Here is a 288,358-nt window from a genome sequence, read left to right on the forward strand (position 1 = left end):
AAACGCCTGATCCTGGAGTCCTGATAAAGCTACCCCCCTCACAACTGGCACCCTCTATAATAATAACTCAGACTAAGTATAAAATTAGATTTTTGACAAAATAAACAAGTAAAGAGGGAAAAGTGCCTGATGAAGTTTTGTAGCCAGTTTATATAAATAATGATAACTCAGACTGTCTATAGATAATTGAGTGTTGTTCCCAAGTATTTTTATTTCGGTTGTTGAGGCTTGTATAGGGTATATTGGGATACGGGATATTTGCCATTTTAATTTTAGGGATATGGGATATTTGTCCTTAAAGTAAATGGGATATGGGATATTGATGCATTTATAAGGATATTGAATTTTTAACATGAAAAGAAATAAGTGGAATTTAAAAGTTCAGTACAGAAATATTAACATCTCACTTGATAAAATTGCCCAAAAAAGTTTAATATTAAAGGTCATTTTAGTGCTTTGTTGATTTATTTGAGTTTATTGTTGTTTTATTTTAAATTATCCTAACCCAAGTGAAAAGTATTGATCTATTTTCGATATTTATATGCTCATATGTACTGATAATATTAAAAGTATTTGTTTTGCTTTCCATACTTCGTTCCTTATTGTTAATTTTCCTTTTTTGGATAGTGATGTTCCTTTGGCACTATCTTATGGTGTTTGTATATCACAACTCCTCCGCTATGCCATAGTCTGTTGTAACGTTTTGGATTTTAATGAACGAAATCTATGTATTCTTGGTAAATTATTAAGTCATGGATTTCGTTACCACAAATCACTTAAAATATTTACTAAATTCTAGATTTGGTTTTGAAGTTTGGTTCTACCTGTAGAAAACTTATTTCAAACGGGATAGCACATCCTCATTTTTACGGAGATGTTGTTTACCGTGCCATTGGATGCTGGATGTGTAATGATTGATAATTTAGTCTCAGATGCATTACTTTTTATTAGTTGTAATTGGCTTTGAACTAGCTGTCAGTAACTGCGAGTACTCTCAGATATGTACTTAGTGTCTTTTTGTTGATGGGATGTACGTACAAGTACTCGGTCACGTCCACTCTCTGTTTTTGTTAGATGTATTTCTATTTGTATCCATCTAATGAGTTAAGCCTTTTTCAACTGATTTGTATAGTTCGTTCTTATGTTGTACTGTTACACCACTGTCCCAGGTTAAGGGGAGGGTTTTGATATGGACGTACTCTGACGTCCCACAGTCTCAGCTTGTCTGGCAAAACAGCCGTTGGATGTCAGAGCAATCTCGGACAAGAGACAGGTTTGAGTCCTTCTGTTCTTTCCAACATAGGTTAACGTGTAGGATGAAGTTTCTTATCAATGAAAGAAGAATGCTATCAAAATGAAATTTTACAGTCATAAGCATCACGGTTTGAACAATTAAAAAAAAAAGTCTGAAATTAGACCCCTTACACTAAATTTGTCGTTTAAGATCACATAAAAAGATATTGTTATACAAGGCTCTAAGATGGAACACTTCATCTTTTGGACACATATATTCTTATTTAACACAGGAAGTATGCACTGTAAATTTCCTTTAACACCATGAACATAGTTTGTTTTCCCAGTCAAAATTGTTGACGTTCTGATGATGAGGAAAAAAATGGGCTTGGGAATGAATTCATAATGATTTTTTGGGATATTTCAAAATAGTTTAAGGGATATGGGATATTTGTAAAAATTATTTATTGGGATATTAGGGGTAAACATTATAGGGATACGGGATATTGGGATAAAAACTTAATAGGATATGGGATATTGATACCCCCTCTAAACAAGCCTCGTTGTTCTGTTCTGTTCTGTTCTGTTTGAGAAAATCCCTCCTTCAAAGGAGCACTTCGCACAATGACGAATAATGTTTATATATATAATTATATGTACCTAAAAAGACATACTATGTACGCCTCGTGAGATGAGTGTTGGTCACTGTCAAAGACCCTTACGCTTGCTTGGCGGAAGGTTTTTAATAATACGGGACCGTAGTCCATGTAGAGCAAAGCAAAGCTTCCTTGTGATGTATTCTACAGTGTAGCAGAAATCCATGCATTTACATTTACAACCACAAGCACAAATAAAGCTACTAGGGTCTAATATAAAGTTAGTGTCTAGTGTGATGTTACTATGGATACTACATTTCATGCACACATCAATACTACCGATAAAATTATCTAATTCTTGTAGATAAGGTGAACGGATTTCATGCAGAGCTGGACAATCCATAAGGAAATGATCGATTGTTTCTGGCTTACCCTTGCATAATAGGCATGTTGGATCAACTGTGTTTTGGTTGAAGGCAGCTTTGTTGCTTTGTAAATAGTAAGTACCTGTCAACAGTTTCAACTTCGTCGGTAATCTACTAATATCTTGAGAAGAGGTATTTACGCTGGCTAAGCTTGGATGTGGTCTATTCCATAGCAGATTATTGGTGGATAAGAAGCGAAGCGATGAGTATAGACGAGCGGAAGATGTAGTTTGAGCTCTGTAATAATTGTCTACAGCCTTTTTTACTATTGATTTCCAGCGCTCCTTGCTGTATGGGTTATCAAGAATATCCTGTGCTGATGGGAGTTCATAAATGGCAAGGAGATTTCGAAGCTTTCCAAACCAGCTAGAAGAGGAAAATCCAACTAAAGCAAGTTGTCTTACCGCAAGGTCTTTTTCCACGGATGAATCCATATTGCAGATTTTATTGAATGTGGTGAGGGCTGATTTATGAATTGTCCCAATAATAGGAATAGCTCCCGCAAGTGTATATATTGCAACATCTGCTGTATTTGTTGGCATGGATAGAATTTGCTTTAATGATTTTCGGTAAAATACTTCTATATTATCTAGTTGTTTCTTATCTGGGAGGAGAATTTCTAAGCCGTATGTTAACACCGGTAGAACGTATGTATGAAATATATGAAGACTTGTTGTAGGGTTAAGTCCATTTTTGCCATGGAGTCCTGCGCCCATCAGGCTATACATACTTCTTCTTGCTTTCGATATGTTTTCATTTATGTGAGAGGTGATGGTCTTCTTAAAGTTAGCATTGTTGTTTGAAAGCTGTATGAGAAGATAATGTTTGTAATGTTTTCATATACTTTGAACAGAGTATTTTAAATTTAAATTTAATTTGAATATGAGATGAACATTGTACATCAACTGCTTTCATTTATATGATGATTTATTATAACAAATTCTATTTAAAAAAAAAGATTTTTTACTTTTCTTTTTTTTTTTAGATTAAATAAGTTTTTTATAAAAGCTGGATGATGGATAACACAACTTACAATCGGGATGTTATTTCACCAAGATATACAAATAAAGAGCAGAAAGTCATAAAAGCGAAAGAGAAATTGAAAGAAATGTTAACTTTTCTTCAGGATTATCTCCCCCTTGCTAATGTTCATTCTAATAACTTTATACTGCACAATATATGGGATAAATATTTGTCTGAAAATATAAGGAAGGAATTAGAACTGATGACGGATGAAGCTGTGTTGATGTTACAGAACAGAATGTTACAGAATCAGAATGACTATATAAAGGTAAGATATTAAACTGTTTGGTGTGAGTTTAGGGAAGGGGAGATATAAAGCTGTGTTGATGTTACAGAACAGAATATTACAAAATCAGAATGACTATATAAAGGTAAGATATTAAACTGTTTGGTGTGAGTTTAGGGAAGGGGAGATATAAAGCTGTGTTGATGTTACAGAACAGAATATTACAGAATCAGAATGGCTATATACAGGTAATGTGTGAGTCTAGGGGAGAGGGGATATAAGGAAGGAATTAGAACTGATGACAGATGAAGCTGTGTTGATGTTACAGAACAGAATGTTACAAAATCAGAATGACTATATACAGGTTATATATATTAAACTGTTTGGTGTGAGTTTAGGGAAGGGGGGATATAAGGCTGTGTTGATGTTACAGAATCAGAATGATTATATACAGGTTATATATATTAAACTGTTTGGTGTGAGTTTAGGGAAGGGGATATATAAGGAAAAAATAAGAACTTATGATGAATAAGGCTGTGTTGATGCATATGTTACTTGGCAAAATGTGTCAATTTCAGAATAATTGTTAGCTGTTTTATTTTGATTAATACTGTCATCCCAGCATAAGGAAATTTACATGTACTGTATGTGTTTATTTTTATTTTTTGTTGTTGTAATAGTTGATATCAGTATAAAAGTATTTTGATGTGGTATGATGTCAATTAGTATAAGCAGTTATAGGTCATCATACAGCCTTGTACAATGAGAAAAACCAACATCATATAGTCTACTATAAAAGGCTTTTTTTTAATAGATTAGATCATTGGTTTTCCTGTTTGAATGGTTAAGCATTAGTAATTTTTTGGGACCTTTATAGCTTGCTGTTTGGTATGAGCCAAGGCACCGTGTTGAAGGCCGTACCTTGACTTATAATAGTTTACTTTTATAAATTGTTACTTGAATAGAGAGTTGTCTCATTGGCAATCATACCACATCTTCATATATCTATCGTCAGATATGAAACGTGAAATAATTCAAACAGATAAACTAACTGCCATTATATAAAACGCAATTTACAGTCATTTATCAATGACAAGCACTGAATTATAGACTCCTGACTTGGGACAGTTGCTAATACAATGTGGTAGGGTTAAACTTGTTAGGAACTCTCAAACCTAACCTAGACAACAGTGTAACAGCACAGATTAAGAACAAACTATAAAGAGCACTAAAATGGCTTAACTCAATTTATAGATATGAAGCACACAAAAAAACTAAATAAAAACACAAAGCATCAATTTTAGATAACTTACAATTACTGAAAGTTAGTTCAAGTACAAATTTTGATATATCATGCTCTGCCACACTAGGTTTAGTTATATGTGGTGGTTTAAATTGCATAATCATATAATGTTTTAACATGGACATGATGTAAGTAATCTCTTTTTTTGAGAATTTCAAAAAACAATCAATTTCAATGACTAGCTGTACATTATAGATGTTCTGAATGATTTAATCAAGATATTATATTATTTATTATAACTTTTACCAAATATTAACTTTGTAGGAAGGTCAGACTAAAGCTACAAACAATGCAGACTGGATATTCTCCTCAAAGTATTTAGAGGCTGCCCCTAGAACTGGCAATGTTAGAAACTTACAAGATATACCTGTATTCCCAGTGGAATGGAAGCACCATAGTATTGACCATTTCCTCAAAGATGCTTCTCAGAATACATTGGCTTGTTCAGGACTAGTATCTACCCTAGATGACTTGTTATGTTCGGACAGGACACCTCTTGTCATCTCTAATTTTATGACACCTAAGAAATGTCATGAAGTTAACATAATGAGTGATGTGTGTTCCTTTATATCAAAGAATGCTGGAATAGATGTGGTAAGAGTCAAGTCATAAAGTAATCATAAAATGATTTAAGTTTGTTTATATATACTGGTATATATAAGTTTGCTTACTGTGTTTTCATTTATTTTCGTGGGTACCAATTTTCGTGGTTTGACGAAAAACTTGCATTTTCGTGGATATTTGATTTCGTGGTTTTCCAACCTCTGCATAAAATCAAAGAGCAGAATGCTCTGAGGGATATGATTGCCATTGTTTTTATTGACACATGTATACATGTAGCTGGATAATATTATTATATTAATATTATACTAATTCAACCTTTTATTAATTTGTAATTCGTTGTACATTTAAATTTGTGGTTCACCTATACCAAAATAAAACCCACGAAAATTGGTACTCAACGAATAATAATGAATCCACATATATCATGTATATCATAGATTGCTGGAGTAGATGTTACAAGTCTACCCTAAGACATCACAATTCATAAATCATCTTTACCTGTTAAATATCTAACCCTCAGAAAAACTAAATATATAGATATTATAAGATGTGGTATGAGTGTCAATGAGACAACTCTCCATCATACATTGTCATAGTTACAATTTGTAAAAGAAAAAACCATTATAGGCCAAAGTACAGTCTTCAATATGTAACCTTTGCTCGCACCAAACAGCAAGCTATAAACAGCACAAAAAATGACAAGTGAAAAATAAATAAAACAGGAAAAACAACAGTCTAATCAAAATGGGAAACGAGAAACACTGATATGTATAGATCAAATTGACAAATTAGAGGAATAGAAAATGCATTGTGTTCATCATATTAAATTGCTACACTGATTTCAATTTCAATTTAAAAAAAAATCTTTTTGATATACCACATAAATATAAAATGTAGAATTAATTGTGGGTCAAATAATCTTCCTATATGTACCTTAAAACCAATTTATTTAATGTTTCAATTACAGGTAGTTGACATGGGTAGTGGTAAAGGTTACCTAAGTACACAACTTGTGTATCAACATAACTTGTGTGTAGTAGCTGTTGATGCACAAACTGTTAATACACATGGGGCTCAGAAGAGGGCATCTTTGTTGGGGAAGCAATGGGATGCTTTGGTCAGACAGGCAGAGGAAGAGGTAGTGACAGGAGAGAGAAAGAAAAAAGGAAAGAAGTATAAGAAACAGATGAAAAAATTGGCAATGATTGGTACTGAAGATGGAGAAATAATTCAGAATTCTGATGTACATATTTCTGATGAGGTTCTATATGATATACAGGATTTAATGAATATTTCTGATGAAAAATCTTCAAATTTTTTTTGTTCTGAAAGTATGGGTGAAATAAGTAAGGCAAAAAATGATAAAGTTGGTCCTCTTCTGAAGGATGAGACCAAGCGTAATAAATCTGAAGAAACAGGACACAAGGAAATTGGAGATAAACATGATTGTATAGTCAAAGAGAACAATGCATTTAACGGTATTGAAGACAATAAATTGACTGACATGAAAAATTGTAATTTGCCTGATCAGTTATCAGATTTATCACTAAACAATTTACATCATCCTACAGAAGATTCTAAATCCAGTGGTAACCATAGCAATATACATAAACATGGAAAAGAACATTTGTCAAACAATAACATGGAAGATTTACATCTTTATGAGAGTAAGAACAGTAAGAAGGATAAGTTATCTAGGTTACATCATCCTGTTACTGTATATGTTGATGATAGTCTGGATATAACAGAGCTAGTCAAACAAACTGGTGCTGATTCAGGGGAGGGCACTCTTATGCTGACTGGTTTACATACTTGTGGTTCATTAGGTTCCAGTTTACAAAATATGTTCATCAATAGTTCCCGTACTAAAGTTTTGTGTTATGTCAGCTGTTGTTATCATCTAATGAATGAAGAATTTATAAAGGCTCCATTTATAGATGGTAAGAAAATTTAAGTTATATTTACAATTTCATTAGCATAGATATATACTCTTAACTTGAGAATCACTCCAGTCATAACGCTATTACTAATATCAGGTAGGGCGAATAAAACTATTCCTTTAAAAGTTCATTAGAAATTTTAATCTGACCTTTATATTACGGTCATATTTTTTGATAAACCATGAATTATGACCCAGATTCAAGTAACTTGTGATGAATTAAAAGTAGGAAACACGTTATATATTTCCCAGTGTATCTGGTCTCTCTACATGTTAGAGGATTAGATTCGCTTCGTTACGACATTCCTTGTTTTACTCCACTTTTTCAAGTTGCATATATATACCTTGACTGTTGAGAATATATATATATATATATATAATCTGAACATTTATTTATTTATGTGATTTATGTGGGCACAAACTTTCTTCTTTGCCTGTATATATCTGAAACCAAATGTCACAAAACATTATAACCACACAAGAAAAAAACTTGTGCAATGCAGCTACCAACAAGATAAGATGACTGATGTTACTCGAATTCAGAAATTTAAAGCTGTACATATTTGGAAATAAAGAGTAAAATGTGCTCTTTACAAAAGAAAGCTAAGATAAAGGAATCACTACCTGACTACAGACAAATAATAATTTAAAGGCAGTCAGTTTTAACTCTCAAAAAGGAATTATTGATATTTTATTCTCAAGAGATCTTTGAAGATACACTGGTCTTTTATTTACAGGACATGAAGAAGAAAAGCCTGGTTTTCCAATGAGTTTATTCCTGAGAGAACAGGAAGTAGGACTTGGTAGAGCTGCTAGGAACTTTGCTTCTCAGACAATTAACAGACCAACATCTGAGGTAAACATATAACATCTTCACTCTAAAATACTGTATTCTACAAAAAGAAAAACTAACGCTTATCTAATATTGAAAAAAATCATGAAAGCATCATTATTTCACCAAAAAAAGTGATATCCTTTATAGCATGTATAGTACCCACAAAATGTAGCATCCTACACAAATAATTTGATATTTGGAAGATAATTTTTGTGTATAGTTTCCTTGCTTTTCAAACATAATTTGTAAAATCTATAATAGCATGTAAATGAAAGATGAATTACAGGAAATCAATGCACACACTTGACCCAGTATGCTGTTCTTGTAAAACCCTTAGAATACAGAAGATACTTGTATGTTTTAGCTTAAACCTAAGTCCTATCCCAGAAGTCTATTACAGAAGATATTGTATGACATCACTGGTCATGTTGATGATGGCTGGAAGGGACTACGAAAACTGGACCAGAAATGTAAAGATATGCACCAGTATGTCCATAAAGCATTTGAGAAACTGAAACTTCCAACAGATAAGGTAGATATGATCTCCCCATTGACCTTGATCCTACTGCAGGGTTCTCCTCAATGGAGAAACACAGTTATAGTCCTTGTTCATCAATCTGTAACACCCTTTTCCCCTTGAGATTGATTGGATTTTCTGTTGGATTTATGGGACTTTTACCATTTTTTGGCCTCTTGTACCATAATGACACCCTGTGAACATTACTTCTGTAGGACCATCTGCCAGAAAGATTTTATTTTTGTTGTATTAGGTAATTGACCATCTCTACTGACAACTTGATTTGACAATTATTGCAGGAGTTCTTGAGCTTGACCTTTCTTCACCTTGAGCCAAGAAAAGATAATGAATTTCAAAGCAACCAACAATCAATCAATCATCAGGAAATATTAACTAGTGCTTCACTTATCATTTAAAGTTACCATAAAAGATTTGTTAATTTTGTAAATGTGCAAAACTCTTTATTTGAAAAACTTGTAATTTGATGTGATAGCACATTTTATTTCACATGAATAAACCTGGTAAAAATATAACATTTGTTGCTAAACATAACTCCAATGAGATGATTTAGGAATTATTATAGGATTAAACACATTTTTTCTAGAGGTTATTGATGTGTAAACCTGGGCAATTAAAGACCAAACAGCCTATTGTTTATGCGCATCAGCTAACGCAACTTGGTAGTGACATAAAAGCTCTATGACGTTGTTTCTTGCAATGAAAAAACGTCAAATTATAACGTCCTATTTCGCGTTTTCCAACGGATTCCAACATGGTGTACGCTACGTAGGTACGCTACGTCTCCCAAGAAAAGAGGAACTATTATGCGTCGCGCTACTTTAATATCCTGTGGAGATTTAACACAAATGGACACATAAGATACTACACTATATTTAACCTTCGTTCTAATAAAAATAATAAAATTTAAATTTTGATCGCATTTGCGCCGTTCTGCATTTCCTTTTTTTTATTCTTTCACATGCGTAGATTTTGTCTTATATTTGCGTCGATCTGCATTTCATTTTTTTTCTTCTTCACTTGCGTAGATTTTGTCTTTCGTTTGCGCCGATTGTGTACAGGTAAGTTTTTTTTCCCCCGATTTATGGGCATTATGTTTTCTGGTCTGTGCGTCCGTTCGTTCGTCCGTCCGTCTGTCCCACTTCAGGTTAAAGTTTTTGGTTACAGTTTTTGGTCAAGGTAGTTTTTGACGAAGTTGAAGTCCTATCAACTTAAAACTTAGTAAACATGTTCCTTATGCAATGATCCTTTTAATTTTAGTGTCAATTTTTCAAAAATTAAAAAAAAAAGATTATTCACAAGGTTAGGCCCATAATCAAATATTCCTAAAAGTTTTGACATACTGGCAACATGTGCATGTAACTGATGTCTGGATGATTCTCGTAAAATAATGTCCGATCTTGCAATGAAGTTAAAATTTATTTATACTGCTTATTTGACAAAATCTTATAGTAAAAATAAAATGATAACAAAGGGTCATTTTTGTTTGTCATTTGTTTCATTTCAAATTGTCTTAAGGAGAAATGATAAACATATTGTCTAATCTCACTGAAGCTTACAGCTAATTTTCTAATGTATGTAGATCAGCCAAGGCCGTAGCTACCCTTGAGGCAAGTGAGGCAATTGCCTCACTAAAATTTCGACACTGATTAATTTTTTTTTATACATATATATAAATATAATAGTCATTTGTTGTTCTGTCTCAACCTTAATTTCTATAACTTGTCATCCTTCCTTTTAAACTAATCTTCCTGAATATAACTCAGCATCTCAACCGGTGATGTTTCTCGATTACATTAACCTAGTAACAATAATCATCATGGATCTTTAGTTAAAAACAGGCTCTTGCAGAAAAAGGAAAAGCGACACTGAAGGTAAAGAAGGAATAATTCTAGTAAACTAGTTTTTTTGTGAACAGAGTCTGAGTATTGCATATAACTTCATTAGAACAATAAAAAAACGATAAGTAGACTGACAAATAAAGTACTGGTCTTCGGAAGGGGGCAGTCCTGTCTGCGTACTCATTTCTCCGTTTCACCAACTTTTGACATATCAAGTACTGGGCATCGCAAGGGGGCAGTCGTGTCTGCGTATTCATTTCACGAACTTTAAACTTTCTCTTTACAGATAAATGAAATATGAATAATATTAAACATGAATGCATGGATTAGTTTTTATCCATGTTTCTTTAACCTTAAAAATTGAAAGAATATCCCATATTCCAATTTGATATTATTGAGGAATGGTTGAACCTTTAACACAGGATTTTGTCTTTAATTATTCGGGACTACGGAATTTCGTTTCTTTATATTCGGGGTTTCGGAATCGGACACCTCCAAACCCTAACCCCTAACTTTATAGATTCTGGAACTAAAATACCACCAACTATTTCCTGAAATAATTTGAAATTACGGAACTACATGTTCAAACGTCAAAAACTCCATTCCAATTCCCCTGTACCCATATATACTTACTCTATAGATAGAATCATATACATGTATCTTATCTCATTCTATCCCTAGTTTGTCTACTCTTTGTCAGCATAAAAGCGAGTTTAATATTTTGTAACTGCGACTGTATAATGGTGCTCACAGGAAAGCTTAATTCCCTTTTGCAAATAAAACTGTTACTACCGATGCTGCTATCGAATTGCTGATGGAGAAGGAATTGGAAGAAGACATTGATCATTGTGTTGATGATGATGTGCTACCTTTAGAAACACAGACTGTCCTGACACAAACTGAAAACTTGGAAAAGAGCATGCATGAGTGGCGAAAGATTGTACGGTCTTGTCATGCTCCATGTTCATCGCGATAAGGATATCAGCAGACCAAATTATGATTCTGAAACGATTTGACTGAACCGGCCATAGAAAAATTTGGAAAACTTTACTGAATCAATATTTGTTCTATGTTCTGGCAGCAGACTCAAATCAATGATATTTGGATGATTATCTTACATATAAATTTAAATAAAGTTGTTAAAAATTTGGTGTTAGTAAAAGTCTTAAAATATGAAAAATTTATATAAAAGAGGGACGAAAGATACCAAAGGGACAGTCAAACTCATAAATGTAAAACAAACTGACAACTCCATGGCTAAAAATGAAAAAGACAAACAGAAAAACAATAGTACACACGACACAACATAGAAAACTAAAGAATAAACAACACGAACCCCACCAAAAACTAGGGGTGATCTCAGGTGCTCCGGAAGGGTAAGCAGATCCTGCTCCACATGTGGCACCCGTCGTGTTGCTTATGTGATTACAAATCCGGTAAATAGTCTAATTCGGTAGGTCATATTCATGAAAGGGAAGGGGATTGTAGTTACGACGTAAGGAACATATCCGATATCATTTGTGAAAAAAAATTAATAGTGTCCAAATTCAAAACATTATCAAACTCTCTAAAAATGCCTAGAATGCAGGATTTTGCACCATTCATTTCATACCCTCCAAAAAAAATTTTCGCCTCGCTTCGCTCGGCTCATTTATTTTGCCTCACTAAAATAAATTTGCCTAGCTACGGCCTTGTCAGCACTTTGGTTTGCCTGCTTGCTTTGTTTGTATATTTTGTATAATTATATTTTGATAACGTCCAATTCAATTAAATAGCATGTATACAGGTTTACAAACCTATATATAAAGATGTCAATCTTAATAACAGAACTTGAGTAAACATTGATTAAGGAAGCCAACCAAAGTTTCACCCTACATGCATTAGGAAATTAGCTGTAAGGCAAAAAGTATTAATAAAACTAATACTCAGCGAATGTGAATGTGAATTAAAATCAAAATTTTCGGTGTTTAAAACTAAATTGTTGTAAGTTTAACTTATGACAAAAACAATTGCTCCAAGAATAATATCTGAAATAAAATCGCTCCCTTTCATTTAGCTACAACTGTGACCGTGAAGATTTAAAACAAGTTTCGATTTTCAATGCCGGCAACAACCTTTTCTTTGTTTTAATTTCCAAAATGAGCAATTTAGATTTATTATATTTTATCCTGTTGGAGAAATCTTACTTTGTAGTTTTCAACGTTAAATTATTTCTAAATTAATTTTTGAATCAAAAACTTTTTGTATTTTATATTTACTGTCTCGTTTATTGAAAACACATGAGGTAGTAATAAAAGGATTGTATTTTAAGATAGATGTATAACGTTTTAGAATCAAAACTTTCATTCATATATTATACCTATAATTTTAATTCCCTAATATCTTAAATATTCTAAAATAATGAATTGACAAACTCGATGCAATAATTTCTAAACGTTCGTCCTAGGTCGGCAAAAATAATGGTATAAAGAACTCCGCCCATGCTTTTGTATGTCCGTCTTTCAACAGTACCGAATGAGTTCGTTACGGCAATCTTCTGAAATTGACGCGAAAAAGAAACAAGCAAATCTAGTCTGGTATAGACAAATACTCTGTAAGTTAACCAGTGTCATCTTTCATTTCTTTTTTTATTTTCAATCATTTTGCTTATGTGGGACAGAGGACAAAGACAGACTTTCCTAACAAAAGCGGCGTGAAAGGTTATTTTAAACAATTTTCCATTCCGACGGATGGTGTTTCTGAAGGTTAATATTGTGCGGAAACATCGTAAGATCTGATACTGACACATGCATTTAATCTATTGTATTACTGGATAATAAAGTAGGTGAATATAGTTGTCATTCTTGGAAATTTAAATGTGGGTTTCAAACGTCCAATTTGCGATATTTTTTCAAATAGTGCGCCAGCAAGGAAAGTTTGTACTATGACGTCAGATGCAATGGTCTGAAGAAAGACACCTCTTTTCTCCAAAATGAACGAGAAAAAAACATGAAAATTACTTATAACTTTTTTGAAAGGTCGGTGACATACGCTTTTTATTGCTTTATTTTGAAGAGTATACATGGCACTTTCCTTCTTGAAATTATTATGAAGAAATCACTGGTAGATATTTTTTAATACTGGAAACGTTTTTCATTTTTACGTTTTATTTTTGGCGGGAATGAAATAAATCATATTTTTAAAGATCAAAACAATACGAGTCTAAAACTCTTGAACCTGTATTTGATAGATACAAATCTACTGTTTAACGTGAAACAAGAATTATGCTTGTAGGTTTGATATAAAGTATTTTTTGGAGAGTTTATATAACAAGCACACATTATGTTAATATTCGGGAAAACACGAAACTTAGGTTGCTATAGCGACAAAACTAAGTCGGTGACCCCCAATTTTTTTCATCATATTTTGTTCCTCAAATCATGAAATACCTTCACACAAAATTTTAAGGAAAAATCACTGGTAGAAATGAATAGGCTGTTTGGTCTTTAACTCACAAACTGAATAGGACTTTTATGTTAAGTTTGTGAGTAAGAGACCCGGTTTACACATCAATAACCTCTAGAAAAAATGTGTTTAATCCTTATAATTCTTCAGCCAAGCATACACCATTATTAATTTACATTATTGGTTGACGGCTACTATATTTAACATCAAAAGCATAATGGCATGTCGTAACTAAGGAGTACGTCCCCATCTTGACTTTCTAAAAACCATAAATGTCCGATAAATGCAACAGAATCTAAAATGAAATAGCACCTACCTCAAAAACTTCATTTTAATTAGATATTATCCGAATTTGAAGTGTACACGTTACGAAATAATCTTTCCCTTGAAAACTTTCATTCGTGTGACGTCGTGTTTTGCCATAACGTAAATTCGCCAAATCCTTCATGAAATTTCGCGGAAATTTATTAAAATTTTATTTTTATACATTTTCAAAGCTTTAGGGGATTTATTTTATTTCTTCTTTTTTTGTTTTGTTATATATGCATTAGAATAGAAACAACTGGTATGCAATTGTTTCAATGATAATCTCAATTTGCTGAAAATCCCAGTATCCTAGCAAGAATGTGTATCGCGCATGAATAGATTACGAAAGTAGTTTCGGAAACATGGTTTATCGAAGTGTAAACCAAGATAAATATAATTGTAATTGACCAATCCAGTTCAAGTATTTATAGATATGCAAATGATAAAAGAATTATATTCTGGTAAAGAAACTTCAATATATATATATCTATCTGTTTCACAATTCATACTTGCTACAATGCTTGAAAACTTGTGTATGTATTTTACCAATGTACAACATACAAAGATACAACATTATTATACAACTTATGAATTATTTATAGATAACACCAGAATTTGTATCTGAGTATGTGGAGAGATATAAAGAAGAAGAAAAGAAGTTGGCTATTTTCCTCCAGATAAAATCTTTGTTAGCTCCTTGTATAGAGGCTATTGTTTTGTTAGACAGATATTTACATCTTCTTGAACAGGTAAAATATTTCTATTGTCACTGTTATAATTATACACCCCTCTCTAGGAGATGACTTGACTGTGGCTACATTGCATTCTCTTCTGTCCATTCAATATTCATACACCCCTCTCTAGGAGGTAACTCACGGGGGGGGGGTCTCAACATGGGATTTTGGGTACAGGTGTGCAGCTGGGATTTTAAAAACACCCCCCATTCATATATTGAATAATTGTGAAATCCCTACCTATACATATATTTCACAGCGAAATCATAACCCATTCATATATTTATGACCCATTGATATATCACAATCGGTCAATTACTACCTATTGATATATTTCCTCGGTAAAATTGCACCCCATTGATATATTTGACAGATCAAAAATTTGTAAGGGTTCCGCGGAACCCAGTGTCTCGCCTATTTTTGCTGTAAATCGCAGGCTCAACAACAATGAGGAAAAAAATCAATAAAAATATTCCTCTTGTTACTATTTTATGATTGTAAGAAAGTCTAAGTCCATTTGAAAGTAAATTACAGAAAAAAACAGAGTAATCTTTTTACAAACTTTACTTCTGGATACAATCTTATGATCATAAATAAGGTTATTTCCAAGTTTGGTACAAACCCAGGATAGTTTAAGAAAGTTATTTAAATTTTAAAAACTTTAACCACAGAGTGAATGTAATGGTTCCCTGCAGAAAAAACTAAGTCCATTTATAAGTAAAATACGGAAAAAATTGAATTTTATTTTTACAAAATTTACTTCTGGATACTATCTTATGATCATAAACAAGCTTCTGTCCAAGTTTGGTACAAACCCAGGATAGTTAAAGAAAGTTATTAAAATTCTAAAAACTTTAACCACAGAGTGAATGTAATGTTTCCCCGCAGAAAAAACTAAGTCCATTTATAAGTAAAATACGGAAAAAATTGAATTTTATTTTTACAAAATTTACTTCTGGATATTATCTTATGATCATAAACAAGCTTCTGTCCAAGTTTGGTACAAACCCAGGATAGTTTGAGAAAGTTATTAAAATTCTAAAAACTTTAACCACAGAGTGAATGTTTTGTTTCCCCGCAGAAAAAACTAAGTCCATTTATAGTAAAATACGGAAAAATGGAATTTTATTTTTACAAAATTTACTTCTGGATACTATCTTATGATCATAAACAAGCTTCTGTCAAAGTTTGGTAGAAATCCAGTATAGTTTAAGAAAGTTATTAAAATTTCAAAAACTTTAACCACAGAGTGAATATTTGTTGACGCCGCCGACGACGCCGACGACGACGGAATGTAGGATCACTTAGTCTCGCTTTTTCGACTAAAGTAGAAGGCTCGACAAAAAAGGGACCCATTCCAGCGGCACATATGTATATACCTTTATATAGGAAGAGACCCCCCTGTGAGGTAACTAGACTGTAGCTATATTGCATTCTAATATGACGTCCTATTATAGTCAACCAGTATAATCGCAATATATCTACCTTTAGCGCAAACACAGTAATACACAAAAACATCTGTTCAGCGTTACAACCAACTTATTTATACTACTAGATATTATCAATTTTCGAAATCAAAATTTCCAGTTTACGTAGGCCTAGATTCAGATTAAATATATTTACTTCTATTTCACTGAAAAATAAACAAATATGTCCATTTCAATCTATTTTTCATATTATATTTTCATAAAACAAAAATTCCACGAAATGATGTTATTGTCTTGGCATGGCAACAAAACAAGGTGACGTCACAAGTATGTCTCCGTAAACAATAACTCAAATGCAAATATCAGGCGTTTTAAAGCTTCTTGTACATCTCCAACGAATAAAATTACATCAGAAGAAAATATATAAGTGAAACATGTGATTTAAAAAAAAATCATTGAATAGTATAATACTACTACATTGTAATATTATCAAAAATGGGTAAAACAGAACCGCCAAAACAACATTATTATACAAGTATACAGTATGGTATGTATAGGGCTTTCATGGGTAACAAAATTACTGAATTTGTCCTATTAGAATAGAAATAATTTTTTAATTATGGTCATCCATTCAATTGTTTATTCTAATGCAACAACGTTTGTAACGTTCATTTTGATTGGATAATGTCACATATTTATATGGCATCAATTGACAATTGTTGCTATAGGACGTACGCGCAAGCGTAGACGGCATATGACAGATTTTAAATGCATGTTTTAATGTTGTTTTCTGTTAGTTTCATTAGAATGGAGATAACAATATTGTATTTTAAGCTCCAACGGCATCAATTGGTGATTTGGTGGTCGCAAATACCCGTTTACTGTCTCCGCGTAATGCAGTTATCTCCTTAGTCTATTGTCTGTAAATCCAACAAATTTAGCATCATACTTTTCTCTGGACAGTATGAATAAACAGCTTCATAGTGATTAATTGTAAGGTGTTAGTGCTTTTTCTTAGAAATCTACTGACTCCTAATTTGGTATAATTGGGATATGAATGTCATGCCCATATAGATAAGAAAAGCTGACAAAAATAAATTTATTTTACTTTCTTATATAGTTATATGTCTGTTCATCAAATGGAAACAGTTTTCTATCTTGAAACAATGGACTTGACATTCCGGGCAAAAAAGGAACCATACAGAACTTACTCCTTAGAAATTTTTTTTTATTTTCCTGGCCAAATTTTTGCCTTTACATGTTTAATGTCATAGAAATTTTAGACACTATTTGTCAGATTTCATTGGCCATTATAGCATGTAAGTTGGCCCTGAATCTGTGTCAGTTTGACAAAATGTAGAATTATTAACATTTTCAGTCATACATGTCCCAGGGATTCTGGCAATCTTGAACTTTTGTCAACTGTAGGGATTTTGTGTATTTCAATAAAAAAAATATGAATTAAATCATTTTCGGGCTTAAAATCATTTCACTGAAACTTAAACTGGATAAACTCATCAGAGATACCAGTATTAAATTTTGTGTTTACGTCAGACGTGTGTTTCATCTACCATTTCTACACGACTCATTAGTGATGCTCGAATTCAAAAATGTTAAAAGGCCAAGTTGAAGAGCATTGACGACTGTCATTTATTTTTGTTGACATTCAATATTTTTTGTAGATTAAAGACAAGAGTGCAGGTGTGCACACACTGATCTTTACTAACCATTGATACTATGTTGATAGTCTAAAATATAAAGCTTAATTACATCAATCACATAAAATTAACATGCTGTATTTTTGTGGTTTTGCAAAATAAAAAAAGAAGGTGTGATATTATTGCCAATGAGACATCTCTCCACAAGAGACCAAATGACACAGAAACTAACAAATATAGGTCAATGTATGGCCTTCAACAATGAGCAAAGCCCATACCGCATAGTAAGCTATAAAAGGCCCTGAAATGACAAATGTAAAACAATTCAAATGAGAAAACTAAAGGCCTAATTAATGTACATTAAATGAACGAAAAACAAATATATTTAGCACATCAACAAGTGACACCACTGAATTACTGGCTCCTGACTTAGGACAAGCACATACATACAGAATGTGGTGAGGTTAAACATGTTAGTGGGATCCCAACCCTCCCTTTACCTCGATAAGTGGTGTAATATTACAATATAAAGAACGAACTATACAAATCAGTTAAAAAAGGCTTAACTCATCAGATGAATATAAATGGAAATCTACACAGAGTGGATATGGCCGGGTTCTTGTATACCATAGTCTACCATAGAAAATTTATACTGGGTTGAGCATCTATATTATTTCCAAGAAATGCACAAAAATTAGTATCACACAAATAATGATGAATTAACAGTATCAATACATTAATCAAATTATGTATCTTTACAGGATTGTACAACTGATGTGAAGCTAGTTCAGATGTTTGACCCTGTGATCTCACCAAGATGTCATGCTATAGTAGCCTATAAGGAATAATTCATTTGACCTCATGACCTTGGTATTCTGTAGAAGTACTGATTTTTTTTAATATGAAAATTATCAAATAATAATGTGTACTACCTGAAGTCTTTCAAATTGTGTGTTACAAAATAAATATTATGTTTTTACTAAAGCATTGTTATTCATTTATAAGAAATTTGTTTAGGTGGACATAAGTTTGTGTTTACATTGGCATGTTATTTCCGGCCTTCTTAAGCTTTGCTCATTGTCGAAGGGTATAAGGTATGCCCAGTGCTTAATTTCATGGCCTCCTGTCTGCTTTTAATTGTCTCATTGGCAATGATACAGCTGCTTCTTATTTTTAACCTAATTTCCAAAGGAAAAATCAGTTATTAATAACATTAACGGTACCAATTTTTCTGCACCCAATGCGCATTTCGACAATACATGTCTGTTCAGTGATGCTTGTGGCCAAAATATTTGAAATCCAAAGCTTATATAAAAGATGAAGAGCTATAATCCAAAAGGTCCAAAAAGTATAGCTAATTTGGGCCATCAGAGCAGGTGGCTGCCAAACAGTGTCCATGCATTAATTTAGATGTGGAAGTCACAGATTACCTATCAAGACGGGAAGGTGGAATAACATATCAAGAAATGATAGGTTGTGCCATCTTTGCGAATCAGGAGACGTAGGTGATGAATATCATTATGTTATGTCATGTAATGCTCTAAATCAAGAAAGAAAGAGGTTGTTACCATACTATTGTACTCTTCGTCCAAATATTTATAAATATCAACAATTGATGAGCTCTAATAATTATATTGTTCTTGAAAAACTTTGTAGATTGATAAAAATTATAAATGTGAGGGTCGCTCCTCCTGGTTATTTGTAATTTAATGATTATGTTTGTATTGTTCACATGTGCTTCAATATTTAATGTAATTGTTTATATATTCTCTGTAACTATGTAATTTGTAGTTTATGAGAAATAAAATTCATTCATTCATTCATTTATTCATGAACTGTTCAACCAGAGCTTTTCAAATTTTAGTATGTTGTAACTTGTGACAAAATGGAGGCCAAGTCTGATATTGATGATTGTCACTTTTACTGATCAGAGTTAAGGTCTGTTGAGCATAATGGTCATTGTTATATTGAAAAATGCCAGGACACAAATAAATATTAAGTTACAGCTCTTGTTACACCCTGTTTTAACTGCTTAGACTTTCACACATGGTTTTCAGTAGAGTTGATGTTGTCTTAATCTTAGTTATCTGACAGAATATTGTTTGTTTTCTTTTGTTGTTGTCACTCCTGAAGCTTAGCGTCAGAGTTAGATCTGAGCGTCACTGATGAGTCTGATTTAGACGAAACACACATCTGGCGTACTAAATTATAATCCTGGTACCTTTGATAACTACTTAATAATTGCAGAATTGTAAGACCCAGATATTGAATTAATATGACAAGAAATTACAAATACTTACATTTTTCTGTATAATTTAATGATTTAACAATATTGTTTATATTGAGAAACTTTTACAACAAGTTCATGAAACTTTTTGACAAATAAAATCGGACTATCTTTAATTTTGTAATAATTCCAAGTTGTGTATCTGTAAAACTTATAGCTGATTTTACATTCTAAAGATAAACTTGAAAATTATATATCATAAACATATTTTTATTAATTAAAATCTTTCTTCAAATGATAAACATGTAAATGAATGGGTGAAGTGTTCATGCTATTATCAATAGTTACAATATAATGTGATGTTACTTTAAAGAGTCGTGCAGGTCTCCTGACTAAATATGTTCAAAACATTAATGTATGATTATTTTTTTTACATAAAATATACTATGTAATTGACATTTCCCTTTTTACAGTGTTTTGTTTTTTTATTTGTGTTAAAATTAATGTCTGCCTAAGAACGATTAATGCCAAGGTATCTGATGTGTCTAATTGCTTTAATTTGCTCTGAGTTTTCCTATGAAGGTTAAAATAGAAAAAAAAAATCTTCTTACTCGTAAACAATTATAACATATTCATTCCACTGTGGGAAATCATTTACAAACATACATTTCGACATACTGATTTTGGAAAAGTTGTAAATAATCATAATTTGAATCGTCGAAAAAGACTTACATAAATTGTATATGAATAAAAAAAAACTATAAATTATAAAGTATATGAATTATATTTGTGACAATATACAATATACAAATAACATAAAACCTGGGGATCAAAATTAAATGTAACATAAAACCTGGGAATGGAATATATATAACTTATAACACCCTTGGTGGAGGAGGGTTTACTAACTTTACAACCTCAGCACTGTTTATAAGTTCAAATGATTTTTAATGTGCCTGAGTGACTTAATTAAAAGACATGTTGAGTCTAATGTTGCATATATAATTGTGTGGGTTATAAACATAAAATTGTTTTATATCATTAAAAAATTCCAATACATATATAAAACTGAATACAGTAACCAGTTGGAATGTACAGAGTATTGGATCCAAAGGATATGTGGATTTTCAATTATCAACATGACTAGCAGGAAGCTATAACAACAGAAAAATGCCCTTGTTACCAAATCAAACAGAGTTCATTACACATGGAAATATCAAGCGTCTGCTATAGCTAAATATGAAATCTAAGTTTTAATATCAAACAGAAGATTCATTTATCTACTACTTCTAAATATTGCACACATTTAGCATAATAAATAAATGGGATTTTCAACACATATAAAATTTAAGCAGCTAAAACTATTCCCCATAAACCTTTTGGTACAAGATGCCCTAAATTAGCTTAACACATGTGGATATAACTTGTTGAAGAGATAAATTTGTCCTTATCTGAACCAGCTCCATCTTTAATTTTCTCTTTCCAAATCATTGAACTTTTAATTTAAATGAAATTGGATCTCCATTTAAGTTATCCTTAAAAAGAGTACTATCTGATCCATTATCAATGAAAAGAGATCGAAATTGTGGAGCGTGTTCTTGACAAAGTTAATCTGTCTAGGTAAATAGGTTAGTGTTGTGATAACACACGAGCGAGTATTAACTCAGAATAAATAGATCACAGAGAACACATGAAAACAAGAAAACTAATGAAGGTTGAGATTTAACATTTCAAATATATATAAGTCGTACCGGTAATAGTCGTGCCATTGGTAGAAGTTGGACACACTTTTCAATGATGAAACTGTTTTCATTGGTGCAGTCAAATGGGGTCAGCAACATCATGATAAAAATGTTTCATTACGATTTTAATTTATAAGAATTCAAATTCATAGATTTTTTTTGTTGCTTTAAGTTCAAATTTCAACTTTTTTTCTTTCAAACCTTGTAGAATGAATCTAAGACATGCATTTGTACCTGTATCTAAGCCTAGCAGAGATAAATTTCATTTTCTACAAAATATATGGTTATTACATATTGATATGATAAATAAAATAAAATATCTTTATATAATGTTACCTTATAAACAGCATGAACATAATTTACTTTTAAACAAATGCACTGAACATTTCTTGTTAAATGAAAAAGCTGGGACTATTTTGGCAAAACGAGTAAAATTATTAAATGAATGTCTCATTTGTTTGATCTTGGGTGACACGTTCACATCTATTAATAAAACACCTAGACTTACATTAAGTATGTCATTCACATGAAACTTAACAAATAATAAAAAAAGAAAAATTCACTTTCATTATAACCATGAAATTTTACAAATAAGTAAGGGTATCTGCCAATGTCCAAAATATGAGTGTCAGTACCCCTGTTGATAATAATTTCTGATTAAAATGGACTTTAAATATTTCTTTTTCTTTTCCTGCTTTTATGGATATGTGTAATCCAACAACATAAATTTACTTAAGGATCCCCAAAAATCTATGTATTTGTACAAAAATATATCTATACAACTGGTGTTCCATTTATCTATCAATTATAGTCTGAAAACACAGGCAATGAATATTTTTGATGTCTATTGATGTCCAGTGAACAACTGTCCAGTTTCACATATGAAATATGAGTGACTCTTTAATAAAAACAAAGCTGCAGGATACACTAATGTTAGGTCATATGTTTAAACTGAAACATAAAGCTCAAGTATAACAGAATTTCCACTTAAGATCTGTTTGTTATTCTCACATTTACTCCAGTGAAATATAATCCGACAATAGTATGACCCTTGACCCTTCATGTCATTCTCTAACCAAAACAATAGACTGTCCCTTCATATAATTCTGTCCTACATAAACAAGCATTCTGAAAACATAAACCTCATTTATAACAAATAAAAATATTGCAGCTAACAAAATACAGTGTAAAAACCATTAACAAGGGGAGATAACATCTAAGGGGACATAACTGTTATCTGACAAAAAGCTGTGTGTAATTGTCAATCAGATAAGCTGCAAAGCTATTAAGGTGTCCTATAGTACTAAGGTTAGCTTGTCCTTTTGGCCACAGAAGGTTTGGTCCAAACACTATAGCTAGGTTGACAGTATTCATCTTGTTAGAGTCAGAGTACTGCGAAACCTGTAAATATATAAACAAAAGGTTACATGTAAGTAACGTTTTCATAGTATTTGTAATGTAAAATGTATTTTTTTGCAATAAAAGTATTGAAAAAGAAGTAGTGTTCTTTTCTGGAATAAAGATCTTTGACTCTGATGAAATATGAACACATTTGTTTTTTCTGAATGTGTGTAAATTATCAAGTGATTTTACTAAAGGAATAAGTCTTTCAGGAGAGATATGGTACAGTGGTTAGAATTATCAAGTGATTTTACTAAAGGAATAAGTCTTTCAGGAGAGATATGGTACAGTGGTTAGAATTATCCAGTGATTTTACTAAAGGAATAAGTCTTTCAGGAGAGATATGGTACAGTGGTTAGAATTATCCAGTGATTTTACTAAAGGAATAAGTCTTTCAGGAGAGATATGGTACAGTGGTTAGAATTATCCAGTGATTTTACTAAAGGAATAAGTCTTTCAGGAGAGATATGGTACAGTGGTTAGAATTATCCAGTGATTTTACTAAAGGAATAAGTCTTTCAGGAGAGATATGGTACAGTGGTTAGAATTATCCAGTGATTTTACTAAAGGAATAAGTCTTTCAGGAGAGATATGGTACAGTGGTTAGAATTATCGAGTGATTTTACTAAAGGAATAAGTCTTTCAGGAGAGATATGGTACAGTGGTTAGAATTATCCAGTGATTTTACTAAAGGAATAAGTCTTTCAGGAGAGATATGGTACAGTGGTTAGAATTATCCAGTGATTTTACTAAAGGAATAAGTCTTTCAGGAGAGATATGGTACAGTGGTTAGAATTATCAAGTGATTTTACTAAAGGAATAAGTCTTTCAGGAGAGATATGGTACAGTGGTTAGAATTATCCAGTGATTTTACTAAAGGAATAAGTCTTTCAGGAGAGATATGGTACAGTGGTTAGAATTATCCAGTGATTTTACTAAAGGAATAAGTCTTTCAGGAGAGATATGGTACAGTGGTTAGAATTATCCAGTGATTTTACTAAAGGAATACGTCTTTCAGGAGAGATATGGTACAGTGGTTAGAATTATCAAGTGATTTTACTAAAGGAATAAGTCTTTCAGGAGAGATATGGTACAGTGGTTAGAATTATCAAGTGATTTTACTAAAGGAATGTCTTTCAGGAGAGATATGGTACAGTGGTTAGAATTATCCAGTGATTTTACTAAAGGAATAAGTCTTTCAGGAGAGATATGGTACAGTGGTTAGAATTATCAAGTGATTTTACTAAAGGAATAAGTCTTTCAGGAGAGATATGGTACAGTAGTTAGAATTATCAAGTGATTTTACTAAAGGAATAAGTCTTTCAGGAGAGATATGGTACAGTGGTTAGAATTATCCAGTGATTTTACTAAAGGAATAAGTCTTTCAGGAGAGATATGGTACAGTGGTTAGAATCATCCAGTGATTTTACTAAAGGAATAAGTCTTTCAGGAGAGATATGGTACAGTGGTTAGAATTATCCAGTGATTTTACTAAAGGAATAAGTCTTTCAGGAGAGATATGATACAGTGGTTAGAATTATCCAGTGATTTTACTAAAGGAATAAGTCTTTCAGGAGAGATATGATACAGTGGTTAGAATTATCCAGTGATTTTACTAAAGGAATAAGTCTTTCAGGAGAGATATGGTACAGTGGTTAGAATTATCCAGTGATTTTACTAAAGGAATAAGTCTTTCAGGAGAGATATGGTACAGTGGTTAGAATTATCCAGTGATTTTACTAAAGGAATAAGTCTTTCAGGAGAGATATGGTACAGTGGTTAGAATTATCAAGTGATTTTACTAAAGGAATAAGTCTTTCAGGAGAGATATGGTACAGTGGTTAGAATTATCCAGTGATTTTACTAAAGGAATAAGTCTTTCAGGAGAGATATGGTACAGTGGTTAGAATTATCCAGTGATTTTACTAAAGGAATAAGTCTTTCAGGAGAGATATGGTACAGTGGTTAGAATTATCCAGTGATTTTACTAAAGGAATACGTCTTTCAGGAGAGATATGGTACAGTGGTTAGAATTATCAAGTGATTTTACTAAAGGAATAAGTCTTTCAGGAGAGATATGGTACAGTGGTTAGAATTATCAAGTGATTTTACTAAAGGAATGTCTTTCAGGAGAGATATGGTACAGTGGTTAGAATTATCCAGTGATTTTACTAAAGGAATAAGTCTTTCAGGAGAGATATGGTACAGTGGTTAGAATTATCAAGTGATTTTACTAAAGGAATAAGTCTTTCAGGAGAGATATGGTACAGTAGTTAGAATTATCAAGTGATTTTACTAAAGGAATAAGTCTTTCAGGAGAGATATGGTACAGTGGTTAGAATTATCCAGTGATTTTACTAAAGGAATAAGTCTTTCAGGAGAGATATGGTACAGTGGTTAGAATCATCCAGTGATTTTACTAAAGGAATAAGTCTTTCAGGAGAGATATGGTACAGTGGTTAGAATTATCCAGTGATTTTACTAAAGGAATAAGTCTTTCAGGAGAGATATGGTACAGTGGTTAGAATTATCCAGTGATTTTACTAAAGGAATAAGTCTTTCAGGAGAGATATGGTACAGTGGTTAGAATTATCCAGTGATTTTACTAAAGGAATAAGTCTTTCAGGAGAGATATGATACAGTGGTTAGAATTATCCAGTGATTTTACTAAAGGAATAAGTCTTTCAGGAGAGATATGATACAGTGGTTAGAATTATCCAGTGATTTTACTAAAGGAATAAGTCTTTCAGGAGAGATATGATACAGTGGTTAGAATTATCCAGTGATTTTACTAAAGGAATAAGTCTTTCAGGAGAGATATGGTACAGTGGTTAGCGCATTAGACTAAAAACACAAAGTTTCTTGGTTCCATAATATTTCACAGAGTGAATTTTCGGCTCTCTCTTGACATTTGCAATCATGGTCTTGAGAAACAATGATAGTTCGTCAGAAGGCGACAATAGTTGCTGACCAGTATTAAAATAGAGCAACATCTCTTGCACATAAAAGACAGACACCCTTGTAGATTTCGGAAAAAAGAGCAGGCCCTTCAAAGTAGCACTCACACCAGCAAAGTGGAAAGGGATTAATATAAGTTGTAATAACTTGTTTCTCAATCCACTATAACTAAATTTGTTTATACTAAGTCTTTCGTGACAAAAAATTGTCAAAGGATTGCCATAAGACTAGTCATAGAATAAAAGAAATGTATTACCTGTGTCAGGAAGTGTATAATATACTTCAGTATAATGTAGTTTTCCTTTGGTAGTTCCTCTCTAAATAATCTTTGTACTTCAATCAACTGTCTGTCTTCTTCTAACGCTAAAAATTAAATCAAATAAGTTCAAATACCCTATGCCAGCATGGTTAATATGGAATATTTTTGCAAGCCTTCCCCCCACCCCCCTACTTTTTAACTCTTGGAATAATAAGATCTAATTTTATCTTTTTACTTTCTTATCTACTTGTGTCCAGATAAAAGTGTAAAAAAATTTCTAAGGGAGAGGGGATAAGACCAGTTGAACGATTAATAGATAATCAGGTTGTCTTCGTTTAGATATTGCTCACTCGCCAAAAAAGTTCATATTGTGGCTCATGGCTGATATTTCATGATATCAATGTGAAGAAAACCCGATAATCTACACATATGCCACAGATCAAGGATATATTTTAAAATATCAACTCCATAACCAGACAGTTTGATAAAGGCCACAGGTCAAGGAAATATAATCAATGTACATGTGTTACCTGAAAACTTGCAATACCACATGTCAAGGATATGTACTTGCTGTCCAAAATCAACAATGTGTATTTATACATTCTGTGTCAATAATTTGTATGTAAACTGACTAACCCAACTGGACGATTTTTTCACTGAATAGAAGTTCCTTCATAGTATAAGTTCCAAATGGAAACAATGTTCTGGAATATTATTTCCACTAGAATAAATATTATAGTGAATGTTCCTGACGGAATAAATGGTATGGAATATTTGTTTCAACAGGAATAGATATTATGACATTGTTTATAATCAAGCTTGCAGTGGAACTTCTGTAAGCCAGAACAAATATATGTTGACAGATGGCAGTCAAAGGTCCATAATGTGTATGTATTCTTCTTGTGTAACCCTACAACTGGTGAGGGAGGGCGGGAGGGGTCCTGATCCCGAAATCCCGAGCTTAAAAACACGAAATCCCGAAATCCTGGCCTTAAAAAATATGAAATCCTGAGGTCCACTAATTCGAAAAAAGAATTCCCGGATCCCGAAATCCCGGGCTTAAAAACACTCAATCCCAGAGTCACGATAAAGGTCCTATCCCCCCTCACTGGTTGATTTAGGTCAAAGGTCAACAATGTTTATGTTTATACTTACTGTGTAACCTGACAACTGGTTGGTATAGGTCAAAGGTCAATATTGGTTCTTGTAAATCTCTGAGGAATGTTTTCATTGTTACTGCAGGAATGTGGACATCATTTATTTCATCAAAGTCAACAGTTTCTCCTGTAAAACATAGATAATGTAAAAATACTTTCATTTATTGAAAGCATGTGTCCCTTTCAATTAAAGCCTGTACAGGGATAACTTGCTCAGTTTTGTGACAATCTGAACTTCAACATGAAGCGTAATTAAAGAACCTTAGTGAGCACGCTCACATACCCCACGTCCCCACATTGTCATTGGAGAAATTAAATAAGTATAAGAAAAAAAAATTGTATAAGAAAAAATATTGAATAATAATTTCCTGTAAATATACACATCTACATAGTTGACCTTATTATCTACAAAATTTCATGAAATTCTGTTGTGTAGTTTCAGAGGAGTTGCGATGACAAACTGTTGCAGAAGTACATTGAAGCAAATAAGTTCAAAAGGGCATAACTCCTAGAAAAAAAATTGAATCGTAATTTCCTGTTGATATGCACATCTACGTAGTATGTCCTTATTATCTACAAAGTTTCATGAAATTCTGTTGTGTGGTTTGAGAAGAGTTGAGATGACAAACTGTTGAAGTAGTACCTTAGAGCAAATAAGTTCAAAGAAATGTAACTCCTAGAAAAAAAATTGAATCGTAATTTCCTGTCGATATGCACATCTATATAGTATGTCTTTATTATCTGAAAAGGTTTCATGAAATTCTGTTGTGTAGTTTCAGAGGAGTTGCGATGACAAACTGTTGCAGTAGTACATTGAAGCAAATAAGTTAGGTAAAACCCGATTAGTCAAGTATCATTTTGATAATCGATACTCGGTACTACTGAGCTATACTGGAGTACTCAAGTACTTGTTGACATCCCTAATTTTAACCAATAAATTGCCAAGTCCTTCCTACAGATTATTGGACCATTTCCTTTCAAATGTTATACTGGTAATGATGTAACTGTCAGCTGTAGATAAGCTAGTGGATTCTAAAAACTTCAAATAACTTCAGCTACAATGGAAACTTTCTTAATTATACTAAAGTGGCAAACCAAAATTCAGTTTCCTCTTCAGCCATTGTTCAAGAATGAAAATTGGAAGACAAGGACAAACAATATGAGTTTGAAATTAACATTTTTACCTTGATTAAATCTCTTTTGAACATCTTTTAAAACGGATGCATTGGCAGATCTTCTGAATATTCCTTCCACATCTAAAGCTGTAATACAAATAGAGAAGTTAAATATTAAGGTCTCAGTTACATAAAATAACTAAGGAAAGTATAGTTGATCAAAGCTACTGTAGATTTATATTATATTAAGACATTTATTAACAAAATAACTATTTGGTAGCAATGAACTGGTCAAATTTGACCTTCTACAAAAACTCTGAACTAATTAAACTTTTCACAAAGCTTTGACTGTATATGACAAAGCACATAGCTCTTATCCAATTGCAATTTTAGTTTTAATTTATATCCAGCAAAGCTGTTCTTTAAAATGTTCAAACAACTACTCCATTGCAATTTCATTTTGTTAACCATTGGAACATCAACACCTCCATTATGGTACATTTGTACTTGTATTAAGATAATTCTAAGAAATGTTTACATATTAAGTGCACATAATTTGTAAATTTAAATCCCACATACAAATTATTTATTTGATATGATCCTACCATTTTTCCCACATACAAATTATTTATTTGATATGATCCTACCATTTTTCCTGAGGAATTCCACACAAGTTTCCACAACAGGAGGTATCACACACTTGTAATTCTGTAATATTCTGGAAAACAAAACAAATAAATGGGGAATGTGTCCATGTGACACAAATGATGCCCCTGCTTGCTTATCATATAAAGTTATGAAGGGACATAAATCAAGTAAAGGGACATAACTCTAGAACAGTACAAGTGACAGTCACACCACCAAAATTAAAACTAGAATCAGGTTTTTTTGTGGTTATAAGCATTGAATATAAGTTTCATAATAACAGGGTTAATTACAGAAATTAGCAAACAGACTATTAAAGTATTAATTTGCAATTTAATTTTCTACGTCATATAGCAGTAATAAAACACTGTTATTCTGATTCAAAAGTTAAATCAGATAATTGAAATCAGATTTCAATACCAATTCACCCCTCCCCAACCCCTCTATATATAACTTTGATTGTTCAAACTTACTGTTGTAATTTAACACCAAACTGTTGTTTTGGATTATGAACTGCAGCCTCACTTTCATCTGAGGAATAAGGATAAGATGGTTTCTGTGCTGACAATATCTTAGCATCATGTCTGTAAATAGTTAATTATTTAGAAGGTGAGAAAATATAATAGATTATAATGATACAAGATATACAGAAGAGTACCTTACTATTAATAAATTGTAGACTGCTGAATAAATCTTACTTACCTTACCATAGCTATACATGTATATAGAACTCTGGTCAAATATTCAGATTGTGAAGAAAATTATCATCTAGCTCCTTTTTATAAACATATCAGAGTGAGAGTGATGTCATCTTATTGTACCTTGCCTTTATATGTTACTACATTTAAACACATTTTGAGAACAAAACATCTAATGTAAAAGTACTTACTCTAAAACTAAGGATGGCACGACTAGCTGATCAAAATGTAGATGTTCTTTTAACTTGTGTAAATAATCTACATACATTATCTTCCTTCCAAACTTAGCACTGAAAAATCAAATGTATTTCACTAAGTTATAAATGCTGTAGACTACATTTTGCATCTCAAATTCCAAGTGTAAAAAGTATTGCAAATCAAAATGTATTTAAACAAAAACAAATGTATCAGTAAAATATTATTGAAATACCATGGTGAAAAGTTGACTTACAAAAAAAATTATGTCAAAATAAAACCCTTTCTTGCAATTTTGGGAACTTTGGTGATACGTTTCAGGACTTACATCTGTAATCAGAGGTTAGCCTACAATAACTCTTAATCTCTTAGAAAACTGTTCAATTATTTAGCTTTAAATTTATATATTTATAGTCAAAAGAAGGGGGAGATAATTTGTACAAAATAATAATTAAAATAGGCTGCACTGTATAAATAAATGTTTTATGTTGTCCCATTCCTATCATACTTGTTAACTCGTTATCCGTGTACATACTGTCTGATAAACAGTCATTACTAGTCATCAATGTGTGAGTGTATAATATATATAAATCAATATAAATCACATAATGTGATGATACCATAAAGATATAAAATGCTAAATAATACAAACAAGATAATATCATGCAATTAACTCAATAAAAACCAAGGAATATAAATAAAATGTTAACTCATTTCAAATTAAAATGGATTTTATCATTTATATACTGTTATCTAACAGTTGCTGCAGATTTATACGGTACTATTAAAATTTCAAAATCCCATTCGAACCTTTTGAAGGGAAGGTTTTCTAGCTTACTATATCAAGGTTTGAATACATTCTTGTGTAGTAAGACCTGTCCTATGACTCATCAAAATTTAAAATTTATATTTTTAGATCATAGAAATTGTTAACTGCATTTCAAAAATAAAAAAAAAATAAATATGGCAATTTTATAGTATAATACTTTAAATTAGACATAGTCATTGTGAAAATAAATCTGGTCACTCAAAATCTGTTGATTAAAATCTTATTTTTGTGAAATCACAAAATTAATGTAGAAATACTTTTTCATACATTCTAGTATATATTTATTGACCTTTCTTTATCAGACTATGTCTCTAAAAGTCAGTGGGAGATCCATAACTTTTTAAAAGGGGAGGGAAGTACTGACTGCCAAAAGAGTGGGCAATCATGTGACTTTGCTTTAATAACATATCCCAAGAAGTATTTTCACGGATTATTTACTAACTAAAGTCTATGCAAACCATTATTTATCATGTTTATTAAAATAAAAAGTTATTTTTCATTTAATTTCTATTCCAGATAAAAGCAATTTTATTTCTTTATTTATATTTCTCAAATACTTCTAAAACATCATACATTTATTCTGCATCAAAAATACTTGTGCAAAAAATTCAAATTGGTAGAGCAAATCACCATCTTAGGCATGAAACAAAAAATAGAACAACCATAATACCACAATTAATACCACAGTGGTAAAACAATAAGGATACTGTGTGATTCAACGTACCTGCTGTAGTAACGTAAAAATAAAATATAAACTCATTAATATTTCTATAATAACCAGTAAAGCAGAGAGAGAAGTTATTATAAAACTGACCAATCAAACGTTTGGAAAATATCCTTATTGGATTAAACAAAAAGTCAATTTTGACCACTACAATCAACGATAAGAAAAGTTTTGACCACTACAATCAACGATAAGAAACGTTTACTAAATGAATAAAGCTAACATTAGTAACAAAGCAATCAGGAAAATAAAATCATTCTTTTAAGATAAACTTTAACAAAATGTACAAACAATCTGTGTATTTACTTATAGGGAAACTTCTCTTAGTTCTTTTAGTTGTATATGAATAGCATTAATTGACTATAATACAATGTATATTAATATATTTCTTTTTTTTTGTATCCGTTTTTAATGTAAGTTCAAATAAAAAAAATAATCATGATTCCGAAACCAAATAAACAGGACAATTTTTTTGTTAAAATCAAAATTTTTTTTTTTTTTGGAAAATGGATCCATAATTTTACAAATGTCATAAATTGTATTGGTAAATATAATTGATGACTGGGTATTGGTGATTCCCAAGGAAGGTAAAAATACCTAAAACCCAGTATGTATAAAACTATCTTACCTTCTTATAAGATAGAAAGAAAAATCACAAACATAAGTTACTCATTTATTGTCAAATAGGCATTTCTGTGGCCTTTGTTAACAAATATGGGCAATTCTTATTTCTTGCCAAGAAGCCATTTCTGTAGCCATAGTTACAATAACTAATGGACAATTCTTATTTTTTGCCAAATAGACATTTTTGTGGCCTTAGTAAACATAAGTAATAGGCAATTCTTATTTCTTGACTAGTAGGCATTTCTGTAGCCGTAGTAACCATAAGTAGTGGGCAATTCTTATTTATAGTCAAGTAGGCATTTCTGTAGTCATAGTAACCATAAGTAATGGGCAAATTCTTATTTATTGTCAAGTAGGCATTTCTGTAGCCATAGTAACCATTAATAATGGGCAATTCTTATTTATTGTCAAGTAGGCATTTCTGTGGCCATAGTTATGTCATGTAATTAGCAAGTTTCTACTGAACATGTCTTTAGATATATTTACCATAACATGGTAGAAAAAACGGTAAATCTAAAATGCTTTGTCAGCTATTTACAACACATGAGCTGCATCAGATACAAAAGAACCTTATGCAAGTGTACGTATACATGTAGATGTATAAGATTGTGATTAGTTTTGGAACATTATACAATATGAAAGATGAACTTTGGTCTGTTTAATAGGGTTCCTATATGAATTCAATTTACCTACAGTTACAGACTTTACATACAGATTTGTACAACCCTAAATAAGTGACCAGATGCAATGAAAAGGGAGGGTATTTATTTGTATAAGGTTGAAATCTATCCGATGAAAGCTCAAAGTTTATCATAAGGTTGATATCTATCCGATGAAAGCTCAAAGTTTATCATAAGGTTGATATCTATCCGATGAAAGCTCAAAGTTTAGCTAAGGCTATATAAAGAATTCAACGGTACTTGATATTTATTTTACCATAAGAAACTTGCAAATTTTAAAAACTTGTTGAGAAGCCATTACTGTAGCCATAGCTACTAGAGGTAACTGGCAAATTCTAATTTACTGTCAAGTAGGTATTTCTGTAGCCATGGTTACCAAAAGTAACAGGCAAATTCTAATTTACTGTCAATTAGACATTTCTGTAGCTATAGTTACCAAAAGTAACTGTCAAATTCATATTTACTGTCAAGTAGACATTTCTGTAGCTATAGTTACCAAAAGTAACTGGCAAATTCACATTTATTGTCAAGTAGACATTTCTGTAGCCATAGTAACCAACAGTAACTGGCAAATTCTAATTTATGACAAGTAGGCATTTCTGAAGTCACAGTTATGACATGTTATGAGCAAGTTCCTACTGAACATTTCTTTAGTCATATAGTAGAATAAATGGTAAATCTAAATGCTTGGTAAACTATTTACAACACATATTAGCTAAGGCTATAGTTGCTAAAGAATTCCCCAGTAATTGATATGGTCATTTTGTGTGAAGAAAATTTTTTTCAAGTAAAAATCAAGGGCATAAAATGAACATGAAAAGGTGGTTCTCTGATTTTGAATATTATTCTCTGAAAATTTCTTAAAAAAAACCACCAAGAGCTATCAAAACAATGCTAGGACACCTCTCCCCCCTTGAAATAAGCCTTGGATATCTGAATGATATTGTATTAAACAAATTCTTTCAGTGAAAATGTCAACAAAGCTGTTGTGTAGCAAGTCACAGCCCATTCCAGCAGGTACTGTCTATAAGCTTCTCAAGAGAATACTGAGGAAATACAGGCAAATTCTACAGTTTTTATGCTGAAGCCGTCATAAATTTTAATTGTTCGATTTTCATGCCTCATCTCAACAGATGTTTTTTTTAAATTGTGTTTTCTCTTTAGCTCCATGGGAGATGACAAAAGTAAACAAATATATAATTAACAAAAATAAACTGATAACCAATTTCTTACCCATGTTCCTGTCTATCACAAATAGAAATTGCATGAAAATCTAATATTTAATTTATCATGGCCTAATAGATACACACATGTATTAGAGTGATACAATTAGATGCTATGGCAACACAAACTCACCTGCTGTTTTAAAAAAAAAATAGGAACAAAATTATTTCACACATGCCAAGAAATACTGACAGTACAAAATCTTGCAATAACTTCTAAATGCATATCAAAAATAGAACAAATACAAGGATTTAAATACGATAAAAACATGTAACAAAATTCATCCACATTCAATAAAAATGATTTCTCATCTTTCTAAAAATAAAGTCACACATTCACACATGAACATAAAAAATACATGCTTCCTAAATCAAGCAATGTAATTCTTATAGAAAAAATGTTTACAATTGTATTAAACAAAATCTTATCAGACATGTCAGATGGTCAACATGTATCAAGGTAAGTGACTCACCTTATAAATGGTTTAAATATATTTAGTAATAACTTGATAAAGTTTGTAGGATGGACTAGATATAAGGCTTTTAGATTCTTCTTGTACCTATAAAAGAAAGAATAAGGCCATACAAAAACAATCCTAGATTCTTCTTGTATCTATAAAAGAAAGAATAAGGCCATACAAACACAATCCTAGATTCTTCTTGTACCTATAAAAGAAAGAATAAGGCCATACAAAAACAATCCTAGATTCTTCTTGTACCTATAAAAGAAAGAATAAGGCCATACAAACACAATCCTATACTCTAACCCTAGCCAGTTTTTTTTCCCAGCAAAAACATCAGATGTACTGGACATATAGAACTTTTTAGATGTTGTTTTTCATGTTTTAATATTTTGAAACCTTTTTGGCAATTTTGAACAGTTGGGGTATCTACATATTACACATAAACATTTGACAGATTTTCTTTGTTCACAAATACACAAAAATACATTTCCCCCCAAGATGCAGAACTCAATGATGAATCAGAGTGTTATAACCAAAGTACACTGAAGGATATATTGCATTTATCTAATTTTGTGAACTAAAAATGATGGAACACATTATGTTAATACTTTGAATTGGTATTCATACAAATAGGTTAATACAATATGCACAAATCATGTTATTTGTTTTATTAATTGAGAAATCCCTTTAAACACATACCTATCATTTTGTGACTTGAATATCTGAGTTTGCATTGTCAATAAATTTCATGACAATTTCTCTGTACATTAGTGACATCTACAATGAGACCAGATCTACACTGAATAGGGGCTTTACATTTGTGTACTTACTTTCTATCAATTTCTCTGTACATTACTGACATCTACAAAGAGACCAGATCTACACTGAATAGGGACTTAACATTTGTGTACTCACTTTCTATCAAGTTCTCTGTACATTTGTAACATCCAGCCTAATTTAGGTTTGTTTTTACTTGTCAGTCCGTAGTGGAAGTAAACTATAACATAATCATTCTCCACATACTGATCCAAGGTGTATTTAAGGTATCTGTAATATAGAAATCATGATCCTTTAACTAAATCCATTCTTTTTTCTTTATCTTTGTACATTTCTAAACATGTATTTTTAATACTTTCCAGGTTATAACATTGCTGTAGGAAGTCTACTTATAAAGTACAGCTACTTATATAAATGTATAGGAAGGAGAGATTTTTTGACAGCAGATGAAACACTTTGATTTCTAGTGATCGTAGAAAATGAGGTTAACATTATAACTATTTCCTAAACCACTGCAACATTTTTGAAATGTCAGACTGAATATTGAGGACATCTGATTATGACTGTTTACACCAGATAATAATGACTTTACTTAAAGAGGACATGAAGTAATGACTGTTTCTTTTAATTATGTAACATTTAACTGTGCATGTGCTTAGTCAGGAAATCTGGGTACAACAGTTTCCTATAACTTTGCAATATATTATTTTATACTGCAGCAAGTTGTGTTTATTTCCTAAATATAGTAACATAGCTATATTTTGTATAATGTCAATTTCATCACGGAACACTTTCTCCACAAATAGGGGTTCATTTAGGGATGAAAATAAGTTTGACATTTGTGTTACGACCTAAAAGTTATCAATGTGTTAATTTTAGTTGCAGTATAAAAACAATATAAGGTCAATGTCATTAAAATATAAACTTGTTTGTACTCGGTGCAAAACTGGAGAAGGGCTTGGTAGAACCTCATCCATCCCCAGTTTCTCAGCCTCATACAAAAAAGTTTATATTTTTTCTGACATTGACCTAATATTGTATATGTATCTGTGAACTTAGAGGAAGTATACAAACTGAAGCTACAGTAACTGTTATAATGTTTTACTTACTCCATAAGTCGTTCATGATTTATCTGTGAACTTGGAGGAAGTCTACAGGCTGAAGCGACTATAACTTTCCGGCCATAAGTATCATCCCCTGCCAAAATCAAAATCAAATTAGGTAATGAATCATTGAAAAGTACAACAAAATATCTAGTAAGTCACCTGCCCATCCCCCATATTACAGATAAGTTACCACATGTTGACTCCCTTATTACTCTACTGAGCCACATCTTTGACCAGTTAGTAACTAGTTAGTAACCCTCCCCTCCCTCCCTCCTCCTTAACAGATAAGTTACCAGCAACTTTCAGTATACTGTACTGGCCACATCTCTGACTAGTAATTCTCCTTTCTCTTTCCCCTCCTCCCCAAAGAAATAACATATAAATTACCAGCAACTTCCAGTATCCTATACTGTGCCACATCTCTGAATTCTGATTCATCATTGTCCTCAGCATCCTACAATTATATACATAAATGAACCAGATGCTCCGCAGGGCACAGCTTTATACGAACGCAGAGTTCGAACCCTGAACATTGGGGCAAGTATGATACAGCTCTGAATTTTGATTGTGATTAAATAGTTGACACAACACAGGTTTCTGACACATAATGACTGTGGTCTAATAACTCAAACTTAAAAACTTTAAAAAATTGGACATTACCTATTATGGTCAAATATCCAAAATCTAAAAACATGGTTAGATTCAGCATATCAAAGAACCCCAAGAATTCAATTTTTGTTAAAATCAATCTTAGTTTAATTTTGGACCCTTTGGACCGGGTGTACACCAAAAATTTCTAGAATTAAACTTTTTTTCTTAACCTGATTTTTGGGTTTATATGACTGTAAACAAATAATTGGTGAAGAAAAAATTACATGGTGGTGCACTTCTTTTTCTGCTACAGCCCTTTGAAAATACCCAATTTTGATGATTTTCCCGTTTTTCATCAATTTTTACCTATTTTTGGGCTATAATCCGAAAAAAAGTTACAGTTCCACAATTAAACTTTTTTTCATAATTTCAATAAAGATGAAGTGGACCAATCTGAGTAAATTTAACTTAAAAAAAACAAAAAGTAGGTGTTAATATAAGAAAGTTTTATCATATTTTGATGCTTTTTTGTGTCAAATTTACCTTGCTGTCAATTTTGTAAATTTGTGATTTTTCTCAGTTTTAAGAACAAAATGCATATTATTTCAAATTTTGTTGTCATAAATGATTGAAAAAATACATATCTAAGAAATTTGAAGAGACAAAAATAATATGGGATGTACATGATTCTTGTAAAATCACTTTTTGTACCCCTCACCCATTTTCTTAAAATTTAGGCTAAAAAGACTGACTTGGTTTGTCGTAAAATTTGAAAACTGGATTACTCAAAAACCATTCATTGTAAATACACAATTTTTTCACAGAGTTATGTTTGTTTATAATATTTTTTAAATTCATTGATATTACCCACTTGTATTACATGTTTTTGAAATAATTCAAGAACAAGATTTTAACGAGACTGATCGAGACTGAAAAGTCATAAGAATACATCCTTAATGTAGACCAATTTGAAACTGGGAGCAAAAATTAAGAATCTACATACATAGTTAGATTCGGCATATCAAAGAACCCCAATTATTCAATTTTTGATGAATTCAAACAAAGTTTAATTTTGGACCCTTTGGGCCCCTTATTCCTAAACTGTTGGGACCAAAACTCCCAAAATCAATCCCAACCTTCCTTTTATGGTCAAAAACCTTGTGTTTAAATTTCATAGATTTCTATTTTCTTATACTTAAGTTATGGTGCGAAAACAAAGAAAAATGCTTATTTGGGCCCCTTTTGGCCCCTAATTCCTAAACTGTTGGGACCAAAACTCCCAAAATCAATCAAAACCTTCCTTTTGTGTTCATAAACCTTGTATTTAATTTTCATTGATTTCTATTTACTTATACTAAAGTTATTGTGCGAAAACCAAGAATAATGCTTATTTGGGCCCTTTTTTGGCACCTCATTCCTAAACTGTTGGGACCAAGACTCCCAAAATCAACCCCAACCTTCCTTCAGCGGTCATAAACCTTGTGTGAAAATTTCATAGATTTCTATTTACTTAAATTAAAGTTATAGTGCGAAAACCAAGAAATGCTTATTTTGGGCCCTTTTTGGCCCCTAATTCCCAAACTGTTGGGACCAAAACTTCCAAAATCAATCCCAAACCTTCCTTTTATGGTCATAAAAAGTCTTTGGACACTGCTGCCGACGACGACGCCAACGTGATACCAATATACGACCAAAAAAATTTTAATTTTTGCGGGAAAATTTTTTTTTGCGGTCGTATAAAAACATAGATATATGTCTTGCCTTTACATAGTTTTGAAAGTGTATGTATAATGCAAATGTTGATATACAAATTTTTAACTTTCAAACTACCCGTAGGCAAACAGAATAACTTTTGTCTAAAATCTGTAAGTACTCATACCTTGACGATTTTAGCCTTTTTTTAATACATTTTTATAGTGTTTCCTTTTATGTCAAGTTCTTACAACTCTGTCTTGGGTTGGGGTGAAGGTTGGCGCCAAATAAAAATGTTTAAAGCAGCTTCATTTGTTTGCACCTGTCATATGTCAGATACCTGAATGTTCAGTATTTGTTGTTTGTTTGTTGTCTCATTGGCAATCATACCACATCTCCTTATTTCTATATATCTGGTATGTAATGGATTAATTTCATGAATGAATCATTGAGGCAAATAAATTGTTGTCTCAATATTCTGATCACACTTTTTTTTTTATTTAGTTGAGTGTCATAGAAATATTTCCAATATTCATCATGTCATTTTAGTAAATTGTATATGTTTTGATCAATATAACTTTTTTAGATTATTAATTTTTAATTCATCAAAAAAAAGAAGAAAGATAACCCATTCATAAAAATAAAATCACATATTTTAAAACTTTTTCCATGGAAGTAACAAAATGCCCTTATAAACTTTACATATGAATATAAGAGATGACTTAAACTAGAATTACAGAGGGTGTTCCAAGTTCCTTTTCAAAATCATCTTCTATCAATCCCTCTGGTGTAATGGCTCCACTTCTAAACGCTATCTCTCCGGCTTGTTCTCTTGCCAAATCTGTAAAACACACACAACATCTGTGTAATAAATACTCATCTTTAATTTGCCTTTTTTCTAAAAGAGGTAGACAAATATTTGTGACACTTACTAGGAGTTGTTTATCAAGAAATTAAGAAAATGAGATATCTGTATGCAGTTATTAGTCTGTAACTTCAAACAGTGTCTATAACACCTAATTCTTATTGAAAATTATACATCAGAAGGATTTAAATTTATATTTCAATAAAAACACTCAATAAATTAAAAAACAAAAAGTGCCGGTATATTTAACCCAAATAAATTCTCACTATCCATGCTATCTGTGACTAAAAAATCAAAATTACACAAAAATCTACAAAAGTTTATTTATGCATGTATGTAGTTGAAAATATTAATTTAGTACTAGTAATATTAATTTTAGTATAACAATCATATACAGGTTACCTTGGTTACAGAATCATATACAAGAAAGTAATTACAGACATGCTATACATATATACACTTTATATATACTAGACGTATTAATATATTCTTTGCAGATAAATTAAGAAATAAGACAGTTTTAGTACTGAAGGAGCTTTGTACATACATATCAATCAATTTTCACAGACTGTTCTAGAGTATGTGATTTCTAACATATAAAGATGTTAATTGATATCTTGGACATGAAATTTATCTCTAGTAACGACTCTGGATACCAATCTTCTAATGATTTAACAGGAAGAACATGATGGGTATCAACAATGGAGCAGGAACTGAAGACCCATCCAGAGCATTCGTTTGATGGGGTTCATGTTGCCAAATTTTAGTTTTGTGTGTAGTAACTGTTTTATAAATTGTTGTTTGACTTGGTTGTTTTCTTCTTAAGTTTGTTTCACTTCCTTGGTATAATGACATGTTTATGGAATATCATTCTAGTCTCAGAATTGGAGCTGACATGTTTATGGAATATCATTCTAGTCTCAGAATTTGAGCTCATGTTGGCGGATCTATTTTGATCATTTTCACAATTACTGTACCTGTTTAAGGGGAGGGGGAAGGGGCCTAGCCCCCTATGCTTTTGTAGCGAAAAAAGGTTGATTATTTAGGAAAGGAATTAATGAATCATGACTGTAGCAGGCCTCCTTTAAGGCAGTGAAAAATTCTGGATCAACCACTGACAATAGACAGATCATTTTGCTTTGAGAGTTTAGATCAACCACTGACAATAGACAGATCATTTTACTTTGAGAGTTTAGACTTGATCAACCACTGACAATAGACAGATCATTTTACTTTGAGAGTTTAGACTTGATCAACCACCGACAATAGACAGATCATTTTACTTTGAGAGTTTAGACTTGATCAACCACTGACAATAGACAGATCATTTTACTTTGAGAGTTTAGACTTGATCAACCACTGACAATAGACAGATCATTTTACTTTGAGAGTTTAGATCAACCACTGACAATAGACAGATCATTTTGCTTTGAGAGTTTAGATCAACCACTGACAATAGACAGATCATTTTGCTTTGAGAGTTTAGATCAACCACTGACAATAGACAGATCATTTTGCTTTGAGAGTTTAGATCAACCACTGACAATAGACAGATCATTTTGCTTTGAGAGTTTAGACTAGAAATTTGTCTTTGGATTATAAACAATTGAAATGCTTGACACACTTAAACTTTGAATTTTGTTAAAGTAATATGTCAAAACTGAATGAATTCCTTATTTTGCCTAAAAAACGGATTTTTTCATTAGTGTGTTTTGTACTTAGTTTCTTTTTTTGTAATATCTAAATTTGTTTTTCATGAGGGTCTAAGGAAAGATTACTTTTACCCTCTTTAAAATAAAAATTATTATTGACACATTTTTTACACCTTACAGTAAGTGACTAAATTGTAGGTTAGTAGTATATGGTACATGTACAAATAAAAACATCTATCAACAAGTTAATCTCAAAAACAAAATACAACAGCAAACAAGTTAGTTCTACAGAAAACAGGAACGTTCCATGCTCTCCTGGCTTATGTAGGTTAGCTCTACAGAGAACAAAAACTTTCATGCTCTCCTGGTTTATAAAGAAGATCCAAATACTACTTTCACATCCATCAATACATATCTAACATTGTGGTTATTTTGTTTTCTTCAGAATGATGTTTTTTTCTTCTCTTCAAGTTATACAATTTTTTTTTCTGTCTGACATAGATTGTTAGATTTACAATTTATTCTTTGTTTAATAAAACATGTATAACATTGATACAATATAACTTTAATATGCAATTACTTAAACATGTGCATTACATTTTATGCATTGCAATCGCCCAAAAGAGCAGCTAACCCTAACCAATGTATTGTTGAATGCACCAAAAGTATAAATGAATCACAAATGCAATGTCCACAACATTTGATCTTACCTTCCTCCCATGATGTCATTGGTACATTATAATCTTCTGTTATTCCTTAAATAATGAGCATCAGTCACTTAACAAAACATACCGGTTCATTATAATCTTTTGTTATTCCTTAAATAATTAGCATCAATCACTTAACATCATACCAGTACATTATAATCTTCTGTTATTGAATATTCCTTAAATAATTACCATCGATCACTTAACAAAACATATTGGTACATTATAACCTTCTGTTATTCCTTAAATAATTACCATCGATCACTTAACAAAACATATTGGTACATTATAATCTTCTGTTATTCCTTAAATAATTACCATCGATCATTAAACAAAACATAATGGCACATTATAATCTTCTGTTATTCCTAAAGTAATAACCGACAATCACTTAATATACCGGTACATTATAGTCTTCTGTTATTCTTAAAGTAATAACCATCAATCACTTAACAAAACATACTGGTATATTATAATCTTCTGTTATTCCTAAAGTAATAACCATCAATCACTTAACATACCAGTACATTATAGTCTTCTGTTATTCCTAAAGTAATAACCATCAATCACTTAACATACCGGTACATTATAATCTTCTGTTATTCCTAAAGTAATAACCATCAATCACTTAACAAAACATACCGGTACATTATAATCTTCTGTTATTCCTAAAGTAATAACCATCAATCACTTAACATACCGGTACATTATAGTCTTCTGTTATTCCTAAAGTAATAACCGACAATCACTTAACATACCAGTACATTATAGTCTTCTGTTATTCCTAAAGTAATAACCATCAATCACTTAACAAAACATACTGGTATATTATAATCTTCTGTTATTCCTAAAGTAATAACCATCAATCACTTAACATACCGGTACATTATAGTCTTCTGTTATTCTTAAAGTAATAACCATCAATCACTTAACAAAACATACTGGTATATTATAATCTTCTGTTATTCCTAAAGTAATAACCATCAATCACTTAACATACCGGTACATTATAGTCTTCTGTTATTCCTAAAGTAATAACCATCAATCACTTAACATACCGGTACATTATAATCTTCTGTTATTCCTAAAGTAATAACCATCAATCACTTAACATACCGGTACATTATAATCTTCTGTTATTCCTTAAGTAATAACCATCAATCACTTAACATACCGGTACATTATAATCTTCTGTTATTCCTAAAGTAATAACCATCAATCACTTAACATACCGGTACATTATAGTCTTCTGTTATTCCTAAAGTAATAACCATCAATCACTTAACATACCGGTACATTATAATCTTCTGTTATTCCTAAAGTAATAACCATCAATCACTTAACAAAACATACCGGTACATTATAATCTTCTGTTATTCCTAAAGTAATAACCATCAATCACTTAACATACCGGTACATTATAGTCTTCTGTTATTCCTAAAGTAATAACCATCAATCACTTAACATACCGGTACATTATAATCTTCTGTTATTCCTAAAGTAATAACCATCAATCACTTAACATACCGGTACATTATAATCTTCTGTTATTCCTTAAGTAATAACCATCAATCACTTAACATACCGGTACATTATAATCTTCTGTTATTCCTAAAGTAATAACCATCAATCACTTAACATACCGGTACATTATAGTCTTCTGTTATTCTTAAAGTAATAACCATCAATCACTTAACAAAACATACTGGTATATTATAATCTTCTGTTATTCCTAAAGTAATAACCATCAATCACTTAACAAAACATACTGGTATATTATAATCTTCTGTTATTCCTAAAGTAATAACCATCAATCACTTAACATACCGGTACATTATAGTCTTCTGTTATTCTTAAAGTAATAACCATCAATCACTTAACAAAACATACTGGTATATTATAATCTTCTGTTATTCCTAAAGTAATAACCATCAATCACTTAACATACCGGTACATTATAGTCTTCTGTTATTCCTAAAGTAATAACCATCAATCACTTAACATACCGGTACATTATAATCTTCTGTTATTCCTAAAGTAATAACCATCAATCACTTAACATACCGGTACATTATAATCTTCTGTTATTCCTTAAGTAATAACCATCAATCACTTAACATACCGGTACATTATAATCTTCTGTTATTCCTAAAGTAATAACCATCAATCACTTAACATACCGGTACATTATAGTCTTCTGTTATTCCTAAAGTAATAACCATCAATCACTTAACAAAACATAATGGTACATTATAATCTGCTGTTATTCCTAAATTAATTACCATCAATCACTTAACATACCAGTACATTATAGTCTTCTGTTATTCCTAAAGTAATAACCATCAATCACTTAACATACCGGTACATTATAATCTTCTGTTATTCCTAAAGTAATAACCATCAATCACTTAACATACCGGTACATTATAGTCTTCTGTTATTCCTAAAGTAATAACCATCAATCACTTAACAAAACATAATGGTACATTATAATCTGCTGTTATTCCTAAATTAATTACCATCAACATGATCAATCACTTAACATACCATGCAACCAAAGCATAGAACAGCCTCATTGCAGCAACCAGATGCTCCGCAGGGCGCAGCTTTATATGACTGCAGATGTTGAACCCTGAACAGTTGGGGCAAGTATGGACACAACATTTAAGCTTGATACAGCTCTGAATTTGGATTGTGATTAAATAGTTGACACAACATAGGTTTCTGACACAGAATGAATGTGGTCTAAGAACTTAAACATGTTAAACTTAAAAACTTAAAAAGTTTAAATTGGACATATACCTATTATGGTCCAATATCCAAAATCTAAATACATGGTTAGATTCAGCATATTATAGAACCCCCAGAATTCAATTTTTGATGAAATCAAATAATGTTGAATTTGAGACCCTTTAGACCTCAATGTGGACTAATTTGATAACTGGGCCCAAATATTAAAAATCTAAATACATGGTTAAATTCAGCATATTGAAAAACCCCATATATTCAATTTTTGTTGAAATCAAACAAATTTTAATTTTGGACCCCGATTTGGACCAACTTGAAAACTGAGCCCATAATCAAATATCTAAGTACATGTTTAGATTCAGCATATCAAACAACCCTTAGAATTCAATTTTTTGTTAAATCAAACTAAGTTTAATTTTGAACCCTTTGGACCTTAATGTAGACCAAGTTGAAAACAGGACAAAAAATTAAGAATCTAAATACACGGTTAGATTTGGCATATCAAAAAACCCCAATAGTTCATTTTTTGATAAAATCAAACAAAGTTTAATTTTAGAGCCTTTTGGCCCATAATTCCTAAACTGTTGGGACCAAAACTCCCAAAATCAATCCCAAACTTTCTTTTGTGGTCATAAACCTTGTGTTAAAATTTCATAGATTTCTATTTACTTATACTAAAGTTGTAGTGCAAAAACCAAGAAAAATGCTTATTTGGGACGTTTTTTTGGCCCCTAATTCATGTACTGTTGGGACCATAGATTTCTATTTACTTTTACTAAAGTTATATTGTGAAAACCAAATGTCTTCGGACGACGACGACGTCATACCAATATACGACCAAAAAATTTTCAATTTTTGTGGTCGTATAAAAATCAGTTTGCATTAAACTGCAAAGAAGCTCAAATTCTGTAGAATTTTAATTAAGTAAATTGACTCAACAAGTGGTCTTTCTTGAAATGTAAAATAGTAGAAAATGTGAACCTAGATCCCTAATGAAAAGAGAAGAGCGGAAAGTGATCAATCTGTAAAACTTTTCATTTAAAAGTGAAATTTTTATTTTTGTTTATGCAGCAAGAAAACGAATCCAATCTTTTATTCTTATTTTTTGAAACACATTATAAGGGCTAGTTATTCTTAAAAGATTCTACCATTTATTTATCTTTTTAACACCTTAAATTTGCTTTTCTATAATCATGATAACAATCCATACAAAATATGGTAATTTTGCTCAAGCTCTAGCTTAAAAAAAGAAGCTCTGTGACTTTTTATTATACTCATTACCATGATTACCAAACTTCTTATTAAATTCAACCTCTTCTTACTTTTTTGTGCTTAGGTTATAATAAGAGAAAAAGAATTATAAAAAAGATTATTTCACCAATTTTCTAAAGAACTTCCGAGTTCAGATTTACATTGACTATAAAAGTGACAAAAGATGGAAGTGAATAGATTTCTTAATAACAAAAAACTGTTAAAAGTTATTTCTTCATAATTCTATTCAGTATACATAGACTGTTTTTGCTGAATTTATTTACACAAAAACACAGAGTTTACAATGTACATCTGATAAATTCCTGACCTTGTAGTATGTAAATATTGATTTGTTGATTTTTATATAACAACAAACACTCAATGATTCAATGGTAAAATACTGTTACACTTAAAATACATAAATAAGGGATTGATAGAATGTATCATACATGTAATGTATAGATAATGAGGATTTAAAATTAAAGCACTTTAAAGTTTAAAAATTTGAAAGTAATAACAAAATCTTTCATGCAAAACACATGCAAAATAAAAGCATAGAAACCAGATCCTTGTGATCAAACTAAAACCCCATAGATTCTCAGGATCTATGTTTAATTCCAAAGATCCTTAAAAGATCTAACTAAAATCCCAAAATCTTGCACAACATGAGGTTTACCTTCTAATTCTGCTTCTAGATCTAACTCAGCTGATAAATAACAAATGTATTGATAAAGAAACATACTGGGCAATATATTGCAGAATAAAAGTTTACTAATCGTTTTATTTATTCATAAATCAAGTTTAATATAAATATGATGTGTTTTGAATAGAAATTTCCTATCAAATGTATTTTTAAGTACTCTTTATATCTTGAGTTAACGTTTTGTTTTCATATAAAATATTATAATATTGAGATTGTGCAATTGCTAAGTAGACATTGTGTACCATGTGTACTGCCTCTCCATACCTGGAGCTTACCAGTCTGTCAGAACTCACTTAATATTTGTCTCCAATGAGTTACCGGTAATGTTTTGCTTCATGTATGAGGAAAAAATTAACTGCTTGAACCTTTTTATCACACATTAAAAAGAGCTTCTCTGGAAGACATTGTACAGAACAATCGGTCAGAAATCCATTCATAAGTTAGTAAAGAGCTGTTAATAGTATCTTAGTTCAACGTTACATAAAAACAGTAGATTAAAATGCAATTTTAACAACATAGGATAAAATAATGTAAAGAAGTGGACAATACCTTCTTTAGATGCTAGCTGTAAGCCACTTTCATCAAACTCAAACTCTGGATCTTCAGTACTGGCAAATAATTCATTATCTCTGTTGGCTTCATGGAATTCTGTAATAAACAAAAAGCTGTTTGGTAGATTAAATAATATTGAGATATATGTTTTTAAGTCTTTACTTTTGTAAGTAATGTGTTGTATACTGTTGTTTAGTCTCTTGATCTTTTTTTAATTAAAAAAATTATTGAAACCTACTTCTGCTTTGTCTGTTATATGGTGGGGTTGTTGTCTCTTTGACACATTCCCCATTTCCATTCTCAATTTTATTTAAAGTCATGAAAGTGTGTGGTTTTTTGTTTGTTTGTTTGTTTGTTAAGACATACAACATGCATTTTCATGTTTTCATTCTTCTTTTAAAAAAATTGAGCTACATAAACTTGATTTTATCATGTCTATGTGAACACTTAATATAATAAGATGATTGAAGGATATGCTCTAAAATTTACATGTATATTAAGGAAAAGTAGTCAAATGTTACAAAATGTTCTGATTTAAATGATTTTATATTTAAAATGAATCCATGACAACTGTTGTGAATTGACCTTTTTTGACCCTATTAAATTCCTAAACAGTTGGGACCATAACCCCCAAAATCAATCCCACACTTCCTTTATTGGTTATAAACCTTCTGTTAAAACTTCATGATTTCTTTTCACCTATACTAAAGTTATTATTCTGCAACCATCTGTATTTGGATGAAGCAGACAACGACAACAATGTGATACCAATACATGTACGACAATTTTTTTTTAAATTTTTGCGGCCGTATAAAGGGTAAGATACCATTGAAATAGGTTGAATAACTTGCCCCACTTATGAAAAAGGGTAAAATCCTGTTGAAATAAGCTTAAGGTCTGCTCCACTCATGACAACTAGATAAACTACGATGACTTTAGTATTCATGGCAACTCGCCTCACTTAAGAAAAACAATGCAATCCCGTGGTATATCTATGTCTCTGCCCCACTTATAAATAAATTCAACACATATGAAAACCTAAGATAAACATTTTTTTGTAGATATTTTAAACATATTCATTTATAGTGGATTGGGAAACAAGTTATTACAAAAGTTGAACTTATGTTAATCCCTTTCCACTATATATGAGTGCCTTTTTTGTAGTTCTTTTCATTTTGATGAAAAAGAAGTGAAAATCAGTATTTCTGTGATGTGACTTCCAACTAGCCCCACTTGTGTTTTTTAAGTTAAAATAAAGCAGAAAGAAGTAAGCATCAACATTTCTTTGACGTTTTTTCCCCTATTAAATATATATTCAATGTTTTGTAAGATAAGTTAAGAATCATGTGTGTTTATTGGCATGATAACACAAAATGGAGTACTAGTACTAGATGAAATGTCCGCACTAGAAACATGAACATGATAACACATATATTGTATACAATAGATTGTCATTAGATAGTTCTGTAGCTGTCTGCTGTCGAGAACTTTTAGGTTTTTTTGGTATTCTGTGTAGATTAGTTTTCATTTAAGTGGGGCGAGTTAGCAGACCTGAAAATTTGTATTCATCTAGATTTTACGTAATTTGCATTATGTGGGGCGTGTTGGCAAAAGAAAAATTTATGAGATTTAACGCTTTCAGGTTGATCCGGCCCCACGTCGATCCAGCCCATATGTAAAGTCGATCCAGCCCCAATAAAAAATATATTTATAAGGAATAAAAATAAAGATATATATATTAATTGTAATTCATAAATGTTTATGATTTTTATCATAATGTAAAAGGTGTACTTTTAAAAAAATAAAAAAAGCCTTTGAAAAATATTTTCTTTAGATGAGTATAAAACAACTATGTTTTTCTTTTAATTTCTTTAAATTTCTAAAATGTTGTTTGATTTGCCGAATCCTGTGCATTTAATGTCATGTTATTTTCTTGCAATAAAGCATAATGGATACTCATATAACTTGTTTTTATTTATCAACAAAATATTGTCAACTTTAAGAAAAATATTTTGACTATATCACGGCTGGTAATCTACACACGCAGAACATTTGGTTCTGCAATGAAAACCGTGAGAGGATTTTCTGGTTGTGCTTGAGGGGAGTAATTGTCACCGCTTCAAAAGGTATGTACATTTCTAAATCACAATTTTCTTATTCAACTGATCAAAATATTGAAAATCGGAGAATGCTATGCTGTGGTGAATACATTAACGAAGAGATACATGTATCATTTACTGATGAATATGGACTTGAACTCCTACAAAATCAGTTGTCCCACGAGAAATTGCCTAAAAAAGTGACATTTGAATTTTTAAATGGTTCTATTAACAGACCTACAAGTTCAAATTCACTTGTTTTTCGGTCAATGGGTATGAATGGCGTTTTTGGCGGCGTGTACGCTGTCCGGTGTTGATAGACTTCTTCATAAATCTAAAATCCTCATATTTTCATCATTTCATGCGTGAGGGGATCGGTTCTGATTGAGGACATCCTGAATGCGTGAGGGGACGTGAAATCATATCTGTATATCCAAGCTATGAGTCGTTGAAAGTTGGCTAAATTTTGTTAAATTGTTCATGAAAAAAACACATGTGTGTGCATGAAATTGTGTGATAGAATTTTGAAATATCAATAAATCACCAAGCTTTTGTTACATGAACAAACAATCTAACCAATAAGTTCCAAATATGTCTCAAAATTTGCGGATTTAAGCAAATAATCAGTCTAGTTTGGAGACTTATTTGCAACTGAATTTATTGGTTAGACTGTTTATTTTATACAGACAACTTGGTGATTTTGTGTATAAATCAAATTGTTTCATATCAATTCAATTTTAGTTGGTTTTTCTTTATGAATAAATAAGCATATTCACTTGCGGAAATGGTATATTCACCGCGCAAATGTCACGTACTTTTACGTGCATAATTCTTATAAACTTGTTTTATGTAAAATTTGTTTTGATAAATAATTACATACATTTTTGTCGGAATATGGAATAAAAGAATTACTGTCTTTTGTAAATATGTGGTTTAATTGATTTTTGAAAAAAACTGATATTCACTTCGGCCGTTGGCTTCAGTGAAAATCAGTTTTTCATAAGTCAATAAAACTATTTACCTCATCCAAAGACAGTAATTGTACAATATTTAAACAAATATCAAAACTTGAGTTTTAACAATCAATTTTTTTGTCAAATAAGCAATTTAAGGGGAGATAACTTTTTTCGTAAAAAATAAAAACTGAGATGGTTTTAACTTAAAAATTTATTTGTAGCAAGAAACAAAAACGTTGACACAATTTTTATTTTACTGATTCTTCGTAAAACATAGCATAAAACCTATCTTCCCTCAATTTATTTCAAAATTCTATTTCATAATTTTGTTTATGCACAAACATGTGTTTTTACATCATCAATTAAACCAAATTTAGCCAACTTTCAAAGACTCATAGCTTGGATATACAGATATGATTTCACGTCCCCTCACGCATTCACGATGTCCTCAATCAGAACCGATTCCCTCACGCATGAAATGATGAAAATATAAGGTTTTTAGATTTATGAAGACGTCTATCAACACCGAAAAGCGTACACGCCGCCAAAAACGACATCCATATCCATAGACCGAAAAACAAGTGAATTTGAACTTGTAGATCTGTTAATAGAACCATTTCAAAATTCAAATGTCACTTTTTTAGGCAATTTCTCGTGGGACAACTGATTTTGTAGGAGTTCAACTCCATGTACACCAGTAAATTATACATGTATCTCTTCAATTAATGTATTCACCACAGCATAGCATTCTCCGATTTTCAATATTTTGATCAGTTGAATAAGAAAATTGTGATTTAGAAATGTACATACCTTTTGAAGCGGTGACAATTACTCCACTCAAGCACAACCGGAAAATCCTCTCACGGTTTTCATTGCAGAACCAAATGTTCTGCATGTGTAGATTACCAGCCGTGTATATTCGATATTACAAAAAAACAAGTGTTATAGAAGCCTATGATGTACCTGAAAAAAAAATGTACAATTAATACTTATTATTTATACCAAACAAAAAGATCAAACTTTAAAGACCTTGTTGATTACGTACCTTTAATCATAGATGTAATGGGTATTACATCTATGCTTTAATTAATCAGGCTTTGATTGAATTAAGTGATTACCAGTGGCATCACCTTAGTTCACAATCATCAGACAATTGTTGAATTAACAAACCAATTATAGACTAATGATTTGCTTAAACAAGATATTATGATGAGTTAAATTTGAACGGTTCCATTGGACTGTAAATATTTATTTAGCTACTCTGTGTGAGAAGTAAATAAAAAAAAATCGCCATGACATTCAAAGTCAACATGGAAAGTATCTTCACATTTTAAAACATTTAAATTCTTATACTGCTATACACAGACACAATAACACTCAGTTTCGTATTGATTTAAAATTGTTCTTTAACTGGTACTCCAATACTTCACTTATCTGTTGTCGTCCATCATCGACACTTTTTGCAAATTCCGTTTATACTGTTCAAATTTGTGACAAATTCCTCCATATAGTGAATATATAGTTTATTCATATTTCATTATTGGGCTGGATCGACTTGGGCCCCGGATCGACGTGGGCCGGATCGACTTGGGTCGGATCGACTTTGGGCCGGATTGACTTGGGGCCGGATCGGTTTGGGGCCGGAACAACCGGATACCGATTTAAATCTATTCACAAGTTAGCTGTCAGTTAACTGCGAGTACATGTACTCTCACTTACATTGTCATTTCAGGGCCTGTTATAGCTGACGGCAGTATGGGCTTTCCTCATTGTTGAAGGCCGTAAGGTGACCAATAGTCGTTAATTTCTGTGTCATTTTGGTCTCTTGTAGAGAGTTGCATCATTGGCAATGATACCACATCTTCTTTTTTATATGATATTCTGAATTTTTGTTGGGTTTTTCACTTTCTTTTATTTTTTTTTATCATATTAGAAATAACAAAACTCTTCTATGACATGCAACATTCAGTTTGAATATTAAAATCTTTTACCTGCTAACAGCTCTGAAGAGAGTTCCTCTCCACTTGGAGTATCTGTTTTATTTTGAAGGCCTTGCTCATTTGTTGAACTCATGATTTTCCCTTGGATAACACACTCTCTTTCAATTGACCGACATTTTCCTATCGGCAGACTTAAATTTACAAAACCATTTATCTATGTTTTCTTTAAGGATGTACGTTTATCGTTTATGACAGTCTTATGTTCTTTAATACAGGGGAATAAAAGTATGAATGTCAAATTTTGGTGATGACAGAAAACAACATCCGGTAAGCTTCGTTTCCTGTTTTTGTTGTCTCCCTTTCTGGGTTGGTTTGTCCAATCAATGAGCTTTTTACAAAATTCTTTGTCAAATCAAAACAACTAAGAAGCACTTTAAAAAATGTCAGGGAATTATGAATGGATATGAAAACCTTGAGTATATAAAACAAAAGGAATAAGTTTAATTGTAAAAGAAGGTTACTGAATTTTTAGTATGGTTTATAAGTATATATATCTAGTACTACTACAAGTCAAATCGGCACCTGGTAAAATTATTCGACACCTATAATTTTGGCCACAGTCACTTGTTTCTATCCATGGGAAGGTAGACTATCCATATATAGAAGCTTATATATATATATATATATATATATAAGAAAATTATTAAAAGATAATAACGGTTTCAATGCATCACTTTACCGTTATTATCTTTTAATAATTTTCTTATATGTTACCAGCATACGGACTTTACTTAACTTTTTCTTATATATATATATACATGATATATATGCATAGTCGATCTTCCCATTGATAGAAACAAGTGCCTGTGTTCATCTATTGACATAAGACATAAAGCTTTATTTAGAGTCGGTATAAGCAAGCAATTACAAACATAAGCTCTGAAGAGCTTGGCAAAGTCAATACGGCTACTGGTCAATTCACAGGCACTTGTCTCAGAAAAAAATTTCCTACATACCTTAATATAACACAAGGTACTTAACTTGCATTTTAGAAAAATGTAAGGTGGTGACGAATTTCCGTTATATGCCGCTTTAGAGGCTGTCAACCCCACTAAAACTTATTATATCATAAATCTAAATTGATTTATCTTTACAATGGTGTAATCACTGTATAACATGCCTACATTTGTTGTCGGATGATTCCGTAGCAATCCTACCCAAGTATGGCAGTCGTAATTATATCGTCAACGTACACACAAAATTTTGGCAATACTCGTCTCGCAGTAAATGAGTAATTATAAAAAATTGTTTTAAAAAAAAACTGTTAGTTTTCGTATGAATAGAACTTATCATACAGTTAGCAGGTTAGTAAAATTGTATAATATACCGTGAAAAAAATCTAACAAGTATTGTTTCTGGTATGTACAACTATTAAGTTGCACTCACCTACATCAGTTTTTATTTTTTATAAGTATGATACAACTCTATGTACTTTAATGCAATGTGAAATTTCATTAGGACATTCCATGTTTATGGGTCAGCAGAAGACATGGCTTATTTCATGACCGTAGATTGAGGTATATAAATCAAAACTGACCAAGGACACCACAAAACTTCAATCAGATTTGGAACTGAATATGTAAGATTTAATATTTTCTGCCATGAACTTATGACAGAAACTTTTTCACAGTACGTTGTGGCCACAGACATATTAATGTTATGACATATTGTCTGGATGATATTTACCTATGCTGTATTGTCTGGACAATATTTACCTTTGAAATATATAAGTTCTTACTTGGGTCAATCACTTACAGAATATGGCAGAGTTTACCAAGCCATTTCCAACAGATTTACAGTTTACTCACAAACATGTACTTCATTGTACTTAATTCCTTTTTTTATTTTACAGATCTGGAACCATGACATCCATGAGCTCTTTGAAGAGTAAGCTACACAAACTGAAGAAGGAGGATACCAGTGAGGTGACAGGTTAGTATTGGTTAGCTAATCTGGCTTTGTTTTAACATGATATTATCTGTCGCTTTATCAGCATGTCATGACAGATTTATAGCTTTACCTAGCCATTTCATAAATAAGAAAAGATATGAATGTCCACTCTTAATGGCTTTAGATGTAGAACTGTCCTTTTAGTTAAAAAATGGCAAAGCATTGAAAATCTTTAAAAATTATGATGTTCCTAAATACTACTTCATTTTTTCATTTCTAAACATGCTAAATAAAAACAATAAATAAAAACACTTTATTGGAAAAGAGTGAAAACATTTACAACTATAGCTCTTACCATTCCTTTTCTTTACTTAACTTCCAAGAATTTTTCAGATTATAAAACATGGATGAGAAAGATAACTGACTGTGGGAACCGTGCTGAAGATTGGTTAGAATATACAACTTACATGAGACACAATCTGAACTTTAATGATAGGTTCCAGGCTCATAACTTTCTCTCTGATCTGTATGAGAAAGCTTTCAGGGTAAGAGTCCCATACAAACTTTAATGATAGGTTCCAGGCTCACAACTTTCTCTCTGATCTGTATGAGAAAATTTCAGGGTAAGTGCTCCATAAAAACTTAGAAACACACTATACTTGTAGCTATGTATATTTGAGATCATACTATTTTTATTTAATGTCTAATATGTTACACGATCTTTATTTAGATCTGAGAGCACACTATCTTTAAATTCAGAGATCACACTATATCACTCAGATGTCACACCATATTTATTTATATCTTAGAGATCACACAATCTTTAAATCTCAGAGATCACGCTATATCTCTCAGAAGTCACACAATATTTATTTAGATCTGAGAGCACACAATCTTTAAATCTCAGAGATCATACTACGGTATATCACTCAGATGTCAGACCATACTTATTTATATCTCAGAGATCACACTATCTTTATTGATATATATTTCAGAGATCACACTACATTTATGTCTTAAAAATCACACCATCATTATTAATATCTCTCTGTCTTTATTTACAGGCTATTGATGGAAAGGCAAATAAAGACAATGAAGCATTTGCTCATCTATTTATAGACTTTGCTGAGGTCAAAAGGTAATATAACAGATAGATTATTGTAATAATTTTGTAAGATTGTGGAGATAGCACAACGATGCCATACAGTACTTTCGTGAGATTGGTTAATGAATATTTGTTACAAACATGAGCACCAATATTTACTTCCCAAAATTGCAAATGCAGCTCTGAACCAATTTGTTTTGTCCTTAATATCATGATCAACGTTAATTCCTCCATTTCTTGTAGGGATCTTTGGCATATCAAAACTATAGTCACAACATGTACTTATAGTACAAAATTAACTTAAAGCTTTTATTTTTTATTCTCTGATATTTTGTTTGTGAGGTGTTGTCTTTTCCTTTATCCTTGACTCTAATTTTCCTTAGAATTCAAATTTATGTGGGAAATGGTATTCCTCAATGATGAAATTATGGAAAATAACAATGGCTGTTTTGTTTGACAGTTTTTAAAACAGCAATTTCTTACTGTGGTATAACTAAATAAAGTGAATGTTAACTGCCATAGTATTTTGTTTAGTCAAGAAAATTTATTTCCAGAAACAAAAGCATAGTTTGATAATTGATTTATTCATAATTTACAGTGAACAGTTGCTATTGGAAGATGCCATTCAGCTGCTAACAGAAGCAAGAAACATAGTCAAAAGATATGCCATAGTTCATATTGCTTCAGCAGAGCTAGAGGTCAAAGAAGGTAAACATTTGTATTTTTTGTTTAAAGAATATTATAAAATATGCATTTAAACTTGACTGGCTCATAGGGGTGTGAGAGCCTTTGCAATCATTGTGTGTCCATTGTCCAATTAGGGAGAAAAATATACAAGTTTTGGAGTTATTTCCCCTGAAATATACATATTTCACAATTTTCCCTGTTATTTTGAAAACTACAGTAGCTAGGTTAAAAGTTAACACTGCATAAATGATGAGCATGATAAGATCTATCTCCTGGAATATTTTTGTCAATCTGTTTTGGATTATTTGTTCTTTAAAAGTAGATTTGTTTTACTGTTTTATGCAATTTTGACTGTTACCTAAATAACAAAAATGTGCTAGCTTAAACATGTAAACTGCAAAAATGTTAAGCATCATAAAGAGTTACTGTATTATGTGCATATTAAAGTCATAATTAGTAAACAAAAACATCACTTGTTCTGTATATAAAATTGAAGGTATATATTCCAAGTCATTTTATTTGTGTAAATTTGTGTTTTCTTTGTTTTGTAGGAAATATTAGTAAAGCCAGAAATATTCTGAACAAAGCTAGATTGTTTAAATTTGAGCCTACAGAACTATTAGTGGAAGCTTTAAAGAAACTTGATGCTGGAGAAACCATTTTACTGTCACCAAGGCATAGAAGATACAGTATGTATATTCACATACTTGCTAAGTAGAAGCACAAGTTGCATTGTCTAATGTTTTTTTACATTATTGAATTTTAAGAAGGTGTGGCTTAGGATTCAAATTATTGACAACTGGCTTATGGACACTCCTTACAGAAAAATGATTCCACTGAATTTGTATTAAAAAACTAGTTCTATACTGACAAGATTACCATTAATAATATTTCTAAGAAGTTTTTATGGACTGTTAATTATATGGTTTCACACTTACAAGTTGTTTCTTTTATAGTTACTAAATAAATCATCATGCAGGTCTATGCAAAAATTAGATAATTTATCAGAGTAAAATTTGTTAAGATTTGAATTTAAGTTTAGGGTATATTTTTAAAGGAAAATCTTTCAGTAAATTCTATAATGCAGGTTCAGCTAAATACTGAAACTGGTTATGGTAAGATGTATATATGATGAAGTCCATGTTACCATTCAGCATACTGATGAGAAACAATTTTATATTTTTGTAGGTTCTAGCCAAAGTAAAGTGAACCTGTCGGATGATAGTCAAAGCATATTCCATGGTGGTGCTCCTGAAGGGTAGGAATTAATGTTATTCTTATTGATACAGAGCTTTAATTGCTGTTCTTCATCTCAAAGTCACAATGGATCATGTTAACCTTTAATATACCTAATGCACTGACAGTAAATAAGTAGTAGCTAGTATTTTGGTGGAATTAAAAAAGTGCAACATTTATAAATCACTTGATAAATGTAAATCAAAAATCCTCTCAGTCGATTATCGAAACTTATTCTGTAGTTTTTTTAATTTCAACCTATACCTATTTTTTGTAAGTACTGATGAAAATGGTTACTGTATCAGGTAATTAACGTTTCCTGCAAATAATAGATTAATTTGTGATGCACAGTTTACTACAAAACAAAATGATATAAGATTGCGCAAGTTGCTTGCTATGATATTTCTCAGTTCTATTTATAAATGTTAAGTTAGGAAGTTTGATTGTGATGTGCTTTAGGAATTTACAAGAACATATTGGACCCGATGAAATGGAGACTGCACCAGTTATGATGGAATCTCATAAAGAGAAATATGTAACAGTGCGGGCCAACTCCTGTAGACCTGCCATGAGAAGTTATAGTAGTACACCAGAAATGAGGAGTCTGTCCAATCTTCAGTGGAAAAGGTATGGTCTACCACTATATGATAAGGAAGACAATTTAAAAATATTTGGTAATGAGAATTGGAACATATTTTGGTCAATTACTTTAAGCAAAATTTTCATTGACTTCTTCCTTCAACATTATCTAGATGGTATAAAGTTTACACTCTTAATATTCTCGAGCTATCTCCCTTTCCAAATATAAAAATAGCTGAATTTGCCATATATTTTCAAGCATCTGTGTCCTTTGGACACATTCTTTTATTAAAGAATTGTTAAAATTACACCTTGAGAACACAACTCCTCTGTGACCTTTTTATACAAAACTCTAATTGGTATGATTTTATGCCATCCATTTATACCTGCATTTTTATGCCCCACCTACGATAGTATTATGTTTTCTGGTCTGTGGCTCCGTTCGTCTGTGCATCCGTTCAGGTTAAAGTTTTTGGTCAAGGTAGTTTTTGATGAAGCTGAAGTCCAATCAACTTGAAACTTAGTAGACTTGTTGCTTACGATATGATCTTTCTAATTTTAAAGCCAAATTAGACTTTTGACCCCAATTTCACAGTCCACTGAACATAGAAAATGAAAATGGGAGTTTCAGGTTAAAGTTTTTGGTCAAGGTAGTTTTTGATGAAGCTGAAGTCCAATCAACTTGAAACTTAGTAAACTTGTTGCTTATGATATAATCTTTTTAATTTTGAAGCCAAATTAGACTTTTGACCCCAATTTCACGGTCCACTAAACATAGAAAATGAAAGTGGGAGTTTCAGGTTAAAGTTTTTGGTCAAGGTAGTTTTTGATAAAATTGAAGTCCAATCAACTTGAAACTTAGTACATATGTTCCCTATAGTATAATCTTTCTGATTTTAATACCAAATTAGATTATTACCCAATTTCACGGTCCATGGAACATGGAAAAGGATAGTGCGAGTAGGGCATCCATGTACTTTGGACACATTCTTGTTTAGACTATTTTTATAGGAGTCAGTGTTCTCCCCAGGCTGTTTTAGCGTCGCGGTACCGCGACGCTATAATTATTTTTAGAATGTAATTTTTCTCGTTTCTGTATGGCAAAGCCATGTCCTAAATTGTGAACTTTCATCTAATTACCGCTTATGATCATAAAAAAATATATCACCGTTAATTGTAATCCCTTCAAGTCAGACAATAGAGGCAATTTAAAGAGATTACATAGTGTTAATTGCCCTTTGGGTGATAACTGGTTGGATACGAATACCCCAAGCTGTCACTTGTGACATGATTAATACCACGTGGTATGCAATCGCAAATTTCGACAAGGAGAAAATTAAATCAGAAAATCATAAAATAAAGCAAAATATATGTTTGCAAAATGAAAATTCAAAGAAACAAACATTTTTTCTCTTTTAAAAAGAGATTGAGTCTTATCTTTTTATTACTTTCAAAATATTAGTATTACTTTCTTTCTCTTCCTATTACTAGTTGTAAATCGAGAGTGAAAATTTTGATTTTGAGCTATATAAGTTTTGAACTTTCTTTAGAAAGTGATCATAATTGGCTTAAGCTTATGTTTCATCCATTTAATGCATTAAAAACGCCATATTCATTCCCAATCTCTTGTCAAACATTATTTTATTTTCACATTTTTCATTGCTTTCGGCGGCCATTTAATATTTTAGTGTAAACTACTGATCGGAATTGGACCAGATATGACAAAAATCTGCATTTTACAATAATAACTACATATCCACAAATGGCACAGTTGACAGAAAACTAAGCATTAACAGACTATTTATTAGATAACTTTGTTAAACATATATATCATTTTGATAAAAAAAAGTTTTTTAATTTAAATTTTATTGCTAAATGATACTTTCTCTTCCCTTTTTTTTGGTTATACGAACCAGTGTTTTTTCCTACATATTTAGTTCAATTGTATCTATACACATATATTTTTATTTGGCCCAAGAGGAAAAAAATAATTCTGGAACTATAAATGAATATAGAAAACATAAACTGAAAATACTGTTATCATGGTTTTAGTTTAATTGTATTCTCAGTTATGAATTCAACAACATAGACAGTGGCGGATCCAGAAATTTTCATAAGAGGGGGCCCACCGACTAACCTAAAGGGGGGCCCGCTCCAGTCCAATTTATGACAAAAATAAGCAAAGACCCATCGAAACAACATCTGATAAACAAATTTAATAATACTTTTAGATATTTGGATGATATTTTGGCTCTCAATAATGACGACTTCAGTATGTATATTAATGAAATTTATCCTGTTGAACTTACTTTAAATAAAGCTAATACTAACAATGACCACTGCCCTTTTCTCGATCTTGATATCTATATCACTAATGGAAAGCTGAATACTAAAATTTATGATAAAAGGGAGGATTTTTCATTTCCTATCGTTAATTATCCGTTTTTAGATGGTGACGTTCCCTTGTCACCATCTTACGGTGTTTATATATCTCAACTTGTACGATTCGCTCGTGTATGTAACAATGTTTTAGATTTTAACGAGAGAAATTTATGTATTACTGAAAAATTATTACACCAGGGTTTTCGATATCACAAACTAGTCAAAACATTTACTAAATTTTATCATCGGTATAAAGACATCATTCGTAAATATAGCTCAACATGCAGACTTCTAATACGTTCAGGTATTTCACATCCAATTTTTTATGGTAATATTCTTTATAAAGCACAAAGGTGTCAGTATTCACCTCAGAAACTTACAAAACCTTTGAATAGACTTATTAAGAAGGGATATAATTACGATACTGTTGTCAAGTCATTAAAGATTGCATATTTTGGCGTTAATATTGAGTCACTGATAAGGTCTTTGCATTGGAACTAAACACATTTATTCTAAAAACAGTTGTTGGCATGACACGGGTTATGTTCTTCTCATATATGTTATGATGGTATGATACTAAACCCCTAACGGGAAGGATTGTGCCTGATGTTCATATGATGAAATCATAATCTTTCAGTCAGTTTAGTTGAAGTCTGGAGCTGGCATGACAGTTAACTGCTAGTAGTCTGTTGTTATTTATGTATTATTGTCATTTTGTTTATTTTCTTTGGTTACATCTTCTGACATCAGACTCGGATTTCTCTTGAACTGAATTTTAATGTGCGTATTGTTATGCGTTTACTTTACTACATTGGTTAGAGGTATAGGGGGAGGGTTGAGATCTCACAAACATGTTTAACCCCGCCGCATTTTTGCGCCTGTCCCAAGTCAGGAGCCTCTGGCCTTTGTTAGTCTTGTATTATTTTAATTTTAGTTTCTTGTGTACAATTTGGAAATTAGTATGGCGTTCATTATCACTGGACTAGTATATATTTGTTTAGGGGCCAGCTGAAGGACGCCTCCGGGTGCGGGAATTTCTCGCTACATTGAAGACCTGTTGGTGACCCTCTGCTGTTGTTTTTTATTTGGGCGGGTTGTTGTCTCTTTGACACATTCCCCATTTCCATTCTCAATTTTATCAGTGATTCCCTATATAAGCAACCAAATTTTTTCCCAAAAAAGGGGGGGCCCAGGCCCCCTGGGCCCCCCTAAGTCAGCCTCTGCTAGACACAAAGAATAGGGTGGAATAGAATATTTTATTCACCAAATAAGGGCCTATAGCATACAAACAATATAATACATTTTGTAATAAACAATAAAATATATAACATAAAGGAAATAGAGCATTACCACGACGCGACAAATTGCATTGAAAAAAAATACAATTTATTTTTTACGCCAAATGTGATGCTATCCAAAATTTCTGGGGAATACACTGGGAGTCATGGTACTAAGACTCGTTTTTCATATATATTTAAAAGGTATTTTGAGAATAAAAAACAACACAACTCCTCTGAGAAGAAATGACAGAAAGCTTTCATGCTTAATACAATTGTTTGCTATAATATGTAGTGAAAGCTTTGCAGACGTCCATCTGTTTTTTGTTGTTGCAAATATTCATTTTATACTTGTCTCAGCTACATGTCGCCAGGTAAATATAAAAAAGAAGATGTGGTATCATTGCCAATGAGACAACTGTCCACAAGATACCAAAATGACACAGACATTGACAACTATAGGTCACCGTACGGCCTTCAACAATGAGCAAAGCCCATACCGCATAGTCAGCTATAAAAGGCCCTGATAAGACAATGTAAAACAATTCAAACAAGAAAACTAACGGCCTTATTTATATAAAAAAAATGAACAAAAAACCAATATGTAACACATAAAAAAGCGACAGCCACTGAATTACAGGCTTCTGACTTGGGACAGGCACATACATAAATAATATGGCGGAGTTAAACATGTTAGCGGGATCCCAACTCTCCCCATACCTGGGACAGTGGTATAACAGTACAACATAAGAACGAACTATAAAAATCAGTTGAAAAAGGTTTAACTCATCAGATGGACAAAAATACAAGTGGACGTGGCCGGGTACTTATACATCCGACACAAAAAGACACAATGAACAGATCTGAGAATACTCACAGTGATCTGACAGCTAGTTCAAATACACTAAAAACTAATAAAAAAAATCATGCATCTAAGACTAAACTATCAATCCGTACCCATCCAACATCCAATGGATTTAGTGTAAAGACATCATAAACAGCCAGAGAAAAACATGACCTTGTGCAATGCCAAGTTCCAGGTATTACACAAACTCAATTTGTGATAGTTAAACTCTTAATGGACGTCCAAAATCTTCAGATACAATACAGTTATCTATTAATTCTATTATTGTTGTCACAGGAAAGACATTGGTGTACCACAGAGAGTAAGGAAGCTTAATTTACCATTCACAACAACAGCTGAGGAAGAAGAAGATGAAGAGGGAGTTGAAGATATGGATACAATGGCTGGTTTTACTCCACTAGAACCTCAGGCTAGTTGTAAGTAAAATACCTTGAAAAAGCCTCAGGCTAGTTGTAAGTAAATTACCCCTTTAGAGCCTCAGGCTTGCTCTAAATAAATTACCCCATTAGAGCCTCAGGTTAACTGTAAATGAATTAACCTATTAGAACCTCAGGCTAGTTGTAAGTAAAATACCCCACTTGAACCTCAGGCTAATTGTAAGTACCGGTAAACTACCCACTAGAACATCAGGCTAGTTGCAAGTCAAATATCCCCACTAGGGCCTCAGGCTAGTTGTAAGCAAAATACCACACTAGATTTACAGGTAATATAAAATTATGGAGATGTGGTATGATTGCCAATGAGACAACTATCCAACAAAAAAATGATTCATTTTACTTTTTTGTGAACAAGAACTTCCCCACAAGTTGTGGGTAGTAAGATATTTGAAACACGTATGAAGGATTCTTGCAAGAATTCCATGCCTTTCAGACAAGACACAGCTGACTTCGACCTTATTTTGTGGTTCAGCGATCAAGGTTCAGATTTTGTGATCTAGTTCCTATCTCAGATACTACTGTATTAGTTGTAAATATTGATTGTAATGTGTATATGTCTATCTGGCAGGTTTAATCTGATCTTGACCTCATTTTCATGGTTCATTGATCAATGTTAAGTTATTAAAGTTATGATTGTATTAAACCTGTATCTTAAAGACTCAATAAAAGATAAATCATGATCAGTACATCAGCCTAGATATTTCACCTTGTATACTCTTGTTTCTTTCAGCAACCTTTGTTTCAATGACCACTGCTCAGAGTAGTGGTTACCAGTCTATGATGGAGACAACTATTCCACTGGAAACAGGCAACCAGTTTGAAAATAACCTATTTCATTCTGGAAAACAAGAATTTGACTTGTCAGGAATACATCCTCAAAAACAAGCATTTGACTTGTCAGAAATTCATCCTCAGAAACAAACATTTAACTTGTCAGGAATTCATCCTCAAAAACAGATTTTAGACATGTCTGGAATTCATCTCCAACGGCAGACATGTGACTTGTCAGGAATTCTTTCTCAACGGCAGACATGTGATTTGTCATCAAGGCAATCCAAATCGTTGAAGGAACCCACAAAGTCTGACAATGTTTCATTGTTACAACCAAATGGACGACCACAGATTATGAAAAGTCAAGCGTTACCTGACACAAAATCTAATTTGGTGTCATCTAACCAAGTTTCTGCCAATCCAACACCCAGCAGAGGTGCCTCTAGAGTTGTTACACCAAACCAAATGTCAGACTTTCCTACATTGAGCAGAGGTGGTCCTATAGTGGTTTCACCAAACCAAGTATCAGGCAATCCTACACCCCATGGAGGTGCTCCTAGAGTGGTCACTCCAAACCAAGTGTCAGCTAATCCTACACCCAACAGGGCGGCTCCTAAAGTGGTTACACCAAACCAGGTGTCAGCCAACCTCCATCCTAACAGAAGAGTTCCTGAATTACCAACACCTAATAGATCTATTGAACCTACACCTAGTAAACATGTTATGTAAGTACTGATAGGATACATCATTGAATTGTTGTCCTGAATATGCATAAATATTTGAAACTGGACATAAAAAAAAAACAATAATATTTGACAGTTACATATCATTGACCAGGGTCCACACTGTTAACTGTGTAACATTGACAAAAATCTTCTTTGAGACCACTGGACAAATTTTTCTAATTTATTTGATCACCTACCCATACTCATCCAGATTTATTTTAGACTTACAAAGCCTAGCAAGAGTTAAAAGAATAAAATGGTAATGACTTGAGATGCATATTAGGCCAAAAATAAAATATTGTTTGTTTCCCCTCCCACCACCGACCGGTAAAATCGCTGCGACTCGAAAATTTTTATTGGCCATTCTTGTCCAAAATTTTTTTTTTGGTATGTTGGTTTTTGGTGATATCTTTTCGATGCTGTAGTAAACGTGCGTTAGTTTTTGGAAAGTTTGCTATAGCTTGCTATAGCAATAAACTTTCTTAAGGCATCGGCCTAACCGGAAAAGAGACAGCCTAACTTACTTTAGGAAGTGTGTCCTACTTCAAGATAATGTAGTACTGGTGTTTGAAAACTAATAATAGAAAGATGCTTTTGAAATTTTGAGCTCTTCTATTTTAATAGCATACAGCTTGAATAAAAAATGCACTGAATTTTCATTGATAAATCAAATAATTCAACTTCATTTGAAAGACGAACAAAAACTACTCCGCGGATCTGCGCTACGCGGAAAGTAAAATCAATACACACACGAGACAGCAGTTTCTACGTTATGATTTTATCCGTATTCTTCACACATGCGTCAGATTCATATATGTGTGCCTCCAAACGGGAGTACTACAATCCCGGTTTCAAATGTTTCCTCCGGTTGAAGAGAAAATTAATAGCGTGTTTAAAATATTTCATGAATGAACATTTTTCGTCGCTTTATACTACGATTTTTACAAATTTCTATTCAATATGTAAAAGCCCGAGAGTATCGGAAGTATCATGGTATCTCATCTGATATCGGCCCACAACAAACTCGGACTATAATAAACTCGGCCTTTTACATATTCGGCATAAGAAATCGGACTATAACAAAAATCGTAATTATACTAATTGCTATTAAGACTCCTAAACAAAGTTTTTGCTTATTTCTTATTATTTTTCTCCTTGGGGTCTATTTAGTTGTATTTTGAGGGGCCAACAGAAGGGAGGAATTTACTAAAGAACCCTAAGGGATTTTTTTTTTAATTTTCAATAACAATAATAAATTATAAACTTGAAGAAAACAGTAAGTGACAGACACACATGGTTTTCAGTAATGATCACAGGACCATAAAACAAATCAAATTAATTAAATTTAGGTTGAGTCCATGGTGTCACCCCACCTAACCCCTCATGTTTGAATACTTAAAAACAGTCAGATCCCCACTCCTAAACATTATATGTTCTTTATATGTTACAATAAAACAAATCAGATGAAATAAAAGGCGAGTCCCCTGGGGTCACTCTCACCCCCTGGTTTTTTGAGAACTTATTAACAGTTGAGACTTCAACCAATATACCATATATATTATTGTATGGGACAATGAAATAAATCAAATGAAATATAGAGGAACTCCAGAGGGGTCAGTCACCCCACCCATAAACCATATGTATTTTTGTATGTGTCAACAAAACAAATCAAATGAAATAAAGTGGGTGTCCCTTTGGGTCAGCCCCAACCCCTCATGTCTGGGAACTTGTAAACGGTCGAGATCCCCACCCCTAAACCATATATATTTTTGTATAGGGCAACAAAACAAATTCAATGAAATAAAGTGGGAGTCCCTTTGGGTCAGCCCCACCCCCTCATGTCTGAGAACTTGTAAACGGTCGAGATCCCCACCCCTAAACCATATATATTTTTGTATAGGGCAACAAAACAAATCAAATGAAATAAAGTGGGTGTCCCTTTGGGTCAGCCCCACCCCTCATGTCTGAGAACTTGTAAACGGTCGAGATCCCCACCCCTAAACCATATATATTTTTGTATAGGGCAACAAAACAAATTCAATGAAATAAAGTGGGAGTCCCTTTGGGTCAGCCCCACCCCCTCATGTCTGAGAACATGTAAACGGTTGAGATCCCCACCCCTAAACCATATATATTTTTGTATAGGGCAACAAAACAAATCAAATGAAATAAAGTGGGAGTCCCTTTGGGTCAGCCCCACCCCTTCATGTCTGAGAACTTGTAAACGGTCGAGATCCCCACCCCTAAACCATATCTATTTTTGTATAGGGCAACAAAACAAATTCAATGAAATAAAGTGGGAGTCCCTTTGGGTCAGCCCCACCCCCTGTTGTTTGACAACTTGGAAATGGTCAAGATCCCCTCCCCTTAACCATATATATTCTTGTACTGGACAATAAAACAAATCAAATTCAAAAGAAGGCGAGTCCCTAGGGGTCACTCCCATCCCCTTGTTGTTTGAGAACTTGTAAACGGCTGAGATCCACACCCACAAACCATATATATTTTTGTATGAGAAAATAAAATAAATCAAAATGAAATATAGAAGAAGTCCACAGGGGTGACCCAACCAACTTTTTTTGGAAAACTTATACAGTCGAGATGATCACCACCAAACCATATATATTCTATTTTATGGGGCAACAAAACAAAACCAATGAAATATAGTGGGAGTACCTCTGAGTCATCCCCAACCCCTCATGTTTGAGAACTTGTAAACGGTTGAGATCCCCAACCCTTAATCATAAATATTCTTGTATTGGACAATAAAACGAATAAAGTGAAATATAATTAAGTCCCTCTTTGTAACCCCACCCCATCCTGTTTTGAGAACTTGTAAACAGTCAAGATCCACCCCCTTTTCGAAAACTTGAAAACTGTTGAAATCCCCACACTGAAACAACATATAGTCTTGTACGGAATAATAAAACAAATCAGATGAAATAAAAGGCTAGTCCCCTAGGGCCACTCTTACCCTACCTCCTGCCTGTTTGAGAACTTGTAAACTGTCTAGATCCCCACCCCCAAATCATGAATATCACTTTACTAGACGGGACCAATTTGTATTGGACTTTGCTTAATGTCAGGCGACCCGTGGGAATGACTAATTTTGAGAGCTTTGTTTGGGAGACTTCGTAGCAGCATCCTGTTACAATTATTTCTTGATAAAGTTTTTTCTTTTTTAAGTAGGAAAAAAAGGTAACCATGCAATCTACACACTATCTATTTCAAATATTACAATCTACAGTTGCAAACTTTCCACAGGTGCTATCCAGCACTTTGATTTGTCATACCTTTTGCTGTAGTCAACAAGCGTTTTAAATCAAGGCATTTTTGCATTGAAGCGTCTATATGATTCGGAATCAAGGAAAACAAACATCACACGATTTGTGTTGTGTGCAAGGGTGATATTTGAAAATAAAAAATCTGAAGAACCTTTCAACCCACTGAGTGCACCTTGATTGGCTTTGTCTTTTACCTCTGTTCCTGTTTAAGGATGTTCGCTGCTCAGTTTCAAAATAAATAACTTTTCATAAAACTAATATGTATTGATAGGTAATAAATTGAGGAATCCAAAAAGCAAAAAAAATATAGGGGTCAATGTGCTTGTTTTAGAGACATTAGTCATTGAAATTTTGGCGGGAAAATGTTCTCTCTTGATTTTTCATAGCTTTATCATTGAACAGTTAAAGTTCTCAAATACTATTAAAAAATAAATGAAATTTTATAAGACTTTTACAAATGACTTATAATTATACACGTAAAAGATTTATAAAAAGAAAAATGGGGGTTCATGGGCAAAATTGTTTAAGGCATTCAAATGGTTAAAACCAGAGGATTCCGAAAATCTGACAAAAATTCCAAAACATGACAAGCAGACATCCTTAAGGGATAAAATCTTTGAGTAAATATGGTCTGAATCGTGCTTTGAAATCAATCTACTTTGTCTTCACTTCGAACAGGTTGGGCACAAGTCAGAAAATGTTGGATACCTGATTGAATTCCCTGCTTTCAGGGAACCTCCCTGATTTCTGGTGTAAACAAGACCCGTTTAAATGTGTTTTTATTATTCAATTTATGGCATGAAATTTACAAAAGGGCTCGTTTTACGTTATTACTGCATCAGTTGAATTTGTAAATACTCATAAGTATTCTAGGAACAACAAAACATGAATAAGTGAAGCCTTGTTTTTTCTAGAACTCGAAAAAACATACAAATCTTTTGTTTAGGAATTAATTGACCAAGCTGCATGATCCAGGTGTAACTGAACATCACTGAATTATATTCACTTCTATTGAAAATTTTTATTCATTGAATTTTAATTCCCAAGTCATTAACATATCTTTTTGTCATCTCATAATTGATGATCAATGTATGGATTGGTGAACACAGGAATTGTTTTGTTGTGAGTTATGCATCAAATTAGACTTGAAATAAGCTTGATTTTTAACTAATTAAACACTTGCTTTCATTAAACATTGTTATCACATGAAGAATGTGTGCTTTTGTAGATTTTATACCTTAGAATAAATAGGAAAAAAAATGAGTCCCTGTATACAGTTTTTAACACCAGAAACCTGGGATGTACACTGAAATCAGGGAATACCCCACTTTTCTTGACTTATCTTACCTATTGAATTTTGTAAAAATTCAATATAGAAAAATTATATCAAGAAATAAAATAAAATAATTTACCTACCTACCTATCCATACCCTGATAACCTCTGTGAATCATTTATTTTCTTAAATTAAGGAAAACTTACATGTTCGTGAATATCTAATTTCGTGGTTCTGCCAAAGTCTACATACATGCCTAAATAGATTTTTTTTACCGAGGGTATAGTTTGCCGGCCTAGATGGTCAAGAGACCCGCGGTAGCCCGCACAGTTCTTACGTGCGAATCATTTCATGGTTCACCTGTACCCATGTAATCCATGAAAATTAATATCCAACAAGTAAGAATGAATCCACAATACTAAGTTAAATCATTTTTGTGGAGCCTTTGACTTAAGTCGAAAAAGCGAGACTAAGCGATCCTATATTCCGTCGTTGTCATGGTTGGCGGCGATGGCGTCCATAAATTTTCACTCTGTGGTTAAATTTTTTAAAATTTTAATTTCTTTCTTAAACTGTCCTGGATTTCTACCAAACTTGGACAGAAGCTTGTTTATGATCATAAGATAGTATACAGAAGTAAATTTTGTAAAAATAGAATTCCATTTTTTCCATATTTTACTTTTAAATGGACTTAGTTTTTCTGCCAGGAAATATTACATTCACTCTGTGGTTAAAGTTTTTAAAATTTTAATAACTTTCTTAAACTATCCTGGGTTGGTACCAAATTGGACAGAAGCTTTTTTATGATCATAAGATAGTATCCAGAAGTAAATTTGTAAAAAAATAAATCCATTTTTCCGTATTTTACTTTTAAATGGGACTTAGATTTTCTGCCAGGAAACAACACATTCACTCTGTGGTTAAACTTTTAAAATTTTTAATAACTTTCGTATACTCTTTTGGATTTGTACCAAACTTAAACAGAAGCTTGTTTATAATCAAAAGCTAGTATCTATAAGGAAATTTAGTTTTCTTCCAGTTAACATTACATTTAGTCTGCAGTTAAAAGTTTTTAAACATTTATTAGTTTCATAAACTATCCTGGATTTTTACCCAACTTGAACAGAAGCTTCTTACAATTAAAAGATAATATTAACAGGAATATTTTATTGATTTATTTCCTCATTTTTGTTGAGCCTGCGATTAACAGAAAGAGTAGGCGAGACACTGGGTTCCGCGAAACCCATACAATTTTTTTTATATGAGCACATATTTTATGGACTTATATAAGCAAATTACCAGTTTATACATGTATTTTTTAGGTCTGATAGATTGTCCAACGTACCAATTTGTGCCACTCCAAGTGCCGTGCAGCAGACATCAATACCATGTACACCAAGTGTAAGTATTTATTTTCTGGATTATAATTAGTGTACCACTTGATAAGTTTGATGATTTTGTACTGTTCAAGAGTAAGAACCTTAGCTACTGTAATAGTTACATTTTCTGTGGTATCCAGATATAAATGATAAAATGACTTGACCAAATCTTTTTTGATAAAGTGACCATAAATTACAGGTCAAGTTCAACTGTTGATTGTAAATATTTACATAAATATTTACTATAAAATTGTCCAAAAATCATCCCCTAAATAGAAATGGTTACATGGTGATTATTTTATAAGGTTCAAACAATATCATAAAAGAAAGAATGTTTACTTAATAGAATGTGTATAAAGATGTGAAGCTGCTGATATACAATAATTCAACCAAAAGTCCATCAAATAACACATTAGAGTATGTCAAATCAAGACTGACTTAACAGCATGATCTATTATTTAATTTTCAGGTTATGCAGGATGTAGAAACTATCACAGTAAACAATGTAGTCTACATGATACTGGATTTACTTGGGAAAGGTGGCTCTAGTAAGGTAATTATAGTCAAAATAGTTAGAGAAAGGTTGTTGTAGTAAGGCAATCACATGTTTTTTGACATGCTGTGAAAAGTCAGCCTAAGTAAGGTTCAAAGAATGTACCTGTCCATATGACCTTTACCTAATTGTCCCTTTTTAAAGTTTTCATCATATGGTCATTTATTTAGTTGCTATAAGGAATACTTAAAAGTATTTTTGATTTTTTTGTATGATTTTTGGTGTACACTTAAGAGAACTGCAAACAGTAGTGTACAAAGTGTCACTTGACCTTACAATAAAACAGATTGACTTTTTATAAATTGTTCATCATACTTTTGCAGGTCTACCATGTACATGATTCCAAGCCTCCATCTAAAGCACTCAAAGTAGTCAACTTAAATGATGCCAATGAAGAAATAGTCAATGGTTACAAAAACGAAGTCAAGTTACTGCTACAGTTACAGTATTGTCCAAAAGTAATCAAACTATATGATTAGTAAGTAAAATGTCTAGACTTACAATACATGCGTCTTCCCTATAATCAAATACAATTTCTCAAGCAAGTCAAACAATACACATGTGGCCTCTCTGAAAACAAATCCATGTAAATAGCAAATCAATTAATACACATGTGTCATACTCTAAAGCAAGTCAGTTATTACACATGTGTCATCTGTGTAATTAAACCTATGCTTAGAGCAAATCAAACATACACATGTGTCCTCTCTGTTATACTCTAAGGCAAGTCAAATTACACATGTGTCCTCTGTAAATAAATCAGTCTTCATCAAGTCAAACAGTACACATGTGTCATCTCTGTATCAAATTCAATGTCTCAAGCAAGTCAAATAATACACATGTTTCATCTTTTATAATTTGGAGTCTTCCCCTGAAGTATTTTTAACCACAATGATGTCATAACTGACCTGGCTGAACAAGTTTACATTGATAAAACAGCTGTAGAAAATGTATTCACATTTTTCTTGTCTGACTTGAACTAATCTTTTGTTCCTGTTGGTTTCAAAGCATGATAAGAGTTATTTTCAGCTTTGTGCTTATATTAAGTTCTTTTATTCTAAGTTATGTGTATTTCTTTCCTCATTATTCAGTATTTATTTTTTCAGTGAGTACAGACCAGAAGAAAACAAATTATATATAGTAATGGAGTATGGGAACTGTGACTTTGCTCAGTTTCTGAAAGATAAAATAAAAGAAGATTGTAAACTTTCAGACCATTTGATCAAGTATTACTGGGAGTCTATGTTAATGGCAGTCCATGCTTTACATAAAGAAGGTAGGGGTCAAGGGTCATGGTCAGACCATTTGATCAAGTATTACTGGGAGTCTATGTTAATGGCAGTCCATGCTTTACATAAAGAAGGTAGGGGTCAAGGGTCATGGTCAGACCATTTGATCAAGTTTTACTGGGAGTCTATGTTAATGGCTGTCCACGCTTTACATAAAGAAGGTAGGGGTCAAGGGTCATGGTCAGATAGTTTGATCAAGTATTACTGGGAGTCTATGTTAATGGCTGTCCATGCTTTACATAAAGAAGGTAGGGGTCAAGGTCAGACCAGTTGATCAAGTATTACTGGTAGTCTATGTTAATGGCAGTCCACACTTTACATAAAGAAGGTAGGGGTCAAGGGTCATAGTCAAATCATTTGAAAAGTATTACTGGTAGTCTATGTTAATGGCAGTCCACACCTTTCATAAAGAAGGTAGGGGTCAAGGGTTATAGTCAGATGATTTGATCAAGTATTACTGGGAGTCTATGTACATGATGTAGATGGCTGTCCACGCTTTACATAAAGAAGGTAAGGGTCACTGTCAGATCACTGAAAGTCAAGTTCTTTTCAATAACCTAGATAAACATGCATGTGTTAAAGATATGGACCATATCTATTTTCAAGATAAGGGTATATTGTGCTCAGTCTGAATGTACATACAATATTTATCTTCATAATTTACAGGAATCATTCATTCAGACTTAAAGCCATCAAATTTCATCATAATAGGAGGTGCCTTAAAACTGATAGACTTTGGTATAGCTAAATCTGTGCAACCAGATAAAACCAGTGTTCTGACTGAAATGCAGGTTGGCACATTAAACTACATGAGTCCAGAGTCTATAGCAGATTATGGTTTAGATGAAAAACCAATGTATAAGGTATGATCATGTTGTAATTATCTCCCTTGTATTAGATATGATCATAATTATAATTATCTCCCTTGTATAAGATATTATAATGCTGTTATTATCTCCCTTGAATAAGATATGATCATTATTATAATTACCTCCCATGAATAAGATATTATCATAATTATAACTATCTCCCTTGTATAAGATATTATGTTGTTATTGTCACTTGTTTCAGTTTTGGAATAGGACCCCAGTTACATGATATCAGTCCAGCCTACAAATGAAGTCCCTTAATAAATCAACTATCTTTCAAATGGGTTATTCTCTTAAATGCCAGTCATGACGCACCATGAACCATAAAGGGGGCTACTAGTATGAGAAAATAAATAAAATTTTGTAGTCTTATATTGGGAATAAAAAATCTGCCTGTTAACTTGGATAAAATTGCATTGAAGTAATGGGGGATTAATTGGGTCTTCATTCTATATAATCGCATGGTAATTATCTCCCTTGTATAAAAGAGGGGCGCAAGATACCAGAGGGACAGTCAAACTCATAGATTGAAAAATAAAGCCATGGCTAAAAAAAAACAGACAAATAATAGTACACAAGACACAACATAGAAAACTAAACACTTAGTAACACAAGCCCACCAAAAACTGGAGGTGATTTCAGGTGCTCCAGATAAGATATGATGTTTCCAAATACATAAATAAGATTTCCCTTACAGACAGTATGATGTTTTGAAGATGGACAATACATACAATTCTTTGTTACAGATAGGTGTGAAGAGTGACGTCTGGTCCCTTGGATGTATTTTATACAATATGGTGTATGGTTTTACTCCATTCCAAAGAATCAACAAACAATTTGCCAAACTTCAGGCTATCACCAACTCCAGTTATGTTATTCATTTCCCAGAAATAGAGGACAAACGTCTGCTGGATGTCATGAAGGTTAGTAGGTTATCTCCCCTGAAATAGAGGACAAACGTCTGCTGGATGTCATGAAGGCTAGTAGATTATCTCCCCTGAAATAGAGGACAAACGTCTGCTGGATGTCATGAAGGTTAGTAGATTATCTCCCCTGAAATAGAGGACAAACGTCTGCTGGATGTCATGAAGGCTAGTAGATTATCTCCCCTGAAATAGAGGACAAACGTCTGCTGGATGTCATGAAGGCTAGTAGGTTATCTCCCCTGAAATAGAGGACAAACGTCTGCTGGATGTCATGAAGGCTAGTAGGTTCCAAATAGAGGACAAACGTCTGCTGGATGTCATGAAGCTAAGTAAGTTCTCTTCCCTGAAATAGAGGACAAACGTCTGCTGGATGTCATGAAGGTTAGTAGGTTCCAAATAGAGGACAAACGTCTGCTGGATGTCATGAAGCTAAGTAAGTTCTCTTCCCTGAAATAGAGGACAAATGTCTGCTGGATGTCATGAAGGTTAGTAGGTTCTCTCCCCTGAAATAGAGGACAAACGTCTGCTGGATGTCATGAAGGTTAGTAGGTTCTCTCCCCAGAAATAGAGGACAAACGTCTGCTGGTTGTCATGAAGGTTAGTAGGTTCTCTCCCCTGAAATAGAGGACAAACGTCTGCTGGATGTCATGAAGGTTAGTAGATTATCTCCCTTGAAATAGAGGACAAACGTCTGCTGGATGTCATGAAGGTTAGTAGGTTCTCTCCCCAGAAATAGAGGACAAACGTCTGCTGGATGTCATGAAGGTTAGTAGATTATCTCCCCTGAAATAGAGGACAAACGTCTGCTGGATGTCATGAAGGTTAGTAGGTTCTCTCCCCTGAAATAGAGGACAAACGTCTGCTGGATGTCATGAAGGTTAGTAGGTTCTCTCCCCAGAAATAGAGGACAAACGTCTGCTGGTTGTCATGAAGGTTAGTAGGTTATCTCCCCTGAAATAGAGGACAAACGTCTGCTGGATGTCATGAAGATTAGTAGGTTATCTCCCCTGAAATAGAGGACAAATGTCTGCTGGATGTCATGAAGATTAGTAGGTTATCTCCCCTGAAATAGAGGACAAACGTCTGCTGGTTGTCATGAAGATTAGTAGGTTCTCTCCCCTGAAATAGAGGACAAACGTCTGCTGGTTGTCATGAAGGTTACTAGGTTCTCTCCCCTGAAATAGAGGACAAACGTCTGCTGGATGTCATGAAGGTTAGTAGGTTCTCTCCCCTGAAATAGAGGACAAACGTCTGCTGGTTGTCATGAAGGTTACTAGGTTCTCTCCCCTGAAATAGAGGACAAACGTCTGCTGGTTGTCATGAAGGTTACTAGGTTCTCTCCCCTGAAATAGAGGACAAATGTCTGCTGGATGTCATGAAGATTAGTAGGTTATCTCCCCTGAAATAGAGGACAAGCGTCTGCTGGATGTCATGAAGATTAGTAGGTTATCTCCCCTGAAATAGAGGACAAACGTCTGCTGGATGTCATGAAGGTTAGTAGATTATCTCCCCTGAAATAGAGGACAAACGTCTGCTGGTTGTCATGAAGGTTAGTAGTAGGTTCTTTTCCCAGGAATAGAGAACAAACGTCTGCTGGATGTCATGAAGGTAAGTAGCAGGTTATCTCCCCAAAAATAGAGGACAAGCGTCTGCTGGATGTCATGAAGGTAAGTAGCAGGTTATCTCCCCAGAAATAGAGGACAAACGTCTGCTTGATGTCATGAAGGTAAGTAGCAGGTTATCTCCCCAGAAATAGAGAACAAACGTCTGCTGGATGTCATGAAGGTTAATAGTAGGTTCTCTTCCCAAAAATAGAGGACACACGTCTGCTGGATGTCACAAGGTGGTATTAGGTTCTCTCCCCTAAACAAGGTATAAATGAATGAATAGAAATTATATGGAAAATTCAATAAAAGAGATCTCATACCTATGCATCAGAAAGCATATGTATAAAGAAGTTTAAAACAACAACAAAAATAAATTAGGAGATAACTGTATTGTATTTTAAGTTTGGCCATCATAAAACGTAGATTTTACTGTCGCAAACTGAGTTTACCTAACGATACGTAGTGGAGCTAAGTACACATATCAAAATAAATTCCATTTGGTAAATACTTAAGCCAAAAATGCAAAAGTCTGAGAAACTGTTACATATTCTTTTAATAGTATACAACAATGTGAGGTCATATGTATGGCAAACATAAACACTAAAATTATTATTGTTTGCAGCTTATTATTTGGTTTAGAAATTACATACCCAAAAAAACAGAATTCAAAATGGTGGCTTTCTTTGTTACTGACTGGTAGAACATATAATCTTATCCTTCTAAATATTTGTCAACGTTCAATGAAAATTATTGTTACAAACAAATTGCATTAAAATTTATCATTGTATCTGTACTTTCATGATTATTTTGCAGTCCCATTTACTGATTTCACCAGTCAGAGTATTTGTTTAAAAATGACAAAGTTGATATAATTTTCTATTTTCAGTAAGATGTTTGCATAGTTTATTAGTTGCACTCCCCTACACTTAAAAATATTTAACATACAATTGTACAATATATGAAAACAAAACAAATATTATCCATCAGATTTCAATTATATACAAGATATGTTATTCTTACTATTTTTAGAAATGTTTGATCAGAGATCCTAAAGTTCGACCAAGCATTGAAGATTTACTTCACCATCCATATCTGAAGAGGGAGAAAAAAGAAGGTATAAACTGATTAGAGCTATTGCTGATAAGTTTATCCACATTTCTGAAGAGAGCATTGTAATGTGTTTTGACTTCAATATTTAAAGACTCTATTGTTACAAATATGTTGACAAAGTACCACTTGGGTAAAATGTTATAGAAAATGAAAATGAATGAAAAAAAAATCACAACATGACTATTTGATTAATGAAATTAACTGTGTTTTACAGAACTAAGAAAAAATGAATCAAAATAGAATGGACTATATTATCCAATTGGTTTTTATTTTTTTCCCCTACAAAGTAAGTGTTGTATTCAAATTTTCAGCTTGCATTTTGTTTTACTTTCAGAACCATCAGTAGTAGACAAAAGAATAGAGAGACTTGTAGAAAGATTAGCAGATAAAGTATCTTCCCCTAATACTCTACGCAGTCTACTAAGGAGTGAAATATTAAAGGTATTAATTATTGGCAATTTGTACTTTTTTCCTTTGATCTTACTGCTTGTTATTAATTTGTATCATGTAAAGACCTGATACTTGAAAATATTAGGCATTTTTATGCCCCACTTAGGAGCATTATTTTTTCATTCTGTGCAGCCATTTGTCTGTTTGTCTTGCTTCAGGATAAAGTTTTCGGTCAAGGAAGTTTTTGAAGAAGTTGAAGTCCATTCAAATTGAAACATAGTACACATGTTCCCTGTGGTATGATCTTTCTAAATTTAATGCCAAATTAGAGGTTTTACCCCAATTTAACAGTCAGTTTAACATAGAAAATAATTATGTACATTTTGATATGGTGTAGCTACATTATTGATTATTGTGGATTCATTATTATTCTTTTAATACCAATTTTCATGGAATTTGTGGGTATAGGTATATATTGTTATTAAATGTTCAACAAATTACAAATTTCCAATAGGCTTTTATGTAGACTTTGGCAAACCACAAAATTAAATATCCATGAACATGTAAGTTTTCCCTAATCCATGACAATTGGTATTTACAAATTCGAATGAATCCACAGTATCACTGTTAATTCAGAAATTTTTGTGATGTTTTTATTATCGCAACAATTTAAACTCGCATTTTGACATTTATTATATGAATTAAACAGGATTTTTCTCAATATTGCAAAAATTAAAATCCCATTTCAGTAAAAAAAATGTCAAAATCACAATAATTTCTGATTTACAGTAATTTGATGAGATAAAGAGTTAAGATAATTGTAAAAAAAACTTATTCTATAATTTCAGGGAATGTCAGCTGAAAGAGAATGTCCAGAAAACAAAGAAAATGTTCATTAACTGAATATTAGCAATGTTAGTGGAGGAAGACATGCTATGGGCATCATGCAGGTGTCAATGCTTTTAATGAGAAAATAAAACTAGGTCTAGCACCTGTGGCTGAAATAGATAATGAGGAGGAAATGCATTTTAATCAAAATCTGTTTGAAGAAAAATGTGTTTTTACATTCTTTATGGCTTTAAAAGCTTTGTTGAATTTTTATATATCTTATGTAATATATATTAGTCCTATTGGTTGTACATTTATAGATTATTTAAGATTACAAGATGAAGAGAAATTTGTTATTTTATTTTAATCAACGTTCATAAGATAAGGCTATATTTGTTATTTCTTTAAATTAATGGATGCATCAATAGTTTTGTGTGCATCTGTCATACAAGTGAGAGGTTTGTCTAGGTTATCCCACCATTTCTACATTAGAAAATTCTTGTACCAAGTCACGAATATAACACTTCCTGTCCATACTTTTGATGTCTTTGACATTTTTTACCATTTGATAAGGCACTTTCTGTTTTTGAACTTTCCTCAGAGTTCAATATTTTGAGATATAACATTTTTGTGAGGCAAATCAATTTATTAGGGGGTTTCCTTTTCACTTAAAGAATCTGTGTAAAAAAAAGAAATTGGGTTTACATATATGATACAGCAATTCAACAACAAAAGACACCAAGTGAGTTAAGCAAGAACCACACAACTGTTTTAATGTTATATTCTTTGTCCCTGCTAGGTGTATCCCTTGTCAAACACACAAAATCGCTATGTTTGCTTTAAAAGTAGATATTTTTGTGCAACAGTTTAAATGATTTCATTAGTTTTGATAAGATAAGTAGAAAATAAGTGGAACTTTGAAATCACCAAGTTTCTATTCATTTAAGAAGTATTAGTATGTGTAGTTTACTATATGTTTTGTTCATTGTTGAAGGTGATATGGTGATCTATAATTGCTTACATTCATGTTTTATTGACTCTGGTGGATAGATGTCAATGGCAATCAAACTAGAACCCTTTATTATATTATAAAATAGTTAATGATAAATAAAAAAATTAAGGCAAAGTAATATGGTACATTTTGTACTTACATTTGTTTGAAATTGTTTCATTTTGTCAGTTTTTATAGACTTTCTCTGTATGAATTTACCTTGGGGTTCACTATTTCTGTTTTCACTTTTTTGCATGATTAACCATCAACAGTAACCTGACTACGAAGGAGAGTTGTCTCATTGACACTCATACCACATCTTCTTATATTTAAAGAGAGTAATTTATTAATACTTCAGTTCAGAGAAAAGGGTTTAATGAATGGTGATTTACTACACTGTGCTGTATTAATTGTACATTATTTTAGCCACTTACCATTCGGTTAATTTATTGAAGATAAATGTGTTATAATTTATTTTGAAGATTCATATTTATGCAGTTGAATCACTCTTTAAAAACCTTTTAAATGTCTTTTCTTGATGTATTTGAATAACTTTTATCCTGTAATATTTTGTATACTGTTTGTACTATCATTTTAGACTGTCTGTAGTTCTGCTTGAAGACTTGTTTAATTTCATCTAACTTTATTATGTTAGTATGTCTGTATATCTGTATTTCTGAGACTTCTTTACTTCTTATGTTAAATGTCTGTATTTCTGCTTTAAGATTTGCTTACTGCTCTTTTACGTCTATTTGTTATTGTATAGAAATAAATATACATCATTGTCTTATTTTCATTATTAATATACTTTTATAACCAAATGCTGTTTATTGGTATAAAAATGCTTCATTCCAAGTCCATTCTTTCGTAAGAAGAAAGACGAGGGTTACAGGTGGAATGAGAATGTGTCTGGTAATATCATGTTTGTTCTTTTCTTTATTACTGAGTTTTAAGGACAGTATTGTCAATCTTGCACAGGTAGAAGAAAGACGAGGGTTACAGGTAGAATGAGAATGTGTCTGGTAATATCATGTCTGTTCTTTCCTTTATTACTGAGTTTTAAGGACAGTATTGTCAATCTTGTACATGTAGAAGAAAGACGAGGGTTACAGGTAGAATGAGAATGTGTCTGGTAATATCATGTCTGTTCTTTCCTTTATTACTGAGTTTTAAGGACAGTATTGTCAATCTTGTACAGATAGGAGAAAGACGAGGGTTATAGGTAGAATGAGAATGTGTCTGGTAATATCATGTCTGTTCTTTCTTTTATTATTGAGTTTTAAGGACAGTATCATCAATCTTGTACAGGTAGAAGAAAGACGAGGGTTAGAGGTAGAATAAGAATGTGACTGGTAATATCATGTCTGTTCTTTCCTTTATTACTGAGTTTTAAGGACAGTATTGTCAATCTTGTACAGGTAGAAGAAAGACGAGGGTTATGGGTAGAATAAGAATGTGACTGGTAATATCATGTCTGTTCTTTCTTTTATTATTGAGTTTTAAGGACAGTATTGTCAATCTTGTACAGGTAGAAGAAAGACGAGGGTTGTAGGTGGAATGAGAATGTGACTGGTAATATCATGTCTGTTCTTTCCTTTATTACTGAGTTTTAAGGACAGTATTGTCAATCTTGTACAGGTAGAAGAAAGACGAGGGTTATAGGTAGAATAAGAATGTGACTGGTAATATCATGTCTGTTCTTTCTTTTATTACTGAGTTTTAAGGACAGTATCATCAATCTTGTACAGGTAGAAGAAAGACGAGAGTTACAGGTAGAATGAGAATGTGACTGGTAATATCATGTCTGTTCTTTCCTTTATTACTGAGTTTTAAGGACAGTATTGTCAATCTTGTACAGGTAGAAGAAAGACGAGGGTTACAGGTAGAATGAGAATGTGACTGGTAATATCATGTCTGTTCTTTCCTTTATTACTGAGTTTGAAGGACAGTATTGTAAATCTTGTACAGGTAGAAGAAAGACGAGGGTTACAGGTAGAATGAGAATGTGACTGGTTATATCATGTCTGTTCTTTCCTTTATTACTGAGTTTTAAGGACAGTATTGTCAATCTTGTACAGGTAGAAGAAAGACGAGGGTTACAGGTGGAATGAGCATGTGTCTGGTAATATCATGTTTGTTCTTTTCTTTATTACTGAGTTTTAAGGACAGTATTGTCAATCTTGTACAGGTAGAAGAAAGACGAGGGTTACAGGTAGAATGAGAATGTGTCTGGTAATATCATGTCTGTTCTTTCCTTTATTACTGAGTTTTAAGGACAGTATTGTCAATCTTGTACATGTAGAAGAAAGACGAGGGTTACAGGTAGAATGAGAATGTGTCTGGTAATATCATGTCTGTTCTTTCCTTTATTACTGAGTTTTAAGGACAGTATTGTCAATCTTGTACAGATAGGAGAAAGACGAGGGTTGTAGGTAGAATGAGAATGTGTCTGGTAATATCATGTCTGTTCTTTCTTTTATTATTGAGTTTTAAGGACAGTATCATCAATCTTGTACAGGTAGAAGAAAGACGAGGGTTAGAGGTAGAATAAGAATGTGACTGGTAATATCATGTCTGTTCTTTCCTTTATTACTGAGTTTAAAGGACAGTATTGTCAATCTTGTACAGGTAGAAGAAAGACGAGGGTTATAGGTAGAATAAGAATGTGACTGGTAATATCATGTCTGTTCTTTCTTTTATTACTGAGTTTTAAGGACAGTATTGTCAATCTTGTACAGGTAGAAGAAAGACGAGGGTTGTAGGTAGAATGAGAATGTGTCTGGTAATATCATGTATGTTCTTTCTTTTATTATTGAGTTTTAAGGACAGTATCATCAATCTTGTACAGATAGAAGAAAGACGAGGGTTAGAGGTAGAATAAGAATGTGACTGGTAATGTCATGTCTGTTCTTTCCTTTATTACCGAGTTTTAAGGACAGTATTGTCAATCTTGTACAGGTAGAAGAAAGACGAGGGTTATAGGTAGAATAAGAATGTGACTGGTAATATCATGTCTGTTCTTTCTTTTATTACTGAGTTTTAAGGACAGTATCATCAATCTTGTACAGGTAGAAGAAAGACGAGGGTTACAGGTAGAATGAGAATGTGACTGGTAATATCATGTCTGTTCTTTCCTTTATTACTGAGTTTTAAGGACAGTATTGTCAATCTTGTACAGGTAGAAGAAAGACGAGGGTTACAGGTAGAATGAGAATGTGACTGGTAATATCATGTCTGTTCTTTCCTTTATTACTGAGTTTTAAGGACAGTATTGTAAATCTTGTACAGGTAGAAGAAAGACGAGGGTTGCAGGTAGAATGAGAATGTGACTGGTAATATCATGTCTGTTCTTTCCTTTATAACTGAGTTTTAAGGACAGTATTGTCAATCTTGTACAGGTAGAAGAAAGACGAGGGTTATAGGTGGAATGAGAATGTGTCTGGTAATATCATGTCTGTTCTTTCCTTTATTACTGAGTTTTAAGGACAGTATTGTCAATCTTGTACAGGTAGAAGAAAGACAAGGGTTATAGGTAGAATAAGAATGTCATTGAGTTGACTAGAGATAATGAAATGGCATAGTCATTGGGTTGACTAGAGATAATGCAATGGCATAGTCATTGAGTTGACTAGAGATAATGAAATGGCATAGTCATTGAGTTGACTAGAGATAATGAAATGGCATAGTCATTGGGTTGACTAGAGATAATGAAATGGCATAGTCATTGGGTTGACTTGAGATAATGAAATGGCATAGTCATTGGGTTGACTAGAGATAATGAAATGGCATAGTCATTGGGTTGACTAGAGATAATGAAATGGCATAGTCATTGAGTTGACTAGAGATAATGAAATGGCATAGTCATTGGGTTGACTAGAGATAATGAAATGGCATAGTCATTGGGTTGACTAGAGATAATGAAATGGCATAGTCATTGATTGACTAGAGATAATGAAACGGCATAGTCATTGATTGACTAGAGATAATGAAATGGCATAGTCATTGGGTTGACTAGAGATAATGAAATGGCATAGTCATTGGGTTGACTAGAGATAATGAAATGGCATAGTCATTGGGTTGACTAGAGATAATGAAATGACATAGTCATTGGGTTGACTAGAGATAATGAAATGACATAGTCATTGGGTTGACTAGAAATGAAATGGCATAGTCATTGAGATAATGAAATGACATAGTCATTGAGTTGACTAAAGATAATGAAATGTCATAGTCATTGAGTTGACTAGAGATAATGAAATGACATAGTCATTGGGTTGACTAGAGATAATGAAATGCCATAGTCATTAAGTTGACTAGAGATAATGAAATGGCATAGTCATTAAGTTGACTAGAGATAATGAAATGACATAGTCATTGAGTTGACTAGAGATAATGAAATGGCATAGTCATTGAGTTGACTAGAGATAATGAAATGGCATAGTCATTGAGTTTACTAGAGATAATGAAATGGCATAGTCATTGAGTTTACTAGAGATAATGAAATGTCATAGTCATTTGGTTGACTAGAGATAATGAAATGGCATAGTCATTGAGTTGACTAGAGATAATGAAATGACATAGTCATTGAGTTGATTAAAGTTAATGGTGATTATGGTCAATATGTTATTGAGCTGTCTAAAGGTGATTCTGGAAGATAGTCATTGAGTTGACTAAAGATAATAGAATAGCATAGTCATTAAATTGCCTAATATAATGGAATAGCATAATCATTGAGTTGACTAAAGATAATAGATAGCATAGTTATTGAGTTGTCTAAAGATAATGGGATAGCATATAGTCACATGGTTGTCTAAAGATACCGGGATGGCATTGTCATTGGGTTAACTAAAGCTAATGAGTAGGATGTGATTGAGTTGTCTAAAGATAATGGAATAGCAGGCCCGTAGCCAGGAATTTCCAAAAAGGGGAGGGGAGCTAATTTGGACTCATGAACTCGACTTTAGCAGTCACAATTCGAACAGATTGTTGACTTTAGCAGTGCTGATTTGTTTTCAAGGGGGAGGGGTTCCCCGAACCCCTTGGGCTACGGGTATGAATAGCATGGTCTTTGAGATGAATTAAAGATAATGTGATATTAGCATAGTCATTGAGATGACTAAAGATCATAATGGAATAGCATAGTACTTGAGTTGTTTAAAGATAATGAAATAGCATCGTCATTGAGATGCCAAAAAGTAATGGGATAGCCGATAGTCGTTGGTTTGTTTAATCTAATGATAATGATAGTCATTGGGTTTGTTAAAATGTAATGGAAAGGACAGTCAAATTGGTTTGTTATAATCTAATTACTTACTTACTTACTTACTGCCCGGTATGCCATCGGCATGTAGGGCAGCAACAAAGGTTCTCCATTTCTGTCTGTCTTTGGCCATCTTTTCTACTGTTCCCCATGTTTTGTTCATGGTTTTCAGTTCTCCTTCTACAGTACGCCTCCATGTGTTTTTTGGTCTTCCTCGCTTACGCCTTCCTTCTGGAGTCCAATGTAATGCTGTTCTAGTGATGGAATTACTATCTCTTCTGATGACATGTCCAATCCATTTCCAACGCCTTTTCACTAATATTGTACCCATGCTATTTTGCTGACACTGGTTTAGAAGATCTTCATTAGATATTTTGTTTGGCCAGAAAATGCGCAGGATTCTTCTTAAGCTTTTGGTATGGAAAACCGACAGTTTGTTTTGATCGACCTCTGTCATCCTCCAGCATTTTGATCCGTATAACAGAGTAGATAGTACACAACTCTGGTACAGTTTTAGTTTGGTCTTCTTACTATACTGGGATGATTTCCATACATTGTTAAGTGATCTAAATATATTCCTGGCTTTGTTCAATCTGTTCATTATGTCATTTCCTGCACCTCCATCGTTTCTTATTGTACTTCCTAGGTATGTAAATGTTTCTGTGATGGGGAGATCTTTTCCATCTACTAGGATAGGAGTTGGGTTATTGATGTTAAGCGTCATGACTTCAGTTTTGGTTTGGCTGATTTTAAGTCCAACTTGACTAGCAAAAGTGTTAAGGCGGTTTGTCTTCTCTTGTAAATGGTGGTGGGTATGAGATAGAAGAGCAAGATCATCAGCAAAATCAAGATCTTCTAATGTTGCTGAAAGGTTCCATCTTATTCCTCTTGGAGAATCTTCCATTGTTTTTCTCATTACCCAGTCAATGACGACATTGAAAAGAAGGGAAGACATCACACAACCTTGTCTAACTCCTGTTTTTACCTCAAACCAGATGTTGCTTTGCCCTACACTGCAAGTGAAATTGTTGTAGAAACTTTTAATGAGCTCAATTATTTCTTTTGGAATTCCATATGATCTGAGTATTCGCCACAAGGTCTTTCTGTTGATACTGTCAAAAGCCTTCTGAAAATCCACAAAGTTGATGTAAAGCTGCCTTTGCCATTCTGTACATTGTTCAATGATGTTGCGTAAAGCAAAGATTTGATCTATGCATCCTCTACCTTTACGGAATCCTGCTTGTTCCTCTCTTAGCTGTTTATCAACTGCATCTATTATTCTTTGGATAATAATTTTGGCCATGATCTTACTTGGGATTGACAATAGAGTTATACCTCGCCAGTTGTTGCAATCACTTAGAGCTCCTTTCTTTGCTAACTTTATTATTATGCCTTTTGTCCAATCGTCAGGTATAATTTTTCCTTTCCATATTGAAGTAAATAGAGATTGAAGAATTTCAGCTGCAAGTTCTGGGTCGACTTTGAAAAGTTCTGCATTTAGATTGTCCTGCCCTGGTGATTTCCCATTTTTTAATGCTTTTATTGCTGTTATTATTTCCTGTCTTTCTGTTAAGTTGGTATTTATTTCCAAATCTTCAAGTGCCTCAATTATAATTGCTTCTTCATCTGGAGCTGGTCTGTTGAGTACTTCTTGAAAGTGTTCTGCCCATCTGGCTTTTTGCTCGTTTTCTGTTGTCAATAGCCTTCCATTTTTGTCTTTTATATGGACATCATTATTGCTTCGAAATTTACCACAGATTTCTCTTGTTATCTTGTAAATTTTTCCCTGTTCACCCTTTTCAGCTGCTTCTTCTGCTTGTTTAGCAAGGTCTTCCATGTAAGCTCTTTTGTCTGCTCTAGCCATTCGCTTAACATTTTTGTCTAAAACTCTATAGGCTGCTTTGTGTCTCTCTTGTAGCCTTTCTGATTTTGTGTCCAGTATTTTCTTATTCATATGGCGTCTTTCTTCTATAACCTTCCAAGTACCTGGTGTTATCCATTTCTTCATCTTTTTGCCCTGCTTAAAACCAAGACAGTCCTGGCTAGTTGTTTCATATATTGTTCTTATTTGATCCCATTTTGTGTTGACTTCTGTTGTTTCTGATGGAACTATGTCAGGATTATCTGTTAAAGCTTGAAACTTATTCTTCATTTGAAGGATGAATGCATTCTTTACTTTATGATCTTGTAGTTTTTCAATATCATAACGTGTAGGAACAAGTGTTTTACGTCCTGTACTTCTCAATTTCATTTTAATATTTGCAGTAACAAGGTGATGGTCACTGCCAACATCTGCTCCCCTCTTAACTTTGACATCTAGTAATGAACGTCTCCATGTACCATTTATCATAAGGTGGTCGATCTGGTTCTTATCCCTTCCATTTGGAGAACACCATGTTAACTTATGAATATCTTGATGTGGAAAGAGTGTTCCTCCTACAACCAGGTTGTATGCTGCACACAATTCTACTAATCTTTCTCCATTATCATTTATAGTACCACATCCATGTTCACCTATTATTCTGTCCATATCAGTGTTGTTGTTTCCCACTTTGGCATTCAAATCACCCATCACCACTAGAAGATCATGACGTGGTACTAATCTCACTTCTGCTTGAAGTTGCTCGTAAAAGGTGTCTTTTGCAGCTTCATCACTGTCATTTGTTGGTGCATAGCATTGTATAAGGGTCATGTTGGTGTGTACTCCTTTCAATTTTGCTGTTATCAGTCTACTATTAACAGGTTTCCATTCAATAAGTACCTTCTCAGTGCCTTTCTTGAGAATGATGGCTACTCCTTCAAAATGATGGTTGTCTTCTCTGCCTGAGTAAAGAACTGTTTCACCTGTGTCAGTTTTCATTTTACCAGAACCTGTCCATCTGCATTCACTGACTCCCAAAATGTGCAAGTTATATCGCCTCATTTCTGATGTGACCTGTGCGAGTTTTCCAGTTTCATACATAGTACGTACATTCCAGAATCCTATTCTGGTTTTTGCTTTAGCGCTCAGCACTTCATTCCTGCCAGTAGCTTCCTTGCGGCTTTCACCACTGGCAATCATACTATTTACTTGAAGGCCTATTCGTAAAGCGGTTGTGTTTGATTCCTTTGTTGCTGTTTCCGTAACTTTAATCTTTTTATAGGATAGGGTTGTTGGCCCTATGCCAAACCCCCTGCTTGGAGGGCCAGGGATTTTTCGTCGAGGTTTCCTTCCTTTAGATAAATTGCCTACCAAGGCTGACGAACCATTATCTGCCCGTTTTTGGAGTTTCTTTCTCCTAGATAAATTACCTTCCTGGGTTAACGATTTTCATCTAACCGGCTATTTACCCATAGTTGGGGCAAGGTTAATGAGAGTAAGGGCGTGTCCACACGTCGGTGGGCCTACACTCTGCATCTTTAGGGCCCTTGCTGCTCCAAGATCCTCTACAGTAAAGCCTGAGATGCTAGACCCCAGTTACCATGTGCTGTCGCGGGGAGGCACTGTAGAAGTCTTGACAGTGTAGAGGCTATGTACTGGCAGGAGAGGCTTACTCACTCGGCTCTCTCTTCGCTTACATATGTAGGCTAGCCAGCGGCAGCTGCTTTTTATAAAAAAAAACAGCCACACTAGACGCGTACTACTGCCCTGTGGAACAACCACCAGCACACATTATAATCTAATGGGAAGGATTATATGGTCATGAGTTTGTCAGTTTAATCTAATAAAAAGGATAGTAAAACCCCTTTTCATTTTCGGGCATTTTTGGGGGGAGGGGGACATATAATTAATAATTCAAACCGGTATTTAGTGTGTGCGGATTGGATCCAGGTAGGCGTAGACAGTGCCTCCATAATATAATAATTTTTATTTTCATTCATGAAAATTCATTACGTTTTTCACTTCTTTTTTTTTTATAAAATCGTCCAAATTTTGTTTTGTCTCGCTTTACTCGGCAGTAACTTAATCCGTCTAAGGAAGCACCCCTCCCCCTTTTAAAATCTCCATGGTCCTTCTTCTTCTTCTCTGGATCTTAACACCCTTTATAGGGTAACCATACTTTGTATGTCGAACAGTTCCACCACCAAAAAAATAATTGAAGAATAAATTAACAATCGTAACACAACATATATACACTATATATACATTTTTTAAGTCTTTATGTGTTTATATAAAGGAGGTTTACAGGTTTTATTTTGACTTTTACATGGGAAGTTTACAGTTTTTAATACTTTTAACATGCAATTAAAGGAAAAATTAATATTTTTACTTTTAGCAATTATTTTTCATATTTTTTTTTTATTTTTGGTTTACTGATCAATATTTAATATGATAACATTTACAGATTAGGTCACATATTCACTTTTTAGATAATTCACTTTTTAGATAATTTACAAAATGAAAAAGGCCAAGATTTTGGTCTTTGACCTTTAGGAATTCGCCTTTATATCTTTAAGGATAATTTGACACTAATTTATTCACTGTGTAGTATGAGTCCGCTTCTGGTAGTGATAATAATTTCCTCAAAAATAGCATTATCTCTAACAAATTCTCATTCTTATTAAAAACATGTAGGCCTAGGCCTATGCCTAAAATATTTATCAAATGTTGCTCTAGCCTGGTTGCAAAAGGCAAATTTACGATAAATCTGGATATTTCCGAATGATTATTTTCTGAACTCCATGACCCATTTCTTTTCCCAGTCCCGTTGATGGGTTACGTTATGGATATGGATTCTAAGAATTTCAAGGTTCATGAACATGTGAAATGCTGGCAGGTAAAAGGTTGACAACAAGGTGCTAGGTAAGTTCACATTAACTAATTACGTTGTGTAGAATTGGTGGTTCTTCGTAAAAGCAAACGAGATGTCATATGATTAAAAATTAGTTGGGAATTCCCACAACGTCAACAACAATATTATTAAATCGCCTCGTAAACACAGTTATACATGTAGCATGTATTTTCGGCATTATAGGGTTGTTATAGCTGCGGAACCGTAGCTCTTAGGTCCTTATGTTATTTTTTGACTATTTGCGGATGGTCCGCAAATAGTCAAAAAATAACATAAGGACCTAAGAGCTACGGTTCCGCAGCTAGGGTTGTTACTGTTAGTGCCATGCTGCTCAGCTTTCTCTCTTCCTTCTATACATTTCATTATAGATACATCTTTGAACTTTTTTCGTTATTAAAACTTAAAAGGTGACGAAGCAGGGGGCATTCATGACCACCCATTCATGGGCCATCAAACTAGTTAAATTTATAATGGTAGCAGTAAAAATACCTGGACTTGCCTTAAATAAAACTCCATAAAAAAGGGGGGGGGCTTGGTCCTGAGCACTCCCTTATGTGGGTCTCATAGAGGTCTAAGCATGACACAGGATTTGCTGATTTTTTTAAGCGTGAAAGTTGAATAATACACCTTATCGCTATTTGTCTGCCATTACTGGATATCACACAGGTTCCCATAAAATGTTGACGTCATAAAACAAAATATCTGACGCCATAATGGAAAAGTGATTGTTGTTGACGTCAAAAGTTCAAGCGGCCAGGTCAGCCGGGATTAGCGATAAGGTGTATTAAGCGTGAAAACAGGAAACAAAGTCTGGAGGGACAGAGAAACTTACATGCGCTATTATGGCAACGAGTAGCAGGATATGGGATTCTCACTAAACAATAAGTGGAGGGTGGTAAACGGGGGTACTGAACACAGAAACATGTGAAATAAAAATCGCAAAAACGTAGCACGAAAAATAAAAATCAGGAAAAACGAGGCACGAAAAAATAAAATTGTAAATATTAAGGAAAAAACTACCAGAAGTTATTACTCAGCCGTTCTTGGAGATCATGTAGTCATTATTAATTATTAATTGTTTATCAGGTCAAGATCTATCTGCCCTGAAATTTTCAGATGAATCGGACAACCCGTTGTTGGGTTGCTGCCCCTGAATTGATAATTTTAAGGAAATTTTGCTGTTTTTGGTTATTATCTTGAATATTATTATAGATAGAGATAAACTGCTAACAGCAATAATGTTCAGCAAAGTAAGATTTACAAATAAGTCAACGGGACCGAAATGGTCAGTTGACCCCTTTAGGAGTTATTGCCCTTTTTAGTCCATTTTTAACCATTTTTCGTAAATCTTAGTTATCTTTTACAAAAATCTTCTCCTCTGAAACTACTGGGACAAATTAATCCAAACTTGGCCACAATCATCATTGGGGTATCTAGTTTTAAAAATGTGTGGCGTGACCGTCGTCGTCTGTCGTCGTTAACAATTTTTCAAACATCTTCTCCTCTGAAACTACTGAATGGATTTGAATGAAACTTAAAATGATTGTTCCTTAGATTATCCTGCACAAAGTGTGTGCTTCGATTTTTGATCCGTCAAAAAACATGGCCGCCGTTACTTAAAATAGAACATAGGGGTCAAATGCAGTTTTTGGCTTATATCTCAAAAACGGAAGCATTTAGAGCAAATCTGACATGGGGTAAAAATGTTCATTAGGTCAAGATCTATCAGCCCAGAAATTTTCAGATGAATCAAACAAACCATTGTTGGGTTGCTGCTACTTAATTGGTAATTTTAAGGAAATTTTGCAGTTTTTGGTCATTATCTTGAATATTATTATAGATGAAGATAAACTGGAAACAGCAAAAATGATCAGCAAAGTAAGATCTACAAATAGGTTAATATGACCAAAATTGTCAATTGACCCCTTAAGGGGTAAATGTCCTTTAATGACAATTTTTCACAATTTGTTCATCATATTTGCTAACTTTAAAAAATCTTCTCCTCTGAAACTACTGAATGGATTTGGATGAAACTTAGCATGATAGTTCCTTAGATTATCCTGCACTAAGTGTGTGCTTCGATTTTCGATCCGTCAAAAAACATGGCCGCCCTTACTTTAAATAGAACATAGGGGTCAAATGCAGTTTTTGGATTACTAGTATATCTCAAAAACGAAAGCATTTTTTTAATACTTTATGCATTAGGTCAACTATATTTGGTGTCTGAAAATATTTTATGATCTATATGTCGGTTACGCAGGTTTATTATTTGAACTTGACCTCATTTTCACAGTCCATTGCTAAGTTTTAAGTGTTTGTATTTTGGTCTCATTTTCTTTATTTATAAACAGTAAGTCATATATATTTGTAATATTGAAGAATTGTTAGCTGTACATGTTTGCCTGGCATGGTTCAATATGTTTAATAAGGCATTGTTTACCAGGTGAGCGATTCAGGCTCTTGAGAGCCTCTTGTTAATAAATTCCATTGGAAATTTGTCAAAAACTTTAGGTTAATGAACTTCACTGGAAATTTGCCAATATAAAATGTTGCATTGGAGTTATCTTTCTTTGTCCAGAATAGCAGTTAAATCAACTTAAATCATGACTGTATGACATTTTATATTTTATGATGTATTTAAATGAGTTGTTATTGTTGAAAACTCCATTAGAAATTTGAAGTGAGATTATTTTTGGAATTAGGGAAAAGGGGAGGTAAAAAAAAATTGATGGGGTTTAATTTTTCTTATTTCAGATTTCAGAAATGAAAAAGAAAATTTCTTCAAATATCAAAGGATTAATATTCAACATCATAGTGAATTGCTCAAAAACAAAAAAAACATTTTAAGTTCATTAGACCACACTCATTCTGTGTCAGAAACCTATATGGGCCATTTTAAAAAAAATGAGGCAAAAGTGTGACATGGGGGGTCCAATTTCAAACTCAATATTTTGTATTTCTTTTTGTCTTACCCTATTACCGATACTTTAAATTTTATAATTCCAAAGTTTCAGGCAGAATGAAACAGACACATTGAATAATCTTAAATTTTAATAACATACATCTCAAAAAATTTGAACAGAAACCATACTACTTATAAACAAGTTTGGTAATAAAACAGTTAAAAAAACATTGCTCAAATCTTTTCCAAATGAAAGTCAATAGAAAAAGAAAAATTTTAAAACCAAAATTTCCATCTTTTCTGCTAAATCATATAATAACAATCAAGTTGAATAGCTTAATTTGAAAAAAATAATAATAACTAGTGATTGAAGTTTTTGCCAATAAAAAGAATCTTAATATATTTCAGTTAAAATAGTAAACTTTGAAAGGCCTGAGTTTTTGTGATCATTTGCAAAAAAAAAATGTCATTTCATTGTACCGTTTTTATGTAATTGTATATAGAAAAAGCCTTCTATTTTTCAGTATTTTGTCACACTCCTGACATATGTTACAAAGATTGAAAAATGCTTTTAACTTTCACAAAAAATCACTTAACACATTGCTATATCATTGATTTCAATTACTGATATCTTTTGCCATAGAACAGGACTTTCTTTTTAGGGCCATTTAAAAAAAATACAAAGAGAGACACCCAAAAATGTCAGGAGTGTGACAACTGTCTTTAAACATCTACCAAAGAATACATAGGACTTAAATGTTTTCTTCTTCTTTATTTTTCAGAAGTGGCTATTCCAAAGAGAAGAAAAAAAAAATTACAACTGTGATATGTTTATATCATAGATGTGGGAGTGCATTATATATGTCAGGAGTGTGACGCTTTTTTTAAGACATTTTCTGTCAATTCATAATTTCACAAGGACAAGTCCCACAAGTTTTTTTGTGTTAGAAATGTTAAAACCCAGTTATATTCCTATCATTTACCCCTTAAATGTGTTATTTATCATGATTGTTTTGGCACAATGAGTTTTAATTAGTTATTTTTCTATTTTTTGTGCACAGTAATGCAAATTTATCAAAGGAAATAAGTGTGTACAACTATAATATCATATAGGAAAGTGAGGAAATGAATTTTGTACAAAATAGAACAATTATTTTGATTTAAAATGGTATATTTAAAGATATTTCAAGGATTAACCATTCAGATGTAATTCGTCACACTCCTGACATGAATTTAACAATTTAAGAAAAATATGAAAATTAGCTTTATTTTTAGGACAGATAGTTGAAAGACAGCTAGTAAAATGAAAAAACTTTTGGTAAAACTTCCATTCCTTAAAACATCCACTAGACTTGCTGACATAAGCCAGGCAAAATTCTCTAGAAGAAATGATTCAAAGAAAGAGACCTGAAAAGAGAGAACCCGCTAATACTGGCTGAATATAAAATTGAAAAATGATCAGAGGAAGTTGGACAATCTTAAACAAAATAAAAAAAACTACAAAACCAAGCTAAAAAAAAAAGGCTTAAAGAAAGAAGAACTTTGAATTCCAAATTTTATAAACAATATAAAGTAAAACAAAGGCAGTGGCAGAGAAACAGTAGAAAAAAAGGAAGAAAGATAAAAAAGAAGTTGGGTTGAATAAGGACTTAGAATCGAAGAAAAACAGCTCAAAAATTCAAATGAGAACAGATCTGTGACTGTGTCAGATTCCAGATCTACAGTGAGAAAACCTGCACAACACACAAGAAAACAACTGCCACAAAACCCAAATGCTTGGACGAGTACTTTGAAACACATCATAAAAAATGCTACACCAAGAAGAAAGGGCCTTCTGGACGAGATCATTCATAAGCATTTGGGTTTTGTGGAAGTTGTTTTCTTGTGTGTTGTGGAGGTTTTCTCACTGTAGATCTGGAATCTGACACAGTCACAGATCTGTTCTCATTTGAATTTTTGAGCTGTTTTTGTTCGATTCTAAGTCCTTATTCAACCCAACTTCTTTTTCATCTTTCTTCCTTTTTTCTACTGTTTCTCTGCCACTGCCTTTGTTTTTCTTTATATTGTTTATCAAATTTGGAATTCAAAGTTCTTCTTTCTTTAAGCCTTTTTTTGTTAGCTTGGTTTTATAGGTTTTTATTTTGTTAAAGATGGTCCAACTTCCTCTGATCATCTTTTAATTTCAGATTCAGCCAGTATTTGCGGGTTCTCTCTTTCGAAGTCTCTTTCTTTGATTGATTTCTTCTAGAGAATTTTGCCCTGCTTATTTCAGCAAATCTAGTAGATGTTTTAAGGAATGGAAGTTTTACCAAAAGTTTCTTCATTTTACTAGCTGTCTTTCAACTATCTGTCCTAAAAATAAAGCTAATTTTCATATTTTTCTTAAATTGTTAAATTCATGTCAGGAGTGTGACGAATTACATCTGAATGGTTAATCCTTGAAACATCTTTAGATATACCATTTTAAATCAAAAAATTGTTCTATTTTGTACAAAATTCATTTCCTCACTTTCCTATATGATATTATAGTTGTACACACTTATTTCCTTTGATAAAATTGCATTACTGTGCACAAAAAATAGAAAAATGACTAATTAAAACTTATTGTGCCAAAACAATCATGATAAATAACACATTTAAGAGGTAAATGATAGGAATATAACTGGGTTTTAACATTTCTAACACAAAGAAACTTGTGGAACTTGTCCTTGTGAAATTATGAATTGACAGAAAATGCCTTAAAAAAAGCGTCACACTCCTGACATATATAATGCACTCCCACATCTATGATATAAACATATCACAGTTGTAATAAATTTTTTTCTTCTCTTTGAAATAGCCACTTCTGAAAAATAAAGAAGAAGAAAATATTTAAGTCCTATGTATTCTTTGGTAGATGTTTAAAGACAGTTGTCACACTCCTGACATTTTTGGGTGCCTCTCTTTGGTGTCCATTAAAACAATAAAATATGTGATTTAGAGCACCAACATACCCTTAATTATAGTGCTAATATACCAATACAAACTTATTTCACATACTGACATTATTGGACTTTAAAACATGGTTACAAGGAAGCTTTAATTTTAAAAGTGTCATTTTTTGAAAGACTTTATTTTTTGTACATACCTTCACAATAAAAGTCAGTGTTTACTTATTTTAAAATTTTATTGGACAAAATTACAAAAATATTTAAGACTAATAATGTAGCAACTACCAGAAATATTTCAGTTTAGCATAAAAACGATCCACTTTTTTCAATACTACTTTGAAAATTTCTAATTTTTTAAATGTCACGCTAAAAGCGTCACACTCCTGACAAAATGGCCTGTTTTTAAAACATTTCTCTGAAGTGGTTTGAGATATCTTCATGAAACTTGGCAGCAAGCTAGCCCTGACTATCCTGTATTTTATAACACCTGTGTTATAATTCTTAACTTAACTAATATAAAAATATACCACAAAAAGTAAAAAACCTCATTGTTTTTGAAATGGCCCCTATGCTGTGTCAACTATTTAATCACAATCCAAATTCAGAGCTGTATCCAGTTTGAATGTTGTGTCCATACTAGCCCCAACCGTTCAGGGTTCGACCTCTGCAGTCTTTTAAAGCTGCGCCCTGCGGAGCATCTGGTTATATACTTATCTATATAGTAATATCAGGTAATATCTAAAATAAACCTTGGGGTGGGGGTGCACACCAGCCATGCTCCTGCCTGAATCCACCCCTGCTATGGTACATGTATAGTAAAGCAGTGATGTCGATGTGTGAATATTTTTTTCCCCAGACAATAACTTGAGGAAAAGTGTATGATCTCTATGAAATTGGACCACAGTGAGGTTCCATACCCCAAACCATGCAAAAGGAAGGTTGGAATGATTTTGTGGGTTATTACATTAACTATTTATTAACTGAATTGCGGGCCAAAAAGGGGCAAAAAAGAAACATTTTCCTGGTTTAAAAAAAACCAGAAAGACAACTAGAATTGCCATTGCAAGCAATAGCGGATGTCACCCTTCCCCTATTGCCACTAACCGGCAGCCATTTCAAAATGATTTAACAGTGAATGCACATATATTCATGGCAATACATCTTTCTGTAAATTTTCAGTACATTCAGAGCATTTTAAAAAAATTCACATTTCTGCTGTTTCCATGGCAACGGCAGCCATTTTGAAAATTTCAAAGTCAAAAGTCTCATCTGTACTTGCCAGTTAACAATAATATCAAGTTTCATTAAGTTTAAAGCATTTTGAGAAATTTTGACTTTTTTGCAGTTTCCATGGCAACGGTGGCCATTTTGGAAATTCCAAAGTCAAAAGTCTCATCCAGACTTGCCAGTCAACTATCATATTAAGTTTCATCAATTTTGGAGCATTTTGAAATTTTTGAGATATTTGATCCTGTATCCATGGTAACAGAGAAGTTCCAATGATTGTCAAAATCAATCAAAACCTGTATATAGTGGATAACTATATTGTGTAAAAATTTGTTGATTTCAAGTTCAAGCATATCAAAATTATTCACCAAACCCTGAAGTTTTTAGAGCATTTTGACACTTATGCTCTGTTTCCATGGTAACGGCAGACATTTTGGAAATTCCAACGCCAAATTCCACATCTATCAATGTTGCTCATCGTTACCATGAAGTTTCAAAAAATTTGGAGCATTTTGATATTTTTGAAATTTTTGGTGCAGTTTCCATGGCAACATAGTAGTTCCAATGATTGCCAAAATCATCCAAAACCAGTATATGGCTGGCACCTACATTGTATCAAAATATGATGATTCTGAGTTTAAGAATCTCCAAATTATTCACCAAAACCAAAAACTGGAATTTTTCACAATTATTCTGTTTCCATGGAAATGGCAGCCATTTTTTATGGTCTTAGACCCACCTGCACCCCGAAATTTTTTGTTCCACCTTATAGTGAACTATCATTAAGATTGGTACCATTTCACTCCAAAAAACATGCCGGACAAAATAGGTGGAAGTATAACTAGATTTGCCATTGCAAGCAATAGCGGAGGATGTCACCCCGTTCTTGACATTGTCACAGTAGCAGCAACCAGTTTGAGTGTATCAAAGTCACATGGCACGTCTAGTATACATGCCTTTGACCCCCCCCCCCCCCCTTTTTCTCTTCTCGTAGACTAAGAGTGATGTCTATTTATAGTTGGTGAACTCTTTAAAATCTTAAATTAGACACACGCTTGAGGAAGAAAGGTGCTGTCACGTGATACTGAAGTATATTATCGTGGAGTTAGTACATTACTATTCTTTTTAGAGGGGACCTTGGGCAGACAACATGTGTATATATTGACGGAGCGGCATACTAACTGTTCATTTTATTCTTCAATATCTCGCGTATCACACGATACAAGTATTTTATCTTGTACAATTTAATTACACGCTTATCGATTGATTTCAGCTAATGTGTATATTTTTGCAGGTGTTCGATTAACGGATGTGTACTTTAATGCAAGTGCAGAAATGTCAATTATGTGTACTCTTCATGTTTCTCTCTCTCTCTCTCTCTCTCAGTGGCGATTTTCTCTTCAGAGCACGATTTTTGTATAGAATAGAAAGAAGCACGTTAAATTATATATTCGTTTTCTTCTAGCATATTCTAGCAGATGTTTTGCACAGTCTTCATCACAGAATTTTGTCTCAAATTTTCGAGTTTATTTTTTTTTTTTTTTTTTTTTTTTTTTTTTAAGGCTGTTTCCATGGCAACGGCGGCCATTTTGAAAATTTCGAAGACAGATGACAATACAATAGCATTTAAACGGGAATGAGCTTAAAATTTGTACGAAAATGTTACTTTGACGTTTTTTACCATATGGGTCCAATGTGCACTTTTAGCGTTATCTCCATGGTAACAGCAGCTATCTTAAAAATTCCAACGGCAATGAATTCTACAGTTTATACTGCTGTTTTCTGCTTACGGTTTTTTTTGCCGTATCTGTAGCGGTTTATTTTCTATGAATTAATTAAGGATTTATTTTCGTTTTTTTCACGTTTGGACCGTTTCCATGACAACGGTAGCCATTTTAAAAGTTCTTAAGATGGATGTCACGCCTTCTAACGATGAGTTATTAGTTCTGAAAGTTTCATTAAATTTGGACCATTTTTCGGTTTTTTACATTTTTGCCGTTTCCATGGAAACGGCGGCCATCTTGAACCATTCCATGCTTACTGCAACTTTGCACATGGGGATTGTCATTATGGTGCAGTTTTATAAATATATGTCAAGGCATCTGCGAGAAATCGGCTGGACAAAAAGTGTGGAAGAAAAAATTCGTAGAATAACAATATATCCCCCCTTTTTCAAAGGGGTGACATAATAATACGCGAAAGTCGATTGTTCAACAGAGAATTAAAGGTATTTTCTTTCATAAACTCAACGTAAAAGATATGTGGATTGGTTGATTGATGGTTTGTGATCATGATTGATCAATCATTGATTGATTAATCGTTTGATTGATTGATTAATCGACTGATAGGCAGTTTGTAAAATGGTAAGAGGACGTTTTTTTCGATATCTGCACTTGATTCATTACTTGTTTGATATCAAAACTTGATTGATTGATCACTTATCATGATTTGATCACTTGAATCATGATTTGATTGATTGATCAATACTTTGTATAGCATAAAGTGACACATTTTGCATTGGTTTATTCCTTGTCTATACGTTTTGTGCTGTTCAGTGACAAATATCTGTGAACAATTTTACACGTAAAATTGAGAAAAATACTCTATTTCCTGTTTTCTCATCAGAAAAAATGAATTGCGAATGAGTTATTCTAACACTAGATTTGCCATTGCAAGCAATAGCGGAGGATGTCACCCCGTTCTTGACATTGTCACAGTAGCAGCAACCAGTTTGAGTGTATCAAAGTCACATGGCACGTCTAGTATACATGCCTTTGACCCCCCCCCCCCCCCCCCCCCCCCCCTTTTTCTCTTCTCGTAGACTAAAAGTGATGTCTATTTATAGTTGGGGAACTCTTTAAAATCTTAAATTAGACACACGCTTGAGGAAGAAAGGTGCTGTCACGTGATACTGAAGTATATTATCGTGGAGTTAGTACATTACTATTCTTTTTAGAGGGGACCTTGGACAGACAACATGTGTATATATTGACGGAGCGGCATACTAACTGTTCATTTTATTCTTCAATATCTCGCGTATCACACGATACAAGTATTTTATCTTGTACAATTTAATTACACGCTTATCGATTAATTTCAGCTAATGTGTATATTTTTGCAGGTGTTCGATTAACGGATGTGTACTTTAATGCAAGTGCAGAAATGTCAATTATGTGTACTCTTCATGTTTCTCTCTCTCTCTCTCTCTCTCAGTGGCGATTTTCTCTTCAGAGCACGATTTTTGTATAGGATAGAAAGAAGCACGTTAAATTATATATTCGTTTTCTTCTAGCATATTCTAGAAGATGTTTTGCACATAGTCTTCATCACAGAATTTTGTCTCAAATTTTCGAGTTTATTTTATTTTATTTTTTTTTTTTTTTTTTTTTTAAGGCTGTTTCCATGGCAACGGCTGCCATTTTGAAAATTTCGAAGACAGATGACAATACAATAGCATTTAAACGGGAATGAGCTTAAAATTTGTACGAAAATGTTCCTTTGACGTTTTTTACCATATGGGTCCAATGTGCACTTTTAGCGTTATCTCCATGGTAACAGCAGCTATCTTAAAAATTCCAACGGCAATGAATTCTACAGTTTATACTGCTGTTTTCTGCTAACGGTTTTTTTTGCCGTATCTGTAGCGGTTTATTTTCTATGAATTAATTAAGGATTTATTTTCGTTTTTTTCACGTTTGGACCGTTTCCATGACAACGGTAGCCATTTTAAAAGTTCTTAAGATGGATGTCACGCCTTCTAACGATGAGTTATTAGTTCTGAAAGTTTCATTAAATTTGGACCATTTTTCGGTTTTTTACATTTTTGCCGTTTCCATGGAAACGGCGGCCATCTTGAACCATTCCATGCTTACTGCAACTTTGCACATGGGGATTGTCATTATGGTGCAGTTTTATAAATATATGTCAAGGCATCTGCGAGAAATCGGCTGGACAAAAAGTGTGGAAGAAAAAATTCGTAGAATAACAATATATCCCCCCTTTTTCAAAGGGGTGACATAATAATACAGAAAAAGAAACAGAGGAAAAGCAATATGTCACCCGACATTGTCGATCGGGTGACATAATAATTTGAGTGTAAGTGTATGGATTTGTATGAATTTGTATGACAAGGTTCCATACCATAAAAGTAAGGTTTGAGTGAATTTGGGGGTTATGTTTGAGGAATATAGGACAGAAATGGGTTAATAACAATTGCCAGTCTGTTCCATTCTCATTTTTATGCACTCTTACTTGTCAGTGTATTGAACATGTAATCTACATCACTTCAAATTTAATTGCATTCCTTTCATCACCGAAGGGTACAGAATGCAAACAGGATAATAAATAAAAGGTTGCAGATGCTGATGGCATTTCCAGCTACTAACCATGAATTTCACAAACCTTTATTAACACATTTCAATGTCTTATCTGTGAAGAAAAATTTATGTATTAGATACTAAAGTTTTGATGATATTTAAGTAAAATTTAAAAATATTTTGACAATTTGTTTGCATTTTATACAAATGTTCACCTATTTTGAAAGAATTCAATTAGTGATATTTCAGTTAATAAATGCATTAATTTTATTTTTCAGTTATAGTAACATGTTTAACAACTAAAGTTGTATGCACAATTTTAGCAATATATGTGACATGTTCCATTTACTGAAACTTGACCCAGAAACTGTTTATACATGTATATACAATAACTGTTTAGTGTCTTTAAATCTACAAACACAGCTGATATTTGTACACACTAAACATGCTAAACAGATATTGTCTTAATTTATCAGTCAACAGTTCATTTGTACATATAAAAAAGAAGATGTGGTATGATTGCCAATGAGACAACTGTTCACAAGAGACCAAAATGACACAGACATTAACAACTATAGGTCACCGCAAAGCCCATACTGCATAGTCAGCTATAAAAGGCCCCGATAAGACAATGTAAAACAATCCAAACGAGAAAATTAACGGCCTTATTTATATAAAAAAATTAACATAAAAACAAAAATGTAACACATAAAATAACGACAACCACTGAATTACAGGCTCCTGACTTAGGACAGGCACATACATAAATAATGTGGAGGGGTTAAACATTAGCAGGATCCCAACCCTCCCCTAACCTGGGACAGTGGTATAACAGTACAACACAGAACGAACTATAAAAATCAGTTGAAAAAGGCTTAACTCATCAGATGGACAAAAATACAAGTGGACGTGGCCGCATACTTATACATCATAACACAAAATGACACAATGAACAGATCTGAGAGTACTTGCAGTTATCTGACAGCTAGTTCAAAGCCACAAACAACTAATAAAAAAATCATGCCAGGGGCGTAGCTACCCGGAGACACGACAGCACGTGCATCCACATCGTTTTCATAACAAAAAAAAAAAAAAAAAAAAAAAAAAAAGCAGAATAGAGAGAGATGAGTTGGTCAATCGGAATTGGAGACTGTTGGTGTCCTTTCCGTCTATCCCGGATATTAGTTTGACAACCTAGTTACAAGTGTTAATGAAGCTGTTCATTCAGAAAAATATTGTAGCTTCGAAGTTGTGTGCACATTGATTCGGCATGCAAAAAAAGAAATGGCAAAATAAAAATTTATAAATTGAATGCTAAAGGAAACACCTATGTTGTCACTTTTTTTAATTAATGAAATATCATTAAATAACGACATTTGGTTTCAAAATAGTTTTTCTTTTTTTAGTTTATGACAAAATCGGAAGGTTACTTGTATCTTTTACAAGATTTTTACTTTTGAATTTGTAATACTCAGTCTAAGATATGTAGTTTTGGAGCACATTTTACAGTGTACAGTTCATCAGTTTGGAAATGATGTACCAATCGGCATTAGAATTATCAGATCCCTTCAATATCGTATAAATTGCGTCAAGTTAAATCAGAAAATCGCTTCTTTGTGCTGTATCTGCTTCATCATGTTGTAGGAAATATCACAAACGAACAAATCTCAATATTGTCTGAAACATACGAAACTGACCTAGCATGTAATTTTGACGAATTCAATTGGGAGGTCGCTCAATGCCGAACACGTACGCTGGTTTATAACATCTCACGAGTGCTACCATGCCATGATGGCCCTGAGATCTATCAGTCAAGTTACTACGTATGTAATTGAAAACAATTGTATGATTGACAATGAACAACGAAAGTTACATAGCATTACTGCATATTCATCGGGATTTCGGCGGTGTCAAAGTAATAGAGAAGTTTGTTTCTGCTCAGACCCGAAGAGCAGATTTTGGACAATTTTGAGTAAATTCTGTATCACAAATATGTGTTGTTTATGTATTACTATATTCAGAAGATTTATAAATAGTTTTACATTCATAAATTTTTATCTACATATAGCTCCTCTTTTAACCGTCCTATGACCGAAAACCGAAAAAAATAATTTCTGCATAATAGGGTCCAATTTTTCGCTGCGCTCCACTTGGCGGTAGTTGCTTCTGCATCGTTTCTTTCTAGCTACCCCCAGCATGCATCTAAGACTACACTATCAATCTGTACACATCCAACATCCAATGGATTTAGTGTAAAGACTTCATAAACAGCCAGAGAAAAACATGACCTTGTGTACATGTATGTGTTTCCAATCCCAATCTTTCAATTTGTTATTCAATGAAATCAATATAATGTAAACACAGACCTTAAATGAGGACCCTAAATTAATCTGTGATGTAAACAGTAATTTGACATACTTGTTCGCTGGCAACAGGATCAGGATACCAGGAAAGTATAAAGGTCTAGTATACATATGTCTCTCATGTTGTCTGTACAGCTGTAATGGTATAGTAGAAAGGTTGATCACGTTGACTGCAGGATAAATTGAATAATTGCAATTTGTAATAAATTGTGCATACAACCTTTATTGTGTATTTGTAGATTGATAGCAATGTAGAGGATGTTTTACTGGTCTCCTGCTAATAACATGTGGTCACCTTGGACATAGAGAAATGGCTCAAAAATTGAATGTTGTCAATCGTCCAGCATTACTGGCAGCTCAGATATCGGTGGCTGATGAAGATTTGTTTGGAAGTGGAGAGGATGATTCAGATGATCAGGATGGAGGCAAATCCACTGATGAGGTGTTAACCAATGAACAGGTTCTTGATGAGGTCTTTCAGCCAACCAATGACCCTGTTGTAAGGAAATCAATTGATCAGGTTGATGAAGTCTTCACTCAGACAAATGAAGATCATGTGATAGCTCCTGGAAATGACGATGTATTCATGAGGAATTCTGACCAAGTGGTTCCTCATTCTGACAGTCAAGATAGTAGTGACGATAGTAACTCAAGTGCTCAACTCAGACGTGAGATTTATCATAGATCACGGGAATCTGACAACTTAGAAGACACAGGAATTAGAAGATCACTTAGTTTACCTGATATTGTTCCTAAAGGATTAGAAAATGAAACCGACAGTTTCAAAAGTCGTAGACAGAACCTGTCAGATAATTCACCGGACGTTGTCAGTTCATCTTCCAACAAGTCAAGTACAGCTAGTTCTAACGAACCAGTGCAATCAATTGCCACAACTAAAGAACAAATATCTATCTTACGACAGAATAGCCAAAAAAATCCAAAATTGTCACGGTCTGTCAGTTTCAGTTTAAATGAGAAAAAAAATGAAGACAAGTCTATTGAAAGTAAAACTGATGATGACGACAGCTCCTCTGATGCAGATAGAAAGAGACGTGAGTTCCGCTCCAGTGGCTACGGTACAGGAGATAGTGACAAGGCTAGCTCTGTTCAATCTCAGCTCAGTCAGGGATCGGTTTTTGATGGGGGCAGTTTTAATCAGGATGGTTTAGAACATGAGGAAAGCAATACTGAACATCAAGGAGCAAACAGTGATAAAACAAGAAAAAGTTTTGATGAACAGGGAACCAGTTTAGACCAGCAGATATCAGATCAGATTGATGGTAGCTGTAATCCTTGTAAAGAAGACAATCTTATTGGATTGTTAAGTCCAAGTAGTAATGAATCTGACAGTGAAAAAATAACTGTAAAAAGTGGAAACAAACACAAACAATACGATTTAATACCAAACTTAAGTGCAATAAGTCAATCATCATTAACAATAGACACACCTCCAATTAATGGTGGATCTAAAGATAGCCATTCAGGCAGCAGTTCATCAGTTCAGTCAACCAATCAAAACAAACCAAGTCAACCATCCATTCATATCTCATCTAGTGAGGATAGTAATTCCTCCATACAAATACCAAACTTTGATGTATTGTTAAATGAATGTCGGAACAGTTCTAGTGGATCATCTTCTGACACATCAGACTCTCTCAAACATGTACAGAAAAAATACTGTAAAACACGAGATGAACTGAAATCTCAATCTCCACCAGCCTTTGCCACATGCCTCCCTCAATCACCCATTCATGAATCAGTAGATACTGGTATCTTCAGTAGAACCACAGCATCAGAGACAGATCAGAGTCACATGATGTCGTCAGGGGTGGATTATTTTGATTATAGAAGTTGTAAAGATTATATGACAAGAGAGATTCTACAGCAACAGAACATCAGTGAAGATCTCAAGTTGGAATTAATAGAAAGTCCTATTACACCAAGTCCCAGGGATTACACTTATGGTAAATATTAGTAAGATCTCAAGTTAGAATTAATAGAAAGTTCCATTACACCAAGTCCAAGGGATTACACTTATGGTAAATATTAGTAAGATCTCAAGTTAGAATTAATAGAAAGTTCCATTACACCGAGTCCCAGGGATTACACTTATGGTAAATATTAGATCTCAAGTTAGAATTAATAGAAAGTTCCATTACACCGAGTCCTAGGGATTACACTTATGGTAAATATTAGTAAGATCACAAGTTAGAATTAATAGAAAGTCCCATTACACCATGTCCCAGAGATTACACGTATGGTGAATATTAGTAAGATCACAAGTTAGAATTAATAGAAAGTTCCATTACACCATGTCCCAGAGATTACACTTATTAGCAATTTTACCTGACCATATCGGGAAATAGGTATTTAGTCGGATCTTAACACGTATTTGTGATTTGTTTAAACCGGTTTTCGATAAAACTATACGAAGAAATGTCAAAATGTTTAGGACTTAATTAAATCCGTATTTCGGTAAGATTGTGCAAGCATATGATTTTTATTGCGTCTTACACTTTGAGAAGAGAATAATCTGTAACTACTTTATTCAAATATTCTGTAAAAACGTTAATTTTGAGCTATGAAAGTCAAGTGGCTCGAGAATTTTTCTGAGGAAATTTTAAAAAAGTGCAAAAAAATATTTTTACAGTGGGTTAGCTTTCATTAGTCTTCACTATCTATAGATTAACAACTTTTGGTTATATTTATGATTCAGAATCATCATTGAAGGCGGAGCACGATTGCACAGTTAATTAATTATATGGATGTGCCATTTGTATGATGAGTGACATTCCGTGGTATTATGTGCCAATTCGAAAAAGTTATACGAGAATTGTCTCCCCTTAACAGGTTCATTTTTGTTATAATTAAGTTTAGGTTTCTGATATAATTTTGAATAATTACAAAATGAATCAATGCAATATATTTCAGTTTTAGTTATTGATGTATCAAAACAATTGATGTACGAATATAATTTCATAAATTTGAAACGTTTAAAATTTTTACATACCAATATAAAGAACTTTTTATCATTTTTGAAATAGACTATGAATAAACATTGCATGAATTGACTTCCCTTCATGATAGATTGATTGGGAATTGAGCCAGAGTTATCTATTTGTGATCACAGAGAGGGACTAGCAAGCAAATTTTAATTGTAGCTAATTCATTGTTAAAACAATGTTCCACTATACATTATTTGTAAACGAATGTTATTTTATACAAATATAAGGACTTAGTTAGCTAAATCTACAAATTTAATTTGAAATTATGAATTTTTATTGCAGTAGATTAATATGCTACACTTATGGTAAATATTAGTAAGATCACAAGTTAGAATTGATAGAAAGTCCCGTAACACCATGTCCCAGAGATTACACTTATGGTGAATATTAGTAAGATCACAAGTTAGAATTAATAGAAAGTTCCATTACACCGAGTCCCAGGGATTACACTTATGGTGAATATTAGTAAGATCACAAGTTAGAATTAATAGAAAGTCCCATTACACCATGTCCCAGAGATTACACTTATGGTAAATATTAGTAAGATCACAAGTTAGAATTAATAGAAAGTCCCATTACACCATGTCCCAGAGATTACACTTATGGTGAATATTAGTAAGATCACAAGTTAGAATTAATAGAAAGTCCCATTACACCATGTCCCAGAGATTACACGTATGGTGAATATTAGTAAGATCACAAGTTAGAATTAATAGAAAGTTCCATTACACCGAGTCCCAGGGATTTCACTTATGGTAAATATTAGTAAGATCTCAAGTTAGAATTAATAGAAAGTTCCATTACACCGAGTCCCAGGGATTACACTTATGGTAAATATTAGTAAGATCTCAAGTTAGAATTAATAGAAAGTTCCATTACACCGAGTCCTAGGGATTACACTTATGGTAAATATTAGTAAGATCACAAGTTAGAATTAATAGAAAGTTCCATTACACCATGTCCCAGAGATTACACTTATGGTAAATATTAGTAAGATCACAAGTTAGAATTAATAGAAAGTCCCATTACACCATGTCCCAGAGATTACACTTATGGTGAATATTAGTAAGATCACAAGTTAGAATTAATAGAAAGTCCCATTACACCATGTCCCAGAGATTACACGTATGGTGAATATTAGTAAGATCACAAGTTAGAATTAATAGAAAGTTCCATTACACCGAGTCCCAGGGATTTCACTTATGGTAAATATTAGTAAGATCTCAAGTTAGAATTAATAGAAAGTTCCATTACACCGAGTCCCAGGGATTACACTTATGGTAAATATTAGTAAGATCTCAAGTTAGAATTAATAGAAAGTTCCATTACACCGAGTCCTAGGGATTACACTTATGGTAAATATTAGTAAGATCACAAGTTAGAATTAATAGAAAGTTCCATTACACCATGTCCCAGAGATTACACTTATGGTAAATATTAGTAAGATCACAAGTTAGAATTAATAGAAAGTCCTATTTTAAACACCATGTCCCAGAGATTACACTTATGGTAAATATTAGTAAGATCACAAGTTAGAATTAATAGAAAGTCCCATTACACCATGTCCCAGAGATTACACTTATGGTAAATATTAGTAAGATCACAAGTTAGAATTAATAGAAAGTTCCATTACACCATGTCCCAGAGATTACACTTATGGTAAATATTAGTAAGATCACAAGTTAGAATTGATAGAAAGTCCCATAACACCATGTCCCAGAGATTATAACACTTATGGTAAATATTAGTAAGATCTCAAGTTAGAATTAATAGAAAGTCCTATTTTAAACACCATGTCCCAGAGATTACACTTATGGTAAATATTAGTAAGATCTCAAGTTAGAATTAATAGAAAGTTCCATTACACCGAGTCCCAGGGATTACACTTATGGTAAATATTAGTAAGATCTCAAGTTAGAATTAATAGAAAGTTCCATTACACCGAGTCCTAGGGATTACACTTATGGTAAATATTAGTAAGATCACAAGTTAGAATTAATAGAAAGTTCCATTACACCATGTCCCAGAGATTACACTTATGGTAAATATTAGTAAGATCACAAGTTAGAATTAATAGAAAGTCCTATTTTAAACACCATGTCCCAGAGATTACACTTATGGTAAATATTAGTAAGATCACAAGTTAGAATTAATAGAAAGTCCCATTACACCATGTCCCAGAGATTACACTTATGGTAAATATTAGTAAGATCACAAGTTAGAATTAATAGAAAGTTCCATTACACCGAGTCCTAGGGATTACACTTATGGTAAATATTAGTAAGATCACAAGTTAGAATTGATAGAAAGTCCCATAACACCATGTCCCAGAGATTATAACACTTATGGTAAATATTAGTAAGATCTCAAGTTAGAATTAATAGAAAGTCCTATTTTAAACACCATGTCCCAGAGATTACACTTATGGTAAATATTAGTAAGATCTCAAGTTAGAATTGATAGAAAGTCCCATTACACCATGTCCCAGAGATTACACTTATGGTAAATATTAGTAAGATCACAAGTTAGAATTGTTAGAAAGTCTTATAACACCAAGTCCCTGAAAGCTTATGTATAAATTTCTTCTGTATCAATAGGAATAGAACATCTTCATTGATATTTTTTTAGGCCTGGTCTTAGTGTTGAATTTTTAAAATGTCAAACAATTAGTAGCATTAATAACTGACAGTTATCTCCCTTTCAATATGAAATATTTGAAATAGGTTTAATCATACACATGTGATAGGATACTCAAAATAACTGTTCCCTGTGGCATAATTTGTAATTAAAGTCTTGTGACATGTTATAGGGTGGTTTTAGATTATTGTCTAGCATTGAAATATATATATAGTCATATACATGATATAGATGCATTGCTATGATACATTTGTGGTGTTAGTTTCCTGGCACTGTTTCTTTATTTGTTTCCCTCTTTTTCAGTGATACAGCCCAGAATAACATCAGACACTGTAGAGAAATCATCCAGGTGTAGGGATGTACATTGTAGTTTTAAATTCTGTTTAAAGGTAACTTTTATGGTAGTTTTATAGCTGTTTCAATGTCCTTTAATAGAATTGTTTGGGATTTTTTTCTCCATTTTTCCAAACATTTTTAGCAAAATTATTGAAAGAAAAACCCTATTCATGCTATTTGTGTAATCAGCTCCAGCCATTAAGGCCATGCATAGTTTATGATCACACCTATTGAAGTTATACATCTCCAACTATATATAGTCATTTTGAAATGTATGAAAATATGTATGATGTTTTTAAAGTGTTTAGTATTGACAATCTTGAACATTCTGTTGCAACCTACCATTTTGCGTCTCTGTTGCTTTTCTATTAACTGACTTAGCATAATACAGTCTGAAATTTGTACCCTATGCTTATAACCAGAACATAGCATAATACAGTCTGAAATTTGTACCCTATGCTTATAACCAGAACATAGCATAATACAGTCTGAAATTTGTACCCTATGCTTATAACCAGAACATAGCATAATACAGTCTGAAATTTGTACCCTATGCTTATAACCAGAACATAGCATAATACAGTCTGAAATTTGTACCCTATGCTTATAACCAGAACATAGCATAATACAGTCTGAAATTTGTACCCTATGCTTATAACCAGAACATAGCATAATACAGTCTGAAATTTGTACCCTATGCTTATAACCAGAACATAGCATAATACAGTCTGAAATTTGTACCCTATACTAATTTGTAACCAGAACATAAAGATCATCATTCATTGTCATTATGATTGAATTTCAGTAGCTTCACGTTTACCATTCATAAGTTATGTCCCTTTATAAATGTAAAAATTGACAAAATTTGCTGTGATGGCTTCTCTTTAACTGTTTTCTAGTTACCCCATTACTGTTTGTTATTGAATATTGAGAGCAATCAAAACCATGGAGCAGTCTCTAATGAAAGTATACAGAAACAAGATAAACCAAAGTTTCAAAGGAAAAAAATCAGTCATGCTCTGGCATATTTACAAGCTAGTTAACAGTGTTCCAGACACACATTCTTCCATTATTTTAACCAGCTGTTCTCGTTTGAATTGTTTTACATTTGTCATTTCTTGGCCTCTTATAGCTTGGGATCCTGTTTGGTTTATGCTCATTGTTGAAGGCTGTATGGTTACTGTTAGTTATTAATTTGTATGTCATTTAGTCACTGGTGGAGAGTTGATTCATTGATAATTGTACCACATCTCTTACTTTTTTATATCGAGTGTACTGTGAAGGGTGTTTGATATTGTATTATGATAAACAAAAAAAATGAAAAAAGCAACATATAGATACACGGGTTATTTTAAAGTGTGTACATCATTTTTTATGTTATTTCAAATAGACTGTAAAAATATAATTCAATTCTAAGTTCTATTTTAAACCTGAGTTAATCATGAAAAAACGTTATTAGCGTCACGGTCACATGACTAAATTATGTATATGAGCTGATAGACAAAACACTGTCAGCCATCCAGAATACTTGTAACATCCAAAAATTATACATGTATACATTTATTTTTATAATTTGTTACAGTTACATACAGTTTACATTTAACATCAACATCAGAATGTTTTTATCTTGTCTTGTTTTGTTTGTGTTGAATGTTAAGATATTTAAAGAAAACTTATTTAACATCCAATAATGTTCATTTTGTACAGCCTTCCAATGTCAGAACTGTCTTCATATGACCATGTATAACATCCTATATACAACACTGCAAAGGGTCCTTCCATTGTTATGGCCAGGGATTTTGGATATTCTATACCTATGTCTTTGGTATTATAGGTGGTCAGTAGTTGACCAGTGTTGTCCAGTATATGTAGTGTATGACTGCTATAATCAGCTACAATAACATTGTCCATTGGTGTGGTTATAACAGACATTGGATTGAATGAACTGTGCCTGTTTATAGAAGGAGGTCCTGTATAATTATTGATGACAGCTCCTTTACCTAACACAAGCACTCTTGGAATATCATCTGTCTGGGCCACAAAAATATTACCATTGATGGTACTGGTTATAGACAGAATATTTCCATCAAATATAAGTTTCTTGTATTCATCCTTTTCATACCTTGTCAGATGTTTACCATCTGTATCCATAACAACAACCACATTATCTCCACCTACTATCACTCTGCCATCTTTTGTCACATGTACACTTTTCATATAAGACAGTTCTACAAAGTATATATAATCAGACACTTTATTAGATCCAGCCTTGATCTGCTTCAGTCTTGGTCCCACTGTTATGCCTGTAGCCAGTAGGATATCATTGTTAGGAGTAACAGCTACATCCCATACCAACAGATTAAAACTGGATATGACTTTTACTTTATCTCCTACTAGTTTAACATTCTGTAGTGCTGTATATGATGTGAAGAGGTGGAAACCTTTCTTCTCATTTCCATCACCAATCCATAATGAACCATCCAGGGATACTGCCAACAAATTTATGTCCTTAATTTTGGTCTTGTATTCTTTAATGTTTATTAGTTTAACATTAGTTGGAGAACTGCTTACTCTTGCTTTTGGCTGACCAGATGTGGATACCATTTCCTTGCCTAGTTGGCCTACTTCCTTAATGTCAATGATTCTATGGACTTTTTCTGACTTGAATTTAGAATGTACTTTATCCTTACATTTACTACACATCAATAAGTCACAGTCGAGACACTTCCATTTTACTTTAGGGTCTCCTTCACACAACTGGCATTGTATAGGACATTGTCCTTGTGGACGAGACATGGCCGTATTTAGAAAAAAATAATTTACACAGTTCTCTTTTCTAAACTGTTATTCAGTAATAACGTACAACATATATGAGATAAGAAGATTATTGATTATATTACAGTAAATCTACATCTACATCCAAAAAACTTATCAAAGATGGAATTTAACTGTTTACCTTTTACAAGTTTTCTAATGTATTTATATCGACCGGTTACCTACAATAATTATAGAATCATGAATTTAGTTTAGTCATGGTTTTTATGTAGTTAAAAAATTACTGGAGGGCATATTAGATGATTCTCCTTTAAAACTACGACCATAATTTCAGTCTGTGATTCTGTGGTGAAAAATTTTCAGTCATCAATAATTTTGTTAAACCTTCAAGGAAATTTAGACAGTAGCTTGTTTATGACAATAATACAGTTTCCAGAGCCAAATTTTTAAATATATTTATTTTCATTTTTAGTGTAAACAATATTTTTATTATGGTAAATACAAGTATGAATTATAAACACATACACAATAAGGATCAATTTTTACGTACTTTACTGATAAATGGACTTAGATTTTTTTCAACATGTACAGTAAACAAAAATATTCAGTCTGGTTTTAAAATTTGTTACACATTAATTATTTTTTCAATCTTCAGAGAGTTTTACAAAACTTTGACAGAAGCCTTTTACTGATTTAGAGACATACATGTGACAGTTATTAAGTCATAACTGGAGAATTGAATTTTTGGAGCTGGAGTTTCGCTCTCATAATTGGAGATTTTTCATTGACAAACTTATCACTGAATTCCGTGTTCATTTTCAATAACTAATCAAAGAGTTTAAATTGAACGAATATTCAACTGGTGACCAAACAACACTGATAATTAACTTGTGCACTACGCGCATTCACAAATTAAAGTGTTGTTAGGTCATGCATTGAATATTTTTCTCTCTTTGAAATATGGTATGAATTCCAATGAGACAATTCTTCATCCAAGTAACAATTTATAAAAGTAAACAGTTATAGGTCTAGGTACGGCCTTCAACACAAAGCCTTGGCTCACACCAAACATTTGCCAAACATACATGCATGGTTGCATGGTTGAAAAAGTTATTTGAAAAGTATATTTAACTTCAAAGACCTTAAGAGAGGTTGTGTGCTTCATTTGGTGTTGAGTATAGTTACATATACATTGTGATATACTGCTATCTGAAACTCAGTAAACTTTACATGCTTTACTATGTTCTAGAACGTGAAATAACTCTGTTTACAAAAACCAGGTAACTGCAAACTTGTCTCATGTGATTATTCTTTTCCAGGTAAGAGAAGGTTTTATAGGTCTGAATCATACTCTGGATGGACAATGGCCATATGGATGCTGCCCTGATGTGAATGATTTATGTTATAGTCTGGGTAAACATTCAACAGCACCATGTGATGAGCTCAAGTGTGCTGTAAAATGGTGTTACTTCCTGTCTGCCGAGTAAGTATCCACGATAACAGCATCATATGGTACCTTAAAATTTCCGCCAATCTTCTTCTTTTATAATTCTCTCCTTTTATGGAGCACACGGATGAGATCGATGATTTTATTAAAAGTTTATGTACATATTATAGCCTTTTCAATAGTTGTCTGGCGCGAAAAGGACGATAACTCAATTTTAGAATTTAATAATTTTGGAGACGGTCAATTTCCGGAATTCCATGCATGATCATCACGATTTTTTCTTTGGCCGTTGACGACATAACTATTGCTATATTCTTTGACAATAAGGTATAATTAACAAGGCAGAATTATCAATGTATTATCGTGGTATCAATATATGTTAGAAATGTTAGATACCTGAATTATTTGTAATTTTGTCAAGGACGGTTCATCACGTCCACTGAAAACATGATTTTGTAAAATATCACTTATCAGCATCTCCGGGCGGCAAACCAGATTAATTTCCTGATGATCTTTACTACAGCATTCTGATTGTTGTTAATTGCTACATATTATCGTGTTTTGTGAATCGATGTTTGTTTACATTATCAACAAATGTGAGTAACATTCTAGGTCGAGTTGTCGTTCGTAGTGATATAGTTTGTTCCAAACCATTGTTTGTTTCTGGTACATGACACTATTCAGTACGTATTTGTTAAATTGAATAGATATTACTGTTTTGAAATCTTTTTTTAAAGAGACTTATTTATGTTTTATAATTCAATTTTTGCATCGTTGCTTATTATTTATAACCCTTGTTGAAAGACTTAATCATTTTATATAAGTTGTTTGGAAATATACTGTTGAGAGTACCGACCGTGCAAGGGCTGTATAGCCAGTCAAGGTCATTAAAAACTTCCATTTGTTTGATGATTGAAAGCAGTAAAACTGTATGTAGATGTTAACATCATGCATTGATGGAGATGTTTGTGGCCTGACGTATGGAGTCCGACCATTGGAAGCTGCGCTCTGCCGGCTGCTTTCTTATTGGAGTCATTCTATGCTATATTTCTCTACTTTTGGTCTACATAATAAAAAATGAACTGATTGAAACAAATATATATTGTTTTCATTTATTTTATTTAGATAGCGCTATTACATTAGGCATCCATCGTATTTTTATCAGTTGTCAAATTAGACCAATCTGTGATCTGTATCCTCTGCACAATGGATCCTTTTCTACCTCGGGCATAGATTACTTTAGCTTGTTTTGGCAAAACTTTTAAGAACTTTGGTCCTCAATGCTCTTCAACTTTGTACTTTATTTCGCTATTTAACTTTTTTGGATTCGAGCGTCACTGATGAGTCTTTTTGTAGACGAAACGCGTCTGACGTATATACAAAATTTAGTCCTGGTATTTATGATGAATTTATTTTCATACATGGCAGACCACACTCCTTTATTTCTTTAATGGCTTTCAGTTAGGTGGACACAGGTAATTGATTCCCAGTTCCCTCCCCAAACTCCTACTTCCTTCCGTATTCTGTTCCCCTGCACTCCCATTTTTCATCAACAAGAATTATCTCTGTTTTAACAATACTTTTCTCACGATTAAAATCACCCTGCCTCAAGCTTTCATCCGTCAAATTCTCATTTCTACTCCTCTCATTCCATAGTTCCCATAATTCTGTCCAACCCCTTATCAGTGTCACAATGGCTTGCACCCATTAACAACCCATCATTCGACAAATTATATTATACTACCTTATTTGTCTCCTATATGTAAAAATTACGAGTCAGGTTTATTTGCTTTAATGTGAATGGACATTTTTTTTCACACATCTCATTTTTTAACTCCCATGCATATTTTTTATTATCAACTATATGGCATCAACGCACAGAATACAATCTTTTCACAAAAACACAAAAGATTGCATAACAAATACATACTCAGGGTTGCTATTAAAGTTTACTTTGCGAGCACAAAGTGATGAATTAATAATAAAACAATTTGGTTAAGCAAAATAAATATCCAAAATATGTTTTAGAAAACGACTATAGTTGACGAGATACCCACTCGTTTAACAAGATTTATCTCTCCTGAGATTTAAACACATTGAGATTGAGATTGAATTGGTTCCCTTTGATAACAGCCAGTTCCAAATCACGAGTATTTGTTTGGTGATTTTTAATTGATTGACAATACTTTAATAAAAGAAAATGATAATACTTTCAATTTCCGGGTCTCACAAAGACTTTTTCACCTTCTTTTCTAATTTTACATGAAAAACCCAAATTTAGATGAAAAGGCTACATATTATAACACATTTTAAAATCCTTTGTAAAATATGAATGAACATTGTCCTACACCATAATATCTGAATATCCAATTTAATTAAAAATAGAAGATGTTGTATGACTGCCAAAGAGACAACTCTCTGCAAGAGACCAAATGACATAGAAATTAACACTTCAGTTACAATATAGCATCAGTCATAAACATTTCAGTACAATTTACCATCAATTTTGGTTGAGAGATTATTTGTTAAAAGAGCCCCTTTGGATGGGGTTAACAGAATAGAGAATAATGACAAAAAGGCTCAAAGAATAGAGAATAATGGCATTTAAATTTGTTTTTTCTACACCAGAAAAATACAATTCTCAAAATTAGCACCCAAGGAATGATAATGAATCCACAGAAAGTAAAATTTTATGGCCTTTCTTAGCAAATAAAACAGTTTTGAAAGTGATAAAGGTCACAGGTCCCTTCAAATGAGACACCAGGTTGTAAAGACAGATTTGACCATGTTAGAGCCACATGATTGAAATATATTTTTTTTGAAGGTTTTCTGACCAGCCAAGAGGAGAGTTTGTATACAGAGCTCTGAAGAGACATTATGATACCCCAGTAATGTCAGCTACTGCATTTCCTCCAAATCTAAAACCTCATAAGTTCTACAAGGTAAGTTGTATCTTATACAGAGGAGAGTTTGTATACAGAGCTCTGAAGAGACATTATGATACCCCAGTAATGTCAGCTACTGCATTTCCTCCAAATCTTAAACCTCAAGTTCTACAAGGTAAGATATATCTTGCCCAACAGATATCATTATACCCTATACAATTTTTGTACTGAGTATTATTATCTTTTTTTTTTTTTTTTTTTATTCAACAATATATTGCTTGCTGTTAACAATTGACTCCACTAGTCCAGCCTTCTAGTGAAGGGTACCTACATTTCAATATTATTTCTCTCTGTGTAACAATAATAAAGTACAATTTATCTAGACTATAGTATATATATTTCATTTTCAACCGTAAAATAAATAAGTATATATGAAATTCTAATTTATCAATATGTATATCTAGTTTGTTTAGAAAGAAAAAGTTTCCGGAAATAATTCACACTTGTCGTTATCGATTTTCTATTATTGTATTGATATCTCTTCCTGGTTTGGAATTACCAGTTTTAATAATGATTTATGATTAATATAAGCAATTCACAGGTATGTATAAACAAATATTACAATATATGTGTATCGATTCTGATAAATATAGAATGTAATTAATTTTTTTCCCCTTTTTTTTAACGAAAAAAAAAAAAGTGGAGAGCAATACCGTTATCTCCACGCTTATCGGTGAAAGGTGAAATTATTTCTCTAAATCAGTTCCGGAGAATTATTATCAGGTATTAAGATTTTGACCCTTCAACCAAATTTATGAAACTTATGTACAATGCTTATTACCACAAAAGACAAATCAAGTAGGTTCGATAAGGCCCTAAAATGGCCCTCTGAGCATCACTGATGAGTCTTATGTAGACGAAACATGCGTCTGGCGTATTTACAAAATTTAGTCCTGGTATCTATGATGAGCTTATTTTTAACCTTAAATTTTCAAATCAGGATTTATTGACCAATATCACAATGAATCATAGCTAATACATAGACTAGATAGGAATTAAGCCTTTTTGTTGAAAATTTACGTTCCTGCTTTCTTCTGATGACGTCACAAACAGTACTCAATTTTATTTTCCACAAAAAAATCAATGAAAATTTTTGCATTGATTATTGGACAAGTAACATGGAGCACATACGTTGACAAAAAAGATCTTTGAACACAATGTTTGAAATGACATTATGCATGTTTAACTTGAATATTTAGTTTGTCAAACCCAGTGCTCTATATTTCCTGGTTTTTTATTTCCTTGAAATTCAGCCAATTTTGTAAAATTACCTGTTTTGGATGTAGAAATCAACGCTTAAGAATAAAATATTGACACAAATAGTTCTATTTTACTTTCTCACATGTCTTTAAGACAAATTAAAACATATTTTATCTTATATCATTCAATTTTATAATCAGGGCCATTTGGCCCTTACCGAACTTACTCCTTTTGGGTAGAGTAATTTTTAATATTCTTCAGTTATGTCCCTTTATAACTTTATATGATATGCAAGCTAGGGCATCATTTGTGTCCCATTGACACATTTCTCATTAATTGTGATAAGAACTACACATATTACCAATCTTATTATCAGGGCAAAAAATCTGGAATGACTAAGATCTATGGGATTTGAATATACTTGTAACCTATGATGACGAAGCTGATGAAAGCAACAATAATTCCTTCAACAATGAACAAACCAATACCTAGTATTGATTGATAGGTGTTTACACCATTGTGTTATTTTGAGGTGGTCAGTGTTTATAAGTGGAAGAAGCCGGGTTGCACCTGCCCCTTGTGGGATTCCGACTCACGACTGTCAGTATTGACAGGATAGTGATATAGTAGTTTGACTACTTAGACCACTTAGCTACTGAGGCCCCAAATACCTACTAGATAGTCAATTAAAGCACCTTTCCCTAATAAAAACAAAACTGTAAATTTCTTTCTTTGATTTTTCAGTTAGATGAACACTACAGAAGAGATCATGCTAAATATGGTGAAACCATGACAACCTTTGGTGACTTTGGCAACGTGTACATGATGGATGATTTAACAGTTATTAAAAAGGTTATTAAATAAAATGATCTGAATTAAAATTGTTCATAAAAATGGATATTTTAGCTACAAAATAACAAGCATGCAGCTAATACAACCTCAGATGTATTTGCCATATAATATAGATTGATTTTTAAAATTTTTCTGTTCATACTATAGTTTGTTATTCCTCTGCCCAAACATTTAGGGGGGATAGGAAGGGTCCTGATCCCGAAATCCCAGGCTTAAAAACATGAAATACTAAAATCCCGGGCTTAAAAATACGGAATCCAGAGTTCCCGAAATTCGAAAAAAAGAATCCCCAGATCCCGAAAGTGTCAATCCCAAAATCCTAAGCTTAAAAACACCCGATCCTGGAGTCCCGATAAAGGTCCTATCCCCCCTCAACTAACAGATAAAATTTTACAGTCTTTTCAATCAACAGGTAGAATGATTTTCATAAAATGATGATTAAATCAAAACATAAAAAATTTGAACATATTTTGTAGGTAAAATTCCAGAACTATGATTTTGACATTGACAATACAGTATATAAGAAATTGTTCAACAGACAACATAAACACATTGTAGATCATATATGGGCAGCTGTCTACAATGATATAGAGGAAATTCATATCTGTACCACATTCTTTAGAGGTAGGCAACATATTGTCACATTCAGTGTACAGTTAGGAAGGACATATATACATTAAGTTTTAGTTTGGCAATATATCGACCAAATTCTTTAGAACTAAGTATTTTTTCATGTTCAATTCTCCAATTTTCGTTCAAAATTTGATTGTGTTTTAACTTAATTATATTTGGGTCATCATTAAAGGCGTGGGGAAGTTAATTGATAATTGGATAATTTCAAACAAATGGAAACAAGTTGTTGATACATATAGAATGATAGCATTATCAGCAAGAAATATCAAGTGTGCGCTCTAGGGTAAGCTGATATTCAAGCAGATGAAGTCAGTATCAAAAAATAAAATGTGATTATTCCATCAGCAATTTGTCTTAAAAAAGGTTGGGCTTTTTTGGGTTGGAAGGAAAGAGAATATGAAATAAAACAAATTAGTAAAACTATTTTACTCATCCAAAATTATGTGATAATTGTATATAAACAGTTTTATGAATGTGTATAATTAATTATTGTGGATGGACATGAACATATTATGTCATTGCCTAATATTGTTGAGTATCAATTCCTGTTTATAATCTTAACAAATATTTTAAGCAGTGAGATTAAAGGAAAAATTGACAAATTTCCGATAAAGTTATGTATTACACTGAAAAAAAATGTTAATGAATGTTTGTAATTAAGGTAAAAGATTAAGTAAAGCAGGTCCTGATGGTAATTTTTACTGTGTTTTCATTACAGGAGGGACATTAGAAGATTTACTGCAGAGCAGAATGTTATTAAACCCTGTAATTGTACAAGAATACCTTCTACAAATGCTAGATGCTGTTATTTATCTACATGATAAATGTGGAATTATCTATCTGTATTGGACTAGTAAGTTATATGTAGGTCGCAGTGACTGTTATTGTAAAAGAATACCTTCTACAAATTCTAAATGCTGTTATTTATCTTCATGATAAATGTGGAATTATCTATTTATATTGGACTAGTAAGTTATATGTAGGTCGCAGTGACTGTAATTGTACAAGAATACCTTCTACAAATACTAGATGCTGTTATTTAACTTCATGAGAGGCAGAAGACACCATAGGGACATTCAAACTTATCAGTAAAAATACACACTGACAGAAGACATACAAGAGGCTCTAAAGAGCCTGTGTCGCTCACCTTGGTCTATGTGAATATTAAACAAAGGACGCAGATGGATTCATGACAAAATTGTGTTTTGGTGATGGTGTTGTGTTTGTAAATCTTAATTTACTGAACATTCTAGCTGCTTACAATTATCTCAATCTATAAATAACTTGGCCAAGTAGTTTCAGAGGAGAAGATTTTTCTAAAAGATTTCTAAGATTTACGAAAAAATGGTTAAAACTTGACTTTAAAGGGCAATAGCTCCTAACGGGGTCAACTGACAATTTCGGTCATGTTGACGTATTTGTAAATCTTACTTTGCCAACATTTATTGTTTTTAGCTCACCTGGCCTAAAAGGCCAAGTGAGCTTTTCCCCATCACTTTGCGTCCGATGTCCTGCCTCTGTCGTCGTCCTGCGTCGTAAACTTTTACAAAAATCTTCTCTGAAACTACAGGGCCAAATTGAACCAAACTAAGCCACAATCATCATTATGGTATCCAGTTTTAAAAATGTGTCCCATGACCCAGCCAACCAACCAAGATGGCCACCATGGCTAAAAATAGAACATAAGGGTAAAATGCAGTTTTTGGCTTAAAACTCAAAAACCAAAACATTTAGAGCAAATCTGACAAAGTGTAAAATTGTTTATCAGGTCAAGATTTATCTGTCCTAAAATTTTCAGATGAATCGGACAACCTGTTGTTGGGTTGCTGTCCCTGAATTGGTAATTTTAAGGAAATTTTGCTTTTCAAGCTGTTGTTAATACATGATGACTTTTGTATTTCGGAAACCTTTGTTTTTTCAGCTTCCAATATGTTATTCCTAGACCCCATCAGAAAGCATATCCTGATATCAAACTTGTCTCTCTCTGTACCCAGTAATACAGACTTTGATGTTGGATATATCAAGCAGTCTTTGCCCCCATGTCTGACACCCCCAGAGGTTAGTCTGTAACATTATTGTTTTGTTTCATCAGCTTAAAACATTGAAGAAATAGCATGTTTATTAAAGTGTATTTTCGTGAGATAAAAAATAAATAATTAAATTACATGTTTAATTAGTTCAAACATATTTATAGTGGATTGGGAAACAAGTAATTGCAACTTTATTAAACCCTTTTGTGGGTGCAATTGCTGCCATGTAGTGGCATTAGCCTGCTCTTTTCGAAATCTACAAAGGTGTCTTTTATGCGCAAGTGATATGGCTCACTCATCATTTCCTCAAGACCATACTCACAAATTGTGTCAAGGGAGAGCCGAAAATTCAGTCCCTGATTTTTTTTTATAGATAATGAATGGAGATGACAGCTTAAAGTTAACTGGAGCCACAGACTGTTGGGGATTAGGTTGTATGACATTAGAAATGTTAATAGGAAAACAGATGTGGTATAACGAAAGACATTACCAGAAAACTAAACTTATAGAAAAGGTATGTAACCATAGAAACATCAGGGTACAAAATTGTTGGGGCTTAGATGTACAAAAAAAAATGTATGACATTAGGAATGTTGATAGAAAAACAGTTGTGGTATAATGGGAACTTAGTGGATAGAATAGGTATGTTACCATAGAGATTGTTGGGTAAGCAGGGGGTTAGAAAAAATGATGAGGGGATATATTTAGTTTAAAGGAAAGAGTCAAAAGATAGTAAAATGTCTGAGAGTCATTAGCCCTCTATTCTCATTGAAGCGTTGGAGTGTGGCTGTTAGAGGTCAGGTATTCCTATGGTGCTACCATCAGAAGTTAAAGTCCTAGATGCCATCAGAAATGCTCTAATCTATTCATACATTGTATGTAATACTGCTGTGAATATGTAAGAGAGACACAGACAAATCACATGTTTAAAGGATGACTGGATGCTGTGAATATGTCAGAGAGACACATACAAACAAAACGACTGGAAAATAAAAATCACCCATCTTGAAATATGATAAACGTACTACATAAACAGATTTGAATAACTTTCACTAGAAGAAGAAACTGTAACTAAAGTTTGGATTCAGTTGATATCTGCTAATGACATAAAATATCAGACAGAAGTGAATCATAGCAGCTGAAAAACATTCAGAAAATAAGGAATTTGTAAACAGTAAAATGAAAAATAAATAATCTTGTAATCTTGAAAATTCATCAAACTTTTATACATTATACATGTACAATATTCCAATATCACAATACTACATTTATTGTGATACAAGGTTAAAATGTCTACTTTAGAGGTGTGTTTTAATCAGGTACTAATACCGTATTTATATTTATCGGCTCATTAATCTCATCATTGTAACTTTAACATTTGCAGATAAAAACTAAAGATATTAGTCCACAACAGTACATTCATAAACACATAATGCCAGGAATTTTCCATTCTGTATTAACTAGATGTTTTGAGGTAAGCCTTTATCTATAGTTGTATTTTCCATTCCGTATTAACTAGATGTTTTGAGGTAAGTCTTTATCTATAGTTGTATTTTCCATTCTGTATTAACTAGATGTTTTGAGGTAAGCCTTTATCTATAGTTGTATTTTCCATTCTATATTAACTAGATGTTTTGAGGTAAGCCTTTATCTATAGTTGTATTTTCCATTCTGTATTAACCAGATGTTTTGAGGTAAGCCTTTATCTATAGTTGTATTTTCCATTCTGTATTAACCAGATGTTTTGAGGTAAGCCTTTATCTATAGTTGTATTTTCCATTCTGTATTAACTAGATGTTTTGAGGTAAGCCTTTATCTATAGTTGTATTTTCCATTCTGTATTAACTAGATGTTTTGAGGTAAGCCTTTATCTATAGTTGTATTTTCCATTCTGTATTAACTAGATGTTTTGAGGTAAGCCTTTATCTATAGTTGTATTTTCCATTCTGTATTAACTAGATGTTTTGAGGTAAGCCTTTATCTATAGTTGTATTTTCCATTCTGTATTAACCAGATGTTTTAAGGTAAGCCTTTATCTATAGTTGTATTTTCCATTCTGTATTAACTAGATGTTTTGAGGTAAGCCTTTATCTATAGTTGTATTTTCCATTCTGTATTAACTAGATGTTTTGAGGTAAGCCTTTATCTATAGTTGTATTTTCCATTCTGTATTAACTAGATGTTTTGAGGTAAGCCTTTATCTATAGTTGTATTTTCCATTCTGTATTAACTAGATGTTTTGAGGTAAGCCTTTATCTATAGTTGTATTTTCAATTCTGTATTAACCAGATGTTTTGAGGTAAGCCTTTATCTATAGTTGTATTTTCCATTCTGTATTAACTAGATGTTTTGAGGTAAGCTTTTATCTATAGTTGTATTTTCCATTCTGTATTAACTAGATGTTTTGAGGTAAGCCTTTATCTATAGTTGTATTTTCCATTCTGTATTAACCAGATGTTTTGAGGTAAGCCTTTATCTATAGTTGTATTTTCCATTCTGTATTAACCAGATGTTTTGAGGTAAGCCTTTATCTATAGTTGTATTTTCCATTCTGTATTAACTAGATGTTTTGAGGTAAGCCTTTATCTATAGTTGTATTTTCCATTCTGTATTAACTAGATGTTTTGAGGTAAGCCTTTATCTATAGTTGTATTTTCCATTCTGTATTAACTAGATGTTTTGAGGTAAGCCTTTATCTATAGTTGTATTTTCCATTCTGTATTAACTAGATGTTTTGAGGTAAGCCTTTATCTATAGTTGTATTTTCCATTCTGTATTAACCAGATGTTTTAAGGTAAGCCTTTATCTATAGTTGTATTTTCCATTCTGTATTAACTAGATGTTTTGAGGTAAGCCTTTATCTATAGTTGTATTTTCCATTCTATATTAACTAGATGTTTTGAGGTAAGCCTTTATCTATAGTTGTATTTTCCATTCTGTATTAACCAGATGTTTTGAGGTAAGCCTTTATCTATAGTTGTATTTTCCATTCTGTATTAACCAGATGTTTTGAGGTAAGCCTTTATCTATAGTTGTATTTTCCATTCTGTATTAACCAGATGTTTTGATGTAAGCCTTTATCTATAGTTGTATTTTCCATTCTGTATTAACTAGATGTTTTGAGGTAAGCCTTTATCTATAGTTGTATTTTCCATTCTGTATTAACTAGATGTTTTGAGGTAAGCCTTTATCTATAGTTGTATTTTCCATTCTGTATTAACCAGATGTTTTAAGGTAAGCCTTTATCTATAGTTGTATTTTCCATTCTGTATTAACTAGATGTTTTGAGGTAAGCCTTTATCTATAGTTGTATTTTCCATTCTGTATTAACTAGATGTTTTGAGGTAAGCCTTTATCTATAGTTGTATTTTCCATTCTGTATTAACTAGATGTTTTGAGGTAAGCCTTTATCTATAGTTGTATTTTCCATTCTGTATTAACTAGATGTTTTGAGGTAAGCCTTTATCTATAGTTGTATTTTCCATTCTGTATTAACTAGATGTTTTGAGGTAAGCCTTTATCTATAGTTGTATTTTCCATTCTGTATTAACTAGATGTTTTGAGGTAAGCCTTTATCTATAGTTGTATTTTCCATTCTGTATTAACTAGATGTTTTGAGGTAAGCCTTTATCTATAGTTGTATTTTCCATTCTGTATTAACTAGATGTTTTGAGGTAAGCCTTTATCTATAGTTGTATTTTCCATTCTGTATTAACTAGATGTTTTGAGGTAAGCCTTTATCTATAGTTGTATTTTCCATTCTGTATTAACCAGATGTTTTGAGGTAAGCCTTTATCTATAGTTGTATTTTCCATTCTGTATTAACTAGATGTTTTGAGGTAAGCCTTTATCTATAGTTGTATTTTCCATTCTGTATTAACCAGATGTTTTGAGGTAAGCCTTTATCTATAGTTGTATTTTCCATTCTGTATTAACCAGATGTTTTGAGGTAAGCCTTTATCTATAGTTGTATTTTCCATTCTGTATTAACTAGATGTTTTGAGGTAAGCCTTTATCTATAGTTGTTAGATTGGTTATATTTAGTTTTGATTTATGATGTTTTAAGACAATCACAGCATACAAGGTGATGAGTTACTTATTCATGTTTATAGTTATTTTGAAACTATCTGTTAAATCTGAGCTTTCAAGTGATATGCTCTCAGTAGGTTATAGTATCTTGTTACCTATTAAAGCTATTGCACCATAACAGAAGACTGTGTACTTACATTTTGTTTTGGTCAATACAAATTTCATTATCTACTGAAGGTAGAATATAGTAATTGAAGTTTTAGAGTCTAATTATACTAGCATTAAGTAAAACAGGAACTTATGCCTCGTTCACACGGACATTTAATTTGTAAGATACAATGGAGTATGATATTTTTTGTATATTAACTTTGTAGTTTGATGTAAGGAACAGGATTGGTTGTGAAGAATTACAGAATCAACTGAGGAACTGGAAATACAACTAAAGAAATGAAAGACAGATGGAATTAACAACTAAAGTGTAACTTCCAAAAAAAAAGACCTGGAAATATGTGAACATGTAGCAAAATGTCCCCCGTGTGAACAGTTATTAGTGCCATTAATTTGACCGATGCCATTTCTCAAGTTACTGATTAGAAGTTTATAATATGCAAACTGACCACCAAATGACATGTCTTTTCTTGATAGTTGAAATAATATGCAGCACATGCTATCATCCCAGATATCATTTAAAATGAAATCTGTACTTCATTACAGTAATATATTTTTGACTGATATTTGAATGTTTTAAGTATTCACATAAAACATTAATGTAATTTTGGTAAATAGAACACTTTGTTATCATTAATTGTAATTTTGGTATACAGAACGATTTGTTATCATTAATTCTAATTTTGTTATATAGAACGATTTGGTATCATTAATTGTAATTTTGTTATATAGAACGATTTGGTATCATTAATTGTAATTTTGTTATATAGAACGATTTGGTATCATTAATTGTAATTTTGTTATATAGAACAATTTGTAGCATTTATTGAAAAGTTGTCTCATGATTTTTTGTAGAAATCCTTTTTGAACTGTTGTCAGGGTAACAGTTGATAATGTATTGGACTGTTTGTTTATTATTTTGTAATGATTTAATTCTGTACATCAGGGTCGAGATTGGGGTCTTCATTGTTTGTTACTTAGACCATTTTTCTCATTTGTTTTGTATTTTAGCACCCCATTATTCTCAGACCCTCTGATCAGTGTTATTTATATGTAGCTTTTTTATATGCTCAGTATAAATTAAACCAGGCATTGTTTGTTTCAATATGGCAGCAATTTGACAATACAACACAATAAGAAAAACATCTCAAGGTCAAAATTACAAAATATAAAGTTCAAAATCATTGGAAACTAGGTAAGCTGTGGGTGAATTTAACACTAACACAAAAATAAAACTTTTAGCATTATGTGTGTTCAGTATTTCTTAAAAATCACAACAATAAATCTGTCATTTGTGTTGATTGACCAGCAATCAAAATAATAAATGCTGCCCAAATTTCTGAATTAACAGATATATAACACATATCATAAAACAAAATGGAATTAGACAAGAAAATGAAATCTAATAATCCTCATTTTTGTCGAGCCTGCAAATATTTTGCAAAAGCGAGACAGTGATCCTACATCCAGTTGGTGGCAGCAGCCTCGTCCACAAATATTCACTCTTATCTTTTTAAACTTTCCTGGATTTGTACCAAACTTGGACAGAAGCTTGTTTATGATCAAGAGCTAGTATGTAGAAAGAAATTTATAAATATTTATTTTCTGTTTTCTGTATTTTACTTATAAATGAGCTAAGGTACCATTGCATGCAGGTTTTTTTTTAAACAAAGACAGTCTGCAGTTGAAGTTTTTAAAACATTTAAAAGTTTCATTAACCATCTTGGATTTTTTCCAAAACTAGATAGAAGCTTCTTACAATCAAAAGTTAGTATCTAGAGGAAATTTTTAATAATCTTTTTCCGATTTTTGTTGGTTCTGTGTAACCCTAAATTTTTTTAGAATGAAATTATGATTTTAAAGTGATATATAGTGTTTGAGTAAGTTGTAATTATAAGAAGATATTCTTATGGTATTTCTTTTTTTTTTTATAAAAATACATGTGAAGAGATTATATGTTTCTCTAGATCTCATTTTATTATTTATAGGGCTTTTATGTTTAAATTATTTAGCTTCTGTGTTTTAATGTCATATGAATGTATTTGTACATTATAATTGTATAGCTTGGTGTTTTTCTCAAAAGCTGTCTATGTTATGCAACTTGTTCATATTTTCATTTAATCTGCTTTGTAACATCCTACCGCTGTAAGCCTCTCTTTGAAATTTAATTACTTTTCACCTTTTGTTTATTTTTTTTAGAAATAACAGTGAAAGTTTCTATTCTGTATTTATTTTCAAAGATATATTGATACAATCTTATAACCTATTTTAATTTATCAAAACATCTGCAGAATACTGCTATTTTTCAGTTTCGGATCCCTTGAAATTTGCTAGTGTTTACAAACATTGTATATATTGCTTGCTTTCTATGTGCCTTTTACCTCTGTTATATGCAATTTTCACCAAACATTTTTCTCACACATATTTCTGGTTTTTAGCACTAAGAGGTTTAAAAACCTTAATATGGCATTTTTTCTTTTTTGTAAAGAAATATGTAATTTTAGCTGTAATAATTGCCATTATTTGACATTTACTGGTTTTTTTTAAATTTAAAAAAAAATCTTCTGTGAAACCATTGGTCCAATTGATATGATGTAATCTTTGTCATTATTTTTATGTAAAACCTTTTTTATTGCCATTGTACATGTTTATCGGAATGGTTGATCGACTTATTATCTAATTTAAGAAAGGGATGATTTTTTGAGCACACAGTTTATTTGTATTTATCAGTTTTCATGAAAAGACTTTCATCATTTATATCTTTCACAAATGATATCTGATATGTTCCTTACGTCGTATGTACAATCCCCTTTCCTTTCATGAATTTGACCTACCGAATTTGACTATTTACCGGATTTGTAATCACATAAGCAACACGACGGGTGCCGCATGTGGAGCAGGATCTGCTTACCCTTCCGGAGCACCTGAGATCACCCCTAGTTTTTGGTGGGGTTCGTGTTGTTTATTCTTTAGTGTTCTATGTTGTGTCATGTGTATTATTGTTTTTCTGTTTGTCTTTTTCATTTTTAGCCATGGCGTTGTCAGTTTGTTTTAGATTTACGAGTTTGACTGTCCCTTTGGCATCTTTCCTCCCTCTTTTATAGGAATCCAATGGTTGTATTTGGAGTGCGATAAATTGTTAACAGATGGCAAATCATTTTGTGAAAAATGTTAGTTTTGAATGGTTTAACTGGATAAATAAATTTAAATGAATCTGGTTAGGCTGGGTACAGGTTTGTTTGAATAGATTTTCATCTGACGGAGGAATTAAGTTTTTAGAACTTTACACATAACAAATCACCAGGCCTTATTTTTATCAAAGTTTACAGAATAGTTAGTTAAAAGTAATTTTATTTTTATGTTTACAATTTTTCCATAAAATATACATGGTATCAAGGGAAGTCACTTTGAAATGGGGTAACCATCTGTTAAAAATTACTTATACTCTTCCACTGTATCAATTAAAAACATATAGATAGATTTGAAGCGCCTTCCATTTGTGGCTATTATGTATGAAGCAGCCCTTAAATACCATGTGAGTGATAAAAATACTTATATTTTTAGGGTATTTATTGTAAATATATTTGGCGAATGAGTAAATTTTTGATAAAGACTCATGCTAATGCTCTTCAAGTTGTTCCTGATTTTTCCTTTTAACATGGATGTTATTTATATTGTGATTTCTATATTGGTGGTAATAATTCTGTTAGTTATATTGGAGGTTACTATTCCGTTATTGTTATTGCTATTTAGATCTATATGGTTCCATATTCTTTGTTATTTTGTAAAGATTTTATTATGCATACCAGTGCTTTGTCTGCTCAAGATACTTTTTTTACTAAATGTTTATAATATTATGTGAGTGCCATATTGTCAGTCTTGCAAAAGTTGTTTTCTTCATTTAAGCCTTTATATGAGTTATTTTAAGTTTCAAATATATTTTTAATGTATTGTAGGAGTGCTTTTAAACAGTTTTAAAGAATATAGCTTTCAAATTTTGTAGAAATATTTCCCCCACCCCTACCCCTCAATATTTGTTTTTGAATTTATAACTGAAGCCTTTCATGATTAGTTTTGTTCTATAGACATGAGGAGATGTGGTATAATTGCCAATTGGACAACTATCCACGAGGAATTGTTAAATTGTTTGTGGATAAATTACAATTTAGTGAATCAGAGTAATAGGTGCTGCAGCAGATGAGATAATTTGTGTATTGCACTTCTTAGTGAAAAATTTAGTATTTAAGTAGGTACCTAACACTACAGAGAGATAACTCTGTAAAGTCAGCTAAACGTTTTAATAACATTGTATTGTATTATTATTTCCAGGAAAGTGTGGTTCAAGGTTTTTGAAATTTTTATATTTTTGTCAAAGGGTCAAAGTAAATATTTTGTCCAAATTTTATGAAAATTAAACAGGCCAAATTAATTTTAGTCGAGGTGATTGGTACCACCTTAAACATTTATATGATAGTATACATAAGTTTTAAATCATCATTTTCATTACACAATATTTTCTTCTCTTCATTCAGGTGAAGACAATTGGCATAATTATTTTCTTTCTTCTTATACACAATTTGCTCCTCTCCATTCATAGATAGACAGTGTACAAAAGTTTTGTTGTTGTCAAAAGTGGTTTTTTTTATTGCCTTTGCACAAAATATGCACCTCTTCACTTATACACAGACAGTGTATTATGTGCTTTCATTGTCACTACATAACATATGCTCCATTTCACAAATATGCAGTGTACACAAATGCTTTCATTGTCAATACATAACATATGCTCCATTTCACAAATATGCAGTGTACACAAATGCTTTCATTGTCAATACAACATATATGCTCACTGAAACATGTACACAGTAAATAAAAGAGCTTTCATTGTCATTACAAATACATGCTCCCCTACACATGTACATAGTCCCAAAAAAGTGCATTTATTGTCATTACAAAATACATGCTCCCTTGCTCCACAGGTATGCCGTTTACATGAGTGCTTTCATTGTCATTTGGGCTATGCCAGTAAGAAAGATGTGGGAGGATAGTAAGGAAATAACTATACTTAAGGAATGACTGTAATACCTTTTCTGTCTATGGAGATCAAAATATCGTTATTTAATAGGCAGAAAAAATGTTAGTCATTATTTATAATTTAATTCTAAAAAACATGAATAACCACAGTCACAGTACAAAAGTATGTCTATGAGCTGATAGACAGCACATTGTCAGCCAATCAGAAGATGTGTACCATTATCCAAAAATAATTTCCTGTCCTACCATCCCACATCTGTTTTATCGGAATAGCCCTAACATATTACATGTGCTGATTATTATGGTTGTTATGTTCAACATGTTGTTTCTTTCATATTCTGTTAATTTACATAAAGAAGTTTTTGATGATTTCATTTCAAAATCTCAGTTTTTTTCTTAAAAATTATTGAAAAAAATCAGAAAAAGTTAGAGATGTAAAAGTGTTTAATACTTTTCAGAATTTTCCTTTAGCTAACCTTAAAATTTTGTATTAGGTTTACATTTTATCACTTAAATCATGATATCAGAAAGTTGCCTTGAAATGAAAATAATTCAGAATCTATTAGATATTATGTATGGTCTTTTTACTTTCGAATCATGAAATTATTAAGAATTTTCTTGAATCCTAAGTTATTTTATCATATTTCCAATGTTTTTGTTATGTTTTATCATTTGTACACTGCCATTCCATTATATGCTAGGTTCAATAAAACAATCTAACAGAAATGTGTTGTCATAGTTACCAATAACATGCTTTTTTGGAGGTTTTTTGAAGCATGTGGTGTATGAAGCCCACAGGAAGGTTACACTTCAATATAGTCGTTGATGGGTTTCTGTCTCATTGGTATATATAAATCCAATATTTTTTTGATAAGTCACCTACCAACGAAGTCAAAGAGGACTTTAGCTTTGCACTCTGTCTGTATGTCCATCAGGTCAGTCAGGCAAATCTGTTTTCCACACTATTTTTCTTTGTGCTTGAAGATACGGTTTTGATATTTACTGTTATGATTTATCTGGACAAGTTACAGATCAACTCTGAATTTTGTTCTGGTCTGATATTTTTGTGCAGAGTTATGGTCCTTGGACTTGGCAAATTCACTCCAATATTCAGTTTTCTGCACATTTTCTTGTCATGCTTGAAGATGTTACCAAGTAATTCAATAATTAGAATATTGTTTTATCATGACAATTTACAAATCAAATATAATTTTGTTCCAGTCTGATGATTTTGTGAAGACTTATGGTGCTTTGATTTCGAAAAAATTTATGCAAATAATCAGGTTTCCACTCTTTTTTCGACATAGCTTGAAGGTTTTGATTTGATAATTGGTACATTATTTAATCATGACAGTCACATTTGGTTAAGATTTAAGTTACATGTTGATGTCCATTTCACAGATATTCAATAGATAAACTATATGTGGTGTAAGGTGTTCATGCTATCCGACAGGCTTTTTAAGGTACTTGGATCAATGATGAGTTTCTGTTGTTGGGTTGTTTTCTCAGATTCTGTAGGCATTGTGTCAACTATAGATGGTCTATAGTTTATCGCATTAAAGCTGTACATGACTGTGTGGAAGTGTTCATATAACTAATCATTGATATTTGATACAAAAAGTTGGTAGTTATATCTTTGTCTGACACTTTAATGTTAGAACATGTGGAAATGTTTGTGTAAAACATTTCACCCGAAATACTTTGCTAATGAATATACCCAAACAAAGAAAATCCATAAATGATGACATAATCATTATAATCATGAGTAAAGTGACAACACTAAGCTGAAGTCAATGTTTTTACTTAACTGTATCAGTTTTTAACATTTAATAAAATTAACGGTACCAATTTTCTTGCACCAGATGCGCATTTCGACAATACATGTCTCTTCAGTGATGCTTCTGGCCAAAATATTTGAAATCCAAAACTTATATAAAAGATGAAGAGCAATAATCCAAAAGGTCCACAAAGTATAGCCAAATCCATTAAGGGAATCAGAGCTTTGCATGAGGGAGATATATTCCTTAATTTATAATAGTTTTAACTGTCAAGAGTGGATATATCTAGTGTTGTACAAGATTTGGCGGTGAAGTCTGTTTCTCTAATAAATTTTAATCTTTAAACTAAAAACTACAATTCTGTACAACCCAATAGAAAATTACGAAAGCCGAGAAGGATCATTCAAAATTCAAAATTCAAAATTCAAAATTCATAATTCATAATTCAAAACTCAAAATTCTCACGTTAAAAATTCCGATTTCGATTCCCGCCGTTTCTTTGTCACGTGATCTCTTGCGCCTCAACTTACCTCTGTGAAGAATGGCTGCTGGTTTAGATGTTATATAGTTTATTATAATGTTAAGAAATGTATACTAATTTATTAATTGAAGTAATGAATAATAATTAGAAAAAGGCTAAACAAAATTAGCCAACAATTACTAAAAAAAATTTAGGATGAATAAGACTCTTTGAAAAACGGTTTCCACTCAACACTACTTTGATGATAAGTTTAAATAAAAGAAACAGGAGCATTTTTTGCAATATATAAATAACCAATACTTTTTTAATATAGAAAAATTCTACTGTTTATTTGTGTACATAGAAAATTAATGACGCAAGGCTTATTTTAAAAATGGCTAGTTTTATTATCTGCAGTTAACGTTGAACTGTCAGGATAATTAAGACAAGTAACGATGTCTTGGGGTGTAGGGTAATAAAAATTAGTTATGCCTATTTGTTTTGTCTAAAGAGAAAGTAATTAAAACTCTATGATAAAGGTCAGTTGGTCAAGATACTAAAAGCTTTGGTACTTTCATGACTGTAAGAATTTTCCTTGATTGTTTTAATCAGTAAAGATACGGAAGGACTTGGTTTTTAAAGTTTATATATGTTTTAAAAACTTTGAAGCTAATCTGCTAACGTTGTCAATGCATCTGAAGTAATATAAATTTGTGAATAAACTAAAAAAGTGTCTTGTAAGTAGATAACGTATTATTTAGTTCATGGGAACTTACCATAACACTGAGAATGAAAATGGATAATGTGTCAAAGCGACAACAACCCGACTATAGAGCAGGCATTTCTAGCTACATCTGTAATAGGATACATTGTCGTATTGTCGTGTCATAGTATGGTTATCTCCGTCCGTCTGTGTCGGTGTTGCTTCTCCCCTCGGTCACGTTACAATATTTGAATTTATTTCTGCTATGTAATTATCTCGGTTTCAATAGGTTATTGCAAGATCATTTCTCATGATATCTTCTTGTTGTTACAACATTTCTTTCCTGTAAATATGTGCTTGCAGTAGCGGATCCAGAGGGGGCCTAGAGGGCATACACTCCTTTCTTTGTTTGCACTTTTTTGGGGTGTAAATTGATTAACAAAACTAGACTGTGGACTTTGCTATTTCCCGTACATTTAATTTTAAAGCGACGATTCTTTACTTATAAAGATATTTTTCGCTCGTATTTACTGTAATATATTATTGATAATGTCAAAGTCATGTGATTCGCCACGATGGAGTTGACCCGTGCGTCGAAAAAGCGTTACTCAAGTCATTTTGAAATTCAAAATGGATAATGTGTCAAAGCGACAACAACCCGACTTAAGAGCAGGCATCAAATAACTATAAGTAATTAACACATTGCGTAAGCATGACACCATCAAAGCGACAAAGGATTTAGTAAGAACATATTGACTTTTATTTCACAATTTCACTAAACAGAACGAAATTCTATATTAGTACACTCTCGTGAAAAAAAGTTCCACATCAATATTATTTACCTACGCAAGCAATGGTTAACCCCATACGCCCCAGTCTATTAATAACATAGCTGAATAATGATCCCCAGTCAGTAAGCTCTAGATAGATTTTGATTCTAAGGTAAGATCCATTTGATATAAAGAGGCAGTCTGTGTTTTGCCTTAAGCTGTATATATCATGTATATCTGCACTGAAATCAATAATTGTGTCCGTTTTTTGGCTATTAGAAACAAACATTTTTAGCATTAAATGAACAGGATGAAAAAAAAAACCGGGCATATTTTTTTTTTTTTTGGGGGGGGGGGGGGGCTGGGTTAACGGTTTACATGCAAATTCCATATCTAACCAGAGTGTCTGTTTCGCTGGACTGCTATGCTATATTGAATACTTTTTTTCAAGACACGACTGCAACCTGCCTGTCGGGTGTGGCCTTTATGTCTCCATTTGTTGACCGTCATCATTCATAAATTCGTTGTCATTTCAGACTCATTCGTAGCCTTTGGTTGATTCGGAACCCCTCAACTTCCCTTGTTGGGTGTCAAACATTTGGATAAATATTGCTTGTTTGTCTTTCCTAACTCAATTCGGGTACATATTGCTTGTTTGTCTTTCCTAACTCGAGTCGGATACATATTGCTTGTGTGTCTTTCCTAACTCGAGTCGGATACATATTGCTTGTGTGTCTTTCCTAACTCGAGTCGGATACATATTGCTTGTGTGTCTTTCCTAACTCGAGTCGGATACATATTGCTTGTGTGTCTTTCCTAACTCGAGTCGGATACATATTGCTTGTGTGTCTTTCCTAACTCGAGTCGGATACATATTGCTTGTGTGTCTGTCCTAACTCGAGTCGGATACATATTGCTTGTGTGTCTTTCCTAACTCGAGTCGGATACATATTGCTTGTTTGTCTTTCTCAATTCGAGTTGGATAATATTGCTTGTGTGTCTTTCCTAACTCGAGTCGGATACATATTGCTTGTGTGTCTTTCCTAACTCGAGTCGGATACATATTGCTTGTTTGTCTTTCTCAATTCGAGTTGGATACATATTGCTTGTGTGTCTTTCCTAACTCGAGTCGGATACATATTGCTTGTGTGTCTGTCCTCACTCGAGTCGGATACATATTGCTTGTTTGTCTTTCTCAATTCGAGTCGGATACATATTGATTGTTTGTCTTTCTTATCTCGTGCGTGGGAGTTTCTGGCTACATTGAAGAACCTTTGGTGGGCTACAGCTGTTGTCTACACTATGGTCGAACTATTGTCACTTTGACACATTCCCCATTTCCATTCTACATTTTACTATAGTAAATTTAATTGAATAGCCCGGCTTATATCTCGTTTACAACAAGAAGTCTGTGAGGTTATGCTACCTAAACATACAACAAATGAAAATCTTCGATGTACATTTTCACTGGTAAGTCCCACATCAAATACATTTATATAGCTTTCATCCATAGGATCCATCCAATTATTTTAGAATAGACAATTAATTTGGAGAATACAGCATAAAAATGTTCAACTCTTACACTTAAACTATAAAATATACATGTCCCTCGTCAGGCACCGTTGCAAAAGTGTATTTTAGCCAAAAAAAGGTTAAATTTTTTTTTCTATACTTCGCCCCCCATTCCAAAATCCTAGATCCCCTAGCTTCCTCATGTAGGCATTAGGGGACAACCATTTGATATTTCGCGGGGGGGGGGGGGGAGGGGGCAGGTGGATTTTGAAAATTGAAAATAAATAACTCAGCAGGTCTAATCGACAGTATGAGATGGCACCAGATTCCCAAAAAAAAATCGGGGGTAAACTTTCAAAATCTTTTATAAAAGTATATTTTAAAATATTATTTAAATATACTTGAAATGACTAAAAATTGGTTTCTTTAACATAAGGTACATTCACTTTTATTACAGGGCCATAACTTCATTGAGGCAAATGCCTCATGTAGGACATTTCAAAATCAAATGCTTGTCTCCATATTAAATTGTGTTCACGTCAAGTGCCTTGCAAGAAGCAAGTTATATTGTCCCTCAGACGTAGCCCCTGATTTTTCGGAATCAATGTTTCTTATTTATTTGTATTTTGTTCATTGATTGCCCTTTTGTATTCTGTTAGTGTGTTATTCCTTTTGTAATTAGTAATTTTGTAATTAACTTGATCATGAGTTTAAATAAAAACAAGAATTAGAGGTTAGACAATACTTGGTCATGTTTTATGAAGATTAAAGCCCAAGGCGAAGCCGAGGGCTAAATTCTTCATAAAACATGACCAAGTATTGTCTGACCAATTTGGAACATATTCACAATTTCGAGTGACCTTACAAAATAATCCTTTCCCATTGTAATATTCAAACCTAAATAAGAGTTCACTTTTTATAAAGAACTAAATGTAAAACATAGGTAATCATCATTTCAATGGATGGAATGAAAAAGCTCGGACATAATTTGTGAGGACCGTATGGATAAATTGTTTTTCTTCTGCTAAAGGTAAAATTTGATACTTATATATTTTGAGATTTTTTTAATTTGTAAAGCAACACAATGTTATGTAAATCCCCTTTTTTAAATTTGATTTTTTTTTAAATATAAAACTCTCTGTATAAATATATGAATTCAGACCATTCAACATTAAATGCTTACTTTGTATTGATAAATTTACATGTATTTTTGTTTCTCCAAAAACAATCTTTGCTTTTTGTATCAGCAGTCTGACATTGTTTTCTTGAGAAAGAAATCTCTCAAATGTCAGGCATACAAATTAAATAAGTATTATCTTACCAACATCCTTAACCAAATTGTTTTTGTTTATTCTATATATGTGTACCATTAGAAAATGCATGAAATTTTGCAAAATTCAAAATGTTTTTATTTTAATCTTTGCTCTTTCATCTTTAATCAGTAGGCTATTTTCCCAAGAAAAATGCCTGAGGGGATTGTACACTTTGTTAGTGCAGCTATTAAGAGTCCACTTAATTTCACAATTAACTAACAATGAAAAGTCATTCATGTATAGCATTTCATAGTGCATGGAAAACCATGTACTATGAAAAGTAGAGGGCAAAAAACTGACTTTTCATTGGACGAGAAGGGGTGAGTATGTTCTAATGTGTCTATAGTACACGGATGCCCCACTCGCACAATAATTTTATATGTTTAGTGGACTGTCATATTGGTGTCAAAACTCTTATTTGGCATTAAAATTAGAAAGATCATATTATAGGGCACACGTGTACTAAATTTCAAGTTGATTGGACTTCAACTCATCAAAAACAACCTCGACCAAAAACGTTAACCTGAAGCGGGACAGACGGGCGAACGGAAGGACGACCGGACGCACAGACCAGAAAACATAATGCCCCTCTACTAAAAACAGAAGCCACAGACTAAACATTGTTAATTATATCTTTGCTTTATCATGCATATTGGTCTTTTGAAGTTGTCCCTAGGAACTTAAGCCTTACACTGAATCTATACATTTTGCTTTGAGACCAAAAGATTGTCAAAATATTATTAACACAGAACTTGCATCTTCAGATTAGGATAGGGTCTGGGGAACACCCAGAAAGCATGATTTTGCATCAATTGTTCTATAGCTTATTAGGGTTCAGTGGCTTCGAAACCCTTTTATGTTTTTTTTGCATCGGTCCGCTCGGCGAAACATGTTTGTCAATACTTTTAAAAAGTGCTAGAAACAACCAAACTTTAAAACTGTGTATGTATGCCATACATGTATATGTTCAGATGTTAGAAGATTCATTTCTGCAGAGGATGATGATTAATTCTATGGTACATAATGACTTGACTAATTTTTTATACATGTATTATTTATAATAAACAAATAAATTAAAAATTGTACGTTTTCGAATATTATAAATATTGTTGTGAAAATAAATAATCAGTCCCTTGGTTTTATGAAAATGAAAAATCTTGCTTCAATAGTGCAGAAATGAGATAACATGTCCTCTTAGTTTACAAAAATAAACTAGAACACACCCGCGAAATCGCGGGCATTCAGAGCGTTTTTGAAAGGATGTAAAGTGACGTAGGAAGAATTATGTAAAAGATTTAATGACTTGAGAATTTCAGGAAAAGAATCAAAAGTCATAGGTACTTGGGGACAGGAAAATGTTTTTTTAACCCTCCTCCTTTATTTCCAAAATTCCCATTTTTTGTTTTCGATTAATTTCATTATGAAAATACATATAGTGTACATGTATTATGAAAATTCCAGTCAGGAGCCTGTAATTCAGTGGTTTAGTGATATTTGTTTTTCGTTCATTTTTTGTACATAAATAAGGCTGTTAGTTTTCTCATTTGAATTATTTTACATTGTCATTTCGGGGCCTTTTATATCAGACTATGCAGTATCGGCTTTTGCTAATTGTTGAAGGCCGTAGGTTGACCTTTGAATGTTAATTTCGGTGTCATTTTGGTCTCTTGTGGAGAGCTGTCTCATTGGCATTCATACCACATCTTCTTTTTTTGTAAAACATTTAGTGACTTGAGAATTTCAGAAAAGGTATCAAAAGTCATAGGTTATTTGGGACAGGATAATTGTTTTTCTAGCCCGGCTCCTCGATCCTTTTTCCACAAACAAATCCTTTTTTGTTTGTTTGTTCTCTATTAATTTTAATGACACATGAATAATTTTAGCGCTTATCTGTATATTATGAACATTCATTTAAGGGGGGTCGGGGCAGAGGCGGATTTAGGGGTCTCTTTTCTAGAAAATAATATGTTGCTTATATAGGGAATCACTGAAGCATGACAGGAGCGGGGCCCTCTTAGGCAGTCAACAGGCCCCTGCGTATGAAAATTTATGGATCCGCCACTGCGGAGGGGCCCTGATCCCAATATCCCAGGCTTAAAAACATGAAATCCCGAGGTTCTGAATTTATTATACAAATTAAATATCTCGACATCCCGAAATTCGAAAAAAGAAATCCCGGATCCCGAAATGGTCAATCCTGAAATTTCGATCTTAAAAACACCCGTTCCAGACCTCCCGAAAGTGTATTTTCTTTTTACAGTCGATTCTCAGTTTAATAATTGATCCACAGCGGTCATTGATATATTATTCAGGTGGCACGGTAGTATTTGCATTCCAGAATTAAGGTTGCTCTTTTGTGTACCCTACTTAGGTAAATGTATCTAAACAGTGTGATTGGACAAAAAATACAGTATCAACTGAACATACTTTCCCAAACTGAGGGATGAATCAGGTGTAGAAAAATATGAAATAATTTTACATACAGATGAAAATGAATTTTTGAGAATTTTTTTTAATTTTGTATTCACTGCACCATAAAATACCTAAAATTACTAGTGGCCTTAGGTTTCTAAAAATAGCAAAAAAAGTAAACGGTCATGATACATATTCAAATTCATTTCTGAATAGTAAAATGAAAGTACTTCAGTTAAGTGTGAATGTAGATTTTTTTGCAGTGTTAGAAAGTGGTGAAAATTCTAAAAAGGCTATCATTATCCCTATGGGCCAGGAAATACTACCGTGCCACCTTCAGACCCTCTCTATCAAATAAACCCTGTGACTGCCGTGGATAGTAAACTTGAAAATGATATCAGACAGAAAATACACTTTATTCGTAGTATATGTATTTGTTTCAAAGTATAAAGAAAAACGCAAACCGGTCTAATCTGACTTAAATTTCGTCCAATGACGGATATAAGACAGGAAATACACTGTATACAGAAAAACGCAAATCGGAAGTCTAATCTGACTTAAAATTTCGCCCAAGACGAAACATATCCGGACGTCTTTTTTCTCGTTTTTCACCCAAAATAACTCAATCTGAATAATCATATGAATAGATGACAAATGCGATTATGCACTGTACCCATAGGACACAGAGGCATGATGATTAATTTATTGTGGAAAGAAGAGAAGCGACACCCAAAATGAGGTCTTCTCGTTTAATGAGGCCCCTCATGGGGGGGGGGGGGGGGGGGTCCTAGTAATCACATAATCACCATTGTTTTGCCAATATAATCACATAATCATTAAATATTTGCTTATCTTTAGTAATCAAATAATCATAAACTAAAAATACAGTCCTAGGTAATCAAATAATCATGAAATATTTGGCTTAATAATCAAATAATCATTAAAAAAACGGCCAAGTAATCACATAATCAAAAACCCCATGAGGGCCCTCTTTAATAGTATAGATAACCGATCCGAAACATATCCTCCTGCCCCCCCCCCCCCCCCCCCCCCCCGAATATCAAATGGTCGTCCCCTTATTTCTTATTACATCTTATTTCCAATTGATTCACCTTTCAAGAAAATTTGTTGCAGACGCACTAAAATATGCGTCTGCATTCTCAAGTAAATTGAGGTCAACAGCCGACCTGGCGTAGAGTTCAATATTGCTTTCATTTAGTTTAAGAATAACTTGTTCTTGTGAATCTAATCAAGATATTCATTTTTATCTCACTTGACCTCAAAGAGATTTTCTCATCATTTGGATCTTTCGTCGTCTTTTACACAAATCTTTGTCCCTGAAACTACAGGACCAATTTAAAAAAAACTTGGCCACAATCATCTTTGGGGTATCTTGTTTGAAAAATGTGTCCGACGACCCCGCCTGTCAATCAACTTTGCCACCATTGCAAAAAATATAACGTAGGGGTAAATGCATTTTTTTAAATTACTTTAGATTCATTATTATTCGTTGGATACATATATTCGTTGATTTCGTTGGTACAAGTGAACAACTAAATTAAATGATCAACGAATGTCAAATTATATAGGCTTATACGCAGAATTCCACAAAACCACGAAAGTAAATATCCACGAATATGCAAGTTTTCTGACTGAGGCAAATTAAATATTTTTTGACCACAATCATCATAAGGATATCTAGATTTTAAAATATATCGGATCACCCCACCCACCAACCAACAGGCTGACATGGCTAAAATAGAACACAGGGGTAAAATGCAGATTTTTTCTTATATCTTTGAAACTAAAGCTATTTTAAAGGCATTTAGAGCAAATCTTAAATGCAGTAAAAGATTTCATGTGGTTATGATATATATCTTCCCTGAAATTTATAGACAAATCAGACAACCCGTAGTTGGGTTACTGTCCCTGAATTGGTAATTGCAAAGACAATTTTGCAGTTTTTTGGTTTATCTTGAATATTATTATAGATAAGATAAACTGTGAACAGCAATAATGTTCAGCAAAGTAACATCAACAAATAAGCAAACATAGCCAAAATGGTCAATTGATCCTAAGGAGTTATTGCCCTTTATAGATATTTGTTAACAAATTTTGTAAACTTCTTCGCTCAATTAACTGGGCCAAATAGAATTAAACTAAGCCACAATTTCAATAGGTTATCTTGATTAAAAAAATGCATCCGATGATCCTGCTATGCAACCAACATTGCCGCCATGGCTAAAAGTAGATTGATTATTTTATTAACGTCCAGTGGCAAATATTCACGCATGTTCAGGACGAAAATACAACATGGGGGTTTTCTGTATAGAAGTCCTTGGGAAATGTTAAAAACAATTTCAAATGGTCACAACTTGAACACTTGATATTTTAATAATTATAAGTGGTCTTCGGTAGCTAATGTAAGACTACTCTGTAGGATTGACCTGCTATTAATTTAACTACATTGTATAAGGCCCAATTAAACCAAACTTGGTCTTAATCCGCGTTATATGGGTATCTTGTACTATTTGTTATGATTTTCACCTTATTTTACATGATTTTCAAAACCACATTAGACACATGTGAGCGACACAGGTTCCTCAGAGCCTTTAGTTTCATTCATATTGTGCTTTGTGAAGAACTTATTTTACTGCATTCCAATTCTCAGTTCACTGGGACCCTTTTGCCAAAGTAAGGCATTATTTCTATACAAGAAACAAAAAAACACCCTGCAGTTGTCTCTCAGGCCTCTCATACTAGAATCGACGTGTCAGCCAACTGAAGCCTCACATAGATTTCTCGGTGTCGTTGCTTCGTGTTCATTTTCTTCGACATGGCACACTTCAAGTATTGTCCACGGGACACATACATGAATGATGACCCGCTATTCCAACTTGATTTGAGTTTTGGAGTTATAAGTATTGTGTAAGTAAGTGAATTATTTATTATAGTGACATGTGTATTTCAGAATAAAAACAATAATTAGAACACCCGACCCTTTGGGTCTATAAGTCACTTTAAACATAAATTTCAATGGTACGACGAACAAAAATAAATAAAATGTTATCGAAAATTTTCATATAAAAAGTTTTTTCTCTTACTGAAAGCTTGCGATATTTGGCATTTCTAAAGGGGCATAACGATAGAACGGAAAAATTGACACAACCCAAATTATTTTTTTCTGTGTTTTGTGGTGCAAAGCATTGCATATAAGTCTTATATACTTTTGGTTGGGACAAACTAGAGTTAAACAGCGTACGGACTGTTGGGCGATGAGACGGACAAGGCTAACACTTAATTTCTCCTCTTTTGTGACGGGGGCTGACAAATTAGACATTTTATTTATTGCACGTTTTGTACTGAATATGTTCTCACCCGACCATTACCGATTATTTCTCCGACCAATACTATTATATGATCATTTCGATCATGTCTAGTCAGGATCGGGATGAGATCGAAGATTGCTGATTTAGTCGAGAAAGTCGATTAAAGATCATGTAAAGATCGTAAATTGGTCAAGTTCATCTAAAAGATATTGAACTAGTGGTTAGATTTCATGATACGTCGTGAAGAAGTCGCAAAGGAGTCGTGAATGGTCGAGTTTGAGAATTTTACGGTCTAGTAGCAGTCGGGTAGAAATTCCCAAATGCAAACAGGCCCGATCAAAAACTTAGTTACTAGTACGCTTGATCGTGGAAATTTGAGCAATCGGGTATATAATTGATCTGATCGGCAGTGTCAATCTAGAATATCTTGCGATCGTGTCATATAAAAAAGAAGATGTGGTATGATTGCCAATGAGACAACTATCCACAAAAGACCAAAATGACACAAACATTAACAACTATAGGTCACCGTACGGCCTTCAACAATGAGCAAAGCCCGGCCATACCGCATAGTCAGCTATAAAAGGCTCCGATAAGACAATGTAAAACAATTCAAACAAGATAACTAACGGCCTTATTTATGTAAAAACAATGAACGAAAAACAAATATGTAACACATAAACAAACGACAACCACTGAATTACAGGCTCCTGACTTTGGACAGGCACATACATCAATAATGTGGTGGGGTTAAACATGTTAGCGGGATCCCAACCCTCCCCCTAACCTGGGACAGTGGTATAACAGTACAACATAAGAAACGAACTATAAAAATCAGTTGAAAAAGGCTTAACTCATCAGATAAACAAAAAATAAAAGTGGACGTGGCAGGGTACTTATACATCCCGACACAAAAAGACACAATGAACAGATCCGAGAGTACTCGCAGTTATCTGACAGCTAGTTCAAAGCCACTAACAACTAATAAAAAAATCATGCCTCTAAGACTAAACTATTTTCAGTCTATTTTGTGTTAAAGGTTTGGTCATCTGTCTAAAACTATTCTAGCTTTATAACTGACCAAACCTGTCAGGATTGTAGAACAGTTCTGAATGACGTCACTGCATCTTACTACTCACCATTCAGTGTTATTACAATCGTTGATAAAGACACATGCAAAATACATATTATATTATGTTGACTTATTTATATTTAAGGCAAAGAGTTCTTAAAACATTTCTATGAATAGAACAAACTAAATCAATTCTAGTCGTAGAACTGTCTAAAACTTTGGTCAGTTCTATGTAAAACTGTCAAAAACTGTTCTAGGGTAGAACTGTCAAGATTTTGGGTAGAACTGTCTAAAAGGTGTCAGAGGATGACAGTTCTTCATACCAGAAACTCGTGTTAGTTATTTGTTCGCAAAATATTTTGTTTTGAATTTTGTATTTTGAATTCTGAATTTTGAATTCTGAATTTTGAATTCTGAATTTTGAATTTTGAATTCTGAATTTTGAATTCTGAATTTTGAATGATCCTTCTCGACTTTCGTAGAAAATGGAAATCTAATACCACAGTTATGGGTTTGATAAAATGTGTTGGTGTGGTTATGGTGTAATAGGCAGCACATAAGTTAAAAACAATAGACAATAGAAAACAGATGATGAATTTTAATGACAAATCTACAAAATGAACACACATTGCATTCAGATTCACAATGACAGTTTATTCTATGATGATAACAATAAAGTGTAATAACCTTTGTCAGGTACATTTATAATCCATTTGGAACAAAAAGTTTTCTAAATCTTTTGAAGGTTTTCTTCATACCCGACATAACAAAACAGAATGATTTGTTTTCTACAAATAAATCCTCTGTTGAAATGAAACAAATAACTTCTAAAAGGCCAAATGTATTGCACTGTTTATAAATGTTTATAGTGTATACCTTGTCTAGACCATATAGTCAATTTAATCAAGTTTACAAAGTTTGTGCTAATATTTCATCCAGAATATACCTTCTTTCTAAAAGAAAGATTTTTTAGTTAGATATAAATAAACTCATCATATATACCAGGACTAAATTTAGTATATGCGCCAGACGCGCGTTTCGTCTAGAAAAGACTCATCAGTGACTCTCAAATCCAAAAACGTTTAAAATGCCAAATAAAGTACGAAGTTGAAGAGCATTGAGAACCGAAATTCCTAAAAAGTTTTGCCAAATACAGCTAATGTAATCTATGCCTGAGGTAGAAAAGCCTCAGTATTTAAAAAAAAAAAAAAAAAAATTTGTAAACAGTAAATTTATAAATATAACCATATCAATGACAATTCATGTCAGCACAAAAAGTGCTAATGCAAGGACAACATATTTCAATGGGTATATTCTCCCTCAATTGACTACTGCTGTATTATTTTGAGTGAATGTAAAAATGAAGGGTTAATAAATGATCACCCCTAGTTTTTGGTGGGGTTCGTGTTGTTTATTCTTTAGTTTTCTATGTTGTGTCATGTGTACTATTGTTTTTCTGTTTGTCTTTTTCATTTTTAGCCGTGGCGTTGTCAGTTTGTTTTAGATGTACGAGTTTGACTGTCCCTTTGGTATCTTTCGTCCCTCTTTTTTTAACAAGAATTTTATAACTCCAAAATAAGGGCAGCAAGATAAATTCTAGATTCAGATCCTTTATTCCCCTCAGCCCCTTATTTAAAAAACTTGGGTGGATGACAGCTGACAATAGAATAAAATACAACAACTATTTACTTCTATATAAATGTATGCGTATGGAAGCACAAATGTACCTAGTTCAAAAGCTTAAATTGAAATCAGATAATAATCCTTACTCCTTAAGAGATGTCGCTCAAGTTAATCTGATAGCCAAAAGCTGAGCTATTTAAGAAATCCTTTGCTTATTCTGGATCAGTGTTATGGTATGGACTACTACACAAAATGCGTAAAGCTCAAAACACTTTTAACTTTGTGCAAAGTATCAAGAAGTAGCTAACACAACGAAATGTTTGCTACAATGTATTTGTATATTTTTTATTTTCATTTGATTTTTTGACTACATGTACATCTGAAACATAATTATATGTTATGTTAATAGCAATAAATTGAATTACATGACTGTAAATATCTGTTTTGATTGTATTGTAATTTGTATGTGAGGACCTCAGGGAAGATTAGTTTATTGTAACTGAATAAAAAATTTATTATTATTATTATTATTATTATTATTATTATTATTATTATTATTATTATTATTATTATTATTATTATTATTTAATTATTATTATTATTATTATTATTATTATTATTATTATTATTATTATTATTATTATTATTATTATTATTATTATTATTATTATTATTATTATTATTATTATTATTATTATTATTATTATTATTATTCTGATATTGTAAATCTACATTAATTTTGATAATCAACTAAAAAAAATCAAATTGGATCCATTATGAACCATGCATATCTAATGAAAAAACACCATAATTATTATGTAATTATTACATGATTTACATTATCACATAATAAAAATATATTTAACTTAAATACAGACATACTGCATACCACTGTATCAAAATTAAGACACTTTACTAAGTCTCCTAGAGTAACATGCAATTGTGATATTCAAAACTAAAATATTTACCATCCAACATTTTTAGCTCAGCCATTCATCATGTATGTCCAGAAGGACCAACATTCCCAGCCATTATGGTACAATTCTCGTCGTCATGTAAACCAGGTGTTTTGTTTCTGTTTGTTTTTGGATTCTTGAGAACTAAAATAAATCAAGATTTTTAGTACATAGCTGCTACATCTCGCAATGCTTACTGTAAGAGTTTCAGTGTTGTAAATTTATATGTAAGTAAATATTTTTGATTCCAGATAAATCATCATAACTTTATATTAAGAATAAGAATAAGAATTTTATTAGTCTAAAATCCAAACTATAGGATTGTTACTAAAATACACAACAAAAACAAACAAACAGACAGGCATATTAATTACAAAACGATAGTCATTAAACACTACAAACATGTAGCATTGAAAGAAAAACAAAAACATAGATTATTAGTATTAATTATAATACTATTTTTGACAGCATGCCTCCTCTTTAAAATTATCAATTAAAATATTATGCTTATGTAACAAAAAATATGTTATAATATATATAACATTATAAGTTGAGCCATCACTTACACAGTTCATATATTGACATTATAATTGTTTCTCTCATTATACATTCCACTTATGTAGTTAACAATGATAAGTAAAATATCACATTCTTCGCAGGAAAATATATACAATCAAATTTGTTTTCTTCACTCATAAAATAAAATGGGACAATACTAGAAATTTCATCAAACATTTTGATCCTAGTTTTATTAATTTCTGAACACGTTATGATAAAATGAAATTCATCTTCCACCTCTTTTTGGCATAAAGGATATATTCTATTTTCTAAAGCTGTTTTGTTGGATCTACCACGTTCAACGGTCAACAGTCAACATACACTTATTCTGATTTTAGCATAATTTTTTGTAACATTTTTATCTAAATTTAATAAAAGGTACTTTTCTAGTTCATTCTTTACTTTAAATTTTCTGTAGAATCTTAGTTTATTTCCATTTATTGAATTATCATCATTAAAGAGACAATTTCTCCAAAATATAATGTAATTTTAATTGAGCTTCTTCACGACGGCTAACAGTAATCGTTTTTTTTTAGAGAAGGTACATTGATTTTCCCAAACATGAGTGAAATTCAATGTTGAAAGTAGCATTTTAACTTTTGAAGCAAATCCATCATTTAACTGCTTGTTAGCTTTATAAACATTGTATAATAATGACTGATTTTCATTTGACTTTAAATAATTATCAAAAGTACCAGGATTATAATTTTATACGCCAGACGCGCGTTTCGCTATAGAACAAGATTTAATCCACCATTTTCTACATTTGTAAATGCCTGTACCAAGTCAGGAATATGACAGTTCTTGTCTATTCGTTTTTGATGCGTTTTGTTATTTGATTTTGCCATGTGATTATGGACTTTCCGTATTGATTTTCCTCTGAGTTCAGTATTTTTGTGATTTTACTTTTTTCGTCTACATAAGACTCATCAGTGACGCTCAGATCAAAATAGTTAAAAACCCAAATAAATACAAAGTTGAAGAGCATTGAGGATCCAAAATTCCATAAAATATGTAACCAAAATCCTACAGAAGACTTAAGGGCCTGAATACCAATAGGGTACATTCCAAATTCAGCTAATACAGCTGTATTTACTGCCTTTGAGTTAACATTTAGAAGACCTTTCGCAAATTTGATTTGGAGTTTTACTGATTCCATAGATAAATATTGAGAGTCAAAATTTGTGTTGTTCTCCACAATATTTAGCGACCAGGTCGCACTACAATACAGTAAAATTGGGCTAACACAAGAATTAAATAATTTCATATCGGAAAAAACATCCATCTTATCCGAGTACAGTATTTTTTTTAATACAAAACAATGCCTTCGAAGCTTTTTTACATAGGAGATTTACAGCATTAGTGAAAATTCCTGATGGCATGAATAGTATACCTAAATATTTATATTCTGTGCAACATTCAATTACTTCATTATTCAATACAATATTCAATATAATATGATATTATTTCGTGAGTTTTTATGTGTTGGCCTTGTTATTGGTACGATGCTTGCTGTATTGGCCTGAGGCGAATTACACATAAAGTATCTTCATTGATTAACTACAGTGTTACAATATATTTTTCATTTCATTTCACAAGAGGTACCGCTCCTTTTTGAAAGCCATTTAGATGATTTACAGTAGTTTATAGATACTAATGATGTCTCAAATACGTATTAAAAACGTAGGCTGTAGCAGCGTTTGTTTCAAAAGGCATTACTTCTCCAAGGAGTATTTGGCAAAAAGGTGGTGGGTTAAGTTTTTTTTTAATTATTATTTCTAAGTGTATTTTAACGGATCTGAAATACTACTCAAACAATATACAATTCACACTTTTGTTTAGTAATGCATTTATGAGTGAATCGTTGTTTGAGTAAAGAACAGTGGCAAATATTTGTGTGTACGTCCAGTCTATTCGGGTAGACCATTTCAAATAAATCATAATTTCGGCAATAATGATGCTTTGATTCTTGATAAGGGTTTAATCAAGCTTCTTACAGTTTGTCTTTTATAACAAATAAATGTATCAAGTTTAGACAAATATGTCTGTTAAGAACTTTATTAATACATTATTACTGTTTTGAATATCACTTTTATTCCAAAACGTTTCTTCCACGGTAAAAGTCATGTTCTAAATACCTATTTGTTATATATTTAGATATATATTATATGTATATGTGTAATTCAGTTTCATATGTTTTACGGAACTGTACAAGTGATGTCCGGAAATGCCTTTTTGTTTTACTCTCTCTTATTAAAATGTCGTTAACGTAAGATGTGTTTTTGTTCATGAGCTAATTCTGTCCAGTTAGAAGACATTGTTGATGTTGTAAACTTGGAAAATTTTGATGTAAAAACTTCTCGCTATAACTTTGACAAAAATGTTAATAATTATGGTAATAGACTATTACAATTATGTAAAAATTTTGAAATTCTTATAGCAAATGGTAGATTAGGTACAGATAAGGAAAAAGGAGCCTTGACATGTAAAAATTGTTCTACTGTTGATTATTGTATTTTGTCACCTAATTTGTTTTCCTTTGTTTCTGATTTTCACATTTTACCTTTTGATCATATGATAAGTGATGTGCATAATGCTTTACACATTGAATTACTATGTAATCCAATTGTTACATGTGACATTGAAAATTTTGATAAAAACAATATTGTCAAACCTAAATGGGATAATAATAACTGTCAACTGTTTAATGATGCTTTAAATGCTGATAATATCAATGACTTGTATGAGCGACTTGATTCACTTGATGTTACATCTGTTACCAAAGATATGATTAATGACTTTGTTGTTGAATGTAATGATATTATTATTCATGCTGCTACTGATAGTAATATGTTAAAAGAAATAAATGTTAGTGAGAAGAAATGTAGAAAAAAACCTAAGTGTAAGGTTAATAAACCATGGTTTAAGGCAGATTGTAAAAGAAAAAGGAGTGATTATCACAAAGCCAAATGTTATAATTGGCGTGTCAAAACTGTTGATAGCATGAATAACTTAGTCAGATGTAGTAAAAATTATAAAAAGGTATTGAATTGTCAATATAATGAGTATAGACGAAACTTTGTCAAGAAACTCCGAAATCTTAGTCTGAATGATCCAAAGTCTTACTGGACATTGTTAAATAGGTCAGGAAATTGTAATGGTAAAAATAAGGTACTTGAAAAAGTGTCGAATGAATGTTTTTTTGAGCATTTTAAGAAGTTAAGCAATGCACAAGAGGACAATGATTGTGATTTTGTAGATGTTGATAGAAATACTGTTACTAATCTGAATATTAATGTAAATGCTGTTATCACCGAAAAAGAGGTTGAAAATGCAATTAAGAATTTGAAAAATAACAAATCATGTGGTACAGATTTAATTTTGAATGAATTTTTAAAGTATTCAAGCCATAAAATGCTTCCTATATTTGTGAAGCTGTTTAATATTATTTTTGAAGCTGGTATTGTGCCAGACTTATGGTCGATTGGTGTTATATGTCCAATTTATAAAAACAAAGGTGATGTCACTAACCCTGACAATTACAGGGGGATTACCATACTTAGTTGTTATGGTAAACTTTTTACAGCTGTACTAAATAACAGACTTAATGTTTATCTTGAAAATATGAATGTTCTCTGTGAAGAACAGGCAGGTTTTAGAAAGAATTATGGAACTTATGATCATATATTCAATCTTAAATGTTTAATTGATTTGTACTTACACAAGAATAAACCACTATATTGTGCCTTTATTGATTATCGCAAGGCTTTTGACTCCATTAATAGAACAGCTTTATGGAATAAGTTACTGCAAAACTGTATTGATGGTAAAATGTTTAATATTGTACATGCTATGTATGAAAATGCTAAATCTTGTGTACGACAGGGTAGTCAAATGTCAGATTATTTTCAAAGTAATGTTGGTGTTAGACAGGGAGAAAACCTGTCGCCTGTACTTTTTTCGCTGTTTCTTAATGATTTAGTCCAGTTTGTATCTAATGCATATGATGGGTTGTCAGATGTTTGTAATGCTGTTCATACTGCTCTTGATACTGATGAAATTTCTGTCTATTTAAGATTGTATCTATTATTATATGCTGATGACACTGTTATACTTGCTGAATCTAAGGCTGAGTTACAAGCTGCACTTAATTCCATGTATTTATATTGTAAGACTTGGAAACTTGAAATTAATGCTACAAAAACAAAAGTTGTTGTATTTAGGAAACGTAAATCCCCTGATAAACCTGTATTTACACTGAATGGGGAGGTTTTGAATATTGTTGATGATTTTGCTTATTTAGGTATTATATTTATGTATAACGGTTCCTTTAAAAATAACCAGAATAAATTGTTAGAACAAGGTAGAAAAGCCATGTACAGTATGTTAAGAAAATGTAGAAGTCTAGGATTGCCTATTGATTTGCAATTACAAATGTTTGACACAATGGTAGCACCTATATTGTTATATGGGTGTGAAGTGTGGGGTTATAGTAACAATAATACTGTTGAATCATTATTCTTACAATTTTATAAGATTATTTTAAATGTTAAGAAGTCAACTCCAAATTGTATTATATATGGAGAACTAGGTAGATATCCTATTGATGTATTTATTAAAAGTAGGATGATTGGTCTATGGAAAAGATTCATGTGTAGTAAGCAAGATAAGATTTCATCTATTTTGTATAAATTGTTATACACCATGCATAACAGAAATATGTACCATTCAGAATGGATACGTTGTGTTGAAAATACTCTAAATGAATGTGGTTGTTCTGAATATTGGTTAACTCAAAATGTGTCTAAATCTGTCAACCTAGCTAAGATTGTAAAGCAAAGGTTATGTGACCAATTTAAGCAGAAATGGTGTGCTACTGTGTATGAATCACCTAAATGTCTCAATTATAGAATTTTTAAAAGAAAGCATTGTTTTGAAAAATATTTAATAGAACTTCCTACAGATTTAAGGAAATCTTTATGTAATTTTAGATGTGTTAATAATAAACTGCCAGTTGAAAAGGGCAGGTTTTGGGGAATAGCAAGAGATGATAGAATTTGTGATATTTGTGACTGTAACTCATTAGGTGATGAATTTCATTATTTATTCCAATGTTCTTATTTCAAAAACGAGAGGAAAATGTTATTGCCAAAAGAATTCACTACAAATCCAAATGTTGATAAATTTCATGCTTTGTTTAACTCAGACAATTATAATGTAATATTCAAAGCTGCAAAATTTTGTAAAATCATACTTTCTTTAGTAAAATGATTGAAGTTACTGTTTATATAATATGTTCGTCTTCCATATATTTGGAAATGTATATCATGTATATATGTTAACTTGTTCATTTAATCAACCTATTTTGTTATATTGTGTTAAATTGTATTCAATTGTATTTGTTCACATACCCTGGTTAAGGGTCTTGAGAAATAAAAACTTGAAAACTTGAAAACTTGAAGTCGCAACCCCAACACTAGTATTAATAAGACGAGGCGATATCGTTACATGGTGGAGTGACCCTAAAAAGATTAATAGGAGACTTTTAACAATTTAATGAGATTATTTGCTGTTTTTAAAAGACATTTTAATTATTTTTGAAAATGTGACTCCCGTTGATAATAGATGTAGACCCCATACACGTGGACGACACACGTGGTTGATTCGTCAATATGGATAAATTATGAGAGCATTTTGACCAGTGACTATAGCATTATACAAATATATATTCATTTATAACACAGTTTTTTTTTCAACATATACAAAGACACATCAATTATAAATGAGTCTTGCCCGTGTGAGTAAACAAGTGCGTAATTTAGAGCAGAGACTTCACCAAGCGCCTCTTTTGCGCACAATACCTGTAATATTGTCTGATAGTAAGGCCAAATATTTAGCTAACACTATTGACTGGTCATCGCATCCTGATAATAAAATATTTTGGTGGTGGAAAAGTGGTGCGGACACCGAAACTCAGTTTACGTGGTTAAAAGAAAACTTAGAATCTAAAATTCAGGAACTTTCTTCACAACATATTACAATTTACATTTGGCTAGGTACTTGTGACCTGACAGAAAAAACTGGAAAATTTATTAAATTGCGATCGGTTAATAATGAGAGAGTAAATTACATATGTGAAACATACAGACAAATTTATAAGTTCCTTTCCGATTATCCGACCATTAAAGTTGTTTTTCTCGAGCTTCCATATTATTCAATTTATTTGTGGAATTTGTTCCAACAACATCTTGAACCAGAGCAGTTTCGTGTGCAGGATAGACTGTTAGAATGTCAAATTGCCGAGGTCAATAAATTTATCAGGGAAACAAATATTTTGCTTCGTGTTCATTCACCAGATTTTGGTTTGGACTTACTTAAAGTAAGAAAACACCACGGACGTCCGCCTGTATATTCAAATAACTATGGTCTATATATAGATGGTATTCACCCACATCCATATTTGGCCCGTTTGTGATTGATTCGAATTTTACTTAGGATAGTTGAAGATTGCCAAAATAAAGATTTATTATAGTATGCATTGCCTGTATTTATTTTCGTTTACGTAGAATGTGAGATTTATCTCATTTCTGCTCGTCTACCTACAGTTGAGCGTACAGTATGTGAGATTTTTCTCATTACTGATTTTTCCGTGTGATATATATAAAACATTGTATTTTTATTGGGTAAATGTCGGAATCTGACAACGAGTCTGTATTTACAGACGATTTTTTATTATATAACCAAATAACAGACGACATAGAACCCGATATTGGCTATTTATTGCAACCACCGGCTTCTCCACTACAGTTAAATACTTCGTTTAGTCTGCCAAATGTAGAGACACCAATTACCCCTGCCTGGACACAATTTGATAAATTTCAAACACCGTAGTTTCTTCAACACTTGACGACGAAGTTCAACCTCCCATATCAAATTTCAAACATAATTCTTTTCACAAAATGGAAAAGTTAGCAAATTGCCGTAAATTTGGGGGATTACCCACATGAAAATGCATTTCAGTTTTTGAGTGAGTTTGAGTCTTATGCCGTGTTACATCATATATTACCGGAAGAAGATGCTAGAAAAATTGCCGCTTTTCATTTGCACCTTTGTGGCCCAGCTCTTACTTGGTTCAATACTCTTCCAGCCGACAACAAGCAATTATGGCAAACTTTTGAACAGGTTTACAAGAAGCAACATATTGATATTGATTTTCGAAGTCCAACTATACTTCTTGAAGGTGAAATATTTGAAACATTAAAACTTTCAAAAGGGCAATCAATTGACGATTTTTATGCTCAACTACTTGAAAAAGCAACAATTTTGCACAAGAGTGATCACGAAATATTGATTAAATTTATAAAGGGTTTGCCTGATCAACTCGCTTTTTTTGTTCGGGCAGGTCACCATAGTGATAGCGCAAATTGCCTAGCAGCTGCCAAAATGGGCGAAGCTTACGGTTATCGAAAGGACGAAGCACCACTTGTAGCTGCTGTTACTAAACCTGCCAATAACACACCCGCTGCGGTGAAAGATTTAAACAATTTCAAAACCGATGTAGTTAGTGAATTACAAGGACAAATAAACAGTCTAACCCAAGCCGTGTCAAAACTTGCCACAAACTTTTCACAGCAACTAGATAATTCTCGTGATGTAAAAGAAAACGATCGGTTTTCTCGTCCACGAAATCGAGATCGTCAAGTATATCAATATGACCGTGGACTGTGCCGTAAATGTCAAGCGCCAGGACACTTTGCACGTGCCTGCAATTGGAATGAACAGGGTAATATAGATTCCTCATTTATTTGTCATATTTGTGGCCAAACGGGCCATAAGAGTCCACAGTGTGTAAACTATTCGGGAAACCGGAGGAACCCGGGGTTCACAGGGCAGGACCCCCGGGGCGGCGACTAGATAAAATTTCTGTACACGAGTCTGCCCATGTTATTAATAACATTTCTGATAAAACTGTAAATTATTCAGAATCAACTGAATGTACAAGTGACAACGATTCAACATTTGTTTGTAAATTTTTGTATATGCCTGTGCGAATTGCAAATCAGGAAATTTCAGCATTAATTGATACAGGTAGCTCAATAAATGTCATGTCTTCGCAACTTTTTAATTCAATACCCGATTCCATGAAGTCCGAGTTTAGTGCTACGAGTGACAAAATTACTTTAGCGAATAATCAAACAGTGCAAATTTATGGAACTGCTAAGGTTAAGATTACTGTGCCTCAAGGAAAGCACTGGATTCATGTATATATTTTAGCGCAAACATCGCATCCTTTAATTTTAGGAACGCATTATTTGTATTCCAAGAATATCGTTCTTGACTTTAGTGATTTTTGCATAAAATCTAAACAGTTCAAAGTTCTAACTCAAAGTCCTGCTTCTTTACCTCCGAATTCAGAAGTCCTTATTTGGGGACACGTAAATGGAAAAGTGCAATATGGAATGCAAGGTATATGTACTTCTAAAATATCTAAAGACCGAGGAGTCATAATATCAAAAGCTGTAGTGACAGTAAATCGTGAGAAACAAGTCCCGATTAAAATATTGAATTTTACTAATGAAACTGTACATTTGAATAAAGGACAGATTTTAGCGGAGCTTGAACCATTTTCTAAGGATCATGTATGTATGCCTTTGAGTGAAAATAATGACACTCATTTTGTTCAAAATATTCAATTGTCGACTGAACCGGTGAATAAAGATACTGAGATCGACTCTAAATTTATTTCTTATTTTAATATTCCCGAATACTTAACTGAAGTACAGAAATCGACATTGATTGAATTTTTACATTCTAATAAAGAATTATTTGTAACCGAGGAAAACCCTGACTTAGGCTTTACCAATGTTGTTCAACACCAAATATGTTTGAAGCCCGACTTTAAACCGAAACACCAACGTTCATATCGTTTAACTCCTGAAAAGAAGGATATTCTAAGACATCATTTAGATGAACTTTTGAGACAAGGTGTAATTGCACCGGTAGACGAAACAGAAGATGTCCCTATTACAAGTCCGGTTGTACTTGTGTCGAAAAGAACGTACCAAAAAGGCAAAGCAAATGCTTCATCGAAAGAGACTAGTTTGTCAAAATTTCGTTTCTGTTGTGACTTTAGGTATTTAAATTCCATGACTCAACACTTTTCTTATTCAATTCCTGATTTACAAGATCTCACTGAATCGTTTTCTACAAAAACACCGAATTTTCTAACTTCAATAGACTTATCATCTGGATTTTTTCAGTTACCGATTTCAAAAGACAGTCAACGTTACACAGCCTTTAATACATGTTTTGGTACTTTTAAATTTTTAAGATTACCGATGGGACTGAGCTCATCTCCAGCATCTTTTCAACTGTTGATGGATAAAGTACTTAAAGGATTAACTTTTAAATCATGTTTGTGCTATCTTGATGATATCCTTATTGCATCCGAAACATTCGATCAGCATATTGAAGATTTACGGAACGTTTTTCAAAGACTTTCGAATGCTGGTTTAAAGCTGGGACCCAAAAAGTGTACTTTTGCTCAGAACTCTTGCATATACTTAGGTCATAAAATTTCAAATAAAGGAATTGAGCCACCACCGGACCGTGTTCAGGCCATGGTTGATTATCCTATACCAAAAAATGTGAAAGAGTTACGCCGCCTTGTTGGTTTATTTAATTGGTTTCGGAAATACATCAAAAATTTCAGTGCTGAAATGGAACCTCTGACGAGACTTTTAAAGAAATATGAACGTTTTAGCTGGACCGATGAACAACAACGTGCATTTCAGAATGTTAAATCACTCCTGCTAGATTCTCCTATTCTGGCCTTTCCAAACTTCAATTTACCATTTAGACTTGCTGTAGACTCTTGTTGTAAGGGGATTGGTTACGTGCTATATCAGAAAATGAGCGAAACTGATGAAATTCGTGTTATACGATTCGGATCTAAAGCACTTAGTAAATGGCAGAAATCATATGGCCCAACAAAGCTAGAATTACTTGGCATGGTTACCGCCGTTTTAGAATGTTCATCATACCTACGTACACAGCCGTTTGTTATAGAATGCGACCACCAAGCGTTGAAACCGCTATTTAGCAACCAACTGAAAGGCGCCATTTATGAGCGATGGATTGCTATTTTGCAGCAATATAATTTTGAAATTCAATACAAACCTGCGAGGGAAATGCAGGTTCCGGATGCTTTGTCACGATGCACGCAAGAGACTAATAACGCCTTTGAAAGTCCAGACGAGCAAGATCCGTACTTCCCATATGAACCGCAAAATACAGGTCAAATAATTGTTCCAGGAGGTATTCAATTGACCACTTTATTACATGACTCGGATACTAGCGACAGTAAAAATTTACAATTGAACAATATTTGTCTGCCTGCGCCAGTTCCGATGTACACCGTCGATAATAGTGTTCCACGCAAAAATGTATTGTTACAGGCACAAAATGAATATGATGCCGACACTGAAGACATTGATCAACAGTTTGCACGTGTAGCAAAGAAACGTAAACCGCGAAAAACGATACAACTTTACCCACGAAAGAAATATAACGTAGTGAAAAAATCAGAACCTTTGAATAAACTGACCGATTGTGACTCGAAGCATACTCAAATATCGATTTCTGATCAGTTGAACCAGTTTGAAAAAGTTTATCAACAAATCACTCAGTCGACTAATTTACCAAAATCGGATCAAATATTTGATCAAAGTACTGATAGTGCTACTTCTCAATGTGGTGCAACATTTTTCAATCAAAGCACTGAAAGTTCTCAAAATGAAGAGCCAGACAAAATATTTAATCAAAGCACTGCAAGTGATAATGTACAGGATTCGGACAAAATATTTGAGCAAACTACTGACGTTAATGAAACGCAGGTTACTTATATAAGTGAAAATGAAATCACGAACAATTATACCAACAAACGAGACTCTGATACTGGTATTGATAGTGATCCAAATGTAAATATTTTGAAATCGATTGACATTTTTAGGGAAAAAGGATTTAGTATAGAGTCGATACATGAATTGCAGCGCAATGACACAAACTGCAGACCTTTAATTCAGTATCTTGAAAGAAACGAACTATCAAAGCTGCAGAAAGAATCCCGCAGACTTCTTTTATTAATACCAAATTTTCACTTGATCAATGGAATATTATTTCATACACGAAATAGGAAATCAGTGCGTGCAAAAACAATGAATAATTTTCAGCTAGTTGTCCCTGAAATTTCATTGAAAACAATAATTGCATTACATCATGATTTGACATTAGGTGGACATTGTGGTATACAAAAGACTCTTGATTTAATCCAAGAACAGTACTATTTTCCGAATTTGAGTGAAAAAGTAACTGATTATATTCGTTCATGTCATGAATGTCAAAGCAGGAAAAATACCACACTAAAAACAAAAGCGTCCATTACGTCATTTCCTACGCCGTGTGCACCATTTGAAGTTTGGGAAATGGACCTTCAATATGGACCCGTCCCTGTCTCTCGAAGTGGCAATTCTTACATTTTTACTGCGATTGACTTATTTAGTAAATACATGTTTGCAGAGCCGATACCTAACACTGATCCGTTAACAGTAGGAAATGCTCTTTTTAGATTAGTCACGCAATTTGGAGTTTGTCGAACTATCGTTAGTGATCAAGGATCGGAATTTATTGGTAAATGTTTCCGAGAAGTTTGTCGTTTATTGGATATTATTCAGCAATATACCCCTAGCTTCGCTCATCATTGTTTGAGAGCATGTGAGAGACCTCACAGAACTTTATCGGAAAGACTAACACCGTTTATTGTAAAAGGAAAACCATGGGAGGACGTATTACCGGGAATAGTATTTTCGATGAACAATACGCCAAACCAAAGTGTTGGATTTTCGCCTTTTGAAATAGTGTTTGGGAAAAGACCCCAATTTCCGTTGTCTCTACATATTAAGGACACCGACTTTTCGTCTGTACCTAAAGATTGCCATACGTATCTGAAACAGCAATGTGAAAAATTAAACATTATACGTACTGAAGTCGAGAAAAATGCTATCAATTCAAAAGTTAAAATGATGGACCGAGTAAATAAGGACAAAATATCAAATATTTCATTTAATGAAAACGACTATGTTTATTTGTTGAAAGAGCCAACCGGGTCAGGAGAAAAATTTTAAGAATAAATTTGCCGGTCCATATGTGATTTCTGCAGTAAATAGCCCTCATATGTACACCCTGAAGGACCCACACACGAACAAAATTCTATCAAAGTCAGTGCATATCAATAGACTGAAATCTGCGTATGTGAGAAAACCAAATCCGTCAAAATATTTTATGGACCCTGTTCATACGAAACTAGACGTTGTTGAAGTGCAAGATTATACATCTATGGATGAGGATAATACGCCTGTTAAGGACAACCAGAACACCAATTATGACAATTTATCTGAAAATACTTCCGATTCTGATAATACAAGCAAATCAGATAATATTTTGATTGTTGAAAATAGTACAGCCATGTCTCGCCCAAAGCTCACTAAGAAATTACCCGCTAGGTTCAAAGATAATAATTTCATTCATTTTAGTGAGGTTGACGTATCTAGCGAATCAACGTCTGCAAGTCAGTTAAAAGTGAAACGATTTCTAGCGCACAAAATTATGAATGGAAAAAGAGCGTATCTTGCTCATATAGTTGGTGAACCAGCCCAACACGCTATGTGGCTTCAAGAACATCAGCTTGGACCGAAAGCAAAGGCCAAATTAAAATCTCGACCTCCGCCAAAAATTTAAACATTTTTAATGTCATATCATCATCTTTATTTAATTAGCGTCCACCATTTATATACTTGTTAGATTTATCTAATGAGTACATGCGCGATACAACTGTATATATATATATTCACAAGTAGACTATTTGTCTGTGAGAGTTTTCTCATGACTACATGCGCAATACAACTGTATATATTCACAAGTTACTATTTGTCTGTGAGATTGATCTCATGACAATTTGATGAAGTAGCTATGTAAAACGTAACATTTATCGAAATTTGGAACATCGACTCATGATATTAATAATTCGTCAAGGATCTGTGTTTGCCGTCTGTATTTCATTCTTTCGCAAACTTACTTGTGAGATTTATCTCATAGTAAGATATCCGTTATACTGGATATCCGTAAATGAAGACCAAGAGGCAAAAGAAAAGAGAATTGTGAACATTTATTGTGTGTTCCCTATTATATTTTGTATTATTATGCATTGATGTTTTATTATATCATTCCGGCATCACTTACAAATATGCTTATTGCAATATTTTGTATTGATTATTGATAACATGAATAATTTTGTTTGATAATCATGGTTTTTTTTGTAATGAAGCTTTTATTAGAATTTAAAGGCAGTTAGCCTAAATTACTTTTGAAAGGCAAATTCCTTGACTTTAGAACATGTAGTTAAAAGAAGGTTTTTTTTGTGTTTTTTTTTTTTCATTTTGAATATAGGATTTTGCGTATCGTATAAAACTTTTGTTTGTAATTTCGAAAGTTGCAAGGATTAGTTAAAGACTTAATCGTATTGTCAAAACTTTATAAAGAAAACTACACTTTATTTTAAGAAATGAACATTGTTTTTTCTGTAGTGCGGATTGTTAGTGAAATAAGTTTAATACCCCCAAAACATGGAAATTGGAATAGTAAGGCATAGATAACCAAATGAGATTGTATGAATACCTGTCAGTGACTTTTATATGTTAATCACGAATAACCTGAGTAGTATTGCTGTGAATAGTATGGTTCACGAGAAATTCAGAGTGCATGAGAGTTTTATGATCTGGTCTTATATTGTATTTTTGTGTGCGACTCTTTGAAAGTGTGCATATTTTATCACGTTTAGCATTTATCTACAAAATAAGAGTAAGGTCTCTGGTGATTTCATAGTAATTTATATCATATGATATTAACTGTCACGTTTATGACGAACAAGATATTTTCTATACATGTAGTACTCTGCAATTTGTTACAAGATGCTTATTCCACAAAGTTATCCATACCAGTTACTTGTTTGTTTTTATATATTGAAAGTTGAGAGAATTTTGAATATTATGAAAGTTAGAAAGATATATTGGTATTATTGAGCATGTATTTTATTTGATTGTGGTATGAATTCCACATATGCAAAAATTCATTGGGAATTTTCTTTCTGCCGGGGGATGTTATATATTTAGATATATATTATATGTATATGTGTAATTCAGTTTCATATGTTTTACGGAACTGTACAAGGGATGTCCGGAAATGCCTTTTTGTTTTACTCTCTCTTATTAAAATGTCGTTAACGTAAGATGTGTTTTTGTTCATGAGCTAGTCGCAACCCCAACACTAGTATTAATAAGACGAGGCGATATCGTTACATATTGTTGTGTATGATACTTAACCCACACGTCAAGGCCCCTACATTGACTATAGACTGCATGTAGACAAAACATGATTTAAACTACATGTAAACATTGAGTTTTATCAATGGGAACGTAACTGTGTTTTGTTTATGTGTGAATTACACTAATACAATATACCGAGTTTAGGTCAAGGTGAACACGACCTTAGCAAAGTTATTCCTATGCAAGATCATACAAATGGGGTATCTAATCTGTATTGTTATGTATGTATACATGTTTCATCAGATAAAACTGTGTTGACTTATTTGTAATTACTGATAAATAGATACAGCCATGTTTATATGTTGTACAATTGTGTATTTATAACTGATTAACTAAAAACATGTGAATGAATTAATCATCTTCCTATTATTGACACAATAATCATGATAGATTTTTTCTAAATTAAAGAATTTGACTAAAACTTCTTAAGTGCTTTTTCTGGCTTACTCGTAATACAAAGAAAAACTTTTGCATGACTACTGTTAATGTGTGAATTCCTCCCATAGTTTGAACTCCATAAATCAATAATGTTTGCTTAACTATTGAAGTTATCAATCTCCCATTATGCAATCACATAAAGATTTAATAAAGATATTTACAATATAATATATAGAATACAACCCTATTTTAAAGATCAGTCTGTATCTTTCATTTCTTATACCTATAACAAACCAGAACTTTGCAACGAAACTTTTCAATTACATGATGTCAATATTGATGAATTCTTGTCTAAACCTCCAGTTTTCACCTGTGCTAATTCCAATTAATATTAAAAAAGGAGCCTTGGTGGCCAAGTGGTTTAAGAAGTTCTACTACTTTAACTCTACTTTCCGCTATATAAATGACGTTCTTTCACTAAACAATTCAAAATTTGGTGACTATGTGGATCGCATCTATCCCATCGAATTGGAGATAAAGGATACTACAGATACAGTTAAGTCGGCTTCATATCTTGACTTACATCTAGAAATTGACAATGAGGGTCGGTTGAAGACAAAACTTTACGACAAAAGAGATGATTTCAGCTTTCCAATTGTGAACTTTCCATTTCTAAGTAGCAGCATTCCAGCAGCACCTGCATACGGGGTATATATCTCCCAATTGATACGATATTCCCGTGCTTGCATTTACTATCATGACTTTCTTGATAGAGGGTTACTGCTCACAAGGAAGCTATAAAACCAAGAGTTCCAAATGGTGAAGTTGAAATCATCCCTTCGTAAATTTTACGGACGCCATCACGAGTTGGTTGACCGTTATGGAATAACCGTTTCACAAATGATATCGGATATGTTCCTTACGTCGTAACTACAATCTCCTTCCCTTTCATGAATTTGACCTACCGAATTAGACTATTTACCGGATTTGTAATCACATAAGCAACACGACGGGTGCCGCATGTGGAGCAGGATATGCTTACCCTTCCGGAGCACCTGAGATCACCGCTAGTTTTTGGTGGGGTTCGTGTTGTTTATTCTTTAGTTTTCTATGTTGTGTCATGTGTACTATTGTTTTTCTGTTTGTCTTTTTTATTTTTAGCCATGGCGTTGTCAGTTTGTGTTAGATTTACGAGTTTGACTGTCCCTTTGGTATCTTTCGTCCCTCTTTTAATAACTAGCCAGTCAACATTTAGGTTGTGAGTTTGAACCCTGAACCTGCAGGTGCACTCAAATCTAATCTTAATTGACTTGGATTGTTAGTTTTTCTAACAAAGTTCAGTGGTTTTCTTTTGGGACGCTGACTTCCTCCACCAATAAAAACTGTCCGCTTCAAAATAGCCCAAAACATTTGCAAAAGTGACCCTTAAAAGTGGCGTTTAAAGACCAACAATTAATTAGTATAAAAACAAGATGGGGCCACATGTTGAGCATGATCTGCATACCCTACCGTGCACCTGAGATCACCCCAAGTTTTTTGATGGAGTTCACATTGTTTAGTTTTTTGTTTTCTATAATGTGTATTGTGTTCTGTTGTTTGTCTGTTTGTGTTTCCATTTTTTAGCCATGATGTTGTCAGTTTTATTTTAACTCATGAGTTTGCACATGTTGTATGTCCATTTGGTTTCCTGTGTCTCTCTCTTATCTCTTTGGCAATAATACTGCATACTCAATTATCTTTATTTGACTTTTTGCTATGTATCAGTTGTTGTTATCTTATTATATTCATAAGACTTGTTTCATCTTTGGGGTTTTACTTTTTTTTTTTTAACAACAATCGACTTTGAGGTGTATTTAATATTGTATAATAATGAAAAAAGTGAAGCAATACTTTAAGGGCATCCGATACAGTTTCTCGATAAAATGTCATTTTTATAATTTTGTAATATGTTGTAGGCCTTGGCGAGTTATAAAATAAAACACAAAATAAAACATAGGTCACCGTGCTCGTTTTCGAGAAAATTGAGGCTGAAAATTGGGGATTTGTGCGATTTTGTAAAACAATTAGGCAATGTTATAAATGTTTTGGAGCAAATATTTTTCGTCGTAAATTATTAAGATCGGGTTCAATCTGAAGCTGTGATAAGTGACAAAAAGGAAAAAAATAAATCACTACACGAATAACTACACAATTATTCAAGCCTTGCTTGACATTGCGGACCAGATGCTCAAAGTGGTATTTTTTTAAACCTAAAAAAATGGAAATAAACTGTTTCTGAAAATGTCATTTTTATCATTTTTCTGCATAAACTGCATTTTGTCATGCTTTCTCCAAATCTCAAATAAAAATTATAGGCCACCGTGCTTGATTCCATGATAAACGCGATTTATCCTAAAAATTGCGTCCCCCCTTTGTAACCTCAACGTTAGCGCTAAAGTGCACGACGTCGCTGGCAGACAATTTCGTCGTTATCTCTGCAAATTACCGGCGACATTTTTCAGATGTATAAATATTGCTTGTAAAGTACTATCTATAAATTGGTTATATTGTTTCCGGAAATAAAATCATGTGAATAACAAATACCTCTCTCTGTTTGTGGTCTAAGTGAGAAACATCTCAAGAAAAGTTATAACGGACTGTTGATAATGTTAACGGCTTTTAAAATTAAAGACTCGGCAATTTAGAACTTGACATACAGGTACATTTACTGTACACACTCGTATATTATTTCATACCGTATGTTGACCTCTAGATTTGTTTTGTTTTGTTTGGTGGGCTGCTGTTTCATTACAAATATTTCTTAAAATCCTTTTATTCACGTTTTAATCCCTGAGAAATCCGTTTTTGTTGATACGAATTAAAAGTTCACGTCGTTTGGACAGTAAATCAAATTTAACGCGCATTGCAATTCGAATTAGAATTTACGTTAGGACGTCAAACATTTAGAATGCGAATTAAACTAATTCGAATTAGTTAATGCGAATCGAATTCGAATTACGTGTGAACTCAGCTTTATCCTGCAAACGGAACTTCTTTTTTTTGTACATAAATTGCATCACATACATTAGGCCGTTACTTTTTTCGTTTGAATTGTTTTACATTGTCATTTCGTGACCTTTTATAGCTGACTATGTAGTATGGGCTTTGCTCATTGTTGAAGACCGTTCGGTGCCCTATAGTTGTTAATTTCTGTGTCATGTTTGTCTCTTGTTGAAAGTTGTCTCATTGGCAATTATACTACATCTTCTGTTTTATGTGGTCAGAAAACAAAAGCAAACTCTTATAAAGGAGAATCTTCAATTTCCTAAAGAATGCTCTTGTCCAAACAATGAAACTATAACTTTGAAATTTTTGATTTGGCAAAAACGATTGGATTAGTTGCGATTAAAATCCTTCTCTCATAGCGTAATTTTATTGGTAAATAACTATATATTTTTTTCACCATAGCACGTACATAAAATATCGCACGTCAATTCCTCTGTCTGTCCTTCCGGTCCTTCGGGTTAATTACATTTTTCAAGTGAACAATTCTTGCCAACTTTTTATAAAACTGATATCGTATGGATACGTTCGAAAATCAGTGCATATCAAATATTCTTTAAAAGAGTTATGCCATTTGGAAACATTGATTATATTGGAAATTGCATTGTATTTGCTGTCATTCCGTCATTTCTCTAATATATTTACAAAAATATAAGGAACAAAATAAACAGCTGCGCTACGAGCGCATGATACGCCCGTCGTGTTATGAAAAAACATTTTACATGTTTTTAAAATAACACGGGAGTTGTACAGGAAGTCATGCTAAGTATATCTTGACTCATTCATTATTCTTGCTCAATAGTAAGTTTGTATATCACAACATGTTTTATATGATCCCCAAATTGAAGCTCAATAAAAAATTAAGAACTCAAAAATGAATTAAAGAGTCATCACGTAAAAGTGTACAGATCTTAAGAATAATTTAACTAAAAAGTATGTGAAGTTGTATGCAATAATTATAAATAGTTTCTGAGATACGGCGCGACATGTAAAAACTCCCACTTTTTGTCATAAACTCAATAACTCTAAAATCAAATTTTGAATCATCCTCACTGAAAGTATATACATATCTTCAGATTAATATAACTAAGAAGTGTGTAAATTGTTAAGCAATAGTCATAAATCGTTTTTGAGTTACAGCGCGAACTGTGAAAAAAAATCTGTTTTAGTTACAAAGTCCTGTACCTCAAAAAGTTCACCAAAAATTAAACAGATCGTTTGACCATCATGACTGAAAAAACAACCATGTTCAGTTTAATGAAATTTGGATAATATGCTGTTCCATGTTTACGACGGACATTTGTGTACCATAATACGTCCCGTAAAAAAAATACGGGTGTATAAACATATTGTTGGCTATTGCCTTTTGTTAGATAAAGTAAGTGCAACGTTGAGGAAATAAGAACTTTATTCTTTTATATTAGCGGCGTGTACCTACATTTTCGGTATTAGTTTTAAAATATCATTGGTTTCCTGTGCTGCAATAAAATGTCATGGATGATGAATGATAATAAAAATGATAATTGACATGCATGATATTAGTAACACCAAAAGGGTCAGTCGTCTTGAGATTGCTCACTTTACATTATGTTATTGAAGATCTCAAAGAAACAGCAATTTGTTTTATTTCTTATGATGTTATTAGACTGTTATCCTGTTAGAATCAAATGCACTAATAGTAATGGCGTAGAAGTTAGCATGCGGGAGAAACAGAAATTGGAGCATCGAAATTCCACATAACGTTTCTTATTACGGAAAATTACACGCATTACGTCCCGCAAAAATTGACGTTTTGCGGGAATTCAAACGCTTAACGTCGTGCCAAGAGTTAACTCCCTTGAAACTGTATCGGATGCCCTTAAACAACATTTAATGATAGCATTCACACATATAAATATGTTTATCCATGTAATGTGTTACATTATCATGGTTAATATATACAGGTAACATTTTACATCAAGATCATATTTTAGATTTTATGATTATCTTGCTTTGTTTGATTTACAGTTACAGAATATCTAAACGATTTTGACGGCACAGAATTAACATCCTATTATGTTCATTTTATACAGCTTTCGGGTGTCAGAACTTTCTTTGAATGTCATATTACATCCTATATATAACACTGCAAAGTTTCCTTCCATTGTTATGGCCAGGGATCTTGGATATTCTACACCTATGTCTTTGATATTATTGGTGGTAGTAGATGACCAGTGTTGTCCAGTATATGTAGTGTATGATTGCTATAATCAGTCACAATAACATTGTCCATTGGTGTGGTTATAACTGACTGTGGATCGAACGTGCTGTGCCTGTTGATAGAAGGATGTACTGTGTAATTATTGATGGCATCTCCTTTACCTAACACAACTACTTTTGGATTAGAATATGTCTGGACCACAAAAATATTACCATTCAGGGTACTGGTTATAGACCAAATAAATCCATCAAATATAGGTCCATTGTTCTTATCTCTTTCATACTTTGTTTGATGTTTACCATCTGTATCCATAACAACAACCACTTTATCTCCACCTACTATCACTAGGCCATCTTAAGTCAGATGAATTCTGGCAATAGTATACCTTTTTGTACAGTATACAGAGTCAATGACTTAGTTAGATCCGGCTTTGATCTGCTTCAGTCTTGGTTCCTCTGTAGCCAGTAGAATATCATTGTTAGGAGTAATAGCTACATCCCATACCCACAGATTAAAACCTGATATATCCTTCACCATATCCCCTACAAGTTTAACATTCTGTAGGGCTGTATATGATGTAAAGGGATGGAAACCTTCCTCCATATCTCCATCACCAATCCATAATGAACCATCTAGGGATACTGCCAAAAAAAGTGATGTCCACTGTTCTAGTCTTGTATTCTTTAATGTTTATAAGTTTAACATTAGTTGGAGAACTGCTTACTCTTGCTTCTGGATGTACAGATATTTCTGTGTCTTGTTGTTCTTCACCCTTGCCTTGTTGACCAACATCCTTTATATCAATGATTCTATGGACTTTTTCCGACTTGAATTTAGAATGTACTTTATCCTTACATTTTCTACACATCAATAAGTCACAGTCAAGACACTTCCATTTTACTTTAGGGTCTCCTTCACATAACTGACATTGTATCGGACATTGTCCTTGTGGTAGGGACATTGCCATATATTGAAAGAAATATATGCAGCTTTCTTTCACCAACTGTTAATCAATAATAATCTACAACATACATCTTATATGAGATTAGATAATTTTTATTAGTGTAAATATTTGATAATTTATCATAAAAATAAATGTGGGGAAATGTAAAACAAGGACTCTACAGTATTGGTCTACTGAAATGAGGTCTTTTCTATGTACTAAGGAATCAATGTTCTATGATTATGCTTCAAAATGAATGTGTATATACTCGTCAGAACTTGTAGTAAAGTAAATCCTATCTAATGATGTATCTTATCTGTATTTTATTTTTACAAGTAACGTTTGTTGTAGAAATTATTTTTTCTTACATTTTACTGACCAGAGAAGGACAACATTCTGCAAACCAACTATCTCTGATTAACTGTTATTCAATAATAACGCAAATCATGAGATTAGATAATTGTTATTAGTTTTAAAGATTTGATAAATGGTTAAAACTAGACACAGCTGGTCTTATATATACAAGCAATAGGGTACATGTTTTGAAAATTTTTGTTTGAAGTAAGGTTCATATAGTATGTTAACATTGCAATACTGTGAAGGTACTTTAATTCGTGGGTATCAATTTTCGTGGTTTGAGCAATATTTACATGTTCTTGGGTTTTTTAAATTTGTGAATTTAAGTTTTCTAAAAAAGTTGAAAAAATTAAAGCCTGAAGAAACGAAGGTCACAAACAGTCTGGATTGAAGGGAATTGCAAAGTAAACATTGACCCCTGTAAATCGTTATGAAAACACTTATTAACCCATGATAAAGTGATCAACAGATTAAAAAACATCATAAAGGTGTTAATTAGGCAATAAACATGTCACCTAAAGAAAACAGTACCATAAACAAATGCTATAAACCTTGAATTATCGGTACGTCTTAACACTGCTAAGGACTCCTTAGTGCATTAAGGACTATACAATGCCACTAAGGACTAGGAGGAGTGTTGTTATGTGTATTATTTTTACATATTATATAAGAGATTGATATTTAATGCATAAATTTCAAATTTTATAGAAAAATAATCATAAATAAACAAGATATTCAACATTATTTAGGCACGTGCCCGTTTCTTTGATATGCCGAAAATCAATGAACCGTTTTGACACGTGCCATATGACATAATCAACTGATAAAACAATCATTATAAATTGTAGGTAAATTTTATGGTAGTTTTATAGCTGTTTCAATGTTCTTAAAAGGAGATTTTTCTCTCCATTTTTTCAAACATTTTCAGCAAAATTATTGAAAGAAAAACCCTATTTGTGATATCATCTCCAACCATCAAGGTATTTTTAAAGTGTTAATTATACCCCCACTTTAAAAAAAAGGGGGGGGGGTATATTGTTTTACCTCTGTCTGTCAGTCAGTCCGTCCGTCAGTCCGTCCGTCAGTCTTTCTGAAATTTGGTTTCAGGATTTATATAAGTCAGCTATACCGTGTGATGCGTTTTCAGATTCATCACTCGACAACTTCCTGTTTACCGAACATTTGTATGATTTTACACATGATAGCCAAGTTGAAAATTTTCGTCACATTTTTCTCTGGAACTACAATACAAGGATTTCTATTTGGTCTCAGGATTTATATAAGTCAGCTATACCGTGTGATGCGTTTTCAGATTCATCACTCGACAACTTCCTGTTTACCGAACACTTGTATGATTTTACACATGATAGCCAAGTTGAAAATTTTCGTCACATTTTTCTCAGGAACTACAATACAAGGATTTCTGAAATTTGGTTTCAGGATTTATATAAGTCAGCTATACCGTGTGATGCGTTTTCAGATTCATCACTCGACAACTTCCTGTTTACCGAACACTTGTATGATTTTACACATGATAGCCAAGTTGAAAATTTTCGTCACATTTTTCTCAGGAACTACAATACAAGGATTTCTGAAATTTGGTTTCAGGATTTATATAAGTCAGCTATACCGTGTGATGCGTTTTCAGATTCATCACGTGCATATTTTTACACTATTAATATTATCCACTTGCGGCGGGGGTATCATCAGTGAGCAGTAGCTCGCAGTTTCACTTGTTAGTATCAACAATTCTTCATTGTCTACGGAATATTCTGTTGCAACCTACCATTTGAGTCTTTGAGGTTTTTCTATAAACTGACTTAGTACAAAAATAAGGCTGTTAGTTTTCTCGTTTGAATTGTTTTACATTGTCTTATTGGGGCCTTTTATAGCTGACTATGCGGTATGGGCTTTGCTCATTGATGAAGGTCGTACGGTGAGCTATAGTTGTTAATGTTTGTGTCATTTTGGTCTTTTGTGGATAGTTGTCTCATTGGCAATCATACCACATCTTCTTTTTTATATTAGCATAATGAAGTGTATACACTATGCTTATAACCATAACATAAAGATCATCATCATGATTGAATTTCAGTAGCTTCACGTTTACCATTCATAAGTTATGTCCCTTTATAAATGTAAAAATTGTCAAAATTTGACATTCTGTGCTCTAAATATAAAAAAGATTACTTTTCTTCAACCAAATGGTATAACTCTTTAACCAAATGTTATAATTCTTCAACCAAATGTTATAAAACAAATATCAAATGTGTATCAAGACTTACCTTGCCTCAAGCAAATGTTAAGAAATGTGTTCACAATGCTTTTAACCATTTGCACCAAACAAAGACCAAGTTTGAATATTGATTAATTCTCTTTAACAATCTAGTTATCCCCATTACTGTTTATAATTGAACAATGAGAGCATTAAAAACCATAAAGCCATCTTCTATGAAACTATGCAGAAACAAAACAAATCAAAGTTTCAAAGGAAAAAAAAAACAGTCATGCTCTTGCATATTTACAAGCCAGTCAACAGTGTTCCAGACACACATACTTCTTTTTGATAAACCGGCTGCTCTCGTTTGAATTGTGTTACATTTGTCATTTCTGGGCCTCTTATAGCTTGGGATGTTGTTTGGGTTCTCATTTGTGAAGGCTGTATGGTGACATTCATTTGTTAATTTGTACGTCATTTGGTCACTGGTGAAGAGTTGAGTCATTGGTTATCATACAACATCTTTTATTTTTTATATAGAGTGTACTTTGAAGGGTAATTGATATTGTATAATGATAAAAAAAAAAAAATGAAAAAAACCCAAGATATATACATTTATTTTTGTAATTCTTTCTAGTGACATACAGCTAACATTTAACATGAACATCATAATGATATTATATTGTCTTGTTTTGTATGTTAAATGTTAAGATATTTAAAGAAAACTGATTTAACATCCCATAATATTCCTTTTGTACAGCTGGCCAGTGTCAGAACTGTCTTCACATGACCCTGTATTACGACATCCTATATACAACACTGCAAAGGGTCCTTCCATAGTAATTGCCAGGGGTCTTGGATATTCTATACCTATGTCCTTGGTATTGTAGGTGGTCAGTAGATGACCAGTGTTGTCCAGTATATGTAATGTATGACTGCTATAGTCAGCTACAATTACATTGTCCATTGGTGTGGTTATAACTGACCGAGGATCGAATGCACTGTGCCTGTTGATAGAAGGATGTCCTGTGTAATTACTGATGGCATTTTCTTTACCTAACACAACTACTCTTGGATTAGGATCTGTCACAAAAATATTATCGTTCAGGGTACTGGTTATAGATCAAATAGTTCCATCAAATGTAAGTTTCTTGTTTTCATCCTCTTCATACCTTGCTAGATGTTTACCATCTGTATCCATAACAACAACCACATTATCTCCACCTACTATCACTAGGCCATCTTTTGTCGCATGTACACTTTTGATATAAGACAGTTCTACAAAGTATACAGAATCAGACACTTTATTGGATCCAGCCTTGATCTGCTTTAGTCTTTGTTCGCCTGTAGCCAGTAGGATATCATTGTTAGGAGTAACAGCTACATCCCATATCAACAGATTAAAACCTGATATAATCTTCAACTTATCTCCTACAAGTTTTATATTCTGTAGTGCTGTATGTGATGTAAAGGGATGGAAACCTTCCTCCTCATCGCCATTACCAATCCATAATGAACCATCTAGAGATACTGCTAAACTTTGTATGTCAATCGTCTTGTATTCTTTGATGTTTATTAGTTTAACATTAGTTGGAGAACTGCCTACTCCTGCTTCTGACCGACCAGTAACTTCTTTGTCCTGTTGGTCTACACTCTTGCTTTGTTGGCCTACATCCTTTATATAAATGATTCTATGGTCTTTTTCTGACTTGAATTTAGAATGTACTTTATCCTTACATTTACTACACATCAATAAGTCACAGTCAAGACACTTCCATTTTACTTTAGGGTCTCCTTCACATAACTGACATTGTACAGGACATTGTCCTTGTGGTAGGGACATAGCCATATTTAGAAAAAAATATGCAATTCTCTCTCATCAACTGTTAATCAATAATAGCATACAACATATAATGAGATTATATCATTTTTGTCGAGCCTTCGACTTAAGTCGAAAAAGCGAGACTAAGCGATCCTACATTCCGTCGTCGTCGGCGTCGTCGGCGGCGTCAACAAATATTCACTCTGTGGTTAAAGTTTTTGAAATTTTAATAACTTTCTTAAACTATACTGGATTTCTACCAAACTTTGACAGAAGCTTGTTTATGATCATAAGATAGTATCCAGAAGTAAATTTTGTAAAAATAAAATTCCATTTTTCCATATTTTACTATAAATGGACTTAGTTTTTTCTGCGGGGAAACAAAACATTCACTCTGTGGTTAAAGTTTTTAGAATTTTAATAACTTTCTCAAACTATCCTGGGTTTGTACCAAACTTGGACAGAAGCTTGTTTATGATCATAAGATAATATCCAGAAGTAAATTTTGTAAAAATAAAATTCCATTTTTTCCGTATTTTACTTACAAATGGACTTAGTTTTTCTGCGGGGAACCATTACATTCACTCTGTGGTTAAAGTTTTTAGAATTTTAATAACTTTCTTAAACTATCCTGGGTTTGTACCAAACTTGGACAGAAGGTTGTTTATTATCATAAGATAGTATCCAGAAGTAAATTTTGTAAATAAATAAATCCATTTTTTCCATATTTTACTTTTAAATGGACTTAGTTTTTCTGCGGGGAATCATTACATTCACTCTGTGGTTAAAGTTTTTAAAATTTTAATAACTTTCTTAAACTATCCTGGGTTTGTACCAAACTTGGACGAAGCTTATTTATGATCATAAGATTGTATCCAGAAGTAAAGTTTGTAAATAAATAAATCCATTTTTTCCATATTTTACTTTTAAATGGACTTAGTTTTTCTGCGGGGAACCATTACATTCACTCTGTGGTTAAAGTTTTTAAAATTTTAATAACTTTCTTAATTAAACTATCCTGGGTTTGTACCAAACTTGGACAGAAGCTTATTTATGATCATATTAGATTGTATCCAGAAGTAAAGTTTGTAAAAAGATTAATCCGTTTTTTCTGTAATTTACTTTTAAATGGACTTAGATTTTCTTACAATCATAAAATAGTAACAAGAGGAATATTTTTATTGATTTTTTTCCTCATTATTGTTGAGCCTGCAATTTACAGCAAAAATAGGCGAGACACTGGGTTCCGCGGAACCCTTACAAATTTTTATTAGTGTAAACATTTGATAATTTATAATAAAAATAAATATAGATGTGGGTAAATGTATAACAAGGGCTCTACATATTTGGTCTACTGAAATGAGGTCTTTTGTATGTAGGATTCAATGTTCTATGATTATGCTTCAAAATGAATGTGTACTCTTCAGAGCTTGTAGTAAAGAAAATCCTATGTAATGATGTATCTCATCTGTATTTTTTTTTCAAGTAACGTTGTTTGAGAACTTATTTTTCTAACATTTTACTGAACAGAGAAGGACAAAATTATGCAAACCAACTACTGTGGATTCATTATTATTCGTTGGATACCAAATTTCGTGGGTTTCGTGGGAACAGGTTAACCACGAAAGAAAATGTTCAACGAAATACATATTTTCAATAGGCTTAGTATACAGATTGTCAAAACCACGAAATCAAATATCAAGGAATATGCAAGTTTTCAGCAATCCACGAATATTGATACCAAAAAAAATAAATGAATCCACAGTATCTTTAATCATCTGTTATTTAAGAAATAGTTCTATCCTTTCATGCTCTATGCTTATTTTAACATGGGTAGGCATTATATTTGTTAATATCATAATACCGAGCGTTAGCGAGGTATTAAATGTGTACAAATATAATGCCTACCCATGTTAAAATGAGCATAGAACATGGCAGGATAGATTTATTTCGATTTTATTAGGAATGTTTGAAATTTTTCACTTCAAAGCGGACCTACAGTAGACACTCAGAATGTCGCCATCTTGATTTCATGAACCAAAAACGTTATAGAAAATCAGCAGTTTATCAATAAAAAAAGAACAGAAACATTTAAACTTACTTTTATAATGTTTTTTTTAAAATTTCCTAGCGAGCAACACCAATAATTTTTTTATTTTGATCTCCGGCGTTGTTTAAAATTCATCTGACGTTGCAATTTCAATTGTGGCGTCAATCACGTGCAGCCCATGTTCTATTTGAATTAGAACATGGCTTTGTACCCAAAGCTTAAGAAGAACGTCATATTAGAATCAGTAATAACCATGATAACGCAAATCATGAGATTAGATAATTGTTATTAGTTTAAAGATTTGATAAATGATCATATGGTTTAAACTAGACACAGGTGTTATATACAAGCAATAGGGTACATGTTTTGAAAAATTTGGTATGAAGTAATTTCATATAGTATGTTAACATTGCAATAGTTTGCTGGTGTACATAGCATGACTGATTATGAATTATAGTTTTAGAATCTAAATAATTGTATTCCTAACTATGATTTAATATGGTTCAAATGTACTGTAGGACAATATACATGTCTTCTCTTTTAAAACCCATATATAAAAAAGGAGGATTCTTGAAAATAATACATAATGAATATGCACTCATCAGAGCTTCTAGTAAAGTTAATCCCTTGAAATGTTGTATCCAATCTGTATTGTAATGTATGTATGCATGTATCATCAGATTAAATTTTATTGATTTATTTGTAACTAATGATAAATAGATACAGCCATGTTTGTATGTTGTACAATTGTCTATTTATAAGTGATTAACTAAAACATGTAATACTAGTACTTCAATCTTAATGAATGTTTCATCTCCCTTTTATTGTACTTTTTCTGAATTAAGGGGGCTCATTTCTAAGAATGAACTTTATCTTATACTCAATAGAAAAATAAAATAAAAAAATTGGGTCATCGTTCAATTATGTTCACAATCTGTCTTTGAAAGAAGCATACGTACCTTTTTTCTCTTGAACTAATAGGAGAAATAGAGGTAATATCGAAATAAAAAAAGAAATGAATTACAGAAATCGCTCAAATTTTACAATAGTTTAGTTTAAGCACAGCTTATTTGGAATTTATAATAAAAAATATAGGTCACCGATGAGTTAAAAAGTTATTTCAATTTTAATGCAAAAAAATGGAGCTTTTTATATGACCGCAAAAAAATTGTTTCATCACATTATGGTATCATGTCGTCGTCTGCGTCGTCCGAAGACACTGAAGTTTCCGGACAATAACTATAGATTCAGTGAATGCATCTTTATAAATTTTTACCAGAAGGTTTAATACCACTAAAGGAAGGTTGGGATTGACTTTTGGGGTTATGGTCCCAAATAGTTAAGAAATTAGGGGTAAAAAAGGGGGCCCAAAATAAGCATTTAGTATGTAGCATGTAGTTTTCAAACAATAACTTGTGTTTAAGTGGATGAATCTATCTGAAATTATACCAAAAGTTTCCATACCATTAAGGCATGGTTAGTTATGACTTTGAGGATTATGGCTCAAAATTGTTTGGAATTAGGGGCATAAAACGGGGGAAACTAGGTTGTTCTGGTCAATTGACAATTAAGACACTAAACAATTCAAAATTTGGTGACTTTGTGGATCGCATCTATCCCATTGAATTGGAGATAAAGGATACTACAGATACAGTTAAGTCGGCTTCATATCTTGACTTACATCTAGAAATTGACAATGAGGGTCGGTTGAAGACAAAACTTTACGACAAAAGAGATGATTTCAGCTTTCCAATTGTGAACTTTTCATTTCTAAGTAGCAACATTCCAGCAGCACCTGCATACGGGGTATATATCTCCCAGTTGATACGATATTCCCGTGCTTGCATTTACTATCATGATTTTCTTGATAGAGGGTTACTGCTCACAAGGAAGTTGGTTGACCGTTATAGAATAACCGTTTCACAAATGATATCGGATATGTTCCTTACGTCGTAACTACAATCCCCTTCCCTTTCATGAATTTGACCTACCGAATTAGACTATTTACCGGATTTGTAATCACATAAGAAACACGACGGGTGCCGAATGTGGAGCAGGATCTGCTTACCCTTCCGGAGCACCTGAGATCACCCCTAGTTTTGGTGGGGTTCGTGTTGTTTATTCTTTAGTTTTCTATGTTGTGTCATGTGTACTATTGTTTTCTGTTTGTCTTTTTCATTTTTAGCTATGGCGTTGTCAGTTTGTTTTAGATTTACGAGTTTGACTCTCCCTTTGGTATCTTTCGTCCCTCTTTTAAGACAATTTAAAAGAAGTGTAAGGGACAATATAATAGATTTGTAAGATCTTGAAATTTGTTTTGTGTCAGAAACTCATCTTATGTCAAAATTTTTATCACAACCCAAATTCAGAGCTTATCAAGCTTGAATGTGGTATCCATACTTGCCCAACTGTTTGGGGTTCGACCTCTGCTGTCATATAAAGCTGCGACCTGCGGAGCACCTGGTTCTATGATATTTTCATTTTTAAAGTCATCAGGGGCCAACACAAATGATTTTTTTGAATGATTTTTGTACCATATGATACAGTAACAACTTCGGTGTCATGAATATCAATATTGTGGTCATTTTTATAAATTTTCCTGTTAACAAAACTTTGCCTTTTTTCGAAAAATTAAGTATTTTCTTATCCCTGGCATAGATTACCTTAGACGGATTTGGCACAACTTTTGATATTTTTTTTATCCTCAATGCTTTTCAACTTTGTACTTGTTTGGCTTTATAAATATTTTGATTTGAGCGTCACTGATGAGTCTTATGTAGACCAACCGTGCTTCTGGCTTACAAAATTATAATCCTGGTACCTTTGATAACTATATATATTTTTAAAGTAATGAATAAAATTTGTAACGAAAAATAAATGTTTATTTTTTTTCTGAAATTTTTATACCCTCGAGCCTCCTTAAGCGATTTTTTTAAAGTTAAGTTGTTTGCATCTACGTTTTTTGTAAAGAAAACTTCTGGATTTGGCTATTGGAAACTGCAACACCATATGGTTGCAATGACAAAATTGATGGTTTCGATATTCAATCTAGTCCTTCCTGCAGCTCGGTGAATGATGAACATTTTCAACACTACTCCTTGCCATAGAAAAAGATTAAAAGGACAAAAGATCCTTTTGTTCTCCATCAAAGGCCTTGATGCCATTGACTTGGGCTATATCATTCATCATTAATCAGCTCAATCGAAAATACCGCTCTATCTTAAAGATCAGTATACCTTTTATTTCTTATACCTATGCCAAACCCTTTCCAATTAAAAATTTCATTTACAAATATGTTTTACAGGATCTCAATATTGATGACTTCAAGTCTAAGCCTCCTGTTTGCACCTGTGCTAGTTCCAACTTACATACATAATAACAAGATAGGTGCCACATGTGGAGCAGAATCTGCATACCCTTTCTAGAGTACCTGAGATCTCATCAATTTTTTATGTTGTTAGTTCTATATTTTTGGACTTATGAGTGCGGATGTCCTTTTTGTTGCCTTCGTCTCTCTCTTATCACTTTGGCAATAAAACCCCACACTTTAAAATTATCTCATTTTGACATTTAGTTTTGTATCAGTTGTATCCTGATTAAAATTAATAAGATCTTTCATCTTTCCTTTTTTTTTTAAACACAGTGTACTTTGGAAGTGTCATATATATTGTATAATAATGAAAAAATGAAAGTATAATACTTTTTACAGCATTTAACAAATATTTAATGATAGCATACACACATATATCTATATATTTATATATCCATGTAATGTTTTACATTTATATACAGTTAACATTTTACCTTTTATATCAAGATTAGAATTTGTATTTCATGATTATCTTGTTTTGTTTGATTTATAATTACAGAATTTCTAAATTGTTTTGACAGCACAAGTTTAACATCCTATAATGTTCATTTTATACAGCTTTCCCGTGTCAGAACTTTTTATAAATGTCATATCACATCCTATATATAACACTGAAAAAGGTCCTTCCATTGTAATGACCAGGGATCTCGGATATGCTATACCTCTGTCTTTGGTATTGTAGGTGGTCAGTAGATGACCAGTGTTGTCCAGTATATGTAACGTATGATAGTTATAGTCAGCTACAATAACATGGTCCATTGGTGTGGTTATAACTGACAAAGGAGTGAACCTTCTTTGTCTGTTGATGGAAGGATGTCCAGTGTAATTATTGATGACATCTCTTTTACCTAACACAACTACTTTAAGATTAGAATATGGCTGGGCCACAAAAATATTACCGTTCAGGGTACTGGTTATAGACCATATAGTTGCATCAAATATTTGTTGATTGTTTTCATCCTCTTCATACCTTGTTAGATGTTTACCATCTGTATCCATAACAACAACCACATTATCTCCACCTACTATCACTCGTCCATCTTTGGTCACATGAACACTACAGAGACCGGATAGATCGTGTATATCTTCACAGTATATAGAATCAGTCACTTTATTAGATCCAGTCTTAATCTGCTTCAGTCTTCGCCCCCCTGTAGCCAGTAGGATATCATTTGTAGGACTAACAGCTATATCAAATACCTCAATGTTCAATCTGGATATGACCTTCACCTTATCCCCTACAAGTTTAACATTCTGTAGTGCTGTATATGATTTAAAGAGATGGAAAATTTCATCCTCATCTCCATCACCAATCCATAATGAACCATCTAGGGATACTGCCAAAAACCTGATGTTTACCATTTTGGTCTTGTATTCTTTAATGTTTATTAGTTCAACATTAGTTGGAGAACTGGGTTTTCCTGCTTGTTGGTGACCAGATATTTCTTTTTCCTGTTGGTCGACACCCTTGATCATGTTGCTTTGTTGACCTACATCCTTTATATCTATGATTCTATGGTTCTTTTCTGACTTGAATTTAGAATGTATTTTATCCTTACATTTACTACACATCAATAAGTCACAGTCGAGACACTTCCATTTTACTTTAGGGTCTCCTTCACATAACTGACATTGTACAGGAATTTGTCCTTGTGGTAGGGACATTGCCATATTTAGAAAAAAATAAATCACACAGTTCTCTTTTCTAAACTGTTATTCAATAATAACTTACAACATATATGAGATAAGAAGATTATTGATTATATTACAGTAAATCCACTACATCCAAAAAACTTATCAAAGATGGAATTTAACTGTTTACCTTTAACAAGTTTTCTTATGTTTTTATATCGACCGGTTACCTACAATAATTATAGATCATGAATTTAGTTTAGTCATGGTTTTTATGTAGTTAAAAAATTACTGGAGGGCATATTAGATGATTCTCCTTTAAAACTAAGACCATAATTTCAGTCTGTGATTCTGTGGTGAAAATTTTTCAGTCCTCAATAATTTTGTCAAACCGTCAAGGAAATTTAGACAGTAGCTTGTATATGACAATAATACTGTTTCCAGAGCCAAATTTTTAAATATATTTATTTTCATTTTTCCGTACTTTACTGATTTGGACTTAATTTTTTTTCAACATGTACAGTAAACAAAAATATTCAGTCTGGATTTAAAATTTGTTACACATTAATTATTTTTTCAATCTTCAGAGAGTTTTACAAAACTTTGACAGAAGCCTTTTAATGATTTAGAGACATACATGTGACAGAGTTGTTAAGTCATAACTGGAGAATTGAATTTTTTTAGCTGGAGTTTCGGTCTCATAATTGGAGATTTTTTATTGACAAACTAATCACTAAATTCCGTGTTCATTTTGAATAACTAATCAAAGAGTTTAGATTGAAAGAATATTCAACTGGTGACCAAACAACACTGATAATTAACTTGTGCACTACGCGCATTCACAAATTAAAGTGTTGTTAGGTCATGCATTGAATATATTTCTCTCTTTGAAATATGGTATGAGTGCCAATGAGACAACTCTCCATCCAAGTAACAATTTATAAAAGTAAACAGTTATAGGTCTAGGTACAGCCTTCAACACAAAGCCTTGGCTCACACCAAACATTTGCCAAACATACATGCATGGTTGCATGGTTGAAAAAGGTATTTGAAAAGTATATTTTACTTCAAAGACTTTAAGAGAGATGGTGTGTTTCATTTGGTGTTGAGTATAGTTACATTTACATTGTGATATACTGCTATCTGAAACTCAGTAAACTTTACATGCTTTACTATGTTCTAGAAAGTGAAATAACTCTGTGTTTACAAAAACCAGGTAACTGCAAACCTGTCTCATGTGATTATTCTTTTCAGGTAAGAGAAGGTTTTATAGGTCTGAATCATACTCTGAATGGACAATGGTCATATGGATGCTGCCCTGATGTGAATGATTTATGTTATAGTCTGGGTAAACATTCAACAGCACCATGTGATGAGCTCAAGGGTGCAGTGAAATGGTGTTACTTTCTGTTTGCTGAGTAAGTATCCATGGTAACAGCAACATATGGTAACTTAAAATATCAGCCATTATATATTAAAAGTAAGTATCACCCTGCTAAGTCAATTTCTATAACGGTCTGACTCATTTCATGAAAAATTTCATCAGAAAAAATATTCTCAAGTCATAAACATCTCAGTATTTACAATCAATTTTAGAAGTTTAAAAAGATTATTTGTGAAGATTCTGTTGATGGGGTTAACAGTATACTGGATACTGGAAAAAGACTCAAAGAATAGAGAATAAAGGCATCTAGATTTGTGTTGGCTATAATTAAGAAAACCATTAACCCACATAAGGGAAAATAAAGAATCCACAGAAAGTATGGTTTTATGGCAACAATACCCTGGTAAAAGATGAACTGAGCTCTACATTAACTTATCAATAGCTGCATCTTATCTGCAGTGTCTCAATAATACAAATTTTGATTGTAAGATTTCTTTCTTATTTGTGATTAAGATATATTTCATTAAAGGGTTTTTCTGAACATTTTAATGACCAGGAGCTTATATTTTCTGACTCTGCCAATTTAAACTTTGTTGGCGAAAGAATGATTAGGGCTCCAGGAGGGTACTCCTTTAGGTAACAATTGAAAATTGCCTCAGGTCATCACACCTTTCTTATGCATATAAAAAATTTTTGAATGTAATCAAAGGTTCTAGGTCCCTTCAAATGAGAAATTTGGTTGTAAAGTCAGTTTTGATCATGTTAGAGCCATATGATTGAAATATATTTTTTTTGAAGGTTTTCTGACCAGCCAAGAGGAGAGTTTGTATACAGAGCTCTGAAGAGATATTATGATACCCCTGTCATGTCAGCTACTGCATTTCCTCCAAATCTAAAACCTCATAAGTTCTACAAGGTAAGTTGTATCTTATACAGAGGAGAGTTTGTATACAGAGCTCTGAAGAGACATTATGATACCCCAGTAATGTCAGCTACTGCATTTCCTCCAAATCTAAAACCTCATAAGTTCTACAAGGTAAGTTGTATCTTAAACAGAAGAGAGTTTGTGTACAGAGCTCTGAAGAGATAATATGATACCCCTGTAATGTCAGCTACTGTATTTTCTCCAAATCGTCAACCTCATAAGTTTTACAAGGTATTTTTTTTATCATGCACAGCTGGTATCATTATACTCAATTTTATATTAAGTATGTCAGGTATAATGTTTTTGACCTTTCCGTCTGTCAGTATGTAAGTCCCCACATTGGTGTTTTGTTCTCTTACTTTAGTTTGCCTCAACCAAATGTTATAAAACTAATATTCAATGCTTATTACCACAAAAAACAAATCTAAGTATAAATTTGGGCTTCTGTTATGTCACTTTATAACTTTATAAGATATTTCAGGGCATCATCTGTGTCCCATGGACACATTCCCAATTCATTGTAATAACTACAAATACTCAAGAGAGTAGAGAAGACGTTATTAAGTTGAAAAACTTGTGTCTATATATAAAAAAGAAGATGTTGTATGATTGCCAATGAGACAACTATCAACAAATGACCAAAATGACACTAATCCATTGTTCTTTTTTGGAACAATAAAATAAGTTTAAACTAACCACAAACACAATGTACTACCAATATTATTAAAGGGGCAAAAAATCTGGAATGCCTAAAATCCATGGAATTGGAATACATTAGAAACCTTTGATGATGTTGCCGATTTAAGCAACAATAAGTCTAATACTTCCTTCAACAATGAACAAACCAATACCTAGTATTGATTGATTGGTGTTTTAACACTATTGTGTTATTTTGTGGTTGTCAGTTTTTATTGGTGGAAGAAGCCAGAGTGCATGAAGATAACCACTGAACTTTAGTATGACTGACAATCTTAGTCAACCACCTGCCTTATGTGGGATTCCAACTCAGAACTGTCAGTATTGACCGTCTAGTGATATAATAGTTTGACTAATAGGATGACTCAGACACTGAGGCCCCAAATTCCTACTAAATAGTAAGTTAAAACTTTTCTTTCTATGGTTTTACAGTTAGATGAACACTACAGAAGAGATCATGCTAAATATGGTGAAACCATGAAAACCTTTGGTGACTTTGGCAACGTGTACATGATGGATGATTTAACAGTTATTAAAAAGGTTATTAAATAAAATGATCTGAATTAAAATTGTTCATAAAAATGGATATTTTAGCTAGAAAATAACAAGCATGCAGCTAATACATCCTCAGATGTATTTGCCATATAATATAGATTGATTTTTAAAACTTTTCTGTTCATACTATAATTTGTTATTCCTCTGCCCAAACTAAGAGGGGGGATAGGAAGGGTCCTGATCCCGAAATCCCAGGCTTAAAAACATGAAATACTTAAATCCAGGGCTTAAAAATACGGAATCCAGAGTTCCCGAAATTCCAAAAAAAGAATCTCCAGATCCCGAAAGTGTCAATCCCAAAATCCCAAGCTTAAAAACACCCGATCCCGGAGTCCCGATAGAGGTCCTATCTCCCCTAAACTAACAGATAAAATTTTACAGTCTTTTCAATCAACAGGTAGAATGATTTTCATAAAATGATTGAATCAAAACATAAAAAATTTGAACATATTTTGTAGGTAAAATTCCAGAACTATGATTTTGACATTGACAATACAGTATATAAGAAATTGTTCAACAGACAACATAAACACATTGTAGATCATATATGGGCAGCTGTCTACAATGATATAGAGGAAATTCATATCTGTACCACATTTTTTAGATGTAGGCAACATATTGTCACATTCAGTGTACAGTTAGGAAGGACATATATACATTAAGTTTTAGTTTGGCAATATATCGACCACATTCTTTAGAACTAAGTATTTTTTCATGTTCTATTCTCCAATTTTCGTTCAAAATTTGATTGCGTTTTAACTTAATTATATTTGGGTCATCATTAAAGGCGTGAGGAAGTAAATTTATAATTGGATAATTTCAAACAAATGGAAACAAGTTGTTGATACATATAGAATGATAGCATTATCAGCAAGAAATATCAAGCGTGCGCTCTAGGGTAAGCTGATATTCAAGCTGATGAAGTCAGTATCAAAAAATAAAATGTGATTATTCCATCAGCAATTTGTCTTAAAAAAGGTTGGGCTTTTTTGGGTTGGATGGAAAGAGAATATGAAATAAAACAAATTAGTGAAACTATTTTACTCATCCAAAATGATGTGATAATTGTATATAAACAGTTTTATGAATGTGTATAATTAATTATTGTGGATGGACAAGAACATATGTTATTGCCTAATATTGTTGAGTATCAATTCCTGTTTATTATCTTAACAAATATTTTAAGCAGTGAGATTAAAGGAAAAGTCAACAAATTGCCGATAAAGTTATGTATTACACTGAAAAAAAAAATGTTAATGAATGTTTGTAATTAAGATAAAAGATTAAGTACCAGTAAAGCAAGTCCTGATGGTAACTTTTACTGTGTTTTCATTACAGGAGGGACATTAGAAGATTTACTGCAGAGCAGAATGTTATTAAACCCTGTAATAGTACAAGAATACCTTCTACAAATGCTAGATGCTGTTATTTATCTACATGATAAATGTGGAATTATCTATTTATATTGGACTAGTAAGTTATATGTAGGTCGCAGTGACTGTAATTGTACAAGAATACCTTCTACAAATACTAGATGCTGTTATTTATCTACATGATAAATGTGCAATTATCTATCTGTATTGGACTAGTAAGTTATATGTAGGTCGCAGTGACTGTAATTGTACAAGATTACCTTCTACAAATACTAGATGCTGTTATTTATCTTCATGATAAATGTGCAATTATCTATCTGTATTGGACTAGTAAGTTATATGTAGGTCACAAGTTATCAAAGGTACCAGGATTATAATTTAGTACGCCAGACCAGCATTTCTTCTACATACGACTCATCAGTGACGTTCATATCAAAATATTTAAAAAGCCAAACAATTACAAAGTTTGAAGAGCATTGAGGATCCAAAATTCCAAAAAGTTGCGTCAATTACGGCTAAGGTAACCTATGCCTGGGAATAGAAAATCCTTAGTCTTTCGAAATATTCAATTTTTGTAAACAGGAAATTTATAAAAATGACCACGTTGTTGATATTCATGTCAACACCGAAGTGTTGACTACTAGGATGGTGATACCCATGGGGAGGAAACGTCCACCAGCAGTGGCATCTACCCAGTGATGTTAATAGTTATCAAAGGTACCAGGATTATAATTTAGTACGCCAGACACGCTGTACTGGATGCTGTTATTTATCTTATTGAGAGGCAAAATACGCCAAAGGGACATTCAAACTTATCATCCAAAAATACACCATGACAAAAGACAAAAAAAGAAGAAGACAAACAACAATACAGAAAACATAACATAAAAATTAATCACTGAGTAACAAGAAACCAATTAAAATCTGGGGTGATCACAAGTGCACTGGAAGGGTGAGTTGATCCTGCTCCACATGGGGCTCCTGTTGTGTTTAAAATTAGTTGAGAACAGTTATTCCAATGCTTTTCAAGCTGTTTTAATACATGATGACTTTTGTATTTCTAAAACCTTTGTTTTTTTCAGCTTCCAATATGTTGTTCCTTGACCCCATCAGAAAGCATATCCTGATATCAAACTTGTCTCTCTCTGTACCTAGTAATACAGACTTTGATGTTGGATATATCAAGCAGTCTTTGCGCCATGTCTTACACCCCCAGAGGTTAGTCTATTATTGTTTTGTTTCATCAGCATAAAACATTGAAGAAATAGCATGTTTATTTAAGCGTATTTTCGTGAGGTAAAAAATAAATAATGAAATGACCTGTTTAATTAGTTCAAACATATTTATAGTGGATTGGGAAACAAGTAATTGCAACTTTATTAAACCCTTTCCACTTTGTGGGTGCAAGTGCTGCCATGTAGTGGCATTAGCCTGCTCTTTTTCGAAATCTACAAAGGTGTCTTTTATGCACAAGTGATATGGCTCTCTCATCATTTCCTCAAGACAATACTCACAAATTGTGTCAAGGGAGAGCCGAAAATTCAGTCCTGCTTTTTTTTTGGATAGATAATGAATGGAGATGACAGCTTAAAGTTAACTGGAGCCACAGACTGTTGGGGATTAGGTTGTATGACATTAGAAATGTTAATAGGAAAACATTGTGGTATAACGAAAGACATTACCAGAAAACTAAACTTATAGAAAAGGTACTTAACCGTAGAAACATCAGGGTACAAAATTGTTGGGGCTTAGATGTACAAAAAAATGTATGACATTAGGAATGTTGATAGAAAAACAGTTGTGCTATAATGGGAACTTAGTGGATAGAATAGGTAAGTTACCATAGAGATTGTTGGGTAAGCAGGGAAAAAATGATGAGGGGATAGATTTAGTATAAAGGAAAGAGTCAAAAGATAGTAAAATGTCTGAGAGTCATTAGTCCTCTATTGTCATTGAAACAATGGAGTGTGACTGATAGAGGTCAGGTATTCCTATGGTGCTACCATCAGAAGTTAAAGTCCTAGATGCCATCAGAAATTCTCTAATCAAATCATATATTGTATGTTGTGCTGCTTTGAATCTGTAAGAGAGACACAGACAAATCACATGTCTAAATGATGACTGGATGCTGTGAATATGTCAGAGAGACACAGACAAATCACATGTCTAAAGGATGACTGGATGCTGTGAATATGTCAGAGAGACACAGACAAACCAAACGACTCGAAAATAAAAATCACCCATCTTGAAAAATGATAAACGTACTACATTAACAGATTTGAATAACTTTCACAAGTGGAAGAAACTGTAACTAAAGTTTGGATCCAGTTGATATCTGCTAATGACATAAAATATCAGACAGAAGTGAATCATAGCAGCTGAAAAACTTGCAGAAAATAAGGAATTTGTAAACAGTAAAATGAAAAATAAATAATCTTGTAATCTTGAATATTCATCAAACTTTTATACATTATACATGTACAATATTTCAATATCACAATATTACATTTATTGTGATACAATGTTAAAATGTCTACTTTAGAGGTGTGTCTTAATCAGGTACTAACACAGTAGTTATATCTACCCGCTCATTAATCTCATCATTGTAACTATAACATTTGCAGATAAAAACTAAAGATATTAGTCCACAACAGTACATTCATAAACACATAATGCCAGGAATTTTCCATTCTGTATTAACTAGATGTTTTGAGGTAAGCCTTTATCTATAGTTGTATTTTCCATTCTGTATTAACTCGATGTTTTGAGGTAAGCCTTTATCTATAGTTGTATTTTCCATTCTGTATTAACTAGATGATTTGAGGTAAGCCTTTATCTATAGTTGTATTTTCCATTCTATATTAACTAGATGTTTTGAGGTAAGCCTTTATCTATAGTTGTATTTTCCATTCTGTATTAACTAGATGTTTTGAGGTAAACCTTTATCTATAGTTGTATTTTCCATTCTATATTAACTAGATGTTTTGAGGTAAGCCTTTATCTATAGTTGTATTTTCCATTCTGTATTAACTAGATGTTTTGAGGTAAGCCTTTATCTATAGTTGTATTTTCCATTCTGTATTAACTAGATGTTTTGAGGTAAGCCTTTATCTATAGTTGTATTTTCCATTCTGTATTAACTAGATGTTTTGAGGTAAGCCTTTATCTATAGTTGTATTTTCCATTCTGTATTAACTAGATGTTTTGAGGTAAGCCTTTATCTATAGTTGTATTTTCCATTCTATATTAACTAGATGTTTTGAGGTAAGCCTTTATCTATAGTTGTATTTTCCATTCTGTATTAACTAGATGTTTTGAGGTGAGCCTTTATCTATAGTTGTATTTTCCATTCTATATTAACTAGATGTTTTGAGGTGAGCCTTTATCTATAGTTGTATTTTCCATTCTGTATTAACTAGATGTTTTGAGGTAAGCCTTTATCTATAGTTGTTGGAATGGTTATATTTAGTATTGATTTATGATGTTTTAAGACAATCACAGCATACATGGCCAGAATTTTTATCATGTTTATATTTATTTTGAAACTATCTGATAAAATTGAGCTTTCAAGTGATATGCTCTCAGTAGGTCCAGTATTATAGTATCTTGTTACCTATTAAAGCTATTGAACCATAACAGTAGACTATGTACTTGCATTTTGTTTTTGTCAATACACTTTTCATTATCATGGTTATCTACTGAAGGTAGAATATAGAAATTGAAGTTTTATAGTCTGTTTATAATAACATTTAGTAAAACAGGAACTTAAACAAGTTACAAATTGTGTAAAAAGTACAAAGATTATCATAAATAGCAAGATTCTATAAAGCAATATAAAATGAGAATATATGGTATGATTGCCAATATGACAACTCTCCACAAGAGACCAATTGACACAGAAATTAACAGCTATAGGTCACTGTAAAGTTCGTATATAATAGAGAGCACAATATATTAAACAAGCAATGACCTAAAGAAAACATACAAGCCTTCAACATGATTCTCAACTTTTTAAGTTACTAACATACAACATCCCCCCAGAGTAATATACAATGGAGTATGATTCTTTATTAACTTTGTAGTTTGATGTAAGAAACAGGATTGGTTGTGAAGAATTACAGAATCAACTGAAGAACTGGAAATACAACTAAAGAAATGAAAGACAGATGAAATTAAAAACTAAAGAAATGAAAGACAGATGAAATTAAGACCTAAAGAAATGAAAGACAGATGAAATTAAGACCTAAAGAAATGAAAGACAGATGAAATTAAGAACTAAAGAAATGAAAGACAGATGAAATTAAGACCTAAAAAAATGAAAGACAGATGAAATTAAGACCTAAAAAAATGAAAGACAGATGAAATTAAGAACTAAAGTGTAACTTCCAACAAGACCTGGAAATATGTGAACATGTAGTATAATGTCCCCAGTCTGAACAGTTATTAGTGCCATTAATTTGACCGGTGCCATTTCTCAAGTTACTGATTAGAAGTTTATAATATGCAAACTGACCACCAAATATCATGTCTTTTCTTGACAGTTGAAATTAAAATGCAGCACATGCTATCATCCCAGATATCATTAAAAATGAAATCTGTACTTCATTACAGTAATATATTTTTGACTGATATTTAAATGTTTTAAGTATTTACATAAAACATCAATGTAATTTTGGTAAATAGAACGATTTGGTATCATTAATTGTAATTTTGGTATATAGAACAATTTGTTATCTTAATTGTAATTTTGGTAAATATAACTATTTGTTATCTTAATTGTAATTTTGGTAAATAGAACTTTTTAGTATCATTAATTGTAATTTTGGTAAATAGAACAATTTGTAGCATTTATTGAAAAGTTGTCTCATGATTTTTTTTGTAGAAATCCTTTTTGAACTGTTGTCAGGGTAACAGTTGATAATGTATTGGACTGTTTGTTTATTATTTTGTAATGATTTAATTCTGTACATCAGGGTCGAGATTGGGGTCTTCATTCTTTGTTACTTAGACCATTTTTCTCATTTGTTTTTGTATTTAAGCACCCCATTATTCTCAGACCCTCTGATCAGTGTTATTTATATGTAGCTTTTTTATATGCTCAGTATAAATTAAACCAGGCATTGTTTATGTTTCAATATGGCAGCAATTTGACAATACAACACAATAAGAAAAACATCTCAAGGTCAAAATTACAAAATATAAAGTTCAAAATCATTGGAAACTAGGTAAGCTGTGGGTGAATTTAACACTAACACAAAAATAAAACTTTTAGCATTATATGTGTTCAGTATTTCTTAAAATCACAACAATAAATCTGTCATTTGTGTTGATTGACCAGCAATCAAAATAATAAATGCTGCCCAAATTTCTGAATTAACAGATATATAACACATATCATAAAACAAAATGGAATTAGACAAGAAAATGAAATCTAATAATCCTCATTTTTGTCGAGCATGCAATTTTTTTTACAAAAGCGAGACAGTGATCCTACATCCAGTTGGTGGCAGCAGCCTCGTCCACAAATATTCACTCTTATCTTTTTAAACTTTCCTGGATTTGTACCAAACTTGGACAGAAGCTTGTTTATGATCAAGAGCTAGTATGTAGAAAGAAATTTATAAATATTTATTTTCTGTTTTCTGTATTTTACTTATAAATGAGCTAAGGTACCATTACATGCAGTTTTTTTTTTAAAACAAAGACAGTCTGCAGTTGAAGTTCTTAAAACATTTAAAAGTTTCATTAACCATCTTGGATTTTTACCAAAATTAGATAGAAGCTTCTTACAATCAAAAGTTAGTATCTAGAGGAAATTTTTAATAATCTTTTTCCGATTTTTGTTGGTTCTGTGTAACCCTAAATTTTTTTAGAATGAAATGATGATTTTAAAGTGATATATAGTGTTTGAGTAAGTTGTTATTATAAGAAGATATTCTTATGGTATTTCTTTTTTTTTATAAAAATACTTGTGAAGAGATTATATGTTTCTCTAGATCTCATTTTATTGTTTATAGGGCTTTTATGTTTAAATTATTTGGCTTCTGTGTTTTAATGTCATATATATGTATTTGTACATTATAATTGTATAGCTTGGTGTTTTTCTCAAAAGCTGTCTATGTTATGCAACTTGTTCATATTTTCATTTAATCTGGTTTGTAACATCCTACCGCTGTAAGCCTCTCTTTGAAATTTAATTACTTTTCACCTTTTGTTTATTTTTTTTAGAAATAACAGTGAAAGTTTCTATTCTGTATTTATTTTCAAAGATATATTGATACAATCTTATAACCTATTTTAATTTATCAAAACATCTGCAGAATACTGCTATTTTTCAGTTTCGGATCCCTTGAAATTTGCTAGTGTTTACAAACATTGTATATATTGGTTGCTTTCTATGTGCCTTTTACCTCTGTTATATGCAATTTTCACCAACCATTTTTCTCACACATATTTCTGGTATTTAGCACTAAGAGGTTTAAAAACCTTAATATGGCATTTTTTCTTTTTTATAAAGAAATATGTAATTTTAGCTGTAATAATTGCCATTATTTGACATTTACTGGTTTTTTTTAAATTTAAAAAAAAATCTTCTGTGAAACCATTGGTCCAATTCATATGATGTAATCTTTGTCATTATTTTTATGTAAAACCTTTTTTATTGCCATTGTACATGTTTATCGGAATGGTTGATCGACTAATTATCTAATTTAAGAAAGGGATGATTTTTTGAGCACACAGTTTATTTGTATTTATCAGTTTTCATGAAAAGACTTTCATCATTTATAACTTTCACAAATGATATCTGATATGTTCCTTACGTCGTAAGTACAATCCCCTTCCCTTTCATGAATTTGACCTACCGAATTTTAACCGGATTTGTAATCACATAAGTAACACGACGGGTGCCGCATGTGGAGCAGGATCTGCTTACCCTTCTGGAGCACCTGAGATCACCCCTAGTTTTTGGTGGGGTTTGTGTTGTTTAGTCTTTAGTTTTCTATGTTGTGTCATGTGTACTATTGTTTTTCTGTTTGTCTTTTTCATTTTTAGCCATGGCGTTGTCAGTTTGTTTTAGATTTACGAGTTTGACTGTCCCTTTGGTATCTTTCGTCCCTCTTTTATAGGAATCCAATGGTTGTATTTGGAGTGTGATAAATTGTTAACAGATGGCAAATCATGTTGTGAAAAATGTTAGTTTTGAATGGTTTAACTGGATAAATAAATTTAAATGAATCTGGTTAGGTTGGGTACAGGTTTGTTTGAATAGATTTTCATCTGATGGAGGAATTCAGTTTTTAGAACTTTACACATAACAAATCACCAGGCCTTATTTTTATCAAAGTTTACAGAATAGTTAGCTAAAAGTAATTTTATTTTTATGTTTACAGTTTTTCCATAAAATATACATGGTATCAAGGGAAGTCACTTTGAAATGGGGTAACCATCTGTTAAAAATTACTTATACTCTTCCACTGTATCAATTAAAAACATATAGATAGATTTGAAGCGCCTTCCATTTGTGGCTATTATGTATGAAGCAGCCCTTAAGTACCATGTGAGTGATAAAAATACTTATATTTTTAGGGTATTTATTGTAAATATATTTGGCGAATGAGTAAATTTTTGATAAAGACTCATGCTAATGCTCTTCAAGTTGTTCCTGATTTTTCCTTTTAACATGGATGTTATATATATTGTGATTTATATCTTGGCGGTATCTGTTAGTTATATTGGAGGTTACTATTTTGTTATTGTTATTGCTATTTAGATCTATATGGTTCTATATTGTTCTTCGTTATTTTGTAAAGATTTTATTATGCATACTAGTGCTTTGTCTGCTCAAGATCCTTTTTTTACTAAATGTTTATAATATTATGTGAGTGCCATATTGTCAGTCTTGCGAAATTTGTATTCTTCGTTTAAGCCTTTATATGAGTTATTTTAAGTTTCAAATATTTTTAATTATGTGTATTGTAGGAGTGCTTGTAAAAAGTTTTAAAGACTAAATTTTGTAGAAATATTTCCCCCACCCCTCAATATTTGTTTTTCATGATTAATTTTGTTCTATAGACATAAGGAGATGTGGTATATTAAATTGCCAATTGGACAACTATCCAAGCAAAATGTTAAATTGTTTGTGGATAAGTTACAATTAAGTGAATCAGAATGTAATAAGTGCTGCAGCAGATGAGATAATTTGTGTATTGCATTTCTTAGTGAAAAATTTAGTATTTATTTAAGTTGGTACCTAACACTACAGGGAGATAACTCTGTAAAGTCAGCTAAATGTTTTAATCGCATTGTATTGTTATGGAAATATTAAGCTTCTCAATGATCAAAATTAGTGTTTGTCAAACTGCTATTATATATCAACTGAAATATTTCCAAGAAAGTGTGGTTCAAGGTTTTTGAAATTTTTATATTTTTGTCAAAGGGTCAAAGTAAATATTTTGTCCAAATTTTATGAAATTAAACAGGCCAAATTAATTTTAGTCAAGGTGTTTGGTACCACCATAAACATTTATATGATAGTATACATAAGTTTTAAATCATCATTTTCATTACAAATATCTTCTTCTCTTCATTCAGGTGTAGACAATTGGCATAATTATTTTCTTTGTTCTTACACACAATTTGCTCCTCTCCATTCATAGATAGACAGTGTACAAAAGTTTTGTTGTTGTCAAAAGTGGTTTTTTTTATTGCCTTTGCACAAAATATGCATCTCTTCACTTATACACAGACAGTGTATTATATATCAATATATAGGAATGACTGTAATACTTTTTCTGTCTATGGAGATCAAAATATCGTTATTTAATAGGCAGAAAAAATGTAACAGTCATTATTTATAATTTAATTCTAAAAAACATGAATAACCACAGTCACAGTACAAAAGTACATCTATGAGCTGATAGACAGCACATTGTCAGCCAATCAGGAGATGTGTACCATTATCCAAAAATAATGTCCTGTCCTACCATCCCACATCTGTTTTAATGGAATAACCTTAACATATAACATGTGCTGATTATTATGGTTGTTATGTTCAACATGTTGTTTCTTTCATATTCTGTTAATTTACATAAAGTAGTTTTTGATAATTTCATTTTAAAATCTCAGTTTTTTCTTAAAAATTATTGAAAAAAATCAGAAAAAGTTAGAGATGTAAAAGTGTTTAATACTTTTCAGAATTTTCCTTTAGCTGACCTTAAAATTTTGTATAAGGTTTACATTTTATCACTTAAATCATGATATCAGAAAGTTGCCTTGAAATGAAAATATTTCAGAATCTATTAGATGTTATGTATGGTCTTTTTACTTTCGAATCATGAAATTATTAAGTATTTTCTTGAATCCTTATTTTATCATATTTCCAATGTTTTTGTTATGTTTTATCATTTGTACACTGCCATTCCATTATATGCTAGGTTCAATAAAACAATCTAACAGAAATGTGTTGTCATAGTTACCAATAACATGCTTTTTGGAGGTTTATTATTATTGAAGCATGTGGTGTATGAAGCCCACAGGAGGGTTACACTTAAGAGGCTGTCCAAGTAAATATCAGGCAAATCCTATGATAATGGGTGGCACATCATAATTTTTTTCCCACTGAATTTTTGGTTCCTATGCAATGTTTATATCATACAAAGGCTATATATGTCAAAGATATTTCTGAATCAACTGTGAATGGCTCAGTAAATTTTAAAGTTCACTAAAAATGCAACAGAATTTTGTACAAAATGAAGAGTTATCTCCCCTTTTCAATGAATTTTCAGTGTTTTCTATGTATTTTTTCTCTTTATTTGTTGCAGTTGGTCCAAGGACACAGTTATCGTCCTTTGGTTTTCGTTGTCTACGAATATAGTCCCTAGTGTAAACAGTGTATAACTTGCATGTCTTATTTGATACACTTTCCCAATTTATTTCTTGATATTAAATGCATGAAATATCAAGTAGGGGGATGTAATTACATGTAAAAAAAAATTGGGTGCTGAATCTTTATGTTAAGAAGTAAATTGGTCCAGTTCTAAAAGGTCAAATTTTAGCACGTCTGAAGCTGTCAAACTGAATTTTACACCCCCTTAACACAGAATTGTCAATATTTTGAGTTAGAGCTGGTAGAAGTTTCTATAATTTTGATATTATTTGTCTCACTGGTAGTACACTACACTGTAAAAATCTTTTTGAGAAAGAGCAGGTGCGATTTTTTTAATTTGAATTTATTGTCTAAAAGAAATGCACTACGAAATAACTGTGTTCTCGGGCCAGTTAATAGAAAAACAAAATTCAACTTTGAGAAAGACTGAATTTATGATATGAAATAGATGAAAAAATTTTAAAAACAAAATATGTCATGTGCCATCCACTGCCTGGTTTTTCCATGGACATCCTCTTAAATATAGTCATTGATGGGTAGCTGTCTCATTGATGTGTATGAAGCCCACAGGAAGGTTACACTTAAATATAGTCGTTGATGGGTTGCTGTCTCATTGGTATGTATATTCCACAGGAGGGTTACACTTAAATATAGTCGTTGATGGGTTGCTGTCTCATTGGTATGTATATCCCACAGGAGGGTTACACTTAAATATAGTCGTTGATGGGTTGCTGTCTCATTGGTATGTATATCCCACAGGAGGGTTACACTTAAATATAGTCGTTGATGGGTTGCTGTCTCATTGGTATGTATATCCCACAGGAGGGTTACACTTAAATATAGTCGTTGATGGGTTGCTGTCTCATTGGTATGTATATCCCACAGGAGGGTTACACTTAAATATAGTCGTTGATGGGTTGCTGTCTCATTGGTATGTATATCCCACAGGAGGGTTACACTTAAATATAGTCGTTGATGGGTTGCTGTCTCATTGGTATGTATATCCCACAGGAGGGTTACACTTAAATATAGTCGTTGATGGGTTGCTGTCTCATTGGTATATATATCCCACAGGAGGGTTACACTTAAATATAGTCGTTGGTGGGTTGCTGTCTCATTGGTATGTATATCCCACAGGAGGGTTACACTTAAATATAGTCGTTGATGGGTTGCTGTCTCATTGGTATATATATCCCACAGGAGGGTTACACTTAAATATAGTCGTTGATGGGTTGCTGTCTCATTGGTATATATATCCCACAGGAGGGTTACACTTAAATATAGTCGTTGATGGGTTGCTGTCTCATTGGTATGTATATCCCACAGGAGGGTTACACTTAAATATAGTCGTTGATGGGTTGCTGTCTCATTGGTATATATATCCCACAGGAGGGTTACACTTAAATATAGTCGTTGATGGGTTGCTGTCTCATTGGTATATATATCCCACAGGAAGGTTACACTTAAATATAGTCGTTGATGGGTTGCTGTCTCATTGGTATGTATATCCCACAGGAAGGTTACACTTAAATATAGTCGTTGATGGGTTGCTGTCTCATTGGTATGTATATCCCACAGGGATCTAAAGTGTGCTCCTCTGCCTTTAAATTCTAGAAAGAAATATTGACATTGATATATAAACTTCCATATGGTTTATGGGTTTATACATGTAATATGTTTTGCTGGTTTATTTTTTGTCTTTATAAATTATGCAGCACAACAATTAAAAACAAACAGACAATGGAAAACAGATGATGAAGTTTAATGAAAAATCTACAAAATGATGATACATTACATTCAGATTCACAATAAAAGTTTATTCTATGATGATAACACTTATAGTACGGTGACCGAGTAAGGAAAAGTCGCTTATTTAAGGAGTTTAGTTGTCATTCGGAATATACGGCTATAAATCACAGTATTGGTAGATCAAAGGTTAAAGTTAACATTTTGACTTGTCAAAAAATCGTACGGTGCAATTTTCGTAAAATGGACTTTGAAGTACGTTAGTTTACTTAAACAAAAATTCGACTTAGAAAAGTTTTGAGGTCTACATTGTAAAAGAACATCCGTGTTATGATTTCTGTTGTTATATACATTGTTGTTTCACCTTCTTTTAACAATTTCAAATAAGTTTAGCAAAAATAATCCGTTATTAAAGAGTTTATTTAAAAGATTAAAAACCAATTGTTCTCTGAACAATTGAAGGTCTTTCCACCAATAAGGATCTATTTTGATATGAAAATATTAAAATTCAGTTGAAAATGTCAGCTCCTATGGCTAAATGATATATAAATATGAATTTCAAGCAAAGGTCAAAATCTAGAACGTCCAGTTAACCTATGACCTTGACCTCAATTTCAAGGTCATAAACCAAGGATCCCAAATTAAAAGACCCTAGGTCTGTATTATGTATGGTTCATGAGTTATATCACTTTAAGCATAATTCTAAATATAACAGGTGCAAAAATCCCATTTATTCTCTTTGCACCCTTTCAATCAAAATTTATAAGTTATGACATGTCGCAACTAACAATTTAGTAGAAATAATTTGTTGAAATCTTATAAAGTTAATGAAAAAGAGTAAAAATAAGCCAAAATCAAAATTTAGAATTTGACCTTGACCTAATTTTCATTTTTTTGGACCAAGGATCTTAAATCAAAAGACCCTAATCCTTTACTTTATAATGATAATGAGTTATATTACCATACAACTAATATAAGATATAAAAGGGGGAAAAGTCGCATCAAATGTTTAAGTACCCGTTTAACTAAAATTTACGTGTTACGCCATGTCGTAACACACATTTTGTGAAAATATTTTGTCGATATCTTATAGGATTTCTGAAAATAAGAGACAACAAGCCAAAGTCATATTTTTGAACATGACCTTGACCTTTAACCTTGACCTCATTATTTTTTGGACCAAGGACCTCAAATCAAAAGACCCTAGGCCTCTATCACTAATGGTTTTCCAGTAACAAATTTATTTCATTAGAAAAGGGGAAATAACTCTCATATGGAGTCTTCGTAAAGCTTCGGTGAAAATAAAACGTAACATCCTGAGGATATATAAAGAGCAATTTGGAAAAAATAAATTTGTCGCTTTCTTTTACGGTTGCGGAGGAGATCTGATAACAAGAAAAACAGTGTTTGGGGAGATAACTCTTACAAAGAAAAGTGTTGGGTTAAACAGGGTCAGTTTCAAAAGCGTATAGACTGAATGATATCATATACAAAAAAACTAAGAGACATCTTTTGAAACATTTTTACACCGCACGAAAAAAATTAGGCGGAAGAAAAAAAAAATCAGAACAAATTCAATAGGTCTTTCCACAAGAAAGGTGGAAGACCTAATTACCAACGCGAATATTTTGCATCTAATAGAGTATGTTTTAATTTAATCTTTTCTTTTTTTTTCTAACGGAAAATGTAAAATAATAACATTTATATGATATAATAATATTAAATTCATTTATCTCAGAAGCATTATTTCAGCAATTTAAGCCAGACACAAGTCATTATGCTCATATCACGGAGCTATTTGAAGCTCATATGCAGCCTCTAATAGATACATATAAGCAATGGGGATGTTCTCTTTCACATACATTTAAATACTAGGATGTTTTCCTTGAAGCAGTAGACATTTTGCTTTCAAATGTTAAGACAGAATGAGAAGGAAATGATCAATTCCTTCAGATCGTCATCCCAAATGTATCCTTATTATTTGTGTAACCAAACGTACCAATTAATGAAGGTGGATGCCAGTTTACATACTCAATATCCTTCAACTTTCTGAGAATTTTATAGATGGCTACTTTGCTTTAAGACAGATTCCTTGACATTTTAACGGTACATGGGCCGACATGGCAACATAAAAGACCGTTATTAAAGCACAAAGGGATCAGGTGGCACTGTATGTATAACAAATCAAAAGTCCGCGCTTATTAGATTGACCCTTACTAGAGATTTCTAAGAATCCCTTAGTCGTGTAACGCTAAAAAAGGCTTGAATGGCTGCAAATAATGCGAATTCACAAGAGGAAACAATACCAATAGCAATGAAAATAGATGAAAATAGATGAAGAACATGTTATTGCCATTGTGAACTAGTTGAATGATCCATGACTGATCCGTTTGATATCTTCTCCATGTCTTATTAATATCTCTTCTAGAATACATGCTACAAGAGATATTCGATTTCTTTGCTCACAGCTGTAGATGAAGGCTTGAACATGTCTCTCATAACTCTTTTTAGAGTGGCTCATGTTGTTTTAAATATTACTGTAATTTTATAAATGTATAAATGTATGTCAATTTTCAGGTGAGACTCTAATAAAGTATTTGTCTTGTCTTGTCTTGTCTTGTCAAAACATTGTGTCACTAATGCTTTTTCTTTAAATCCAGTCAAGGAGTTTTTATAGTCCGATATCAAAGTCAAAACTAAAAACGTTTGAACACATGACCACAAAAACATTCCTTAAACATAAATCGGGGGAAATACTTTTAGGTCACATAAATCCATAACTTGTGTTTGGACGTGCACTGATTTTGGAAAAATGTTGAGATGATGTTACCATAGAACATATTCTGTCGCACCTTTAAGGTCCCATTCGAATTTCCTTTTTTTCAAGATGACGGCACCATAAGAAAATCATGCAAGTCTGATTTGGTGAAGCAATAGGAATCTGAAGTCTCTTGTGCACGGTCCTTATCATGTTACCTTCCTTTGTACCATCTCTCTCAACTGAAATTAGAGATGGTATGACATTGGTTCAATGTATTGATATTAAGAATCCACCAAAGTGTATCAGATTATTGATGGGAGAAGTAGTCCTGACTGCAAAACTTTGAAATATTCCCTATGAGTCCACCTGATGTGAAATTGTCAAAGGCATTTATATTAACACTGTTAATGGCTGGCGTAACTTGCTTAGCACTCAATAGGAGACCTAGGTCGATACTCACTGCCTTAAACTTTGACACGACGTTTATAAAATTGGAAAGAACGAAAGAACAATCATAATACCTCTAATACAAATGTGATTGGTCTGTGTGTTCTCAACTTTAAATATATGACACATTCTAGCGAGTTGTGATTGCGTTGTGATTGCAGATGGAAAACATTAGCTGTGTAAAGGATGGGCGGAGATTTTCACCTATTCACTGACTATGTCTGTTTTTCCCAACTATTTGTTAACTATGAACTGCTGTTCATGTAGTGGGATATATTATGGACATAATTGTGCAAATCGTGATACAAGCATGACATTTGATATAAAGGTTAACCGGATGAGACACAACCTTGTCTCTGTTTGGAGTAGGTAAACACACTGTTTACAAGATTTTGATGGACACGCACGACTATTTCAGTGGTTTTTAGAGTTCCGGTAATATTGACAAAGATAAACCCCCTGCTTGAGCATGAACGTTAATTTCAAAGCTTTATGATCAGAAAACTCTTTAAAACTTGCCACTAGATAAGATGTAAGTTTATTCGGATCACCTCCCTGTTAGGCGGCAGTGAAACAGCATGTTTCACATACTTCGTTTCAAACTAAAAATTTGAACCGCATTACACATTGCAAAACCTCTATTCCATCAATTTTACATACGATTGGTGAAAGTTATATGATTCATTACACCCCGTGTATTTTAAAGAACATATGTCAGCAGATTTCCTGCAGGATCTTGTGTTTTAATTCAAGGGAAAATCTCTATGTAAAAAAGTCAGGTGTTTGTTCACAACAAATCCTACATGTCCGGAGCTTTGCTACTGTGAAGGTTCAGCATTTTAAATCATGTTCCTTGACAGATGAACCAGAAGATACTCCTGGTATAATTCTGTTTGTGGATCTCTTTGATTAGATGTTTGAATTGTAACTGTTTTCGAGGTATTGAGTGCTTTTTGGTTTTAATAAATTATATGAATGAGCTTAGACAAAATACGCCTTCATTAAAAAAGGCTTCTTTCGGTAAAATTATAATATTTATCTTTCATTGTTGCGGTAGAATGTCAGTCTGCAAGGTAACAACTGTAACTTTAACAGAAATTGTGTAAAATAGATTAAGTGTTTGAAAAACGCCAATTACAAGAATAAATCGATTTCCTAATTCTTTTTTTTTTACATTTTCGAGATAATTCATTGTTAATTGATTTGAAAACATGTCTTTTTTCTGAAATTTAACCTAAATTGGTGTATATATCTTCAAATTTTAAAAGTATGGAAGAAAAAAAGGAAAACACAAAATTTTATCTTTGACCCTATTTCATGCAAAACTGTTACCACATTTCTTTTTGACGACATCGATAATATAAAAGTACTCATTTTTTCCGAATCCAATGATATATAATATAGCCATATAGTATGTTTGACGATTAAATATAAAAAAAAATAATGGGTCTGGTCACCGTACTATTAAGTGAAATAACCTTCGTCATGTATATTCATGATCAATTATCTTTGAGAAAACTTCTTTAATTTTAACCTGTGAGTCATGTTTATGATACAGACTTTTTTCAAATATTAATCACTGTTTAAAAGTCAAAATATATTGCACTGTTTATGATTGTGTATAGTATATCTCATCTAGACCATATGTATAAAACCCTAAATTATAATCCTGGTACCTTTGATAACTACTTAAATAATCCGACTATGAAAGTCTACATTTGATTATCAACTGTAAAAAGAAAATTTAAGTGAATTTATTATGAACCATGCATCTTTTATGGAAAAACACCATTAGTATTATGTAAAAAAACAGATTTCAATAAAAACATGGCATAAATCTTAAAAACAATCTTAAATTGGTCAATAAAAACAAATTTGTAAGATTTATAAAAACCAACCCTACTGCAGGCTTTCGTGTTAAACATTTGTTTGAAACATAAAATAATCTGTGCACAAACCTAGGCACAAACATCTTGCAGTGATATAATATTTGGCTAGCAGACAACAGCTAATTTCATATTTAGTTTTCGGTCTAATATTTGAAAATGCCCAACTTTTTTTAAATTTCATACATATTGAAATATGTCATGTAAACAATGCCAATTAGTTTTAATTTTCTATTGAAATCACAGGTTCTACATTTATACAACATCTCATTCTAACACTTTCAAATTCATTCACAAAATGCTCCCACTATTGACTTTAGAGCGCCATCTGTAGGACAATAGGACAATGATCACTCCCCATGACATCCTGTTGTATAGCGTGCTCAATCAAATCTTTCTTTAATCTGTCTGATAACACAAAGTAGTCTAACCTCCTGAAATACAAACAATTGAAAATATTAAGCCTTTTAATAATAATTCTAGCCTTGGTTTAAATCAACCACTACTCTCAATGATGAAGAACAAGTAACCACTAAACAAAGAAGGTAGTTGTTTCAAACGAAAATAAATCAGTTTGTTCTTAAAAATGTCTGAAACAATTATCACATGATTTACATTATCACATGATAAAAATATATTAAACTTAAATACAGACACACTGCATATCACTGTATCAAAGTTAACACACTTTACTAAGTCTCCTAGAGTAACATGTAATTGTGACACCCAAAAATAAAATATTTTCCATCCAACATTTCTAGCTCAGCCATTCATCATGTATGTCCAGAAGGACCAACATTCCCAGGCATTAGGGTACAATTCTCGTCGTCATGGAAACCAGCTGTTTTGCTTCTGTTTGTTTTTGGATTCATGAGATCTAAAATAAATCAAGACATTTTTAGACTAGTACATAGCAGTTACATCTCACAATGCTTACTGTTAGAGTTTGAGTGTTGTAAATTTATATGTAAGTAAATATTTTTGATTCCAGATAAATCATCATAACTTTATATCAGGAATAAGAATAAGAATTTTATTAGTCTAAAATCCAAACTATAGGATTGTTACTAAAATACTCAACAAAAACAAACAAACAGACAGGCATATTAATTACAAAACGTTAGTCATTAAAAACTACACGCATGTAGCATTGAAAGAAAAACAAAAACATAGAATATTAGTATTAATTATAATACTATTTTTGACAGCATGCCTCCTCTTTAGAATTATCAATTAAAATATTATGCTTATGTAACAAAATATATGTTATAATATATATAACATTATAAGTTGAGCCATCAATTACACAGTTCATATATTGACATTATAATTGTTTCTCTCATTATACATTTCACTTATGTAGTTAACAATGATAAGTGAACTATCACATTCTTCGCAGGAAAATATATAAAATCAAATTTGTTTTCTTCACTAATTGAATTAAAACGGGACAATACTAGAAATTTCATCAAACATTTGATCCTGGTTTTATTAATTTCGGAACACGTTATGATAAAATGAAATTCATCTTCCACCTCTTTTTGACATAAAGGACATATTCTATTTTCTAAAGCTGTTTTCTTGTATCTACCACGTTCAATAGTCAACAGTCAACATACGCTTATTCCGATTTTAGCATAATGTTTTGTAACATTTTTTTTATCTAAATTCAATAAAAGGTACTTTTCTAGTTCTTTCTTTACTTTTCTGTAGAATCTTAGTTTATTTCCATTTATTGAATACTATCATTAAAGAGACAATTTCTCCAAAATATAATTATTATTATTAATGTAATTTTAATTGAGCTTCTTCACGACGGCTAACAGTAATCGTTTTATTAGAGAAGGTACATTGATTTTCCCAAACATGAGTGAAATTCAATTTTGAAAGCATTTTAACTTTTGAAGCAAATCCATCATTTAACTGCTTGTTAGCTTTATAAACATTATATAATAATGACTCATTTTCATTTGACTTTAAATAATTATCAAAAGTACCTGGATTATAATTTCATACGCCAGACGCGCGTTTCGTCTACATAAGACTCATCAGTGACGCTCAGATCAAAATAGTTAAAAACCCAAATAAATACAAAGTTGAAGAGCATTGAGGATCCAAAATTCCATAAAATATGTAACAAAAATCCTACAGAAGACTTAAGGGCCTGTATACCAATAGGGTACATTCCAAATTCAGCTAATACAGCTGTATTTACTGCATTTGAGTTAATATTTAAAAGACCTTTCGGAGTTTTGATGATTCCATAGATAAATATTGAGAATCAAAATTTGTGTTGTTCTTCACAATATTTAGCGACCATATCTCACTACAATACAGTAATATTGGGCTAACACAAGAATTAAATAGTTTCATATGGGAAAAAACATCCATCTTATCCGAGTACAGTATTTTCTTAAATACAAAACAATGCCTTCGAAGCTTTTTTACATACTAGGAGATTTACAGCATTAGTAAAAATTCCTGATGGCTTGAATAGTATACCTAAAAATTTATATTCTGTGCAACATTCAATTACTTCATTATTCAATACAATATTCAATATAATATGATATTATTTCGTGAGTTTTATGTATTGGCCTTGTTATTGGTACGATGCTTGCTGTATTGGCCTGAGGCGAATTACACGTAAAGTAATTGATTTTTCATTGATTATCTACAGTGTTACAATATATTTTTCATTTCATTTCACAAGAGGTAAACATTTTTACCTTGAAGTGGAACTATCTAAATCTCGGTTTCTTTTTATAAGATGCAATATCTAACAATCTAGAGCCGTTTCAAGGTGTCTTAAGCATTTATCATCTGATGATTTTTTTCTAGCCTTTCCATTCTCTATTAAGTGTTACATCTTAAATTTAGACGAAACACATAAATAGTAATTGGAAAGGTACCGCTCCTTTTTGAAAGCCATTTTGATGATTGCAGTAGTTTATAGATACTAATGATGTCTCAAATACGCATTAAAAACGTAGGCTGTAGCAGCGTACCTATAGACGAAAAAAGTATTGATATGTTAAAGAGGCACTAGCTGTCAAATTCATGGTCACCAATTTGACTCAAATTCTCATATTTGATTAATAACAATGTAAAACATTTATCCAATCTATCAAACGTTTAAAATAAACAGTTTACAGAGGATGGGGTAGATGATATGTAGGTTCGTTTCGTGTGTATTTAAATCTAGACGCCATCTAATTAACTATCGATTTGACCTCAGATGACCATATAAGCGATGTAAACACAAATAAAGATATGAATAGGTTAAACCAGCACGTGCAATTGGATTTTTATAGGTCTGTTTGATTTGAATTTATAGATTAAAAATATAAGTTTCTCGTTGTTTTTAACCGTATAAGAATGATTTATGTGGATCGAATTAGTAATCAAATGATTTACCGTAGTTTCACTTTCATTGTTGACATTTTTTTCTTTAAATAACCAGTTCACGTACAATGCATGCGTTGTCAGTCTCTAGCTAGGGGGTTAAATTAAGTTCACATGAATACCGGTTAGAATGATGATGACGTTTTCACTTGCAAGTGAATCAGTCAAAAATTATGTATAATCGCTTATTTCAACAAAATTAAAGCAAATTGATTGCTAAAAGCAAACTATTATTTCATTATTCCAATTTAATTAATGATTAATCTAAAAAAAAAATATACTTTATTTTTTTATATATATCGTAGCTAGTGCTCCTTTAAGGATCATTTCATTTATATATGTTATGTTTGTTTCAAAAGGCATTTCTTCTCCAAGGAGTATTTGGCAAAAAGGTGATGGGTTAATGTTTTTTTTAATTATTATTTCTAAGTGTATTTTAACGGATCTGAAATACTACTCAAACAATATACAATTTACTGAACACTCTTGTTTAGTAATGCATTTATGAGTGAATCGTTGTTTGAATAAAAAACAGTGGCAAATATGTTTGTGTACGTCCAGTCTATTCGGGTAGACCATTTCAAATAAATCATGATTTCGACAATAATGATGCTTTGATTCTTGATAAGGGTTTAATCAAGCTTCTTACAGTTTGTCTTTTATAACAAATAAATATATCAAGTTTAGACAAATATGTCTGTTAAGAACTTTATTAATACATTATTACTGTTTTGAATATCAATTTTATTCCGAAACGTTTCTTCCCCGGTAAAATTCATGTTCTATATACCTATTGTTGTGTATGATACTTAACCCACACGTCAAGGCCTACATTGACTATCGACTGCATGTAGTCATGGTAGTCAAAACATGATTTAAACTACAAGTAAACATTGAGTTTTATCAATGGGAACGTAATTGTGTTTTGTTTATGTGTGAATTACACTAATACAATATACCGAGTTTAGGTCAAGGTGAACACGACCTTAGTAAAGTTATTTCTATGCAAGATCATGCAAGGGGGGTATCTAATCTGTATATTGTTATGTATGTATACATGTTTCATCAGATAAAACTGTGTTGATTTATTTGTAATTACTGATAAACAGAAACAGTCATTTTTGTATGTTGTACAGTTGTCTATTTATAACTGATTAACTAAAACATGTAATTCTTTCAAATGTGAGTGAATTAATCGTCTTCCTATTATTGACACTATGATAATGATAGATTTTTTTATGAATTAAAGAATTGACTAAAACTTCTAAAGTGCTTTTTTTCTGGCTTATTTGTAAAAAAAGAAAAACGTTTGCATGACAACTGTTTCTGTAAACAGACTTCATTTCAATATAGAAACAAAACAAAAAAGATTTCAAATCAACAAAATTTGACTTGTCATAGTGAGATATGCATTGTAAAAATATAGTTTCAACATTTTTTTTAAAACAACACCATTGTATGTATACAAGTTACTTCTTTTACACTGCTGTTGTATTGAATAGTTTTATGTTTTTTGCTATGTCATTGTTGGTTTGTTTCGACTGATGATTTTGAATAACTCTTTGGTATCTTTCATCTGTCTCATGATGTTTAGTTGTTTACATCCACACATTATTTGGTATCTGGTGGACAGGTTAAAAAAAATACTGGATTTGGCAATTGAATACTTTGACATTATATGGTTGCAATGACAAAATTGATGGTGTAGGTATTCTATCTCATCCTTCCTGCAGCTCTGTGAATGTGATGAACATTTTCAACACTACTCCAAGATGTAGGAAAAAATGAAAAGAAGAAAAGATCCTTTCTATTAAAACTTTCCTTCAACAAAATACCTTCATGTCATCAACTCGGGTAATATCCTTCATTATGTTCTAATTCGCCAAGCTTAACCGAACATAAATTATATAGTCAATAAAACTCAACACATGTATACAATAGGAATGAGCTCTCCTTGTGAGTAGCACACTTTTACTTTTTTTTTCAAACAACAAAACCATTTCATATATATTTATATTGCAATAGTCATTTAAACGTCCATCTGCATCGAATTACTCATCCAAGCAAATCACACAATTTTCTCAATACAACAAAACACCGTATCGGGACTTCATCCCACTAAAAATCAAAATCAACAACAATCTACAAAACACAATAAGTACATTATTATTACAATATATCTTGTCACATCATTAAACTTAAATCTATCAAAATGGGTGGGGTGGGTGGGGGATGTGTATAACGAAACGTAAGGTATGCTAATATGTAAAGGCAGAACGTCGAATAACTGGTTATAAAAATATCTTATATTTATAATGAGATTCTGCACGAGAATCACGATCCTGCCCTCATATGAACGGGTAGAATACCTGCATTGCGACATACAATAGCCAATCAAATCATACAATAACAAACCTGGTATGCAACCATGTGCTCATCAAGACGTGTTGAACATAAACAAACACAGACAAGTCATGTGCTTCCGATACTAGTAATAAATATATTTATGTTCTTATTCGCCAAGCTTAACCAAACATATTAAATTATTTAGTCAATATAACTCAACACATGTATACAATAGGAATGAGCTCTCCTTGTGAGTAGCACACTTTCGAAATGACAAAGTAGATAAGAAAAAAGTGGTATGAAAATTACAAGCCAAGATTCTTAGTAACGAGTAGTTTTTCAGAAATATTTTCACGCACATATCCGTCTTTTACTGTATTTGAAGACCATCTACCGTGTTTCTTAAATATTCTATCTTGAATACCAGCAGCAGCCGCAGCTGTTGCTCCACCTGCTCTTAAACTATGCTAACCAAATTTTGATTTGTCTAATCCCAAAGATTCTAAAGCCTCTAACAGTACTTCTCTGGCTCTTGTATAAGACAAAGGCGCATGATCCTTAGCACGTACGTGTTAGTCTTTTTACGATATACAACTGATCTAAATATGAATTCTATAGAATCGTGTTTAATGTTCGCTTGGTTCAAGTATGTCTCTAACATTTGGACTGGACAGGTAACCGAATATGTTTTGGAAATAAAAACATGAGTTCCTGCTCTTTGTTGACAGGTCCGTTTTGCTTTTTTCGATGAATAAAGACATATATAATGAATGAAATGAAACATCTGACCTTTTTAAATTAACTAATTCTGAAAATCTTAAAAATCCGGCATAGCTAACGAGACGCATACATGCTATTCTTCTATGGTTTAAAGTACTATTTGTATTGCCGTATTTCAAAACCAGTTGATTAAGAATATGAGGAGTTATTGGTTCCTTCTTGTTTACAATGTGATGACCGATTGACCTTTGTGTACCTTCTTTTACGGAAGTACAAAGAAAAGATTCACAAGGATTTACATATCCAGCTAATTTGTGTGTCCATTGAATGGCATAATATGCTTCATCTATCTTTGCAGAAGAATTATAATTTTTTCGTAAGTGAATCAAATATAATGAGACATTATAATCTGATGCTGGTAAAGGCTTTATATTAAATAGATGACACCATTTACAAAAGCTATTAAATGCATACCTGTATTTCTTTCTAGTATTATCAGCTCTAGAATTTAAACAATAATCTGGAAGACATTTTGCAGATTGCTAAGAGCTTCATTCTGTGGTATTTTATCATTAGACCAATGACTAGTACTAAAAACATCTGCAAAACGTATAAATAAAATAAACAAATAATAATATTATAAATTTTTGTTTTTTTTTTTTTTTTTTTTAAATATCTCATATACATCGTACTATTTACTAGACCTTGCTATATCAACATACATAGCCGTGTCATACATCTTACTACATGTATTCACTAGACCTTGCTATATCAACATACATAGCCGTGTCAGAACCAAATTTGCAATACAATGCAAATTTCACATATTGTAAACATTTAACAATATGTACAAATAAACTCGAACATCATTAAGTCGCTTTCAATTTAATTGCCAGTATATCAGACTTAAAGTGCTTGGTACCAAAAAATGGAGTTTTTATACTGTCCGTGAATAAATATATTCTGACCTGATGAAAAATCAAGAACTTCTATAACGTAAGATTGAAATTCCAATCTTCTATTAAAAATCAAAGACCAAAATGCCGATGAAGGCCATTTTGGAACGATCAATATTCCCTCAGCTCTACAGAGAATGAGATGTTTAATACTTTTAGCCACTATACTTATCGGAGGAACCATCCAATTATTTTCCATTGTCCAATTTTGAGCGAAAGCGTCAATAGCAGTGCTTCCTGGATTCCAAAATTTTCAGTTGAATCTTTTCAGTTTTGTATTATAAAAATTAGCAAATCTATCGATTGTGTATGGACCCCAAATTTCATTCATCGAAGTAAAAAACTGAAAAGAGATTTGCCAGTCATCAATTTTCTCATTTTCATTCAACATATAAAGAAAACTCTTTTCATTTGATTCAACAGTATATGCACCTAAAGCTACATTACTAACATCTGAATATATCATAATTCTCGGTAAAGAATCATTCAATAAACGCTTCTCATTAAGCTCCAACAAGTTTTCCTGCCAAAATGTCAATTCAGCTAATACACATTTTTCATATACTAAATATAGTTTTGAATCCCACGTTTTTCTGTTTTCTATCGCGAAATATATGTGCCTCGTCATTAAATTTGTGACATTACCCATAACTGGTGACATTGATATAATTCTTCCGGCAAATTGAGCCAGCATACGTGCGTTCAAATTTGAAATAGTATAATATCAAGAGAATCTTTAGTGTCTTTAATTCTGCGCTCTGGCACCTTTAAAGTAAAATCTTTAGAATCCATAATCAATCCTAACCATTCTAAACACTGAACTGGTTAAAAAATAGATTTTTCTTCATTGACAATAAATCCAGCCAGTTTAAGTGATGACTTTACAAATTCAGAAGTTTCTTTACAATTTTTATAACCTTCATCCATGCCTAATCCATCGTCCAGATAAAGAATAATATTAACACCATTTTCTCGCCAATACTTTACCATTGGTCTCAAACATTTAGTGAATATATAGGGGGCGCTACTTAAACAAAAAGCTATTACAGAAAAGCAGTAAAACTTGTTATTCCAGGAAAAAAATAAATATGTTTGTTGTTCTTAACAGATGTCCAAATAAAAATGTCCTGATTTTAAATCAAACTTAATTAGAAAATGATCTTTTTGGAAGAATTCCATTGCAATTTTCCAATCTTCAAATTTTACCTTGTTTTTCAAAACATAGAAATTCAATTCACTTAAATCTAAAATCAAACGCTTTTTACCAGTCTTTTGTGTAGCAACACTGAGAGGATTAACGACGAATGGTTGACATGGTACTTCTAGAATACAGCCATTACTAATTAGCTCAGTTATCGCTTCATTTACAAACAAACTATTTTTTAAAGCAGATTTATTGTTCCGAAATTTCATTGGAGGGGGTTGTTTCATAAATGGAATTATATAACACTTTTCAATGGTGTCCAACACAAATTTGTTGGCCCCAATGTGTTTCCAAAACTCTATATGTTCAAATAAGCTTTATCTTACTCCTTTAGCGATTTTTGAAAAATCTATATTATCAAAATATTTAACATGTTGAAAGAGAAAATTAATATGACCAAATATCATTAAATTGTCAACAAAAGAAATATACTCATCTTGTATCTTTTCACTTTGACAAGTTTCCAAAAGTTGGTTTGTTTGTTGCTTTTGGGCAGTTCCTCTTGAAGTGGCCAGTTTGATGACACTCGAAACAGGTGTCGTATGGGGTCGCCTCACGGCGACGGAACCTCAGAAAGGGCTGCTGAGTAGCGTTGTAAGGCTGATAGTAACTGTTTACCAAATCAATTGCAACTTAAATTTTCAATTACAATCATGTTTTGCAGAATCTCAATGTTGATGACTTCAAGCCAAGAGTTCCTGTTTGCATCTGTTCTAGTTCCCGATTCATATATAATACAAATATGAGTGCCACATGAGGGTTAGGATCTACATACTCTTCACGAGCACCTGAGATCTCCCAAAGTTTTTGGTGGGGTTCCTGTTGCTCAGTCTATGATTCTCTATATATCCTCTATGTTCTGCAAAACATGATTGTAATTGGTTAATGCTTCAGTTTCTTTTTGTATATCTCTTTTATATTCATTTGATACATTTACTGTTTGCAATAGCATGAATTGTTCTATTTAATAAGAATGTTCTTATCCCGGGCATAAAAACAATGCCGTATTTGGCGAAACCTTTTCAACTTTTGATCTTCAGTGCTGTACAACTTTGTACTTTTTTCACTTTCGATCTTTTATATCTGGGCGTCACTGGTGAGTCTTGAGTGGACAAGGCGCGTTTTTGGCGTATTGAATTTTAAACCTGATGCTTTTTGTTATCTATTAATCATGTTTGTCTTTGTCTAATATGTTCTCCTATTTATTTGTATTGTAGTCCTGTAATATTATGTTGTCATTTCAATGTTATATTTAACTTTGCCATTAAAGTGCGAGGTTTGGCATGCCACAAAACCAGGTTCAACCACCACTTTTATTCCCCTTTAAAAGTGTCCTGTACCGAGTCAGAAAGATGGCCATTGTTATATTATTATTCGTTTCTGTGTGTGTTGCATTTTAAGTTTGAGTCGTTTGTGTTCTCTCTTATTTTTGAGATAAGACGTGGCACGGTACTTGTCTATCCCAAATTCATGTATTTGGTTTTCATGTTATATTTGTTATTCTCGTGGTGTTTTGTCTGTTGCTTGGTCCGTTTCGGTGTTGTGTCGTTGTTCTCCTCTTATATTTAATGCGTTTCCCTCGGTTTTAGTTTGTTACCCCGATTTTGTTTTTTGTCCATGGATTTATGAGTTTTGAACAGCGGTATACTACTGTTGCCTTTATTTGACAGTTTTATTTTTTTCAACTAATGAGTTTGAATGTCCCTTTTGTTTCCTTCGCCTCCCTCTTACCTCTTTGGCAATAATACCCCATACTTAATTATTCTTGTTTGCTATTTAGTTTTGTATCAGTTATAACCTAATTATATTCATAATACTTTTTTTTTTTTTTTTTTTATTACCAATAATGGTACTTGGAAGTGTAATAAACATTGTATAATACTGAAAGAATTAAAGTAATACTTATCACAACATTTAATAATAGTATACACACAGATAAATTTATATATATATATATATCCATGTAAAGTGTCTCACTTATATACAGCTAATTTTTTAACGGAAGATCATATTTCATGTTTCATTTTTATCTTGTTGTGTTTGATTTACAGTTAAAGAATTTCTACATTTTTTTTGACAGCACTGGTTTAACATCCTATAATGTTCATTTTATACAGCTTTCCAGTGTCAGAACTTTCTTCATTTGACATATCACATCCTATATATAACACTGCAAAGTTTCCTTCCATAGTGATGGCTAGAGATCTTGGATTATATATACCTATCTCTGGAGTTTTGTATGTAGTCAGTAGATGACCTTTGTTGTCTAATATGTGTAATGTATTACTGCCATTGTCAGCTACAATAACATTGTCCATTGGTGTGGTGATTACTGTCTCTGGGTCGAACGTGATGTCACAGTTGATGAGAGGATGTCCGGTGTACTTATTGATGACATCTCCGTTACCTAATACAACTACTCTTGGATTAGGACATATTTGTACCACAAAAATATTTCCATTCAGGGTACTGGTTATAGACCAAATATTTCTTTCAAATATTGGTCTATTGTTCTTATCTCTTATATACCTTGTCAGATGACTACCATCTGTATCAATAACATCAACCCATGCATATCCACCGACTATAACTCGGCCATCTTTGGTCACATGAACTCTTTTGAGATTGGTTAGTTCTTCACAGTATGTAGAATATATGACTTTATTAGATCCAGCCTTGACCTGCTTCAGTCCTAGTTCCCCTGTAGCCAGTAGAATATCATTGGAAGGGGTAACAGCTATATCATATACCCTCATATTAAAACTGGATATGACCTTCATCTTGTCTCCTACAAGCTTAACCTTCTGTAGGGCTGTATGTGATGTAAAGGGATGGAAACCCTCCGTCTCATCTCCATCACCAATCCATAATAAACCATCCAGGGATACTGCCAAAAAATTTATGGTACTCATTTTGATCTGGTATTGTTTTGTGTTTGTAAGTTTAACATCAGTTTCAGAACTGCTTACTCCAGATTTTGGTTGACCAAAGATAGACATCTTTTTGTTGTCTATTTTGTCCACTTTCTTGCCTTGTTGGTGCACATCCATGCCTTGTTTGCCCACTTCTTTTATGTCAACAATTCTATGGTCTTTTTCCGACTTGAATTTTGAATGTACTTTATCCTTACACTTACTACACATCAATAATTCAAAGTGGAGACACTTCCATTTCACTTAGGGTCTCCTTCACACAGCTGACATTGTACTGGACATTGTTCTTGTGGTAGGGACATTGCCATATTGAAAACATATATATTCAGCTCTCTTTCATCGATTAATCAATAATAACTTACAACTTACAAAATGTATATATGAGATTAGATATTTTCATTAGTTTAAACATTTGATTATTTATCATATAAATAAAACTAGATGTTGGTTAATGTCAAACAAGGACTATACAGTAAAGTCCACTGAAATTGTAAATAAAGGCAACAGTAGTATAAAGTAAAAACACAAAAATAATGAACTCCGAGGAAAATTCAAAAAGGAAAATCCATAATCAAAAGGCAAAATCAAAAGTCCAAACACATCAAACGAATGGATAACAACTGTCATATTCCTGACTTGGTACAGGCATTTTCTAATGTCTAAAACTGTTCAAACTCATAAATGCATGGACAAAAAACGAAATCGGGGTAACAAACTAAAACCGTAACAGTGGTTTGATTCCACCAGTGTACATTATCCCGAGGATGAACATTTTTAGTGTTTTTTATCCACCAATACAAAGTCGCTAGGGTTTTAATCTGAGTCCAGTGTAAAAACATTCACCACTCTTGATGAGATTCTAAAGAGGGATTTTTTAAGGTGAATTACATAAAAAATGTGGCTTGGTATTTGTTGGGGCAATTTGAATAAACTAAAACTTGCATAGATAATTTATGTAAAAAAAAGTACAAAGTGAACTAGTGTTTTTCATCCACGGAATGTCTATACAAATGTTTTGAACCAGTAGCGTATTACACTAGTGATCTTGTTCCTGGAGTAATTGCACTAGTTACTTTGAACCAGAATTTATTACACAAATATTTAAGATTCATTCATTGGTGAGGTGTTTTAGTACTCCCTTTGAACACATGAATATACACAATATAATGTTTTATTTACAAATTATATTTCCATATTTTTTTCTCATCCATCTACCCATATGCTTTTAAATTGTCACTAATTGTAATATTCATATATATATATATGTAACACTCAGAAACGTGTCCTTCCCCTAAAACGTCTTCGATTCCCCCAAACGTGTCCACATCGACGTCACTGAACTGCAAAACATGTATGGGCCCCCAAACGTGTCCATTTTTCAACTAACTCCCAAACGTGTCCATATCCTTTTGTTCATAGCAGGATTGATTCTGTAATCAACGATATCTCCTTTATTGTAATATTTGTAGCTTGTCATATCGTCCAGGGAGTTTTTACTAAACAATTCCACAGGATACATTTGTTCACTAGCAAAGTACTGCTTGATACATGTACCAGTGTTGACAAATTTGGACTGGCTCCCGGTATAATAATACTTGTGTGGAACCTATCTAAATTTTAAGATGATGTCAATCAAATAATGCATGAAATATTTGCCATTTGACGTTATGTTAACATTGTGTCTTAAGTGATGCTCGAAACCTTTTTTTAAACTGAATAACAGTTTATGATTTGATGAGCTTTTCAAATATCAGAACTGTTGAATAAATGGAAGTAAATTTTGCTGAACGATCGCCGTCGAACTGATATAAAAGACATCACCGGAGTTTATAATACACAAATAATTTACAAATTAATTCAACTACCTTTAATTTTTTGTATATGTTCACTATAAATGAGCATAAAATACTTGCAACTGGACAATAAGCAATTTCAGTCAAAATTTAATTCATATGATACAGATTAATTTTACAAAATCGACATTGAACAAAGTAATGCTAATAAATGGCTACTTCATGAATTCCCTCGTAATAGAATTGCCGTAAACGTTATCGATTTCATTTAGGACATCCATGTATTTGCGTTAAAAGACGTGAGACGTTCTGGCGTAAAATATTGGACACGTTTTGGCGAATAACAGTTATCGGACACGTTTGGGGGTTCTGAAATCGGACACGTTTGGGGAATATTGAATATTACGGACACGTTTGGGGAGAATAGACACGTTTTGGGGAATCGGACACGTTTGGGGGGAAGGACACGTTTGGGAGTGTTACACATATACTTGATTGCCGAAGTTTTTCTGTGCATTTGCGATTTGGAAGACTTCGATATAGAATCATATCTTCAAATTCTATGTCAATACATGTACTATTAATCAAACTGGTTTCTGGATAACTATTCTCATTCTAACCCATTTATTTATGTAATCTATGAACCGGTCTAATATAAACAAAACTATGATATCAAGATCAACGCTTTCACACTATTAACATCCAATATTCTCTAGTGAAAAACAGTTAACTGGAATGAAAACAGGGTGGAATGAAATTACGCTTACAAAATGAGTTTTTTTTCTATATAGAATTCAATGTCCTATGATAATGCTACAAAATGAATGTGTATTCCTCAGAGCTTCTAGTACAGTTAATTCTGTGCAATGATGTATCTAATCTGTATTTTATTTTGACAAGTTTAATGTTTGTTGTTCAGTTATAATTCTAATCATTATCTGATTTTCAAAGAATTCTCCTTTTTTATATATGGGATTTAAAAGAGAAGACATTTATAATGTCCTACAGTACTTTTGAACCATATAAAACAATAGCTATAAAAAAATGTATGCATCTAAAGATTTAATAAATGATATGAATAAAACTAGACAGGGGCTTTATATACATGCAATAGGGTCTATGTATTAAAAAAATAATATGAAGTCAGGATTATAGAATATTTGCATTTCATTAGTTTTTTGGTGTACATAGCACAACTGACAAAGGATTATAGTTATAGAATCTATTGTTTTATATGGTTCAAATGTACTGTAGGACATTATAAATGTCTTCTCTTTTAAAACCCATACATACAAAAAGGAGGATTCTTTGAAAATAATCCATAATAAATATGCACTCCTCAGAGCATTAAGTAAAGTAAATCTTTTGAAATGATGTATCTAGTCTGTTTTGTTATGTATGTATACATGTATCATCAGATAAAACTGTGTTGATTTATTTGTAATTACTGATACAATATATATAGCCATGTGTGTATGTTGTACAATTATCTATTTATAACTGATTAACTAAAACATGTAATACTTTAATATTAAGGAATGTTTCATCTCACTGTTATTGACATTATAAACACGATAGATCTTTTTCTGAATTAAGAATGTGACTAAAACTTACTTAAGTGCTTTTTCTGGCTTACTTGTAAAACAAAGAAAATCTTTTGCATGGCAACTGTTTCTGTAAAGAGACTTAATTACAATATAGAAACAAAAAGAAAGATTTGAAATCAACAAAATTATACTTGTCATAGTGAGATATGCATTGAAATAATATCAACAGTTTTTTTTTAAACAGCACCATTGGATGTTAACAAGTTACTTCTTTTACCATGTTTACACTGCTGTTATATTGAATAGTTTTATGTTTTTGTCATGGCATTGTTGGTTTGTTTTGCGACTTATGATTTTGAATATCTCTTTGGTATCTTTCATCTGTCTATAATTCTTATATCATTTGCATATCTGTAAATACTTGAATTGGATTGGTCAAGTAGAATTTTTCTCTTGGTTTACACTTCGAAAAACCATGTTTCTGAAACTTCTTTTGTAATCTATTCATGCGCAATACACATTCTTGCAGGTATACTGGGATTTTCAGCAAGTTTATATTATAAAACAATTGCATAACAGTTGTTTCTATTCTTATGCATATATAACCAAAAATAAAGAAATAAAATAAATGCACTAAAGGTTCGAAAATGTATAAAAAATAGAATTCAAATAAAATTCGGGAAATTTCACGAATGATTTGGCAAATTTACGTCATGGCAAAACACGACGTCATGCGATTAAAAACTTTCAGATGGAAGATTTTTTCCTTACTTGTTCACGCTTCAAAATCGGATAGTATCTAATTAAAATGAAGTTTTTGAAGGAGGTGCTAGTTCATTTTAGATTCTGCTGAATTTATCGAACATTTAATTTTTTTGAAAGCCAAGATGGCGGCGTACTCCTTAGTAACGACACGTCATTGTGCTTCTGATGGTACATATTGTAGCCATCAAAGTAATAATGTAAATAAATAATCTCGAATGTTTGGCTGAAGAATTATAAGGATCTTTTATTCAGTTTGTGAGTTAACCGCCCGGGTTTACACATCAATAACCTCTAGAAAAAATGTGTTTAATCCTATAATGTTTAGTTGTTTACATCAACATTATTTGGTCTCTGGTGGACAGGTCATGCAGGTAAAAAAAAACTGGATTTGGCAATTTGAAAACTTTGACATGATATGGTTACAATGACAAAATTGATGGTGTAGGTATTCTATCTTGTCCTTCCTGTATCTCTGTGAATGTGATAGACATTGTCAACACTACTCCAAGATGTAGGAAAAGATGAAAAGAAGAAATGATCCTTTCTATTAAAACATTCCTTCAACAAGAAAGGCCTTCATGTCATCAACTTGGGCAATATCCTTCATCATATATCAGTTCAATAGAAAATACCTCTCTATCTTAAAGATGAGTCTACCTATTATTTCTTATACCTTTACCAAACCAATTGCAACTGAAATTTTCAATTACAATCATGTTTTGCAGGATTTCAATATTGATGACTTCAAGTCAAAAGTTCCTGTTTGCATCTGTTCTAGTTCCAAATTCATATATAATAAAAATATGAGTGCCACATGAGGGGCAGGATCTACATACTCTTCCAGAGATCTCCCAAAGGTTTTGGTGGGGTTCCCGTTGCTTAGTCTATGATTCTTTGCATGTGGATGCCTCATGTTACGAAGTTTCCGTCATTGACCTCATTTTCATGGTACAGTGATCAAAAGTTAAGTTTTTGAGTTTTGGTCTCTTTATCTAATACTGTAAGCCATATATCAACTATATTTGGTGTATAGAAATATAAAAAATATTTTATGATCTATATGTCAGTGGCACATGTTTTATTATACCTTGACCTCATTTTTACGGTTCATTGATCAGTGTTAAGTTTTTGTGTTTTGGTATATTTTTCTTAAACTATATGAAATAGGTCAACCACAATTGTTGTATGGAAACATTGTTAGCTGTATATGTCTGCCTGGCATGGTTCATCTGACCTTGACCTCATTCTCATGGTTTATTGGTCTTTATTTATTTATCATGGTCAATGTTAAGTTTATGTAATGTTGTAATTAAGCTTTATACTTAGGACTATCACCATACTATCAATGATGAGTAAAGAAGGCGAGACATTTCAGTGCGTGCACTCTTGTTGTGATTTAGTCTGTTTTTCTTTAACTATAAGCAATAGGTCAACTATATTTGTTGTTTGGAAGAATTGTTAGCTTTACATGTCTGCCTGGCATGGTTAATCTGACCTTGACCTCATTTTCATGGTTCAAAGATCAATGTTTAATAAAATGGCTCCTGACTTGGGACAGGCGCAGTTTTCTTGGTTTATGTGACAGTTGTAATAAAGCTTTATATTTAGGACTTTCAACATAATATCAATCATTAGTAAAGAAGGCGAGACATTTCAGTGTTTGCACTCTTGTTTTTTCAACTTGTGAGTTTGAATGGCCCTTTTGTTTCCTTCTCCTCTCTCTTATCTCTTTGGCAATAATACTACATACTTAATAAATTCTTGTTTGCTATTTAGTTATAACCTATTTATATTCATAATACTTTTTTTTACCAATAATAGACTTTGGAAGTGTAAAAAACTTTGTATAATAATGAAAGAATTAAAGTAATACTTTTTACAACATTTAATAATAGCATACACACATATAAATATATATTTATATATCCATGTAAAGTGTTACACTTATACACAGCTAACATTTTACCTCAAGATCATATTTTATATTTCATATTAATCTTATTGTGTTTGATTTACAATTAAAAAAATTCTACATTATTTTGACGGCACAGATTTAACATCCTATAATGTTCATTTTATACAGCCTTCCAGTGTCAGAACTGTCTTCACATGACCCTGTATTACGACATCCTATATATAACACTGCAAAGTTTCCTTCCATTGTAATGGCCAGTGATCTTGGATATTCTATACCTCTGTCTTTGGTATTGTAGATGGTCAGTAGATGACCAGTGTTGTCCAGTATGTGTAGTGTATGACTGCTAAAGTCAGCTACAATAACATTGTCCATTGGTGTGGTTATTACTGCCTCTGGCCAGAATGCATTGTACCTGTTGATGGAAGGATGTCCTGTGTAATAACTGATGGCATCTCCTTTACCTAACACAACTACTCTTGGATTATTAGAATATGGCTTGGCCACAAAAATATTACCGTTCAGGGTACTGGTTATACACCAAATATTTCCATCAAATATAGGTTTATTGTTTTTATCTTCCATATATCTTGTCAAATGATTACCATCCGTGTCCATAACAATAACCACTTTATTTCTACCTACTATCACTCTGCCATCTTTTGTCACATGTACACTTTTGATATAAGACAGTTCTACAAAGTATACAGAATCAGACACTTTATTAGATCCAGCTTTGATCTGCTTCAGTATTTTTTCCCCTGTAGCCAGGAGAATATCATTGGTAGGAGAAACAGCTATATCACATACCTCAATGTTAAAACTTGATATGACCTTCACCTTATCCCCTACAAGTTTAACATTCTGTAGTGCTGTATGTGATGTAAAGAGATGAAAACCTTTCTCCATATCTCCATCACCAATCCATAATGAACCATCCAGGGATACTGCCAAAAACCTGATGTTCAACATTTTGGTCTTGTATTCTTTAATGTTTATTAATTTAACATTAGTTGGAGGACTGGGTACTCCTAATTCTGGCTGACTAGTATTTTTTTTGTCCTGTTGGTATACACCCTTGCTTTGTTGACCAATATCCTTGATGTCAATAATTCTATGGTCTTTTTCAGACTTGAATTTAGAATGTACTTTATCCTTACATTTACTACACATCAATAAGTCACAGTCCAGACACTTCCATTTTACTTTAGGTTCTCCTTCACATAGTTGACATTGTATCGGACATTGTACTTGTGGACGAGACATGGCCATATTGAAGACAAAATATGCAGCTCTCTTTCATCAACTTTTATTCAGTAATAACCTACAACATGTATAAGATTAGATAATTTTTATAAGTGTAAATATTTGATAATGTATCATATGAATAAAACTAGATGTGGGTTAATGTCACTAAAACTACATGCATGGACAAAACATATTATAGTTATGAAAATTGCAAGTTAACCTTACTCTCTTGAAACATGTTTGTGAAATAAAAAATTCTAATTATTACTATATCAATTTAAAACAAGGTTAACTATCCATATTTGTATTATCCAATTAGTAATTAGGTACGTGGCCACACTACACTGCGTTAAACAGATAAAAGTTCACTAACTTAAGTAAAACCAGAAAACATGCAGAGGAACGATTTCTGCTGATCAATTATAAATATATATACACGTGTAAATAAACTGTAAATATCGAGGAAACATTTTAAATTTCATGAATTAGCTCATATTTTTATGCCGATACATATATGCATATATACAAAACACTTATAATGTTCCTTTTAAAATGATGATAGATGTCTACCTGTGTGACTTTTATATTTTAATCATTCAGATATTTTATGGAATACAAGTTACAATTAGTATGAAAAATAATTATTGTAAAGAAATGATTGTTGATGATAATTAAAAGACAAGACTCTAATGCATAAAAATACTGTGGATTCATTTATTTTCATGGGTACCAATTTTCATAGTTTGAAGAAAACTTGCAAACTCGTGGTTATTTAATTTCATGGTTCTGGCATTGTCTGCATACATTTCTTTAGAAAATTTGTAATTCGTTGAACATTTAAATTTGTGGTTCATCGGTACCTACGTAATCCATGAAAATTGGTATCCAACGAATAATAACGAATCCACAGTATGTATTGGTTATAGTACAAATAGAGAAATATATATGGACAAATTTGGTAACAAACAAGACCTATACAGGAATCGTCCACTGAAATGAGGATTCAATGTCTTATGATGATGCTACAAAATGAATTTGTATTCCTCAGAGCTTCTAGTATTTAAAGTTAAAATGAAGTATCTAATCTGTATTGTTATGTATGTATACATCTATCACCAGATTAAACTGTGTTCACTTATTTGTAATTACTGATAAATAGATACAGCCATGTGTGTATGTTGTACAATCGTATATAGATGTATAATTGATTAACTAAAACATGTAATACTTAAATCTTATTGAACTTTTCATCTCTTTGTTATTGACATTATAAACATGATAGATCTTTTTCTGAATTAAGAATGTGACTAAAACTCACTTAAGTGCTTTTTGTCGAGCCTGCAACTTTTGTTGCAGAAAGCTCGACATAGGATAGTGATCCGGCGGCGGCTACAGTGGCGGCGGCGGTGTTAGCTCACTTCTTAAAAGCTTTATATTTTAGAAGGTAGAAGACCTGGATGCTTCATACTTTGAATATAGATGCCTCATGTTACTAACTTTCAGTCAGTCACATGTCCAATGTCCTTGACCTCATTTTCATGGTTCAGTGACTACTTGAAAAAAAAAGTTAAGATTTTTTGTAATGTTAAATTCTCTCTTATAATAAGTAATTGGATAACTATATTTGGTATGTGCGTACCTTGCAAGGTCCTCATGCCTGTCAGACAGTTTTCACTTGACCTCGACCTCATTTGATGGATCAGTGGACAAGGTTAAGTTTTCGTGGTCAAGTCCATATCGCAGTTACTATAAGCAATAGGTCTAGTATATTAGTTGTATGGAAGGACTATAAGGTGTACATGTCCAACTGGCAGGTGTCAACTGACCTTGACCTCATTTTCATGGTTCAGTGGTTATAGTTAAGTTTGTGTGTTTTGGTCGGTTTTTCTTATACTATATGCAGTAGGTCTACTTTATTTGGTATATGAAATGATTGTCAGGTGAACATGTCTAGCTGACAGGTGTCATATGACCTTGACCTCATTTTCATGGTTCAGTGGTCAAACTTGAGTTTTTTAGTTTTGGTCTATTTTTCTAATACTTTATGCATTAGGTCAACTATATTTGGTATATGGAAATATTGTATGATCTATATGTCGGTTACGCAGGTTTCATTTGACCTTGACCTCATTTTCACGGTCCATTGCTAAGTTTTAAGTGTTTGTGTTTTGGTTTGTTTTTCATTATTTATATACAATAAGTCAACTATATTTGTAATATTGAAGAATTGTTAGCTGTACATGTCTGCCTGGCATGGTCCATCAGACCTTGACCTCATTTTCATGGTTCACTGATCAATGTTTCATTTTCTTTGTTAATGTTGAGTTGATTATACGACCGCAAATTTAGAAATTTTTTTCGTCGTATATTGCTATCACGTTTGCCTCGTCGTCTGCGTCGTCGTCGTCGTCGTCTTCGTCCGAATACTTTTAGTTTTCGCACTTTAACTTAAGTAAAAGAGAATAGAAATCTATGAAATTTAAACACAAGGTTTATGACCATAAAAGGAAGGTTGGTATTGATTTTGGGAGTTTTGGTCCCAACATTTTAGGAATTAGGGGCCAAAAAGGGCACAAATAAGCATTTTCTTGGTTTTCGCACTATTACTTTAGTTTAAGGTAATAGAAATCTATGAAATTTTGACACAAGGTTTATTGTTTCGACTTATGATTTGAATATCTCTTTGGTATCTTTCATCTGTCTATGTTTAGTTGTTTACATCCAGATTATTTGGTCTCTGGTGGATATCATAGGTAAAGAAAACTACTGGATTTGGCAATTTGAAAACTTTGACATTATATGGTTGCAATGACAAAATTGATGGTGTAGGTATTCTATCTCATCCTTCCTGCAGCTCTGTGAATGTGATGATCATTTTCAGCACTACTCTGCGACGTAAGAAAAGATGAAAAGAATTAAAGATCCTTTCTAAAACTTTCCTTCAACAAGAAAGGCCTTCATGTCATCAACTTGGGCAATATCCTTCATCATATATCAGTTCAATAGAAAATACCTCTCTATCTTAAAGATCAGTGGACCTACTCTTCCTTATACCTTTACCAAACCAATTGCAACTTAAATTTTCAATTACAATCATGTTTTGCAGGATTTCAATATTGATTACTTAAAGTCAAAAGTTCCTGTTTGCATCTGTTCTAGTTCCCAATTCATATATAATAAAGATATGGGTATCACATGAGGGGCAGGATCTACATTATTAACTTTTCGAGAGCACCTGAGATCCAAAAAAAGTATTTGGTGGGGTTCTTGTTGCTCAGTCTATGATTTTCTTTATCCTCTATGTTGACAGTTTTATTATTTTCGACTTATGAGTTTCAATGTCCCTTATGTTTCCTTCGCCTCTCTCTTATTTCTTTGGCAATAATATAGGGTTATTGCATGAATATTGGGAAATATTGTCCCGAGTAGAATCTTATATTGCACCAACTGGCTAGGGCAATATATGTTCTACGAGGGACAATATTCCCCAATCTTCATGCAATAACCCTTTCATTGTATGGCAATATAATTATGTAAGAGTAAATATTGGTTTAAAATAGATTTTGACGTTGATGGCGTCATGAATTTTTGAAGATTTATTGCACGTTTACTTTTGGTTACTTTCTATTAAAATTATTATATTGCTATACAAAAATATCACATACTTAATTATTCTTGTTTGCTATTTACTCTGTATCAGTTATAACCTAATTATATTTATAATACTTTTCTTTTAGTCGTTTTACTTTTTTTTAACAACAGTGGACTTTAGAAGTGTAATAATCATTGTGTAATAATGAAAGAATTGAAGTAATACTTTTTACAACATTTAATGATAGCATACACACATATAAATATATATAATTCCATGTTAAGGGTTTCACTTATATACAGCTAACTATTTACCTCAAGATCATATTTTATATTTCATGTTTATATTGTTGTGTTTGAATTACAGTTTAAAAATATCTACATTTTTGACAGCATAGGTTTAACATCCTATAATGTTCATTTTATACAGCTTTCCAGTGTCAGAACTTTCTTCATTTGACATATCACATCCTATATATAACACTGCAAAGTTTCCTTCCATAGTGATGGCTAGAGATCTTGGATTATATATACCTATCTCTGAAGTTTTGTATGTGGTCAGTAGATGACCATTGTTGTCTAATATGTGTAATGTATTACTGCCATTGTCAGCTACAATAACATTGTCCATTGGTGTGGTGATTACTGTCTCTGGGTCGAATGTGATGTCACAGTTGATGAGAGGATGTCCGGTGTACTTATTGATGACATCTCCGTTACCTAATACAACTACTCTTGGATTAGGACATATTTGTACCACAAAAATATTTCCATTCAGGGTACTGGTTATAGACCAAATATTTCTTTCAAATATTGGTCTATTGTTCTTATCTCTTATATACCTTGTCAGATGACTACCATCTGTATCAATAACATCAACCCATGCATATCCACCGACTATAACTCGACCATCTTTGGTCACATGAACTCTCTTTAGATTGGTTATTTCTTCACAGTATGTAGAATATGTGACTTTATTTGACCCAGCCTTGATCTGCTTCAGTCCTAGTTCCCCTGTAACCAGTAGAATATCATTGGAAGGGGTAACAGCTATATCATATACCCTCATATTAAAACTTGATATGACCTTCATCTTGTCTCCTACTAGTTTAACATTCTGTAGGGCTGTATATGATTTAAAGAGATGGAAACCCTCCTCCTCATCTCCATCACCAATCCATAATGAACCGTCCAAGGATACCGCCAAAAAATTTATGGTACTCATTTTGATCTGGTATTGTTTTGTGTTTGTTAGTTTAACATCAGTTTCAGAACTGCTTACCCCTGATTTTCGTTGACCAAAGATGGACATCTTTTTGTTGTCTATTGGGTCCACTTTCTTGTCTTGTTGGTGCACATCCATGCCTTTTTTGCCCACTTCTTTTATGTCAACAATTCTATGGTCTTTTTCTGACTTGAATTTAGAATGTACTTTATCCTTACATTTACTACACATCAATAAGTCACAGTCAAGACACTTCCATTTTACTTTAGGGTCTCCTTCACACAACTGACATTGTACTGGACATTGTCCTTGTAGTAAGGACATTGCCATATTGAAAAAAAAGAAAAATATTCAGCTCTCTTTCATCGATTAATCAAATAATAACTTACAGCATACAACATATATGAGATTAGATATTTTTCATTAGTTTAATCATTTGATTATTTATCATATAAATAAAACTAGATGTGGGTTAATGTCAAACAAGGACTATACAGTAAAGTCCACTGAAATTGTAACAGTGGTTTGATTCCGCCAGTGTACTTTATCCGGAGGATGAACATTCTTAGTGTTTTTTATCCACCAATAAAAATTCACTTCAGAGTTTTTAATCTGAGTCCAGTGTGGAACATCCACCACTTTTGATGAGATTCTAAAGATTATTTTTTTAAGGTGAATTATATAAAAAATTTGTAAGGGTTCCGCGGAACCCAGTGTCTCGCCTATTTTTGCTGTAAATCTCAGGCTCAACAACAATGAGGAAAAAAATCAATAAAAAAAAATTCCTCTTGTTACTATTTTATGATTGTAAGAAAATCTAAGTCCATTTAAAACTAAATTACAGAAAAAACGGAGTAATCTTTTTACAAACTTTACTTCTGGATACAATCTTATGATCATAAATAAGCTTCTCTCCAAGTTTGGTACAAACCCAGGATAGTTTAAGAAAGTTATTAAAATTGTAAAAACTTTAACCACAGAGTGAATGTAATGGTTCCCCGCAGAAATACTAAGTCCATTTAAAAGTAAAATATGGAAAAAATGGATTTAATTATTTACAAAATTTACTTCTGGATACTATCTTATGATCATAAACAAGCTTCTGTCCAAGTTTGGTACAAACCCAGGATAGTTTAAGAAAGTTATTAAAATTCTAAAAAATTTAACCACAGAGTGAATTTAATGTTTCCCTGCAGAAAAATCTAAGTCAATTTATAAGTAAAATACAGAAAAAATGGAATTTTACTTTTACAAAATTTACTTCTGGATATTATCTTATGATCATAAACAAGCTTCTGTCCAAGTTTGGTACAAACCCAGGATAGTTGGAGAAAGTTATTAAAATTCTAAAAACTTTAACCACAGAGTGAATGTTTTGTTTCCCCGCAGAAAAAACTAAGTCCATTTATAGTAAAATACGGAAAAAATGGAATTTTATTTTTACAAAATTTACTTCTGGATACTATCTTATGATCATAAACAAGCTTCTGTCAAAGTTTGGTAGAAATCCAGTATAGTTCAAGAAAGTTATTAAAATTTAAAAAACTTTAACCACAGAGTGAATATTTGTTGACGCCGCCGACGACGCCGACGCCGACGGAAAGTAGGATCGCTTAGTCTCGCTTTTTCGACTAAAGTCGAAGGCTCGACAAAAATGGAGCTTGGTATTTTTTGGGGCCTTTTGAATAAACTAAAACTTGCATAGCTGATTTATGTAAAAAAAAAAAGAAGTACAAAGTGAACTAGTGTTTTTCTTCCAATGAATGTCTACACAAATGTTATTAACCAGTAACGTATTACACTAGTGATTGTGTTTCTGGAATGATTGCACTAGTTAATTTGAACCGGGATTTATTTCACAAGTATTTAAGATTCATTCATTGATGAAGTGTTTTAGTTCTCACTTTGAACACATGATAACACAATATAATGCTTTATTTACGAATTATATTTTCATAATTTTCTAATCCATCTAATCATATGCTTTTAAATTGTAATATTCATATATATACCTGATTGCCGAAGTTTTTCTGTGCATTTGCGATTTGTTAGACATATTAGAGATATTAAATCATATCTTCGAATTCTATGTCAATACTATTAATCAAACTGGTTTCTTGATAACTATTCTCATTCTAACCCATTTATTTATGTAATCTATGAACCGGTCTAATATAAACAAAACAATGATATGAAGATCAACTCATTCACACTATTTGCGTCCAATATTCTCTAGTGAAAAACAGCTAACCGGGAATGAAATCAGGGTGGAATGAAATTACGCTTACAAAATGAGTTTTTTTTCTATAAAGGATACAATGACCTATGATGATGCTACAAAATGAATTTGTAATACACAGCTACTAGTAAAGTTAATTAGATGTATCTAATCTGTATTTTATTTTGACCATTTTAATGTTGTAGAACTTTTACTCTAAGATTTTTCTGGACAGAGATGGACAAGATTCTGCAAACCAACTATCTGTTGATCGAATGTTATTCAGTTATAATGTAAATCATATATATATATATGAGATTAGATAATTGTTGTTAGTTTAAAGATTTGATAAATGACCATATATATAGTGTACCCCTTACCCCCAGTACACAAGATTTGTCAATAAATTTTCATGTGATCGTTTTTAGTCCTCCTACAAAATACAACAACAACCGGAAAATTTATTGACAAATCTTGTGTACTGGGGGTAAGGGGTACTCTAAGGGCAAACACAATGCATATCATCTGAAAGATAAACTTTTCCTGAATCGAATGGTGTATGTTACAAAAAATTTGAGACTGAATTGACAGAGAAATAAGGGTTTTAAGCGGAGAGGTGAAAAAAGTAGTTGGGTACCTTCTCGTAAATATACGTTGATAGTGGTTCTTCCAATGGATAGAAACAAGTGCCTGTGAACGGAGTAGGTTAACTCCTTCAGGTCGACCTAAATTAACACCCATCATAATAACTGACAGTAAAGGGTTTAATTTACAGTCTCAGGCATTCACATCAGCTGAGAAAGATCTAACCTGGTAATACGGGTATTGTATGAGAGGAGCAAGAATTAGAAATTGTAGAGAGTGGATTCGAGAGTCTATTGATGCGATTATAGAAGAAGAAGGCAATATATGGGTGTACATATGGGCAGGAACTTGTGACTTTACTGCTAAAAACGGGAAATATATATATATCCCTGCATACTCACGACACTGAATCAATTGTTGAGGACTTTATTTCAGAAGCCAACCTAATTATCAAATGTGTCAACGCCCATCCCGGATATAGAGTAACTATTTTAGAAATACCACTATATGGCATTGTAAGTTGGAATTGGGCAGCAGGTATAGGTAGGGACGATAGAGAAAGGTTTCATGACCACGAAAAACAACTGGAAGAACAAATAATAGCTGTCATTCGAAAAATAAGAGAGCTCAACGAAGCAAGCGAAAGTTACTCTCCAAAATTTAGCTCAGACCTCACACTCATCCAAAAATATAGAAAAGGTAGTAACCATCAAGTAGCTAGAAGGGTCCAACACAGATTTAAATTATACTTTGACGGAATACACCGTAGACAATTATTCTCAAAAGTTTGGCTGAAAAAATAGAACAACAAACAATAAAAGACTGCTGGGAAAATATAAATTAGTATTCTATGATTTAAAAGAAAACATCTTATCTCTAAATTGTAAGCGTGGGTTTCTCCACACTAAACTGTCTTCAATTGGAAACCCTTTACTATTAAAGCTACACTCTTTTATACATCAATAGAAAAAGAAAAAGAGCAGAGTGGGTTACTCCACACTAAACTGATTTTTTTTCTGTATTGAAAGTGAACAAAGGACCAAGGTTATTTTAGATTTTAACAATCACAAGGTTACATTCTTCTAGACAGTAAGCGTGGATTCCACCACACTAAACTGACATCGTATAAAGTTTGGCTGCATTCTCTGGAACAAGTAAGCGTGGATCTCTCCACACTAAACTAACATTGTATTTCTAGTGATAAACAACCAAAGGACAGAGGTCATTTTAGATTTTAAATGTTAATCCCATGCAAGGTTTTAGTAACATTATCCTGAACAGTAAGCGTGGATTACACCACACTAAACTGACATCCTATAGAGTTCGATTGCATAATTCTGAATAAGTAAGCGTGGATTTCCCCACACTATTCAGAAAAAGTAAGAGATGTAAAAGTGTTTAATACTTTTCAGAATTTTCCTTTAGCTGACCTTAAAATTTTGTATTAGGTTTATATTTTATCACTTAAATCATGATATCAGAAAGTTGCCTTGAAATGAAAATAATTCAGAATCTAATAGATATTATGTATGGTCTTTTTACTTTTGAATCAAGAAATTATTAAGTGTTTTCTTGAATCCTTATTTTATCATATTTCCAATGTTTTTGTTATGTTTTATCATTTGTACACTGCCATTCCATTATATGCTAGGTTCAATAAAACAATCTAACAGAAATGTGTTGTCATAGTTACCAATAACATGCTTTGTGGCGGTTTATTATTATTGAAGCATGTGGTTTATGAAGCCCACAGGAAGGTTACACTTAAATATAGTTGTGAGGGGTTGCTGTCTCATTAGTATATATATCCAACATATTTTTTATAAGTCACCTACATGTACCAACGAAGTCAAAGAGGACTTAAGGTTTGCACTCCGTCTGTATTTCCATCAGGTCAGTATGGCAAATCTGTTTTCCACACTATTTTTCTTTGGGCTTGAAGATATGGTTTTGATATTGACTATTATGATTTATCTGGAAAAGTAACAAATCAACTCTGAGTTTTGTTCTGGTCTGATATTGTTGTGCAGAGTTATGGTCCTTGGACTTGGCAAATTCACTCCAATATTCAGTTTTCCACACATTTTCTTGTCATGCTTGAAGATATTACTAAGTAATTTGATAATTCGAATATTGTTTTATCATGACAATTTACAAATCAAGTTCGAATTTTGTTCTAGTCTGATGATTTTGTGCAGATTTATGGTGCTTGGACTTCGAAAATTCATTCAAATAATCAATTTTCCACACTTTCTTTGACATGCTTAAAGATTTTGATTTGATAATTGGTACATCATTTAATCATGACAGTTACATTTGATTAAGATTTAAGTTACATGTTGAAGTCCATTTCTCAGATATTCAAAAGATCAACTATATGTGGTGTAACGTGTACATTCTATCCGACAGGCTTTTTCAAGGTACTTAAATCAAATATGAGTTTCTGTACTTGGAACTTTATTTAGCTTTTGTAAGCATTGTGTCAACTATAGTTGGACCTTTCCTCAGCCTTTGTAAGCATTGTGTCAACTATAGTTGGTGTATGGATGATTCAAGTTGTACATGACTCTCTGGAAGGGTTCATATAATCTTGACTGCATCAGCATGGATCATTGATATTGTTATTTTTATGCAAAAATCTAAAGTGTGCTCCTCTGCCTTTAAATTCTAGAAAGAATATTGACATTGATATATAAACTTCCATATGGTTTATGGGTTTATACATGTAATATGTTTTGCTGGTTTTTGTTTTGTTTTTATAAATTATGCAGCACATCAATTTTAAAAAACAAACAGACAATGGAAAACAAATGATGAAGTTTAATGAAAAATCTACAAAATGATCTACATTACATTCAGATTCACAATAAAAGTTTATTCTATGATGATAACACTTAAGTGTAATAACCTTTGTCATGTATATTCATGATCAATTATGTTTGAGAAAATTTCTTAAATTTTAACCTGTGAGTCATGTTTATGATACAGATTTTTTTCAAATAAGTTCGATTGAAGTGGAACTTATTTAGAAGTGTTCTTAATCAGTTTAAAAGTCCAAATGTATTGCACTGTTTATGATTGTGTATAGTATATCTCATCTAGACCATATCCTCGTGTATTGTATTTTCGACCTACTAACATATTTTTCTGAATTTCCCTGTTATATGTTTGAACATAAACATACCTAATATTTTGAGAGTCACTAGTATACTTGTGCATAAAATAATTGTATCGGTAATATATTTCGATCTTTAGTTTATTTTTTCATTTGAGTTCATTAGATCAATGGCACAAACAAGCGTCTTGTGTTTTCGACCTATTTGGTAAGCTAACATGAGGGATACTAAGTTAAAGCTGTAAACTTAGTAATTTGTTACAGCAAAATTGCAATAAAGATATTGTTAAATGAAAAAAAAAAAAAAAGTGTTTTCGACCTATTTAAAAAACAGGTTAAAAGTCAGAAATGACATGTCGTACAAATCCGGAATTGGTTATAAATCTGATACCTAAGTTAATATCAAGGTGTTAGAGGCGATCAAACTTATGACTTAAAGAATTAAATGGTTAAATATACGACTATAAAATATTATTTTGATGTATTTTTTGGACAATTTGTACACATTTCAGAATGAGGCACTTAGAAGCCTTGTATGGTCTTGTATACATTCATGTTTTTGTTAAATACTTTGGTTAATCCACTGGTGAAGTGAGGTTGGTGAGTATTGTCTGTAATCTGTTAATAAAATTTAACTGATATTTAATTTTTTCGGTAAAAAGCTGTAAGGAGCATGCGTATTTCCATATTCAAATTAACTTTAAGTATTACAACTAACCACGTGACAGTCATGTGACTTAATGACCTTGAAGTTAACTTTGCATGCAAAAAGACCTCTGCCATAAGTTAGAAAATTCGTTTATTTTAGACCGATTCTTTTGGAAGGTAAAACTAGCATTAGTGAAAAGGGTATAAAAATGTGATATCAAATAAACAAGAGGCTGTCACAACGACAGCAAACCGGATTAATTAGCATTTATTTGTGTCCTGGCAATATCACAAGAACCATTACTGATGATTGGTGAAAGTGAAAATTGTCAATATCAAATTTGACCTCTATTTTGTCATCAGTATCAACATATTAAAATTTGAAAAGCTTAGATTGAATGGTTCGTGAGTAAATGCAACAACGTGAATGGAAACACCATTTTACGATCTTTCAAGAACCATAACTCCTGAACGGTAAAAGTCAAAATCGTCATTATTTAACTTGACTTCTTTTTTGTCATCAGTAAAAACATATTAAAATTTTAAAAGCTTTGGTTGAATGGTTCATGAGAAAATGCACGGACACAACTGGAAACACCATTTTTCAATGTTTCAAGAACCATAACTCCTGAACAGTAAAAGTCAAAATCGTCATTATTGAACTTGACCTCCATTTAGTCATCAGTAACAACATATTTAAATTTGGGAAGCTTTGGTAGAACAGTTCATGTGTAAATGCACGGACACGACTGGAAAGGCCATTTTACGATCTTTCAAGAACCATAACTACTGAACGGTAAAAGTCAAAATCATCATTATTAAATTTGACCTCTATTTTGTCATCAGTAACAACATATTAGAATTTAAAAAGCTTTGGTTGAATGGTTCATGAGAAAATGTATGGACACGACTGGAAACACCATTTTTCAATCTTTCAAGAACCATAACTCCTGAACGGTAAAAGTCAAAATCGTCATTATTGAACTTGACCTCCATTTTGTCACCAGTAACAACATATTAACATTTGGGAAGCTTTGGTAGAACAGTTCATGCGTAAATGCACGGACACGACTGGAAACACCATTTTTCAATCTTTCAAGAACCATTACTCCTGAACGGTAAAAGTCAAAATCACCATTATTGAACTTAACCTTCATTTAGTTGTCAGTAGCAACATATTAAAATTTTAAAAGCTTTGGTTGAATGGTTCATGAGTTAATGCACGGACAACATTTGATTGCCGCCCGACCACCCGCTGAGCATCCCCAAATCAATAACCGACATTTTTGTCACAAAAATCCAGTTAAAAAACGTAAATACTTAATATAATAACTTTATTTTAAAAATCTTCACCACACATAGTATTATTTGCTATTGTTACTAAGTATAACAGCCGATTTTGACATCATGCGGGCATGCGCAGCAAACGGGAAGTGAAAATAGAATTAGGTAAAAAACGTCAGACGGTCGAAAACACAATACGAGACGATATATGTATAAAACCTTAAATGATCCGACTATGAAAGTCTACATTTGATAATCAACGGTAAAAAGAAAATTTAAGTGAATTTATTATGAACCATGCATGTTTTATGGAAAAACACCATTATTATTTATGTAAAAAACAGATTTCAATAAAAACATGGCATAAATCTAAAAAACAATCTTACATTGGTCAATAAAAATAAATTTGAAAGATTTATAAAAACCAACCCTACTGCAGGCTTTCGTGTTAAACATTTGTTTTAAAAATAAAATTATCTGTGTACAAACATCTTGCAGTGATATAATATTTGGCTAGCAGACGACAGCTTATTTCATATTTAGTTTTCGGTCTAATATTTGAAAATGCCCAACTCATTTAAATTTCATACATAACACAATATGTCATCCATAATCATTTTTACTATTTCTATCGAAATAACAGGTTCTACATTTGTACAACATCTCATTCTAACATTTTCAAATTCATTTACAAAATGACTGCTCCACTTTTGACCTTAGAGCGCCATCTGCAAAACAATAGGACAATGATCACTCCCCATGACATCCTGTTGTATAGCATGCTCACACAAATCCTTCTTTAATCTGTCTGATAACACAAAGTAGTCCAGCCTCCTGAAATACAAACAATTGAAATTAAACCTTTCAATAATAATTATTTTGTTAGTTTATATCAACCACAACACTCAATAAGGAGGAGTAAGCTACCAAAACACAAAGAAGGCAGTTGTATCTAACTAAACAAAAAGAATGTCTCACTTATTGCAATGGAAAGACATGACACGATTCATTTAGTTAAGAAGAGCCTCAATATGGCTGACCAAACTATGCAGAAGATGTATACAAATAGCAAATTAAATATAAGTGTTAAGGAAATGAATATCCTAGAAAAATATCTAACAAAACAAACTAAATATAGACAAGCTTTGCATGGACAATAAACAATAATTTTGTTTGAAATAAGTGTTACCTGAACCTGGGGTGCAGTTCCAAGCATTTTGAAATATGACAAAATTTGTATCTCTATGGTAAAAACTAACACAAGGACCTTAGAGCTACAGTTCACAGGTACCTTCATGTGTAATGTACAATCTCTACAAACTTTCTTTTTGTTAATGATACAAGCAATAAGTTTGAAAGTCTCATTATTTGGCCGTGTGTAATTGCCAAAATTTAACATCTTTTTGTTCTGAAAATTGTCTGAAATAAGTATCACATGATTTACATAATCACATGATAAAAATATATTTAACCTAAAAAAGAGGCATTGCATTTCACTAGAGAAACATGTAATTGTTATATAAAACTAAAATATTTACCATCCCACATTTTTAGCTCTGGCGTTCATCATGTATGTCCAGAAAGACCAACATTCCCGGGCATTGGGGTACAATTCTCTGAAAGAGTCAAAGAATCCCTCGGCTAACAAGTCTGTAAATCCTTGCCTCTCGTCGTCATGGAAACCTGGGGTTTTGTTTCTGTTTGTCTTTGGATTCTTGAGATCTGAAATAAATCAAAGCATTTTTATTGTAGAACTGTAACATCTCACAAAATTTACTGTTAGAGTTTCAGTGTTGCAAATTTGTTTCCTTGTTCATAGAGTGTTGTAAAATTTCATACTTTCTACATACTGTAAGTAGGTACACTGCAGATGTAAAAATTACGTTGTTGCTTCAACTCCACATCATCAAGCTGTAATTCAAGTATTAAATCATTCCCTTTCTTAGAAGTTTCTTGGAAGGACGGATGAAGTGGAGCGCTAACTAGACCTGCCTCCACCCGAGACAAAGCAGGTAAGAATATATTTGTAATTGAACTACACTAGAATCAATAGAACCATAATGACTATAAAATATCATTTACTATAATTTTATAGTCCTTTAAAATTACCTGTTTCCTGGTGAGCTACATTCAAATCCCCACAATATATTACTGGCTTTTTGTCATCTAACCCTTTCATATAGTCTCTGAAGGCTACATCCCATTCTTTAGTCCTGTATTTCAGTCTGACAAGGCCTTTACCAGAATTAGGTACATCTACAACAACATTAGACTCAGACTATAGGAAGGTACACTGTAAGGTGGATTATACAAAACCTGGAGAACCATACTCTATAGTTTGTATGTCATATTCCGTATAGCAGGTTATAAAGTGCATTATACAAAACCTGGAGAATCATACTCTATAGTTTGTATGTCATATTCCGTAAAGCAGGTTATAAAGTGGATTATACAAAACCTGTAGAATCATACTCTATAGTTTGTATGTCATATTCCGTAAAGCAGGTTATAAAGTGCATTATACAAAACCTGTAGAACCATACTCTATAGTTTGTATGTCATATTCCGTATAACAGGTTATAAAGTGGATTATACAAAACCTGGAGAATCCTACTCTATAGTTTGTATGTCATATTCCGTATAGCAGGTTATAAAGTGGATTATACAAAACCTGGAGAACCATACTCTATAGTTTGTATGTCATATTCCGTAAAGCAGGTTATAAAGTGCATTATACAAAACCTGTAGAATCATACTCTATAGTTTGTATGTCATATTCCGTATAGCAGGTTATAAAGTGGATTATACAAAACCTGGAGAACCATACTCTATAGTTTGTATGTCATATTCCGTAAAGCAGGTTATAAAGTGCATTATACAAAACCTGTAGAACCATACTCTATAGTTTGTATGTCATATTCCGTATAGCAGGTTATTTTCGAGATTTTCATTGAATAAGGTATACCAAATATATTGGCGGTTGTTATATGCACCCTTTTAAATTGGCCTGATTTATTTTTGTGCTTTTGTTCTATCTGTGAATATATATCTGACGAAAATTTACACCCCTCGAAAATAACTGGCTATACGATATTCAAGATCTTTTCAAAATGTGTCATGGGGTCAAAGTTCTTTTGTGTCTATTGTGGAAGAATATTTAAGATAGGATATGAAGGGAATATGTGAAGGTATGAAGGTAACTATTAGCTGTAAGGTACTATGTGTTTACAAAGCCATATGTAATATGTGAAGGTATGAAGGTAACTATTAGCTGTAAGGTACTATGTGTTTACAAAGCCATATGTAATATGTGAAGGTATGAAGGTAACTATTAGCTGTAAGGTACTATGTGTTTACAAAGCCATATGTAATATGTGAAGGTATGAAGGTAACTATTAGCTGTAAGGTACTATGTGTTTACAAAGCCATATGTAATATGTGAAGGTATGAAGGTAACTATTAGCTGTAAGGTACTATGTGTTTACAAAGCCATATGTAATATGTGAAGGTATGAAGGTAACTATTAGCTGTAAGGTACTATGTGTTTACAAAGCCATATGTATGAAGGTAACTATTAGCTGTAAGGTACTATGTGTTTACAAAGCCATATGTATGAAGGTAACTATTAGCTGTAAGGTACTATGTGTTTACAAAGCCATATGTATGAAGGTAACTATTAGCTGTAAGGTACTATGTGTTTACAAAGCCATATGTTATTAGCTGTAAGGTACTATGTGTTTACAAAGCCATATGTTATTAGCTGTAAGGTACTATGTGTTTACAAAGCCATATGTTTTAGAATGTTATCATATCATTCTTTGCAGTCTTTCAATCTTGTTAACAACAGATTTGTGTGCTCTGAAGGACTTACAAGCTCCTACTAGGTAAAATGTATCATATTCAGCTGTAATTAGTCTTCCCTCATCATCTAGCTTCTTGATTCCTGAAAAAAATAAGTGAAAACCAATTGAGGAGGTTCAACTTTGATTTACTATTTGCAGCATTAGTAAAATAAACTGCATGATTTTTATTATTAATTGTTATGGCTTTCAGTAACTGTAAGTACTCTCAAATCCTATTTTTGTGATGATTTGACCAGTTGACACAATATGTGAGGCATTTTTGTAATTCAAAATTTGCTTGTTTTGTGTTAGATCTTGTCTCACTATTTTCTTTTTATATACCACCTATGATTTTAGTATAAAGATAAATATTTAGTTCTGTTCTCTTACGATGAACAACAAATTTATTTTGTAAAAAATACTTATTCTAATAACAAAATTATTATGTTTAAAGATACCTGTTTACATTATTTTGTTTAAAGACGTTTTGTCCACGGTTATAGTTGTCTATTTGACAATTGTTTTACATATTGTATTTATATTGTGTCATAGATCAAATTTATTCCTACAGTGTACAATGGTGTATGTTAACTTGTTTTTGTTGATTCTTATTTTTGATAATGTTAGGCCATTTCAATTGATACTTTAGAGTGTGTCTATTGATGTTTTACTGTTATACTAGTCTATTGTTTCAGGTTAGGATGAAGGTGTTACATTCATTTTACTTTAGAGTATAAAGCATTTTTCTAAAATAATAGATCAAGATGATATAAATCAAGCATATTCAGATTTTGAAAAGGCTGTGGTAAATGTTTTAGACCAACATGCTCCATTGAAAAAAAGAAAACAATGTAAACAACCAGCACCATTTATGAACCAGGAGCTACGAAAAGCAGTATACAAAAAAAGACAACTGTACAACAGGTATAACAAACAAAAATCAGGTAATACCTGGGAACTCTATAGACAACAGAGAAATCTAGTCAATAAAATAAAGAAAAAATCCATTAAAACATATTTTTACGAACGCTGCATAGGCGGACCAAAAACATCTGATTTCTGGCCTACTATTAAACCTTTTATTACAAACAAAGGTAGCAACTTCACAAAAAATATCATTCTATGTGATGAAGAAAACATAATAAGTGATCAAAAGAAAGTAGCAGAACACTTCAATGACTTCTTTATAAATGTGGCTAAGGGAGCTACCATTTGATTTTTATGGGGGGGCTAGGATGAAAAATTTTGTCCTGCATTTTTTTTTAGTTGTAATCTCTGTCCTGCCTTTTTATTTTTCACTCTATTCGGTCCTGCCTTTTTTTTTTATTAGTTTATCCTGATTTTTTTTACCTAAATTGTCATCCTGCCTTTTTTTTTTGCAAAGTGTCTCATCCTGCCTATTTTTTTTACTCAAAACTCCTGTCCTGCCTATTTTTTTCAAATTTCATCCTAGCCCCCCCATAAAAATCAAATGGTAGCTCCCTAAAGATAACAACACACCTGCTAATAATAACCATCCAAGTGTTAAAAAAATACACGAAAACAAAACTGCCACACAACAACTAGAATTTAGTGCCATCTCAAATGAATTTGTAGATAAACAACTTAAAAAATTAAACATAAAAAAGGCAACAGGAATAGATGGCATATCAGTTAAGGTTCTAAAACTAGCACAACCAGTTATCACAAAACCAATAACTGAATTGATAAACAAGACTATTAAATCAGCCACTTTTCCAGACAAATTAAAAGAGGCACAAGTTGTACCATTGCATAAAAAGAACAATGTACTTGATGTGGGCAACTATAGACCAGTAAGTATACTTCCAGCAATTTCAAAATTTTTTGAACGAGCAATTTACAACCAGCTAGTTGAATACTTCAATACACACTTTCATCCATACTTATCTGCATTTCGACCAAAATATGGATGTCAAACTACTCTACTCAGGATTATAGAGGACTGGAAAATGGCACTTGATCAAAATAAGTTTATTGGCTCAATTCTAATGGATCTATCTAAGGCTTTCGATTGTCTCCCTCACGATCTTCTACTGCTTAAGCTTGAAGCATATGGTCTTTCAACTTCCTCATTAAAACTCATTAAAAATTACTTATCTAACAGGAAACAATGTGTTCGAGTTGGCTCTAGTCTGAGCAATTAGCAAAACATATACAAAGGAGTACCACAAGGTTCTATTCTAGGTCCTATACTGTTTAACATCTTCATTAATGACATATTTCACTTCACCACAAACAGTTCACTCTACAATTATGCTGATGACAACACATTATCTTATGCAAATAGAGATATAGACACCGTTATCTCCACACTTGAAAAAGACAGTTTGGCTCTAATAGAATGGTTTTCTTCCAATCAAATGAAGGCAAACCCTGAAAAATTTCAAGCTTTGGCAATTGGCAAAAAAACAATGGGCAAAAACATTACATTTGATCTAGCAGGTAACAAAATAAAATGTGAAAAAGAGGTCAAACTATTAGGCATCACCATTGACTTTGAACTAAATTTCAACACGCATATATCAAACATCTGCAAAAAAGCATCCAGACAACTAAATGTATTAAAAAGACTTGGCAAATACTTAAACAAACTTGGAAAATTAACAATATATCACTCCTTTATCATGTCAAACTTTAATTTCTGTTCATTGTCCTGGCATTTCTGCAGCGAGGCCAACACTAAAAAAATTGAAAAAGTACAAGAAAGAGCACTTCGCTTCATTTACCAGGATCACAACAGCACATATGAAGACTTACTTTTAAAATCAAAAATGCCATCACTTAAAGTAAGACGCCTAAGAACCATGGCAATAGAGGTCTTTAGAACACTCAATCATGAAAATCCAGTATACCTCCATGACCTTATAAATATTAAAAAAACAAAATATTCTTTCAGATACCAAAATTTAGCTGAAATACCAGACGTAAGAACAACAAGGTATGGCTTGAAATCCTTCAGATATTCTGCTGCCAAACTATGGAATGAGTTGCCAACCACTTTAGAACTGAAACATCTTTTACCCAATTCAAGAGTCTAATAAACTCATGGAATGGCAACTCATGCCATTGCAATGCATGTGCATAGTTTTATATATTTTATGTTATAGCTTGAAATATAATAGTGCTGCTTCTTGTGAATGTTTGCTAAGCTATTTATAATTTGTGAATGCTGTGCTTTAGTTTTTATGTTTGCTTTTAGTGCTTATGCATGTGTATAATATAGTATTTAATAGTGCAGCCTAAATGTGCATGAAATGTATGTTCTATGTCTTTTATGTTTTAATATTTGTATTGTGTATTATTGTTATGTAAATGTATGCGTTTGTCGGTTATAAAAGCTCAGAGAGCTTATGTTTATTTGTTATATGACATGCCGACTATAAATAAAGCTTTGAATTGAATTGAATTGAAGCAGTCCCCCGAGGAGAAATAAGAATGGTACTCTGGGACATGGAGTGAAGCAAGGAGTTTCTCCTGAGAGTATTTAATCCTTATGTCGAAATGGAAACATAGCTAAACAATTAGTGTCTTAAGAATTTAATTGTGTACAATCCCCAACAATCTAGTATCTACAACTTAATTCAGTGGTTGTCTTTTGTTTGTGTTACATATTTGTTTTTAGTATTAGAGAAATAAGAATGGTACTCTGGGACATTGACTGTTTCTCCTGTGAGTATTTAATTCTTACCCATTCCATACGTAACATTGATTGGTTTTTCTTTAGAGTATAGAGCAGTGCCAGCATACCCTTCAGTGTCCCCGGAGGAGAAATAAGAATGGTAGTCTGGGACTTTGAGTGTATCAGGGAGTTTCTCCTGTGAACATTTTGTCTCCTGGATACAAAATATGTCTGGTTTATACTTCTGTAAATAATCTATACCATCTTTCTGAAATATAGAATTGATTTATTGATGAATCAACATCCGGCAGCAAATATCACATGGTATTGACTGTTAAATCTATACACTTTCTCCCTTACTGCACTATATTTCTAGTTATTCATAAGAAGCAGGAAAACATGACGAAATGGAAACATAGCTTAACAGTAAGTGTCTTTAATTTAATTGTGTGCAATCTTTTCCCCAACAATCTAGTATCTACAACTTAATTCAGTGGTTGTCGTTTGTTTATGTGTTACATATTTGTTTTTCGTTCATTTTTTATATAATAAGGCTGTCAGTTTTCTCTTTTGAATTGTTTTACATTGTCATTTCAGGACCTTTTAAAGCGGACTATGCGATATGGGCTTTGCTCATTGTTATAGGCCGTAAGGTGACCTATAGTTGTTAATTTCTGTGTCATTTTGGTCTCTTGTGGAGAGTTGGCTCATTGGCAATCATACCACATCTTCTTTATATTTGTACTTCATTCACTGCTTTGGTACACTATTCAAATACATATAATTTACATACTGAGAATCCATCAGAAAGATTTTTGAGAGAAATCCCACTGTGTTAACAACGTTTAATATGCAATCTAACATGTCACCCATTCTTGACAAATTTTCAAAAACCTTTTACTTGGGAGACATACTGGTATGTATGTAACATATATAATGAAATATATATATATGAATGTTTTTACATATATGCCAATGGTATATAATTTTTCAGTACAAGTTTTAAAATCTACCAGTTAATTAACTCTTCACTTTAGAACAAAACACTGATTTGTTTCCTGTTCTTGCCTATTATTCCACATACACTGATACATGTATGAAATGGTAGACTAAAATTAACTACTCAACTCTGTCCAATTTCACATATAGATGTACATAACATTGTCAATATATACATGTACATAACATTGTCAGTTTATACATGGACATAACATTGTCAGTATATACATGGACATAACATTGTCAGTATATACATGGACATAACATTGTCAATATATACATGGACATAACATTGTCAATATATACATGGACATAACATTGTCAGTATATACATGGACATAACATTGTCAGTATATACATGGACATAACATTGTCAATATATACATGTACATAACATTGTCAATATATACATGGACATAACATTGTCAGTATATACATGGACATAACATTGTCAATATATACATGGACATTACATTGTCAGTATATACATTGTCAGTATATACATGGACATAACATTGTCAGTATATACATGGACATAACATTGTCAGTATATACATGGACATAACATTGTCAGTATATACATGGACATAACATTGTCAATATATACATGGACATAACATTGTCAGTATATACATGGACATAACATTGTCAGTATATACATGGACATAACATTGTCAGTATATACATGGACATAACATTGTCAGTATATACATGGACATAACATTGTCAGTATATACATGGACATAACATTGTCAGTATATACATGGACATAACATTGTTAGTATATACATGGACATAACATTGTCAATATATACATGGACATAACATTGTCAGTATATACATGTACATAACATTGTTAGTATATACATGTACATAACAATGTCAATATATACATGGACATAACATTGTCAATATATACATGTTCATAACATTGTCAGTATATACATGTACATAACATTGTCAATATATACATGTACATAACATTGTCAGTATATACATGTATATTGTACATGTATGAGAAATGTTTGTGTCTGAGTTTGTTCATTAATTCCTTTAGAAAAGAACAAGCTAAAGTTTTGCTATTTCAAAGTATTTCAAAGAATAGCAGTAAAACTTTACAATCACAGATATTCTTCTACTCGAGTACATAATAGTTATACTGAATAATTCTACATTGCTTAGGTCTCCCAAAGGCTTGACATATGTATCTACTTTTGAAATCTATCACTTACCTTTAACCAAGCCCTGACACCATTAACATTCCACAACACAATAGTCTTGGTAAATTACCTTTAACCAAGCCCTGACACCATTAACATTCCACAACACAATGTCTTGGTAAATTACCTTTAATCAAGCCCTGACACCATTAACATTCCACAACACAATGTCTTGGTAAATTACCTTTAACCAAGCCCTGACACCATTAACATTCCACAACACAATGTCTTGGTAAATTACCTTTAACCAAGCCCTGACACCATTAACATTCCACAACACAATAGTCTTGGTAAATTACCTTTAACCAAGCCCTGACACCATTAACATTCCAGGACACAATAGTCTTGGTAAATTACCTTTAACCAAGCCCTGACACCATTAACATTCCAGGACACAATAGTCTTGGTAAATTACCTTTAACCAAGCCCTGACACCATTAACATTCCAGGACACAATAGTCTTGGTAAATTACCTTTAACCAAGCCCTGACACCATTAACATTCCACGACACAATAGTCTTGGTAAATTTCCTTCCATCCTTTGTTTTAGCATCAGGATTAATCTGTGTTGGGAATGAAGTATCTACATCATCAGGCAGATCTGTACTTGCTGTGCTGGACTTCTTTTCTATCTTTGTCTTCTTGGTGGTTGGTTCATCTTCTGCTTCTGTTGTCTTTTTGGTTGTTGCTTCAACATCTGTGACTGCCTTCTATAATAATATAATCAATCAAATGATTTTATTGGATAAACAAATTTAATGATAAAGCACATTAAATATTAAAATAAGGAGATGTGGTATGATTACCAATGAGACATGTGAGACAACTATCCACCAGAGTTTAAAAAATTAAAATGTTCTTTCTTTTTATCAGAAGATTGAATTTTCAAAAATATATACACCACATCTACTAAATTAAATTATTGTTCGGCTTCAAAATATATAACAATGCTGTACTGAACTTACTCACTATCGCTCGGGCAAAAATAATCACGAATATAATGCCTACCCATGTTAAAACTACAATAAAGTATAGCTTGCATCAATTATTTCTTAAATACTTTTGTAATTTTTATATCATTTGTATATTACTAAGATATTTGATTCCACAGGATATATGTATGTTTGTATATTTAATTAGATAATTGGATGAGCTCAAGTGATAAAATGGTATGCGTTTTAAATCAGGAGTGCCCTCTACCTGCGATTTCAATCCAATAAATGATTTATATTCAGTCTCAGCATCTACATAACCTTTTGAAACATTTTTCTAATAAATCATCATTACTATAAAAGTGCAATAAAGTTTTTTTAAAAGTTATTAAAGGTATATTTCTACCTCTTCTTCTTTTTTAAACTGAGTTTTACTGTGTGTATTGTTGAGTGTTTGTTTTTTCTACATTGGCTAGAGTTATAAGGGGATATCTCAAAAAACATGTTTAACCCTACCACATTTTAGCGCCTGTCCTAAGTCAGGAACCTCTGGCCTTTGTTAGTCTTGTATGATTTTTAAATTTAGTTTCTTGCGTATATTTCGGAGTCCATTATCACTGAACTAGTATACATTTTTGTTTAGGGGCCAGCTCAAGCATGCCAAGGAGCGAATGTTTCTCACTGCATTGGAGACCCATTGGTGGCTTGACTGTTTTCTGCTCTTTGATCGGGTTGTTGTCACTTTGACACATTCCCCATTTCCATTTTCAATTTGATATAAATATAATAAATGAAAGTATATACAACTAATTCTCTTTTAAAAAATATAAAATGAAAATATTGCTGAAACAACTTTTATTACATAGCATTATAGTCATGATAGAGGAACATGGACAAAACCAACAATTGAAGGCGAATTAAATGCAGCTGAACCATGGCCGAAAGGTAAAAAGCTCTCAAGAGCTTATGTTTTTATTGATATGTGTGAACTGGATCAAACTGAAACTTTCGTATTCATATTGTTTCCAATAATTTGTAATGTCAATGAAAACTTCTCATCTGACATTGTGATGATGCTGATAAAGCCAGCTCGATCATGTCTCAAAGCTGTAATACAAACATGACAAGAATAACTGACTGACTAAGCAGGACTAATTTTTATATTCTTATTATGGGGGAAATCAGATGTCGTATTTCCTAATGTGAACTTATTTTTAAAGGCATAAAAAGTATATGAATTAAATTATAAATTATGAAACAAAACAATCTCATTTTAAAAGTATAAATTAAAATGAAAATATTGCCAGAACTTTTATAAGGGTAGTAATGGGGGTACCTTCATGACAAAACGGTAAAAATTCTTGCCAAATGACATTCACAGTAATTTTAGGTGTATGACAGTAAAATGTACACTACATCCTTCAGACGATAAAAAAACATTGACTGATTTTGACAAATCAAGTTATTTTTTAAAAAAATGACAGAAATGATAAGGATATTTTGACAAATCACTGTAAAATTTTAACCAATTTGACGCTAACGGTAGCCGAAAATGACTGTTTGACGCCTGATGTCAAAGGCATTACTATCCTCTTTTATCATATGGCTGAAGTGGTACATGGACTAGACGACCAAGACTGAATCAACTAAGGCTGAACCATGGACGTGTAGCGAAATCGGTTTTTATATATTTGAAATTATATGTAGGATGGCTAATTTCAATTTACAATTCATTTTCATTGTTATTATTTTGCTTACATGATTGTATCCAGGGTAACCTAAAAAGTGTAGTTGATTTCTATTGGTTAATCAGTAAGGATTCTCAGTGTTTTACATAAGATAAATGATTAAAAGCTTTTCTTTTCTTCTTGGTAGTAATCAATAGTTGTTTAGATTAAAATATTTTCGCAAGAAATATTAGTTAACTAAAGGGATATTGAGATCAATGTCAATTATCAGAAGTAGAGTGTAGATTTGTTGGTAAAGGTGTGTTCGAAGAGTAGACACACGTATTGTTGATTTATACACACGATAAAAAAAACTCATCATTACAATGTATAAATACCTGAGGCTGAGTTAACATTATAGCTGACTTTACCAAATAAAACACACAGATAATAAAAGAAAGATACTGATACATATACAAATACTAAGGTCAAACTGTCTCCTGTTACAGAGTTCGTTTCCCACTGAGGGTCTGAGCACTGAAGATACTTTATTTTCTCAATTTGCATATAAAATATTTATTTCACAATGTTTTACATACACACACACACAGAGCTTAGAAACTGACAAAACATTTTTTAGCTGATTATATTTATATATTTTTACCTTTCTTTTTGGTGGCATGGTACTTAACTTCGCTGAACTGATGAATCTATTAAATGCCGGTATCAGCAAATTTCTATTTACAAACAACATTCACAATAGAAAATTTCCCGCCATATGTACTTTTATTCCGAAACGAATTACTTTAAAAACGATGTAAAGTATTTAAAGTCATCCTTACTTTTTGCAGAAACCGACTACTAAGCTTAAACAAATTTATAGTTCATTTGAAAGACATGTAATATAACATGTCTTTTCATTGTTAATAAAGCATTAGCTTTGATCGTATCATTGTTTCGTTTATATGTGATTCCGTATTTTTAATTAAACGGGCACCTGCCGGAAGTTTACATTTGCTAAGTTACGCATGGACGTTCTAAAAGCTGACTTTCTCCCTTGACAGTTGAGGTTTTTTTTTTCTGATTTCACAAATTCAGTTCATTGTCATGGATAATTTGCTTATCATATGTATGAATTAATATTTCATATACTGTGCAAAATGTGGTACTATCTCAAATTATTAATTATGCATACATTTATTCCAAACAGAACACTGTTCAGCTGTTCAGAAATACCAGTACATAACTATAGTGGAGAAATAAAATATTAATTTGCCTCATTATGTTGAAGAAGAGTCAATACACAATGTACCTGATTCTTCCGGTCTTTGATTTATTGCCAGGGAGCACATACGGATTGGGGATGACTTAGGACACTCAGGCTGACAGCAAATTTGGAATAGAAAATATCTACTTTTTGTGACAAAATTGAGAAACAATGGATTATTTTGAAGATGACTTACACCGATGTATTATTCAGGGTGATGCTGAAACACTACGTGAATATTTGAAGAAAGGCTTGGATGTTAACCATGCTTTTAGAAGCAACGAAAGACCAGAAAGAGTTGGAAAAACAATGGTGGAAACTGCAATAGAAAATGATCAAATTAATATTGTGCAAGCTTTAGTACAAAATGGATGTAACACGAATCTAAAATATATAGTGGATGTTTTCAACTATACATACATTTTAAAACCATATAAAAAGAGAGAGCGACTAAAATTAACAATTATGTTCAAGTGCATTGTTAAAGAAGATGTCCCAATGGTTAAACTTCTTGTTCAAGGTGGATTTGATGTGAACATTGTTGATGACCGTGGATGGTCTCCATTGTTACATGCTGTTGATATGGATAACTATGAAATGGTGAAAGCGATTCTGATCAGTGATAAATGTGATGTTAATATAAAAGATACAGCTAATCTTAGGCCCCTTCACATGGCTGCCATGCATGCCAACAGTAAAATAGCTTCCCAGCTGGTACGTAGAGGTGCAAAGGTTGATGTTGTGCAAATCAGAGGCTGGACACCTCTTATTCTGACATGTCGTGCAAACTGTGTACAGACTACCCGCTTGCTACTGTTGAATGGAGCCAATCCAAATCATACTGGATTAAACGGTCATACCCCACTTTCTACAGCCCTCCAATTTAGCACTTGTAAAGAAATTCCAGAAATGCTGTTAGAAGCAGGTGCATCAGTGGACATAACTTTAATTAAAAGATGCCAAAGTGAAAAATTCCAAAATCTCATTCTCCACCCTGAGCTGATGGTACTGATTAAGTATTGTGCAGAATCTCCTCAAACTTTGAGAACTCTTTCTTGTCTTGTTATCAGGAATTCATTGATTCATTCATCACAAAACATTCATTTAATGAAAAAAGTGGAACAATTACCATTACCAAAACTCATAAAGGAGTATATCTTATTAGGACATTTGTAATTTGTGTAAATTGTTAATACACCTATCATGCCTATGTTTTGGATTATGATGGATCAAGAGTATAATGAAAAAAAGTCTTTTGATGATGACAAAAAAAGCAATTTTTCAACTGAACACAAGGACTCAATTAACCAATTGCAGTTTTGTACCTTTGTTTTCATTATGGCTTTTAAAAATCTAAATAAAAATAATTAATTTATTTAAACTATTTTTTTGTATCAACAATTAGTTAATAAAATACATGTCATGTTAACTGAAGAATATCAGTGTATATATAACTTATTTATTTTGGATTTTTGCCACATTACATAGAATTTAAAGGTTCACTAAACATTCACAATTACATTTTGTGCTGATAAATTTGAATTCATCATGTTCATAGTTAAAAAAAAAATTATTTCTTGCCCTCAAAGTAATTGCAATGTTTTTATCAAATCTACTGCAGCTTTTGATAAGTTATAAAGTATGTTTTATCTGATTTTATAATTATGTTGAGAGAAGGAGGTGAAAATGATGATGATACAACAGTATTAAATATCTCTTCAAAATATTGTAGTCTGTCATGAGTTTAAAAGATATAACCACAAATCACAGTGGTCTTCACACTTGTATGGTGATAAAAACATCTAAAATTCATGATTTCTTTTGTTCAGAAATTCACTGAGAATAAACAAAACTTTTAATTTCTGTTTTTTTTTACCACATTCTTATTCAATTGATCATTGCTTAACTATTATCTTATTGCTATTGGTTATCTTTCGATTATTTATCCAAAATACTTTTTCCCATGACCACACATACTTGAAACATGCTATAAATTGGGAATTGTGTATTGATTATGACATAAATTAATAAATAATTAATTATCTTAGTTATAAAACACTTCCACAGAGAATACTTATATAATTAAATCTGTGTCTTAATTAAAAAGATAAGCCTTCTTCAAACCTATATTGATTTTTGTATGTATTGCTAGATTGATGTGTCAGAAGTTTAGTATAACCAACACTGAAGAGTACTTCGTATCTTAATGTCTTATCATAAATATCAATTGATTACATAAAAAGTGGGTTTGTTTTCCACCATGTTCAGTATAAAACAACGATAATTTATTTATCAGGAAATTTTATAACATATTGTTTATCATGTTTATGTTTCAATATAAAACAATTTATACATGTTATTTGTAATGTTGTTTAAAGTGGTCTGTGTCCAAACCTAGCCAATCTTTATGATCTTAGTGGTCCATAAGTCTGTCCGTGTTCAGAGCCCCACCCCATCAGTCTATATGTTAACTTGTCTTGTGAATGACTACTAAAGCTATGATACTAATACTATGGAATGTGAGCTCCACTTGTTCCCAAATTATGTTTTATTTCCTTCATCAAGCTAGTGGCCATCCAGTTTGTAGCTTTACTGCAGGTTGTTTTTTCTTTATTGGATTGTTCTTTAAGACATATGGTCTAGGAAGATAAAGTGTGAACATAAAATGTGCTTGTAACAAGTCTGGCTGTCTGTACCACATGTTATTCTATTATGTGAATGTCTTAAGGGGAACTCAGGTTATTTTGGCGGGGTGTAAATTTTCGCTTATTTTCAGGGATAGAACAAAATCGACAAAATAAATTCTGCCAATTTAAAGTGTAGATGCAAAGGTATTGATAAAAGTTCTGAATCTGCCAAAATAATAACAGACAAAATATTTTGTATACTTTTTTCAATGAAAATCGCGAAATTTTACACCCGCTAAAATAACCCGCTATACAGTATGTCTGAATGTCTGCTGATAATTGTCAAAGGATCATAATCTGAGAAAAATGTAGGAACTGGGTGCTACACTAAATGGTGCACATTTTCAATGTATACACAACCATTGTTAAAGTTTGAAGGCTTTAGGAAGAAATCAAATAGGAGTTTATTTCAAAAATTAGACACATGTTTCATCATCCACAAGATTTACCCTTTGTGCAGCCAAGCCTATCATCAAGAACAATCAGGTAACATAAAGCACATATGACATAAAATCAAAATAAAACAACACACAAATATTTTCCAATTTTATTCTGCTTCTCCAAAGCAGTACATTATAGTTATACATTGTGGAATGTTAACTCTGTGAGCAACTAAATAAAAACAATCATAGCCAGTATACACTAAAACAGAACACTTCAATTTCAATATGTATATCACTCATACACATTCATGGGGAGAAACATGGAATTCTCAATATTAAATGCAGACAGTAGTTTTAAATTTACAGTATTTTTGTCACTTTTATTAACACATTTTTCGTCTGATCTTTTTGAAATCAGTTTAGAAACAAATGCCCAACTTGAGGTATCTAAATACTTTTGTGATTGAAATTTTTGATCATCAATGTCATGTTTTCAACTTGACAAATTAATTTAAAAAAAAAAGGTAACAAAAGATCTTTAAATACATGTGAAAATGAAACAATGTTTATAATGTTAAAATTATGTTCAAGTAGCATGTGCAAGTTTGAAAAAAAGATGAACTACATGTACTGAGTCCACTTGGCCACAATAACCCCTAAAAGCTGAACAACAAAACCTCTGAAGAATTCCACAAAAGTAAATTCAAATGGCAATTTGCATTTATGAGATAACTGTCTTAATATATTTCAATAGAAGTATAAAATTTAGATGAGGAACATGTTGAATATTGAAATCCCTTACAATCTCCTTTATAAGAATTCATCTGATAGATCTCTATCACTATACAACAAAGAGGTTTAATAATTAATGGCAGGTTTGTAAGAGATTTCACTATTTTCCTATTAAATCTGTCTATATTATATCTACATTCTAATTTATCAGTATGTTATAACCGTATAACATCAAATGGCACAGTTGACATAATATCTACAAATTAATTTGGTTTGACCAGTTAGTACAGTGACCACAACACATTGTCTGAAAGTTGAAACATATTTCTATTAACTTTGAAGGCCTTCACAGTTCTTAAGAAAAAAAAATTAAAATTTAGACTCTTATGCAGTCAATATATACACCAAAGAAATCCTCTCTTATATATAGCCAACCTTGATTTTGAAGATAGGGTGTACCGGTACTCCATAGTTTTTCCTGCTGACTTTACATACAAAGAGCTTTATATGACTATTACATACAATAGGCAATATGTGTAGTAGTCTTCTTGAAGCTACTTGATTTAATTTGATCAGCACCAAGGGAGTACATTTGATGACATTATAAAATTGGCCTGTATGAATAAAACAAATGATGGATGTATATATGATGTTGGACTGAAATTTAAGGGCAGTGAGAAGATTGTTGGGCATATTTCTATAGATACATCTTGGGGAATTTTTGACAAACTACAGGTTTTGAGTGATAACAAAATTAAGTCCAGACAATTATCATTTTTTTAAATTTTACGGATATAATTTTAGTCACATTTCTCCTGGCTAACATTTGTGTTTATAGTTACTAAATACTGAACAAAGTTAAGTGTTATGACACAAACTGGTTTAACATCTATGTACTACTATTAAAGGTGCATGTTCTTGGTTTTTTGTACTTCATAAAAATTTACAATGTATCTATACAAGGTTTATAAATAAAATTTCTATACATATATGTACATAATAGAATAAATAGTTTTATATGTGCTACATATATTATGTACAAATAACAAGATGATAAAAATACTGATTTATAAAAAAATAAACAACAACTTATCACTCAAACTACAACAAAGAAAAAACTTACAACTATTATAGGTTCTTTTACACTGCATCTTGGCAAAAAACATGAACTGCAATAACCGTAATAGGTTCATACACACTGCATCTTGGCAAATATAAGCATGCATCTACAGGAAAAATTATGTTAAGGTTTGTGGAATTTTTAAATTTCTGTAAATTCCTAAAATTCTTGGCTGTCATTTTGTTTTGGTTATGGGAACAATAAGTGAAAATGTTACCAGAAAATTTCACACAGCACCATAAACCTCTTTATGGTTAGGCAAGACTTTTACTAATGTCTAATTTAGTTTCACTTTTGAAATCGAAAATAAAAAAATTAGACGCAATCATTTCAATGAATTTACTATCAAGTCTATAATTACTTGTCTCATGAGTTCTTGCACTCTTTGATAGAGTGCTTGATGAGTTGACTAATGGAAATAACGAAATTTTTGTCATATATCTTGTATGTTTTCACATAGTTGTTACCTATAATGTCCCTACTGTCATCAAACAGTATTTCAGTACACAAATAAAGCACTTATATAATAACATTACCATTTCCTACAACTTTTGATACAATGTTATGTATGTTAATCATTCACAAGAAGATTTATCTGAATTAAATTATAACAATTGGTTGATAGAATGCAATCTTTTATAAAGATGCTATATCAGGTGAGGTTTTTATGACTACAAAATTAGTTAAATTACTTACAAAATTAAAAATCTACCAGCACTACATCCTTAATCATGTGAGAAGCTACCCTTGATGTAACTTCATCAATTATGAATATATACAGCAGTGCTTGGAAACTTTGACCTTCTACTGTAGATGTCTCATTTTCTTTCTCTACTCATAAAACAAACATATTTCTTGACCTGATTTTCAAATATGGTATTTGCAGCAAACATGAAAGACATTTTTCAAACAAGAAATATTTGAAAATAGAAAGTCCAACTAAATCCTGTTCTGAATGATGACACACAACTGACTTTAAGTCTTTACTTCTATGTAAACAGTGATATAAATAAAATGGACGGTTTCTTTAAAAGCTGAACACATTAACATGGTTTGAAACAGATTATTTATCATGATTCTGAGGGACTTTCGATTGGTTCTAAGTCTGAGGAGTAAGATTCCATTCTCTGTAGTAACTGTGTAGCGACAGGACAGAAGTCTTCAGACCAGGTATCGTGGAAAAAATGTTTCATCTCCTCATCTTCTTCATCCAAGTCCTCAAATGCACATTCTCTATCTGTAAATACAAAATAAATTCATAATACATATCATCTCAATTAAACAAATTAAATTTTCATGGTTCATGTCCCACTTTAGAAAAAAGAGATGAAGTTTTCTGATCTGTTGAAATACCAGGAACTAAACTGTTTGAATGGTTTTATACTAGTAAATATTGGGGCCCTATATAGCTTACTGTTCGGTGTGAGTCAAGGCTCCTTGTTGAACACCGTACTTTGACTTATAATGGTTTTTCTTTTACAATTTGTGACTTGGATGGAGTGTTGTCTCATTGGCACTCATACCCTTTCTTCTTATTTCTATGTATAAGACATTTAAAATATAAATTCTTGACTTTATAAGCTATATAATCTGACTGGTTTTTTTTACTATACATAAAATTGAGAATGGAAATGGGGAATGTGTCAAAGAGACAACAACCCGACCAAATAAAAAACAACAGCAGAGGGTCACCAACAGGTATCTGTATTCAAAGACAATGCAAGGTTTTTCCTTATATAACATCAAAAAGCATACTTATTTACCTAATAATTCTAACAAAACATCATTTAAGTCTTTAGATTCCTGTTCCCCAAAACATGAATTAGTACTGGTTATTTTAACGCTGTAATTCCACAAGATTTGACACACCATACTGGCTAACTCCCAGTCTGTTTTGGCAAAATCTCTTAATACTTCTATTAATCTGAAATTATAAAAGAGTCATTCATTTATACAGTACGTTAAAGTTAGGTAAATAAAGTATAGACACACTTTTCTTATATAATATCAAAGTCAAAATTAGAACTTTACCAATCCTAAATACTTTCTCATTTAATAGCTTCTGCAGAATCAATTTTTGACTTTTATCAGTGTCCGCATTTAAATTTGTTGAAGAACTAATATATGTCTAATGATGTCTTGATTTTTGTTTGTGTTCTGTTTCTGTCTCATTGATATATAAAATCCTATTCTGTCTTATTGATTTTTTCATCCCTGAAAACCTATCATGAGTCTAATATATTACATTACAGTAACTCAGCATTTTTTTAAATTCTGACAATGATCAATTTTCTCACCATTGACAAATATTTTTATTTATCAAAGTTGTACATATATTGATGCAAGTTTGTTGTGTTTGGTAAAGTATGCATGTTTATGCTATTTATAGATAGGTCTGTTTGATTGGATATATAAAGTATGCAGGTAGAATTTTATGCATGAGTGGTTTGATAGTAGTTAAAGTCATTCGAGTCATTGCAGTTCTAGAGGCTTTTTTCCAAATAAATAATTATAAAAAATATTTATTTACAGATTGATAGTCCAAGATGAGTCGCTAATATTGATGTGCTAGTCAGAGACGGACAATTTTCGCAATTCTCATTGATATAAAATGAATTACGTGTACTTATTACCTGAATAAAAATGCACTTGACTTTTGCAAGTGGCTACTCCCAAGTGAGAGTTTTGTATTATATTGATAAATGTTTTATGCTCCGTTGAATTAGAACATAACTTGAGTTCAATTACTCAACTCTTATATCATAACACTTACTTTGCAATGCCGCCATCTTTTTTTAATACTGATCTATTCTCATCGTCCACCATAAAGTTGATAAGAACACCACAGGCTATGTAAACCACTTCTCTGTTACCAGAATCTAACATTGTTATCATCATCTGATCAACTACAAGCAAACATCAATATAAAATAACCCAATTTTTATCAATATACTTCGTAGTTTGAGATTATTTCAATTATTGATACTTTGTGTATTTTTCCTTTGATCTTTATTGTGACAATTTTTCATATCACAATACTCTATATTTAACACAACTATTAATCATGCAGAGACAATTTAATTTCCTCAAATGTACTTGAGGTTGTTGTTTTAAACTCTTTATTTCTTATAGGATATTTTTACAAATAAATTATTGTTCCCATCCCATTTTGTGCCTCTTTTTTCTTGAGAAAAAGGTTTGTTTATGTGTTACATATTTGTTTTTTGTTTATTTATATACTGTAAATTCAGAAATTAATTACGTGCATTTATTATTGCGATTTTGTCATTGAAGACTTAAATGCGATTTTAATTATTACGATTTTGAGAAAAATCCTGTTTAATTCATATAAAACATTTCAAAATGCGAGTTTAAATTATTGCGTTTACAACTCTGTCGCATTTTTCGCAATATTAAAAACCTCACAATAATTTCTGAATTTACAGTTAATGAGGCTGTTAGTTTCTCGTTTGAATTGTTTTACATAGTCATATCAGGGCCTTTTATATCTGCCTATGCGGTATGGGCTTTGCTCATTGTTGAAGGTAATACAATGACCTATAGTTGTTAATGTCTGTGTCATTTTGGTCTCTTGTGGACAGTTGTCTCATTGGCAATCATACCAAATCTTCTTTTTTATATTGAACCACAAAGTGTTACCTGGATATGTTATTTCAGTGACATGGAAATCATAAAATTATTTTAATTTACCTTTATTTGCCACCAGATAGTCTCTGACACATTTTTGTCGAGTAAGATTTCCGAAAACTCTAGATGACTCAACCATAGCCTCCATATTATCAGCTAGTACCATTTTTAGTAAAACTAAAATTATCAATATCAGATATAGTAAACCATTGTTTATGATAATTAAATTCACAATCTATAGGATTTAAGTACAAATATCAAGACAAACAAATACTTCTATGAGTGATTTTCAACTATTTAATTTTGAGCGTCTGCCATAAATCAGGAGCGTGTGATTCAATGGTTGTTCTTTGATGCTGCATATTTTGCTTTGTACATTGTTTTATTGTGTGCATAATCAGGCCATTAGTTTTCTCCTTTGCACTGTTTTACATTTATCATTTTGGGTCTGTTTATAACTGACACTGCAGAATGGGTTTTGCTTCTTGTTGAAGGCCAAACAGTGATTTATAATTGTTAACTTCTATCAATCTTACTCACCCTCTATAATTCTCATTTGCTGATCTGTTATTGCACTAGTTTTTGTGTTGTAAAAAGATAAATTATTTATAGTTGCTACAGTATTAAGTGATAACTCTTCACTGGACTGTACATCTTTACATTCTGCAATGGAATAACAAATATTTATGTATTCTACAAAGCAGTTCACTAATGTGAGTTTTGTGTCTTATTGTTATTTTCAGAGTTTTTGACATTTTAGATTTTTCAGCTCTTTTTACCTTGTATATCATTGTAAAATTTCAATGGATTTCTACAATAAACTTTATATATGTGAAGTGAAAAAGTAATTGTTTTACTTTTTCCCACTTTTTCTGCAATAAACTATCCCAGGTATAGAGGAGTTGAGTGCTGACAAACATGTTAAACTCGCCCACATCTAGAGTGTGCCTGTCTCAGGTTATTCAGTGTTTGTGATTGGTCGTTATCCCCCATATTGGTTTTTTGTTTAGCGTTGTAGTACAAAGAAACCCTTTGTATAAATTGCTTAATAATTGGTACATTTTTTAATCTTATTAAAACTGATGAGTATTTACCTAATATATTAAGTAAAAGTTCAACAAATTGTTGATTTGATGCTAATACTGGTCCCACCATCTCATTGATGGACATATTGGCAACTACCCGTACAGTTTTAATGAGAACATCTTCACAGTCGTTGCCTTTACTGCTATCCTGTTTACTGGTCTCTTTCTCTTTTTCCCTAGATTTTATCTACAGAATATAAGTAAACAAGAAATGAAATTGGGAAAGTAAATAATTTTATAATTCTGCTTTTTTTTAAATTCTGATAATTTTTCAGAGGCAACTTTTGCTTTTTAAACCTCTTAATTTTAAAGGCAGTCATTAATGCTCTTTCACTTCCATATATACCAAAAAAGAATGTATGCTCTATGAACCAAACCTACAAACCTTGATATCTCGATCTAGATAATATTTCATTATAGCTAATAAAGCATCCATTGATTTGTTCTCCTGGAAAAGGCGAAGTCTGGCGTCGTCGTTCTTAGCTGTCATGTTACCCAATATAAAACACACTCTTACAACAACATCCTGAAAAACAAGTGTTCTACAAATGATATCGGATATGTTCCTTACGTCGTAACTACAATCCCCTTCCCTTTCATGAATATGACCTACCGAATTAGACTATTTACTGGATTTGTAATCACATAAGCAACACGACGGGTGCCACATGTGGAGCAGGATCTGCTTACCCTTCCGGAGCACCTGAGATCACCCCTAGTTTTTGGTGGGGTTCGTGTTGTTTATTCTTTAGTTTTCTATGTTGTGTCGTGTGTACTTTTGTTTTTCTGTTTGTCTTTTTCATTTTTAGCCATGGCGTTGTCAGTTTGTTTTAGATTTATGAGTTTGACTGTCCCTTTGGTATCTTTCGTCCCTCTTTTTCTAATGAAAATATAAATATAACATAATTCTATGATTGATTCTAATTAGATATGATATTTCTCCACTCAACACAATAAAATATTTTAAAATTAATTGTTCGTGGTTGTGAAATGTCTGTCTATGTGATATTATCTGTTTTAAAATGATTATTACATCATTTATGTAAGAACTTTATGGTAGTTAGCAAAATATTCAGAAATGTTTTGAGAGGTGTTATATTGAAATAGCCTTGACCATGCTTTCAAACTGCTAATGTAATGTCATGGTTACCACACAATGAACTCCATTTCCTTGGATAATCTTGTTTTCAGCAAAGAATACAAAACAAATTCCTATATCTTCTATGTAAAATTTTTCATTTAATTAAAGTCTTCTGCATTGGCTAGAGGTATAGGGGAAGGGTTGAGATCTCACAAACATGTCTAACCCCGCCGCATTTTTGCGCCTGTCCCAAGTCAGGAGCTTCTGGCCTTTGTTAGTCTTGTATTATTTTAACTTTTAGTTTCTTGTGTACAATATGGAGTTTAGTATGGCATTTATTATCACTGAACTAGTATATATTTGTTTAGTTTTGGCCAGTTGAAGGTAGCCTCCGGGTGCGGGAATTTCTCGCTACATTGAAGACCTGTTGGTGACCTTCTGCTGTTGTCTGCTCTATGGTCGGGTTGTTGTCTCTTTGGCACATTCCCCATTTCCATTCTCAATTTTATTATCCTATTTAATCTTTTACATTAACAATGATTTGACAGTTGTTGAGATTGACACTATAAATAAAAACATAAAATTTTGTGTTAATCTTTTTTTTAAATTTTGTTTTGTGTGTTCTGCTACTATGGCAACTGAAATGAAACAACCAAACTTACTGCTTTGTGTTGTTGTTTGTTGAGTAGATGGATGAAAGACTTGTACGCTGACGGCTGTGTAATAAGAGCCATACAGCAGTCTGTATGTAACGTCACTTTACTGAAATACAATAGAAATAAATCACAGTTGTATTATTCACCTTTAGTTCCAGTCACTCTGACGTATATGTTTTCAACAAATAAAGTTAAGTATATCAATATTCCAATCAAAAGTTAAGTGCAGATCACATGGTGTTCCAAAAGTTTGGTGTGATAGATATGATAACAATAGTTTTATACTTATGTCGAAGGATAAAACAAATTAAAACTAAATCATTTTCCCTTCCCCTGCAGTAGATGTTTATTGTACATGTATAATTCTTTCTAATAATCTAACTATAACAGACCTACCTAAATATACGTGATATATTTAACATGAGATCTCCATCAGCAGTGTATGTATCTATAACATAACATAAAGATTCCAGCCCTTTACTGTTTAGTAACCTTTCCCTACTAGAACTGGCATCAGCGAGGTTCCTCATTGCTGCAGTTAACTGAAAAATATATAAGTCTGTCTTCTAAACCCTTAATGTAAAATGGGTACTTTATAGAAATCAAGAATATTTGACCTGTCAGAAATCACCACACTGAAGAAGCTGGTCTGGGATTTCTCTAATGTTAAAATACTTTTGACATGTAAATTTCTTGTTTTGATGTGTGATTAAAGTTGCTTATTTAATTTTTAAAGGAAATTGCAGAGTCTGACAAATGTTTAACAGATTTACCAGGAATGTCATAACATACGATTTTACTTGTTAATGTTAACATTTCTGTTTTTTGTCTATGTGTAATAAATAATCTTTGTCCCTCATATTTTAGACACTGTTTTTCTTGCTTTTCTTATGGTTTTCTCTACCATAGCCTTCTGTCAAACAAAAGGTGATTTTTAAATTATTTTTATTGATTTTCAATTCTAATGACCTACAATACTTACCTGAACTAATATATGTCCTAACTGGTCATTGGGTTTGGAATTTTCTCTATTCTGAAAAACAAAATTTTAATTAGACAAAGTGAAAGGGTTCAATACAACATATAAGTAGATCAAGCCTTTGGAACATGTAAACTTAAACTGTGTACCACATGCACAGGCTTTTCTTTTTATTGACATACAATGTACTATCATGGGAAAAGTTAACATGGAGCTCAGAAGCCAAAGAATTGGGCAAGCTTGACCTTTAAATTTAAGTTGAAAAAAAATCCACAGTGGTTATACATGTAGTTAATTTTTCATATTGTCAGAGGTTTGGCCCCTGGTTTGAAAATGCTAAGTCTTTTTTCTGACTATAAATGGTTTAAGTATTTGAAATAATTTTTTTATCAATTTTTTTTTTCTTTTTTCTTTTTTCTTTTTCTCACTGTTTTACTTTAATATTACTCAGAATAAGTTAACTAATTCAGGAGCGAGACTTCTGATATGTTTTGTAACAATAAGCCCTGATTCTGTATATGTTCAATGTTTAGGCCTAAATTAATAAATTGTTTGCTTCCCCAATCCGGACCCTGCCAAGCCATGTGTGGGTAGGTAGGTAGGGAAATAATTTTTATTTTTTCCCAAAAGCTGGAACAATATCGGTCGATCTGGCAAGACTGAAAATTGAAAATGAATAAATGATATTTGACTTAGTTTTGACAATAAAATTTTATGAGCCAGACTGTTTTTACAGATTCGGTAGGGATTGGGGAAACAAACAATATTTTATTTTAGGCCTTATTCATCACTGTCCATATCAAAGTTAGCTAATGCATTTTTGTAACCATATGCAGATATTATTTAAGCTTTGTTTTGATTAATTCTTGGATAATTCTAATCAGGGCCTTATTAGTGTATATACTCACTATTTCATTGATATCCATCAATAAGTTAGCTAATGCCCTTCTTCTGACCTTTAGTCATTGTAATCAGGGGTCATATTACAGTATATATACTCACTGTTTTATCCCTATCAATCATTGTAATCAGGGGTCATATTACAGTATATATACTCACTGTTTTATCCCTATCAATCATTGTAATCAGGGGTTATATTACAGTATATATACTCACTGTTTTATCCCTATCAATCATTGTAATCAGGGGTTATATTACAGTATATATACTCACTGTTTTATCCCTATCAATCATTGTAATCAGGGGTCATATTACAGTATATATACTCACTGTTTTATCCCTATCAATCATTGTAATCAGGGGTTATATTACAGTATATATACTCACTGTTTTATCCCTATCAATCATTGTAATCAGGGGTCATATTACAGTATATATACTCACTGTTTTATCCCTATCAATCATTGTAATCAGGGGTCATATTACAGTATATATACTCACTGTTTAACCCTATCAATCATTGTAATCAGGGGTCATATTACAGTATATATACTCACTGTTTTATCCCTATCAATCATTGTAATCAGGGGTCATATTACAGTATATATACTCACTGTTTTATCCCTATCAATCATTGTAATCAGGGGTCATATTACAGTATATATACTCACTGTTTTATCCCTATCAATCATTGTAATCAGGGGTCATATTACAGTATATATACTCACTGTTTTATCCCTATCAATCATTGTAATCAGGGGTCATATTACAGTATATATACTCACTGTTTTATCCCTATCAATCATTGTAATCAGGGGTCATATTACAGTATATATATATACTCACTGTTTTATTAATGCCAATCAATAAGTTAGCTAATGCCTCTATGCAATCCTTTTTGACTAGTTCTTTGACTATTTTGGTATTTCCTGTCATGAACTTGATGGCCCCGACACAGTATATTAGAGCCTCAGAAGATGATACTGGGTCTGTATTCCTAACAGTCTCTAATAATAAATCTGAAAAACAAAGAGTAACAATTAGTTTTTTCTATATTTAAATTCTTCAATTAGTTATTCTATAATTATTTTGAAAGGCTTTAAGAGAAATACCATATTTCTGATTTCAGGGGCCAATAATGTCTCGGGCTCCTTTGCACAAATGATGTATTGAATGAAAATTTTAGCAAGAAATATTGAATAGGACAACTTACCTAAAATATCTCCTCTCAGAAACTGTGGGTCATTCTTTTCATTTCTACTGACTTTGAATACAAGTTTACATACACTGGTTAAATTATTTCCACTAACTTTAAACTGAAACAGAAAATTATTCGGACATAAATCATTTGAAACAGAACATCATTTGTATTTAGTTGTTAAAGTAAAATCAATCAAGAACATTATTGTACAAGACCAGATGTAATAGGATCTTTTTCAGGTCATAAATTAACTGGGTTTTTCCAAGTCAAACTTATATAAGTTTTAATTAAGGATTGATGTGATTCATACCGCAACCTTTTCTTTGGTTAGAATGACCTCTCTTCTGTTGGCTAGTGTGCTTGTGTGTAATTTTTCAACATATAACAGGCTATTATTTGAACTTGGAATTATTTTCAATTATAGAATTTGCATAATTTCTCGTACTTGAAATTTTTTTTAAATTTATTTGGTATTATAATGTTTGAGCGGTTTCTAACACTTTCCATATAATGTATTTTGTATAGATAGTGTTGTGCGCGGCACAGTACATTCTATTGAAAATGTACTACCTTTTTTGTAAAATAAAGTGTTGTGCGCAGCACAGAACATTAAAGTACAGAATAAACATGGAATTTTATATAAAATTTCAAGTAGAAGAAATTATGCAAATTCCATAATTAAAAATAATTCCAAGTTCAAATAATAGCCTGTTATATATAATCAAAATTTTTAAACATTAAACCAAAAGGCTGTATGGTGACCAATTGCTGTTAATTTCTGTGCAATTTGGTCTCTTGTGGGAAGTTGTCTCATTGCCTTTCATACCACATCTAGTTTTTTTTATTATATAAAAAATGATTTAAAATCTAATGCATAAAACCTGTATTAATTAAACTTTATATTATGTGTTGAAATCTTTCATATATATTTTTAATTGACCTACACTTAATATCAGTCTAGCAAGTCGAAGTAATACTTTAGGGTCATCCAAATCTAATATTTTGAAGATAGTTTTTAATATGACTGATCGTCTTTTACAATTCTTGCCAAGTAAGTTTTCTTTCAGCAGTATGGCATAAAGTTCATCTGTAAATTTGACCACATGGTCTGCCTCTTTCTCTGTAATAAAATATAAATCACAAAATATAGTGTATTGTTGATTTTTGTACCATGTATAGTGATTTTTCTTTTGTGTTAACCAGCAAAGACTAAAACATAGTTTTTACATATAAATTAACATATTAGCTGTGTCAGGTAGAAATAGACCTTATGTAAGTGTACGTTAATATGTACATCAATAAGAATCTTGATGGATTTTTGAACATTCTTATACTAATTACAATAAATTAGAAGATTAAGATTGGTCAGTTTTGTAGCATTGGATAAACAATTCAACTTGTAAACAGTCCCAACCTTTCCATTCATTTGCATGAGGTCGATTTCTATGCGACACAGCTTATAAATAGAGGAATTAATTCGTTAAAAAAAGAAGCAACATAATCTATCAATTTAGTTTTTAAATTGGTTTATAATAAAACTATCTATTGACACAAAATCTAGTAGAGTGTTTTTAAAGACAACCTAAACAAGTACACTAGGAAAATAATGTCTTTTTACCATATGACATCAGACCAAACAAAGTATGGTACAAGACTTACTTTTAGCTGAGACAGTCATTTTCTCCAGCAGAGGAGCTATGTGATCTGTATAAAATGAAGCTTCTTCAGGTGTTTCTTCAACTTCTCTTTTACCAGCACTACCTGTAATTAGATATACATTATTGTCTTACCTGTAAAAATATACATTGTCAAAACAAATTACCTGTGTAGTATCACACATCTTAGTAGAACATAACTATAGGTATTCACGTCTTCCTGTATTAAATTCATCATGTTCATAGATATTTGGTTTTTGTTTACCTACTGGTTCCCAGATATGATCTCTATGTTTCATCTTGTAGAAACATAACTTGGGAATGTTACCAGTATAGTAGCTCAAGGATAAATTGAGGAAGACCCGACATGAAAGGAGGGGTAGAACAGAATTTTAGTATACATAAGTCTATTAGTTTAGATGTTCAGGGCATATAAATGTTGAAAATATCTCACACAGACCTGTGTTTTGACCTTTGAATTGAATATGAGTGCATATCAACTTTCCACTCTAAGATAGATTTTTTTACATTGTAAAAGTGGCACAGATTTAGTTGTAAAGGGAGTTTCCATGGGTAATTGCATTGTCTATATTACAGAAGTGCCTAATTGACTTACCTGTTCTGCCAGTACTCCCAGCACTGGACGTTCTTTTACTTCCCCCACTCCCAACTCTACTCTCTTCTCTACTGCCAGCACTGAAAAAGACAGAAATCAAAATATTAAACACTGAGAAAAAATTGTTAATGGCAACTGCTGAAATTGTTAGAATTCTATTGTTTACACATTTAGTTTTGTTCAAAGTGTATCAGGTTAATATTTTTATGGTTTTCTCATATACCTTTCCCTTTCTAAAAGATATATATATGATAACAGAAGGACTGCAGTGTTGGATGCTTTCTGATGCTTTAAAATAACTTTTAACTGTTTTCTCCAGGTATATATATATGCTCATGACTCTAATCATGAAATGAATAATAAATATAATTAACCTTCTGGGAGGACTTCTGACAGCTGCAGAACTAGGTGCTCTGTGAGCCAAGTCTTTGTCATCTCCTTCTCCCCTCTCCTCTAGAGGTTTGGGTTGGGTTTCCTCCCTACCCTCTATTAAGATATAAATATAATTTACCTTCTTGGAGGACTTCTAACAGCTGCAGAGCTAGGTGCTCTGTGTGGCATTTCCTTGCCATCTCCCTCTCCCCTCTCTTCTAGAGGTAAAGGTTGTGTTTCATCGCGACCCTCTACTGGAGTTCTCTCCTTGGGACCACTATTTACTCTCTTTGTTGGTTCAGAATCTGGAGATTTTATTTGTTTTGATACTACAATTATAAAACAATTAAATAAACAGAGCTATACTGAGCCAGTCCCATGTATGTGGTTTTTAATTATATCTATGTGTGATTTATTATGGTCTTTTAAGGTGGTACCTAACACTACAGGGAGATAACTCTGTAAAATCAGCTAAAAGTTTAAATTACGTTGTATTGTTAAGGGAATATAAAGCTTCTCAATGATCAAAATTAGTGTTTGTCAATCTGCTATGTTACCAGTGTAAATTTTCTGATAAAATTATTGGTTCAAATATTTAGAAATTTTAATATAAAAGTCAAAGGGTCAAAATAAATACTTTGTCAAAATTTTATGGAAATTAAACGAGCCATATTAATTTCAGCCAAGGTGTTGGAAGTAGGTGTTTATGTCAGATCTTTACTTTTGAAAAGACAGGACTATCTTTGAGTAATAAGGTTTTATTAAGTTTTGACTTACAATCAGTGAAACAGCGATTTTTTTGGTTTGGACTTTTTTGTATTCAACTGTTTTGGATTTATTGTAAGTGTTTAGTGATGTTTTCCCTGTTTTTAACTGATTGTAAGTGTGTAGTGATGTTTTGACTGTTTTTAACTGATTGTAAGTGTGTAGTGATGTTTTGACTGTTTTTAACTAATTGTAAGTGTGAAGTGATGTTTTCAACCTTAATTCTCTGGAAGAATATGTTAGTTTTATTTTTCAATTTTTATGAGTGGGTTAATATTTTCATCTATTTCAGACTTATTTTAAGTGTGTAGTGATGTTTTGACTGTTCTAGACTTACGGTCAGTGAGTGATGAGGTTTTGACTGTTCTAGACTTACGGTCATTGGGTGATAAAGTTTTGACTGTTCTAGACTTATGGTCATTGAGTGATGAGGTTTTGATTGTTCTAGACTTACGGTCATTGAGTGATGAAGTATGACTGGTTTAAATGACTCCTCCATACTGTTTCTAGAGTATAGACGACTGTTCCTGGTATATTTTCTCTGTGTTTTGTTAGGGTCTGTAGGAGGTTTGTTTGGGAGGTAAGGGACTACTTACGGTCAGTGAGTGATGAGGTTTTGACTGTTTTAGATGACTCCTCCACACTGTTTCCAGAGTAAAGTCGACTGTTCCTTGTATATTTTCTCTGTGTTTTATTAGGGTCTGTAGGAGGCTTTGGAGGTAAGGGACTAGATGTACTCTCTGAACTGTCCAAGTCTAGAATCTGTGGGGTCTGAAGATAAGAACATTTTATTATCATCCATACATCAATAGACTAAAGTTTCAATGGCTGGGTTGCAAAACTGATTAGAAATTTTAATACTGATTTTTAAAAAGTTGTAATAAAACAAATACTAGATAATGATGCAATCAGTACTTTCTTGCATGAATGATACAGCAAATCAAATCAAATGAGTAATAGGGCCACACATATATTATATTTTGAAAACAAATGAAACTTCACAGGCTTTCTAACCAGATGCTCCGCAGGGCGCAGCTTTATATGACCGCAGAGGTCGAACCCAGAACGGTTGGGGCAGGTATGGACACAACATTCAAGCTGGATACAGGTCTGAATTTGGATTGTGATTAAATAGTTGATACAGCATAGGTTTTTGACACAGAATGAATGGGTCTAATGAACTTAAAAATATTTTTTTGCTTTTGAGCAATTCACTATGCTGTTGAATATTAATCCTCTCAAAAAAAAATGTTTGAAGAAAATTTCTGAAATCTGAAATGAGAAAAATTGAACCCCCCCCCCCCCATTTTTTTTCACCTCCCCCTTTCCCTTATTCCAAAAATGATCTCATTTTAAATACTAATGGAGTTTGCAACAATAACTACTCATTTAAATACATCATAAAATATTAAAATATAAAATGTCATACAGTCATGGTTAAAATTAATATTAATTAATAATAACTGCTAAAAAAATAAATGGGGAATGTGTCCAAAGGGACACAGACGACGCCCCTGCAAACATATAAAGTTATAAAGGGACATAACTTTAGAACTGTAAAAGTGAAGCTGCCAAAAATTGAACCAAAACTGAGTTTAGAGGTAATAAGCATTATATACACATTTCATTAAATTTAGTTAAGACAAACTTAAGTTAAGAGAACAAAAACTATAAAAATTATTCAATTTTTCACTTGTAAAGGGGCATAACCCTAGAGTTGTAATCAAAGTGCTTGTAATCACTGAATGGTAAAGATTGCTTTAATTTATCAGTTGGTAGTAAAGTGAATATTGCATTGTATATTGTATATAGCATTGACTTAAGTCTATTCAACTACTATTCTGGACAAAGAAAGATAACTCCAATTTTCAAAGAAGATTAGTTTTAGGTGATTCAACAACCATTCTGGACACAGAAAGATAACTCAAATTTATTGTCTTGAAACTACAAAAATGCTTGTTTTTGGCCCCTTTTTTGCCCTGTTTTCCTAGACTGTTTGCCCGACAACCCTTAAAATATATCCCAACCATCTACTTATGGTATTACACATTGTGGTACAATTTCAGAACAATGGAAATACTTATACACAACTTATTGTCCTGACACTAGATAAATGCTTGTTTTGGGCCCCTAATTCCTAAACCTTAGGGACCATAACCCCCAAAATCAATCCCAAGCTTCTTTTTGTGGTTATAAACATTGTGTTAAAATTTTTATTGATTTCTATTAACTTATACTAAAGTTTTCCTGACACTAGATATATGCTTGTTTTGGGCCCCTTATTCCTAAACCTTAGGGACCATAACCCCCAAAATCAATCCCAAGCTTCCTTTTGTGGTTATAAACATTGAGTTAAAATTTTATTGATTTCTATCAACTTATACTTAAGTTCTCCTGACACTAGATAAATGCTTGTTTTGGGCCCCTTTGGCCCCTAATTCCTAAACCTTAGGGACCATAACCCCCAAAAACAATCCCAAGCTTCCTTTTGTGTTTATAAACATTGTGTTTAAATTTTATTGATTTCTCTTCACTTATACTAAAGTTATTATCCAGAAACCATCCGTCTTCAGGAGACGCTGACGACGATGATGCTGCCGCTGCCGACGACATGATACCAATATACGACAGCAAAAATTTTTGCGGTCGTATAAAAACCTTACATATTACACAAATATAATTTTTATTCATGTAAAATGAAGATTTACAGATTTTTTCATCTGGTTCTAAAATAAGTACAAAATTACTTCATGTATTGTTTTTTAATAATTCTGGTAAATATTTCAGAATGTCATAAAACAACTTGGTTGAGTGAATCAGGTGGTAATGTATTTGGCAGTTAATGGTTGATGGGAAATATGAAAATAGATTGAATATGTACGATGTAAGCGTATGTATTGATATCAATAAAGTTATCTAGAAATTGTTATGTAGGTAGATTTTACCCCACCAATTCACCATAGCTGATAATATGGTACTCCCAAACAAAAGTCCTTCGGGAAATCAAAAATAATTTCATATATAACAATTATATTTGAATGCTTTAAAACTAATGCAATCAATAGATAATCTTCTGGGTTTTTTTTTCCACTGTAGAGCAAAAAAAAACCCACCATAACAAACATAATGGATTGGCAGAATGTTAATCCACCTGAGCCACATAGATTAACATAAAGAACAGTGAATGCTTACTTCTTCAGGAAAAGACGTAGATATAAGACCAGGCTTCTGAAAATGTAAGATGTCATGTGAAGGATGTGATCAAGATAAAGTCAACTGATTCATTCCTGTTATTCATTTACATAGAATTTAAAACTTTAAGGTAGCACAATACAAAGATTTTTCATACCCAATCAGACATCTTTAAACTGATGTAATTCCACTCATCCTACTTTAATGTTTTATAAATGAGGTACCAAAAGAAAAAAGAATGATTAATCTTTCAAATTGTGATAATTTCATTATGACATAATCATTACATAATTAATTGTTATGTAATTAGTTGCTATATTGTGATGTCCATTTTTGAATGAATTTAGCTTCTTTGTTATTCATAGCATCCCAAAATATTTTATAGATTCTTGCACAACACAGTTTGACCTCCAAAACGGTGTCTCAGATTTTTCCTATTGTATTTCATTCTCTCATAAATCTTCAATAAGTTTGCAACATCAATTCATAAGAGATCACTAAATTCAATTGGGTATAAAATTTGTTCTATTGATGTTTTTTGAAATCTGAGACACAGTTTTGGAGGTCAAGCTGTGTTGTACAAGAATCTATAAAATATTTTGGAATGCTATGAATAACAAAGAAGCTAAATTCATTCAAGTATGGACATCACAATATAGCAACTAATTACATAACAATTAATTCTTTTGGTACCTCATTTATAAAATATAAAGAAGGATGAAATGAATTACATCAGTTTAAAGTTATCTGATCGGGAGTGAAAACATCTTTGTATTGTGCTACCTTAAGTCTATGTTCAAATTTAATTTTATTCACTTTTTTCTTACAAAGTATACTGCTAACTCTCTCTCTTCTTGTTATTAATAATTCAAATCAGAATAACAACTTCCAGTTATAAAATAAATGTGAAACTTTTGATGATAATCAGGAATTCATCATTATAGGAAAAGAGTATATATATTCACATGCTTGTTATTATCAGTATGAAGAAACAAATATAGATAGCAAAGTTTTATGAAAGATTTTTTATATTTTCAAATAACATTATTGCTAGAAACACAATCAGTTATTGAGTTGGTACATGTTCAATTCTATACAACTAGGATAAATTTTTATGTGGTGTGATCTGTTTCCTATGACGTCATCATTTTAATTTTAAATTTTACACATTCTCTTTCTGAACTACTTTTGATTGGATGAGCATAAAATGTTAACATGATTAAATCCTGTCCACACAATTTTCTAACTTTTTATACTTGTAGTTCCTAGCGATATTTTAGAAATCAGACAAACTATAGTTAGTCTAAGGGGTAACATGACCAAATCAAAGATTACTATAATTTTATATAACAGAACGTGTGTATGCAGGTGCAAGTACATGTAAAATGTTACGTCCTGATATAACTCTTAAAATATCCATAAAACCAGCAATACAAATTATATATGTATATTTCATTGAACTAAATTGTAATTTCTATGGTCATTACTGTGTGTAGCTATAGCTATATTTTTTTTTTATATATGTATGTTTCAGAAATTATTTATGAAAAAACTGCTTTTTTACCTATTTTTAACACAACAACTCCATACAATACATCCACAAGTTGTGTTTACATTGTACATGTACATTTTATAAGAAAGCATGCATGAAAAGCTCACAAGAAAATGTGCATTAGTATATATATGTAACATTTCAACATTAACTCACATGGTCCAATGGTATTAACCTGGCCCCTGAAACAGGTCTGGATTCTGGTCCATCAAAATGTTTGGATGAAAGGCTAAAACAAAATAATATTTGTTTCATGACTCATTCAATCTCACAAAATATATTTTCCAGAAAACGTTGAAATTTTTACAAAAAACATAAATATATTTCCTATTCACAAACAGAAACAATTCACCCTCTATAACTCTGGAGTTCAACCTGGGTTGTAGGTTCCTAATGTTATATCTGAATATTTTTGTGCTTTTGTTGACTGTTGTTGGGTCCTTTTGATCATTTTATACTTTTGTTGAGTTGTTGTCTTTCCATGACTTTTCATTGCCTCCTTGATATCATCCCCTTATCTTTACCATTACATAGCTATAGCTGATTTATGAAAAGGAGGTAAAATATAAATAACATACACATACTTGCAAAACTCCATTGCTATATGGAAATTCCAAAACAACATAAACAAATAGAAGGAGGATTTGTTCATTGTTATAGAGAAATGAGGAAATACTATACACAAAGTAGGGAATAAGCCCATTATCATTCATATATCATGTACATGTAGGAAAATTTAAATCCACATTGTAGGGGACACAACTCCATTCTCATAGAAATTTTTTAACATTCAACATTAAAGTTTAACCAGTAATACTAATTGCACTGATATTTGAATTTATTATTACTTTTTCAATAGACCCATCTAATAACATGAATAAGATCTATAGATTACAGGAATGCTTGATCTTATAACAAGTAATTAATAGTAAACTTTGTATTAAAGAGAAAAGTTTCTATACATGATCATTTGAAGATCAAGATGAGACATTAAATCACCTGAATGCACTGGGCGGTCTAGAATCTGGATTTCTACATGTTGTCGTGGGAAACAGACTTCGACGTTCATCTCTTGGAGTAAATGGCCTCTTTGTTGGAAGTGACCGTGGGTTTTTTATACTTCTTTTAGCATCACTTATTATTTCTGATGGTGTTGGTACATTTTTAGGAGGAATATAAAATGGTCTCTCTGGTTTGTTCTTCTTCTGATCCATTGCTGTTGGAGTTTGTGATTCAAGTCATTATTTCGTCCTGAAACATAAACACCTTATATTGAATCAAATTATTAACGCTCTTAGTTGTTCATCTCGACTGACTGTGTCCACTTTGGATTTATCTTAAGAACATTTCTTTTTGATCATTTTGGCAAGTAAAAGATTCACTCTTAGCCTAGATCTTTTGTTAACTGAGAAATCTATTGCCAATCCCTGACAATTAACCTCACTTGCAACTCACCCGACATTTTTTTTTTACCAACTTATGGAAAAGGGTAAAAAACAGGTAATCTTACTATCATAGGTCTGACATCTTGCCCAACTTATGATAAGGGTTAAAATCTCACTGAATATAGGTCTGCCAAGTAGTTTCGTAATTTTGCAAATAAATTAGAATTTAGCTATTCTCCAATTAATGTGTAAATCACATAATTATTATGTACATTTGTATCTACAATGATATTTTAAGAATTGAAACATCATTTAATTTCAATAATTAATCATATATATTAAATTTTTTATATTTTACACATTTTCATAAATGGGGCGAGTTGGCAGGAGTCATTAAATGAGGATACTGTAGTACAGTGTAATGCCCCTTATCATCAGGCGTGAAATGATAATTTTCGGCAACCTTTAGCGGAAAATTGGTTAAAATATTACCTTGATTCATCTGATGCTCAAATAATTCATGTTACATGTACCACTATTTTTGGAAAAAAATTAACGTAATTCATCAAAATCAGTTCATTCTAAATCATTTTAAAGAAAGTGTACATTTTATTGTCATGCACCAAAAATTACTGTTAACGTCATTTATCAAGAATTTTTACCAGTATTCATCATCAGTGTTCTAGCCAGGATTTGAATAGGGAATGGTGCTAGTCAGAAAAAGGGCAATTTTACACGTTAATTAATGTCACTGAAAAAAAGTAATTATTTAAGCCTCATTATTAATTAGCACATAACTTTTATTATGCATTCTGGTAAATTCAAGTTTCAGTTAAAATGGAGTTTATATTTCAATACTTCTGGCACATTTTCATATGGTTGACTTCTTTAATATATGGTCATGATGCTGAGACCCTTTTAGGAAGCTGTTTCCTTCATATTATATTGTTGCAGTTACAATACCAGCCTCATTAAGTATGCAAACAAACATTGCGATTTTTTTTATACTTCATTGCACTTAATCATGTTGATAGAGTAGTTAATGGAAGAAAAGATGTAAAATATAATTTACAAAATATTTATTTTTAAAGTGTATTCAAGTGAAAATAATTTAAATTCATATTCTAATAAAATATGCATTAATTAATTTCATATTTAATCCTTTAAATAAAAAAAACATAAATTTAAGGAATATATAGTGAACAGGGGATAAATAAGGAGAAAGGACTCGTTTTGTTGATATACACAAATTACAAAAATGAATTATGTATAACCTGAGTAAAGCTAAGGTAATTGGTGTCGAAGCATTGGTGTAATTCACAATGTGTTTGACACCAAAGCTGTCAGGAGAAGCCACACACTTAATGGGTTACTTAATTTGACAGTTTGCATAGGTAGCGAAGAATACATGAATTACGAATTTACTGGTATGTTGAAGGCAGACATTGCCAATTGCTGTGCCATGTTCAAACTTTTTAGCTAGTACACTGTCACTGATCATGAAGGTACCCCCATTTATACCATGATTACGGCCCAGTAAATTTAACTGGATCTAAAACTTTTTCAGAACATATTTTGGTTACCAGTGTAGGGCTTGTTGGTTAACAAGAGTGGGTCGAGTTATCTTGCTTCCTGTCAAGTCAGAGTGTGGAGCCTTCATGCAGAGATTTAAATTGTCTATTCATGAAATAATATTTCACCACAGTTGCCTGAAAATAATTAACCAAGGAAAAGTCTAAAGAAAACTATATTACTATTCTTCTTTAGTTACAGAAACCCATCAACATTTTGAAGATTACATTCTGGCATTAGTATTAAATGAGAGAGCAATGAAGGCAAGAGAAACTCAAGAAAAGAAGTAAAGTATCTAAATGTGTACAATATATTACTTTACCTCAAAATAAGTAAATAAAAGACCCTTGTAAAAGTATGAGATTGGTCCCAACCTGATGAAACAAGTACCTGTGACAGGCTGTGTCTGTGTCAAGAAAAAGAAATTTTTTAAAAAAGATTTGTGCTATTGTTATGGTACAGTTCATTTCTTCGGATTTTGACGTGTAGTTACAATCGTCTTTTTAAAGATATGTTGCTTTTATAAAAGACCTATATGACTTTAAAATTACCTAAGATAATTTCAAAAGGCGAATCCAAGGAATGTTTGGGTTCACAACCATCACGCATGCGCAATGCTCTACCGGAAACAAAAATAGAGAGGGTACACCTAAAATATGGATTGCCTATATCTGAAAGCATCTGAAAGTTTGTCATACAGCTTGATAATTAAAAATTCGCAAAAAGTCGGATATCATGAATAAAAAAAAAAAGACCAATTAAACAAGTTTTGGATTGTAATATGAGCTACTTTAAATGCCAACTAACCAAGCCAATAATTCACTATGTCCCTACATATATAGCCTGTTTTTGGCCAAAATGTAGTTTATATAATGCTTTTTTTTTAAAGTAATAAAAAGAATGGATCACGGGGCTTATTTTCACGCTACACGCTGTTCAAAATTGACAGATTTTGTATAGATTAAGCATGGAAAACCAAGTTTTCTGCAATAAAGCGTAAACTACACCATAGAATTTTGAGATAACATATGAGAAGATAGCTTTAATAGTATGCTTTCAGTTAAGAAAAAGAAAAAAATGGGTAACCAGACCCGTTTTCTTGCTACATTATAAAATAGGAAAATTCCTAACACATTCTATTGTAGAATTACCTTTATCTGAATTATCTGCCCTTGCATTTGAGTTGCCCCCCCCCCCTAAGTGGCAAAGTTGGAAAAAATTTAAACAAACAAAAGTTTTCTGTTTTTTGTAAAATACAACCATAAATATGATAAAACATGTCATTTTCTATATTGTATAATAGTCCCAGATTGAGATGAAATATTTAAGGGTTCAAAAATATATAATGTTAGGTATTTTTAAAAAAAAATTATGTAGTATTTTTTGTACTTCACTTTTATAAATTTTATTTCATTTATTATAAATTCGTTGTTTCAGTACTTAATATTAAAAGACTTGCTTAAGAATCATACTTGTCAAAATAGCATTTGACCTAAAAAAAAATAGTTTTCTAAAAGTCTACCAAGATATCTGAGTGGGAAAATTGATTTTTTGGGGTGAAAATAGCAAAATTTGTCAAAAATAGTGAAAAACTGGGATAAGCTTGTTTAACATTTATTTTAGAAGATAATCCTTTCAAACCAACAGTTTCAAAACAGTTCATACAGTGTTTCTGAAATGACATAATTAAAATTTTATTGTATAAACATGAAGTTTTAGGTGAAAACATCAGATTTTTGTTGGAATTTGAGAATCACAAAGCGTGAGATGATTACAAAAACAGGCAGGGAAAATATAGATTATGGTAATAGAAGTTCATTTGATATTTCAAAAAATGACACAAACCTTTGTTTTAATCATTTCAAAACTTAACAGCAATTCTTAATTGGGTATATGATGATTTTGGGTAAAATATAAAATCATCCAAAAATCGTTAAAACCTGGAAAAATACCAATTTGGAGTTTTAACTGTTTTTAAATCATTCCAAAAAAGAAAAATGCAAATCTTAGTATAATAATAATCAGTTCAAACAAATTCATTGTAAAATAAATATAAAAATAACTGATTTGGGATGAACAAACTAAATTTGGTAAAAAATCGTCAAAAAACTGCACAAAACTTAAAAATTCATAGTTTTTCAGAAAATCATTTAAGTCAATGTTGGTTAAAATTAATTGATATTCTTTATATGAAAAAATACAATGCTTAAATTCATACTATTTTAACCACCAAGATATTTTAAGCGAAAATCTAAGATTTGTTGACCATGCATAATAAGAGGCAATAAGTCTTATTGACCAAAACGGATGATAATCAAAAAGTAAATGACAAAATACATGGAAACATTTTTTTGAATATTATTCCATAGTTTTCTGTATACAACAAATATATATTCATCGGTAAAGCCAGATTCAGTAATAGGAACAGAATTAAAACAATTCAAACCACAACATTCACCACAACCTACCTACAACTGAAGACCATTTTTTTCTACAGACACATCATTTGGTGTCGCAGTTTTGCTGACAGTTGTATATAATAATGTTAAGAAGTTTATCAGGTGCAGGAGGAAGTTCCATCAAAATTGGACAAAGTTTTCTACGTCAAGTCTGTGGGATCTATGTCAACTTATTGTGATATTCAATTTTGGCACTGATATTACACTCTTTGAGACTATGTAATTGCCCTGCTTCGGTTGTTTGTGGTAAAATGAAAAGATGTGATTCCAGTAATTACTCTGGATGTGAATTTTCTCTAGAGAAGAATTTCAAGTCCTTCAAGACGAAATCCTCTATATAAACACTTGATCGCTAATTCGGGCCCGCTTCTTCTCCTGCTTTAATGATATTTGCTATAATGAATCGTTATTCATGAAAACTTGACCTTGCATTTTCAGATATTCTTGGTTAAGTATGTTTTTAATGAAAGTCCTTTGCCTATTCCAAAAATCTTCGATGTTGAGTCACAACCTGTTATAGAATGCAAAAAGGCAACAATTCACAAAAATTCTTCCCAAGAAATCCCTTAGTCTTGTATTTTCCATATTTTTTTTATTTTTTTTGTTTATTGCCAATTTATCAGATTTAGAAATAACCCTTTTCCACTGCTGATTATCATGATGAATAAGTAGCACTAATAAATCTGTATAGCTGTTAGCGCAATAAAAAGATCTGCATGATCAGTTGCATTCTTAAATTGAGAATGGAAATGGGGAATGTGTCAAAGAGACAACAAAAACCCGACCATAGAAAAAACAACAACAGAAGGTCACCAACAGGTCTTCAATGTAGCGAGAAATTCCTGCACCCGGAGGCGTCCTTCAGCTGGCCCCTAAACAAATATATACTAGTTCAGTGATAATGAACGCAATACTAATTTCCAAATTGTACACAAGAAACTAAAATTAAAATAATACAAGACTAACAAAGGCCAGAGGCTACTGATTTGGGACAGGCGCAAAAATGCGGCGGGGTTAAACATGTTTATGAGATCTCAACCCTCCCTCTATACCTTAATTTAGCCAATGTAGAAAAGTAAACGCATAACAATACGCACATTAAAATTCATGAAGTTCAAGAAAAGTCCGAGTCTGATGTCAGAAGATGTAACCGAAGAAAATAAACAAAATGACAATAATTCAAAAATAACAACAGACTACTAGCAGTTAACTGACATGCCAGCGCCAGACTTCGTTTAAACTGATTGAAAGATTATGATTTCATCATATGAATATCAGGCACAATCCTTCCCGTTAGGGGTTTAGTATCATACCATCATAACATATATGAAAAGAACATAACCCGTGTCATGCCAACAACTGGTTTTTGAATAAATGTGTTTAGTTCCGATGCAAAGACTCTACAAGTGAATCAATATTCACGCCAAAATATGCAATCTTTACTGAATGACCTGCCAACAGTATCGTAACTATATCCCTTCTTAATAAGTCTATTTAAAGGTTTTGTTAGTTTCTGAGGTTAATATATATGTGGTGGTGTTTAACGACCTTGACTGGCTATACAGCCCTCGCACGGTCGGCTCGGTGCCCGAAGGCGTTTGGTGAGCTTTATCATATTTTGATGCCATGGGTCAGGAACAAGTAGTGGAGGTCGCAATATGTAGGCCGCCATCTTGGTTTTGGTGAGTTGTTTTTCTTTTGTTGACTATTTTGATGTTGGTTTACTTCACAACGGCTGCTTTCAGGGCCAGTTTGGTCAGCTTGGCAGCACGCTAGCCTCGATGATGGAGTACTGGTAGATGATCTCGGACGTAGTTCGAAAGATGACAGGAAGCGTTATCAGGACCAAAGCCGTGAGGCAGTGAAATGAAGGTCGTATCACCCAACAGCCTAGGATACAGCCCTCGGACGTTAATCGGCATAACACTCCCCATGATACAATGGTTTTGGAGTGCATGTTAACGCGGGTACGCCAACTACTACGTCTATCTGTACGGCATGGATTGGTTTCTGTCATCTTAAGTAGTAAGTCGTTGATATCTAACTGTAAACCCTCATCGAAGATAGCGGGTAAAGGAGAGCTGGCCCAGCACGTCCGTTCAGCTGTAATGACTGAGACGTGACTGAATTGGATTGAATGGATTGTGAGGTTAATACTGACGTTTTTGGGCTTTATAAAGAATATTTCCATAAAAAATTTGAACGTATAAGAATTCTGCATGTTGAACTATATTTACGAATGATGTCCTTATACCGATGATCTGATGTCATTATCCTTAAGCTCATCACAAAGCATGTTAATAAGAGCTTGTTCGATATGACTGGTAACATGAAAAGTTCCTTTTTAATCAGTTTTTTTCCTTCATCAATACTACGTACTTAGTAGGACAGACTGTTTTTGGAGTGGTCTTTGTACACATCTGACTATAGATAAGATATTGATGAGAAGTGTCAAATCTTCTGCAGGTATTACCAAGGGCAGAGGAATGGGTGAATCACAACGAGCACAAAGCATACTATCTATGCCAGCTTGTGCAGACTATTACAGTGCCATGCAAGATCTCACTGGTGTTGAATACTGTACTAGTGATCAGCACTAAGAAGCTACTCATGCAAGGAAAGAACGAGACAGGGTAGACACTCTTGCGATTCTTGAGTAGTGAGTACCTGAGAAATCCTTTTACTAATGATGTTTTACTTATAAATGGAACAGGTGTTAGGCAGAGCCTGATGTTATCGTTGATAAAGCGGAATGTATTGTAAATAAAAAGTTAAAATTCAGAAAAGGCGAAAAAGTTTTGAGTTATAGATCAAAGAAGTCAAACCAATCAATTACATTGTCAGCAAAACCTAAGACAAAGTCAGATTAAGACTTTCTAAATACGGATATAGATCCTCAGTTGATGTCCCAACGCCTGACCACAGCATCTTATGGTCTCTTTGAAAACACATCCGAGGTATTCCAGTATGAATTATCCAGCGCTCCTTCTTCTATTTTTGATAGCAACCGACTACTTCGAAAGGCATGCAAGTCATACTTAGCTGATGCGATATGGGTATGTAGAAGTGATTGCATACATGAAAAAAGATGGTGAGGGTTTTCAGTATGTCCTTGATGGTGGATGACTATTGTAACGACTTCCTTGGACACACGGTGAATCACTTGGAGACATTACACAAATGTATATTGACCATGTAGTCAGAAAGTACAAAGACCCTGTCATTGTTTTTGACAGTTATCAAAAACTTCCTTCAATTAAAGATATACTAGTGAACACATTTGCATACAACAAAAGGCATCATTTCGCTGAACATCAATTTCACCTCGTCTATGCATTGCAAGACTAGAAGGAAATTTTCATAATAAACAAGCTCTTATCAACATGCTTTGTGACAAGCTTAAGGATAATGACATTAGATTAAGAATGCAACTGATGATGCAGATCCTCTAATGACTCTCTTATTGCGCAAACAGCTATAGATTGTGCAGTGTCTTTAGAAGTTGTAGTAAGTGGTGAAGATACAGACTTATTAGTGTTACTCATTCATCATGTTAATCAGCGTACAAAAGGGTTATTTTTAAATCTGATAAAATGTCTATCAACAAAAATATGGAAAGTACAACAGACTAAAGGATTTCTTTGGTAGGATGTTTGTAAAATGTTGCCTTTTTTGAATTTTATAACAGGTTGTGACTCACATCTAGGCTTTTTTAAAAGGCAAAGGACTTAGAACGCAACATTCTTCCCTGAAGAAAAGTCACATCCAGAGTAATTACCTGAAACACATCTTTTCAGGTGAAAAATTTACTACCATCATCAGATTCAGGTCAATTTCATTGTGTCAGAGTGTAATATTAAACAAAAATGAATGTTAGAAGAAGTTGACATAGATCCTACAGACTATGGTTGGGAAACCAAACACAGAAACATTTTGATAGAACTTCCTCCTGCACCTGATAAACATTATCAGATACAACTGTCAGCAAAACTGCAACCTCAAACAATGTGTCTGTAGAAAAAAAATGGTCTTCAGTTGTCATTTACTTTTTTATCATCATCCGTTTTGGTCAATAAGACTTTTTACCTCTCATTATGCATGTTATGCATGATCAACACAACTTTCGCTTAAAATATTTTATTGGTTGAAATATTATAAATTTAAGCATTTCACTTTTTCATATACAGAATATCACTTGATTTTCATTATCATCTTAAATGATTATCTGAAAAACTATGAGTTTTTAAGTTTTGTGCAGTTTTTTGACGATTTTTTGCCAAATTTAGCTTTTTTCACCTCAAATCAGTTATTTTCATATTTGTTTTACAATGAATTTTGTTTGAACTGATTATTATTATACGAAGATCAGCATTTTTCTATTTTGGAATGGTCAATAAAGGGCAAATTAGTGGTTTAAATCAGAATCCACTAAGAGGCAATAAAGGGCAAATTATTAGTGTAAATCAGAATCCACTAAGAGGCAATAAAGGGCAAATTAGTGGTGTAAATCAGAATCCACTAAGAGGCAATAAAGGGCAAATTAGTAGTGTAAATCAGAATCCACTAAGAGGCAATAAAGGGCATATTAGTGGTGTAAATCAGAATCCACTGAGAGACAATAAAGGGCAAATTAGTAGTGTAAATCAGAATCCACTAAGAGGCAATAAAGGGCAAATTAGTAGTGTAAATCAGAATTCACTAAGAGGCAATAAAGGGCAAATTAGTGGTGTAAATCAGAATCCACTAAGGGACAATAAAGGGCAAATAAGTAGTGTAAATCAGAATCCACTAAGAGGCAATAAAGGGCAAATTAGTAGTGTAAATCAGAATCCACTAAGAGGCAATAAAGGGCAAATTAGTGGTGTAAATCAGAATCCACTGAGGGACAATAAAGGGCAAATAAGTAGTGTAAATCAGAATCCACTGAGGGGCAATAAAGGGCAAATTAGTGGTGTAAATCAGAATCCACTAAGAGGCAATAAAGGGCATATTAGTGGTGTAAATCAGAATCCACTAAGAGGCAATAAAGGGCAAATTAGTAGTGTAAATCAGAATCCACTAAGAGTCAATAAAGGGCAAATTAGTGGTGTAAATCAGAATCCACTTAGGGACAATAAAGGGCAAATAAGTAGTGTAAATCAGAATCCACTGAGGGGCAATAAAGGGCAAATTAGTGGTGTAAATCAGAATCCACTAAGAGGCAGTAAAGGGCAAATTAGTGGTGTAAATCAGAATCCACTAAGAGGCAATAAAGGGCAAATTAGTAGTGTAAATCAGAATCCACTAAGAGGCAATAAAGGGCAAATTAGTGGTGTAAATCAGAATCCACTGAGGGACAATAAAGGGCAAATAAGTAGTGTAAATCAGAATCCACTGAGGGTCAATAAAGGGCAAATTAGTGGTGTAAATCAGAATCCACTAAGAGGCAATAAAGGGCAAATTAGTGGTGTAAATCAGAATCAACTAAGAGGCAATAAAGGGCAAATTAGTAGTGTAAATCAGAATCCACTAAGAGGCAATAAAGGGCAAATTAGTGGTGTAAATCAGAATCCACTGAGGGACAATAAAGGGCAAATTAGTGGTGTAAATCAGAATCCACTAAGAGGCAATAAAGGGCAAATTAGTGGTGTAAATCAGAATCCACTAAGAGGCAATAAAGGGCAAATTAGTAGTGTAAATCAGAATCCACTAAGAGGCAATAAAGGGCAAATTAGTGGTGTAAATCAGAATCCACTGAGGGACAATAAAGGGCAAATAAGTAGTGTAAATCAGAATCCACTGAGGGTCAATAAAGGGCAAATTAGTGGTGTAAATCAGAATCCACTAAGAGGCAATAAAGGGCAAATTAGTGGTGTAAATCAGAATCCACTAAGAGGCAATAAAGGGCAAATTAGTGGTGTAAATCAGAATCCACTAAGAGGCAATAAAGGGCAAATTAGTAGTGTAAATCAGAATCCACTAAGAGGCAATAAAGGGCAAATTAGTGGTGTAAATCAGAATCCACTGAGGGACAATAAAGGGCAAATAAGTAGTGTAAATCAGAATCCACTGAGGGGCAATAAAGGGCAAATTAGTGGTGTAAATCAGAATCCACTGAGGGTCAATAAAGGGCAAATTAGTGGTGTAAATCAGAATCCACTAAGAGGCAATAAAGGGCAAATTAGAAGTGTAAATCAGAATCCACTAAGAGGCAATAAAGGGCAAATTAGTGGTGTAAATCAGAATCCACTGAGGGACAATAAAGGGCAAATAAGTAGTGTAAATCAGAATCCACTGAGGGGCAATAAAGGGCAAATAAGTAATGTAAATCAGAATCCACTGAGGGTCAATAAAGGGCAAATAAGTAGTGTAAATCAGAATCCACTGAGGGTCAATAAAGGGCAAATTAGTGGTGTAAATCAGAATCCACTGAGGGTCAATAAAGGGCAAATTAGTGGTGTAAATCAGAATCCACTAAGAGGCAATAAAGGGCAAATTAGTAGTGTAAATCAGAATCCACTAAGAGGCAATAAAGGGCAAATTAGTGGTGTAAATCAGAATCCACTGAGGGACAATAAAGGGCAAATAAGTAGTGTAAATCAGAATCCACTGAGGGGCAATAAAGGGCAAATAAGTAATGTAAATAAGAATCCACTGAGGGGCAATAAAGGGCAAATTAGTGGTGTAAATCAGAATCCACTGAGGGTCAATAAAGGGTAAATAAGTAGTGTAAATCAGAATCCACTGAAGGTCAATAAAGGGCAAATAAGTAGTGTAAATCAGAATCCACTGAGGGTCAATAAAGGGCAAATAAGTAGTTTAAATCAGAATCCACTGAGGGTCAATAAAGGGCAAATTAGTGGTGTAAATCAGAATCCACTAAGAGGCAATAAAGGGCAAATTAGTAGTGTAAATCAATGGAAACGTTTCAAAACATTAATCAATGAAAACATGTAATTGTAGTTTCAAACTGCTAATGTATCGTTTGGAAATAGGAATAAACCGATATCAAATTTGATTGAATGTACTTGGCTAGAAAGGAAAATTACTAACACACATACAGACAGACACCCAAAACAACAGTACAAAAAAAAAAACACAACATGGACAACCAAAACCTGAGCAGCATGACTCCCATATAAAACTAGGGGGTAACACATGTGCTCTGGTAGGATGATAAGACCCTGCTCTGCATGTGGACACGGTCATCAATATAATTCAGTAGGTCACAGTTTTTTCATTTTCAGCCATGGCGTTGTCAGTTTATTTTCGACTTATGAGTTTGAACGTCCCTCATCTAGAACACTCAATCCCAAATATTTGAAAGTTAAGGATGTGTAAGGACTAAATACTCGAAGAGCTGCATGATCAAAAGGGATCTAAAAATATAGTCAAATCAAACAACAGTTAACTTTTCCTGTGGTCAAATTTGAATGAATTTTGATTAATTCGTGCATTTTATGTTTGTTCTTATCTTGAATATGCATTTTAGTCTTAGTTACATGATTTTTTTTATTAGTTGTTATTGGCCTTAAAATAGCTGTCAGTGAGTGCGAGTACTCTCAGATATGAACTTATTTTTTTTAATTTTGTTTTGGGGATGTATAAATACCCTTTCACATCCGGTCTGTGTTTTCGATCTGATGAGTTGAGTCTTTTCGACTGATATTTACAGTTTATTCATACATAGCTGTCAGTGAGTGCGAGTACTCTCAGATATGAACTTATTTTTTTTAAATTTCGTTTTGGGGATGTTTAAATACCCTTTCACATCCGGTCTATGCTTTCGATCTGATGAGTTGAGAGTCATTTTCGACTGATTTTTACAGTTTGCTCATACATTCATATGTTACACCACTGTGTGTGGTTAAGGGAGATATGGACCGTCCCCAAATTTTTTAATCCCACTACATTTTATATGTGCCTGTCCAAAGTGTGGGCCTGTACTTGAGCGGTTTTCGTGATTTACTGTTCCATTTTGTTCCTTATTTATTGTTTTCGATAGTTTGTTCTCGTTTTGTGCAATAACACCACTGTCCCAGGTTAAGGTAGGGGGGGGGGGGGGGTGGCTGGCGCCTTCGAACATTTTATCCCCGCAACAATATATGAGGCCCGTCCCGAGTCAGGAACCTGTAATTCATTTGTTGTTGTTTGTTGATGTATATCACGTTTTTTCATTGTTTTGTACATAAATCAGGCCGTTATCTTGTTTGAATCATTTTACATCTTATATTTGTCATTTCGTGGTCTTTTATAAATGGCTATGCAGTATTGGTTTTGCCCATTGTAGAAGGCCGTACGATGACTTATTGTTGTTTTATGTCATTTAGTCTCTTGTGGAGCGTTATCTCATTTGCAATTATATCACATCTTCTTATTTTGTTTTGATTTTTGCTCATACATGCTTAATAAATGTGTACAAGTTCCATTACACGAACGGTACCAATTTAACTGCACGTTATGCGCCTTTCTATGATTAATCTATTTTTCAATGATAATTGTACCTTTCCCGTTTGTCAGATTGAAAAAGAGGGACGAAAGATACCAGAGGGACAATCAAACTCATAAATCGAAAATAAACTGACAACGCCATGGCTAAAAATGAAAAGGACAAACAGACAAACAATAGTACACATGACACAACATAGAAAACTAAAGAATAAACAACACGAACCCGACCAAAAACTAGGGGTGATCTCAGGTGCTCTGGAAGGGTAAGCATATCTTGCTCCACATGTGGCACCCGTCGTGTTGTTTATGAGATAACAAATCCGGTAAAAAGTCCAAGTCGGTAGGTCACATTCATGCAAGGGAAGGGGATTGTAGTTACGACGTAAGGAACATATCCGATATCATTTGGGAAACGGTTATTCCATAACGGTCAACCAACTCGTGATGGCGTCCGTAAAATTTACGAAAGATGATTTCAACTTCATCATTTGGAACTCTTGATTTAATAGCTTCCTTATGAGCAACAACCCTCCATCAAGAAAATCATGATAGGAAATGCAAGCACGGGAATATCGTTTCAATTGGGAGATATGTACACCGTATGCAGGTGCTGCTGGAATGTTGCTACTTAGAAATGGAAAGTTCACAATTGGAAAGCTGAAATCATCTCTTTTGTCGTAAAGTTTTGTTTTCAATCGACCCTTATTGTCAATTTCTAGATGTAAGTCAAGATATATGAGGCCGACTTTACTGTATCTGTTGTATCCTTTATCTCTAATTCAATGGGATAGATGCATTCGAAATAGTCACCAAATGTTTTAGTATTCATACTTTGATTTATTCTAATTCATTGTACATCAAGTATCCCAAGTGAAACCATTTATCATCACGCTTGCTGTAATTCCTTCCAGGTATAATGTTTTTCTTTTTATCCAGTACGTAAAGTTGAACGTCAATATTGATTGGATGTTTTTGCCTTTCCGTGGCCGTATACATCGCGTAAAAAATACGCTGATCGTCATTCATTAAACCTTGCGATAAATAATATTCAACTTTCTTTTCAAAATGAGTCTCGAATAAATTTAGAGTATCCGGTTTGCCCAATATCAAACCACCACCAATCCAAACATTACCTGTTAACAAAATGGATTCGGCTGAATCTTTTTCTAAATCTCTGTCATATACTTTGGTAAATCCTATTTTTGAATCATTAAAATCACCAGGAACCTCCAAATAGAACTTCTTTCTACGGTCCACAAGGTAACGGAAATATCCGATGTCTAACCAACAATAATACTTTGATGCAAATATTTTTGTCTCGATAGCTTTTTTAACAATTTCCAATTTTGAGTGCATTACACAGGTATATTCTGGCATATATGTTGCAGGATAATGAACTGGATATCCGGGTTTTGAATAAATTTCTGCAATTTTCGGCTTTATTTTGAATGCCCATAGATTCTCTCTTGAAATTATTATTACCTTTGTTTTTGATCCATTCGTATTTCTTATTTTTCTGAACAAGTCGGCATATTTTTCAGAGTCTGTATAAAAGAGTACCGGGTTCTGCATATACTTATACACGATCATCCATTTCTCGTATTGCTTTTGTCCTTGCATTTCTGAAAAGGACCCTTTTGGAAATGTACCGATATCAAAATATGCAGTAACAACAGTAAGATTTCTCAGTAATCGGTTTTCTTCATAGAGTTTTGTTGTTTTAATTATATTTACTGCCTTCAAATTTAACATCAATACGAACCAAAATATAATTGAGACGACAATTACAATGGAAATAAAAGGTTTAATTATCTTTTTTGCCATAATCTGAAATACAAATTATGAAAATAATGTTAATGGAAACACAATGTTTAATTAGCTTTTTAACGATATCTTTGAAATACAATTGATGCGGAACGTATATATTAACGTTACGTATTTTTGTTGGTAACTCAACCACTGCCGTCAATCAACTTACAAAATATTTTCACTTTAACTATTGTAACTCCCTCAAGCAGAGTTTTCATTACATGGATTTGACTATTACTTTGAGGTCTTTTTTTTTGTCATAGAGCTCTCCATGTGTTTCAGTACTCAAACATCCCTTGTAAATACATATATTTAGTTTTGAGCGTTCGTGATGAAATTAAATCTAGAAAAGCACTTCGGACCCATAACATTTGTAACATAATGTGATTTTTTTGTCATCTGCTTGACCACAATATTTTTTTCATCAAATTGGGGATAATTTTTTTTTAGGAAAAAAACATAACCTCCCTCCCCTGAAAGTTGTATGGTCGTTTCCTTATTTTCTAGAGTAATGCATGATGCAATGTTTGAATGTGATGCCTAATGTTAAGTAATCTGATGTCGTCTCTTCATTTGATGACATTAAGTCAAACTTCTTTTTAGCTAAATTTATATCTTGAATTGTGGTTCCAAGTTAATTTAACCTGACTTCGAATTATTGAACATCCGATTCTTTTTTTTATATAGAACAAACTCTAATTCAATCTCTAACCAGATTTAGATTGAACATTTTACTTTTGGCAATGTTAAGTGTATGTATAAACACTTGCTATATAAATTCCAAAAGCGTAAATATAAGTTCATTGATGGGCCAAGTCCTGGTTTCCATTGCTCTGAAATTAGTGACATTACAATATGTGGCCATATTTCAAAATTTGGTGATGTTGTACAGAGGTCTGATAAAAAAATAAAATATCGAGACCTGTACACGTTATGCATGTTATGTACAACTAACAAACTGCATCTAATTAGTTCCAACTGAAACCAAATTTAGGAGATTCAATGTCCGTGTATTCGCAGGAATAAAAACAGGACAGCGTTTCCGTACTGTATAAAATGACTCATTAAATCGTTCTCAGTCTAACAATCAATTTTCGGACTCATTCAGTGTGGCAATTTTAGAACTGTTTAAACAACTACAATTAAGATCGCGTCAGTCTATGCTCAGACTATTCAGAAGTTGATATTTATCCAACTGAATTTGCAAAATTTTCTAGTAGAGTTAGATATTTTTGCAATTTCTTATTCAATTTTATCACAAATTATTCATCTTGTTTGCAACCTTCACTACAAATAATTAAGCTTATGCCTCACGGAAGGAAATGGCGATTTTTTGATATATTGTATTCTTACTGATCAAATCAGAATCAGGAAACTGAATGAGTCACTCTATGAATATCCATGCTATTTCAATCTTTAAATACCAAAATGTTGCAAAACATTTGTTCTACCACGATGACCAAAATATTGGTGATAAGGCCCCAAAAACATCGTATTTGTGTGTAAATTAAATTAGATAAACTGTTTGTTAAATGAATTAAGTATTTACAATTCACTTGGAAACTCAACATATACCCCTTCGACACTTATCAAAAAAAATCTTTTATATAAGCTTTGGATTTCAAACATTTTGGCCACGAGCATCACTGAAGAGACATGTATTGTCGAAATGCGCATCTGGTGCAAGAAAATTGGTACCGTTAATTTTATTACTTTAAATTAATTTATTTTAATAAAAAATGTAAAAACAATAAGAAATTTGTAAGGAATTATGATCTAATAAAAACAAATTTAAACACCAAAATGAATTTTAAAAAGAAAACAAAGAGGGTTCAACAAGTAATTTTCCAAAGTCAACATATTGTGTTGTATCCATGGACAAATCGATATTGACCATGTTAGCATTATTTTACTATAATCTTACTTGTACGAAATATTCACTCTATTAAATCATGCATGTTAACATGACTATCATATGATTAAATAAGCTAAAAAATTTAGAAACTCTTAAAAGAGTGGCGAAAGATACCGGAGGAAAATTCAAGCTTATAGATCGAAAATAAACTGACAACGCCATGGCTAAAAAAAGAAAAAGACAAACAGACACATAATAGTACACAAGACACAACAAAGAATGTACGTGACACGTTTTCAACGTTCATTGTGTCATATGAGTGTATACTCAGATGGTCAAGACTATACGCGAATGTTCCAAATATTCATATAGTTCAGTATATTTACATGTCTGTTCTGTGTGTTGCTGCTGCTGGATCCTAAGTTTTGTCACACTTACCTATACTAGATAAACAAGAAAATGTGGTATTATAACCAGTGAGACAGCTTTCCACCAGAGACCAAATAAAATAGAAGTTTACAACTATAGGTCACCGTACGACCTTCAACAGTAAGCAAACCGTATACCGCCTAGCAAGCTTTGAAATGCGCCTAAATGACAAATGTAACAAAAATCAAATTAAAACTAACACTGTTCTTGTAATGAACTTAACTTTCACCGCACAGTACGCTATTAACGCCACAAAGTGGCAAATGAAAAACCATTCAAACAAGAAAAACTAACGGCCTGATTTATGTACAAAACAATGAGCGAAAAACCATAAATATGATTCCTGACTTGGTACAAGCACATACAGAACGTGTCAATGTTAAACTAGATTGCTGGCGTCAACATGTCCCCTAACATCAAAAAGTGGTGTAACAGTACAACGTAAGAACAACTAAAGATTGGTGATTCCCGTTGTGCTTTGAATTATATTTCAACAAACTATGATTCGTCAATTTTGGTTATAAACCACAACAGAAGAAAGAGGTCAGAGTTATGGCTTCGAAAAATGAAACAGTACATTTCAAACTAGTAAAAAATCCAAATAAGTATGTTTTCTATAATCAATTCAAATGAATATTCGAACTTTGAAACTGCATATTGTTTCAATTACAGAAATCTTTAATAAATTGAATTTGTCAAGATTTTGTATATAAAAACAAGATAAAAACTACACAAAAGCCATCGTTATATCGTATGCATCGTGTGCCTCTGCTGAATTCGTTACATTTGTTGTTTTTATAGTGATTAAGATGATAACACAATGTTGACTGCTGTACCCCTATTTTTGACATTTTTACTCTTTGAGTATGTTTGTAATGTTCACGCATCGTTGACAATGTAATGGAATTTGATGCGACTGTCATACAAGTGAGAGGTTTAGCTAGCTATAAAACCAGGTTCAATCCACCATTTTCTACATTAAAAATGCCTGTACCAAATAAAGGCAACAGTAGTATACCGCTGTTCAAAACTCATAAATCCATGGACAAAAAACAAAATCGGGATAACAAACCAAAACCGAGGGAAACGCATTAAATATAAGAGGAGAACAACGACATAACACTAAAATGTAACACATATAGACAAAATCCCACGAGAATAACAAATATAACATATATATATAACATCAAAACCAAAAATACATGAATTTGGGATAGACAAGTACCGTGACACGTCTTATCGCAATGTGAATTTACACTCAAAAATAAGAGAAAACAAACGACACAACGTTATAATGTAACACACACAGAAACGAACTATAATATAACAATGACCATATTCCTGACTTGGTACAGGGCATTTTTAAAGGAAAAAATGGTGGGTTGAACCTGGTTTTGTGGCATGCCAAACCTCGCACTTTTATGGCCATGTGAAATATAACATCAAAATGACAACACAGGACTACAATATAAATAAATTGGAGAACACAATTGACAAAGAATCACACGAAAAAACAGCCAACAAAAGGCAACAAGTTCAAAATTTTTCAAGTCAGGAATATGACAGTTGTTATCCATTCGTTTGATGTGTTTGGACTTTTGATTTTGCCTTTTGATTTTTGACTTTCCTTTTGAATTTTCCTCGGAGTTCAGTATTTTTGTGTTTTTACTTTTTAGTTAAACGATTAAAAATTAAATCTATACTTACTTTACTTTTGCTAGCTGTTTATAATAAAGTTAATAAAGATAATAATGTTATTGATTATATGTAAGTTGTATTAAAAGAAGATATTCAAATGAAGGAAAATGACATATATATTTTAACAGGTGAACATATGTTACAAATTGAGAATATAGCAAAATGTAAACTTTTATGTAAAACATGTTGGTGACATTCTGCTGTTGTCTGTTCTATGGTCAGGTTGTTGTCTCTTTGACACATTCCCCATTTTCATTTTCAATTTTATTTTATGAACATGCAATACTTGATATACATTCGAATTCATTCAGAAATTCGACATGTTCGAAATTAATAAAAATAAAAATATATTTAAATAAATAAGACTGCCATGGACCAGGTGAAACTGAATAT

The 288,358-nt window shown here is 32.4% G+C and overlaps 14 protein-coding genes and 1 long non-coding RNA gene across 29 annotated transcripts; 7 read left to right on the forward strand and 8 right to left on the reverse strand.

Annotated features, from left to right (window-relative positions):
* The first annotated feature begins 3,239 nt into the window (after positions 1-3,239).
* On the forward strand, positions 3,240-19,073 carry LOC139493084 (probable methyltransferase-like protein 25). 2 transcript variants are annotated; one of them, XM_071281232.1, is made up of 8 exons: positions 3,408-3,545; positions 3,752-3,867; positions 5,071-5,400; positions 6,338-7,310; positions 8,047-8,165; positions 8,509-8,676; positions 14,873-15,019; positions 18,851-19,073. In XM_071281232.1, exons 2-8 carry the CDS (start codon positions 3,802-3,804, stop codon positions 18,935-18,937), a joined length of 1,890 nt encoding a protein of 629 aa, XP_071137333.1. In that variant the 5' UTR covers positions 3,408-3,545; positions 3,752-3,801; the 3' UTR covers positions 18,938-19,073. The 2 variants fall into 2 exon arrangements, with proteins under 2 accessions (XP_071137332.1, XP_071137333.1); XM_071281231.1 differs by lacking the exon at positions 3,752-3,867 and having other exon boundaries at positions 3,240-3,545.
* On the reverse strand, positions 15,882-53,028 carry LOC139493085 (rho GTPase-activating protein 8-like). 11 transcript variants are annotated; one of them, XR_011656899.1, is made up of 17 exons: positions 52,721-53,025; positions 47,672-47,770; positions 47,096-47,125; positions 42,424-42,468; positions 39,934-40,037; positions 37,301-37,367; positions 36,917-37,004; positions 35,946-36,077; positions 35,040-35,126; positions 30,483-30,581; positions 30,067-30,177; positions 29,596-29,666; positions 29,018-29,095; positions 27,832-27,960; positions 26,674-26,780; positions 22,791-23,459; positions 15,882-16,307 (listed from the first exon to the last, which is right to left on the reverse strand). XR_011656899.1 is itself a non-coding variant. In XM_071281233.1 (16 exons), exons 1-16 carry the CDS (start codon positions 52,800-52,802, stop codon positions 23,292-23,294), a joined length of 1,500 nt encoding a protein of 499 aa, XP_071137334.1. In that variant the 5' UTR covers positions 52,803-53,026; the 3' UTR covers positions 20,391-23,291. The 11 variants fall into 11 exon arrangements, 8 of the variants coding, with proteins under 8 accessions (XP_071137334.1, XP_071137335.1, XP_071137337.1 ...); XR_011656900.1 differs by lacking the exon at positions 42,424-42,468 and having other exon boundaries at positions 52,721-53,026; XM_071281233.1 differs by lacking the exon at positions 15,882-16,307 and having other exon boundaries at positions 20,391-23,459; positions 30,483-30,584; positions 52,721-53,026.
* On the forward strand, positions 53,026-79,970 carry LOC139493083 (dual specificity protein kinase TTK-like). 3 transcript variants are annotated; one of them, XM_071281229.1, is made up of 19 exons: positions 53,026-53,185; positions 54,582-54,661; positions 55,013-55,164; positions 55,684-55,757; positions 56,323-56,432; positions 56,963-57,100; positions 57,600-57,669; positions 58,107-58,274; positions 63,027-63,166; positions 63,918-64,683; positions 70,564-70,642; positions 71,090-71,173; positions 71,497-71,651; positions 72,280-72,449; positions 73,129-73,325; positions 74,078-74,254; positions 76,894-76,978; positions 77,309-77,415; positions 78,213-79,970. In XM_071281229.1, exons 2-19 carry the CDS (start codon positions 54,592-54,594, stop codon positions 78,261-78,263), a joined length of 2,793 nt encoding a protein of 930 aa, XP_071137330.1. In that variant the 5' UTR covers positions 53,026-53,185; positions 54,582-54,591; the 3' UTR covers positions 78,264-79,970. The 3 variants fall into 3 exon arrangements, with proteins under 3 accessions (XP_071137330.1, XP_071137331.1, XP_071137329.1); XM_071281230.1 differs by having other exon boundaries at positions 53,074-53,200; XM_071281228.1 differs by having other exon boundaries at positions 53,108-53,145.
* Positions 79,971-89,102: 9,132 nt separating this feature from the next.
* On the forward strand, positions 89,103-125,290 carry LOC139493086 (uncharacterized). Its single transcript, XM_071281242.1, has 12 exons — positions 89,103-89,226; positions 103,193-104,917; positions 108,899-108,984; positions 113,026-113,189; positions 115,978-116,095; positions 118,043-118,150; positions 118,627-118,774; positions 119,502-119,636; positions 120,705-120,841; positions 121,187-121,327; positions 122,198-122,287; positions 125,217-125,290. Exons 2-12 carry the CDS (start codon positions 103,264-103,266, stop codon positions 125,283-125,285), a joined length of 2,850 nt encoding a protein of 949 aa, XP_071137343.1. The 5' UTR covers positions 89,103-89,226; positions 103,193-103,263; the 3' UTR covers positions 125,286-125,290.
* A 45,546-nt stretch (positions 125,291-170,836) lies between these two features.
* On the reverse strand, positions 170,837-171,955 carry LOC139492134 (uncharacterized). Its single transcript, XM_071280273.1, has 2 exons — positions 171,279-171,955; positions 170,837-171,218 (listed from the first exon to the last, which is right to left on the reverse strand). Exons 1-2 carry the CDS (start codon positions 171,953-171,955, stop codon positions 170,837-170,839), a joined length of 1,059 nt encoding a protein of 352 aa, XP_071136374.1.
* Positions 171,956-177,876: 5,921 nt separating this feature from the next.
* On the reverse strand, positions 177,877-179,019 carry LOC139492135 (uncharacterized). Its single transcript, XM_071280275.1, has one exon. It carries the CDS (start codon positions 179,017-179,019, stop codon positions 177,877-177,879), a length of 1,143 nt encoding a protein of 380 aa, XP_071136376.1.
* Positions 179,020-180,003: 984 nt separating this feature from the next.
* LOC139492136 (uncharacterized) lies at positions 180,004-183,202 on the forward strand. The gene is made up of 5 exons (XM_071280276.1): positions 180,004-180,024; positions 180,235-180,398; positions 181,163-181,400; positions 182,418-182,525; positions 182,999-183,202. The coding sequence occupies exons 1-5, from the start codon at positions 180,004-180,006 to the stop codon at positions 183,200-183,202; spliced, it is 735 nt and encodes a 244-aa protein (XP_071136377.1).
* Positions 183,203-183,874: 672 nt separating this feature from the next.
* On the forward strand, positions 183,875-188,164 carry LOC139493087 (uncharacterized). Its single transcript, XR_011656902.1, has 5 exons — positions 183,875-184,013; positions 184,996-185,131; positions 185,480-185,619; positions 186,538-186,627; positions 187,996-188,164. It is a non-coding gene; the product is annotated as an uncharacterized lncRNA (long non-coding RNA).
* Positions 188,165-211,357: 23,193 nt separating this feature from the next.
* LOC139492137 (uncharacterized) lies at positions 211,358-212,413 on the reverse strand. Its single transcript, XM_071280277.1, has one exon. The coding sequence runs from the start codon at positions 212,411-212,413 to the stop codon at positions 211,358-211,360; it is 1,056 nt and encodes a 351-aa protein (XP_071136378.1).
* A 5,948-nt stretch (positions 212,414-218,361) lies between these two features.
* LOC139492138 (tripartite motif-containing protein 2-like) lies at positions 218,362-219,495 on the reverse strand. Its single transcript, XM_071280278.1, has one exon. It carries the CDS (start codon positions 219,493-219,495, stop codon positions 218,362-218,364), a length of 1,134 nt encoding a protein of 377 aa, XP_071136379.1.
* Positions 219,496-223,462: 3,967 nt separating this feature from the next.
* On the reverse strand, positions 223,463-224,617 carry LOC139492139 (uncharacterized). Its single transcript, XM_071280279.1, has one exon. The coding sequence runs from the start codon at positions 224,615-224,617 to the stop codon at positions 223,463-223,465; it is 1,155 nt and encodes a 384-aa protein (XP_071136380.1).
* Positions 224,618-229,895: 5,278 nt separating this feature from the next.
* Positions 229,896-245,249, reverse strand: LOC139493088 (exodeoxyribonuclease-like). Its single transcript, XM_071281243.1, has 7 exons — positions 245,102-245,249; positions 242,312-242,548; positions 239,689-239,887; positions 236,009-236,080; positions 234,247-234,393; positions 233,676-233,859; positions 229,896-232,971 (listed from the first exon to the last, which is right to left on the reverse strand). The coding sequence occupies exons 1-7, from the start codon at positions 245,189-245,191 to the stop codon at positions 232,854-232,856; spliced, it is 1,047 nt and encodes a 348-aa protein (XP_071137344.1). The 5' UTR covers positions 245,192-245,249; the 3' UTR covers positions 229,896-232,853.
* A 176-nt stretch (positions 245,250-245,425) lies between these two features.
* Positions 245,426-248,059, forward strand: LOC139493089 (ankyrin repeat and SOCS box protein 8-like). Its single transcript, XM_071281245.1, has one exon. It carries the CDS (start codon positions 245,876-245,878, stop codon positions 246,878-246,880), a length of 1,005 nt encoding a protein of 334 aa, XP_071137346.1. The 5' UTR covers positions 245,426-245,875; the 3' UTR covers positions 246,881-248,059.
* An 867-nt stretch (positions 248,060-248,926) lies between these two features.
* Positions 248,927-271,920, reverse strand: LOC139493090 (armadillo repeat-containing protein 2-like). Of its 2 annotated transcripts, XM_071281246.1 has the most exons (21): positions 271,837-271,920; positions 269,328-269,579; positions 268,485-268,557; positions 266,777-266,812; positions 264,181-264,355; positions 262,959-263,148; positions 262,448-262,527; positions 261,836-261,937; positions 261,121-261,296; positions 260,189-260,291; positions 259,822-259,994; positions 258,079-258,129; positions 257,493-257,638; positions 257,103-257,202; positions 255,745-255,885; positions 255,369-255,546; positions 254,815-254,937; positions 254,338-254,451; positions 253,400-253,532; positions 252,390-252,550; positions 248,927-251,863 (listed from the first exon to the last, which is right to left on the reverse strand). In XM_071281246.1, exons 2-21 carry the CDS (start codon positions 269,540-269,542, stop codon positions 251,697-251,699), a joined length of 2,637 nt encoding a protein of 878 aa, XP_071137347.1. In that variant the 5' UTR covers positions 269,543-269,579; positions 271,837-271,920; the 3' UTR covers positions 248,927-251,696. The 2 variants fall into 2 exon arrangements, with proteins under 2 accessions (XP_071137347.1, XP_071137348.1); XM_071281247.1 differs by lacking the exon at positions 266,777-266,812.
* Positions 271,921-278,130: 6,210 nt separating this feature from the next.
* On the forward strand, positions 278,131-280,443 carry LOC139492140 (uncharacterized). Its single transcript, XM_071280280.1, has one exon. The coding sequence runs from the start codon at positions 278,131-278,133 to the stop codon at positions 280,441-280,443; it is 2,313 nt and encodes a 770-aa protein (XP_071136381.1).
* The last annotated feature ends 7,915 nt before the right edge of the window (positions 280,444-288,358 follow it).

The sequence above is a fragment of the Mytilus edulis genome, chromosome 10 (genome assembly GCF_963676685.1).
Source record: "Mytilus edulis chromosome 10, xbMytEdul2.2, whole genome shotgun sequence".
NCBI lineage: Eukaryota > Metazoa > Mollusca > Bivalvia > Mytilida > Mytilidae > Mytilus > Mytilus edulis.

Coding starts and splice junctions, on each gene's coding strand:
- LOC139493084 (XM_071281231.1), top strand. CDS start 3,267: ATGATGGATAACACAACTTACAATCGGGATGTTATTTCACCAAGATAT. Junction 8,166..8,508: donor TTAACAGACCAACATCTGAG/GTAAACATATAA, acceptor TGTATGTTTTAG/CTTAAACCTAAGTCCTATCC. Junction 15,020..18,850: donor ATTTACATCTTCTTGAACAG/GTAAAATATTTC, acceptor GTATCTTTACAG/GATTGTACAACTGATGTGAA.
- LOC139493085 (XM_071281233.1), bottom strand. CDS start 52,802: ATGAGTTCAACAAATGAGCAAGGCCTTCAAAATAAAACAGATACTCCA. Junction 42,469..47,095: donor TCTAGAAGCAGAATTAGAAG/GTAAACCTCATG, acceptor TCATTATTTAAG/GAATAACAGAAGATTATAAT. Junction 29,096..29,595: donor GGAATTCCTCAGGAAAAATG/GTAGGATCATAT, acceptor TTTGTATTACAG/CTTTAGATGTGGAAGGAATA.
- LOC139493083 (XM_071281228.1), top strand. CDS start 53,123: ATGAATGGATATGAAAACCTTGA. Junction 55,165..55,683: donor TGTATGAGAAAGCTTTCAGG/GTAAGAGTCCCA, acceptor CTTTATTTACAG/GCTATTGATGGAAAGGCAAA. Junction 77,416..78,212: donor TAAGGAGTGAAATATTAAAG/GTATTAATTATT, acceptor CTATAATTTCAG/GGAATGTCAGCTGAAAGAGA.
- LOC139493086 (XM_071281242.1), top strand. CDS start 103,264: ATGGCTCAAAAATTGAATGTTGTCAATCGTCCAGCATTACTGGCAGCT. Junction 104,918..108,898: donor TCCCAGGGATTACACTTATG/GTAAATATTAGT, acceptor CCTCTTTTTCAG/TGATACAGCCCAGAATAACA. Junction 116,096..118,042: donor AACCTCATAAGTTCTACAAG/GTAAGTTGTATC, acceptor TTGATTTTTCAG/TTAGATGAACACTACAGAAG.
- LOC139492134 (XM_071280273.1), bottom strand. CDS start 171,955: ATGGCTATGTCCCTACCACAAGGACAATGTCCTGTACAATGTCAGTTA. Junction 171,219..171,278: donor GATGGTAAACATCTAGCAAG/GTATGAAGAGGA, acceptor ATCTATAACCAG/TACCCTGAACGATAATATTT.
- LOC139492135 (XM_071280275.1), bottom strand. CDS start 179,019: ATGGCAATGTCCCTACCACAAGGACAAATTCCTGTACAATGTCAGTTA.
- LOC139492136 (XM_071280276.1), top strand. CDS start 180,004: ATGGTTGCATGGTTGAAAAAG. Junction 180,399..181,162: donor TGTTACTTTCTGTTTGCTGA/GTAAGTATCCAT, acceptor TTTTTTTTGAAG/GTTTTCTGACCAGCCAAGAG. Junction 181,401..182,417: donor AACCTCATAAGTTCTACAAG/GTAAGTTGTATC, acceptor ATGGTTTTACAG/TTAGATGAACACTACAGAAG.
- LOC139492137 (XM_071280277.1), bottom strand. CDS start 212,413: ATGTGTAGTAAGTGTAAGGATAAAGTACATTCAAAATTCAAGTCGGAA.
- LOC139492138 (XM_071280278.1), bottom strand. CDS start 219,495: ATGGCCATGTCTCGTCCACAAGTACAATGTCCGATACAATGTCAACTA.
- LOC139492139 (XM_071280279.1), bottom strand. CDS start 224,617: ATGGCAATGTCCTTACTACAAGGACAATGTCCAGTACAATGTCAGTTG.
- LOC139493088 (XM_071281243.1), bottom strand. CDS start 245,191: ATGTTGTTTGTAAATAGAAATTTGCTGATACCGGCATTTAATAGATTC. Junction 242,549..245,101: donor CCATGCCACCAAAAAGAAAG/GTAAAAATATAT, acceptor ATATTATTATAG/AAGGCAGTCACAGATGTTGA. Junction 236,081..239,688: donor CAATGTTACGTATGGAATGG/GTAAGAATTAAA, acceptor TATTTTTTTCAG/GAATCAAGAAGCTAGATGAT.
- LOC139493089 (XM_071281245.1), top strand. CDS start 245,876: ATGGATTATTTTGAAGATGACTTACACCGATGTATTATTCAGGGTGAT.
- LOC139493090 (XM_071281246.1), bottom strand. CDS start 269,542: ATGGATCAGAAGAAGAACAAACCAGAGAGACCATTTTATATTCCTCCT. Junction 264,356..266,776: donor CTACGTCTTTTCCTGAAGAA/GTAAGCATTCAC, acceptor TCTTATCTTCAG/ACCCCACAGATTCTAGACTT. Junction 254,938..255,368: donor ACTTTTACTTAATATATTAG/GTAAATACTCAT, acceptor ATTCCATTGCAG/AATGTAAAGATGTACAGTCC.
- LOC139492140 (XM_071280280.1), top strand. CDS start 278,131: ATGGTCAATAAAGGGCAAATTAGTGGTTTAAATCAGAATCCACTAAGA.